The sequence below is a fragment of the Lissotriton vulgaris genome, chromosome 5 (assembly GCF_964263255.1).
Source record: "Lissotriton vulgaris chromosome 5, aLisVul1.2, whole genome shotgun sequence".
Classification (NCBI taxonomy): domain Eukaryota; kingdom Metazoa; phylum Chordata; class Amphibia; order Caudata; family Salamandridae; genus Lissotriton; species Lissotriton vulgaris.
Genome location: NC_141693.1, coordinates 347,161,785 through 347,450,142, shown reverse-complemented (window position 1 = coordinate 347,450,142; position 288,358 = coordinate 347,161,785). Strand labels below are relative to the sequence as shown.

The 288,358-nt window shown below is 45.5% G+C and overlaps 1 protein-coding gene across 1 annotated transcript; it reads right to left on the bottom strand.

Moving 5' to 3' along the window:
- Positions 1-113,304: 113,304 nt before the first annotated feature.
- On the bottom strand, positions 113,305-287,529 carry LDLRAD2 (low density lipoprotein receptor class A domain containing 2). The gene is made up of 5 exons (XM_086920065.1): positions 287,230-287,529; positions 158,489-158,995; positions 151,117-151,266; positions 141,718-141,870; positions 113,305-116,449 (listed from the first exon to the last, which is right to left on the bottom strand). The coding sequence occupies exons 1-5, from the start codon at positions 287,402-287,404 to the stop codon at positions 116,163-116,165; spliced, it is 1,272 nt and encodes a 423-aa protein (XP_086776191.1). The 5' UTR covers positions 287,405-287,529; the 3' UTR covers positions 113,305-116,162.
- Positions 287,530-288,358: the final 829 nt, after the last annotated feature.

Sequence of the window (288,358 nt, the reverse complement as noted above, 5' to 3'; positions counted from 1 at the left end):
CATAGTCCATGTGTCTAACCTCCTCTCCGGCCCTCAGCTGTGTATTTTGAACCTAGTTAGTGCGTGTGTGGTGAACCCCAATCCCCTTCCATCCTAATTGGGTACACACGGGTCCACAGTCCTGCACCTTCCCGTTGTGAATTGAAGTAGTGTACTTGCTCTTAAAAAGTGTGCTTTATTTGCACCAGGAGACGTGGTCAAGGCTATTGCGGACACAAAAACAGTTCCGCCCCCCCAACCCTTGGTACAGCGAATGGTCCTGCAGCTGCATTCTACCTGGCTACCCTTTTAAAGCACTGTTTAGAATACATGCCGGGTTGCAGCAAACAACGGTAAAGGGGACACAGTTGAGACCCCAGTGCACCATTAAGCGTGTAGGAAAATAAACCTTAAGTTCGTGTCTGTTGTGTTTCCATGTTACCCCTATTGTGGGTACTGACTGTTTGGTCAGCTCCAGGGCCGACCAAACAGTCAGTACCCACAACAGTGGGCAAGCCACTCCCCCCTGCCCTCGAGCAGGACCGCCCACCTGCCCGCCCCCATCCAAACACAGAGACACTTCTGCTTTCTCGCAGTGCGAGAAGGCAAAAACATAAATGGTAGTTTTTACCGTTTGTTTCTGCCTTCTCGCACCGCCACTGCTTATAGCCAACATTTCTCACTATACACATAAATTGACAAACATCCGTACTTCATGGACAAAATAAGCAACACAAGTCTCAACGTCCGTAGCACATAGTCACGCAGACGAACAAAAACAGTCTTACCTCACAGTATTACCTCAATATTTCAAAAATATAACTTCTGGAAAGAAAATCTAAATTATTTCTTCAAACAATAACTAATATTAATAGCTCCTATAATATGATTTATTAGTATATCAGATTTGTTTTAATGCAGTCCTATATAGAGCAAACTCACCCAAATGTATTGGAGCGATTTACATGAGCACCGGTTACATTAAACAAGGACACATTCATTTTTGGTAGACACAGGGAGATTAAGTGATTAGTCCAGAATCACAGGATGGTGAGCAGACGCCCAGACTCAAACCTGGTTTCTCAGTTCCAAAATAGGCAGCACTGGCTGTTATGCCACAACCTCTACCCTAATCTGAGGGAGAAGCCTGGAGAGTGGACGTTCAATGGCAAGAGTACCTTACAAATTATGTGAAGACCCACAAACTTGCAAGTTTTCAGGCATTTACAAAGGTACATTTAAACCTTGATTTATTCTTGTCGAGGGAAAAGTAAATTGTTTTTTTGAAGGATGCACTGTAGAAGGAATAATATGAAAATTTGTGAGGTGTAGGAGAATGGGATTGTCAATGGGGAAATCAGAATCCCCCTGAAAGAAAGAAAAAGTTGTGTCAACCCCTGTTAGGTAAGCATTAAAACAAAAGTGTAGCTGTGCCCCATGCACATTGACAAATGTGTATGTATTTCTGGAAAATTACTGTAGTCATAATTGGTGCTTTAAATGAGCTAGTACTTTCAGGGACCACATACCTGCACTTCCTTCATTTCCAAGTGAGAGTACCTGCTCTTCTCAGCAGCAAGAAGGTACTCTGGAATAGTAAATATCCAAACATTACCATTTCAGGCGTCCTACGGTCCCTGGGGTGCTCTTGGATGCTTTGTCAAATTACAAATTGTGTCATCTACCCTGAACTAAGTGAAACCTAAAGGAGCAGATGTATGTTTAGTAGATCACTATTTGTGTATTAAAAAGAAATAATGTTGTTGGTCAAAATTAATTTTTAAATAGTGCAAGATTTAATAGTAACATTGCTTTTAGGGAAAGTCTGGCAGGACTGTGAATTTATTCTTTGCTCTTGTGATGAAACTTTTGTTTGCAAGTCGTTTTTTAACTGTTTGAAGACTGATGTGGTTAGTTTTCATTTTCTTTTTCTACGTCAGACTGAAACTTACATTTTGCTATTTGCATTAGATCTCCGTGAAGTTGCACTTAGCAGGGCTCCTGTCATGAACAGTGCCGGGCAGTATATTGCGCCATTTTAAAACCTATTTATTTTCTATGCAAGACTAGTAAAGTTTCTCTTTCTAGTTGACGTAATGTGCTAAGAAATAGAGACACATTACGTATCCCTCGTGACTCAGGTCAGGTACCCCGGCAATCGAGGTTGTACGGCAGCAGGTCGTCATCTACAAATTAATTTGTAAACGAGCCCTGGCCTATGGCCAATCCACACCACAGTGGTTGCACTTTTCAAGGCACCTCAACCATTTAAGTGCAAGACAGTAGTGCATGTTACGAAAAAAATATTTAATAGTTACTAATTACTTACTGGCTTTTGTTTCTTTTAAATATAGGCCTTCTGCTGGGAGATACGCTGCTTGCTTTGTCGAATGTCTAAAGCTGCAGCTGCGCGGTATGCTGGGGTGAGCAAAAGGTCCGACTCGGGAGTAAACACAAGCACTTGATGATTTAACGCCAAGGAGGGACGACTGGGTATGGGGCCGGGCTAATAGGACCCGTACCCTCCAGATATGCCCCCGCCGCCCAACTACCCTAGACATGCAAGATCCCCACATTTGAAATCACCAGAGATTCGGGTGGGGTTAAAAAGGACATGTTTATTCACCACATTGTATAAACATGACAAGCAATAACATGCATATCTAAAATCACAAGTTATAACATAACTACATTTAAAAGCATATCAGCTCCATCACCTTCCCAACCCTAAGGGAGGAACACCATCTGGTTCGCATCTCGCAACTGGGTATCCTACGCCAAGTGCCGTGCACCTGCCCCTTAGAGAGGTGGGTCCCGCCCTTCTATCCTTGTCCGCCATTACCGGGGCCCACCTCTCGACCAACAGGCTGCCCCGGGTCGCCCGGGAGGCTCGAAATCTGTCGCCCTAGCCTCCCCAGCCGGTGGTCACTTCCTCCCAGTGGAGAGCTTGCCATATCCCCCCTCAGACCTGGCCTATGGAGCCCGGCAAGCGGGCTCCCATCCATCTTGTTTAGCCACCATTTACTGATCGCAGGTCTCTTCTCCGCCACAAGGGTGGCCAAGGCCCACAGGTCTGACACCCTCCCCACCTGCGTTCAGAATAAATGACCAAAGTTCTTGGATAAAAGTATCAGTTCCATAGTCCGACAAATGCACCCCATCCTGGTGGTACATTGCTTCTCCGGAAATCATCCGGTGCTGGAGGTAGCGCAAGCGGCCCTTCACTGAGCACAACCTTGCTAGTTCGCCGTTCAATCACCTCACCGAGACGTTCAAAGAGCTAGGACGCACTCCTGGGCACCATGCCCTGCGTGATATCATGCCAGACCAGACTATTTTTGTTGATGGTAACTCATGCCCCAGCCAGGCAAACTCTGCTAGTAGGGCTTCCTTGACAGCCAAGCGCCCCCTGTCGACCATGTCGTTGCCTCCCAAATGCAAAATAATCCAATCCGGCGAGTTGCGCTCTCGTGCCCTGAGCTCCTCGACGCTCCGCCTCAAGTGTCGGATCCGCATCCCTCCAACGCCATGCCATACGAATTCGGTCTCGCCCAATGCGGCTGGTTTCACCACCTCTCTTCGCTGCAAGCGCACTGCAGCGCGACGCACGAAAGAGTGCCCGAGTACCCATACCACGGAAGCGGGCATACTAATCAGAAAGGAGAGAGATGAAGCCGTTAGCCACTGCACACATATGTATTACAACAATTCAGGCCTTACATATCGTTTGTAGCAATCAGAGGTCCAGCCTCTAAAGTTGCGGCACCAATCCTTAAGGAATGAGAAGAATAGCCCGCTGCTTCCCAGCCCCACATTCCCCAGAGCCAACCCAAATACTGCCTTGAACTGGTATTGAGACAGGCAATCCCCGCTGCTGGGCGTCGAGCCAGGTACGCCTGCATACGGGATACGGGGCAGGCAGCTATCCCTGGGGCTGGCCGTAACTGGATGTTGACTCCCTTTCCTGTTTGGTCTGTCTTGGACCGTCTCAACCGCAATACCAGGCCCGCCGGGGTAATGGAGACATCCCTGAGCTGCAAGCCCCCCCCCCATGGTCAATTCTGGAAGCCCCAACAATCTCACCAAGGCGAAAGGCCAGGCAGAAGGCCGCCCCCAGCATGATCCCCTCAAATGGTGACTGGCAAACAACAGGCAGTACCCCCAAAATATCAATCAAGGTCGGGATGTCCAAAGGCCTACGACAGTCCCGCCGTGACCCGTCTAATCGGGCCCAACCTGCTAAGGCCTTCCTGATCAAGAATGAGGCCCCAGGGTCCCGCTCCCCCGCCAGTTTAGCAAAGAAGCCTATCGCAGCCAGGGAAGCCCTAGCATAGGACACTGTTTTGCCCTGATCCCTCAGAACCTGTAAAAAGGCGTACATCGTTTCAGTTGCGAAGACCCTCGCATCACCCAACTGTTCCACAAATGCTTTGTAAACATTAAATTGTGACTGATAGGCACGTTTGGTGCGATCACTCAGAGCGGCACCTACCAGCCCCGCTAAAGCGGGGCTCCAATTTTCCACAGTGACGTAGGGAACGTCGTCATGCGCTCTTCCGCCTGCGGGTGGAACCTCCGGAAGTCCTGCAACTTGGAACGAGACAAAGCGTCAGCAGCATGGTTATCAACACCAGGTATATGCACCGCCTTAAAAGTCAAATTCAATTTCAAGCATGCCAACACCAACAGCTTCAGCAACCTAAGCACATGCGGGCAAGTCGCCCCTTGTCAGTTAATAACCTGAACCACCGCCATGTTATCCGACCAAAAGGTCACTGCCCGGTCCCTGAAGCGATCTGCCCAGACCGTAACTGCCACCCACATTGGAAAAAGCTCTAGGAAAGCTAAATTCTTCGTCAATCCTGCTAAGTGCCACTCCGCTGGCCAGACCGCCCGCACCTGGAAGGTCCCAAGATCGCCCCAAATCCAACACTCCCGGCCGAGTCTGTGTATAGGCCTTGCTCAACACTGGACACCGGCGGCGCGGGCCACACTACCCGCCCGTTGAAATCTGTCAGGAAGTCTCGCCATACCTTGAGGTCATCCTTAACCCTAGCTGTTAATCGCACCCGATGATGCTTCTGGGTGAGACCCACCATCGCTCTGGCTATAGACCTCGAGAAAGGGCGTCCCATGGGAATGATGCGTAAAGCAAAATTTAGCTGACCCACAAGAACTTGTAACTGATGTAACGTCACCTTCGGACACGCCAAGGCTACCTCAATGGCTCGGGAAAAGGCTCTAACTTTATCAATCGGCAATCTACATTCCCCCGCTACCGTGTCAATTTCAATGCCCAGGAAGGACATGCACGTGTCTGGGCTGACCGTCTTGCTCGGTGCCAGCGGCACCCCATATTCCTTCAACATGGCCACCAGCTGACTCAGGGCCAAAGCGCAGGCATCTGAGGACGCGGAGCCCATCACCATGAAGTCGTCTAAGTAATGCACCACATCTGTACATCCTGACTTTTCCAAAAACACCCATTGCAGCATGGAGCTAAAGGTCTCAAAGTACTTGCAGGAAACTGCACAATCCATAGGCATACATTTGTCGTAATAAAATTGCTGTTGGACCTGAAAGCCTAGCAAATTGTAATCTTCGGGATGCACAGGCAACAAGCGGAATGCTGACTCAATATCTGTTTTCGCTAGCAACGCCCCCCGGCCTAGCTCCTTCACCTTCTGAACCGCGGCATCAAAGGACGAGTACGTCACTGAGCACACTGCCGGGTCGATGGCATCATTTACCGATGCACCCTTTGGTGTGGATAGATTGTGAATCATCCGGAATTGTCCCGGCTCCTTCTTGGGCACTACTCCGAGAGGAGAGCACACAAAGTTCACCCATGGAGGAGCCGGGAACGGGCCTGCTACTCGGCCTAAGGCCCGCTCTTTTTTCACCTTTGTGGCCACAACTGAGGGATGGGTCCTTGCTGAAACTTGGTTCCTACATTGACTAATAGGGGGAACATGAGACGCTGGGATACGAAATCCCCTGGAAAAACCCTCAAACAACATCCTAGCAGCTGCCAAAAAATCATCTTTTCAATATTCACTGGAGTAGGCAGTTTAGGCTTGGGGGGGCTTGATATCCTTAGGGGCTGTACCCCCCCGTTCTTTGGACTTCTTGTTGCACCTTGGTTCGGGATGGGACGGGTGACCGCAGTAGGCGCAGGCGTGTTTGAACTTGCACTGCCCGGGGGGCCATGTGCAACCTTTGCCATTGAATGCCCAACATGTGCCTTTCTTCTCGCCCGGCCTTCCCTGGGAAGTCCGAAAGGGCTGCCTCGCCGGGTGTTCCCTATTGCTTACGCTCTCTAACCAAGCATTGACCTCAACCTGGTCCCAACAAATGGAGGGGTTTTCCTCCTTCGCCCAGCGAAACTCCCTATCGTATGTCAGCCAGGCTGACCTCCCCGTGGGTGGCGTGAGCCTTTACAATCTTATTAGTAGAAAACACCAGCGGAATCGCCAACTCATTCCTCTTTTCCAACAACACTGAGACGTAGACGTGAAAGCCGAACAACCAATTGGTTATTGTCTCCTCTATCCTAGGTCTCCGCTCTCGGAAGGAGTGCTCTTTCCCATCCCTGTCTTTGTAATCCTCGTCTCGCCTCTTCGGCCTGATAAGGGAGAATACATCTACGTGGGCACCTTTCCAAATCTTCTCTCGCATTTCCATACTCACATGCGTAGCTAATATCCCTGACTGAGACAACACGTTCCCCTGACTAGTTCCCACCTCGCTGCTCCTCAGAGTAGCATCCCCAGACTTACCTCATGTAGATGGCCCCGCTATCGCTGTCGCGGGGGGCTGGGATCCAATCGCTACACTGGGCAACGCTTTGCGCGACTCGACTAAGAGCGCCAACTGCCTCAATATCCTGCAGCGCGCCCTGCTCTGTGGCCTGCGGGGGCACCCACGGTGCCACCGCCCCAGCGCTCACTCTCTCTAATACTTTCTCCGGGGCTGATAATTGGCCTACTGATGTGGAAACTGATACCAGCAAGCTATCCAACGGATCACCAGCGGCTGCCACTGCGGCCACCGGCTGCGGTAGGAGTGGGGCCGGAGGGAGCGTGACTAATGGTATCGCGCCTCCCGGGGCCAACGCCTTCAGCGCCTCCCTAATCTCAGACAAAACTGAACCCACTGGGTCTACTGGCATGGCCACATTCGGAATAGGATCAGAAGGGAAAACCCGCTCTGCATCTAACGGGGGTGTGGGGACGGGACCTACTGATCCCTCGTCCTGTTTCCCCCTGGCAGGGCTAGGCCTATTCTTCGCCCCTTTCCTTTTAGGCTGCGCCTTGGCCTTCTTCTTTACTGGTGGACAAGCGGCCTTCGGTGGCACCCCCCTGCGCGGCCGCTCCACTACCTCGGGCTGCTCCCCCCGGGAAGAATCGCTCTCGTCCCCGCTATCGGGAGCCTCCTTGCTCAACTTCTTTAGCAGCAATTTCATAATCTGCGCTAGTTCAGGTTCAGACTCCTTTCGCTTTTGACCTCCCTTTTTTGGCGCCATGCTAACTATATCGCGCTTCGCACTACCTTGCTATAGCACCTAACGCGCCCCGAGTTTCCTGTTCCTGCACCCCTAAGCACCGTTCACGCCGCCCGGCAGGAGCCCGCACCACGAGGATCCCCGCACACAGCCGTAAGCCCCATAAGGCAGCGACACTCCAATCCCTTCCCAGCACCCACCGTGACTCACGGCTGCCCACGAGGCCCCCCGAGGCACTCGACCCCTTACCTGGCTACATGAACGACGCTCGATCCTTCTGCTTCTAGTTTCGGGAAGCCGGCACGGATCACGAGAATGGCCAGGTGCCGGCGTGAGCAGTCAGGTATCCAGGAGTGATAGCGGGAACAGAGACCCCAGTCACAGGGAGTTGACCCTAAATAGGCCCAGAGTCTCCACCCCCTGACCCTCGGGTCACGCGATATCGCCGAAGCGGAAATGGGTCGGCCGGACGCCGATTGGGCCGTCCGCCCGACCTACCACCAGAGACCAGTGCGTGCGTCGTGATTCTCCGCGCTTGTCATAATTAATCATCTAGTAGGACTGCAGCAATTGATTGGTAGTTGCCGTAGCGCACTACTGCTACTATTTATTTTATTGCTGCATGTATTAAACTATTAGTTGTGTACGCTGAGCTGCTGCAGGGGTGTCCTGTCACATCACCAGCAGTTTCTGGCAGTCCAATTACAGGAGGAGACTGTTCTCTCGCATTACAAAGCATACGCCTTTATTGTGTGCACTGTACTCTGTAGACCCGGCCCTAAGAAATAAGTGCCGGTGCAAAGCCCCTGCACAATTTAAGCCCTGCTCTCGCCTGTGACTCAGGAATATCAGTTTGGGAGCCTACATTTAACAGCAGTTTATAATTCTTTATTAGAACATTGTAATGTTGACAGCGCCGTTGAAGACAAAAGAGAAGGACAGGCCTTTGAATTCTGGTAAAGGCCCACCACAGTAGACTTTTCAATTTCCTCATCTACAGCATCTGACACCTTTCTTCTCCACAATATGTGGATTGAACACTGGATAAGGTGTCCATTGCGAGGCAGTAACCTGAGCGCTGTTGGGCAGCGTAACTGCGCCGCCAGCAGATAACTTTTTAATCTCCTTGTTCTGTATTTGTTTTTGGTATTATTTGCATTGTACCTTGTTTTTAGTCGCCGCGCTGTGCCTGGCCCCTCACTCCCACACTAAAATCATCAAAAAAGCACCGCTACTTTGGCGGGCCCGGTTCCGGGGTGGTGGAGTCCATCTTGGGTAGGCTTTTGAAGCGCGACACCGCCATCTTGGTGCGGGTACTCTGGAGACTCATTCGCCGAGGTTTCGCCGGCCTATTTAAAGCTCCACCTATCTCAACGCGCAGCGGTGACGCGCAGGTGTGGCGCCTTCCCTGCGCCTGAGTCGCGCCAGAGTCCTGCCCGTCTGCGCTCGGAGGCGGCCGGGGCAGGACGGCTGGCAACACGTTCGATATCCGGGTTAGTTGCATATTGCTACTCATCATGATTACTTATTCTAGTATTGATTTGCATACTCTCCGTCCTCCGTGCGGTCTCTGCCATCATGTATTCCCAGGAGGCCGTGCATTGAGGAAAGGCTGTAGCAAATGTGGATGGCGTCTTCCTGATCGTAAATTCCTTACACAGATTAGTCCATCCGTCCACCACCAATGTCTGCTATTAAACACCAGATCCTTGCCCGGCCATGCACTAGATATTTGGAATTTGCTGCAGGACTCGCAAGTATCTTACCTATTCCTGACGGAGACTTGGCTGGCTGATTCTTCTGCCCCTGATTTGGCTAACGCCTTACTCCCCGCCTATAATATATTTAGAAAAGATAGGCCATCTGGAAGAGGTGGTGGTGTGGCGATCATAGTAAATAAGAACATACCATGCCGCACTTTCCCTGTCGATAACATACAGGGTAGTGAAGCCCTTGGCTTCACCCTCCAGCTCTCGCCTTCCCAGGCCTGTACAGGTATTCTTGTATATAGACCACCAGGGTCGGTGGGGCCCTTTTTAGAAGAACTGCAGGCAGCTCTATCGACTCCCTGCCTTAGATCTAATCACTGCCTTCTATTGGGTGACCTAAATATTCATATGGACAATAGTTTAGACCCGGACACTCAAAAACTTTTGGATATCACTTCCGTGCTCGGATTATCTCTGTATGTGATAGGACCCTCTCACAACAAAGGCCATACGCTGGACCAGATTTTTTCCAATCTTCCTATCTGTGTACGTTCTCCTCTGCCAGTGTTGTGGTCGGACCACTTTTTAATTTCTTTTTCTTTTCTCGTCACTGATTCAACGCGGACTAAACCTGCTGGGTCGGCGAAGCATGTCTCTAAATCTTTCCATCTTCTTACCAGAGATATGCTATCGAACGCCCTGACTAATTCTCCGTGTCCTATTTCTGACAACTTAGAGGAGAATATTGCCCTCTTCCATAAATGGCTCACAGACTGTTTGGAGAGCCTTGTCCCGGTTAAGAAACAAAATTCAGCCGAAAGAAGGACATCAGCCCCATGGTTTACCCCCCAGTTAAAAAAATCACGACAAGACCTCAAGAAAGCTGAAAGAGCATGGAGGCGAACTTATGATCATTCTGAGAGGCAGAATTTTAAGGCATTGACCCGAGCATACCATAAATCAATCTGGGAAGGAAAAAAATCTTATCTGGAACTTAGAATAAATGAGGCGGAGCATTGCGGGTAAAGAAATTTTTAGGGTGGTGAAAGACTTTACATCTCCATCTGCCTGTACCCCCATCCATGCCCATTCTGAATCCTGGCTGAGGGAATTGGCTGTTTATTTTGTAGATAAAATCACCACCATTCAAGACTCTCTCCTGTCCACTTTTCAGCAGCATACTGTGAGTTTGGGGTGCCCCCTACTAGACCATGGTCCTCTCTTGTGTGACTTCCCCCCACTTGATCGGGAGAGTTCACTAGACATCTTGGCAAATCTTAGATCTGGATCCCCACTTGACCCTTGTCCTGCCAAGTGTTTAGCAAATATGGCACCAGTTCTAAATGACCTGATTAATCCCATTTTGAATCTGTCGCTATCATCCGGGGTAGTTCCTCGGGCTTGGAAAAGCGCCATGATCCTGCCACTTCTGAAGAAACCAGCACTCGACCCTTTGGTACATGCCAACTATAGACCTATCTCCCTACTCCCTGCTCTGGCGAAAGTGACCGAGAGGTTTGTGCACAGGTCAATTTCTAATTTCATCGAGGAAAATGGCCTGTTGCACAGTACTCAATCGGGTTTCCGTGCTAATTTTAGCACGGAGACTGCCCTCCTTGAAGTCACGGACGCCATCAGGGAGGAGTTAGACGCGGGAAGAAAAGCTATGTTGGTAATGCTTGACCTGTCGGCGGCATTCGACACCGTTCCCCACACGCTTCTCCTTTCTAGACTCTGGGACTTTGGTCTGCGGGGAACGGTGTGGAGTTGGCTCAAATCCTTTCTAGCCGACCGCCGACAAACAATCTGGGCGCCTCCTTACTCCGCCGAGATGTCACCGCTAGAAGTGGGGGTTCCCCAAGGTTCCATCTTGAGCCCCCTCCTTTTCAACATCTTTATGGCTCCTCTGGCGGTGGTGGCGGAGTAATTCGGCGCTCTGATTGTTTCCTACGCCGATGACACCCAACTCCTGTTCGCGAGCGACAGGGGTGGGTTGTTTGATGGCGCCCAGGTTAGGGGCTGTCTGAGTGCGGTCTTTGAGTGGTTTGGATGTCATGGACTGAAGTGCAACTCCGACAAGTCGGAGTTGCTCTTCTTTGGCTGCACCTCCGAGCCAGACTGGAAACCCTGGTGGCCGCAGGACATGTCCCCTCCTGCCAGTGTGTCCTTGAAGGCCAAAAATCTGTGAGTCATTATCGACAGTGACCTATCTTTTGGACCACACATCTCTTGTCTAACCGGGAAATGCTTTGGCATCCTTCGGATGCTTCGTAAATTCCTTCCCCTAGTGTCCATCCAGCACAGGAAAATAATCGTCCAGGCGCTAGTGGGATCTAGGCTGGACTATGCAAATGTTTTATTTCTGGGACTTCCTAAATATCTGGTTAGACGCTTACAGATCGTCCAGAATTCAGCGGCCCGAGCCATTTTTGGTCTCCCAAGAAGGGCCGGAGCTGCTGATCTTCTTTCAACTCTACATTGGCTACCCATCGCCAAAAGGATCCTTTTTAAAACCTTGACCACGACCTTTAAGGCCTTACATGGCATAGGCCCTAAATACATTACAAAATGACTTTCTTGGTACCAGCCCTCTAGGTCCCTTAGATCTTCCTCCTTATCCAAAATGACCGTTCCTATCATCAAGCGCGCCAGAGCAGGAGGCCGGTCCTTTCGCTATTTAGCTCCCCGTGCCTGGAATGACCTCCCGATTTCCTTAAGACAGGCTTCCAGCCTTCTCTCCTTCCGAAAGGCCCTCAAAACATGGCTTTTCCCTTAACTGGCTTTTTCTGTTTTTATGTTCCCTTCAGTTATGTTGCTCCCTTTTGGTGGGTACCTTCGCTAAAGCGCTGGGATGCTCTGTGGACGTGGAGTGGCCGTGCGCTATAGAAGCACAAAATTAACATAACATAACAGTGTGAGACATAGAGGCTGCTGAAGAGTGAAAACAACTAGCTTCCCTCCTCCCGTGATTCCCAGTGTCACTGGAGCTGCAGAAGAACAGTGGATGTGGGGTATCTCCTCAGTCTCCCATGGCTCTACCAAACTAATAACAGTTTAACAGTACCAAAGGAAAAGCAGAGGCTGATTTTATCCTCCTTACACAGCTCCTGCTGTCCATATTTAACAGTTTCTGTCCTGGAACTTTGCACTGCAATAGTTGTTAAACATGCACAGCAGGAGTTCCCATTCCAAGCCATGGAGGATTTTAAATCCTTTGCATCTCTAGAGTGGCTTTTGTTATAATTAAAGCATTCTGATGGATACATCGTCCTGTGGATTCCTAACCTTATGAATTACCCCATGAGCAACATTCCACAGAAACTTTTCTCCATAGCTATTCCACATTGACATCACAGTGGAATGGCTCCAAAAGCGACTCCGCGTGACGTCATTGGGGCCATATCAAGACCTTGTCAGCGTGCTGTCAGTTCCTTTTTTCTCATGCCATAGACTGTAACATTTTATTTTCCAGGGCTCTCCATTTCTGAAGTTTCTTTGTTGCAGGTTCTTCCTGTAATTGCATCAGTGTCATGCCTACCCAGAAGAAGTCCGGTTTTAAGCTTTGCAGGGAATGTGGGGGGTCATATGTCTTATTACTGACCCCCATGAAGATTGTTTATGGTTCCTCTCGTTGGACCACATCGTCGACCGGTGTTCATGATGAACATGATGATGTCGTGGCATGAATCCAAAGGCCTTGAAAGAGAGAGAGGCCAAGATGTTCATGGCCAGGGCAAAAAATCAGATAAAGGGCCGAGAAGGTCGAGATCCAAGTCGCCAACTCTGCATACCTCGAAGTCTTCAAGGAAGCACAATAAGAATCTGCTCCCTGGATCCAGACGTCAGTCCTCGAAGGATGAAACACCAAAGTCTGTGTTTCCGGTACCTCGACGTCCCCGCAAGGATGAAGTCTCTCCTTCCCCTTTGCCTCAGGTAACTCTGGCACAGTCCCCGGCTCTGAGAGTCTCACCTGTGCCCAGAGAAGCAATTCTTTCGCCTCCGGCCACCCCACCCTTGTGTCTCCGGTGCCGCAACCGGAGCAAATCAGACTGCCTCCTCGAGTGGTCTCTAAAACAGCGGTACTGGATTCATTGCCATCCTTTCCGGCTCCAAGTACAGATCCTTCGCGTTTCTTGAATGCAGTGTTTCGCATGTTTGCCAGAGCGGCTAAACTGCTGGTGTTGAAAAAGGTACAGGCAGAAGACCTTTTCCGAAGTTGCCCGGCGTTAGCCGCCTCTATACCCACTCAGGTTTACCAAACAAAGAGGCTGGAGACTGGAAGGCAGGAAACAGAAGTTTTATTCCGACGGAGCAGAACACATCAAATCAGACAACAGGGTATCTTCTCGAGGTGCTCTAACCGCATCTTTGAGGCCTGGCCTCTTATACACAAGTTTATTGTTTTATTACGTTAAACACATCTCTGTCATTTACTTTGATGTAAGGAAAGACGTCCTCGGAATCCCCGCTTCAGGCCCGTTCCCACACACATTTACAGTTGAAGTCCCCACCCCGTCACAACAGGTGATGATTATCGCGCAGCTGGACATTCTGCCGATTCACGGAATGTGTGAGGTTGATCGGATCTCATGGGGTGGGGGCTTTGATCAACTCTTGGATCCTTTGATGAGGGAAACTTCCTACTGTACAGGAGAGGGGGGGTAATAACAGTTTCCGCAGGGCCAGGTGGCGGCCTGGGAACGAGGAAGACAAACGGGTACAGAGGAAAGGGGGTTTTATCAAAGGATCCGGGACCATGAAAGGAATGGTGGGAGGTGTCGCGCTGGGAACAGGATGAGGTTCCGAGGCAGAGCTGAGTGGAAGAGGGGTTTACGATCCAAGGCATGTGAGAGCGGGGGGGCTGTCAGCGTGCAGGGGGGATGCTTTGCGAGGTCAGGAGAGAGAGAGAGAGACGCGCTGGCTATCAACGATGGGCAGAGAGGCCATGGTACTCAAAATGGCTGCCGCTTACGCGTATGAATGGGCTCGAAAAGGGGGCAAGATGGCGCCGATAATGTTGATGCTGCGACCTAAGGTTTAACAGTCCTCCCTTTTCAACATATCTAGCCAGCTTGCCTATTCGATATCAATCTTCATTAGATCTCTGACCTCGGCATCATATAATGCTCCCATGCGTTCATTTCTAAAGTCCACAGTTTTAGGGCAAATACAATTTGTGCATAGTGAACACAGAGGTGGCAGACATTGAATTCCTAAGCATAGACCACATATCACAACTACAGGGATCAGGATAATGGTAAACAGTCTCCAGCCCCAGTTCTTAACAGTACTCCAGAACCAGCTACCAAGCGACCATTCTTCCTGTTCCAGGTGGACTTCTGAAGAGAGTCTGTGGAGATGTTCGATGGCCTTGTATACTGAGGGTGAATTGTCCGGTATGAATGTACAGCAGCTGGACCCAATAATGCGGCATGCTCCACCGCGGTCCGCAAGAACCACATCTAGGACAAGGCGGTTTTGAAGGGCCACCAAGCGGACCGCTTGAAGTTCGGCGGTGTTGTTAGCAAGGATACCAGATGTGATGTTCATTGTTGTCTCAACTGCCTGGGTCAGATGTCGGATGGCACGGCTGTTTGCCATCGGGTCCCAGAGTGGAACAAGTCCCTTCATGGCATCGAGGAACTGCGCTCCTGTTGAGTCGGCTTGTTCAATGTCCTTGGCTCGTTTTTGTCTATGATGATTCGCTGGAGCCACATAAGTCGGAGGAAGGATGAAGGAGATGAAACAAGTGCCCCCCCAGCCTTTGGGGAGCCAGGTGTACGCTTTTGTGCCGCAGACGAAATACATATTTGGGGACGACACAAAGGAAGGTGGATCAGTGGAGTCCAAAGTTCTGGTAAAAAGGCAAGCACTGCGGCCTACCAGCTGTGTCCCAAGCCCTTCTATGCACATGTGGCCTGTGACGTTGATGACTGACAGGGCCACAGTCAGAGTGGCAGCCGTTCGTTTCCGCAGGTAGGAGAAGGTGGGTCTGGTTGGATTGTTGAACACCTGCATTTCAATTCGTTCTTTAGCAGGGATGTCCATGTGGATTGAGTCGTTGGAGGTCTGCGGGCAGAAGTGGGTTTTTGTTTTGTTTCGCCAGACCTCGTGGAAGAAATGCGTTACAGTTTTGCTGGAGGTGGCATTGTCCTTATAGCTTTCTTGCAAGAGGATCAGCCAAGCAAGGCAAGAGCCGTGAACTGAGAAGGGTGAAGGGATGAATGGTATTGAATGTCCAGTGGCGTGGGGTAGCAACCCACAGATCCAACAGTTGGTGGCGTTGGTGGCAAGATTGTGCTGGTGCAGCAACTGTACAAAGGAGTTATTCCAAAATTCCTTTCGCCTCTCTCTGAGTTGAGGAGAGAGCGAAATCAGGTAATGTTCCTTCATGGTGGTAGGCTGAGCGGTGGTCAGGAATGTTTCGTGAGCAGGTGCATTTTCTTCCACAATCCAGAGCGTGGTCATGAGGAGAAAGCAGAAAAGGATCGTGATGAAAAGTGCAATTGTCTTTGAGCTGTGGAGCTTGTCTGCTCTCGGGTTTCTGTAGTGGGTATTTCCTGTTGCTTCCATCATCTTCTTATTTGGCGCTTCCATCATCTTCTTATTTGGCGCTTCCATCATCTTCAAGGTGCTCGGAAGCGGGCAGAACCACAGACTTCGTTTAGCGTCTCTCCTGGTGACCCTTGGTGGTGTGTAGGTCACCGTTCTGAGATTTAACTTAGTCCGTGGTCTGCTTAGCCGAAGCTCCCTCCTTTCGTCGCAGGAAATACCCTTCTCTGGATGGCACAGTAGGATCAGAGAATTTTGCAAGTTCAAGGGCTTCGGAATCAGGATAGCAGGCTAGTGACGGTCGGTCCTTGTTCAGGAGCTCTTCTTGGTTGTCGATGCTTTCTGTTGTGGTCAAGGTCGAGGAAACGGCACTGGCTGCGCGTGCAGCCAGTGCCGTTTCCCCTCCACACGAAGAGCCGTCCGGGTGGTGAGCAGCACTTGCCAGGGGCCCGTCCACCTGGGTTCCAGACTTTTCGTTCGCTGAAAATTTCGGATCAGCACGAAATCTCCAGGTTGGATGGCGTGACCCGGACCCCTGGAAGCATCGGGGATGGCCTGCTGCACCTGCTGATGAATGACAGACAGAGTTTCAGTCAATTTATACAGATAATAAGACATTAGGACGTCCGGGACGTCATGAATGGAAGTTGGTTTCGGTGCAGACCAGACACTCATGGGTCGACCAAAAACAACTTTGTAAGGTGTCAAGTGATGTTTGGCGGGGGTGGAACGCATCGATAGCAATGCCAGTGGGAGGGCGTCTGGCCATTTCAGACCCGTGGTAGCCACTATCTTGGCCAATTTGAGCTTTAGGGTGGCATTGTGTCGCTCAACGAGACCCGCAGACTGGGGGTAGAAAACTGCGTGGAACTTCTGCTTGATGCCCAGCCCCTTTATGATGAGCTGGATGACTTCGGCTATGAAGTGGGGGCCATTGTCGCTCCATAAAATTCGACAAAGGCCGTAGCGAGGGAAAAATTATTTTATTAGAACTTTTGCAGTGGCCATAGCAGTGATGTCACGGGTTGGGTATGCTTCCACCCACTTGCTAAATGCGCATACTACTACAAGTACATATTTCAGGCCTTGGCATCTGTCTAGCTGGATGTAGACCATCTGCAGGACTTCAAACGGGTGATTTGGGACCCCAAACCCTCCCCGGGGTACTACAGTTCCTTTCCCGGGGTTGTGTTGCAGGCATATCAAGCATTATTGGACCAGACGTTTGGCAGAGTCTGTGATTTTATCATTGTGCCAAACTCTGGAGACAAGTTCAATCATGGGGGCTGATCCTATGTGGGCAGGGGAGTGAGCCATAGTCAGTATGGGAATCAGGTACGAGTCAGGTAGCAACCATTTGTTTGTGTCTTTTGTCCGCCAGCAGCCTTCGTCATCTTTTAACCCCACCCGTGCCCATTCGGTCAATTCGTGTTGTGTGCTAGCCATTTGAATGTCTTTAATAGTGTCCCTAGCGTCAGTCCATTTTTCTGCCTGTGATCTAGTTACGTACATACGTGTTGTCGTCCTATTTTCAGCTGTTGTTCGAGCAGTGATGTCGGCTAGTGCATTTCCCTGTCCTATAATGTCCGTCACCTTCTTGTGTGCCTGGCACTTGATGACCGCAAGCCTCTTGGGGAGAAGGACAGCTTCGATCAATGCGGAGACTAGATCTCCATGCAAGATGGGGGTGCCGTGTGAGGTCAAGAATCCCCTTTCCCTCCAAAGGAGCCCAAAATGGTGAACCACCCCAAAGGCGTACTGGCTGTCAGTGTAAATGTTCGCTGTGGTTCCTGCTGCTAGAATGCAGGCTCGTGTCAGGGTAATCAGTTCCGCTGCCTGGGCAGATCGTTGCGTGATGCGGGCTGTCTCGACTACAGTTCGAGCCGTGGTGACTGCATAGGCAGCTGAAGTGGTGCCATCGGGGAGTTTGATGCAAGAACCGTCAACCCACAGCTCTCCGTCAGGGTCAGGAAAAGCCGTGTCTCTGAGGTCAACCCTACTTCTAGTCTGTTCGTCCGTAAGAGTCACACAGTCATGTACAGGGTGCACATTGGGATCGTTCTCTGGTAAGGGTAACAGAGTTGCTGGGTTCAGTGTGGTGCATCTTTTCAGGGTGATATGGGGTGCAAGCAAAGTCAATTCGTATCCAGTCAGTCGTGCACTCGTCAGGTGTTGCGTCTTGGTTTGGTTCAGGAGGGTGTCAACTGCATGGGGTACCAGTACCGTGAGGGGATTCGAGAGCACGATCCCCTCACTTTGTCGGATAGAGATTGCAGCAGCAGCTACAGCTCGAAGGCAGGCAGGCAGGGCTCTGGCTACAGGGTCAAGAGTGGCAGAGAAGTAAGCGCACGGTCGTTGCTTTGGGCCAATGGACTGGGTCAGGACAGATAAAGCGCACCGCTCCCTTTCGTGAGTGTAAAGGGAGAAGGGCTTTGTGTAATCGGGGGTACCTAGGACAGGGGCCGAACAAAGGGCATCTCGTAGTTCCGTGAAGGAGGTTTGGCATTCAAGGGTCCAAGGGAGTGGGAAGGGGACGTCTTTGGCTAGCAGAGAGAGCAGCGGTTTCACAATGAGGCTAAAGTTTGGTAACCACTGTCGGCAGAAGGAGGTGAGGCCTAGTAGGGAGCGAACCTGTTTCTGAGTCTTAGGGACAGGTGTTTCGAGAATGGTTTGGATCCGGTCGGGAGTGAGTTTCCTTCCGTCTTTGGACAAAAGGTGGCCTAAGTAAGTGACCTGGGGTTGGCAGAATTGCAACTTCTTCTTGGAGACCTTGTGGCCGTTTTCCGCAAGGAAGTGCAGGAGTTGAATGGTGGCTGTAACTGCTAATGGAGTGGTGTCGGCTGCCAAAAGGATGTCATCGACATATTGCACTAACACCACTCCATCGGGTAACTGGACTTGATCCAGTTGTCTCTTGAGGGCCTGGCTGTAGATGCTAGGGCTTTCTGTGTAGCCCTGGGGTGCTCGGCAGAACCTATATGAGCGGGCTTTTAGGGTGAAGCCGAAGAGATATCGGCTGTCTGGGTGGATGGGAATGGAAAAGAATGCGTTTTTGAGGTCAATGACAGTGAAGGTGGTGGCAGTAGAAGGAATCAAAGTCAGGATGGTGGTGATGTCTGAGACCACGGGGTACTGGGGTACCACCACTTTGTTGATCTCTCGAAGGTCAATGATAAAGCGGTATGCTTTCTCATCTCCCTCTCCCTGTTTCTTGATGATGGGCAAGATAGGGCTGTTGCAAACGTTGCTAACCACTTCCTCTACCACTCCTGCGTCTATCAGTGACTGAATAATCTTTACCAATGCCTTCTCGCCCTCGGGCGATATCCGATATTGTGGAAGTTTTGGGAGTGTCGCGTCTGGTCGGACAGTAATGTGCACTGGGTCAATCATCATGCGCCCTACGTCCGAATCCGTCTTGGCCTACAGATGCGGAGGCAGAGTGTCAAGCAGGGATGTGTCAGCGTCAGTGATGGAAAGCATGCGTCGGGGAGGGCACTGTCTAAGCAGGACGGGGTTGTCGTAAAGGAAAACTCGAACTCCGTATTGAGAACATCTAATTGTCGCTCGGAAGTGTTTCAATAAGTCAAGTCCCATAATGGCGTCAGGGCTATTGGAGGAAAGCAAAAACGTGGTGTCAGTGGTGTTGTTTTCTAAGTCGAAGAGGATCGGGACGGACAAAGGGTTAGTGGAGGGCGTTCCATCGAAACCTGTCGATGTTATGAGTGAGCCAGACAAGGGTGCCCTTGGAATCAGTCGTTTAGATAACGCACTACGTGTTGCGCCAGTGTCTAACAGAAATGGAGACTTTGTACCCAAGACCTTAGCAGTGACGTAAGGGCCTTGCTGGTCAACATAGAGCTCGAGTGGATCCCTCCCTTGCCCTTGGCAGTCCTATGCAAAGTCGTGGGCGTCATCATAGTCAGATTGTTGGCATTGGTTCTGTCTAGGTCGATCAAATGCATTTGGTCTGCCTGATCTGTCATTAGTCGTGTCATTTGAGGGCCCTCGCTGCTGTCCCTTATTTCTCGGTCCATTTGCTATGTCCTTGGGGTCTTTGTTTCTGATTATTTCCGAAAGGATCGGGCATTGGGATTTCCAATGGCCAGTTCCTTTACAGAAAGCGCACTGGTCCTCTCTAATGTCTGTACGTCCAATGTGGGGAGTCGAAGTACGGTCCTTGGGAGGTGTAGTCTTAGGGACGTTCTTCTGATAGTTTCCCCTGTATTGGTCACGTCCTATAGTCACCCCTTGCAGTTGTGCGATCATCACCCTTTCTTTCAAATCTTTCTTCTTTTTCTCTGTGGCTCTATCGATTTCATTTTTCTGATGTTCGTAATATTGGGCCATTTGGAGGATAGCCGTAGGTTTGGAGGCTGCCCAACTACTCTCGCTGGCCTGCAGTTTCCGGGATACCTCTGGTGACAAACCCTTAACATAATTCTGGACAAACAGATGGTGTCCAGTTGCAGTGGTCATGTCCTGGCCGCTGTAATCGGAGAACATTGTTTCAAACCGGGAGAAGTAGTCCGATACATCCTCCTGGGGTTTCTGGCGACAGGCTGTTACTATCGACCAGTCCACTTTCTTTTCTGGAATCAGGGTTTTTAATTTCTGTACGATTTTATCTGGGAGGTCTAAAATGGGTTTCAAAGGCTTTTGTCCAGGCTCTCGTTGTTTGTCAATGCCATCGAGTTGTGACCAGGTATGTCCAAACAGCTCAAGGTGGTCGACTTTCCGGATTTGCTTCCACACATCAGCTGGTAGACATAACCCGAAAAACAAGTCGATGTCAGCCAGGGTCATAATCGTTGAACCTAGGGCTGTAGCTAACTCAGTATAGAAGGCAGTGGGGTTTTTATATAGATCAGGCAGAGATTTCCGGAATGTCAGAATCTCTTGCCGGTCCCACGGCTGGTAGACCCAGTTGTACACTACCCTTCCTTTTGCATCTTTGTGGTTTGCATCATCGTTAGTCCCTTCACCTCGTGGAGGAACCCAGTAAGGGGCAGCTTCTCGTATCGGCATCATGGCGTCAGATTGCCCAGTTTGTGGTTCGGTCACTACGGATGTCGTGGTTTTAGTTTCCGATTCTTGTTCAGTGAGGTGGCGGAAAAAGTCAAACGTACGCATAGGAGGTCCGTCACATCACACTCGCCCTCATCCCCGATATCGACCTTCCGGTACAGAGTCGTTAGGCTCCCGGGACCTTTGTCTCGATATCGGTCCTCGTATGCGTTTAAGACATGGTAACACAGTCGAACGGTAAAATGTCGTCTGTGACTTCCTGTATACGAGTTAAACATATCTGTGATATACTCTTCATCTTCCTTTCTTTCTACCAGTGTCCTTGCTATCTTGTCAATCCCTGCTCGCTCATCTTTGCTTAATCTGTTTGTTCTTGCAGAACCGGCCCTTCGGGTCTCGGGGTCGCCTAACGTTGTTGTTTGTGTAGTATCTAATACAAGGAGTTCGGCCGGCACAGAGGCCATGGGGGCCGAAGCTGTGGCACTACTCTCGTTTGTACCTGGGGGTGGTGGGTGCTGTGCTAAGAGTTGGGAAGGGGCATATGGAGGGGGCATGTAGATGATCGGAGGACCTAACAGCAGATCATCGTTGGCTCGTTGTTTCGAGGGTAATTCAGGATAGAGCGTAGGGGGCGTTCTAACCGGACACTGGTTTGATGTTTCTATTTCTAGTTTCTGTTCGGCTTCCTCTCTTTCTTTTATCTCTTCTTCTAGTTTCTGGGCAGCTAGGTGGGCTGCTTTTCGCAGCTCTTTTCCCAACGTACTCTCAGTTTTCTTTTTACGTTGTTCAGTTTCTTTGCGCCACATGCCGAAACTATCAAGCATAGTGGGCGTTGTCTTGTTTTTACCAAGGGCTGTTTCTAGCGCGTTCATTTTATCGTCATCGAAGGATCCTATCAGTGGCCACTGACTTTCTCGATCCTTTTTCGTATATTTATGCCACAGCTTGCTATAGGCTATAGCGATTAATCCATGTTTCATGAACATGTCCTTATTAGGGGTGCCCTCCAGTGGAGCCGGATGGTTCATTTCTAATAAGCGGTCCGGGCTAAACAGGCTACCAATCAGTGGGGAGAAGACAGGCATGACGGATCACAATGGGGACAAAAGTCAGCACTACCTATCTTATCACTGCGTGCAAAGACTAGACAGAATATTTCTATTCTACGTTGTTTGCAGGCGGTGAATACCTCAAGAACCAATATCAAACAGTCAATGCTCGGTCAATCAAACGATCAGTGGGGAGAATAAATAGGCACGCAAAGGTCTGCGTTCCCTACTCTTTCACTACCTGCAAAGAGGGAACCTGTTCTTTCCTGTTTGTAGACAGAGAATCTCCAGAAAGCAATCCGCGAACAGTAGTTCGGGTTCAATCAATTAATCAGTGGGGGAGAAAGATAGGCACGACGGCTGCGTTACCTATCCTTCACTGTTTGCAAAGAGAGAGCCTGTTGTTTCTCCGTTTGCAGACAGCGAATCTCCAAATAAATCAATCAAAGAGTAATACTAGTATTTTCCAAACAATCAAACAATCATTTCGCAATTCGTCGTGTTTACACGACCTTACCCGGACCGCATGGACAGTTTCTTGTCTTCCGAATCCAGCGCCCGATCGTCCTCTATTCTTCGTATTCCTCGCGGCACTCCTGATGGTTCCCAGTCAGGACCGTAGATCACTCGAGAGAGGTCTGTTCGGAACCAGTGAAGTTCGGATGATCGGCTGTCAGACGAGGGTCTATCGGACAGGTGCACTCCCGATCGTTGCAGTTGTTCACTCTGTCGTCAGGACCTCTCCCACTGGATCCACTGGTCGCTGATGGGCCCCACGTTTGGGACGCCAATTGTTGAAAAAGGTACAGGCAGAAGACCTTTTCCGAAGTTGCCCGGCGTTAGCCGCCTCTATACCCACTCAGGTTTACCAAACAAAGAGGCAGGCGCTGGAGACTGGAAGGCAGGAAACAGAAGTTTTATTCCGACGGAGCAGAACACATCAAATCAGACAACAGGGTATCTTCTCGAGGTGCTCTAACCGCATCTCTGAGGCCTGGCCTCTTATACACAAGTTTATTGTTTTATTACGTTAAACACATCTCTGTCATTTACTTTGATGTAAGGAAAGACGTCCTCGGAATCCCCGCTTCAGGCCCGTTCCCACACACATTTACAGTTGAAGTCCCCACCCCGGTCACAACAGGTGATGATTATCGCGCAGCTGGACATTCCGCCGATTCACGGAATGTGTGAGGTTGATCGGATCTCATGGGGTGGGGGCTTTGATCAACTCTTGGATCCTTTAATGAGGGAAACTTCCTACTGTACAGGAGAGGGTGGGTAATAACAGTATCCGCAGGGCCAGGTGGCGGCCTGGGAACGAGGAAGACAAACGGGTACAGAGGAAAGGGGGTTTTATCAAAGGATCCGGGACCATTAAAGGAATGGTGGGACGTGTCGCGCTGGGAACAGGATGAGGTTCCGAGGCAGAGCTGAGTGGAAGAGGGGTTTACAATCCAAGGCATGTGAGAGCGGGGGGGCTGTCACCGTGCGGGGGGGGATGCTTTGCGAGGTCAGGAGAGAGAGAGAGAGAGACGCGCTGGCTATCAACGATGGGCAGAGAGGCCATGGTACTCAAAATGGCTGCCGCTTACGCGCATGAATGGGCTCGAAAAGGGGGCAAGATGGCGCCGATAATGTTGATGCTGCGACCTAAGGCTTAACACTGGTGCACCGGTTGGCCCCATGGAACCGCTTTCATACTCCCTTGGAGGTTTGCCACCTTACTTCACACAGGCACCTTTTATGCCTTTCATGCCAATGGCCCTGGGGAGTTGGCCTCTCCCGGCGCTGATGTTCTCGACTCAAGTGCAATCCCTGAAGGGAAGAGTGCTGTTGGATGGGTCTTCTCTGGTGCCATCTGGCTTGAATCCGGCGCCAACTCTGCTTCGTCCAGCACCTTTGTCTATTACTGTGGAGCCTCCATCAACTCCGGTTCCGAAGTCACCAGCACCATGTCTGGCGCAGCAGACACCCGTCCCTAGGATGAGAACCAGAAGGGAGGCACAGAGGCTGATGGAGGAGGAAGAATATCAGGAGCAGCAGGAAGAGGCTGAGGAGAGTGAGATTGTTGACCCTATGCAGGAAATTGTGGGACTGCAGGAGGCTAGTGGATTGGTCACGTCTTCTGAATGGGAACTCTCTTCACTGAAAGGGCTACCATTGCAGGAGGTTTCCTCTTACCACTCTATAATAAGGAAGGTAGCAGATCTACTGGATTTGCCGTTGCCTATTGCAGAGCTTAAATCTAATATTTTAGCAGAAGTGCTTCATTCTCCAGATTCAGAACCTCTGCTTTCCTTTACTGAGGCTTTGACTGAGCCCATTTTAGAGGTGTGGCAGAAGTCAATGACTGCCCTTGTAGTGTCCTGATCGGTTGCAAGGAGATATAAGGTGGCTCCTGAAGATACTGCTTTCTTTTCCACACATCCATCTCCTGAGAGCTTAGGCATCATGCTCTCCTAACAGTCTGCAGGGCCATCTACACCTGCAGAGAGGGTATTCAAGAGGATAGAGCAGTGCTCCCCCAAGCTTCCGGAGAAGGCTTAGGGCCATCTCGCGAAAGTTCTATGAGACACCCAAGCTGCGGCCCGTCACCTCATTCAGTCAGGACTTGAAACTGTGGACTCGCCAGAGTTATGGGTTCCTTGGTGGCTACCAGGAGGCATGCCTGGCTAAGGGGGTCTTGGTTTTCATCTGTTGTACAGGCCACCCTATTGGACTTGCCTTTTGATGGCTCTCTTCTTTTTGGTGCCTAAGCGGACAGCAGTAGCAGTTACAAACGCAGCAACAGGCGAACCCTATGTATAGGTCATTCAGAGTAAAGGTTAAAGGTTTTCTGTGAGGCACAGCGAGGCAGCAAGTCTCCTCCTCTCCAACTGGTACCACAGGGAAGCAGCTCTAGATCCTTCATACTAGAGCATGCTAGTCCCGTAGGAGGATGGGTGTCCCATTTTCTACGAAATTGAATGTTTGTTACTTCAGATCTCTGGGTTTTGGATCTCGTAGAAAATGGTTATGCCCTTCCCTTCCGGGAGTTCCCCCTCCTCTCTCCCCTCGCCAGGGTTTGTGCTCCAAGGACCACCTGTTGCTACTACAGGAGAAGATTCTATCTTTGCTGCAGAAAAGTGGGATATAGGTGGTTCTGGAGCTGGAACGGTGTCAGGGATGCCACTCCCAGTACTTCTGGATTCCCAAAGAGGAGGGTCGATTGAGGCCGATCCTATACCGGATGGTCTTGAATTTTTACCTCAAGCAGGAGCAATTCATGGTGTTGACCCTGGCTCAAGTACTTCTGGCATTGCAGCAATAAGACTCAATGGTATCAATTGATTTGAAGGATTCGTATTTTCACATACCCATCCTGAAGTCGCATCGGAAGTATCTCCATTTTACGGTGGGATCTCAACACTACCAGTTTGTGATCCTTCCGTTCGGTCATACATGCGCACCACAGGTCTTCACGAAGGTGATGGCAGTTGTAGCAGCACATCTCAGAAGATCAGAGATTCCTATTTTTCCCTATCTGGGTGACTGGCTGTTCAACGAAAAGTCGCCGGAGATGGTGCTACATGATTTGGAAGTAAAAACGCGTCTGTTGTTCAAATTTGTTTTTTTTAAAAACGTGTCCAAATCTCACCTGGTGCCCTATCCGCGCAATCTGTTCATAGGGGCAATACTGGACACTACTGTGAGTCATGCCTTCCTGCCTCTACAGAGAATTTAAGACATCCAGGATATGATTCCACTTTTTTAGGATGGTGCACCTGTTCCAGTCTTGAAAGTCTTGCTCCTGCTCGGTCTGTTTGCTTCCTGCATACTGTTGGTCAATCATGCATGCTGGCACATGAGGACCCTCCAGTGATGCCTCTGCAGACAGTGGTTTCAACACAGTGATCTCAAGGAGTTAGTCAATCCGCAGAGACACTGCAGTGGCGCTGTTATGGTGGAGTGTTGCAGACAACCTGTCTCAAGGGAAGAAGTTTCAACCTCCTCCGGTGGCCACAGTGATAACAGATGCTTCCACTCTAGGGTGGGGCTCTCATTTGGGGGATTTGGAGGTCAAAGGCCTTTGGTCTCCAAAGGAAAGATTATTTCACATCAATCTTCTAGAATTACGGGCGATGCATTTGGCTCTCAAGGCTTTCCTTCCCTTCGCAGTCAGTCGGTTCAGGTCCTGATTGACAACACTACCGCAATGTGGTACATCAAAAAACACGGAGGAGTAGGTTCGTATGGTCTCTGCAGAGAGGCTCAGCTGGTCTGGTCCTGGGCTCAGGACTATATGATTTGTGTGATTGCGATTCATCTGGCCGAAGTGCTGAATGTGTGTACGGATAGTCACAGTGGGCAATAATCGGCAATCACAAGTGGATTTTCCATCGAGAGGTGGTCCATCGCATTTTCAGGATATAGGGGTTTCCTCAGTTGAACCCATTTGCCACTGAGAACACGCACTGCCCGCCGTTTGGCAGTCTCCCCTATGCGGGGAGCGTCGGGGGACGCGTTTCAGTGAGATTGGGGCTCAGAGCTTCTTTAAGCATTTCCAATATACCCTTGATTCCTCAAGTTCTGAGGAAGATTCGCCAAGACCGGGCCTAAGCAAGTCCTATTTATCACCCCGGATTAGCCAAGAAGGGTGTGGTACACTGATCTGAACTCTTTCTCTCTCTCTCTCTCCCTGGGTTTGGTGGATGTTATTTTATCACCCAGGAGACACTCCATCAAATCTGTCTATTCTGATAGGTGGACCAAGTTTGTAAAGTGGTGAGGAGAGAGATCAGTTGATCCATTGTGTGCCATGTTTGTTATTCTGAGTTTCTCTCTTTCCCTGGCACAACAGGGTTGTGAGCAGCTAATGTTCAAGGCTACTTGTCTGCATTGTCAGCTTTTCTCTGTTTGCCAGACCAACCCTCTTTATTTAAATCTCCCGTAGTCATGAGATTTGTTAAGGGTCTCACCAACAGGTTTCCTCCCTCTCCCTTTACTGTGCCTCAGTGGGATTTGAATTTAGTTCTTACTTTTCTGATGGGGTCTCCCTTTGAACCGTTGCGTAGTTGTCCCCTGAGATTTTTAGCGTTTAAGACAATATTCCTGATTGCTGTCACTTCCACTTGGAGCGTTAGTGAGCTGCAGGCCTTCAGCTCCAAGCCCCTTTTTACCTCATTTCATGCGGATAAGATGGTTTCCTGCCTAAGGTGGTCACTCCCTTCCACCTGGGGCAATCTATCACTTCACCTACTTTCTATCCACTCCCGTCATCCTTCTAAAGAGGAGAGACTTCACTGCCTGGACCGCAACAGGGCGGCGAGCTTCTACCTAGACAGGACTAAAGACTTCAGGTTAGACGAACAACTCTTCTTTGAATATGTGAGCAAAATGAAGTCCAAGGCTGTCCACAAGAGAACGCTGTCCTGGTGGATCATGCTCTCCAAAACGATCTGCTACGCCTTTGCATTGAAGGAGCCTCCTGAAGGCATTCGAGCTCATTCCTCCAGAGCAAAGTCTTCTTCGGCTTTAGCTAGAGGTGTCCCTTGAAGACATCTGAAAGCCGGCATCTTGGGCCTCCTTCCACACTTTTTGAAAGCACTATTGCTTAGACTTAGAGGTGAGATGGGGCGGCCACTTTGCACGTTCTGTGCTGCAGGATGTTTTTGATATAAGACGGCAGGCACCCTCCACCAGGAGCGGGCCTGCTTTGGGATTCAATTCATAAGGTGAGGAATCCACAGGCATATGTATCCACCAGAAAAAGCATTACAAAAGGTAACTTGTTCTTCAGTCCTCATAGGGTCGAATATTGTAATAGCCTTCCCTTTAGCTTGAGCCTATAACATTGGAGCATGTCCTTAATTGCTGGTATTGCACACTAGGGTGGGGTACAAGGCTAAATTGAGTTCAAAACCAATTGGAGTTGAACGGTTCATACGAGGGAATGCCTTTCAACTCAATTTTCCTAGTCTAATTTAAGAGGCTCAGAATAGCTACATAGGGTAGAAGCCAAAGACCATACACAAGGATGTGGATTCTGGATGCACCTACTAGAATTATTGCAGAAATGTAAGTATTCACTGTCTTCCCACCTCCGCCTTGTAGATTTCTGATCACACTCTGCTAATTTGGTAATAAACATGCATGTTTTAAGTATGATGGGAAGTGGATCAGAATTATGTGGAAACTCAAACAAGGCCAGTCTTCTTTCTTTCATTATTTTAATGTATGTACCGTACTTCATTAAATTACAATACTCAGGTCACGAGAGACCCCGAAGATTTCAGTTTGCATCTTGGGAGGTGCCATTAGCGCCCCAAGTCACAAAACATTTGTACGTTTTGACCCATAGGTTCGTCTACATGCGAATTTGCTACTTTTGGAGTTTCCAAACATTGCCAGAAGTATGGCTGGAAGTCTGCTCTCAAGGGCTCCTATTTCTTCTGTACTAACTTCACGACAGCTGAGAAGCCTGTGAATGGAGCCCTATGCAAACTCAAATTTTTCCTTCTCTCTTTTTATTTAGCTCTTGTCATTACATTTTTCACTGTTGGGAAAGCCACTCCCTAATGCCTACCAAATATGGGTATAATTTGTTCCATTCCCACCCTAGAATGGGAGTTACTCCGGTTGTCTGCTGATGTAAATCTCCAACCATTTCCATGGTAGAGAGGGGTTGGATGATGATTTGAGACTACCCAGAAATGTACATATTTGTGAACGATCCCCGACTCTCCAGCCATGCACTGTAGTGTCCACTTAATCCCTCCTTCCCTCTGTTGTATAGTTCCCACTAATCGGTAGGACCTGCACGTTTGTTGGACAACAAACTGTGGGTGAGGTAACTAGACTGATTCCAGGCTCCTGCTGGATATGTTGGCCTAGACACCAGCTAGCTCACAGTGCCACCATAAGCCCCCTAACCTTACCAGGGAGCGAATAGTTTCTGGCAACTACGGAACATGACAACCCTAACCCCTCAAGGATCGTTTAAACAGATCAGGACCTTTCACTCTGTCACTTGTGCTCAGAGAAAGAAATATACAGAGAATACACAATGCAACGTTTTCAATATATTTATTAAGCCAACGTTGTTCTTGTATAGTATAAATATTCTGCGATAATTAGTAGACCGAAGCAGATGAAAGTGATTACAAGCACCGAAATCATAAATAGTAGATACAGTTCTTCCATGGTGCTAAAGCAGTATATGTATGCAGGCATATAAACAAGACCGTAATCTGGCATACTCCTACTATGCAAAACCCTACTATAAGTGTACCTAGAGTGTGTGTGTAGGTGTGAAGCCAAGAATCCCCCCCCCCAAGGGATGATTCAACCCCATTACCTGGCAGGAGCGAATGCAAGAGCCCGTCTTGGTCCTGAAATGGACACCCCCTCACCGAGATGTCAAACCGCTGCGTGGTGAAGTCTCGGCACGCAAAGACACTCGTTTCAGCTGAAGGGCCTCCTATAAAAGAAAGCAGCCTTGAGATGTGCGTATATATTAGTGATGTTATGGATAGGTAGATCGCTCTGTCACTCCGTGGATGAAGATAGAAACAACATTTTTACACACTACATAGAAGGGCCTTGTACATGATGTTTGAGGCATTGTTATAATGTTGTGCGAAGCTAGATGTGTAAACAGTAGTTTCAGAGAAGCTAATCCAACATTGTTGTGCACTCAAATATGTTCAAAAGTTCACTGTAGAAATGTTATTGTGAAAGCTAGGACAATGTAAGAATTGAGCAGCTTCACTACATGGGCCTAGCCCGGACACCTAATGCCCACTCCACGTACTAAGGGTCAATTATATAAAAGCTATCTAAAAGCCAACAGGCCATTATAAAATTGGACTGAAAAAGTCTAAAACCGCTTTTAAAATCTAAAAGCAAGCTTCCCTTTAAAATAGTCATAAAAAGCCTTAAAAGTCATTATAGTATTTGGAATCTCAAGCACTCAGAAAGCCATGGTGCCTAGAAAAATAAAGCAAAAGCTGCTGTGATTCAGTTTGTTTAAAAAATAGACCAAACGATTCCCGCCACACGGAAACGCCAATTGAAACAGACACGTTAGTGATAGATTTCTCACCTTAGAATATCCCCAGGTGTCAGACTGGATCCAGAAAGTTTTGCTAGCAGTACCCCTGCTCGTCAGTAGGTTGTGTCATGCGGCTCAGTCTTTCGCTGGCGTCGTATGTACTGAGATGACATCACGGAAACTACTTAGGCGCCACCCATGCACGCTAACGTCAGTGCTTTCTTTTTCCCCGCCAGTAAGCGCAGCTCCAGATTGAGCACGTACCTCAGTCATTTTTTTACTATCTTTTTGAGACCTTTTGTCTTATTTTGGTTTTCTCTGGTGCAGGTAGGGATGCCTGGTTTTAAGTCCTGCGGGGCCTGCCATCGCAATATGTTGGTAGCGGACCCTCACGACGTCTGTCTCTACTGCTTGGAGCATGCCCATGACTCCCAGTCCTGTCTGGACTGTGGGGCTATGACCCCGAAGTCCTTGAGAAAGCGGTGCCGGAAGTTGCTTGAAGTTCGGCACTCGTCCCCGTGCCGCTCGAGGTCCAGGCGTCATTTTCATGACCACTCATGGAGCTGTCATGACAGCACCTCTGGATCCAAGCCTTCATCCTCAGATTTGGGTAAGAGACAACACAAAAATAAATTGAAGAAGTGTGTTAAGGCAGGTAGGCCGCAGTACTCCCAGGCTCCCAAGTGTGGAGCCTGGGAGTACTGCGGCCTACCTGCCTTAACCCGATCCATCGGCTACTCCATCACAGCTGCAAGAATTCCTTGCTGTCATGGAAAGCCTGTTTAGGCCTCGGGTTCCCACTGGTGCGCCTTTGGGCCCTGCGGTCCCATTTCAGGATCCTGCAGGTCCGTCGTCGACTCTAGCGGATCCAGCCCCGGCGCCACCAGCGGCTCCAGCGCTGAGAGGTCTCTTGCTGCCCGCTCCGGCCTCTGCTCTGCCGGCGGCACTGCAGTAGATACTGCTGGTTCCACCTCTGCCCCGGTTCCCGGAGGGTTTTGTCCCCGCCTGGAATCAAAATTGGGACACAGTCCCGGCTCTGCCCGAGCCAGTGCCATTCCCAGCCCTGTTCCCGGCACTGTTTCTTCCCTCTTGCTTGTCAGTGCGATTCCGAGCAGGACTGGGTAGACTATTTGGAGGAGGACGCCGCCCTCGACTTCTCCTCTAATCCGGGGTTTGCCTCTCCCCCGCCCACCATGGAGGAAGGCACCAGGTATAGGGTGGTGCTCCGTCAGGCAGCAGATCTCCCCACGGTGACCCTTAAGACTAATCTCCTCACTGAGGTGCTCCAGTCGTCGTCCACCTCATCGGAGCCACTGCTGCCCTTTAACGATGCCCTCACTGAAGTCTTGTTGGGCACTTGGTCACAGCCATCCACACGGGGCTCCTGTAGATAAAAATGTTGCCAGGTGTCATCGCCCGGCGCCGGGTGACCCTGCTTTTCTGACTACTCATCCCACACCGGAAAGTTTAGTCATTCAAGCTTCGACATCTCAGAGTGTTGTTCCCATGGCTCCGCCAGATAAGGACTCTAAGAAGTTGGAACAGTTTGGTAAGCGGTTGTTCTCGTCTGCCAGCTTAGGGCTGCGGTCGGTGAACACCGCATGCCTTTTGAGCCGCTATTCCCATGCGGTGTGGGATACCGTTGCTGAGGTGTTGCCTCGGTGCCCGGAGGAGGTCCAGACTGTGCTGTCTCAGGCTGTGGCTGAGGGTATGGACGTGGCTAGGTACGCCATTCGTTCGCGCTTGGACACCGCAGGCTCCCTCGGTAGGGCAATCTCCACGACCATGGTGCTTCGTCGCCACGCCTGGTTGAGGTCCACTGGGTTCTCCCTGGATGTCCAGAGCTCGCTCATGGACATGCCTTTTGACTGCACTCGCCTGTTTGGTGATAAGGCCGACACTGCACTGGAGCGTTTTAAGTACTCTCGAGCTACAACCAAGTCCTTGGGCCTTTCCACCATGTGCCCGGCCACGTCTACATTTCATTCCTTTCGTAGCCAAGGCAAAGGGGCCCCTGGCCGTTCGTTCAGCCACAAGCCTGCGCAGAACCAAACTCAGCGCGTCCATGGGCGTGGGGGCCGTCAGGGTGGCTCCGGGGGCCGGCGTAAGGGTCAGTCCACCTCCACCTCCACCCCTGCGACGTCCACCTCGAAACCTTCCTAGTCTGAGCTTCAGGTCGCACACCACACCGGTGGGTGGCAGGATTTGACATCACCTTTCCCACTGGCATTCTGTCACTTCCCTCTCAGAAAATCCCCATCATCGGAACGATTCTGGATTCGACGCAGTTTCAGGTTTATCTCCCTGAGCAGCGAGTCCAGGATATTCAGGCTATGATTCCAATCTTTCAGCCTCAGTTTCAGTCAGGAGGACTGTTAGACTTGGCTGTCTCTAGTTGGCAGAGGTATACACTTCTGACAAATAGGGACTCACCTCCTCTAGTCAGGGCAAGGGGATCACACACTTAGATAACCCCTGCTCACCCCCTTGGTAGCTTGGCAAAGCAGACAGGCTTATCTCGGAGGCAGTGCGTTAAGCATTTATGACCACATACAGTAATAAAGTGAATACACTACAAATGGACACGACACAGTAGTATTATAAAAATAAGGATTTTTATATAAGGCTTAGCACAAGACCAAATAACGACAAAAATATACCACAATCTTAATAAATACTCTTGGAAGGAAAAAATAATAGTTCAAGTGTAGTTTCTTCTTAGCACAAAGTCTTTAGTATCAAAAGCAACTCTTCTTCTTTAAAACACAGTTCTTGGCAAAGATTTTCTTTAGCAAAGCTTGAGAGTACACACACAGTTCCTCTCTCCTGGTTCCTTGGAAAAAAATAAAGAAGCAACTGCAGGATTCCCCCCAGCAAACAGCACTCTGGCAGAAGGGGTAGGCAAGTCCTTGGATCAGCAGGCTTCTTGTCCTTGGTTCAGGTTTCCTTGTCAGAAGTGATCTAAATTCTTGGTTCAGGGGTCCTTCTCTTATACCCCTTTTTGGCTTTGATCCCTTTGTCCATGCAGGGGAATTTCCCCACATCCTGGGTCTGTTGTGGGTATAGCCAGGCAGAGGCACCTGGCCTATTCACTGAGCAGGGCTGGGTCCTCAGACGCCCAGCAGGAGGTGGAGCCAGCATTGTCACTGGCAGGAGCAGAGCTATCGGCCTCCTGGTAGGAGGTGGGGCCAGGATCGTCCATGGCAGGCACAGAGCCATCAGTCGCCTGGCAGGAGGTGGAGCCAGCATTGTATCAGGCAGGGCAGGCTATCAGGAACTACTCTCCCCCTACTCTCAATGCAAATATCCCACTCATCCCACACTGACTCACTCAGACCTCTGGAGCCACCCAGCTCCTGTCACACACACACACACACCAAACCAGCAGAAAACAGAAATAGTTAGACAAGAAAATAGACACTTTCTAAAAGTGCTATTTTCAAACCCAGAGTCCAAAAACCATCCACACAAACGGATGCGTTATTAAACCCCGAGTTCAGGGATACCAAACTCGACATTGCACCATGCTCCCCGAGCCAGCTAGGATTATAGCATTAATAATCCTGGCAGCCAATTCTAACTAATGGAGAGTGTTAGAAATGGGATCCCTGGCTGGCCAGGGCTTTCGCCAAAGTCAGTCAGAGACCACCACTCCTAAGTCAGGGCAAGGGAGTTACACGCCAAGATAACCCCTACTCGCCCTCTAGGTAACGTGGCGCGAGCAGCAAGGCTAAACTTGGAGGCGATATGAGTTAAGTATTTGCGCACGCACCCCAGCAACAACACCCAAGGCCCACCACAAAGGAAACTCCACACAAGGTTATATATAAAAATAGCCTTTGTATTTCACCAAACACATTAGATAAAACACACACTTTACAATGTGCCAGGGGCACGGGCAGAATTTACAGGGGATATTTACAAGACAGGGCCACCTGGACCACTGTCAGGAATCAGAAGTAACACTTTCAGAAATAGCATTTAGAATGTAAAATTACATTAGCACAAAAATAACATACAACCAGTCACTACTGGTACCAGGTGAGCACCACCTATGCAACCCTCACTATCTTAGGAGATTACACTAGGGAACCTGGGCTCTGCTAGCACCACCTGTACTAGCAAGAAGGAAACAACCACCTACATATCACACTACCTGTAGGGGTGTAAGAACATAACACATGATGCAATGCATAACATTCATTCAGAGGTGTAACAATAACAATTGCGCCAAACTCACGTAAGTCACCACCTGTGACTGTCCCTAGGCCCTCTGGCCTTGTTGGGGCTAGGACGCCCTGTGTCCCAAAGTCAGGGTCCTAAACGGAGCAGTTGCCCACAAAGTGCTGGGCAACTGGTTCAGGGAAAGTTAGGGCAACGTTGGAGCCTCTCTGGGCTCAAGAACCACCACTGTGGCACTGCGGAGCCTCTCTGGGCTCCTGGACAAGGAATGGTGCCCTGAGCCTCTCTCAGGCTCTTCACAAGAATGGGCAATGAGCCTCTCTGGGCTCACAACGCAAAAGGCTGGAGCCTCTCTAGGCTCCAAAACGAGGGAATGGCACCCTCAGAGCCTCTCTGGGCTCAAAGAACAAATAGCCCCCAGGAGCCTCTCTGGGCTCCTCAACAAGGAGGTGGGCGTCGGGGCCCCTCACGGGGGACCCTCGAACACGTGGGGGCGCTTCGGTGGAGTCCCCCCTCTGGGGACTCAGGACGACAAATGGCAGCAAGAGCCTCTCTGGCTCGGGTTGGAGTCCCCCTCTTGGGGAATCGAATTGCCAAGAAATGCCCCCTAAGAGCCTCTCTGGCTCTAAACACAAGGGCGCGAGGTCGCGCTGCTGAGGGGGCATGGGGGGGGCGGACACCGACAACGTGTCCCGGCGCCCCTCCCTTCGCTTCTGGCAACACTCACTGGCTCTGGCCTCCAGCGGAGGCGGGTCTCTCCCTCTGGTCCCGGGGCTCTCCTCTCCACTCGGGGAGCCTCGGGGATCCGGCCGGCAGCTTCTCTTCCCGGCTCGGCTACGGAGGCGGGACTTCCGGTCGGCCTCTCCTGGGCCGCGCTGGGATTAGCTGGCCGCCTCACCACTTCCGGGTCGCCGCGGGCAGCGCGGCGGCTCGCTTTTAGGCAGGCAGGCGGGCTCCCATATGATCCGAGGAGTGGGCTCCCTCGTGGATCAACAAAAACGGGCAAAACAACGCGGCAATGAGCGGGGTGGCACCCACGCCGCCAAATCGCCACACAAGGAAATCAGATGCCGGGTGGGCACCGGCTGTGCTCTCAAAGCGCTAGCAGCGCTAGAAACGAAGGACAGGCGCTCCCAAGCGCCTCCAGGACAAAATACAGCGCTCACAGCGCTAGGGGCAAAATCAAGCGCTTTCAAGCGCTAGGCAGGCGATTCCAGCGCTCCCCAGCGCTGAAGGGCAGAGAGCAGCGCTCTCAGGCTGCAGGCAAGGAGTCCTCAGTGCTCCCCAGCACTGGAGGACAGGACAAGGCTCCAGCAGGGGCTGGAGGCAGGCAGGGGGGGCAAGGCTGGGCCAGAGCCAGCACACTGGGTCTACAGGCAGAGAGACACCCCAAGTGGCGGTCCTCCTAGCCCCAGCAGCAGCAACCGCCCCCTCTGGCAGGATCCAAAAGCAGAACATTTTCTAAGGGGACACAGCCCCTTCTTTATACTGTAAAATCCTTTGTTTCAAGGTGCAGGGTGGGGGGAAAACCAGTTTCAGCTGGCTTTGGAGCACTCTTGATGGCCCAACCACCCATTTCTTTCACTGGGGAGGCTAGGGTCGTTAGACACACCACAGGGGGGCGGAGCCAGCATTGTGTGGGGAAAACCCAGCCCATCCAGGACACAGGTACACTCCTCCCACACATCACTCATGCTAATCTCCCACTCACCACCGGGCAAACCCATCTAGACTTCCCGGAGCCTGGCATGCCAGCCAGCTCCAGCCAATCACACTCCAGCACCCTCACAGCACATGCACACATATCTCAATGTCCAGAAGTAGCACTTCCCTTCTAGACACATACATGCCGCAGACACCATCTCGCAGCATTCACTCTCACGAGTTTACACATACTAAACTCGAGCCTGCACTCCCCACGCATCAGGAACTACCAGGGACACACACATTCCCCATGCATTCCTATGGGAGGGCAGGCCAGCCATACTACACGCACGCACTTTCACTCTGGAACTCAGGGGAAAGTGCGCAGAGACCCAAAAATCACTGACACAGGGTCACACATAAGGCAAAAAGTTCAAGGGTGAGCCAGCCCTGCGGGCCAAGTCCAACATAACCCCCTTCCAGCCAAAACGCAGGGGAGAACAATCACCACCGTGATGGACTTCCCTGCTTGGGGCGATAGAACACGGACGCAGGCCCGCCACTGCCGGGACACCCTCCTGTTCTATGCGACTGTGAACCCCTAGGGTTCCTTCTAAAGCTACTGTAAGGACCAGCTGGGCTACCCCACTGGTACTCCTCAGCTGTCCGCGGCCAGGACCAGGCCCTAGGCCACCCAGGTGCCACCGGTCCTTGCCAATTCGCAGAGCGGGGGGTAGTAACCCCTGGCACATAGTAGCCATTCTCCACTCTCCCTGTCTGCAATACAGGACTAGACTGCCACTGGTTCACCAGCCTTTGGTCTACAACCTCAGGCGGACCAGGAGTCTCAGGGAAGGCTCTCCTCCCCCTACCTCTTCTTCTAGAGTTCCTCCTCCTCCTGCGAGGGGTACCCTTACAACGCCACTCCAACCCAGGGTTTAACCCCTCAGGTTGCACCGGGGTCAGAGGTGGGCTCTCCCACCCTCTGCACCCCCTTCCAGAGGTCTGCCCTCTCCCAACTGGAGAAGTTCCTCTGGGAGAAGAACCGGTCAGGACACTAGTTACAGTCGTCCTACCCTTCAGGTCAGGCTGATCCTGAACCTGGCCTCCCAACCTCCGGTCTAAAACCTTTGGCGGAATAATTGCCTGGCACTCCAGGACTTCTGGGGACTCACACGCAATCCCCCTGAGGCTGACACATGACCCATGTGTCGTGTGACTGTCTGCCTGGCGCAGATCTCCCGCCTCCTGTCCACCTGACAGTGCGCAAAGATCCCCCAGCACAGAAGTGGCGCCACCCGGGTCCCCCCAAGAAGATCTAGCCCAACTGGCTAGTCCCTGGTCCACTGGTGCATCCACTGGGAAAGTCATCCCCCAATCACTCCTCACTTCGGACTTCTGTGCCCTCCCTCCTGGAGTAGCACTGCCGGACACTGAAACCCCTGGAGCTCTAGTTACAGACGCTCCAGGTTCCCTAGACACTAGGAGATCCTCCTCAAGTGTAGTAACAGGACAGCCTAGGTCCCTAACCTGGGGTTCCCTCAAGAAACCACCCAGGTTCTGAGATAGGGCTTCGGGCCTCTGGGGGCTCTCAGCCACCCACTGACTCCTGCTCCACTGAGCCAGGTAGTCAGCCCCTCCACCTCTCTCACTATACTGGGACCTAGCTGGGCTACACTGAGCCTCTTCCACCACGCTGGGCTGGAAGATACCTATACCACTACTGTTGGACTCACTCACTAGGGACTCTAAAGAACCTCTGGCCCTCTCCCAGCGGTCTGCTTCCTCTGCAAGATCGTATGGTTCAGACAATCCACACCCTATTAGGTGTTGGCGCAATCCTGGATAAACAACACTGAGCAACTGCTCTCTGAGAAACATATCAAACAATATGTCCCAATCATATTTCGTGGGCTCCCGTACCCAATCACACAGGGCTCCACAACAGTCATCCACAAAATCTTCCCAAGACTGATGAGACGGTTTCCTAAGGTTCCTAAACCTCAACCTATTCTCCTCCTCTGGGGAAACAGGAACCATATTCGGGGAACAGGGAGTGGGATTTCCTACACTGAAATCTATATAGCTGCCACCACTGGACTCAACCCTCCCCGGGGAATCCAAACAATCAACACTGCGCGCAGGGGATAGTCTACCCTCCAGAGCTACTTTGCCTCTGGTGGAGGCCCTCTCAGCCTCCTCCTGCGCTAAGACCCTCTCAGTCTCTAGCTGTTGCTTCTTAACCTCCAGCTGTTGCTTTCTAACGCCCAGCTGTGCCATAGCCTGGGCATGCTCTAACTTGAGCTTCTCTAAAGCCAGCTGGTGCTCCCTTTCTCTTCTCCTATCCTCCAACTCCTCTGGGGACAGGGAAAGGGATGAGGCGCTGCCTCCTACGCTGGACCCAGCAAGGGACTCCCTATCTATGGGGTCCTCACTATCTGCTGGCGTCCCCGTGCTATCATTTTCTTCCTCCTCCTCTGAATCTTCAGGGCTCCCCACAGACCCACCACCATCATGGCGTGAGACCCGGGCCCTTTCCTCACTGCGCTCAAGATCCCACTGACCCTTTTGCCATAGGATCAGGCTGCTCCTAAGTTCGGACTGAGTGTCTGACTCATCCACCCCTATGTCTCTCTCTTCACAGAACCTTACCAACTCTCCCATACTGTATCCAAACAGATCACAGAAATCAAAAGCAGGCTCCATTCTGGCGGACGTTCTAGTGAAAAGATTACACAGGGAACCTAGGGGTCAAAGCTTACACAGGAGTACACAATTCACAAAGGTTCAGCAAGCTCTCTCTCCCAGAGAACTCACACTCACTTGCCTAGTGCCACACACCATTCATTCACACACAACCCCCCCCTCGGACTGGTAAGGCAGTTTCTACCACCCCTGATTCCTCAACCTGACCACACGTGACACAGGTACCAAACTCTGGGCGCGGGGCAGGGGAACAAATGTACTGGACACAATTGCACAATGATACCTTCAGGAGAAGAAAATAATGTAACTTCGAAAACAATAATCCCCTAAAATGTGGTCATCTAAAATGCAGAGTTTTGTAGTGTGGCCAGTTGCCACTGTGGTACAACGCAAACACAAATTCTCATCCTCACCGCTTGCCGCCAATGTTAGAAATGGGATCCCTGGCTGGCCAGGGCTTTCGCCAAAGTCAGTCAGAGACCACCACTCCTAAGTCAGGGCAAGGGAGTTACACGCCAAGATAACCCCTACTCGCCCTCTAGGTAACGTGGCGCGAGCAGCAAGGCTAAACTTGGAGGCGATATGAGTTAAGTATTTGCGCACACACCCCAGCAACAACACCCAAGGCCCACCACAAAGGAAACTCCACACAAGGTTATATATAAAAATAGCCTTTGTATTACACCAAACATATTAGATAAAACACACACTTTACAATGTGCCAGGGGCACGGGCAGAATTTACAGGGGATATTTACAAGACAGGGCCACCTGGACCACTGTCAGGAATCAGAAGTAACCTTTCAGAAATAGCACTTAGAATGTAAAATTACATGAGCACAAAAATAACATACAACCAGTCACTACTGGTACCAGGTGAGCACCACCTATGCAACCCTCACTATCTTAGGAGATTACACTAGGGAACCTGGGCTCTGCTAGCACCACCTGTACTAGCAAGAAGGAAACAACCACCTACATATCACGCTACCTGTAGGGGTGTAAGAACATAACACATGATGCAATGCATAACATTCATTCAGAGGTGTAACAATAACAATTGCGCCAAACTCACGTAAGTCACCACCTGTGACTGTCCCTAGGCCCTCTGGCCTTGTTGGGGCTAGGACGCCCTGTGTCCCAAAGTCAGGGTCCTAAACGGAGCAGTTGCCCACAAAGTCTGGGCAACTGGTTCAGGGAAAGTTAGGGCAACGTTGGAGCCTCTCTGGGCTCAAGAACCACCATTGTGGCACTGCGGAGCCTCTCTGGGCTCCTGGACAAGGAATGGTGCCCTGAGCCCTTCTCAGGCTCTTCACAAGAATGGGCAATGAGGCTCTCTGGGCTCACAACGCAAAAGGCTGGAGCCTCTCTGGGCTCCAAAACGAGGGAATGGCACCCTCAGAGCCTCTCTGGGCTCAAAGAACAAATGGCCCCCAGGAGCCTCTCTGGGCTCCTCAACAAGGAGGTGGGCGTCAGGGCCCCTCACGGGGGACCCTCGAACACGTGGGGGCGCTTCGGTGCAGTCCCCCCTCTGGGGACTCAGGACGACAAATGGCAGCAAGAGCCTCTCTGGCTCGGGTTGGAGTCCCCCTCTTGGGGAATCGAATTGCCCAGAAATGCCCCCTCAGAGCCTCTCTGGCTCTAAACACAAGGGCGCGAGGTCGCGCTGCTGAGGGGGCAAGGGGGGGGGCGGACACCGACAACGTGTCCCGGCACCCCTCCCTTCGCTTCTGGCAACACTCACCGGCTCTGGCCTCCAGCGGAGGCGGGTCTCTCCCTCTGGTCCCGGGGCTCTCCTCTCCACTCGGGGAGCCTCGGGGATCCGGCCGGCAGCTTCTATCTTCCCGGCTCGGCTACGGAGGCGGGACTTCCGGTCGGCCTCTCCTGGGCCGCGCTGGGATTGGCTGGCCGCCTCACCACTTCCGGGTCACCGCGGGCAGCGCGGCGGCTCGCTTTTAGGCAGGCAGGCGGGCTCCCATGTGATCCGAGGAGTGGGCTCCCTCGTGGATCAACAAAAACGGGCAAAACAACGCGGCAATGAGCGGGGTGGCACCCGCGCCGCCAAATCGCCACACAAGGAAATCAGATGCCGGGTGGGCACCGGCTGTGCTCTCAAAGCGCTAGCAGCGCTAGAAACGAAGGACAGACGCTCCCAAGCGCCTCCAGGACAAAATACAGCGCTCACAGAGCTAGGGGCAAAATCAAGCGCTTTCAAGTGCTAGGCAGGCGATTCCAGCGCTCCCCAGCGCTGAAGGGCAGAGAGCAGCGCTCTCAGGCTGCAGGCAAGGAGTCCTCAGTGCTCCCCAGCACTGGAGGACAGGACAAGGCTCCAGCAGGGGCTGGAGGCAGGCAGGGGGGGCAAGGCTGGGCCAGAGCCAGCACACTGGGTCTCCAGGCAGGGAGACACCCCAAGTGGTGGTCCTCCTGGCCCCAGCAGCAGCAACAACCCCCTCTGGCAGGATCCAAAAGCAGAATATTTTCTAAGGGGACACAGCCCCTTCTTTATACTGTAAAATCCTTTGTTGCAGGGTGGGGGGAAAACCAGTTTCAGCTGGCTTTGGAGCACTCTTGATGGCCCAACCACCCATTTCTTTCACTGGGGAGGCTAGGGTCGTTAGACACACCACAGGGGGGCGGAGCCAGCATTGTGTGGGGAAAACCCAGCCCATCCAGGACACAGGTACACTCCTCCCACACATCACTCATGCTAATCTCCCACTCACCACCGGGCAAACCCATCTAGACTTCCTGGAGCCTGGCATGCCAGCCAGCTCCAGCCAATCACGCTCCAGCACCCTCACAGCACATGCACACATACCTCAATGTCCAGAAGTAGCACTTCCCTTCTAGACACATACATGCCGCAGACACCATCTCGCAGCATTCACTCTCACGAGTTTACACATACTAAACTCGAGCCTGCACTCCCCACGCATCAGGAACTACCAGAGACACACACATTCCCTATGCATTCCTATGGGAGGGCAGGCCAGCCATACTACACGCACGCACTTTCACTCTGGGACTCAGGGGAAAGTGCGCAGAGACCCAAAAATCACTGACACAGGGTCACACATAAGGCAAAAAGTTCAGGGGTGAGCCAGCCCTGCGGGCCAAGTCCAACAGAGAGCAGGTTACCTCGCAATAGTGAAAAACGAATATGGCTGTAATTCACTATTAGGACATGCCAACTTGGTCAGGCCTGTCCTACCTTATCCTTAAAATCCACCCTGCCCGTGGGCCTACCATAGGGGTGACTAACATGAAGTTAAGGGAAGGTTTAGGGACTGGCAAGTAGGTGTACTTGCGCAGTCAGCGTGACAGTACCAGACTGCACGTAGGTCTAGCAATGGCAGACCTTCAGACATACTTTTACTAGGCCGCTCTTGTGGGTGGCACAACATGTGCTGCAAGCCCACGAGCAGCATTTGTATTTACAAGCCCTGGCACTCTTGGTGCACTAGACTAGGGACTGACAGTAAACCAAATAAGCCAAACATGGAATTCAATCAATACAGCAATTTTACATAGGGAGCACTTGCACTGTGGCACTGATCAGCAGTGGCACAGTGCCCAAAGCGATATACCAGCAAAAACATCGTAAAGAGAGGAGGCAAACAGAAACAAAATGGAGGAGAGACTCAAGCCAATGATGTCAGGTCTAACACGTGTCCCCTCCAGCTGAAATGTGGGGAGAACTACCCTTGACCTAGGGAGTCCTCATCACTAAGGCGGAAAAATCTGGACAGACCATCAGCATTGGCGTGATCTGTACCAGGGCGGTGTTCCACCGTAAAGTCCATCCCCTGTAGGGAAATGGACCACCTCAACAGTTTTGGATTCTCACCCCTCATCTGCATCAACCATCTGAGGGGCCTGTGGTCTGTCTGAACCCGGAAGTGAGTCCCAAACAGGTAGGGTCTTAGCTTCTTCAGCGCCCAGACCACAGCAAATGCTTCTCGCTCTCCACCTCTTTTCCCTGGGAAGTAACCTCCGGCTGATAAAGGCTACCGGCAAGTCTCGGCCCTCTTCATTTACCTGAGCTAGAAGAGCCCCACGCCATGCTCTGAAGCGTCCGTCTGGACAACAAATTCTTTAGAAACGTCGGGAGCCTAGAGTATAGGTGCTGTGCACATTGCAGTTTTCAGGGTGTCAAAGGCCGTTTGACAGGCGTCAGTCCAGATCACATTTCGTGGCTGCTTCCTGGAAGTCAGCGAAGTCAAGGGGTGCACAATGTTACCATAATCCTTGACGAACCTCCTACAGTAACCCGTGAGACCTAAGAAGGCTCTCACCTGAGTTTGGGTTTTGGGCGGCGCCCAAGCCAGGATGGTATCAATCTTGGGTTGCAGGGGGGCCACCTTGCCGCTCCCTACTTGGTGCCCCAAGTACACCACAGAACCCTGCCCAATCTGGGACTTACTGGCTTTGATTGTGAGGCCTGCTCTGCGCAGGGCCAACAACACTTCCTGGAGGTGGCGCAAGTGTTCCTCCCAGCTGGCGCTGAACACTGCGATGTCGTCCAGGTAGGCGGCACTGAAATCCTCCAGTCCAGCCAAGACCTGGTTGACCAACCTCTGGAAGGTGGCAGGGGCATTCTTCATCCCAAAGGGCATCACCCGGAACTGGTAGAGCCCATCTGGTGTGGAGAATGCTGACCTCTCTTTTGCCCCATCAGTTAAGGCGATCTGTCAGTACCCAGACGTTAGATCAAACGTGCTAAGGTACCATGCAGCCCCCAACCGATCTATGAGCTCATCAACACTGAGGATGGGGTGCGCGTCAGTCTTGGTGACTGAATTGAGTCCTCGATAATCCACACAGAACCGCAGTTCTGGTGAAACACCAGGCGCTGCAGCCTTCGGGACCAAGACCACTGGGCTGGCCCAAGGACTGCTAGAGGACTCAACCACCCCTAAGGCAAACATTTTGGAGACCTCCTCCTTAATGTATGCTCTGACCTTGTCAGTCACCCTGTAAGCCTTGTGCTTGACAGGAGTGCTGTTCCCGGTGTCCACGTCATGGACACACCAGTGAGTGACACCGGGAATCAAGGAGAACAGATCAGGAAATTGCCCCAACAGGTGGCGACTATCTTGCTGCTGCTCAAGGGTCAGTGTGTCAGAGAGGACAACACCATCCACTGACCCATCTTGCTCTTTTGCATACAGGAGGTCAGGAAGAGGCTCACTCTCCTCCTCCATTCCAGCATCTGTAGGTAGGAGCATGCCCACTTCGGACCTTTCTAAGTGGGGCTTCAACCGGTTGACATGCAGGACCCTCAAGGGGTTCCTGGGAGATTTCAAGTCCACCAAGTAGGTGACATCACTCTTCTTCTCCACAACCTTAAATGGACCAGTCCACCTGTCCTTGAGCGCACAAGGTTCCACAGGGGACATGACCCAAACTTCTTGACCAGGCTGAAGTTCGACCAGAGTGGCATTCCGGTCGTACCACCGCTTCATCTCTTCTTGGCTGGCCTCCAGATTTGCCTGAGCAAGATCTCTGAAGCGCCGAGTCTGGTTCCTAAAGGCCAGCATGTAACTGTATACATCCTGGGGAGGTTTCCTGGGAGATTTCTCCCAGCCTTCTTTGACCAGACTCAAAGGTCCTCTTACCGGGTGACCATACAAAAGCTCAAAGGGGCTCAACCCTAGAGACTTCTGTGGCACCTCACAGTAAGCAAACAGCAGGCATGGCAAGAGGACGTCCCATTTACGCCTCATTGGTTCTTCAAGACCCATGATCATGCCTTTAAGGGTACGGTTGAATCTCTCAACCAACCCATTAACTTGAGGGTGGTAAGGAGTGGTGAACTTGTAGGTTACCCCACACTCCTTCCACAGAGACTTCATATAATTGTAAATGAAGTTGCTTCCCCGGTCTGACACCACCTCTCTGGGGAACCCCATGCGGGAGAAAACACCCATCAGTGCCCGTCCCACTACAGGGGCCGTCACTGTTCAGAGAGGGATGGCTTCCGGGTACCGTGTGGCATGCTCCACCAAGACCAGGATGAACCTGTTGCCCAGGGCTGTCTTGGAGTCCAGGGGCACAACAATGTCAATCCCCACCCGGTTAAAGGGGGTACTGACAACCGGAAAAGGTTGGAGTGGAGCCTTCTGCTTCCTTCCGCTTTTCCCGCTTGCCTGGCAAGTGTGACAGGTTTTACAATGGATGTCTACATCCCTTCTCATCTGAGACCAATAAAAATGGGTGACAAGCCTGTCATAGGTCTTGTCCTGCCCCAGATGTCCAGCTAACGGAACGTCATGAGCCAAACCCAGTAGGAAGGCTCTGAAGCGCTGGGGTACCACCAGCACACGGGCTGACCCAGGCTCAGCAGCCTTAGGCTCGCTATACAGGAGGTTGTTCTCCCAGTACACAAGATGTGACCCCGACTGATCACCTGAGGTTTGGACTGAGGCCTGCTGCCTCATACCCACAAGAGAAGGGCACACTTTCTGTTCTGCACAAAATTCTTCCCTGGAGGGACCACCATCCTGCTGCCAATGGGTCAGCTCGGGCAGGTCTCCCAGTTCAGCAACTTGTTCCCCTGTGGGCTCCAGGGCATCCCCCTCAGGGTCTACCTCCTCCTGGACCACGGGAACTAAGGGGGCCGGTTTCCTGTGCCTCCTGCCTCTTCTCTTCACAGCTGGGTCCTGGGCCATACTTTCAGGCTCCGGGACCCCATCAACACCCTTACTTGCTGTCATGGATCGAGTGGTTGCACACACCCACTCTGGCACACCCAACATTTTCAAATGTGTCTCCCTCTCCACCTTAGCCCAAGGGGAGTCTTCCAAATCATTGCCCAGGAGACAATCAACAAGCATGGCGGGCATCACAGCAACCTGAAGAGTACCTGAAACTCCCCCCCCATTCAAAGGAAACTTGAGCTACCTCACACTCTTTCTGGGAGTTGTCAGCAGCTATCACGGGGTAGAATGCGTGGGGAACCACCTGCTCTCTGGACACCAAGTGACACTTGACAGCTGTCACACTCACTCCGGTGTCTCTGAGAGCTTCCACTCTATGGCCATTAATGGTCACCCACTGCCTATATTTATTAATGTTACTAGGCAGAGGGGGTGGAGGGACCATTTTCATGTCTCCTAGCGAGACCAGGGACATTTCTGCGGGACCCCTCCCACCATGGTCAACCATCTCCTCCCCTCCCAGGGCTACACTCGCCAACTGACGGGCGGGTGCACGCGGTGGTGCACCAGAGTCCTTCATAGGACACTGGGGATCATAATAACGATGCCCCACCTGCTTACAAACATAGCAAGTCATTGGGCCCCTATGAACTGGTTTACCTGTCGGGCCCCTGACTTCTTCTCAGGGGGAGGCTGGGAACCCTTCCCTTGGTTCCCTTGGGGATTACTTTGGGGCCCTTTCTGGGACTCCTTCTGTTTACCCTTGTCCCCCCACTCTTCTGCTGGAGACCCTGCCCACCTTTGGCTGAGTCTCCCACTGGGCCCTTGTGGACCCTGGTACTGACCCAGCGGTCCGCCTCCTCAGCAAGTTTTCTAGGGTTAGATATCTTGCTATCAATAAGGTGCTGGCGCAGCTCTGGAAAACAGTTATTAGACAAATGCTCCCAAGCAAACAAATCATAAAGAGCTTCATAACTTTCCACTTTGCTGCCCTTTACCCAACCATCCATGGCTCTGCAAAAAAATTACATAGTCAACCCACGTCGTACCAGGCAACTTCTTACATTCTCTAAAAGCTTGTCTGTACTTTTCTGGGGTTAGGCCATACCTCAACATTAAAGCATCTTTCATATGAGCATAAGACATCCTATCCTCAACAGGCATGTCTAACAGGGTATTCCTTCCCTCATTCACAAAGCGACCCCACAACCCCGCTCCCCAATCCTTCTCAGGGACCCGGTGGGCCAACAATGCTAACTCATATGCTTTAAACCATTGACCAATATCTTCATTCTTATGATGATCTTTGATGACATCTTTGGGAAAATAAAACCTACTTTCTGCAGGCACAGATGGGATGCTGCCACCAGAGGGATTCAAGTCTAACTCTTTAGCTTTGAGCTCTAGCTCCCTCAACCTTGTATCACGCTCCAAAGCTAACTTTTCTCTTTCAAACTCCAACCTTTTGATCTCCAAATCAGCTTCTCTCCTACCTCTTGCATTTTCTAATTCCAACTGCCCATTTATCTTTAGTTTTGCCATTTCCATGTTGTATGCACGCTCCTTCTCCCTTTCTTCTCTTTCTTCAGGGGAAAGACCTTTAGAGGAAACACTGCTACCGGGAGAGGACACGGCTCCATTCACTGGCACCTCCTCAGCCCCTTCCACTGGCGGTACCACCACCGGATCAGTGGGATCTCTGGCCTCCAACCAGGCCTGCAATGCTTTCAGATAATCCCCTTTCCTGGAGATGCCTGGGGTAGGTACCTTCAACTGCTTGCAAAAATGTTTCAGCAGTCTTAACGAGTATCCGTTTATCTTCTCCCTATCAAATTCCTCCACAACAACAGGGGTAGTGCTTCCGGCATGACTCATGGTCAAAACTGGCAGTGTTCAAAAAATCAAGCTTCAGAAAAGCGGAGAACAAAAATAGAATCCTTCCAAATTAGATTGTGGCTGCGCTATGGTCTGCTTTCACTATGTAGCGCACACTAATCACTGCACATGGGTCATAAATGCAAAGTTCAAATCCTCACCGCTGACCCACCAATGTTAGACTTGGCTGTCTCTAGTTGGCAGAGGTATACACTTCTGACAAATAGGGACTCGCCTCCTCTAGTCAGGGCAAGGGGATCACACACTTAGATAACCCCTGCTCACCCCCTTGGTAGCTTGGCAAAGCAGACAGGCTTATCTCAGAGGCAGTGCGTTAAGCATTTATGACCACATACAGTAATAAAGTAAATACACTACAAATGGACACGACACAGTAGTATTATAAAAATAAGGATTTTTATATAAGGCTTAGCACAAGACCAAATAACGACAAAAATATACCACAATCTTAATAAATACTCTTTGAAGGAAAAAATAATAGTTCAAGTGTAGTTTCTTCTTAGCACAAAGTCTTTAGTATCAAAAGCAACTCTTCTTCTTTAAAACACAGTTCTTGGCAACAATGTAACCCACACGGGAGTCACACGACGTCGAGGCAAAGTTAATCCAAAGGGTTCGGCGTCGACCGCGAGGAGCGCTACGTCGAGCCCGGAGTCGCACAGACCCCCTCAACACAGTACCTTGGAAAAACGAAGCACACGATGATCAGCGGCGTCGAGATGTCCGGCGTTGCGTCTTCGGCGTCGATCCGGCCTCGGAGTCTGGGCGACCTGCAGCGGCGTCGACAGATGTCAGGCAGGAGCAGCGCTCACGAGGTGAAGTCGATGTCGATGTTGCAAGAGTGAGCAGCGCTCACGGCGTCGAGAGGGCACGAAGTCGATACGATCAGCAGCGGTGCAGACACGAGGTCACTTGGAGCTGGAGCCAAACTCACTACTCGCTGGCGTTGCTGCTGGCGTCGATCGGGCCCGGCGTCCGGCGTCGAGGAAGTGGGACACTGGAGCCGTTACTCATGATGTCGAGCTGGATTCGGCGACGTCCGTCGGCGTCGAGATTGCTGGTTTCTTTCAGAGGTGCTGGATTCTCAAGTTCCAGCCACAAGCACTTTTAGCAGATGAAGTCCTTTAGCCCTGTGACTTCAACAGGAGGCTGGCACTCTTCCAGCCCTTGGAGATTTTCTTTAGCAAAGCTTGAGAGTACACACACAGTTCCTCTCTCCTGGTTCCTTGGAAAAAAATAAAGAAGCACCTGCAGGATTCCCCCCAGAAAACAGCACTCTGGCAGAAGGGGTAGGCAAGTCCTTGGATCAGCAGGCTTCTTGTCCTTGGTTCAGGTTTCCTTGTCAGAAGTGATCTAAATTCTTGGTTCAGGGGTCCTTCTCTTATACCCCTTTTTGGCTTTGATCCCTTTGTCCATGCAGGGGAATTTCCCCACATCCTGGGTCTGTTGTGGGTGTAGCCAGGCAGAGGCACCTGGCCTATTCACTGAGCAGGGCAGGGTCCTCAGACGCCCAGCAGGAGGTGGAGCCAGCATTGTCACTGGCAGGAGCAGAGCTCTCGGCCTCCTGGTAGGAGGTGGGGCCAGGATCGTCCATGGCAGGCACAGAGCCATCAGTCGACTGGCAGGAGGTGGAGCCAGCATTGTATCAGGCAGGGCAGGCTATCAGGAACTACTCTCTGCCTACTCTCAATGCAAATGTCCCACTCATACCACACTGACTCACTCAGACCTCTGGAGCCACCCAGCTCCTGTCACACACACACCAAACCAGCAGAAACCAGAAATAGTTAGACCAGAAAATAGACACTTTCTAAAAGTGCTATTTTCAAACCCAGAGTCCAAAAACCATCCACACAAACGGATGCGTTATTAAACCCCGAGTTCGGGATACCAAACTCGACATTGCACCATGCTCCCCGAGCCAGCTAGGATTATAGCATTAATAATCCTGGCAGCCCATTCTAACTAATGGAGAGCAGGTTACCTCGCAATAGTGAAAAACGAATATGGCTGTAATTCACTATTAGGACATGCCAACTTGGTCAGGCCTGTCCTACCTTATCCTTACAATGCACCCTGCCCGTGGGCCTACCATAGGGGTGACTAACATGAAGTTAATGGAAGGTTTGGGGACTGGCAAGTAGGTGTACTTGCGCAGTCAGCGTGACAGTACCAGACTGCACGTAGGTCTAGCAATGGCAGACCTTCAGACATACTTTTACTAGGCCGCTCTTGTGGGTGGCACAACATGTGCTGCAAGCCCACGAGCAGCATTTGTATTTACAACCCTGGCACTCTTGGTGCACTAGACTAGGGACTGACAGTAAACCAAATAAGCCAAACATGGAATTCAATCAATACAGCAATTTTACATAGGGAGCACTTGCACTGTGGCACTGATCAGCAGTGGCACAGTGCCCAAAGCGATATACCAGCAAAAACCTCGTAAACAGAGGAGGCAAACAGAAAAAAAATGGAGGAGAGACTCAAGCCAATGATGTCAGGTCTAACAATGACCCTCCAGCTCCTGGGCCTGATGGCCTCCTGCATCCTGTTGGTACAACATGCCAGATGGCATATGCGGCCTCTGCAGTGGGACCTCAAGTTCCAGTGGACACAGCATCAGGGCAACCTTTCCGATCACGTCCAGATCTTGGAGGGCATTGCATGACACTTGCAGTGGTGGCTCACGAATCGCGATTGGGTCAATGGTAGATCCCTCTCCCTTCCCCAACCGGAGTGGTGACTGATGCGTTCCTCCTGGGATGGGGAGGACACTTGGGAGAGGCGGAGATCAGAGGCCTCTGGTCTCCATCTCAACCTTTTGGAGCTTCGGGCGATCCGACTTGCACTGAAAGCATTCCTTTCTTCTGTCCAGGGAAGCGTAGTGCAGGTGTTCACGGACAACACCACCGCCATGTGGTTCTGCAACAAACAGGGGGGGTGGGGTTGTGGACCCTATGTCAGGAGGCTCTGCGCCTTTGGACATGGCTGGAACATCAAGGCATTACCTTGTTGGTTCGACACCTGGCAGGTTCTCTGAACAGCAAGGTGGATGAATTCAGCCGCCGGTGCATGATGGATCATGAATTCGTACGTGGCGCAAGGTCTCTTTCTGCAGTGGGGAGAGCCTTGGTTAGGTCTATTCGCCACCGAAGAAACGCATAATCTCATCAGTTTTGCGCGTTGGAATTTCCAAGGCGGCACTCGCTCTGCGAAGCTTTTCGCTGCGAGTGGAGTTGTGGTCTGTTGTACGCCTTCCCCCCTATACCACTTCTGCCCAGAGTGCTGAAGGAGATTCAGTGCGACCGGGCCCAAGTCGTTCTTGTGGGTCTGGTTTGGGCACGAAGATACTGGTATCCCGAGCTACTCAGCATGGCGATCAATCCCCCGATACAACTGCCTCTTCGGGAGGATCATCTGTAGCAGCAGCAGGGGACGGTCCTCCACCCGAACCTGCCCAGCCTCCACCTCCATGCATGGAGATTGAGCGGCGACAGTTGACTGCTTTCGATCTTCCTCCCGAAGTCTGTGATGTCATTCGGGCAGCCAGGCGTCCCTCCACAAAAACAGTATATGCCTGCCGGTGGAACAAGTTTGTGGCATGGTGCACAGCGAAGGCTGTGGATCCCCTTTCTCCTCTTTCAGAGGTTCTTTTGTTCCTTCTTTCTTTGGCCCAGCAGGGCTCTGCTCTGGGCACTATCAAAGGTTATCTTTCGTCTGTTTCTGCCTTTCTATGGCTTCCTGATCAGCCTTCTCTTTTTAAGTCCCCGGTTGTTAAGTTTCCTCAAAGGCAATACACACAGGTTTCCTACCGTCCCTTTCGTAATGCCTCAGTGGGACTTAAACCTTGTCTTGACGTTTCTGTTGTGTGCTCCCTTCGAGTCCCTTCATAACTGTCCCTTGCGTCTTCTCACCTAAAGACTGCTTTCCTGGTTGCTATCACCTCTGCCAGAAGAGTGAGTGAGCTCCAGGTTCTTTCTTCCAAACCTCCTTTCCTGTTTGTGCATCCCGACAAGGTGGTTCTGAGGACCCGTCCTTCTTTCTTGCCAAAGGTTTTCACGCCCTTCTACATCGGGCAGACCATCACTTTGCCAACTTTCTTTCCACCTCCGCCTCCTTCCAAAGAGGAGTAGAGGCTCCACCGTCTGGACTCAAAACGTGCCCTCTCCTTCTACCTGAGCCGCACACAACAGTTCCGGGTGGATGACCAGGTCTTTGTTGGCTACGTGGGTGCCAAAAAATGTCGGACCTTGCACAAACGGACCATCTCTCGGTGGGTCGTTCTCTGCATCAAGGCCTGTTACTTGTTGGCTAAGAAAGAGCCTCCTGTGGGGTTGCGTGCCCATTCCACCAGGGCAACGGCAGCCACTACCGCCTTGGGACACGGGGTTCCCTTGCAGGACATTTGTCAGGCAGCTACCTGGGCCTCGCTGCACATGTTTACCAAGCTTACTGCCTTGACAGTCAAGTCTGGAGAGACTGCTTCTTTGGCCATTCTGTTCTCCGTGACTTTCTGGTGTAATCTTATTTGCAGGCCCACCACCGAGGTTGGTTTTGCTTGGGTATCTATTCTAAGGTAAGAAATCTATCACTAACCTGTGACTTTCAGATGCACAAATTACTACTTGTGTAATGATATATCTGTAAGAGACATTAGTTAGTGATAGATTCCTTATCGCCCCACACATCCTCCCTGTTCTGCGAACTGATTACTAGGGTTAAGGACATCCCTTTCAGGGCCCTAGTTTCATGGCACCAGTAGTCGGTTTCTTGCATGGCTCTGCATTGCTGGCATGGAAAGTCGTGCACAGAACTGACGTCAGCCCGCATGGGTGGCACCTAAGTAGTCTCTGTGATGTCATCTTGGTGCATACGACGCCAGGGACGGACGTGGAGCTGCACGACACCACCTACTGACGCGCAGGGGTATGGCTAGCAAAACTTGCCGGATCCAGTCTGACTCCTGGGCATATTCTAAGGTAAGGAATCTATCACTAACTAATATCTCTTACAGATATTTTGTTACACAAGTAATAACTTGTGCTTTCTGAGTAGTAGATGCAACATTGCTGTAGCCCAAAACCGCAGACAGTTGTCCTAGAGGTTCACCTCGAAGCATGTTTATGAAGCAAAGGTGATTCCATCTGGTTCCCACAATAGCCGCTGAGGGTGGGAATGCATTCTGTCTGTTTCACTAGGATCCAAAGCATCCCAGGGTGGCTCGAAGAATGCATTCATCAGCAACGGAATACGCTGGGGACAACAATTCATCTGGGCCTTTAAAGGGTCCATCGGTACATCAATGACCAGTGATGCAACCAATTGTGGTACTAAGCATAAATCCAATACGCATTTGCGGCTGCAAAGCAGGCAGTTGAATACACGTTGTACACAGTGAAGTCCAACAGGCCTGACTGAAAAGAACCAGTGCTCATTTAGTTCTCAAAGCTGAGGTGTGCCAAAGCAGTGTACCATGCATTCACGGCACCGCAGCACAAGCAGTGCTATCACAATTCCTGGTTGAACTGGGATGTCCATTGCGGAGCAGAAAAATTAAAGTCAGAATTCCCATCACAAGAAGCAGGACAAGCGGAAGCCCTTCAAAAAACGCTTCTCAATACAGAGTGTATAAAAGATGGTATAGTTCCAAAAATCGTCTGAAAGCTGATAACTAGACCAGAGCCAACACATTTACAAAAAAAGTGCACTATTCCCTTTGTATCAGACATATTAAAGATATGGTCAACCAGCTTCCCAAAATGCAACAGGAAGTTAGTGTGGAGTAGTGTCTGCATCTCAGATGAGGACCCGACCTTGCAACCTGGAGATCGAACTTCTCTCTGGCCAAACGTAAGGCTGCATCCTTTTAAAAAAGCATGGCTTTCAGTTTGCTCAGAGAATCAAAGCGTATGTTGGAAACCTTTATTATTATTATTATATGAAATTTGTAATGCGCTCAGCTTACCCGGGGGCATCCCGGCGCAACAGACCAAAGAAGGAGGAACTCGATAACTCACTACTGTGGAAACAAGTAGGTTTTAAGAAGTTTCCTAAATATTAGGATCTTGTGCTCTGAGCGAATCTTAAGGGGCAGAGAGTTCCACAGAGATGCCACCTGAACCGAGAAGCGCCTGCCCCCCGTCCGAGCTCTCCTGACTCTCGCAGATTGCAAAAGATGTTGCTGGTCTGAGCGCAAAAGGCGTGGAGGTTTATAGGGACGGGCCATATTAACAAGGATGGGGGGGCCTTTGCCATGTAAAATTTTATGGGCCGTACACAACGCCTTAAATTTCACCCGCTCCTTAACGGGGAGCCAGTGAAGTGCTTTTAGGGCCGGGGCAGCGGACTGCCTTCTAGGGATCTCCATCAAGACTCTGGCAGCTGCATTTTGCACCTGTTGGAGGGTTTTAAAGGTAGCTTCAGGGGCACCAAGAAACAGGGCATTACCAAAGTCAAGCCTAGAAAGGATTAAACCCCGCATCAAAAGCTTCTTAGCTGGATCCGGAAGCAGTGGGAGTACCTTTCGGGCTGATTTCAGTAGACCGAAGCAAACCCCCGCGGTCTTTCTGGCGTGGGTCCTGAAGGATAGATCTTCCTCCAGCCATACTCCCAAGGACTTGATCTCCTTCTTGGGAGATGGAGGGTCGCCAAGAGACCGGGGCCAGCAGCTGGCAATGATGGAGGGACTGGAGTTGCCCAAGAGCATCAACTCAGTTTTTCCTCCATTAAGCTTAAGAGCCGAGTTGGACATCCACTGGTAGACATTAGCCAGGCAGTCATGCAACAAGTTGGGTTGTTCCGCCAGCTGAGTGAGGCCCACCACCAGCTGAGTGTCATCAGCATAGCTGATGATCTTCAACCCCGAAGGGGCTACCACTCTTTCAAGTGGAGTCATATATGCATTGAACAAAGTAGGGCTCAACGATGAGCCCTGAGGGACTCCACATTGAAGAGGGAATAGGGAAGACTGCTCTGCCCCTTCCCAGACTTGGTAGAAACGGTTGGAGAGAAAGGATCCCAACCATTTCAGAGCCGTCCCTGAGACACCTACCTCTGACAGGCGTTGGAGGAGCACCTGATGACTCACGGTGTCAAAGGCAGCACTCAAGTCCAGGAGGATCACTGCCACCGATCCTCCGGTGTCAAGAGTGCTCCTTGCTTCCTCCACTACCGCCAGCAGGGCCGTGTCCGTTCCTTGGCCGGGACGGAAACCAGTCTGGGAGTCTCCCAACAGGTGGTTGGACTCAAGATAGTAAGAGAGCTGACGGTTAACCAGCTTCTCGGCGATTTTAGAAAACCCCGGCAGAAGCGAGATAGGCCTGAAGTTGGTCAGATTGGCGGGATCCAAGCCTGGTTTTTTCAGTAAGGCTTTTACTACAGCCCCTTTCCATCTCTGAGGGACTATGCCACGAGAGAGAGAGAGGTTGATAAGGTCAGTGAGCGGAGCTGACAGAGTATTAGCCACAAGTTTAAGATGTTTCATAGGCACTGGATCACTCGGAGATCCACTCTTCATCTCCACCAAGACCTTTGTAACCTCCTCCTCCGAGAAGGGGCCAAAAGAGACAAGTTCGGTCGGGCAGCTTATTGGACCAGTAGCCGGCTCAGAGATGTGAGGCATAGCGGGCAGAGAGGATAGGATTGTATCTATTTTAGAATGGAAGAAACTAGCCAGTTCTTCACATTTGTCTTTAGGATTAACGTGTACGACTGGGGGGACCGGGGCTTTCAAGAGTTCTTTAAAAATTTTAAACGATTCTCTTGGAGAGTTACTTGCCCTCTCAATCTTATCACTAAAGAAAATCTTTTTGACATCCTTCAATGCACTTTTGTATTTTCTCATCTCTCTTTTATAATTAGCCCGGCTTTCTTCCGTCTGCTCTCTCCTCCAGGCACGTTCAAGCCTTTTGCAAGAAGTTCTGCAACTCCTAAGTTCCGGAGAATACCAGGGGGCAGAAGCAATTCTTCTCTCCCTGATAAGCCTCCTTTTTTTAGGAATCAGTAGATCAAGGGAGTTAGTAAGCCAATTAGCCAGGTGTTGATCAGCAATATTGGGGTCATCTACAGGGTCAGGACGAGTTATCTCTAGCTCTTTAACCCAACTGTCAACCGGCAGCTTCGACCAGAGTCGTTCCACAGTGTATTGTCTAGGCACGGGATCTCCCCGGTTCTTCAACAACCAGCTGAAAGGAATAAGATGGTGATCCGTCCAGGGAAGGGCCAGCATCTGGAGGGCTTGCAGGTTTGCAGTATTAGCAAAAACAGCGTCAAGCTGATGACCTCTGTTATGAGTGGCTCCCAAATGAGCGAGGTGAAGATCGAGAGCATCAAATGAGCTCAATAAATCTCTTGCCACCACGTCATTGGGGTCATCAAAGTGAAGATTAAAATCCCCAAGAAGTACAAAGTTGCATGAGGCAGCGGCTAATGGAATAATGGCCTCAATAATAGAGTCCACAAAATTCCCCAGCGCAGCAGGAGGGCGATACAAAAGGAGGCCGGAGATGGAAGCGGAAGAAGAAATGCCAAGGGAGAAATGACAGCCTTCAGTGTTGGTAATACCGCAGTCCGCAGCTTTGCACACGAAAGTATCTCTATACATGATGGCCACTCCACCCCCTCTCCCATCCGGCCTATCAAGATGGAAAATGAGGTAGCCCGGTGGGAGAGCATTGACAATATCGGGACCTGAACACGCGGTCAACCACGTTTCCGTCAGGAATAACACATCCAGACAGTGGTCCAAAAGGAGGGAGTGTATTTCTATCGCGTGACAAGGCAGTGATCTGCAATTAAGCAGAGCCATAGTGAGTGAGTTTAAAGCCACACAGTTATTAGACACAGGACACCCAATACAGTGTTTAAAGGCAGTACCCTCAACCCAATTGTAATGGCAACTAGGCAGTTTAGTCGCGCGAAGCGAGAGCAGAGAGTCTCGTGAATACCTGAGGGGGGGGGCCCAGATGTCTAGATGGGATGAGCAGAGTGGTATGCCCTGAGCCCGTCTGGGCCCGGACGGGCACAGACGGGCTTGACTCTGGCGAAACTCCGGCGGTATTCCGGCATCCCCGCTGCGCGTCTCCGCTGCGCGTGGGCATGGCAGCTTTTAAGCCCTAGTCGCCTCCTAGAGAGAGGACTAGCGCGTGCACCCTCTTCCCCTTCCCCAACCAAAGATGTCCGCCAACAACCAGCAAACAAAGGCGAGGGACCGGCAAAAAGCGGTGATTACACCGATTACAGTGCTCGTAAGAGGATGCAAATACAATGGGGCATGTGCCAGGAGAATTTACAACAGGGTCAACAATTTTATTTAAAAGTTCAAAAAATTACGAAAACGAGTGATTTTAAAAGCTCAGAGAGCAGCTAACAAGTCAGCATGGAGCAAGGAGTGAAAGCGCTGTATGTAGTGCGCTGGTGGTCAAGACGATCTGCCTAATTTGTCTGCTTTTAAGCCCTAGTCGCCTCCTAGAGAGAGGACTAGCGCGTGCACCCTCTTCCCCTTCCCCAACCAAAGATGTCCGCCAACAACCAGCAAACAAAGGCGAGGGACCGGCAAAAAGCGGTGATTACACCGATTACAGTGCTCGTAAGAGGATGCAAATACAATGGGGCATGTGCCAGGAGAATTTACAACAGGGTCAACAATTTTATTTAAAAGTTCAAAAAATTACGAAAACGAGTGATTTTAAAAGCTCAGAGAGCAGCTAACAAGTCAGCATGGAGCAAGGAGTGAAAGCGCTGTATGTAGTGCGCTGGTGGTCAAGACGATCTGCCTAATTTGTCTGCTTTTAAGCCCTAGTCGCCTCCTAGAGAGAGGACTAGCGCGTGCACCCTCTTCCCCTTCCCCAACCAAAGATGTCCGCCAACAACCAGCAAACAAAGGCGAGGGACCGGCAAAAAGCGGTGATTACACCGATTACAGTGCTCGTAAGAGGATGCAAATACAATGGGGCATGTGCCAGGAGAATTTACAACAGGGTCAACAATTTTATTTAAAAGTTCAAAAAATTACGAAAACGAGTGATTTTAAAAGCTCAGAGAGCAGCTAACAAGTCAGCATGGAGCAAGGAGTGAAAGCGCTGTATGTAGTGCGCTGGTGGTCAAAACATTGCTTCCCTACCTGAGCAGGTGGAAACAGTACTTATGTGCAATAAGTGATTATGGAATTAACCGTCACCAGTTAAGCAAAGCCTGGTTACATTCCACAGCAGCCTTGATCATTCAGCATCAAATAGCTCCCATTTGAGGGCAGCTTGAAGACCGGATGAATCATGGCAGCCGGGGAACCCTTTAGATAACAACACAAGTTCTCAACTGTAACATTGCATGCTCCATGAAGAGAGATGTCTTTACAAACTAAGGACCTACTCATCCTCCCAGTCTGAAACACTAAGGAAAACTTCTGTATCCCCATTCCTGCATCTAAACCTTAATGGTAATTCCTAGTACTCATGCACATAGTTTTCTCCTAGCGCTTCGTATCTGCCTAGCTATTGGTATTGGAGACCACATTGGAATTGGAAAGTTATAATGGGCAGGGTGATGTGACTATGGATTATCCAGTCTGTGGATGGTGTCTCAGCCACGGTAAAAGGTACTTGGTCTAATTTTTCAATGTGCAACATGGTATATTTCTCTTCGTGCCATTACTATCTGCTTTTTTGTTAGATCATACACAGAAAACAGACTTGTACTATTGATGTAACGCCATGGCACGTGGCCATAATGTAATGGACCATAGTTGTGACTGTCCATGCTGTAAAATAGACTTGTCTTACTGTATTATGTCAATTGCAGAAGACACTATGTTGCCCAATGAATACATTCTGGTTGATAATGTGGTCATACTGTTGTCAATCACAGCCAAAACCATTTCTAAATTAACCCTGTTGATCTTGTACAAACTCTCAGCAGCTTCCTCTTGAGAAATTTTCCACAGCTCATTGTATATTCTGTACAAGAAGTGCTTTTGATGTGGGTTCCGAGGACCTAATAAAAAATCCATGAAATCTCTATCATTGTTCTTGTTTTCAGTCTGTTTTCAACAGATTGTTTTACAGAAATACTAAAGTGCTTACGATGTCGCCACCAAAGAAAATTGGCTTTAACCCCTTCTATGCTGATGACGGCCCCCATCCGTCATGCACTTCGGTGGGCGTGTGCTGATGACGGCTGGGGGCCGTCATGAACCTGCCCACTTATTAAAAGCGCCGCACAGGCGCAGAATCGCGACCGCGCCCAAGGGGTTAAACGCTGTTGCACTTCCAGAGGACAGATGGCAATTTCAGACACCCACAAGGTCTGCTTGTTGTGCTTGGGGATCAAAGCATGACTCGACTCAAGGTTGTTCCCTAATTTGACCTTATGCACTCCTCAAGGCCATTGGAGTGGAAGGCAACGTTTTTTTATGTCCCATAAAGTGAGTCTCGCATTCTGGTGGTCAAGATAGAGTTCTCCTTGAAGTCCTGTGCTGTAATCTTCCAAAGAGAAGGAGAGGAACACTGTTCTAAGTTGAGAAATGGTTCATCTCGCCGCACACCTCCTTTGGAGCCATCATCACTATGCCGAAGGAGCCTCTTCAATGCTGCTGTGTCCAGTGCCTGCCATTAGTCCCATCTTTGTTCTTGCCACCTCTTCCATATGTGACACTGGTGCCATAATACTCAGAATTCCTGGCACCGGGAGCTAATCGAGCTCAGTTCCTCAGTGCCATGATGGCGCTCTTCAGGTGGGCTGTGGTCCCCTCTGGTGTGCCTTCATGCCCCACATGGGTCCACTAGCACTCCATGAGTCCACTTTCTGTGCCATTCAATCCAAGTGTTCCCTCTCAAGGAATATTTCTGATGCAGACTAGATTTACCTCGGCTCTAGAACCTTCACTAGTGACACTTCCGGTGCCAATGCATGCCACAGTATTGTATATGACATCACAGACTGTCTCCTATTACTCCTCAAGAACACCCTAGGACCAGGCCTGTCCTCCACAAGACCAGACGAGAGCCTCAGAGATTGACAGAGGAAGCAACACACAAACCGCTTTCACAGTCTGAACTAGTGCCACACCAACGCTGCTGCCATGCTATGAAGGAACTCTTCAGGTCTAACTCTGACAATCTACAGATATCAGACCCAGTCATAAATGATGAAGATAAGAGGAGTGAGGTGGCAAATTTGCAGCCAACCCATCCTCCCTCTCCTTCACTCCCTGCAAGCCTCTAAAGCAAATATCCAGTATGTAGTCTTGCAACCAGCTTCGGTGGCATTGAAATCTTAATTACCCATTGGAGATGCCCTGCTTAAGCCCATCAAGGCAGTGGGGAGAAGTCTACCGCTGCCCAGTCATCAATTGGCTTATTGTCAGGAGGAACAGACTTGCCCGTGGGGTACCCGCCTTCCCCTCAATCCATCTCTCCCCATAGTCTGGAGGTGCATGCACTGTCCTGCACAAAGCAGAACTTAGGTGTTTCAGACAGCCCCTCCATATAGGAAGTCTAAAGTTGGAGGCAGTCTTGTAAGTCCTTTCAGCTTGGCCCTTTGGCCCATGAACGCAGCTTTTTCTCCTGTACACTCACGCTTTGTGGAAGATGGCCCCGATTTCTGCTTAAAACCTTTTAGAATTTAATTTTTTGCTACTCCAAAGTGTCTGTGAGTACGCCGACATTTTTCTTTTCCACACACCTTAGTGAGTGTGTAGGTATAACACTGGGTTTTTCAAGTGGCAGCGTCCACCTTTCGCCACTCACTTTTCACCGTTCTGGTCCTGAAAAAAGCCCTATTAATTACACAGAGGGGGCTGAAACATGTAGACCGCCACACATAAGTCAACTCATAGGAAAATTACTCCTTAAGTAGTTGCACCACACATATTGTATAAGATACCCTGGGTCGCCAACATTAAAAAACGAAGGCAAGGATTCCCAGAGGTATTTTTAACTTTATTATATTCACATCACATCACATTGTTGCACCCACACCTACTCCGCTGTAATGAGACGTCGTAGCGCAACCAGGTGGCACTCGGCCGCCTGGTTGGGACCTCGATGATGAAGCATGACACCAACCAGGTTGGTGTGTGAGGGGTCTTTTAATAGCACCTAGTGGGTCCTAATTCAGGCCACAAAAACAGTGACTAAAATAATTACACACACATAGTGGGCCAGTCCACATTGTTTAAACATATTACGCACCTGGGGAACAGGACGTGCCCCTCATACCCTTGCTCTCTCATTGATTCTTCAAACATAATTGTTCGACATCTCCCACAAAGCGTTGCAGACTTTGTCAAAGTAGTGAGGGATGCCCAAGATGCCTCCTGTCCGATCAGGGCTCACCTGGACAAACTGGATTCTGTGGTGAAGGCCATGAGGTCCTCCGCAGTCCTGAGGAGACATGCTTGGCTCATACCTACTGGAATCTCTGGGGATGCACAGGCAAGTCACAAGGATATGCGATTAGATAGGGCTTGCTTATTTTGGGGCAAGTCTGACTGTTTTGGAGAGGTACCACACTTCCTTGGTCTCTAGTTTCTATCTTGGAACTAGAGGGAGTATGTTACATCCTGCTTTCATTTCTTCTTTGTCCTTCCTTAGTGTTTCTCATTTCTATCTCTGCATGTCTCTATGATGTCATCTGTGTTCTAATTGTATTTGCTTGAAAGCTGGAACAGTTACATCTGGAGGCTGAGCTGAAGTCCATCTGCTCCTGGTGGGGTCTTTTCTATCATTATACAATCTTATTCTATTTATCTACCTGACCTGATTTTATCCTACAATAAACCTAAATTTACATATACTGGATTTATGGACATCAATTTATTACAATTTTGGCGACGAGGTAAAGAACCTGTGCGTGGAAAACGACTGATTTAATGGAGATCTGCAACTAAGGAACTTAAAGAATAAGGAACTAAGGACTTTTTGAACTACTGCAACTGAAGAATTTTTCAAGCCAAGAGGAGGAAAAGGTATTTTATGAGAGCACCCTGATTAACCCCACCAGTGTCCTGTGTGATCTGGACAGCCTGTTTCCCTAGGGTGTTATAATTTTTGCTGCATGATTTGGCTTAAATCTGAAGGAATTACAACTGCATGATTTGAAGAAAACTTTTAAGATTTAAACTGATTTGGACTGAATTGTCAAGAACTTTTAAAAGGAAAGATGTGTGCCATGTTTGGGAGAGACACGCCTTTGCCATCTGCTGTGGTGAAAGGAGGTGCAACATTCATTTGTATTAGACGTTTAAAGAAGTTGAACAGCGTGAGAATGGACATAAAGTTTTGCTTTGGGCTCTCCAAGATAAATGCTGGATTTTATGTGCGGAGCACAGAGTGCGGTGTCTGCTGTACTTTCGACGCTGGCATCTGTGAGCAGAGCACTGTGTGCGGTGTCTGCTGTGGCTTCGACAAAGGATGTTCAAATGTTTCAAACCCGTGTATTGTTTTAAGGCCCAGTGTTGATTTTTGCTCATTTCCTGCTGTTCAATTCTTTTGGCGATCTTTAAATAATAATGACAACGACTTACGGGAGCAATGGCTCGAGCGCTCGCAACGATTTCTGAGCGTGGTCATCACCTTGACAACGCTGTGCTTTCCGTCTTCTCTCCGTCCATGGCAGCAGCTGATGTCATCAACGTTGCGTGCGCAGCACGGCGTACGCAACACAACGTATGACGTCATTGGCGGCCATATTTGTTGCACATCGCGTCGTGAAGCATCAACGCGTTTAATAATATCCTGACAGCAACTTGAATTTAAATACGTATTTGAAGGAAAAGGTACTGTTTTTGTACATTGTGAAGAGAGAACTGCACATTTAAAAAGTAGATTTTGTAAGAAGATATGGCACAACGATCTGTGTAAACATTATTCTGGAACATTTATTTTGGAACACTAAGGATCGTTTCTCACCATTTTGGGAGTTTGGTTCATTGTTTCGACGTCTGCAATTCTTTTACAAGATATTACTTCGCTGATGTACACAGCTGATGTACATTTTTCAAGTGTTGTAGTTTGCAGAAAGACATCGCTGCGTCTGCATCTGACTACTTTTCTCATGTTTCAGAGGGAGGTGTTTTATATATGTATTTTTGGGGAGGACTGCGCATCATTTTATTGCCATGCATTGCTTCTCATATGATTTGCTTGCATGTGTGTACTTTGCATGTATGTACTTTGCATGTGTGTACTTTGTATGTGTGTTCTGGAACTGATAGAACACACATGTTCCATGATGGTTGAGGTGTTTAGTTATACTACAGTGAGATAGTATCGTTTTAATTTTGCAAGGTGTTTAGTTATACTACAGTCAGGTAGTATCGTCCTTAATGTGAGAGCCATGTTTATGCTCAACTTATGTTGAGGTGCTCTGTAATTTCTATTCAGATTTCTGGTGTGTTAGTTATTCGATGGAGTGAGCCATTTTTTATGCTCAACGTTGTTTGAGGTGCTCAAGTGTTTTATTTAAATCCGTTGTGGATTGCATGTTTGACATGTGCATGGATGTGTACATGTGTATTTTTGAAAGGGGACACATTTTGTGCTCATTTATTGAGGTGCTCCATTTTTCATTGTATTTTTATGTGTTTACGGCTTGCATTTTAGGATGAGCCATGTTCATGAGATTGCATAATTTTGAAGAGTTCTCGTTTTTTTGCCATTTTTCATTGTATTTTTATGTGTTTACGGCTTGCATCTTAGGATGAGCCATGTTCATGAGATTGCATAATTTTGAAGAGTTCTCGTTTTTTTGCTGAACCACAATGTGCTCTAACTTTGTTAGAGGTGTTCAGGTATTCGGAATTTGTGAGAGTGAAAGTTGCTATATACTGGGATGTGTACCGCTTTAGCGCTCTATTATATTGGAGGAGTTTCATTTATTTTCAATGTGAAGAGCCGCAGGTTGCTCAGTTGTAGAATGGCAAGTGTTTGCTATCTTTAATGTTTAAAGAGCCGCTGGTTGCTCTTTTGTAGAATTTCTTGTGTTCGCTATCTTTTATCTAGTTATTGAACCACTTTTAAGTGCTCTAAGTTTAGAGGTGTTCATATTGTTGTGTGTTTTAAGAGCTGTGTTTTTGCTCTGTGATATGGATTCTGTACCATGAGGGTTACAGTATTTTCTATTGTACTTTCGCTTTTTGTTGTTCTATCTCTTTCTTTTACTTTACCATAATTCTTCCTGTGTATATGCTATATGTTCTATTATCAATGTTTTATTCTCTTCTGTTTTCTTATCTTATTTTATTTTGTCAAGGGGGGAGATGTGTTACATCCTGCTTTCATTTCTTCTTTGTCCTTCCTTAGTGTTTCTCATTTCTATCTCTGCATGTCTCTATGATGTCATCTGTGTTCTAATTGTATTTGCTTGAAAGCTGGAACAGTTACATCTGGAGGCTGAGCTGAAGTCCATCTGCTCCTGGTGGGGTCTTTTCTATCATTATACAATCTTATTCTATTTATCTACCTGACCTGATTTTATCCTACAATAAACCTAAATTGTTACATATACTGGATTTATGGACATCAATTTATTACAGAGTATTGGAAATTTAGGGGCTTTTCAAAGGGCTTCCCAGACTTTCCTGCCAGACCAGTCAACTCCTGCACCTAAGCAAAAGCAATTGAAAGTGTCAAGAAGCTCAGCAGCCACCCTCCTCATCCTTCCCTGCATTGCCTGGAAAGCTGCTTTAGCTTCCCCTTAAAGCCGCATATGCTGCAAGTTTGGGGACAGGTATTTTACTTTCTTCAGGCCTGCAAAACCATCATTTCATAACAGTGGGTCTTACAAATCATAGAAAGTGGGTATGCCCTACACTTCCTAAAGGATTCACCCCATATTCCTTCTTCTCTGTCAGAGGATCACCTGTAGATCCTTCTGCGGAGAGTGGCTGCAAAATTAGCATTGAAGTTGGTCCCAGAGCAGGGAATTGGGCTATGGTGCTCTTGGTACTTCCTGGAGTCTAAGAAGAGTGGATGTATTCAACTAGAGATCAGAGTAATATGGTCTCCTTAAGAGAAGGTAATTCACATTAACCTTCTCAAACTAAAGGCAATCTGCCTATCCCTGAAGGCATTCCACCCATCCCTTCAGGTCAGTCTTTCCAGATATTGACAGACAATGTTTCTGTGTAGTGGGTAGGAAGCTGGCCCTGTATATACTTTACCAAAGTGAGGTATAGTGTGCACAGTCCAGTGAAACCCCAAAGGTAGGCAGAGGTAAAGTTAGATAGCACCACTCTCTATTTTTAGGTTTCGCCTATTATCATTCGCTTGCGAATGTAATAGGCGAGAATTCAAGGGCTCGATCGACTCGTCAAACCACTGCGGTTTTTCCACAGTGCATGTGAGTCACGTGACCACAAAAGCGGGTCACGTGACCACACAAGCACGCGCATCTCCCTAATCCCCCTGCCACACTTCTCCTCCCCTCGCTCGCATTGTCGTCCCCCCACCAGGCTCTCCCGCCCCCATCCGGCTTCCCTCCGTGCACATAAAACATCTGCTGTGCCTTTAGTCACACCGAAGTCCGCCTGCCACACTTCTCCCCTCGCTCGCATTCCCGCCCCCCCACCAGGCTCTCCCGCCCCCATCCGGCTTCCCTCCGCGCTAAGGACACCTTCGGTATGCATGCCACTACGGACAGCACCCATTGTCATGGAGTTTAATCCATCCTTTATCTTTTTATTCAATGGTCTTTTCTCTATAGGTTTTGTTTTCCTCAGTCTTTTCCCTTGTTTCACTCCTCCCAGCCTCCTCGTCTGCTCCTCTCAGGAAATTGAATCCTTCTTTCTTTTTTCCGTCACAATTTCTACTAACTTCTTAACAGAAACTCTAACCTCCTTCTGAATTAATTCTTAATATAATTGTCCCTCATCCTGCCTTATAACACTGACATCTGAAGCTATTCCGTCCTACAAAATTATCCTTTCCTTAATAATTTTAACCTCTCTTGAATAAACCAACCTCTTCCTAGGTCGTTCCCCATACAGCTGATGACCGTTGCTAACCAACAGAATAAGCCGCAAATCATGCTAGCATATAGTGCATACACTTCCTTCATAATCAGCCGAAAAAACAAATATGGCTGCCAAATCACGCAATATTTGCATGCCTTAACGCACGCTGTTACGTCATCAGCTTATTCCAGAGCATGCGCTCAGCAATAGAAAGCAGCAGTAAGGATGTGTCCACATGCTGCCGTACATACAATCAGTCATTGGCGCATGGTGCACCAATGCCATCAAATGTTTCCCTTCTTTAATTACAATGACCAAACTGCCTCGATCACCCTTCCTACTGCTGGCGCACGGTCATGCTCCTAAGGCGGGGACACGTTTACAGAAAGCCTCTAAATCTCCTCAAGCACACCTCACATCCTCATGGTGTGGGCAGAATCTATCAGCAGGATCGCAAGCGCATTCAAACGCCCATTTGAATGCGCAAATCTGATTAAGCCAGTTTAAACAATTGTTTTAACATAGTCTTCAATACAAATGTTTTTACCAATACTGAATAGTTACCGATATGAAAAATAAAAGCCTTACTGAGTCTGTTTCATCCCTAGTTCACCAACAACCAAATGTAACCATACTAAAGCTTAAGTATAATATTCATACTAACACCACTCAGACTACTTCTAAAAATCTGAAGTGGTCTAATTTATATTTAGACACACTCATACTTTAGCCAAAATAGCAAGACAGTAACAAAGGTACTTATCTGAACAGGAGCAGCTCACTCGCATTCCCGCCCCCCCACCCGGCTCTCCCGCCCCCTTCCGGCTTCCCTCCGCGCACATAAAACATCTGCTGTGCCTTTAGTCACACCGAAGTCCGCCTGCCACACTTCTCCCCTCGCTCGCATTCCCGCCCCCCCCCCCCCCACCAGGCTCTCCCGCCCCCATCCGGCTTCCCTCCGCGCACATAAAACATCTGCTGTGCCTTTAGTCACACCTGTCACGCTTTCTTCTAACTAATTACAGGTTTGCAAAATATTTGATATCACCATCGCTGACACGATTAACAGAAAACATTCCTGTGAGACCTAGTTCTGTAATAAAAAAGTCAGCAATTATTCCACTGGATGTCACCGCCCCACATCCTGCTCCGATGTACTCTAGGGGGTGATGTCACGCACACTTTATTATAATTATAATGCTCACGTTTCAGCCCTAGACACAGCTGTCTGATATACGGCGTGACGTCACTGCAGAACAACTAGCTTCCATTGCACAGGATGCACCGAACCCTGCACCCCCTCCCCCTTGTATACCGTGCAGAGGGTATCGGTGATTACCAGCGCCCCAAACTGAAACTCAGCAACCCATGCACCCAGACCCTCTCTTCTACAAGGCACTCACATCTTCAGCGGGAGGCAGTGGAAGGACAATTCATTCATCTTGACCAGCAAGGTGGCCTTAGCCTGACTTGGCAAGGCCTGTTAAGATGGAAACGTCCTGTTCAGATAGTGTTCCATCGTGTTTGTTTCAGTTTCACTGTTTTGTGCATACCTTGTTTTCCAAAAAAACACATGGGGTCTGGTTTCGAGGCAGGCTCCATTATTTTGCCAACATTCATGCTTCTCTGTCATGTGCTGGTTCTCTGTTTGATCAGAGCCTCTGACAGGAATACAGTACAAAGTGTATGCCAAAATATGTCTTCTACGACCGACCACAAAAAGGAGTTGTGCGAAGTTGGAGCTATTGTTTTTGTAAATGACATTTTATATTTATATATCGTTATTGGCATTGTCAATAACAATATATAAATATAAAATGTCATTTACAAAACCAATAGCTCCAACTTTCCAAATGCGAAACCTATTGGCAACGCCAGTGCTTGTTGGTAGTGTGGTTGATCAGTAAGGCAGTATCAGATGAGTTTTAAGCATTTGTTGTACACACTCAGTCAGTAAATGAATTCACACACTGAAAAACTGAACTTCAGAACTTCAGACCAATTGTTTTTGTCTAAAAATATTCTTTTTGTTATTTAATTTTTTAGAACCAAGCACGCCTGGCACAGGTAAGTGATAAGTACTTTGCAGTAAAGATATAGTTGTAATGCAGTTTGGATTTGTAATAATGTATGCACTTTGTTTTGACTTACAGTATGGTTTCAGAGAAATGCAATACTTTGCAAATACAGTACATAGACGTTAATGGGCGTTTCAATAAAATTACAGCTAAGTTACTTTTGAGATTACTTTTCTTACTCAAAGTAGTATACCTGGATACTACTCTGGGACATTTCCTGTAAACAGGTAAGTAAAATTGTTTCTTTAGGTTTTCAAACTCCACACTTAGAAACTTTTCACAGAAAAACAGTCAATGTTTTCCTATGGAGGAAATAGTGTTATCAGTTCTGAGGTAAGTATTTTGTAGTGGGAGTTGAGGTTCTAGGGGTAGACTCAGTGGTCCCCCTAGGGTCAAGGATGCACTCTTGTTACACCCTGGGCAGCACTAGGGTGACCGGGTTCACAATGCTGAGGCCCAATGTTATCCAATGGGGGCTAGGGCCCTCCGGTTGGTGGCTGCTGACTATCAGGCCGCTTGGTTGTGGGAGCAAAGCTCCTATGGGGAAACAAAGTAGCAGCAAAGGTACACCCTCAACGGCACTAGGGCGGCCGGGTGCAGGGTGCTGTTTCGAGGTCGGGCGCCCTGTTGTTTTCAATGTGAAAACTCAGTTTTTGCAAAGGCACTCTAGGTTTGGGGACGAAGGTCTTCTGGGTGTGACCACCACTTTGATAGGTAAGTTGGTAGGTTAGGGGTCAGTTAGGCACCGTCGTTTGGGCACCCAAGGCCATGGAGCATCAGGTGCAGGGGTGCCTTTTGGGGGTCGGATCTTCTTGCCAGCTCCTGGTTGTGGTTGGGGAGAACTTCTGGATTTAGGCTGCAGGTGTCGGCTGGAGGCTTGAGGCAGGTCAGGGGTCGCCGGATCTCGGGTCAGGATCACCGGGGTGACCTCCTGGTGTTTGCCCACTCTATCTCAGGCTGTGGACGGCAGGTGCAGAGTGGTGCAGATTCGCTGTTTCCGGCCGGGGCCAGAGGTTGCAGATGAACAAATCCGGTGTTCAAGGGAGACAAAGTCTTTGTGGTTGAAGGCAGGCAGGTCCTCTGGGGTTTTCAAGGTTGCTGGCTGCAGGACAGAATGGGATTTCGCAGGAGCAGGTTCAAGGTGGAGACAGGCTGGTAGGGCTGGGGCTAAGTCAGTGGGCGTCTTACTCTTGTTAGCTGCTGCACGGCTTTTCGGTCCTTCTTCTACATCTTGTAGTTTCTTCTTGTCTGAGGAAGCAAGGTTCAGGGGTGCCCCTAAATACTAGATTATGGGGTGTTACAGGTAGGTAAAAGGCAGGGACCAATGGGTCCCTTCCCTGGGGGGTTGCACCCCCTATTATGCCACCCTCCAGTGGGAGGGTTGGCTGAGTCCCCCATCTTCAAGATGGCGGGGAATGAGAGTTGTAGAAAAAAGGAGGGAGAAACACTATCATTATGAATAGGGATGGGGTAAGACAACAGTCAAAGATAAAGGAACCCTATTCAGTTTATATACATGTTTGGATCAGGGGCTACATGCACCACTTTGAATTATATATACAATTATATGATACACAATGCTGAAAAGTCAGCAGCACTTTTAAAAACCCAAAGCGAGATAAATAAACACAGCATCAGAATTTATTCAATATACTACAATAATCTCATCGATTAAAAACTTCATGTTTAAAATACAATATCCAATGATATACATCACAAGAAAATTAAAAATCGACGCAGCGTTTCGGTGAGATTTTATTCTTTCACTTTTTTCAGGACAGTTTTCTAAAGTAGGAGGTTTCTAGGAGTCTATTTCACTAGAAACTGGAGGAGAAAAGGATCTTTCACTGAGATACAGGATGAGATACAGGTTTAAAATAGTCCTTCCATAGTATTAGGAATAGTGCTATCCCCTTATTAAAAAATCATTTGTGGTGGATAATGTTCATTGGTGCCACCGATATAAAATCACTCCGGTTCAAAATAAAACCAGATCAAATCTCTCGTCCGTTGCTGCCTTTGGTCCCAGGTTTGGAAGAACCGGGCATGGAACTGTTCATAACGCCTGCCTCGGTGAAGTCTGCTCCATCCAGGCTTCAGAAGAAGTACAGGCCACCAGATTCGGATCCTGCAGTCCTGAGAACGGATCCTACCCCTGATTTGGTCATTGTGGTAGCGGCCAAGAAGCAACATTCTACGGCCCCGTTATTCACTGTCCCTCTGGACAAGGAGAGCCGCAAGATGGATTCGGTGGGAAGCAAGGTCTGCAGTACAGCAGCCACTTCCATGAAAGCAGCAAGTTCAACTGCGCTTCTGGGCGATATGACCGTTCGTTATGGGAGTCTCTTCAGCAGTCCATTGAACTTCTCCCAAGGGACAGACGAGAAGATTTCCAAGAGATCTTATATGAAGGCATGATGGTTTCCAATCAAATCATCAGTGCGGCTGCAGAACAAGGTGTTTGTCTACCCGTACCTGGACAACTGGTTGATCAAAGCCTCCACCTTCCAGGAAAGCGCAATTGCATTTCAACAGGACAGCTGTTCTGTTGAACCAACTGGGTCTGCACATCAACATGTCCAAGTCTGTCCCGACTCCTGTTCAGTGTCTGCAGTAATTGGGAGCTTCCATCGATTCTCTCAGAGCAAGCGTGTGTCCTTCAGAGGAGCGACGCTTATCGATCTTTCAGAAGGCTCAGACTCTCATGTCCGTTCCATCAGCGACAGTGAGGATGGTGTCTTCTCTCCTGGGGTCGATGGCTTCTTGCATCTTCCTCACACCTCATGCACGCCTCCACATGAGACCGCTGCAGGAATGTCTGGAGGATCAATGGGACCAGAAATGAGGGAGTTGGGAGGACAGGATCCAACTGTCTCAACACGCTGAGCAGTCCCTGAAGTGGTGGTATTCAGCAGAGAATCACCTCAAGGGAGTTCCATTCCGCAAGGACATTCCCATACAGACCATTGTGACGGATGCTTCTCTCCAGGGCTGTGGAGCGCATTCAGACCGTCTAAGGAACATGATCCCAGGCAGAATCCACGTATCACATCAATTTTCTGGAACTCAGAGCTGTTCATTTGGCACTGAAAGCCTTTCATCTGTCTTTCCGGACCAGCTCCCTGTTAGTACAGATGAACAACACGACAACGATGTATTACCTCAACAAGCAGGGGGGCTCGAGATCACGCACACTGTCTCAGGAAGCGCAAGCGATAGGGCACTGGCTGCTAGCCAGGGGACTGACAATAATGACTACCCATCTACCAGGTATGCAGAATGCTCCGGCAGACACACTAAACAGGCTCATTTAGGAAAGCCAGTGTTAGAAGACATCTTCGCAAGATGGGGCACTCCAGACATAGATCTGTTCACCACAGCCAACAACAGCAAATGCCAAGACTTCGCCTCCAGGTTTTACCAACCGGGGACTCTGGGGAATGCACTGTGGATCAGCTGGTCGAACAGCTTTCTGTACGCTTTTCCACCCAATCCCCTGATTCCAGGAGTACTGATCAAGCTGTCCCAATCCAATGCCCGGATGATCCTCATTGCTCCGGAGTGGCCTCGGCAGTGGTGGTTCACCGACCTGCTACACCGGTCTCTCCAGCCCCATCTGCGGCTTCCATGTCGGCCGGACCTTCTCACGAAGTTCGGGGGCAGATGGTGCACCCCAACCTCTCATCATTGAGTTTCGCAGCATGGCTCCATTGATAGTGCAGTATGGACAGAGGCTAAGAGACCATTCACCAAGGCCTCCTTTACCTACAAGTGGAAGAGGTTCTGCATTTGGTGCACATCCAAGAATGCTGACATTACCTCCTGCAAGGAAGATGTCATCCTTCCATACCTACTGCATTTAGCTAAATCTGGCCTTAATTTCCATTCTATTAAGGTTCACCTCGCAGCATTAACTGCGTATAGGAAATGCCCTTCACAAACATCCTTTTTCCAAATACCTGTAATTAAAGATTGTTTGGAGGGTTTGAAGAAGGTATTTCCCCCGTTGGGCGTAGTTCACCTTCGTGGAAGCTGAATGTGGTGATGTCAAGGTTGATGAAGGAGCCTTTTGAGCCTATTCATAAGGCTTCTTTACAGCATCTGTCCGGGAAGGCGGCCTTCCTTGTGGCTATAACATTGGCTCGCAGGGTGAGTGAGATTCAGGCTCTGTGTTGTCACCAAGGTTGTAAGGTTGTCATGAGGAAGTTTCTTCCTAAAGTGATAACGGATTTCCATGTCAACCAGACGATCACTTTAACTACATTTTTTCAACATCCTTCCTCTCCGAGGGAGAGGTCCCTTCTTTCGCTTGATGTGAGACAGGTGTTGAAATTCTCCTTAGATGAGATCAAAGACATACGTAGGTCAGATCAGTTGTTTGTTAATTACGGTCCAATCAGGACTGGTCTTGCCACCTCCAAACAGTCCATATCTAGGTGGATTGTGTCCTGTATACAACTATGTTACCAGAAGGCTAACAAGTCTCTAGGGGGTAAGTCTAAGGCTCATTCAACTAGGGGCAAAGCGGCTACAGCGGCTTTGCTACGTAACATTCTCATTGCAGACATCTGTAGGGAGGCTACGTGGAAATCTGTCCACACCTTTGCTAAATATTACTGCCTGGATTCTGATGCCAGGACAGATGCGCAAGTTGGGCAGGTTTCGCTGAGGAATTTATTTGCTCAGTAAGGAATTTTCTTCTAGGTTTCTTCCACCGCTGGGTTTGGTTGTTAGGGATGGGCTTGCCTTTCTATTCACAGATTATGACTATACACAGAGATCCCCTACTACAGAAGGAGTAGTTTCTTACCTGTAACTCCAGTTCTGTAGTAGGGGTATCGCTGCTATCGTCATAAGCAACCCGCCCTCCTCCCCGGTGGATGAAACGATAATATCCTGAATGCTACAGGCCTGGCTTTATACACCTTCAAAAAGAACTGAAAGTAACCAGCCTTTGGCTGTGCATCATAGGATACCGAGGGTCTCTGGAGGGTTCCTTAAAGGCACCGTATCTTTTTTCCAGACACATAGCAGCCTATGGGGCTTGTCTGTCAAACCCTTCCTCTATCATGACAAAGGATTTTTGTGAAGGGGAGTTTCTCTATGTGTGAAACTCTGTAAAATGTGTAGCTTTTATATATTATTTGGCTATCCGTTTGCACTTCAGGATGAAGTGCTGGCCAATGTAGCCTTGTTAATGTCAGGCTGCATTATTTGTCTTTCATTTTCTCTTAAGTGTCTATGCAGGACTGCAGAAGAAGACAATTTAAGAGACTATTTTGATTGCTCCGGGGTCCCCGCACATGGGCGGGATTATTCACAGATTATGACTATCACAGAGATACCCCTACTACAGAACTGGAGTTACAGGTAAGAAACTACCCCTTCCATTTACCAGGGGCTGACCTGTGGCCAGAGATGCCAATTGGGTTTAGGCTTCAATGCAGTTTTAGGGAATGAACATTGGCCCTGGATACCTGATTAGCAGGAGCTCGAGGCACACTCAGTCAAAGCACATCAGCAATTCAGCATAAAGTGGGGCAACCATGCAGAAAGAGGGCACCTTCTCACATAGTGTCCTCCAGTATCACTTACGGAGAACCTTGAGGGACACATTCCGGTTGAAGTGGAGTTTTACACTGCTTTAACCATTTCTTCCTATACCCTTAATTCGTCAGATTCTGTGGAATGCTTACCAGTGCTGGGCCCAATCCATTTGCATTGCCCCCAACTGGCATAGAGCGGTGTGGTGGGCAGATATTCTGAGATACCCCTTGTGCCCTTCACTTTGTCTATCTCTCAGGCTGGACCTCCTTTTCCAGTGTTGGGGAAAGATACTGCATTTTAATCTCTGGAGCTCCATCTTCATGCTTGGAAATTGAGCGAGGGTACTTGAGCTCTGTGAGAAAGTGCCATCTATCTTGCATGGTATGCCCCCACTTTTTGATGAATTCCTGATGTGCTTAGACTGAGTGTGCCCTGGGCTCCTGCCAATCAGGTGCCCAGGGCCTGTGTTCCTTCCCTAAAACTGTATTGAAGCTAAAACCCAATTGGCATCTCTGGTCACATGCCAGCCCCTAGTAAATGGTACACTAGGTACCCAGGGCATTGTGACCAGAGAAGACCCCTAAGGGCTGCAACACTTATTGTGCCACCCTTAGGGGCCCTGCGCCCTGACACCCACACACTGCCTTTGCAGACTGAGTATCCTGGTGCAGAACTAAACAAAAAGTCGACATGGCACACACCCCTGTGTGCCATGCCCACAAACCCACTGCCCTGGCATACATCGTTCACCCCTCTAGCTGGGTGCCCTATGCCAGTGGTGTGGGCACAGGTGCATGAGCCCTGTGCCCCTACAGTACCCAGGGCCATTCCTGGGCACAGTAAGTGCAATGATACCATTAAGAGTATATGGTGCTGGGAGGTTGTCATTACGAACTCCACAGCACCATAATGGCTACACTAAGACTGACAAGTTTGATATCAAACTTCTCAGCACATTAAACCCACACTGATGCCAGTGTGGGATTTAATGTAAAGTGCTCTACGGAGGGAATCTTAGAGATGCCCCCTGAAACCTAATCTATAAGCCACGTCTTGTCTGAGAGGCTGCCTAGGCTGCCACCCAGCAGACATGTTGCTGGACCCCTAGGTGGAGAGCCCCCCGCTCTCCTGGACCTGCAACAATGCACATCCTGGGTGAGGTGCTAGGTCCCCTCCCCCAGGATGGGCAGGGGGAAACTTCAAAGGCATGCTGCCTTTGTGAGCTTCTCTAGACCACTTGCTGTACTCAGCAACTGCCCCCACCAGTTCTGACCCCCACTCTGGCGGTAAGACTGGCGGGAAACCCTACGTGAGGAAAGGGGGTGTGCCAGCCTGTGCCAACTCCACCCCTCAGGTGGGAGAGGCGAGGTGAAGCACAACCCCGGACCCCAGCCACCTTGAGGATGGGGAACCCTGCCCAATCACAGCTAGGCTCCTGCCCCCTCCCACAGGAGAGGCGCAGGATAGGGGGTGTACTCACCCCAGGACAGGGACACATTGGTCCCTGCCTTCACCCTACCTGTAACGCCCCTAAATTTAGTATTTAGGGGCACCCTGAACCTTCCTTCCTCAGATCCTGATTTCAAAACAGGACCAAGAAGAAGAAGAAGAAGAAGTAGACCTGCCGCGCAGCTGCTAACAAGAGGACGACACCAACTGACTTGGCCCCAGCCCTACAGGCCTGTTGATCCTTGAACCGGCTCCTGCTAAATCCCAGCGTCTCCTGCGGACAGCAACCTCGAGAAACCCGGAGGACCTGCCTGCCTTGACCCTCTTGTAGACTGGGACTCCCATGAGCAGTGGCTCTGCTTAAACCACAATAACCCTGGTGCCAGCCATGAACCGCAAATCCAGCCGACTCTGCACCCGCCAAACCCAGCCTGTGCCTGAGTGGACAAAGACCCTCAGGACGTCCCCCTGGCAATTCTGACCTCGAATCCTCTGCCCTTGGACCCTCCTCGATGACCCAGACGACACCTGTAGCCTCAGAACCAGGGACCCCTCCAACCGTGACCAGCAGAGGGTAAGATTTCCCGACACCAAAAGACACCCCTGCACCCGGCCCCTTGTGCCCAACTCCGGGGTGCCTACCTAGCCTCCAATATCCCAACTTACCCCTCGAAGTGTTGGTCGCTCCAGAAGATCCTCCATCCCCGAGCCTGCAGCCTTTGTCCACTTTCCAAGATCTCCATTGAATAACATTGGGCGGCCGATTGCTCAAAACCACCCTGCACTCAGCCGCCCGAGTGCCCCTGGCAGCACAACCTTTGTCCTAACCTACTTCCCCATTTGCCCTGAGCAAGTGACCAGGAGCCCAGCTCCCACATTGACTTGAAGTGTCGCATTTTAAGAACTGAACAGAACTAAGCTAAAACTACCATTTTAAGTACAGTATTGTGGATTTTTGTCGTTTGTAGTATTTTGATAAGTCTATATAAAGAATACTTATTTTTTATATAAAACCTGTGTGGTGTCCATCTGTAGTGTTGTCACTTGATTACTGTATGTGTTCACAAATGCTTTACAAAGTGCCTCTGAGATAAGCCTGTCTGCTCGTGCCAAGCTACCAAGGAGGTGAGCAGGGGTTATTTTAGGAGTGTAGCCCCTTATCCTGACTAGAGGCAAGGGTCCCTATTTGTCACAAGTACCTACCTGTACCAACTAGAGACCCCCAAATCTAACATTGGTGGTCAGGGGATTCTGGACTTGCATTTGTGACTCATGTACAGTGATTGGTGAACGCTACTAGTGCGTGCAGACCAAAACACGACCACATACTTCTTGGTAGATTTCTTTGTGGTATTTTCTTTTTTTGAGAGATGCCAAATTCAACTACCACGGAGAAAGCAGTATCCATAGCATCGGTTGATCTTGAATGGGAAGAGGAGAGACTAGAATGCTACTCTGTTAACCAGCTCAAGCACTTCTGCAGGACGTTCATAGTTTCTGTGGCCGGTATCTCCAGAAAGGAGGATTTCCAAAAGGCTGACAGGAAAGAAAACAGGATACATGAATTGGAGCTGGACAAGCTCAAATTAAGTGGGCAGGTAGAATTGGAGTTGGAAGTTGGCCCTAGAGGAAAAGAAAATGCAGTTTGAGCATGAGTTAAGAATGAGGGAGCTTGATTTGGAGCTCGAGAGGATTGAGGCCATGAGTGTCTAAGCCCAGCATCAAGAAATTTGGGTAGCTCAGGAAGTGGGCTTTGCTCAGTTGGAGGGGGAGTCCAGCTCAGATAGTGGCAGCAAAATTGAATTTTCTAGTGCTGAGGGAGTAGTACACACACCTAGAGATTTGACGCCTGACTTGAAGGAATGGGTAACATAGACCATGAGGTTCAAGGACATGAGGTAGCTCCAGGGGTGTGCAGTGTCCCTGATGATAATGGGGAAACTGGTGCAGGGGTTCATGGTCCTAGTGGTGAGAGGGACACTCTACTAACTTTAGATGAGAGGTGCAGGATGAGCGGTTCCCCCATGGTTGAAGTCTTGGTATGGGAGTGTGAAGACTGCCCAGAAGAGTGTAGGTTGAATGACAGACAGTCAGATACTGTCTTGCCCATCTCATGAGAGTGGTGTGGAGTATGTGTGCAAGGCACTGGATGGTGAGGTAAAGGATAGTTTGGTTAACCCTTGTAGGGGCCTGTGTGTTCCAATTGTGGGAGAGCATTTTGTAAGTCCTTGTTTTCCAGAGCTTCGCCGACACCTGTTGGAGAGTAAGTTCTCTGACCCCAGGGAAATCACATTGGAGGCAGACCTTTTGGTGGATTCCAGAGGGTCTGGAGAGGCATTGGGGAATGACCTTGTGGGGAGTGACTCGGGTATCTTTCAACCCAGAGTGGTGGAAGTGGTGCAGAGTAGCCCAGCTAGGTCCAGTTGTGGTGGGAGGTGTGTAGGGGCTCATGTCCTAGCTCAGTGGAGAAGGAGTGAGTGTGGGGCTGCGTGTCCCCAGGTGCCCGAAACCCAGTTTCAGAGCCTGGATGGCTCTAAGGGAATACCAGGTGGGGAGCCTAGGCTGTCCTGATAGGCCGCCTGTTGGGGGGCATCCCCTAGTGGCTGGGGAACTGGGAGTGTCTGTAAGCAGACCTCCATCCATTCTGGTGTTTGGCAGTGCTGCTCCTAAGTGGAGGGTACAGAAGTCCAGACCGAGGGGTGAGGGGGGGAAGAGTTCCCAGTAGAAGAACCAGTGGGTTAGGGGCCAGCCAGAAGGACTGCGTCACCAGTGAAAGACCATGGTGACACCACTTCTGTCCTGGGGGATCTTCACGCACTGTCAGATGGACAGGGGTCGGGAGATCTGCACCAGGCAGACTATCACACAACACATGAGTTTTGTGTTACCCTCAAGGGGGCATGCGTGCTCCCAAGGAAAGGAAGTCCTGGTGCGCCGGGCAAGTGTTCAACCACCGTGGTTGGTCCCTGGCTTGGGAATCCAGGTTCAGGTGTGGTCGGACCTGGAGGAAGGGGCAACTGTAATCAGTGTCCTGACCGATGTAGCTTCTAGGGGTACCACTCCATTTGGGAGGGTGCAATACTCTGCAAGGGGGTGCAGAGGGAGGGAGTCCTCGCCTCTGACCCCGGTTCAACCCGAGGGTTTAGACATAGGTTGGTGGGCTAGGTTCAGGGTGTCCCCCCTGACCTGGAAGCCCAGTTGCAGGATGGAACCCCTGAATTGGTGGGCGAATTGTGCAGGATACCTTCTATAAGCACCCTGACAATTCTGGAAGGGGTACCGCTCCAGGTGGGAGGGTACAGAGCCCTAAGGAGGAGAACAGGGTTTGGGAGAGCCCACCCCTGTCTCTTGTCCAGCCGCCGGGTACATGCAAGGGGCTGGTGGGTCAGTGTCAGGATGTCATTCCTGACCTGACAGGAGGGAGAGTGGACAAAGGGTGCCAAGCACCTGGGTCTACTGCCCCCCACTTTCTGACGTCACAGAGATTTGAGAGTCCTGTGAGGCATAAGGCCTGGGTCTCATCACTGACTACTGTCTGGGTCTACTGTGGCTTGCTGTCTGTCTATTGGGACACACCTGTGAGCAAGCTAAGGTTAGGTGCTGCACAGATGATGTCCACAGGTGAGGAGAAGGGTTCTCCATGGATTAGCTTGGTGGGTCCTGAGAGTATGGACAGAGAGATTCCAATAGGTTCAGATTGGCGTAGAACAGGAGTATGCCCCTGCAGTTGCGGGCCAGGTCCAGATTCTATCGCGCAAAACAGGGAAGCCCATCAAGGTAGTGATTGGTTTACCCTGCATTTTAGCTGGCAAAGGAGTTGTGTTGGACTTGGCCCTTTTTGCAGGGTCATCCCTGAACTTTTTGCCTTCCTCCTAATTTTTTTCTGACCTGTTGTTGGCTGTTTTATGACTCTGGGCACTTACCCACTGTTGTTCAGTGCTAAAGTGCATATGCTCTCCCTATTATAAATTGATGTATGGATTAGTGACTCCATGATAGGCTGGTTTGGTTTACTTGTCAGGCCCTAGTACAGTGCACTGAGTGTGCCCAGGGCTTGTAAATCTAATATGCTGCTGGTGGGCTTGCAGCTCTGGTTGTGCCACCCACATAAGCAGCCTTGTAAAGTGTGTCTCAGGTCTGCCATTGCAGAGCCTGGGTGAAGTCTGGTACTGCCATGCTGACTGGGCAAGTGCACCCACTTGCCAGTCCCTAAACCTTCCCTTTTCTTCATATCTGACACCCCTATGGTGGGCCCAAGGGCAGGGTGCATTGTAAGTATAATATGGGACAAGCCCTGATGTGTGTGGCATGTCCTAATAGTGAATTACAGCCATTTTCGTGTTTCACTATTGCAAGGCAACCTATTCCCCATAGGCCAGAATGGGCATTTTGATTATTACATCTTATAATCTTAACTGACTCCGGGAACTAGGTGGAAATCCGAGTTTAGTATTCCTGAACTCAGAATGATAAAATACATCTTTTAGTGAAGTTGGTTTTAACATTCTGTGTTTTAAAATACCACTTTTAGAAATTAGGTATTTTCTTGTCTAACTATCCAAGCCTGCCTCTGCTTGGTTGTGTATTTCTAGTCTGGAGTTTGAGTGACAGGGGCTGGGGCTGGGGGATTCCAGGAGACAGGGTGAGTCAGCCCAGTGCTGAATAGAGAGATCTGCATCTAGATGGGTGGGAGGAGTTGCACCTGGGACCTGAATAGGGTTGTGCCTTCCCTCCACAATGCTGGCTCCACCTCCTGTGGTGCCTCTGATGTCTCTGCCCTGCACTGTGAAAGGAAAGAAGGAGTCATGTAAACAGAGTGCTCCAGGACTGAACAGAACTGGTTTGGACTAGATCAGAGAAACTATGTATAAAAGATCGGGCTAAGACCCCAGAGAATTAGATCACTTTTGGACTACAAGAAGAAACCTTTGCTGAGGAGAGGAACCTAAAGAAACTAAGGAGAGACTATCCCTAAGCTGAAGAGCTGCTTGGGGGATTGGCTTGCAGTGGTTGCCTGACTGCCAAAGAGAGAAGAAAGAACTTTGTGTACTTTATTTTCAACGTGTGAATGATCTCCAAGGGCTTGGAACAGAGCTTGCCTCCTGCTGAAGTCTCAGGGACAACAGACGTCAACCCCCAGCTCCCCAGAGTTCTTTGGAAGTCCCTGCTGCTGTTTTGGGCCTTCTGAGGGACTGCGTGTTGCAAGGAGCTGGAAGCGTGACTCAAGAGGAAAAAGCGTGTCGCAGCCGCTGCCATTGCATCTCTGAACAAGGGTGTCGCCGCTGTAGCTGATGCATTGCACCGCATCGAGAGAAGCGTCTCACACCGAAGAAGAAGCGTGTCGCCGTCGCAGCCACTGCCGTTGCATTTCTGAACAAGGATGTCGCCGCTGTAGCATTGCACCGCATCGAGAGAAGCATCTGGCACCGAAGAAGAAGCGTGTCTCCGTCGCATTTCTGAACAAGGATGTCACCGCTGTCGCTGATGCATTGCACCGCATCAAGAAAAGCGCCTTGCATCCACGGAGAAGCGCCGTCTGTGCCGCTGTCTTCGCATCTCTGAACAAGGGTGTCGCCGCTGCAGTTGCCACATCGAGCGGAAGCGTCTCGCATCGAGGGAGAAGAGTGTCGCCGTCAAAGCTGCCGTCGTCGCATCTCTGAACAAGGGTGTCGCCGCTGCAGCTGACGCATTGAGCCGAGACTCCTTGCAACATTGGAGAAGCGTGCCGCATCTGGAAAATCTTCACGTCTTTATTTCTTTGCACCGGAACTTTGCCGCATTTCCATCGCTGCAACACTTTTGTTGTGGAAGCGTCACGCATCGCAAGGTACATTGACTTAAAGTGTCACATTTTAAGAACTGAACAGAACTAAGATGAAACTACCATTTTAAGTACAGTATTGTGGATTTTTGTCGTTTGTGGTCTTTTGATGAGTCTATATAAAGAATACTTATTTTTGATATAAAACCTGTGTGGTGTCCATCTTTAGTGTTGTCACTTGATTACTGTATGTGTTCACAAATGCTTTGCAAACTGCCTCTGAGATAAGCCTGTCTGCTCGTGCCAAGCTACCATGGGGGTGAGCAGGGGTTATTTTAGGAGTGTAGCCCCTTAACCTGACTAGAGGCAAGGGTCCCTATTTGTCACAAGTACCTACCTGTGCCAACTACTAGAGAGCCCCAAATCTAACACTTCCATAGGATACATTGCCTGCTTTTTGCTGAAAAAGTTTCTAAATGTCGATTTTTGAAACGTACAAATATTCTTTCAAAATCGTGCCAACGATAAAAACGTAATTACTTGCCTGTTTTAGATAGATGTCCCAGTGCTGAACCTAGGAGCCCAGCACTGGATTACAAAAGTAACGCAAACATACTTTACCTGCAAATTGAAATTCCTTCCGTAGGATAACATTGGTAATTTCACCTGAAAAAGTTTCTAAGTGTCAACTTTTAAAATACCATCATATTCCTTAAAAATCACTACTGTAACCAAAACGCTTTTACTTAACAATTTACAGCTCATGTCCCGGGACTTAATTTAGGAGCTAGTCCTGTGGTTAGAAAAGTAATCTACAAAATAACTAGCTGCATTTAACTAAAAATTCCCATTTAGCTCAATGTTGCATTGTGTTTGAAATTGTTGCCCTTTGCAACAAACTGTAACTATTGTATTCAAAGAGTCTATTGCCTATTTGAAAAGTATTTAACTAAAGTAATCCACTCTGAGAAAATATAGTTTGATACCTTGTTGGTTCTAAAATAAAACAACTATATCTTTTGATACAAAATAATTGGCCTAGAGTTCAGTTCTTGAGTGTGTGAGACCATTTGCTGACAACAAATGCTTTACACTGTCCTCTGATACTGCGTTACTGCTCGAACAAGCTACCACTTTAGAGAGTAAGGTTATATCTAACTTTAGCCTCTGCCAAATCTCTGGGGACTGTGGTCTCTGTATACACTGTAACTTACTTTGGTACAGTATATACAGAGTCACTTTCTTACAAGCTCCTTCAAGCTGCTACTGTAGGTGGTCGATGTTATACTGTCAGCTTGCCTCTACTCCACAAAATCAGTCTGCCCAGGAAGGTGGAACAGATTTGTGGCATGGTGTATTGATCAGGGTGTGGACCACTTGAAAACTCGCTAGTTAAGTCCTTTAGTTTACCCTATCTCTGGCTTAGCAGGGTTGTGTATTGGACATTGGCACTGTTAAGAAGTACATTTCTTGTAAACAATGGGATTCTATCAATGTGAGAGGTGACTAATTATATATGATTTTGTATATTTCTCTAAACTCGTGAATACACTGCAATGTGAAAATTAGGCCTCTCTGCGGGTGGCAGAATGAGGGCACTATTGTCAAAAATATAAGTGCTCCCGCGTCACTCGTAGGTCGAAGCACGCCCCGCCCCGTAGAGGGACGGGAAGACCCCAATGATGGGAGAATGACACTATGGGATTCATAGTGTGTGAGGGGTATTCTAAAAACACACAGTGCCCTCATTCTGCCACCCGCAGAGAGGCCTAATTTTCACATTGCAGTGTATTCACGAGTTTAGAGAAATATACAAAATCATATAAAATTAGTCACCACTCACATTGATAGAATCCCATTGTTTACAAGTCTAGCTCAGGAGGGTGATTCTATCATCTCCTCTACACTTCCCCAATTGATTTTTTAAGAAGTAAATTTCATCAGCATTTATCTGTCTTCCAGATCAACCATCCTTATTCAGATCCCCGCTCGTGATTAGGTTCTTGAAGGGACATGTTTCCACCTATGCCTGTTGTGATGCCCAGTGGGATTTGAACCTTGTTTTGATGGGAGCTACATTTGAACTTCTCCATAATTACCAGTTGCTTTTTCTCACTTTCAGAAATGAATGTTTTTATTGTGCCCATTACTTTGGCGAGGCGTGTCAGCTAGTTGAAGATGTTGTGTCTGCCCGCCCACCTTTTACATACTTCTACCAGAGGTGCTTGTCCTGATGACTAAATGGCTTCCCTTCCTACGGTGGTGACCCCCTTCCATCTGAGCAATCCATCACCCTTTCTATGTCTTACTACCCCCAATCCCACAAAGGAGGAGAGACTATAGCAACTGGACTCCTGGAGGGTGGTCAGTTGATCACAGGAAGGAGATCAGGTCTGATCACCTTTTTGTGGGGTACGTAGGCAACAAAGGACAAAAGGTGATGCTGCAGAGGACCTTGTTGCGCTGGATTATCTCATACATAAGTGTGTTACTCCCTTGCCAAAAAGGACCCCCTGGGAGAATTTGTGCTCATTCCACCAGAGCCATTTTTTTTTACCTCTACACTTGACAGAAGTGTCAATGTGGCTGAGGTTTGCCGCGCAACGATATGGGCATATCTCCAAACATTTGCTAAGGGTCATTGCTTGTGCTCAGAAGTAATGAGTAATGGTCCTTTTGCACACTTTGTTCTCCAGGATTTCCTTGTCTGAACATAGTTTCAGACCAGCACCTGGAAGTGAGGGGTACTCTTTTGGAATCTATTCACCATTGAGGACTGGAGGCAGAAGTATCCATCAGAAGCAAAAGTTATTTACCTTAAGTATTGATCTTTCTCAAGGATACTAGACCTGCAGATTGCTCAGTGATCCCACCTGCCTTCGTGTTCTGAAGGAAGGCCATAGGCCATGTTCTAGAAAGTTTTCAATTTAGTTGTTGCACTGCCACAATTAATATGGTGTTCCCTCAGCTCTGCCTTGAACAGACAAAGAACTGATATTATTGTGCCATATGGTGGGCGCTATATAGCTTTGTAGATGTCACTCCTGTGCTGAGATTGTACGAGGACTCCCTACAGGCGTGGGAGAGTGTGGGAAAGGTCAGATCACATCTGGTGCCTGGGAATATTCAACAGCTGAGTAATACGTGGGTAGGTAGATTACCGGAAAGATAGTTCCCAAAGGTAAGTGACTATTATAACGCACCGTCATAATCTTCAAATAGTTCTGCCAATATATATTCTCAAATAAATAGAATTTTTGCACTTTTAACATAAGTGCTATTGATTTTTGTACTTTTATACTTTTTTTTACTAGTCTATTGATGGTGTTACATTTTAGTTAGTAAAACAAAAACTCCATCGTAGAAGAAACCAAATGTCCGCATAGTACATTGTGAAACATTCACTCGAGTATTTCAGGCACTCCGTCTGATCCTTTAAATGAACACTTCATAATGCATGGCTGCTGTCTAAGTAACAGGCGTTACTATTACTATTGTTAATGGTACTGAATTTACCAATCTTGGACGACAGAAAGCAGAGTTGGTTGTGCTGGGAATCTACTTCAGGACAATGAGATCTGAGCTCCAAGCATTTAACCTACTTCTTTGTCTTCCCAGAATACATGCCAACTTCCTACACCGAATTGGAGCCTGGGCGAGTTTAATAGACCACTGCTTTAAATATTAATATGGTGTGGATGTCCATATCTTCTGGCTGTGACAAAACAGGAAATTCTTGGCATGCTTGGGCCATGGTAAATGGTTTTGTACGCTATCAGCGCCATCTTTAATGCTGTCTTCATAATCCGTATTGTCAAAAAGCGAAATCGGATCATGAATAAGTTCCTGCTCTCCTCTCACATGCAGCACTGCAACTTTTCTGCTATGATGCAAAATCCAAGTCTGGCCTCCCACCACCTGGGGTGGGGGGCCGTGGGTGGGGGAGGGGGCAGACTTGGATTATCACAAGCACAGGGCCAGTGTTTTGCAACTCTATAGCACCTCTAGTTTATATTAGGGGGGTGTGAAATTTTGGGGAAATTAAGCAATTTTATGCATAATTACATGAAATGCAAAACTGGCCATCTCTTAGCGTGAAATGCATCCCTGCCCCCGCACAAGGTTCATGGGCGCATTTTGTGATTTTGAAAATCGCTTTAAAAAGCACAAATACTGCAAACAGGAGACGCTGGTGCAGAATTAAAGCTGTTTGGCAACTGACCTGAGCTGGTTGAATATGAAGCTCATCACTCTTTCTAGGAGGCAACTTTAGTTTCCAAAGTGATATTTAGGTTCTGAAGGGTAGATGTGAAACATGAGCAGATATACAGCTAGCTAGTTTCCCAGCTCCAGGTGACCTAGATTAGGAACTTTCCATGCTTATATTGGCCTTGCTAAAGGATACTTCTACCTGCAGATTCCTCGCATTTTTAATAGACTCCTTAACTTTTGAATATGCTAAGCTTCTGATTCACCTTTTGAATATTCCCCAGGTGCCAGACCGGAAGGAGGTGCTGTGCCGCTCTGTAAATAACGTGTAGGGCCTATATAGGTGCCACTCTTGTGCATGGATGTCAGCTCCTTTCTTTCCTTGCCCCCAGACGTGGATCCAGAGCGCCCTCTTCCCTCAAAGACACTTTTGACTACGATTTTTTAACATATTTCTCATTGTTAAAGGGATGTCGCCCCTAAAAAAACAAGTTTTCAATCCTGTAGGGACTGTTGCAAACAGATGTCTGTGATGGATGTCTAGGGTTGAGCCACAACCCCAAGGCCTTTGGAGACTGTGTCGATGAACACTAAGGCCATTAGGAAACGCGAGGCAACATTTTATGTCACCTAGCTCAAGATGACGCAGCGTCTGGACCACTCCAAGTCCTGCTACATGTCCAAGGCTCTATCCCTTACCCGCTTGTAGAGCCACTCTAGAGGCCACCCTTTGTTGTGCCCCAGAACTTCAGGTAAATGCACAAATAACAGTTGATGGACAGAATGCAGAACAATGTCATACATTCACCCCAGTACAGGGCACAGGGTCAAGGCTGATTTGCATATGGCCATGTCTGAACTGGGGTGGTGTGGAGTGCAAAAAAAAAACCGATGGATTTAGGCCCAGATCTCTGTACTGGGGTGAATGTATGACATTGTTCTGCATTCTGTCCATCAACTGTTGTTTTTGCATTTGTCACCCCGAGTGGGATGGGTATGCTCAGACGTGAGTCCCATGCTCTCCACACCACTGGAGTCAAGCTATCCTGGCTGAAGATGGCTGACGGCCAGAAACCGGTCCTAGGATGCTTGATTCCGGTCCAGGAAAGGCATGGCTTGGCAGTTTGGGCTGGACTGTTCCCATGAGGCACAGGGTCAAGGCTGGACTGTTACCATGAGGCACAGGGTCAAGGCTGATTTGCATATGGCCATGTGTGACCTGGGGTGGTGTGGAGTGCAAAAAAACATGGATTTAGGCCCAGATCTCTGTACTGGGGTGAATGTTTGACATTGTTCTGCATTCTGTCCATCACCTGTTGTTTTTCCAGAACTTCAGGTAAGCACAAGAAATATAAGAAGTGGAAGTGAGTTTCGCTTCTTCTCGCCATTCCCACTCCCTTAACGAAGCACGTATGCGGTGCCATCGGTCTTGTGCCCGGTGGCAAAGTCAGCCAACTTCGGAGCCCTTTCCGCAGCTGGTTCTGACACAACCTGATTTTCTGTGGCCTTCAGCCACGCCACGGCACATCAAAGAGTTCTGCACGGCTATGCTCTTGCTCTTTGGATCTCTGCTGAGTCCCTATGGTGGGCCTTCGGAGCCCCACCGAGCTGAGGCCTCCTCTCCTGGATTACCACCAGCTGGTTAGTCCTTTGCACCAGTAGGACCCTCCGAGCCACTTCTGCCCTAGTCTTCTGTAACAACGCCACCGGCACCCACCATCACACCATGCCCAGGTACACTGACGCCCACTTCTGCACGCAAATTCGATGGCTCCCGTTGTACTTTCCGACACCAATATGATGCAGGTCCGACTTCGAGTAACGTCTCAACTAAATCCGATCGAGATGTCGGTGTTGTCTTTACCCCAAATCTGACAACGTTCTCTACACTTCCTTTTTAGAATGGATTCAGACAATGATGGTGAACACGGTGATAAGTTCAATCAGTCCTCTATGGATGTTAATTGTTATGAGGACTTGCAAGACTCTAGTGGGCTGGATACCTCCCCTGAAACGGCTGTTTTCTTTTAGGACCAGCCCTGGAAGAATCTGCCACCTAAACTATGGTTTTGCATTGGGCGTCAGAAGTGCTTGACCTCCACCTCTCCACCATGGAGGTGAAAACAAATGGAGTGACTGAAGCCTTACAGCCTGGCCAGACTGCTTCTGATCCTCTACACCCATTCAAAGAGGCCTTTACAGATACTGTCCTAGGGGTTTGGGCTAAGCCTTTTACCGGTCCTTCAGTGAACAGTCAGATTCTTAGGCACCACTGCCCTGCGACCCAGCCTTTTTGTCCCAGGACCCTTCTCCGAAGAGTCTGGTGGTGCATGCTTCCACTAACCGGACAAACCAGTACAATTTTCTCAATCACTCCCCCGATAGGGAATCTGAAAGAGTGGGGATGTTTTGGAAGAAGTTGTTCTCCTCAGCCAGCTTGGCCTCCGATCAGTTAATGCCTCCTGTCTGCTAGGCCGCTTCACCGATGCCCTTTGAAAATCAATGGCACCATCCCTCCCCGATGTTCCAAAAGGCCTTCAACCTGCCTCGAACGGGCAATTTGGGATGGTTGTGACGTGGTAAAGTTCACGATTTAGGTGGAACATAGGCACTAGTATCGCCATTCACTGACATGTGTGGCTTCGATCCACTGGGTTCCCAGGCGGCGTCCAGTTCTTGCTCATTGACATGCCATTTGATGGCACTCGCTTGTTTGGGGTAAGGCTGGCTTTGCAGTTGAGCACATCAAGGAGGATTAGGGCTACTGTTTGCTCACCCTGCCTGTGTACCTAGCCCATGAGCAAGAGCAATTCCACCGGTCCTTTTGTGGCTTTGGTAAGGGTATCCTGCCCTAGCTGGGAACCAAGCAATTTTGTGACGGAGGCTGTCGTACCCAATGCCCTTGCAGCTAAGTTCAGCAAGTCGCGTAGTCTACCAGCCCCTTAGATGCCCCACCTGCTGAACCTCTTTCGTGTACACTCGCAGAATAACAGCCACCCGGGGAAGGCAGAATCCACCTTTTCTATTCGGTATGGCATGTGAACAGATCAGACAGGTGGCTCCTTCAAATCATCCGCAAGGATTTTGCCTTGCCCTTTCAGTCATCCCCACTGCACATTCCACCGTCTATTGAGCGACTGACGGAGGACCATCTCTCCATTTTGTTGCAGAAAGTGCTAGTCCTTTTGGCTAAAGGGGCCATATCAATCAATCAATCAATCAATTAGGGGTTTATAAAGACATAGAGAGTGGGCAAGTGCCACAAGTAGGACGTAGTTGCTATTCCCACTAAATTCTGGTGCCCAAGTAGTATGGAGGCCTTCGACACATTTTGGCTCTGCACCTTCTCAATAGCTTCCTCCAAAAGGAGAAATTCAGTATGCACACTCTGTTCCAGTGCCTGTCTGCCCTTGACCCTGGAGACTGGATGGTGGCACTGGACCTGCACTCCAACTATTTACATATTTCCATCCTGCCAGCCCCTCGGCACTACCTGCGGTTCATGGTTGAAGAGAAGCTCTCCTTTCGACTCACCAGCACCCCTTGGGTGTTCATGAAATTGATGGTGGTGGGAGCATACCTTTGGTGACAGTCTTCCCCTACCTTGATGACTGGCTCACCCCAGCAAGTCGTCAACAACCTCCAGACTATGGCGAACCTCCGGTCATGTTTGGGATTCATTATAAACGTGCTGAAGTCACACCTCACTCCTCAGGTGCTTCACTTCATCGGAGCCATTCTGGACACAGTTCGGTTTTGTGCCTTTCCCCCAGGAAAGAGTCCAGGACCTTCAGGCTATGGTACCAATCGTTCTGCCTCGGTCCTGGATTTCAGTGAGCTCGACTTTGAGGTTACTGGAACTGATGGCCTCCTTTATCCTGTTGTGCCTGCCCACCAGGTGGCATATGTGTGAGCTGAAGTTCCAATAGGCTCAGTAGCTACTGCACTGCAATTGGGTAAGTGACCGATCCCTCTCCCTTCCCCCTACCTAGATCTGATAGTGGGGAGTGATGCATCACTTCTAGGTTGGGACTGTCATCTGGGACCTGTGGAGCTCAGAGGCCTCTGGTCACCAGCATAGTTCCAGCTCCACGTCAACCTTCTGGAGCTGAGGGCAATCCACTTGGCATTAAAAGCCTTCCTCACATCTATCAAGGAGAGACTGGTTCAGGTATTCACGGACAACAGCACTGCAACATACAGGGTGGAGTGGGATTATGGGCCCTGTGCCAGGAGGCTTGGCGCCTCTGGAATGGCTGGATTGCCCTGGAATCTTTCTGCTGGTGAACCACCTGGCAGGATTAGTGCCAGGGCGGGTTAGTTTAGCCGTTGGTGCCTAACGAATTACAGATGGCAGCCACATCTGGTGGTGGCTCAAGGTCTCTTTCGAGAATGTGGAAAATCTTAGTTCGATCTATTGACCACCACCAAAAAAGGCACAGTTTCAGCAGTTCCTGTGCATTGGAGTTTCCAAGGTGTCGCTCGCTTGGAGAAGCTTTTCACCTCCCATGGATCTTGGGACTATTGAATGCCTTTCTGCTGAGACCACTCCTGCCCAGAGTGCTCAAGCAGAACATGACTGACTGACCCAAAGTCATCCTAGTGCTCCGGACTGGTCATGGAGAGTATAGTATCCAGAACTCCTGGGTTGAGCATCTGTTCTCCGATCAGGCTGCCTCTCCTGGAGGATCTGCTATTGCAAAAGAACGGTCTGGTACTCCATACTAGCCTTCGCACCCTCCACCTTCCTACATGGATATTGAATGGGGACAGCTGAACCCCTTCGACCTTCCTCCAGAGGTGGCTGATGTCATCTTGGTAGCCAGGGGTCCCTAGACGAAAACTGTGTACTCCTATCATTGGGCTAAGTTTGCGGTTTGGTTTGGACTCGCCAGATTGACCCCCTATAGGCCAAACTGTCCTATGTCTTATTATTTTTGTGTCTCGCATGGCAAGGGCTTGCTTTGGGGATAGTTAAAGATTATCTGCCCACCCTCTTGGCCTTCTTACGGTTGCCCGCTCAGCCTTCTTTATTTTATTTAGTTAGCTCATCTGCAATACGTTTTTTGTAAGGGCTGCAAAATGTTTTTCCCTTCTCCTTTTGTGATGCCCCAGTGGGTTGCCCCAAGGGCTCCTCACCATCAAAACTGTGTGATTACCTTGGTTTAGCATGTAAGCCTCAGGCTCTCTGTGTTCATCCACCTTACACTACCTTCTTCCCTGACAAGTTGGTTCTGTGTACCAAGGCATCCTTTCTCCCAAAAGCTGTGATACCATTCCACGTCGGCCAAGACATCACCCTGCTGGTGTTCGGTGCTCCACATCACCCCTCTGAGGAGGAGAGGTTCCAGCCCTTGGACCCCAGGAGGGCGTTCAGCTTCTACATTGATTGTACCAAGGATCACCAAGTGGCGATCATCTTTTTGTGGAGTTCGCTGGAATGTGAAAAGGCAAGGCACTGCAGAAGCTGGCATCTTATGCTGGATCATGCTCTGCATTAAGATCTGCTACACACTGGCGAAGAAGCAGCCCCTGGATGGCCTGCATGCTCATTCCTCCAGGGCCAAAGCTGCCACCACTCTGTTAGCTCACAGAGTCTCTGTCCGAGACATATGCCAGGCAGATATGTAGGCATCCCTCAAGATGTTCCTGAAGCACTATTGTATTGATAGTCAAGTCTGCCAAGAAGTGCACTTTGACCGGTCAGTCCAGCAGGGCTTCCTGGTTTGAGTTCATCCACAGTCCTCCTCCACTTTGGTACTGATCAGGTATCTATTCAAAAGAAGAGGATCCTGCATCTAGAAGTGGGAGTGGTGCCTTTATAAGCCTCGCATGTCGCAAGGCTCCATCCTCTGACACGCACAGGTATTCTGGAAAAGTTTCCATAATACCAGCCTGGTACCTAGGGAATATTCAAAAGCTGAAAAATCTGTGGCTCGATAGTCTCTACCAGAAAGAATGTAAGTAACTTGTTGATGAGTCTGGATCCGTAAACTTTTCGATGGGCTTTCAATGCCGGTAGGGAGCGCTGCCTCCACAAGCGGCACTGCTTGATGTCACTAGAGCCAAAGTGCCCTCATCAGCGTGATGACGTCAGTTCCCTTTTTTCTACACCATTGGCATGACCTGGATCTTTAGCTCTAATCAGGAGAAAGTATTTGCAGATTTCTTTATAATTTATTCCCTTCAGGTGCAGTTTCTATCAAAATGTCGGTGCACAAACAGTCAAGATTCAAATCGTGTAGAGACTGCGATGGTAAGATGTCCATCACTGATCCTCACACCATTAGACCATGATGCCTGGGATCCGACCAGAATGTTAATGGTTGTGTCTCTTGTCAGAAGACTAATCTCAAAGGCGCTCAAGAAGCGTGAAGCCAAAATGTTTGCAAGTTCATGCACAAGGTGAGCAGCGTGGTCAAAAGAAATCTCAACCAAGAACCAAGTCTCCTTCGCCTCGCTCTTTAAAGTCTTCAAAAAGAAAGCACAAGAAGAAGAGGAGACCAATTCATCTCTGGCCTCCATCAATGGTGGTGAATCCAGCAGACCTGGTGTCAGCCGCTCCACCAGACCCGGTGCTGGCTCCAGAAAATGTTCCAACTGTAGTGCCAGCTCGAACCCCCAATTTGGACATCTGTGCCCAGATTTTCCTGCATCTGGGATGGACCCTGTCCTGTTTCTAAAAGCAATGTTCAGTCTTTCTAACAGAGTTATGGTCCCTTCTAGTGTGCCTATTGGTCCTATGGGACAGGTGGCCTACTCTTAAGGTGGATTTTCAGCACTCTATCAACAGGTGGCTTATACACCATTCATGCCTTTGCCTCAAGTATCTTGGAAACCTATAGTTCTGACACCAGTGGCGCCGACGCAGAATTCTACTCCTCCTTGTTGTATAGTCTGGTATCGTTGAATACCAATAGATCACTGGTGCCGCATCAAATGCCATTGGTGCCACAACCCATACTGCAGGTACCCCAGCCGACACTGCCATCCCTACAGTCGATCATGCCGGAGTCAATACTCCTTCCTTCTACAGATCGGTATTCAATGCTAGAACATCATGCCACCAGGGAAGCCCAAAGACAAGTTAAAGAAGAAAGATACTTCTTTGGGGAAGATGACCAAAATGATGACACTCCTTATGATGATACAACCGAACTGGTCCTCATTTACCCAGACTTTGAAGTAATAAAGACTGCTAGTGGTCTAGACATTTCCCAGGAATGACAATTACTTTCCCCAACAGAATTCCCTCCACCTGAAGTAACTTCTTACTATACGGTGGTAAGAAAGCTGCAGAGATGTTGGATCTACAGAGACCAAGTTTATTATTTTGGCTGATATAAGCTTGTTTTTGTGACGACACTTCCAGCACCTGAAAGTTTAGTGATGCAGGCGTCTCGTTCCTCCAAAATAACTCCTGGCTCATTTCCATCTACACAATATGACGGGTAGTCCAAGAAAATGAAATAATATACTAAAAAGATATTTTCCTCAGGAATTATGGCATTCAGGTTTATCAATTAAAGCTGTCTGATGGGCTGTTATGTGCATATCTTGCTGGACCCTGCCTAGGCAGTCATTCCCAACATATCTACTGACCTTTAAGACCACTTTAAGGAGCTGATGGTGAGGGTCAGGCAGCTGCAAAACAAGTAATTCAACCAGGACTGGACACTGGAGACTTATTAGCCATGGCTATGGGGACTTCACTCTCTCTCAGAAGACATTCCTTGCTGAGAAGGTCTTGATTTTCAAAGAATGTAGAAACAATGTTAATGAACTTCCCATTCAATTTGTCCTAGTTTTTCCATGTTAAGGCATATTCAGCTCTGAAACGATTTAAAGAAAGTTTGGCAACTGCAAGAACTTTTGGCCTACATACTCTAACTAGGATTACTGCCAGTTCAAAAAGTTTTCTGGCTTCTGTGGAGGACTCTCTTTTTGAGGGCACAAAAAATACTCAGCAGCAGCAACAGCAGCAGGTGAACCCTCTCTCACAGAGGCCTTAGAAAAGCAAGACATTGTAGTTTACCCATTCCCCCACCTCTTCTTCTCCAGCCACAACGGGGAACCAGTCATAGTTCCAACTTGTTGGTTCGCAAACTACCTCATCCACAAATGTGGAGAAAAAACACTCCACCAATTGTGGAAAGTTGGTATGCCCTTCCCCTTTAACAGTCTTTAAGCTCCGTCCGCCCAAATCCTTTCCTCTACCACAAAACCAGAGCAGTGGAGTTGGTTCCAGAGCAAGAGCAGGATCTAGGGTGTTTCTCTCATTATTTCTTGATTTCCAAAAAGAACAGTGGACTCCGTACAATTCTAAACCTCAGGGTGTTGAACTGGTTCCTCAAAAAGGAAAAGTTCAAGATGTTGTCCCTTGCTCAGGTTCTACTTGTGCTGCAAGCAGAAGAGTGTATGGTGTCTGTTGACTTACATGTTGTCTATTTTCACATTCTGATCCTGAAGTCACACAAGAAGTATATAGGGTTCTCAGTTGAATTTGAGCACTACCAGTTTGCTGTCTTTCTGTTCAGCCTCACTTCTGCCCCTTGAGTCTTCACGAAGGTGATAACAGTGGTTGCAGCCCATCTCAGAAGGTCAGGAATTTCAGTATTTCCGTACCTGAGCAACTGACTCCAAAGCCAGTTCTCCAAAGATGGTGTCTAACCACTTGTAAGTGGCAATTCACTTTTTGTTTTGCATGGGATTCTCTATCAATTCTCACCTAGTGCCATCTAAGCTCATCCTGGTTATAGGGGCAGTACTGGACACAACATCAAATTGAGCCTTGCCTCCTTCTCAGAGGGTTTAAAACATTCAGTCTAGGATTCCGAATATTCAAAATGAAGCAAGCATTCCAGTCCTAGTGGTCTCAGTCTGTTAGCCTCCTACATTTTGTTAGTCACCCATGCATGCTGGCATATGAGGTCACTCCACTGATGCCTCCACAAGTGGTGGCTCTAACACAACAGAGATCTACAGGACTGTGTAAAAATCTCCTGGGACACTGCAGCGATCTGCAAAGGTGGAGTGTCAACAACAACTTATCTTAAAGTGAGCTGTTTCACCCTCTACCTCCAGTGCAACAGTAATATCAGACACTTCTAATCCAGGGTGGACTGTTCATCAGGAGAAATAGGAGATCAGAGACCTCTGGTCACAAGAAGAAGAGATTATGTACATCAGTCTGTTGGATTTGCAGGCGATATGACTGACTCTCCAGGCCTTGCTCCCTTCCCTTTGCAGTCCAGATCTTGACAGACAACACAACCACAATGTGATACATCAGCAAGCAAGAGGCAGTAGGGTTGTGTCCTCTCTGCAGAGAATCTCTGCATCTCTGGTCCTCCTAGGCTCAGGATCATCTGATTGTGTGGTAGCTGTTCACCTGGATGGAGTACTCAACATACGAGTGGACAGTCTCGGTCTGTGCCATCTTGCTGACCACAAGTGCCCACTTCACCTGCAGGTATCCCAGGACATATTCCAGATGCAGGGGACTTCTCAAGTATATCTGTTTGCCACTTTCGAATGCTCGCTGTCTGAAATTCTGTGTCCTCCATCATCCGATGCAGGGAGCATTGGGGACGTGTTTTGCCTAAGAGGAACTTTCCACTTCATTATGCATTTCCTCCCATACCCTTAATTCCTCTTGACTTGAGGAGGTTCACCTTGACCTGATTCAATTAATCTTAATAGCCTGGAATGGCTACATAGAGTGTGGTATGCAGACCTCATTCACCTCTCACTGTGCCTTCTGCTCTGTTTCCCTCACAGGGTAAATCTCCCCAGCAGTCACAGGGGTGGGTTCTAAACCCCAACCTCCAGAGCCTCCAACAACATGCCTGGAGATTGTGTGGGACAACAATAGTGACTTTTCTTTACCTCCTGAAGTGGTAGGCTTCATTTTATGTGCAAGAAAACACCCTACCAAAATGGTTTACTTTGGCACATGGGCCTGGTTTTTTAAATGGTGTTCAGGTCAATCAATAGACCTTCTTCAGGCTCATCTGTCTGGGATTCTCCATTTTGCTCTCTCACTACCCCAGCAGGTGTGTTCAGTTGCTACCGCTAAAGGTTATATGTCAGCCTTAGTGTCTTTTTATAACTTCCTGATCAACCAGCACTTTTTAAATATCCATTGAGCTAAGAATCCTGAAGGGGTTTACAAACCAGTACCCCCCTACTCTCTTCATTATGCCACATGAGATCTCAACTTGTTTCTTACCTATCTGTGTTTCCAGTCTGACCCTTTACATAGTTGTCTTTTACAATTGTTAACATTCAAAATTATCTTCTTAATCACTATCACGCCTTTCAGCCTACATTGGTTACTCACTTCCTGTTGGACTTGACCCTTTTTGCAGGGTCATCCCAGAACTTTTTGCCTTTCTCCTTTTTTCTGACTTGTTGTTGGTGTTTTTTTTACTCTGGGTACTTTATCACTGCTGATCAGTGCTAAAGTGCATGTGCTCTCTCTTGTAAACTTGGTAAGATTGGTCTACACCTGTTTGGCATATTTAATTTAGCTGTGAGTCCCTTGTACAGTGATATCCCATGTACTCAGGGGCTGTAAATTAAATTCTACTGGTGGACTCGCAGCACTGTTTGCGCCACCCAACGAAGTAGCCTTTCAAACCGCTCTCAGACTTCTGCCACTGCAGGGCCTGCGCGCACGGTTTACTGGCACTGTGACGTGGTAGATAAAGTGGTTGCCATGTCTGCAACTCCCTTATCTGAAAGAAACACGTTAGTGATAGTTTCTTTACCTTAGAATAGATTCCTTACCTTAGGTTACCCCCAGGAGTCAGGCTGGATCCAGAAAGTTTTCGTCAGCAGTACCACTGCGCATCCGTAGGTGTCGTCATGCGGCTTGCATGCGTCGTTGGCTTTGTAGTAGCGAGATGAAGTCGCTGGAGCTACTTAGACGCACCCATGCGCGCTGACGTCAGTTCTGTACACGACTTTCCATGCCAGGAACGCAGAGCCATGCAAGATACTGACCATTGGTGCATTGAAACTAGGGCCCTGAATGGGATGACCTAATCCCTAGAAATCAGTTCGCAGCAATACCGGTGGCGGGTCTGCGAACCAAGATCACACCAGAAAGTCACAGAGAACAGAACGGTCAAAGAAGCGGACTTTCCTGACTTGACTGTCAAGGCAATAATGCTTAGTAAAAGTGTGCAGCGAGACCCATGTGGCTGCCTGACAGATGTCCTGCAGAGGGACACCACCTGTCAATGCAGTAGTAGCTGCTGTCGCCCTGCTAGAATGGGAGCGCAACCCCACCAGAGGTTCCTTTTTAGCAAGAGAATAACAGGCTTTTATACACAAGACGACCCAGAGAGAGATAGTCCTCTTGTGTACAGCTCGGCCTTTCTTGGCGCCTACGCAGCCTACGCAGCCAACAAAGAGCTGGTCAGACGGTGGAGCCTCTCTTTCGGAAGGGTGCGGAGGCGGAAAGAAAGTGGGCAAGGTGATACTTTGCTCGATGTAGAAGGCAGTTACAACCTTTGGCAAGAAGGAAGGACAAGTACAAAGCACAACCTTGTCCGGATGAACCAACAGAAAAGGAGGCTTACAGGAAAGAGCCTGGAGCTCACTCGAGCGCCTAGCGGATGTAATGGCAACCAGGAAAGCAGTCTTTAAATTCAATAAATGAAGAGGACAGTTGTAAAGTGGCTCAAAGGAGAGCACATCAAAATAAAGTCCAACTGCGGCATTACAAACGGAATAGGAGGGAAAATGTGTGAAATGCCTTTGAGAAATCTACTTACAACAGGGGACTTGAAAAGAAAAGGCTGATCAGGGAGCCTGAGAAAGGCTGAAATTGCAGAAAAGAAGCCCTTAATAGTGCCCAGAGCAGAGCCCTGCTGGGACAGAGAAAGGAAGAACAAAAGGACTTCTGAAAGAGGGGCAGAAAGGGGATCCACAGCCTTTGCTGTGCAAATTTGTTCCACCTGCAGGCGTATACCGATTGAGTGTAGGGACACCTGGCTGACAGAATGATATCACAGATTTCAGGAGGCAAGTCAAATGAAATCAACTGTCGACGCTCAATCTCCACGCATGTAGGTGGAGGCTGGACAGGTTTGGGTGGAGGGCCATCCCCTGCTACTGCAACAGAAGATCCTGCCGAAGAGGCACTCTGACCGGGGAATCCATGCTCATACTGAATAGCTAGGCATACCAAACTCTTCGAATGACTTGGGCCTGGTCGCGCCTGATCTTCTTCAGCACTATGAGTAAAAGTGGTATAAGCGGAAAAGCGTACAGAAGACCGCAGCTCCACTCGTGACGAAAAGCGTCGCCGAGTGAGTGCCGCTTTGGAAATCCCAACGTGCAGAAGAGATGACATTGCGCGTTCTCTTCCGTTGCGAATAGATCTAACCAAGACTCTCCCCCCTGTTGGAAGAGGCCTTGCGCCACCTCCGAGTGAAGACACCATTTGTGATCCATCATGCGCCTGCGGCTGAGTTTGTCCGCCCTGGCGTTCAAAGAACCTGCCAAGTGTTAAACCGTCAAGGAAATGCCTTGACGTTCCAGCCATGTCCAGAGACGCAGAGCCTCCTGACATAGGGTCCACAGCCCCACCCTTCCCTGCCTGTTGCAATACCACATGGCGGTGGTGTTGTCTGTGAACACCTGTACTACTCTCCCCCTGAAAGAGGGAAGGAATGCCTTCAGTGCAAGTAGGATCGTCCAGAGCTCCAGAAGATTGATATGGAGCCTGGACTCCACCGGAGACCAGAGGCCCCTGATCTCCTCCTCTCCCATATGGCCACCCAATCCCAGGAGGGACGCATCTATCACCACTGTGTGCTCTGGTTGAGGAATGGAGAGGGATCTGCCACTGACCCAATGTTGGTCCGCGAGCCACCACTACAACTGCTGTGCTGTGCCATTCGAGATCTGGACATGCTCGGACAGGTCCCCTTGATGCTGCGCCCACTGGAACTTCAGGTCGCACTGCAGAGCATGCATATGCCATCTGGCATGACTGGTCAGCAGGATGCAAGAGGCCATGAGGCCCAGCAGCCTCAAGGTCATCCTGACCGAAACCCAGGACAAGGGCCGAAAGATTGGAATCCTAGCCCGAATGTCCCGGACTCGCTGCTCAGGAAGATACACCCAAAACTGCGCCGTGTCCAGAACCGCTCCGATAAAGATAAGTTTATGAAAGGAAATCAGGTGCAACTTCGGCACGTTGATGGAAAACCCCAGCAAATGCAGGAGGTCAGCCGTAGTCTGGAGGTGGGAGACAACTGACTGGGGCGAGCCTGCCATCAACAGCCAGACGTCGAGATAGGGGAAGACTGAAACCCCTGATCTGCGCAAATAAGCTGCGACCACCGCCATCACTTTTGTGAACACCCAAGGGGTGCTGGTAAGGCCAAAAGGGAGCACGGTGAACTGAAGGTGCTCGTGGCCTACCATGAACCACAGGTAATGCCGGGGATATGAAAATAAGCGTCCTCCAAGTTCAACGGTACCATACAGTCTTGCGAGTCTAGGGCAGACAAGACCTGAGCAAGTTTGAGCATCTTGAACTTCTCCTTCCGGAGGAAGCGATTGACGTTCCGAAGGTCTAAGATAGGACGCAGGCCCTTGTCCTTCTTTGGAACCAGGAAGTAGTGGGAGTAACAAACACGGCCTAATTCTGGCGTCTGAACGCGCTCGATGGCCCCCTTGGCCAAGAGGTCTGCAACTTCCTACTGGAGCAGTGCCAAGTGATCCCCCGATGGTGGTACCGAGGTGGCATGGCTGCAGGGGTAGTCTTGAAGGGGAGGGAGTAGCCCCTTCGGACTATCTGTAACACCCACCTGTCCGAAGTGATGGTGTGCCTGTGGGGAGGAGATGGCGAATCCTGCCACCCACTGGTGTTTGGTGGGCATGAAACACTGGACTAGGAAGATTTGGAGGCTGTGGTGGCAGGGTAGGTGGTGGACTAACGCACCCGCTGGCCCCGTGACCCACCTCTGCAGGTTTCACGTCCGCGGAGCGACTGAGACTGTTGCTGTGCAGGCCTGTGGCTCTGAAACAAATGTGTTTGGGTGCCCCTTCCTTGGCCATGAAAGGAGCAAAAAGCAGAAGTGGAAGGAGTGCGCGGGTCGAAAGGCCTAAGGACTTGGCCGTAGCCCATGAGTCCTTAAAACGCTACAAGGCACAATCTGCCTTGTCACCAAAAAGGCGAGTGCCATCAAAGGGCATGTCCATCAGTGTGTTCTGGACATCCCCCGAAAAGCCAGGAGTGGCGGAGTAGCGACACTGTCGTGGAAATCGCCCTGCCCAGCGAGTCGGCTGTGTCAAGGCCACAACTAATTTGTTAAATTAGCTGCATTTCTCCCCTATGCAATAGCTTGGGAGAGCACCACCGAGCCTCCTCCGGACACTGAGGCAGCACCTGCGTAACCGTGTCCCACACAGAATGGGAATAACGGCCCAAGAGGCATGCAGTGTTTACAGACCGAAGCCCTGAACTGGCTGAAGTTAACATTTTTTTCCCAAACTGTTCCAGTTTCTTGGATTTCCTGTATGGAGGTGCAGAAGTGAATGTGCTTGGGAACGCAGAGGCTTGGACAACCAGGCTCTCATGGGTAGGGTGTTGGGAGAGGAAAATGGGGTCGCCCGGGGCCGGGCGATGGCGTCAGGCCAAATTCTTATCCACAGGAGCCCCTGTGTTGGGCCTGGACCTGGTGCCCAAAAGAATGTCCAAAAGTGCATCATTAAAGGGCAGCAGCAGCTCCGTAGAAGAAGACACTGGCCGGAGCACTTCTGTCATGAAGTTAGTCCTAACGGCCACTGTAGGGAGCTCAAGGTGTAGAGCGTCGGCTGCTCTACGCAACACCACAGAATATGTACCACCTTCCTCCATAGCCATGGTAGAAGGAGACCGTGTGCCAGGTTCTGGAGTAAAATCCAAGTCACCTGCATCCTCCAAATCCTCTTCACAGTCTGGGTGTAACTCGCACTGGGCTGCGAGAGGGTCCTTTTTGGTGAAAGCAGATTTATTATTACTATTTTAGAAATGCCGCTTTTAGAAGTGCAACCAAAGGGCATTATGGACGGAGTGTTGAATATTGTAAGCACTCACCCCCAGTCAACTGATCTGGGTTTAATCCATCATCATTCTTTAGCTCACTCCGCCACCCCAGTTCAGACATGGCCATATGCAAATCAGTCTGACCCTGCTCCTCATGGGAACAGTCCATCCCGAACTTCCAAGCCATTTCTTCCCAGGACCGGAAACAAGCAGTCTAGAGCTGGAAAGCTCAAAAGCTCAAAAGCAATGTTCCTCTGCGCCGGTAGGTGGCGCAGTGTAACTCTGAGTGAGCACTGTTCAGCTCTAGTAATGATGAACGAGCTGCATATAAACGCCCCCATAAGCGTTGACGTCAATCCATTTTTTTCCACATTTTCAGATACATATCCCAAGCTCCACTCTTTCTTTCTTCACTCATTTGAAGAGCTTTTCCTCCAAATTTTCCAGTGTGCAAGGGACATGTCATCCCTTAAAATGGCAGAGTTTAAACGGTGTAGGGACTGTAGCAAATAGATGTCTGTGACAGAGGCCATCCAAGAGTGCAAGGGGCAGCTCTCCATGGTGAAGCACTGGAAGACTTCATGCCAGTACCACTCCAGTACTAAGTCAGAAGTAAAGGCCCTGTTGAGTCCATTGGTGATGACACAGCAAGCTGAGGCCTTTCGTGGGGCCATGCTTTGCATCTTTAACACTTCCCCGGGGCCATCTAGTATGCCCTTGAGCTCCAAGCATCCACAGGGACTGCCAATACAGGTATTGCTGGTGGGTTTGTCCTTGCTTCCCTCTGGGCCCAATGCTTCAGGTTCTGTACTGACATCTGGACCTGTGCTGAAATTCATGCCAGACTCTTGAGTGTCAATGCCTATACTGATGCTTCCAGTGCCAAATGAGGAACAGTAACCCTAATACAAGTCAGTGGCATCTCGTGCAAGGCCACGTTCAGATCTTTGTGCTGCGGACTATACTCAATCCATCTGTTTCTCACACGATTTCACTAGCATGCAGCCATGCACAGACATTACGCTGACTCTTTGGTTCAGACTCTGACCGTAGCCAGCCATATGAAGATGACAATTGGGGGGATGGGGAAGAATTTGCCTCATCCTGTGATGACACCTGCTAAATGGATCAACAATATGACAGTGGGCTGGACATCTCACCCGATACTTGGACTGGCTCTACCTGCGCCCCCATGGCCAGCAACAGAAGATTGCACTTCTTTCAATACTATCATCAGGAGGACTGATGAGGCCCATGACCTCCACTTCCCCACTGTGGAGGTAAAGACAAATGGGATAACGGAGGTCCAGCATCCTGGCCAGACACGGACTGAACCTCGTTTGCCCTTCAAAAAACCCAGACACTGTTAGGCACTTAGGCTGTCATGTTTTGGTTCCGCAGTCAACTGACAAGTAACCCCAGGCTGGTAACTCTGTTCCGCCAACGGAGTTTGCAGATTTTTGTCTACTCCGCGCTCCATTCCAAACGCGGAGATTAGGCAAAAACTCCCCTCTGTGGCGGGCGGTGTCAACTAGTCTCTCTGAAGGCAGTGACCCGATTAGGGTCACCCGGGTCACTCACGACCACCTCTCTGCCTTCCCAATAAATGAAGAGTCAAGAAGACAGTAGGGAATACAAACCAAGCAAATTTATTAGAAGTGCGCTGCAGCGGAGTCCGGTCTGACCCCCGTTATAGGATAGCTGCCGAGGGACTAACCCCTGTCTACACAGTAACACAAAATATACATTTCCAACACCTCTAAAGTCTCGCCCACAATCGAATTTTCCAGCTCAGCCCATGTGGAACCCATGGTGAACAAAGAAAGCAAACAAGGATGAGCCATGGCACAGGGCTGGGTACATTCTATCTCGACCCCAAGGCCATTCGTCCGGTGCCTACCATTCAAAGATGTAGGAACAAGTCTATCTAACAGCAAAGGTATACAACAAAGGACAGTACATTCATTAGTGCAACAAAGCTACAACCTTGAGAAGTACAAGCTGGAGGCACAGGGCAGCTTTTCTGCTGAGGCGAGCATTATGAGATAAAAGCTTGATCTTGGTTACAGAACAAGATGGCGCTAATAAAGATGGCACCATGAATGCTAACTTAACACGGAATAGAGTTTGAGCATGGTAAAGGGAGCATGTTGATTCTGTACATTATGTAAATAACATTTCAAATCTAACACCTCCACCCTCCCAAATTAATATTTTTTTTTAAATGAAGGCACTTACCTGCGTGGCTGCCTCCTCCTCTGCCTGGCCGATCGCCTTCCTGCTCCTCGCTGAACTTCTCCTACGCAAAAACACTATGTTATGCATCTTGAGTGTTCGCATTTGGGAGGGATGAGAAAGCGTAGCGTATTTCCACTGAGTTTTTTTTCAAACTCGGTGGAAATACGCGTAGAGGCACTACGCCTGCTACGCCCAGGTTTACTGACAAGTAGCCTGCTGCCATAGACATGCTCCAGGAGACCTGGACTTTTTAACTTTGCATCCAACCCTTGATAATATGGTTGGACAGGTGGCTACCAGTACGGTGAAACCAAACACTTTCTTACCCACTCCCCTTGACAGGGAGCTAAAACAGGTGGATACATTTGGCAAGCCTATGTTCTCTTCAGTCACCTTTGTCTTCGGGTCAGTTAATGTAGTCTGTCTGCTTGGTCGCTACACAAACACACTATAGGACATGGTGGATGAGATCTTGCCTGAAGACTGACATGCTTCCTTAGCCCAAACAGTTTATGATGGGTGGGATATGGCATAATTTGTCAACTGCTCAACTCTAGGCAGCACAGATTGTCCGGGTAGGGTAAAGAGAAAGAGATTGGTGCTTTGACCCCACATATTCATGAGGTCACTGGCTTCTCTGGGGGATGCACGGGAACCCTTTTGAACATGCCTTTTGACGGCTCCTGCCTGTTTGGTAAAAAGGCAAATTTGCCCCTAGAGAGAGGAGCACTCTAGTCAGGGCTGTCCTGGAACGAATGCTGTGTTCGATATGCAGATCTGTCGACTCTGGTCTCCCGTCCTGCAGAGAGGGATTGCCAATTCCACTTCAGGCAGATTCTCTGGTCCAGCTATCCAGGTATGGGTGCTCAGGGTAACCTAAGAGATCAAGCAGAGGTTACACCCACTATGGGTAGTAATAAGTAGAAATATATAGACATTTGACTGCTATAGTTGGACTGTTTATTCTTTTCACCATGTTCATTGTGCTGTTAAATTGCATTGTTTTATCTGCCTAATAATCGCAGCTCAAGATTACGATTGTTTCAATAAATATATTGAATAATTTATTTGTACCCCTCTTGTGTTTACCATGGGCATGCATGCGTAAACAACGAATGGGGTAAGATCTGTTTCCACGATTCGTTTGGGGATCAGAGTGTCATGATTGACGTTGACAAAATCACCTGCCACTCCAGGAAGGTTAGGAGTTTGAGTGAGGCACTCTGAGCAAGCTAGAAATTGGCTGAGAGTCTCTGATAGTATAGAAGGACTCAGTCCCTGCTTTCTGAAGGTCGGCGTTCTAATATGCTGTCCTACCTTTTCTAGTGGGAACCATATAACAGTCACCTCTATGTGTGGTGTGCATCTCAAGCTTCATCAAATCCATGAGTAAGTGCACCATCTCAGACTCACTGTTTGCATCTGGATTTTCACTGTATTGTGTGCACTGTCCGATCCCTTCTTTCCTCTGGTCATTTTCTCTTTGTGCGTGAGCTATGGTGGGGATCACTAGCATGCAGCTTCTGCACTATCCTAACGGGACAGGAAGAAGAGGACACCACAAGCTTTAGACGCCTCCAGAACTCTCCTTTATCCATCTTCTGAAACAAAACGTCTAGAAGTAGAACCGTCAAGGCTTTCCCCCTCCCCACCGTCGCCGCAGGATACCATACTTCTTTCTTTTCTTTTAGGTATATAATTAACCATTTTTAAACAGGAGGTTTTGCAGCACCAGAATAAAGGAGAAACAGCCAGCAAGACCTCGCCAGGTTTTACTATTTTGTTTGTTTGGTTGTCTTGGGGTCTCTGTATGTATACATGTCTTTACAGTAATGTCTAGATTTACTCACTGTTTTTCACCACTATTCTCATTTGTGCACTTTTACGTGTTTGTGTTCCCTTTTCTATCTTCACATAGAGAGAGTGACCAATGATGAGAAGTGGTATACCGGGAATTGCTAAACCGGCAACCCCCTCGGGTGTTACAACCGTGAGGCACTCTCTCTACTCTCTACACTTTTCTGTTTACAGTAAGTGTTGGCCTGTGTTTGTACATTGTTTTGACTTGATGTTTATTAATTTAGACATCCTGACCTGAGGAATAGTGTTATTATACACACCCAGGGTATAGAAACAGATAGTGAGATCGTTTACCCCTTATATTGGTCTAGGAGTTGGATGTTTTGTTGGATGAGGTAGGGCTACATTTTGATTAGTAGTGACTCAGCTGCACCAGCTTTGCTATTATTTCAGCACCCAATGTGCTTGTTCTCTTGACAAGTCTTGGATCAAATGAGAGTCCATCCTACACCTCTACCATCTTGGGTCATCTCCAGAACAGAGTTTATGGTACTAGCATTGAATTAAGGTATATAAATTAGCAGTATTGTAAAAACAGATTGTCCGTGGTATTATCTTTGAATCAATGCATATAAAATGAGCAGGGGACATGAGAACAGATTTCATATGGTATTAGGGAGCATTCCTGGGCATGTTTTGTGTAGCACCATCTGGAATTGGGAGCCTAGTCTTGCATAGGCCCCATACATCAGGGTCTAAGTTAGCAGAATATCAACGTTGTTGCATAGAAAGAATGTCACGGTGAATAGGTTTCGTTTCATATTATCACATTATTGAGAAGAATGAGAATTAAGTAGTCGAATATAGATCCTATTAAATGTACAAAATGTGCAGAGGTAGTATCACTTCTGGTACATGCTCCACAGATTCAATGAAAACAGTTTGACATAATAGCACATATAGAGATAAAGTTAATTGAAATCACACCACGAGCAATTTCATTTTTGTTCTTTGCTAATACAAATATAGAAAATACACATTCATTCTAAATAGTGATACAATGAGATAGTTGTAAAAAAAAAAATATTGTGAATCATTGCAAAAATGTTGTCTTAAATTGGTTATACAATATACAAAAATACACATTTAGCCTTAAAATTGATAAATTGAGACAGTTATCAAAATAAGTTATGATCCATATATATATATATTCCAGTATGGTCAGTTATAAAGTCATACAGAAAATACAGGTCCTTCTTAAACTAGGGACACAACGAGATAGCTACAAAGAAATACAACTTTTAGTGGGTTTTTTTAGAATACATTTCACATTATTGCTATTGGACATAATATCCAGCAGAAACATACAAGGCTATTTTAATAGCTTTATTTTAGAAATAAAATGAAATAGTTACATATTCGATTCACCCATAGAATATTTTTGTTGAAGTGTACGTTCATGATAAACACAGAGACAAGTCTCAAGAATAATACTTTTTTATACAGTGAGGAAAGTAAAATGATCATCGGAGCCAATCTATTGAAAAACAAAGTACACTACTAAACACACAACCAGAGCGATCTCTTGAATGACTTTCATTTGGTGGGAGCACTCAGTAGTGGGTGGTTCATGAGGGCTGTCGGAGATAACTCTTGTTTAGGCACAATTGCCTTTTTTAAGGTTGACTCTTTTTCTTTGTTGTAGGAAACCAGTCTGAAAAGTGCGGATCCAGATGTAGATAGAGAATAGTGCTTTTACAGCAGTAAGACTAACAAGAATGGCCATCTCCAAGTCGACGTAGGATATCAGTCTTCCTAGCAGTCTAACGATAGACGACATACGCATTGTATATTGTCAACTGCATCAGGTGGACAGCCAGAGTTTGTATCATGTGTGAGTCCTAATAGCCATATCGTATGTATGAAGGAGCTGCTCGGTTTTGTTGACTCCACTCATGCACTTATTAATATCAACTACATATTTGGGCTTGTGCACTTCTATCAACTGCCTCAAACCGTTGATAGAGCGCAAAATGCTCTGGCGTGGTAGGGGTGCATCATATTCAGGCGTAGTCCGCATCCGCACATAATCTTTTATCATGTTAACATTTGTGCCATTAGGATATGTACTGTAATAACGTATAAAGCGAAGTGATAGAGATATTTCTGAATAATGTGGAGAATCTGAATTTCCATTACGTATGATTACACTAAAATCTTCACGGGAAGAATGCTGCGGGTGAATAATTAACATTATGATTTGTATGCTTATGTAATGCATTGATTTAAACGTGCTCAGTAACAATAATCATGTATACGTGTGTTTATGAATTTACGTACTGGTTCTTATGTTGGCCAAATTCTGTAGGCCTATTGTGTATTTCTCCCTGTCGCTCTGTAGCTGGGTTTGCTATTAGAATTCATGTGTATGCAGAACTTGCTCTTTCTCACGTTTGTGTTGCAGGTGGAGAAATGCATCTTTCTTAGTTAGAATAATGTCTTTGTTGTAGGAGTTAGGTTTAGGGAGGAGAAGATGCATTGAATGGCAATTCTGATGATGTGGGATGATGTTCTTTCTCACCGTAGAGAGCCTGGAAATCAAGGTCATCGAGCCAAGGCTGGGATCATCGCTGCTGCATGGAAAGTTACCTACGAGGAGGTGTCGTGCATGGATGGGGTGATGTCGCACTGCCCTCTGGGAATTTGCATTCGATTCATGTATTGGGGTGAGGGACAGAGTCCAGGGACTTCTGCCTTGACTTGAGAGGAGAGAGCATCTTAGAAAGAGCTCTGTAGCTTTATGCTACCTGAACCATTCAATGTGAATGGTTTTCTTAAGAGGCCTTCACTAGCTAACACCTTTTCAGAACTTGCCTTGGGAAGTGCTAAGTAGGGATGTCACATTAGTGATAGTGTAGGTATAGACTAATTATCTTTACCTATGAACCTCCAATGAGGGGGACTCTGGATGTCAAGGGATAATCTTTAGCATCCTGATTCTCAAAGTAGTTATTTTGTGCCTGCTACACCATCTTAACTTTACCCGTAGATTTGGCTTTCTATTATTTCCGATGTATTTTTACACCCTCATTTTGAGGTGTTTGTATGTCTAGCTGTTTTTGACTTTATTATAAACTAACTACACTAATTTGGCAGTCTGTGATTCTTCAGAGTCATGGGCCATTGAAATCTTTAAAGTGTAATTGGCTAACTATAATTTTCTCCCCTCCACACTTGCAAGCAGACAAAAAGAACCATTGGCCAGGGGTTCCAGAGTAAGTCTAGAACGTAGAACACGGCTCCTTCAGTTGGTAGCACAGGGTGGTTGTCTCTTGAAGTGAGGGGAGAATCTAGAAAACTCTAGAAAATATTTAGATCCATGGAGCCCCAAAAATAGATCGAGAATGAAGAACAGCGGATTTTGGTGGAGACCGACTGAGATTGACGGTGTGGTGAGAACAGAGGTGAACGGAGGAGTGAGTATCAATAGGGATGCATAGTGTGACAGATTGTGGTGATGATTTGATTGTGTGATGTCATGCAGAGTTGGGATGAGAGTGAGTCAATATGGTTTTGAGCCGGACGCACTTGGCCCAAGAGTTTTGTTTTGTTTTGGTTATTGAGCTCTAGAGTAGCCTAAAATCCTGGGATATATTTGTGGTGTAGAAAACACTGGTTTGTTGTAATTGTCTGACCATTGGTTTGTTGGTAAGTTGTGAAGCGCTATTGACAACCCACCTGAGACAGGGAGCTTTACATGAGTGGATTTGTTAGAATCACGTGGAAAGTCTCAGGCACAGGGGTGGACTAAATCAATTGGATTGGGCAGCGCAGGTCAAGGGTCACAGTTGTAAATGTTCTTGAGTGATTGGATTCTATTGATCTTTTCGAAAGGCAGACAATTACTTGTTTTGCTGATTGCGAGAGTAAAAATGTGTAGACAGATTGCGAAAGGGGGTGAACCGCTGCGAGGAGGAAAGGATGACGTCAGGGTGTGCTGCGCTGCGATAGGTCAGTTGGTGTAACACCGTGCTGGGATTGGTTGGTGATCTTCGGGAAAGATGAAGTGAGAAATCTTATCAGCCTAAGAAAATTGTCCTAATCATGAGATGTGTTAAAGTATTACGTTATCAGTATAGGGGAGATAGGGGAGTAGTGATTCGAGTGGGTGAGGAAGCATTGCCTGAAGATACCACAGCACATTACATGGCCACGAATGTAGGTCTCCACACTATAGTTCGGATTCAAAATTAGCATAAGATTACTGAAAAAGAGGGAGATTTGGCTTTTCCACAATATGCTTCATTTTGATAAGAGGTATTTGATCAGTTGAGGGGAGTGATGTCTACGTTACGTCCTCCACCTAGACCAACACAGTTCGAGGCATGAGATGCTTGGATGCGAGTAGCTCAAGCAAAGAACAGGGAAAATTGTCAGGGAGGGATGAGGAAGGCAATGAAAGCATATCAAGATGCACAATGGGACCCACAGTCGAAGAGATGGAAAGTAGACCCCATTGAGGGAGAGAAGTTGTACCTGCTATTAGTAAAGGAGGGGGCCGCTCGAAACAGGAATGGAGAGGGAGATGATGGGGGCGACACCGATGAAAGTTTTTGGGCAAGTTGCTAGCATAGCGTCCTCCACCAGACATCCCACACTCAGAAAAGAGAAGGCAAGAATTGGTGAATGTAGCAAGTATGAAAAGAATGGCAACACCACGCGCAGGTCCCAGTGCAGGAGTGGTGTGGAAGATTTCCACAGGAGCAGAAGGGACAGGGATACCAACATTTGGAGGTGCAGCGCCGAGTGGCATCAACGCTGCTATAAGATTACCGGAAGCCCCTATTGTACCGGTCACCATTGGACCTGTAGTTTCTGTGTATGATCCGAGTCGAGGAGAGAAACGTTAGTCAACAGCAGCCAGGATTGGGAGAAATGATCAACACAGGAAAAAATGTGACAGTGAATGGAAATGGTCCATTTTGTATGCCCATAGAAGCTAGTACCCCATTGCCAGCTACTGCAGACTCTTCAAGGGTGTGTGTTGGGTCTAGTACAATATGATCAATGTCTTTGACGAATTTGGATGTTGGAAGCTCCAATCAGAGGACCCTTGGGGAGGATATCAGAGGTAGGAACAGATGAGGAAGCCTCTGGAGATCATCACATTTTACAGACTACAGCATCGGAAAACAGACGAAGAAAGCAGAGTGGGGAAGGACAGAGTAGTGTGTCAAGTCAGGAAACGACTAAAGCTACAGTGAGGGCAAAATTGTTCCACGTAGTGAGGTTGAAAGCAGAGGTGGATGAGATAATCAGTGGAAGCTTGTCTTTAGAAAGAATAGAACTTTATGAACAGGATGAATTATTGTTTGTAGCAAAGGATGTGACTAGTAAAACAAGGCGAGCACATAAGAAACTGACAGAATTGGCTCAAAAGTATTATGTAGATTTGTCTGAGACAAAAATGCTACAGGGAAACCATAGGTTGACTTATACCGATCAGTAACTAGAAGAGAAAAGAGCCATAGGATTGAAAACACATATTCGAGAGTTGCTCATAGGGATTCGTGCATGGAGCATGCTCCATGAATGGGAGGAAAGGTGGTCAAAGAAGAAGAATGTTAGGAGGGTGGTATGAGATACACCTCCACCAGGAGGAGGTATACCAAGAGTTGAAGTTTACCCATTGCGAGAGGTACCAAGCAGAGGGCATGTGCCTTGGAGCAGGGGTGATTTGGCAGCATTCACAAATGACTTTCCACGGCTGAAGAAGAAAATTGCTGAATGGTATAAGCAAGTTGGTTGCTTTGTGAAGATTTCAAATGTTGTGGATTTATTTGAATATGTTGTTCGACATTGTGGTTCCTATTGACTTGTGCTTCACTTGTAAAATCGCTATTGATTAGCCTTCTACTGAACCTGATAGAGATCCTATAACTCATGGTCCTTCACCTTTGGTCAGGAAAAAGTTCAAACAGGTAATTACATGGTCACAGTCTAAGATTGCCCCCCAAGATATTGATCAGGTTAAGATAGACCGAACTACCCAAGAGCCTAGGGAATCAGTATATGCTTATTATGAGAGGGTGTTGCAAGTCTTTAAGCATTACAGTCGGTTGGATACTTTGGACCCGAAAGATGTGGGGCAGTTTGTATCCATGTTTGTGCTGGGTTTGAACCCAGAGGTTAGCGTCATGATCCAGCAACATCTAATCTGCTGGCAAAACAAGTCAGTGGACAAGGTCCAACGGTATGCCAGATACTGTAGCGATGAGGTGGATTCGAAGCACAGGAAAATAAAGGACAACCTAATGTTGGTCCAGATGAGGAATGCGAACAGAGTGGAACAGGTGCAGACAAATGGAGGAACTTTAGGTCGGAATCAGGGGATTAATCCAGGAGACTGCACAGAACAATACAGGACAGGGGAAAGGAACAGATTCCAAGTCAGGGCTAGACATCAGTACGTTAAAAAGAACCAAAGCCTGTTATTATTGTCACAAAGTAGGGCATTAAAGCTTGAGTGTACGGCAAATCCGGCAAATCTGTTTCAGGATGAAGAAGGTGTACAGATGGGAGATGTTATCAATATGGTAACGAGACCTAGATCTGTAAATGGGAAGGGGGGGTCCGAATCAGCTAGTGCAGGTACCCCAACCTCAGAGGATTTCTGTGGGTAAACGAGCGTATCACCAAATGCCCTTCATGGAGATTCTGGACGGATTCGATCCGGACCCGTTGCAATGACGGTGCCTGATGGGGGAGGAAGACTGTACCCTAGCAGCAGTCTAAGAGGTAGACCAGCATGGACCAAATGTGGAGTCAGATGTAGACGGTTATCCCATTACATTCTTGATTGATACTGGTGCAACCCATTCCACTGTGAGATCTGCAGTAGTCCCAAACCTACCCCTCTTAGGAATAGCGATCCAAGTTGTAGGAGTTGCCAAGAGGAGAATGACAAACCCATTGACAGATGAGATACCTGTGAGAATAGGAACATTTCAGGATCAACACCAGTTTGTGTGGTGCGATTCGAGTCCGGTCTGTTTGTTGGTAAGTAATCTCTTGCGTAAGTTGAAAAAAGTGTTCTAATCATGAATTGGAGTGAGCATATGTATGTCCCTCCCATCTGAGAATTTCACAGCTAGCAGTTTGTAGCAACATATTGCACTGCTCTGACCTTTTTAGGGATTCTTACAGTCTTTTTTGGGAATCCTTTGTGGTGACTTAGAATTGTACCACGAGCCACAGTGGCAGTTTAATGCAGCTTGTTTAGATATTGTCCACATAAAGGTTATAACCTTTATTAAATTGTGAGTAAACAAGAACCCATACAATTGTTTCACTAATTTCCAATGTGCAAGGCCAACCTGCAAGATTTACACTGGAGTCCTTTCCAGTATGCACTCTCAGGCTGTATGCATAAGCAATGGAGCCCACGCACAACATGCTTGGTACTACAACCACCACTCTGACTTGGTATATACTGCCTGAACAGCAGCCACCTTTTGTAGAGGATCAAATACTTATTGACCGCTATTATGTACCCTGGAGAATAAGGTTCCACAAAGTACCAAATTGTGAAAAACATTTAATCCCATGGCAGTGCTATCATTTTAATGTCGCATACACTGCTAAATATTGCCACCAGTTTAAAATCAGTTTAGGCAATATTCCTGTGAACAGTTTAATGCCCCACATTTTTTTAACTCCCCAGTTAAAGTGGAAGTCCACAGGTGTGTCCTAGAATGAGGCAGCAGAGTGTCTGTTTGTTTCCCCTGGAAACTGTTTGGAATCCAAATTCATTTGGTGGACAATTTACTCAAGGAAAAGTTATCAACAAAAAGATGGAAGTAGTTAATGGAAAACAGATTTGCAACTCCAATGAATAGGGGCATTTGTGGCTGAAATATACTTGGGGGCTGCCAAGTGAGCACTCTTCCTGAGCTCCGCCCAGCACCTGCCTACACTCTGGATTGGCTACACTGCTGCTGTCTCTCAGCTGCAGAGATTGTACTTGCGAACTACCGTGCCGTGCTGGAAGGCCATGTTCTTCAGAACCATTGGAAGAGGGGTAGAACTCCACCGACTGAAAAATCACTTCCATATTCCGATCCATGAGCCCGTCCCTTTGATGCAGTCTCATTATCAGAACCCACGTCAGAGCTCTCCTCAGTTATTTGAATCAAGACCTAGGCAGAAGTCATCCACATAGAAGCTATTTCTGCTTCCTATTGAAAAACATTTTTATCGAACTACTATGTTAAAATGCGTGTGTGTGATAGGATAAGGAAGGAGAAAGCAATGCAATGCTAAGAGCGTTGTACCAAAGTAATAGAGACAACCAAAAAATTGATTCATTAAGTAAATGAAACGTCTTCGCTATTGAGCAGAGGAACTGCACCAATATTTAGCACCCAAAGGAACTTACAAGAGGAAATAAGGTAAATAATACTTCAAATTTCAACACCCATATTAAGACAAGCTAAAATACAATTACAATAACTATATTCCATTTTCCCTTCCATGGGAAGGTCGGTAAAAGGAGCCAGTGCCCCAGCAAATGCTGAAAAATAATTATGCTGTACTGTGTCAGTGACACCAGCTCTAGGGATCCACCACCCAAAAGTAATCTTCCTGGTGCCCAATGATCGGTCTCTGCTTGGGCATCGTGATGTGGCAGAAATCCCTGAGCAAGAACCTGTCCTAGAGGTGCCCTGTTGGAAGAGGGTGACTCTCCCCTTTCCATTGGGGTCCCTCATGTGGGTTTATGTGCTTTGTGGTAAAGAGCCCCAAGCTCCAACATGCTTAAAGAGGAAACATAGGAAAGCCAGTTTGTCGTGTTGGTTGCCAGCCTTTTGCTTTGTCATGCTTGCTTTGCTTTGTATGTTGTTTGAAAAACTTGGTCTCAAAAAGCACATATTGTCAAAGTAGTTCCTGGTACTTAAGGGTACTACTTGGTGTAAGAATGTGCTCAATATGAAAAGACAGAATGGCGCCATTCACAGTGAAGTTAACCAATGGCTGAAGTGGGCTGACCCCTTGACCTGTGCTGTACGTTGTAGTGGGTGGAAGAAAAATGTTAATGACAAAACACGCCAATGAATGTAAACGGTTTGCTGAAAGCCCCCTGTAAGTAAGTGTATTATACCTGTAATTTGAGTGAGATCAGGAACTCTTGGCTAAAGACAGACCTAAAAATGGCTGCTACCATTTTCTCTCCAATGGGAGGGTGGAGTGGTTAGGTGATGCTAGACATAGGGAGCCCGATCATCCACCACCCAAGGGAAGGGAAAATTCTGATAGCAAATTATGCCTTGTAGGGTGAGCCTCCCAAAAAACCCTGGTGCCTAGTAGGGCTAGCTCAGGAATATTAGCCTAGCTGCACCAGAATCCTAGTTAGAGGGGCACCATTTGAAATGGAAGCCACTCCCCATCCAATGGGGCTACTGTTAATTACATTTTCATCTAGGGGTGGCACAAAATCAACCAGAGCAAGAAGGGAAAAAAATAAAATGTCAGCCACCATTTTACCTTTTTTGGAGGGCCAATTGAGGCCCAATCGGCCCCACCAGGGAAGGGAAAATAATGTTAATTGCTTATGCACCACCCGGGTGGTGTCGCCCTCCCCGTCAAAACAGATCCCTTGGTGTCAAGTGGGCATTCTTGCTTGAAGATTGTAGAGCAGAAAGCCATTTGAGAAAGGCACAGCTGGAAAGGGCAGACTCTAACCGTTCCATGCAGCAGCATCTCTTCCATATTTGTAGGTGCCCATGTAGTGAGAAGAAATCCCACTAAACATGAGCCACACCACTCAATTGCTCCAGTTGGCCCTGTCATTTGGTGGGTAAATGATGAGTGGAGCTACTACCACAATGCGTAGATGTATTTAGATTGAAAAGTTTTCTCCACAAGTGTCTTACTTGCTCAAACAGCAATTTCATCCATCCTTTATTTTGGCTTCTTGCACGAAATCTTGCTAAGATAAGATAAACATATTTCTAGGCATCTTATATATTTTGAAATCAGAGCAAAGTTAGATATTTTGGAGATTTCCCTCTTGTAGCAAGTTAAAGATTGGAAATGAGGTCAGCAAAGCGATCCAAATGTAACAGACTTCCTCCATGCGGTTGACAATATCATGAACTGAAAAAGATGTGCCTTTGGCTCCTTACCACTAGCATCTCTCCATTAAAATCCACATTCTATGTCATTAAACATTACACACCCATAAAATCTAGTTTAAGGGAAACAATCACACTCCTGGAACTGTTTGCTTTTCAAAGAGTTGCTTTATTTCTTAAATAAATGTGTTGTTCACCAGTTGGTCTATTGTGATTAAATATTTTCTTCACGACAATGGACAACATCCATTTTAGACAGTATACAATACTACAGACCAAATTGCTGGCATTTAAAAAGATGCAAATGTTTTTTAGAAAGACATGATGACTGCTCGGACACAAAGAACCTGATGGTAAACATCAATACATTGGCAGTGAATAGTAAACCATTTTTGATTGATGCATAGAAAAATTAAATGAAAGGTTGGTTTAAATTTCCTGATTTGCATAGCAACAACTATATGACCAAAGTTATTTTCTACGTTTTCTACATAATAAGTACATTCATTCATCATATTGTGACACGTGCTTTTTTACTTCATTACTTTAGGCGACAATTCGCCTGACGAAGGGCTCAAGTTAGCCCGAAATGCATTGGGACTGCTAATTTGTTTCATTAAAGTTTTCTCGCTGTCAAGACTTGGAAAGAAACAAACCTTATCATTTACGAACAGCCATTTATGACTATTTAATAAATGTACCTTTGAGAACTGATCAATGGTTTTTATTTTTGATTAAAATTGGAACATTCCAATTATTCTACAACAATAGCAAATTTTAAATATCATCCTGCCAAAGTATTGTATCCAGAATATCAACCAAAATAATTTCATGAAGATGAGTACAAAGATGAGTATCGATTTACTATAATACAATAAATAAATCTATACCTTCCCATGCACGGTTACCTTTAAGATATTGAAGCAATCACTAATAGAAACATGATTTTACGGCAGGACAATATTTTGTCACTTGATAATATAAAATGCATGCACTTTGGAGAGCACCTAGTAGTACATGGCTTATTAAAAGTTCATGTCAATATATTGAGGTTGCAGTTTAACCCATTGTTTATGGATCGGATGAGCATAAAATGTTTATTGGGACAATAATAAAGGTAGAAGTAGCATACAATACTCACTTTAACACTCAAAGTTCTGCACTAACCTATGTACATTCCTCAGTTGACTGATCAAAGTCCGAAAAATAAACGGCAGAAAATATATTATTAAAAACCCTGGATAATCCGTTGCTGAAACTTAGCGATCAATGTTATCTTGACTGTGATATGATCTATCTCTGGGGCTTTAACTAGTCAGTTGTGTCAAACCACAGTATTCAAATTTTTTAGAAGCAGGGTCCTTAAAGATTTGAATTGTGATTAAATAGAAAACCTTTTTTTCAGATGGGTTAAGTATTACAACCTGACTGGTACATTCTTCAATTCAGAAGAAAGCAGGCCTCTCCACAAGATTCATGCCTTTCCACCCGCTGCCCCTTATCACCTCTGGGATTAGAGAAGATTAAATTCTCTGGAAAAATTGATAAACATGGACAGAAAGTGATTAATTGTTTCTTTCTTTCTAGTATGTATGGTTGCAGCCAAAAATGAATATGTATACGTATATGTACTGGCATAGAAAGGACAGAAGGTTCTGTATTTTAACTCAACATAGAGACTAAGAAGCAAATAACAAGACAGATGGTTCTATATATGGTCAATTTGTGGAAACTGAGGTCAAAAAGTGATCATTTTAATCTTTTCATTTCAGTTGGATCCGAATGATATGGAATAGGACTTTTAGATCTTTTACACCCCAGTCTATTGAAATTATGGTTTCACCTTTTCAGCTCAAAGATGCCTTTCTGGTAATGATGTTGAGATACACATGTTGCTTTGATACAGATTGGTGCAATCTATCTCTGGCAAGTTTTCTTTTTTTCTATCCTTGACCCGAGGATAATTTGAAAACATGCCACACCTAGGACATTTTCAAAGTTCTCAAGTAATTTGCCTATAAAAGTAAAATAAAATGCCAGCGTTTAGTATTATTATGTTTTACCGTGTGCTACTTGCTTATCAGCAGGTGTAAAAATCCAGCCAATGTCAGTGAAACTGTGGCATGTCAAAAAATAAATATTGGTGTGTGTACCGGGAGGGGATTGTCCTGAGTGTGAGGTATTGATGGTGGTCTTTCTCTTGTTATGATTCTGGGTTCTTTTTACTTCCATTGTCTTGAATCACAATTCCTAGTTAAGCGCTCATCAGTGGAAGTCGTCATCATCGGTTCAATATATTGTTTTTTACTTCAAGCTGAGCCACACAGTGTGATGTGCTGAGCCACATAGGAGCTTCTGAGTGACATTGGGCATGTACATGTAAATGTGTGCCAAAGTTGGCCTCGGGTAGATCTCATGGACATTAAATGTGCTCCATTGAGGCTTGTCTTATCCTCTATGAAGCACTTCGACAAGCAGTTTTCTTATGACTTCCTACTGTTGTGGACTTCTGATTTCTTTACGATTGAAGACCATGTACTAGATGTGAACTGGTCATTCATAACTTGTCCTTCAATAGCAGTGAATCCCAGACCAAGGTCCTCATCCGCAGCCGTTCTTCAGGGTCTGAGATATCAGTTCAATAACTTCTGTCATACATCATTACGTAGCAAGTTAACAAGATTCACATAATGTTTGTTTCATTTTGAGCAATTTGAACAATATTACCCATTAATGGATGATTATTTTATAGGAATAGCTGCAAAGACTCAAATAATAGTTTTGGACCACCATGTCCACCAAAACCTATAGCGATCAAAAGAAGATGTAGTATCAGGCACCTTTCAAGGGTCAAATATAGACATGTTTTTGGCTGCGGCTGGCAGGCAGAGCAGCAGTCACAATACCAGGGTTTAAGGCGGTTGTGGAAGGATTGGTTGGCATTATGCTGCTGGGTGGCATCAGAGATGGAAGATTCAATTCTTCTTCCTCCTCCCCTCAATATGTTTAGGAGGGTGATCTTATTTCTGAGTGTGGCGAAGTTGATGTCGCTGGAACGCTGGCTGTGTCCTGTGGGGTCACTTTTCCGGGCCGACTCTTGTCTTTCCATCCACAGCTGCGGGTGCAGAGGTGGCAAGAGGCACAGAAGGAGTTGCAACAGGGGATGGCGCGGCAAGCACTGACTCTCCAGATGAACCACCCTGGCGACCAGCAGCACCAAAATAGTAGGGCCATACTCACGATCAAGCCCAGGATAATGTACAAAGCCAAGAGGGATGTGTAGGTTGTCTTATCTGTGAGGACAAGAGAAAGGGGGAACAATGAATTAGAGAGTGAAAGAGCCCCCACCACCTTGAGAAAAAGTAATATGTCTCCCATCAATCTGAACCTTTGTTTCAGTAAATGCATTATATATTAAGAGAGCACAAGCTTTCAAAGCACATATAATGTTTCTGGCTTCCAGGTTCTGCACAGAGTTAAAAAGAAGCTTTGTGAACCAACAAATATATAACAACCACACTTGTGAATTAAAATCACTGTATTTAGCAGAAAGACAACCTAGAAGAGGCGGGAATTAAATAGACATTGCAATATGTTTAGGAGAAGAAGTAATAAGGATGTGGATATGGTAAAGCTAGTGCACCTTAGACATTTAGGTAGAATGGATTCAATTAGCGCATGTAATTGGGATATTGATCTGGGAGAAGCGTAGCGGATGATGACGTCTGTATCTAGGATGGAAAGAGGTGAGGCTGAGACTTCGGACGAAATGAAAAATAGCTACGTGATGGTATAGATATTCAAGGAGAGACAGAGGACGGTGATAGGATGAAGGTATGTGCCTTTGATGGAGCAAGGTGGCAAACACAACATTTTGTGTACCCCTCATGAAGTCAATGTCCCATAACAATAATGTTTACTAATTGCATGTTTTGTGAAAATAATCAACCATAGAGTAAGATGCACACGTTATTGCATTATTATTTTTTATTATTATACACGGGGAATACTAATACTGCTTATATGTCGCAATAATACTAGCTAATATGTAATGTTATTGTGTTGTATACTAATGTGCCGCTTAAATTTAGATAAAATGCTATTTAAATGTGCTTTTGTACACGTTTTGTGAAAGGAGAGGGTCGATTATGTATGTATAAAACGCATTTGTGTGGCTTAAATTGCTAGGTAACGAATAATGGAAAGAATTAGCATGGTGGGAGGTAAACAGAATGGGTTTCAATGTAATCACTAACATGAATTTGTTTCTATAATAGTTCCAAAATGTGGCCTGTGAGGCCTAGTGAGAAAATGGCCGCTCTGAGCTACTGCGAGTGGGTATTGGTCTGCGCAGGCGCGTCAAAGATTTCTGCCAGCGCAATTGAGCTGACTGTGCTTGAGGGAGAGTTCAAGGCTACCTCACCCGGAACCTAGGATGGGTGCCAAGCATGAATGATCAGATGCCCAAACCATGGGAAAGAGGGGCAATGTTGCTAAAGTGTGATGCGCCTAGACCACGGACTGTCTAAACAAAAGACTTTTATATTTTAGCTGAATCATGTGAATAACAAATGCTGTAATGGTGAGGAAGTGCGCATCTACCCCGAATTTGTCCAATCAGAACACAAGATGGTGAAGTTAGTTACTTTTTTAGATAGCTTAAGGGCCATATGTATCAAGGCTAAATGGGCAAACCCATTTGCGCTAAATGGTATGTATGAAACATTTTTGGTGCAAAATAAGGAATCGCTAAATTTGCCATTCCTTATTTTGCGATTGCATTTAAGGAATTCCAAATTTTGCGATTCCTTAAATGCAATGTATCAAGGAAAAAAACATTCCAAAATGCCATTAAGGAATCGCAAATTACCACCAACTTCTAGTTGGTGGTAAGTTGCGAACTCTTTTAAAAAAGCATTTTTAAAAAAATCAAAAGGTGCCATGTGACTCTCATACATGCCCTTAGGGCATGTATGTGCGCCATATGTGCACACATGTCATTTTCAGGGGTGCAGCAGGGTGTTCTTGAGACACCCCTGCACCCTTGAAAATATTCACAATTTGCGATTAGCAAATTGCGATTCGCAATATCCCCTTCATTTCTATGGGCCTCCTGGCCCATAGAAATGAATGGGAAATTATTCCTTAATTGCGATTAGCAATTTGCTAATCGCAATTATGGAATTTTAAGGAATCGCTAAAAAGAAGCGATTTTCTACATACATACCATTTTGCGATTTCTAAATAGTGATTCCTTAAAAACCGCTATTTAGGAATCGCAAAACGGAATGTTGATACATATGGCCCTTAGTGTATGAAAACCCCTGATTTTGGGTAGAAGGGGTCGCTTTTTCCATTTCCATCGGAGATGCTGCCCGTTTGTTGACCGATTCCTGGATGTAAGAACTCTTATGTTTTTTCCTATTTGTTTGTTTTGCAGGATTCAAAGTATAAGATGAGGGTGTTAGTTAGGGATGCTAGGGAAGAATGAATTTGGAACTATCTGTTCTTTGCTAAACTTTAACTGAATTCTAAAATAAAGCGATTTTCCTGAGCTGTAAATAAAATGATCATTTTGAAATAAAGTAATTCTTGCTAAATAAAGATTTTGACTAATTGGTGGCCTTTCCCACTATAAAGAACCATCCTTCTGTACCTTGCCCTTGTGATGGGGTTACAAAACAGAGTACTGCCCATTTTTTACTTATTTGTGATCTTTATTTGCATTTACGTGTCGTTCTATAATAGTTCCAAAATGTGGCCTGTGAGGCCTAGTGAGAAAATGGCCGCTCTGAGCTACTGCGAGTGGGTATTGGTCTGCGCAGGCGCGTCAAAGATTTCTGCCAGCGCAATTGAGCTGACTGTGCTTGAGGGAGAGTTCAAGGCTACCTCACCCGGAACCTAGGATGGGTGCCAAGCATGAATGATCAGATGCCCAAACCATGGGAAAGAGGGGCAATGTTGCTAAAGTGTGATGCGCCTACACCACGGACTGTCTAAACAAAAGACTTTTATATTTTAGCTGAATCATGTGAATAACAAATGCTGTAATGGTGAGGAAGTGCGCATCTACCCCGAATTTGTCCAATCAGAACACAAGATGGTGAAGTTAGTTACTTTTTTAGATAGCTTAAGGGCCATATGTATCAAGGCTAAATGGGCAAACGCCGTAATTCGCAGAATTCCGGCGTTTGCGAACCCATTTGCGCTAAATGGTATGTATGAAACATTTTTGGTGCAAAATAAGGAATCGCTAAATTTGCCATTCCTTATTTTGCGATTGCATTTAAGCAATTCCAAATTTTGCGATTCCTTAAATGCAATGTATCAAGGAAAAAAACATTCCAAAATGCCATTAAGGAATCGCAAATTACCACCAACTTCTAGTTGGTGGTAAGTTGCGAACTCTTTTAAAAAAGCATTTTTAAAAAAATCAAAAGGTGCCATGTGACTCTCATACATGCCCTTAGGGCATGTATGTGCGCCATATGTGCACACATGTCATTTTCAGGGGTGCAGCAGGGTGTTCGTGAGACACCCCTGCACCCTTGAAAATATTCACAATTTGCGATTAGCAAATTGCGATTCGCAATATCCCCTTCATTTCTATGGGCCTCCTGGCCCATAGAAATGAATGGGAAATTATTCCTTAATTGCGATTAGCAATTTGCTAATCGCAATTATGGAATTTTAAGGAATCGCTAAAAAGAAGCGATTTTCTACATACATACCATTTTGCGATTTCTAAATAGTGATTCCTTAAAAATCGCTATTTAGGAATCGCAAAACGGAATGTTGATACATATGGCCCTTAGTGTATGAAAACCCCTGATTTTGGCTAGAAGGGGTCGCTTTTTCCATTTCCATCGGAGATGCTGCCCGTTTGTTGACCGATTCCTGGATGTAAGAACTCTTATGTTTTTTCCTATTTGTTTGTTTTGCAGGATTCAAAGTATAAGATGAGGGTGTTAGTTAGGGATGCTAGGGAAGAATGAATTTGGAACTATCTGTTCTTTGCTAAACTTTAACTGAATTCTAAAATAAAGCGATTTTCCTGAGCTGTAAATAAAATGATCATTTTGAAATAAAGTAATTCTTGCTAAATAAAGATTTTGACTAATTGGTGGCCTTTCCCACTATAAAGAACCATCCTTCTGTACCTTGCCCTTGTGATGGGGTTACAAAACAGAGTACTGCCCATTTTTTACTTATTTGTGATCTTTATTTGCATTTACGTGTCGTTTATTTGAAACCTTTATTTAGAAAAAGGGCAGTAACAACGGTAAAATCAGCAATGAAGTTGCTCTTTTCCCTAGCGGATTCTGAAATTTGTTTCTTTACGGCAACTTACATACTGAAGTCAATATATGCTAGGAAAAGCATGTTTTTATAACTGAACCTGTGTCAGCTCTCTGTTTTAATTCGTTTTTAGTTAGCACTGTGTGGAGTTTATGTATGTATATTGGTAATTTTGTTCTGTGCTTTTATGATTGTTTTTAAAATAATCGAATAAAGCTTTGAAACTTGAACTTGACTAATGCATAAATGTCAGACATAATAAAGTGTTGCTTTTAATAAAATTGGGAAATGGAATCTTAAAAGCTGGTCTTGTGATTTTCCTACGCCTAATTTTCTTTCTAGCAGATCCATTGCCATTATGGTGGTGTGTCTGAATAAATTAATGTTACAATGAAACCATGGTAAATGTTTAAATATTACAGGTATAAATAATAAATAGATTGAATAGGTTTAGACGCTCCACCAAATGTTACAGCATTTCTCCATTGCGATTCACCAGAAGCCTTGAAGCCAAGTGTAAGTGAACAGGGTAAATGCGCCGTGTTATGGGCCCCACTGGTGCATGTTTAGAGTGTTTAAAGGTTTCAGGGAAATGGTGAGTGATGATTAGAAATAATTTCTGGAGTCGCGCTGTAGCAGTTATATCTTGGTAGCAGAGTAGTGGTTGCTAAGGAAATTAGCTAGGGTTATGTATAAAGTGCTATATACAATTTGATGTACAGAATTATGAACTAACATCTGTTGAGTTTGTATTACGTTATATGTAGTTTTGAAAAGGCTTCCAAGTGTTGGGTAAAGCCAGTGCCTCTGTCTGCAGACGGAGGAAGTGTGGCAAGGTAAATTTGCACAGTGAATTAGTCTGTTTCAAAGAAGTAGTATTGTCATATACTGCGGTGGTATCGTCGTATATCACTGTTTAGGGATCTTAGGTGTGAAAGGATAAATGTATGGTGAGGACAGTCTATGAAATTTCAGCCTTCAAGCGTAGGGATCATTTAGTGCATCCTGATTAAAACTTACTGCTGGGAAAGTAATAGGTCTTAACCCGAGCTTAATTGAAGGGTAAAAGGAGCGGCGTCTCTTTTTGCTAATAATAGAGGAATTCTACGGTGGGTTAGTGGACGTGCTGCCTACTAGTAAAACAGAGTTCATGTATATGTGAATAGGGTTTTCTGTATGAACGTGTGTAAATGTAATTGCAATACGCGTTCAAGCGAAACTTTGGGATTGTCTCTAAGGAGGTGAAAAAGATCTCTGTATGTGCTTTCCTAGAGAAGCGAGTTCATTATTGCCTGATAGAAGGGTAAAGCCAGTAGTGTTGCTTTATCGGCGAGTCTAAAAAATTCTGAGGAGATAAGCGTCGTCCACTCCGGTTACAGAATACTTGTGTGATTGAAAATTCTATCACTTTATTAGCGAAACAGATTAGTGGAATTGTTTTGTGTAAGTTACTAACTGATTTTGTAAAATGTCTTGTAAATACGGCTTTCTGAAAAAACCCTGTAAAGGAGGGGTCAGTCGGCGCTGCCGGAGCGCTGGTGACGTCAAAAGTGTTGCGCTGGGATTGGTGCGCATGACCAAGACAGAGTAGGAGCTGATTGGTTCATCAGAAAGCAGCAGAAGCTATTGGTTAAGCACTATAGTGACGCATCGTGTTCTTACTGGGGCACTAATGCGAATCGCGCTGTGATAGGTTGGTGTTACGGAATCAGCAACAGAATAGTACGCAATCTTTTGAGAGAAGGGAAAGTTTACCGAAAATGTCATATTATTATGACGATGACATGAAAAAACCATCATGGTTTAAAAGTCTGAAAAACTTATTTGTAAAAGACTAGGAGGTAGTTACAAGAGAGGGAAAAATACTTCCTTCACCGAAAACACCTGATTCTTACATGTTGTCGAAATATGGATATCATACGTGTGTTTGGTTGGATAAATGGATAAAGTATACCAAGGATGATGGTGTGTTAGCCTTTCCAGAAGGAGGATAGTTTGATGTGGCAATTCTGAGGAATTTGAGAGACAAAATGATGAAACTTGAACCGAGACCTAGACCAACTCAGTTTGAAGCATTGGTTGAGTGGGTAGATGAGATGCATGAAATGGAAAGCGAAAGATTGAGCAGGCATCTTAGACCAAGAGGTAGAGGTAGAGATTTCTGGAGAGAGACCCATGAGATTAGGATGCGAAGATGGAGAGACAGTAACATGTGCAATGGCATGTATCCGGTCAGATTAGTGGAAGACTATGAGGGACAAAAAAGTGTAGAGAAGAAGAGGAATATTGACTTAGGGAATCAAGGCTATGGTGACAGTGAATCATAGGATGCTGTGTTAGAGGAAATATTAAATAGAAGACCGCCACCATATCAACCGAGTTCTTTACTGACTTCTCCGAATGCCCCAATGATAGTAGAAAGAGTTAATGAAACATCAGAATAGCCATCAAATTTTAGAGATTTTCCTGAAAGAGTAGAAACGAGATACGTCCAGAGTACACCAATAGGGGAAGCTAGAATTACAGGTACCCCTGTGCGAAGTAATGATTTACACAGGATTGTTCTAAGCCCAGAAAGGCAAAACAATGAGCAGCCAAGTATGTCTGAATATGAACGATCTGCACATAAATTGGTACAGAACCTAACTAGAAATATGGAAGCTGTGACTGTCCCAGTAACTATAGGACCTGTGATACCAGTATTTGATGATCAGAAAATAAGAGAACCAAGACTAACAATTCCATTACAACAAAGCCTGCAGAGAGCAAGAGAAAGTACTTATCCAGATTTATCAGAAATAAGGCAGAATACAAGTGTAAATCCACCAAAATTAACTTTTAATAAAAATTTGACATGCGCATTTCCGACAGGAGCAGAATCTGACTCTGCAACTCCAGAGAGAAGTACAGACAAAATAGATTTAACACAAACGCCTAGAGATCCAAAAGACAGAGAATTGAGTGAATGGATTAAAATGCTAAAATTAAAAGAGCAGGAATCAAAAGTGCTGGATGTGGCCAAATTAAAAGTAGATTTGGAGGAATTGATAATTGGAACGATTGGGACAGATAGATTAAAAAATTACCAGGATGATGAGCTCGTGTTTCTATGTAAAAGTATAACATGGAGAGCTAAGACAATGTATGATCAGTTGGAAGAAGTGGCAAGTGAATATGGAATAGAGTTTACAAAAGTAAAATCATTGCAGAAAACTTATAGAGTAGATTTGTAGAAAGAGACATTGAGAACATGAATACCGCTGGAAGATTAATTCGGATAAAAGATTTAATTGTGCTTTTGCGAAAATGGGGTGATGTAGGTAAATGGCGAGTCAAGTGGGCAAAGAAGAAAGAGGAGAATAGTGATAAATCAACATTAGCTTTTCCAGTTAGAGAGAAAGAAAAAGTGGTAACAGAATTCCCTATTAGAGAAGTTCCTGGAGGAGGATATGTACATGTTCCTTGGAGAAGACAAGATACATTGTCATTTACAAATGATTTCCTTAGATTAAGAGAAAAACCAGTAGAATGGTACCGACAAGTTGAGAGATTTGTAAAGGTGTCAAAGGTATTGTGGATTGATTTAGAAGGATTATTTCACATAGTGGTGCCAGCAGATTTGTGGACAGAATGTAAAATATCTGTGGATTGGCCAAGAGAGGAGTATCCTAGAGATGAGAAAACAGGAGCTCCATCACCGGATGTGATGAGAAAGTATGAACAAGTGATAGTGTGGTTGAAAAACAAAATACCTCCAAAAGAGACTGACTGGGTAAAGATAGATAGGACTACCCAGGAGCCAAAAGAAACTGTGCATTCTTTTTATGAAAGATTGTTGTTAGTTTTCAAACAGTATAGTGGTTATGAGGAATTAAGTGAGAAAGACATGAGCCAATTTGTGTATAGATTTATATATGGATTGAGACCAGAAATTTCAGATATGATTAGACATAGCATGATGGATTGGCAATCGAGTTCAGTAGATAAGGTGTTGAGACAAGCAAAACACTGTAGTGAAGAGATTGATGCAAAACAAAAGAAATTATAAGAGAAAGCCATGTGGGCACAAGTGAAAGTAGCAGAACAACAAGTGGCACAAATGGAGGGCAAGAATGTAGGGGATAAAAGTGGGTTTAAAGGCAAACCTAAATTGGTAGGGAACATTGATGAAATGGAAAAGAAAATGCCATGTTTTAATTGCGGCAAGTTAGGGCATTGGAAACGAGAGTGTAAATGTCCGCCTAGAGTTAATGGGGAACATACATCATTAAATCCATAGGTGCAGTTTAAGGTAAATCAGCAGCAGTCACAGCAACAGCAGATAGCAAATCAGCAAAGTCAGGTGCCACAACCGCCACTACCAAATAGTTGAAATCAGTAGAAATAGAGTGCAGAGACAGGATTCAGCGGAGGTGAGCAGGTAAAAAGACTGCAAAGAGTTAATGCGTGCCCGCAATATTGGTTGCAAGAAGAGAATGGCAGTGAGCCGGATGAAGGTTTCTGACGGTGCCTGAGGGAGGAAGAAGAGTGTATGCTTGGAGCCACTCTTGAGGTAGATCAGTCAGGTCCATTTGTGAGCGGAAAGGTGAATGATGTGGAAATAACTTTCCTAGTGGACACTGGTGCTACCCGTTCTACTGTTAGATCAGTGGAAATTCAAAATCTTCCTCTCAGGTGAAACAATCCAGGTTATAGGTATAGCCAACAGACAAATAAATACTCCCTTGACAAAACCATTTGAAATAGAGATTGGGACATACAAAGATATGCATCGGTTTGTGGTGTGCGACAGTAGTCCTGTTAATTTGCTAGGAAGAGATATATTGTGTAAGATGAACTGCGCCATATACTGTTCACCAGATGGCATAGAATTGCAGACTCCAGATGAAGATAGCTTGTATAAATTGACCATGCTCATGATTGAGGCAGAACAGGATAAATTGTTTCCTGTGTTTGATAAAGAGAACATTTCTATTGAACTAAAAGAGGCAGTAAAAGAAAGTGTGTGGGATTTCAATGGAAAGGATATAGGTTTAATGAAAGGGGTTGATCCTGTGAAAGTGACCATAAAAGAAGGTGCTAGCTACCCGAATATACCGCAATACAAAATGACTGCGGAAGTGATTGAAAGAATTACTCCAGTAATTGACACAATGATTGAGCAGGGAATTTTAAGAGAAATTGAGAGCAGTCCATGTAATTCACCGATTATGGGACTGAAAAAGCCAAACGGAACATTTAGAATTGTGCAGGATTAGAGAAAAATTAATAAGAGTGTTGTTCCATGTTATCCGATTGTTCCGAATCCAGCAGTGATTTTGTACCAGATTCCTCATGATGCAGAATGGTACACAGTGATTGATTTGTGAAATGCGTTCTTTACTGTTCCATTGCATCCAGAAAGTCAGCCAATTTTTGTGTTTCGATTCCAAAATCGTATCCTAGCATGCTGTAGAATTCCACAAGGGTACACCAAAAGTCCATCAATTTTTAATCAGCTGTACAATATTTAGGTCACAAGAGTGCTAAGGGAATCAGACAAGTTACCATTGAAAGAATTAAAATGATACAAGGAATGCAACCACCAAAAACTCAAAGACAGGTGAGAATGTTCCTGGGAATGGTAGATTATTGTAGACAATGGATAAGTGGATTTTCATTAATTGCAAAACCATTGCAGAGACTGACAAGAGCAGATATCAGAGAGCCAATTGTTTTGACCAAAACAGAGATGGAAGCATTTGAACAACTAAAAAATAAACTGTGTGAAGCACCAGCATTGGGAATGCCTGATTATGAAAAAGAGTTTGAACTGTACTGCAGTGAGCGAGAAGGATGTGCTTTGTCAGTATTAATTCAAAGACATTGAAGAATGAGAAAACCAATTGCGTATTTCTCAGCTGTTTTGAACCCTGTTGAAAAGGCTTTGCCAGGATGTCTGAAAGCAGTAGCAGCAACAAGTGTAAGTCTGGAACAAAATGAAGGAATTGTGATGGGATTTCCTGTGAGGGTGTATGTACCTCATTCAGTGGAGATACTCCTCACAAGAGCAAAAACACAATACATGACTAACAGCAGATTGACCCATTATGAGAAAGTAATTTTAGGAGCCGAAAATGTGACAATTGCAAGATGTGTGAATGTCAACCCATCTACATTGTTGCCTGGAACCGTTGAAGCAGAAGTGAAAGGTGAGCTTGATCACAAGTGTTTGGATGTTTTGGAATACTGTACCAAACCTCGCCCAGATATTAAAGATGAGCCCTTGATTGAATCAGATTTTGTAATGTTTGTGGGGGATCATGTTTGAGAACAGAGAGTGGTGTTCTAAGTGCTGCATATGCTGTTTGCACAGTAGCAGAAGTGTTGGAAGCATCTTGTCTGAAAGGAATTCATTCTGCTTAGATAGCAGAGTTGATTGCTTTGATACGAGCATGTGAGCTGGCAAAAGAGGTGAAAGTAACCATAGTGACAGATAGTCAATATGGTTATGGAGTCGTTCATGATTATGGACAGCTCTGGTCCCAAAGAGGTTATTTGACCTCTGCAGGAACACCTATTCGGAATGCAGAATTCATGAGGACATTGATAGATGTGATACAATTACCTGAGAAACTGGCTGTGGTAAAATGTTCTGCTCATAAAAAAGATGATGAATATATTACCCGAGGTAATAATTATGCAGATGAAATTGCCAAGCACTGTGATAAAAACCAAATTTCAATAAATCGGGGAAAAACTGAAGAACATGTTCCAAGTCCTTTGATGCTAACCACTGTAGTTGAGACATGGCAGGAAGTGAAACAGATGCAGGAAGAGGCAGGAACAGAGGAAAAAGATGTCTGGATAAAATCAGGATGTAGGCAGAGGGAAGAGGATGAAATTTGGGTTTACAAAGATGAAAGACCAGTAATGCCCGATAGTATGATTTCAGATATGGCCCGAATGTACCATGGTCAGGCCCATATTGCAAGAGATGCCATGATGCGCTTTTTAGACAGACTTGGTATAATCCCAAATTTAGAATGATTGCTGAAAGCTTGTGCCAGAGGTGTTTAGTATGCCAACAATTTAACCCAAACAGGAAAACTGTTGTAAGTCTGGGAACCATAGGATGGGAGGGTGGCCCTTTCACAAGAGCTCAGATGGATTTTATTGAGCTACCTCCATGTAACAGACTCAGATATGTTCTTGTGATAATCTGCCTGTTTTCATGATGGGTTGAAGCTTTTCCAACACAGAGAACTGATGGAATAACTGTTGAAAAACTGTTCTTACGTGAGATAATACCAAGCTTCGGGTTTCCGGTCACGATTGAATCAGATAGAGGCCCGCATTTCCAGAATGAACTTCTGCAGATGGTCTGCGAAGCTCTGGATATTCGCCAGAAGCTGCACTGTGCATGTAGACCTGAAGCTTCAGGGGTAGTTGAGCAAGTGAATTGAACAATTAAAAATAGAATTGCAAAAATGTGTTTGGCAACAGGAATGAAATGGCCTGACGTTTTGCCGCTTGTCTTGATGACATTGAGGAGCATACCTGACAGAAAAACTGGATTAAGCCCCCATGAGATTTTGATGGGGAGGTTGATGAGACATGCTTATGTACCAGTTAATAAGCTATTAACCATTAATGATGACATCATACTGGATTACTGCAAGAATCTGTCTGATGTGGTAACTTCTGTGCTCCACCAGGTGGGAACTGAACCAAATTCCAAAGAGAAAAATCCAGCTCATGACTTAGTTCCAGGGGACTGGGTAGGAGTGAAAGTTCATCGTAGGAGGAATTGTTTGGTACCAAGGTGGCAAAGACCACGTCAAGGTATCTTGGTCAGTACTACTGCAGTCAAGTGTGCCGGACTGAAAAGGTGGGTTCATGCGAGTCACACAATCCGAGTGCCAGAACCTGAATACCCATACGACGGTGAAAGTATAACTGACTCTGATTCTGGAGGTGAACCAGAGAAGGATCCAGATACTGAAGATCGACAAGAACGTCGACATCTGGAAGTATCAGAAGCCAGTTCTGCGTCTGAAGGTGAAGGTGACAGGGAGATTGTTGAAATACCAGATTCAGAAGATCAACTAGAAGATCGAGAATCGGTAGAAACAAGCACCAGTAAAGACGCAAAAGAAAGTGAAAAGAAAGTTGCTGAAAAAAAGAAAACTGAACCGCAAACTGAAGACCTTGAAAGCAGGAACGGAAATCCTGAAACAGGGGAAGAGGAAGTAACTCATGATAAAAATGAGATTCCAAGTACCAGTTATGAAGGTGTTCCTAACAGAGTAACAGTAGAGAAAACTAAATCTAAAGAAGACCAAGACATTGTGAAAATCATAATTAATGATACAGTAGAAGATACTGAAAGCGAAACTGATGACAGTGCAGACGAGACTCCATTAAGAAAAAGCACAAGAAAAAGAGCTTGGAGAGTGGAGCATAATACAATAGAGCCAAAGACTATGAAAGTCTGAAAAGGAGACAACTGGCCTAAAGGAGCTGGAGGATTGAAATTCAAAATAGTGAATACAGCAAAAGAGCAAGAAGATCAAGTGAACGATATTACCAGTCAAAAAGAAACACTGGGAAAGAAAATAGAGACTATTCACAGGCCAAAGAGAGTGAGACATCCAAATCAGAAGTACAAATCACCTGAATGGACATATATTGTCCTGCCACCAATTGTTGAAGTAAATAGTAGTCAAGAAAATCTGTACAACCCAAAGTCAATTGGGAAAAGTGAGTAAGGAAGTCAATTAAGAAATAAAAAAAATAGGTGCTCAAAGTATATGATATTAAAGCAAAAAGCCTGAAGTCCTGTGAGATGGTTTCTGTAAATATAGAAGAGGTCACAATTGACACAAGGTCGAAGAAAACTTGTTAGAAAACCAAACTTAGCATGATCTAGAATAGAAACTGACACAAGGTCGAAGAAAATTTTGTTAGAGTACTGAGAAGTGTGAAACCTATAGGTGACATAAGGTCAAAGAAACGTTGTTAGGGAAAAAATGACAATGAACAATCATCGAACAAGGGGGCATATTACCAACAACTAGCGATAATTTTTGTCTCTAACTTGTTTAGAGACAAAAATTATCGCCGCACATCGGCGATTTTTATCGCAGATAAACCTTGCTATTAGCAAGGTTTATCGCAAATGCGATAAAAAACGGCCGCAATGCATGAATATCGCTGAAAAGTCAGCGATATTCATGCATTATCGAGCAAATGCTCTTAGCCATGTTATCCACCTCCCATTGGATAACATGGCTAAGAACTGCTCAGGGCAGGTGTTAGCTTTTGGAGATATTCGCGCTTAGCGCGAATATCTCCAAAAGTTGGTAATAGGAGATAGCGATGTTAGCGACTGTTTCCAGTCGCTAACATCTTGGCACGCCCACTTTGCATGTCATTAGTGATAAATATCACTGACATGCAAAGCGGGGCCCAAGTTGGTCGCTATCTCCTATTAGCTGTCACTAACTGGTGTTAGCGACAGCTTGGTAATAGGGAGATCATTTTATCTCCGCTTTCTTGGCTTTTAAAGCCAAAAAAGCGGAGATAAACCCCCTTGATAATATGCCCCTAAATGCTCTATTTTTAGAAAATGGTGTAGATGCTCTACCATTTGTATGAGTTTGTTAGTAGTATTATGGGTAATATTAGCTATTGTGATTCCTTTTTAAACTAATTTAACAAAATTAAAAACGAATGTAAGCTCAACTAGCAAGTTGAGAAAGGAAAAGTACCTGAGACTCATGTAAATAACCCAGAATTGCATCAAGATAAGTCTATTAGTGATTATAGTAAAAATAGTTTTTCAAAATTACTGCTTGAATATATTTAAACTATGAATGTAGATGACTGCTATGTGTGTGTAAAATTACCAGCATCAGTGTCAGAAGGGGTGACCTATCACCATCTTCCTCTTACATATGGAGTAACTTGTAGTGTAATTGCAAGCTTGTTTTATAAAACTGGAAAGCTGGAATATCAACATTCCAATGTGGAAGAAATATTTGCAAAATTAAAGATTGACAATGCATTGAATAAGGGAAAGCATGCAGAGGTAATGGGAGAATATTTCATAGAAGTAGATGAATTAACACATGAATATGCTTTTACTCATAATTTGACATGTAAAATGAGAGTTGAGGAGAAAACCTTTTTAGGCATGGTCGAGGAAAGAAGAATTGGTATATAAACGTAAAGAGAAGATGGACCATGAAAAGTCAAAATATTATATGTTTGATGATGAGAATATTGAGGATAAAAATGTGAATGTAGCAATAAATATAGATGCACCAATGATGGGAAAATGTTGTATTAGAATAGACGAAAAAACATGTAGGGGTGTAGCACACCTGGATTTTTGAGCAAGTTCAGGACAGGTAAGCCCTAAAAATAAAAGTTCAAACGTTTTTGGGCACCTCAGGATGTTGTCCCTTCTGGCCGCAGGAGCACCACAGGATTCTGTGTAGGAATCCCCTACACTCCCCTGATATTAGTATTAGAATAGACAACACAATGTATGACAATTATTTTGTGGGTGCAAGTCAACGTGAAGATACCTATAGAATTTTAGGGGGGTGGGGATTTAAAGGAGGAAATTATCCTGTTTTTCCTGGAATTTATTTTATTTGTGGGAACAGAGCTTATTATAGACTACCTAACCACTGGTATGGGGCATGTTATGTGGGTTTGGTCTTTGCTAAATTTTTTCATCTAGATAGAGGTACTAATGGAAAACATGAGATAGGTAAAGTTCTAAGTAGAAAAAGAAGAGAAACTGTGTTAGAAATAATAGGTGATGTGTTTGGAGCACTGATACCAGCAGTGGAATTTCGTTCAATGCAAATAGAATTAGAAAATTGTCCACAATAGTTGATCGATTATCAACAGACACTGCGGGAGGATTCCTGATGGTGAATACTGAAATGATTGCTATGAGGACTATGGTTTTGCAAAATAGACTTGCCCTTGATATAATTTTAGCAATAGAGGGAGGAGTCCGTGGGATCCTAAAGGTGCAACATTGTTGTACTTATATCCCAGATAAAAGTCAGAATATTGAAAAGTATATTATAAACATTACAGATTTGCATGGAAAAATTGAACCACTGGAGGTTGAGGGTGTCCTTGAAAAGCTGGGTAAAAGTTTATCAGCAATTAAGCATTGGTTTCAAGAAATAGGTTGTTTAATCATAGGTAAAATACTGATCCCAATAACAGTCTTAGTAATAGTGATTTTCATGATAAGATTATGTTGTATATATAAAGGTAGACAAGATTTTAGAAGGTCAATAAAGAAAAGAAATGAAGCACAGCAGGCAAAAATGAGAGAAAAGAACGAAATTGAAATGGAAGAAATAAAAGAAAAGTTTTTCAAATTTTGGGAGATATTTGGTGATAAAATCACCAGATGAGGGAATTGATGGAGCGAGGTGGCAAACACAAAATTTTGTGTACCCCTCATGAAGTCAATGCCCCATAACAATAATGTTTACTAATTGCATGTTTTGTGAAAATAATCAACCATAGAGTAAGATGCACACGTTATTGCATTATTACTTTTTATTCTTATACACGGGGAATACTAATACTGCTTATATGTCGCAATAATACTAGCTAATATGTAATGTTATTGTGTTGTATACTAATGGGATGCTAGGGAAAAATGAATTTGGAACTATATGTTCTTTGCTAAACTTTAACTGAATTCTAAAATAATGCGATTTTCCTGAGTTCTAAATAAAATGATCATTTTGAAATAAAGTTAATCTTGCTAAATAAAGATTTTGACTAATGCATAAATGTCAGACATAATAAAGTTTTGCTTTTAATAAAATTGGGAAATGGAATCTTAAAAGCTGGTCTTGTTATTTTCCTACGAATAATTTTCTTTCTAGCAGATCCATTGCCATTATTGGATTGGATTGGATTGGATGTGCATTTGTAGAGCGCGAATTGCTGCCCAGAGGCGTCCAAGTGCTGGGAATACCATGAATCCGCACAGTGGCTCAGGAGGGGAGAGAATGGGGGTTAATTAGACTGGATGAAATAAAAAGGTTTTCAGCTGTTTGCGGAAGGCCGTGAGGTTGGGGTTGGCTCTGAGATGCAACGGAAGGGCGTTCCAGGCCTTGGCAGCATTATAAGAAAATGTCTTACCGCAGGATCTGGATCTTTTAATTCTGGGAGCCATTGCAAGGAAAGTCTGACTAGAGCGTAGGCTTCTGTTGGGCGTGTAGTGGGTAATTAGGTCCCGCGTAATCCTGGGGCCAGTGTTCCAGAAGGCCTGGTGTGCTATGCACATAGCTTTAAACATAACTCTCTGGCGCACCGGTAGCCAGTGAAGGGATACCAGTCCGGCCCTCACTGACTGTCTGCGGGGGAGGTCGAGTAAAATGCGTGCTACGCAGTTCTGGACTGTCTGAAGCCTTCTCAGAGTGGATTCAGGAGCACCAAGATAGAGTGCATTATTAAAATCAAGGCGTGACTGAATTAGACCTTGTACGGCTGCTTGTTTGGCTTCCAGGGGGAGGAGAGGGAGAATTTTCTTTAGCATCCTCATGATGCCAAAGCATGTGGCTGAGAGTTTTGTGGCTTGTACATTAAAGGACAGAGATCTGTCCAGCCAGACTCCGAGACTCTTGATACTATTTTTGGGAGTTGGGGGGGAACCCAAACTGGGCGGCCACATGGAAGCGGGGAGGCTGAGATCCGAGGGGCCTAGGAGCATAAGCTCAGTTTTGTCCCCATTCAATTTTAAGGACGATAGGGACATCCAGGTATTCACTTCCTCCAGGCACTCTCTAAGCCCGCCCCGAGCAGGTGGTTTGGCTTCCTGGTCCGCATAGGAGATGATCTTAATCCCAAATGGGTGGATGACATCAGCCAGTGGCCTCATGTACAGGTTAAAAAGTGCAGGGCTTAGAGAAGAGCCCTGGGGGACTCCGCAATTCAAAGGTCTGCTGGTGGACACAGACTCGCCTTCGAACACACCGAAGGATCTGTCCTCTAAGAAGGACTGGAACCAAGACCAGGCTTTATCCTTAATCCCGGCCTGGGACATGCGGTACAGCAGAGTGTCATGGCTGACCGTGTCGAAGGCCGCGCTGAGATCAAGGAGGATCACTGCCACTGATCCTCCTTGATCCAGGATTTTTCTGGCTTCCTCTGTAACCATGAGGAGGGCGGTCTCGGTCCCATGTTTTGGTCTAAAGCCCGTCTGGGTGGGGTCCAGTAGGTGGTGATCTTCCAGGAAGTTTATTAGTTGTTGATTTATATATTTCTCCAGGATCTTGCTTGCCCATGGGAGCAGGGATATGGCGAGGTAGTTGCTCAGGTTGGTAGAGTCCAAATTAGGCTTTTTCAATAAGGCTCTGACCATAGCCTGCTTCCATACGGTCGGAACCGTCCCAGAAGAGATGGAGGCATTTAAAACCTCCCTAATAATAGGCAGGGTGGTCTGCGAGGCTGCCATTATTATGTCTGGTGGGGCAGGGTCATCAGGGGATCTGGATTTTACTTTCCGTGCTAAGGGTTCAAGAGTAGCGAGATCCAAAGGGAGTAAGTAAGTCAGCGTGGGTAGATGTTGACTGGAGGGGGGGCCGCGGGGTGGAGAGGAGGGGCTGAGGGAGTAGCGTTTTTTGGGGAAAGGCAGAGTAGATAGAGCTTATTTTCTGATGAATAAATTCGGCGACATTATTGCAGTGGGTGGTGGACTTGTCCGCCTGCAGGCTAGGGGGCTGTTTAGTTAGTTTTTTAATAATTTGGAAAATTTCCTTGGGTTTGGATTTAGCAAGCAAAATTTTCTCAGAGAAGTATGAGGCCTGAGCCGCTTTTATCAGCGTTTTATATTCACTGATGGCTTCTCGATAAAGGGTTTTATTGTCTGTAGAGTAATCAGATCGCCAACGTCTTTCCGATTGCCTGCAGAGTCGTTTCTTGTCTCTAAATACCACGGGGCAGTTTTGTGGGAGCGTTTGAGCGTGATTTTCTTTTTGGGAAGAACAACGTCAAGAGATTGAGTGATCCAGTTGACATATGCCTGGTTAGCTAGGCCAGGATTGTCATTAATCATGGGTGGATTCTCAGCAAGTTTGCTAGTCCAATTATCAACTGCTAGGTGGGACCAGGCTCTCGTGAGTCTCGTGGTAGGTGTTGGTTCAGGGGTTTTAAACGCTGTCCAGTTGATGGGGATCAAGAAATGATCCGTCCAGGGCAGGGGAATAGGTGGACTGGTTAGAAGACCAGGGCAGTTGCTGAAAACCGGGTCCAGCAAATGGCCCTTCACGTGGGTGGGGGAAGTAACCCGTTGGGAAAGTTGCAGAGCTGCTAGATCATCTGCAAAGGTCACGGCTATGTGATCTGAAGATGACTCGAAATTAAAATTAAAGTCACCTAGCAGGATGAAGTTGGATGTGGTATTGAGACGTTTAGCCACGCTTGAAGGTAGACTGACATGGAACTGCTTCGGGGGTCCGGGGGGGGGGACGATAGATAAGAGTGCCACAAAGGCATCTGTTAGGTGAGAATTCAATGTTGAAAGTAAGGCTTTCACAGTCCGTGATGGTTTCGGAAACCACTCGGCAGTGAAGTTGTTCTTTATGAATTATCGCCAAGCCTCCTCATCTCCCTTTAGGCCGGTCTTGGCAGGAGATTTGGAAACCTGGTGGGAGGGCTTCTATGACCGCTGGATCGGCGTCAGGGGATAACCAGGTTTCTGTTAGGAACTGTATGTCTGGTGTGTGTTCCTCTATTAAAAGCGCAATTTCAACCGTATGTTTGGGGAGAGAGCGGCAGTTCAGTAAGAACATGCGGAAGTTGTGTAGCGGTTCAATAATTATTTTGGGTTTGAGGGAGCTATGGCATTTGGGACAGGTAGGCGGCAGAGTGTCAGCTTGATAGCTGTGTCGACTACACTTGCTGGTGGGTGCCCTGAGACTATGGAGGGTTTCAGCACTGTAGTGTATAGGGTCTGAGGACTGGGATGCAGGGGGATTGGCCCTAGGCCCTGACTCGGCGCGGACGAGCGCAGACGAGCTTGCCTTATATGCGCCTTCGGCGCGCATTCATCGCGCCCGCTGCGCTTCCGGTGCATGCACATTATTATAGGGCAGGGAGGGGGTGTGGCCTCGAGGGGGGCGTGTCCCTCGCTTCATCGTGGCCGATGGCGCCTGCCAAGACTCCCGCAAGCTCTCCCTGTCAGCGCTAGATCCGCTGCTGGGGATGCTTTTAGGCAAGAGAAGCAGGAAAAGCAGATACTGGTCAAGTTTTAAAAGCAAACAGTTACAGGTATTTTAAAAATGAAATGTGCAAATACGCAAAGCTATCTCCCGGCTGTGCCTCAGGAGGGGTGAAGGTATTCTAGCGCGCTCGTAAGTCAGCGCTCTATTTATACACGTACAAGGGGGCGTGGCCTCGAGGGGGGCGTGTCCCTCGCTTCAGCGTGGCCGATGGCGCCTGCCAAGACTCCCGCGAGCTCTCCCTGTCAGCGCTAGATCCGCTGCTGGGGATGCTTTTAGGCAGGAGAAGCAGGTGGTGGGGTGGTGTGTCTGAATAAATTAATGTTACAATGAAACCATGGTAAATGTTTAAGTAGTACAGGTATAAATAATAAATAGACTGAATAGGTTTAGACGCTCCACCAAATGTTACAGCATTTCTCCATTGCGATTCACCAGAAGCCTTGAAGCCAAGTGTAAGTGAACAGGGTAAATGCGCAGTGTTATGGGCCCCACTGGTGCATGTTTAGAGTGTTTAAAGGTTTCAGGGAAATGGTGAGTGATGATTAGAAATCATTTCTGGAGTCACGCTGTAGCACCTTAGTAGCATATTGTGAATGCATGAATATGTAAGTATTGAATGGGTATGTAGTAAAATCACTGGTTTGGGATGGATGTCATGCATGTCTAAAATGACTGCCGTGAGCAATGGTAGAGTAAATCCAAAGGGCCTGGAGGCATAAGATGATGGAACAGATCTGTGGTGACAGAGGTCATTGAATAGAGGTATGGTTCTTAGAGGAATGAAATGAGTGGTAGAGGATGAGAGCATGAGTTAAAGGTTTTACGCGGTTAAGATAAAAGGACAAAAAAGATTAAAAGACTAAGGAGATAATTATTAGTCTGACATGGTTGGCCATGGACAGACCAGAATTGAGGATGGACACACCATATGACTGGTCCTATGGAACAAGCAGATAGAATAGTGTAGAGGCCTGGGTCTGAGAAGGGGTAAAGAGGATGTAGCTGCACGCCTTAGAATTTTAGATGTACGGAAACAAAGGGTGTAAAAGCGGTACTGGTCTAGCAGTGGCACCTTGGACTGGATGGAATAGGTGTATGTTCTAGTAGGGAAACCAAGAGCATGTGGCATAAAGTATGATAATTTGGAACTAAGCTAAACTCTTGTAGAGTCGAGCAAGATGAAACTGATATATTTAGAAGAGTCTGAGCAAGACAAAGGGAGTAGAAGAAAAATGATAATATAATATTCTGATTTGTATAGCACAGCTAATCACCCATGAGGGTCTCTAGGCGCTGTTCCTACTAGGCACGGGGAGATTTAGTGATTTGCCAGAATCACAAAATGTTGAGCCGATGCTGAGCCTGGGTCTCCTGCTCCAAGGTCGGCAGCTCTTACCGTTCCGCCACACCCTTTCCCCAAATTGGAAGTCGTGTTTATTGAAGTGATGAGCAGAGGTGGCAGGGAAGCATGAGTTTTGAAGTAGGTGAAAAAGTTAAAATTGTGATGAAAAGATGGATTCGTAGCTGAGCTGTTTCTAGGAATTTACTGAAAGAACTCGACAGGAGGAGAGTTTCATACAAGGAGGTGCAGTCTAGGAACTGGCGTCTATGTTCTTTGGTGACAAGTAGTGCTGCCCTATTAGTATATCTATTGCTACGAAGATACCTTTAGTAGTGATTCTAAAATATGAATATCTTTCCATATACTCCTTTGGTACACCTAAATACTTCCGGAAATCTAAAAAGGATACATTTTCAACACCCTTTGTGAATAAAGATTAAAACACGTGACACTGTTGTATATCCCTACTGAATAAGCAATGTACAGTACGGGGCAGATTTACAAGCCCCTTGCGCCCCTTTTACACCGCTGTTGCGTCACTTTTGTGACGCATCGGCAGTGCAAAAGATGCGCCATGGTGCGGGGTACTTACAAGGTGACGCATCTGGGAGAGGCGTCACGTTGTAAAGCCCTGTGCCAGAAGGAGGCGTTCCTGCGCAGGGGGAGCATTCCGGCGCAAGAAAGCCTCCTAAAAAGTGGCTGAGTGAAATCTACAAGATTTCACTGAGTCACTTTTGGGCCCATGCTGCGTCAAAATCCTGCGCCTGCTTGAAGCAGGCGTAAGGATTGACACAGCATTGTAAGAATAGGGCCCCCCACAGCATTGCTGGAGCTGCGTCGTGCTTGCGAAGCAACTCCAGCAATGCACCGCTTTTACGGCACAGATGCGTGACACATCTGTGCCGTTTTTGCCCCATGGTGCGCCGCATTGTAAATGGTACAAAAGGGGGTGGTGATGTACGGAGCATCTGAACCAATTAAACACTCACACCCAGTCAACAGATCTGGGTTTAATCCATCACCGTTCTTTAGCCCACTCTGCCACCCCCATTCAGACATGGCCATATGCAAATCAGTCTGACCCTGTGCCTCATGAGAACAGTCCAGCCCCCATCCATGGTGGTGGAGGCATGGCGCACAATAACTGCTGCATCCCTGCTGATATGCAGGGATGCACCAGTTATTGTAAATCTGCCCCTACATCTTTTGGCCGATCTACAACAGTGTCAAAGTTTAAATATTGAACTGCACTTGTACAGACTTCTCAATACCGACAACTAAAGTATCATCATGGAAGGTAGAGGTAAAAATAACAATTCCATGCTCCCCTGTGTAGACCATTGATGCTCCCCTGTGTAGAGCATCAATGCTCCCCTGTGTAGACCACTGATGCCCCCCAGTGTAGACCATCGGAACTCCCCTGTGTGGACCATCGAAATTCCCCTGTGTAGAGCATCGATGCTCCCCTGTGTAGGCCATCGATGCTCCCCTGTGTAGGCCATCGATGATCCCCTGTGTAGACCATGGATGCTCCCCTGGGTAGACCATCAGTGCTTCCCTGTGTAAGACCATCTATGCTCCCCTGTGTAGAGCATAAATGCTCCTGTGTGTTGACCATCGATGCTCCCCTGGGTAGACTTTCGATGCTCAACTGTGTAAGACCATCAATGCTCTCCTGTGTAGACCATCGATGCTCCCCTGTGTAGACCATTGATGCTCCGCTGTGTAGACCTTCAATGCTCACCTGTGTAGACCTTCGATGCTCCCCTGTGTAGCCCTTCAATGCTCCCCTGTGTAAGATCATCGATGCTCCCCTGTGTAGGACATCAATGCTTTATTGTGTAGACCATTAATGCTCCCCTATGTAGACCATGGATGCTCCCCTGTGTAGACCATCGATGCTCCCTTGTGTAGACCTTCGAGGCTCCCCTGTGTAGACCATCGATGCTCCCCTGTGTAGACCATCGATGCTCCCCTGTGTGTACAGTCGATGCTCCCCTGTGTGTACTGTCAATGCTCCCCTGTGTGTACTGTCGATGCTCCCCTGTGTAGATCATTGACGCTCCCCTGTGTGTACCATTGATGCTCCCCTGTGTAGACCATCAATGCTTCATTGTGTAGATCATCAGTGCTTCCCTGTCTAGACCATCGATGCTCCCCTGTGTAGAGCATCGATGCTCCCTTGTGTAGACCTACGATGCTCCCCTGTGTAGAGCATCAATGCTCCCCTGTCTAGACCATTGATGCTCCCCTGTCTAGACCATCGATGCTCCCCTGTGTAGACCATCGATGCTCCCTTGTGTAGACCTTCGATGCTCCCCTGTGTAGACCATCAATGCTCCCCTGTGTAGACCATCGATGCTCCCCTGTGTAGACCATCGATGCTCCCTTGTGTAGACCTTCGATGCTCCGCTGTGTAGACCATCGATGCTCTCCTTTGTATACCGTTGATGCTCCCCTGTGTAGACCGTCGATGCTCCCCTGTGTAGCCCGTCGATGCTCCCCTGTGTAGACCGTCGATGCTCCCCAGTGTAGACCATCGATGCCCCCCTGTGTAAACCACTGATGCCCCCCTGTGTAGACCACTGATGCTCCCCTGTGTAGACCATTCATCCTCCTCTGTGTATAGTGTTGATGCTCCCCTGTGTATACCATCTATGCTCCCCTGTGTATACCGTTGATGCTCCCCTGTGTATACCATTGATGCTCCCCTGTGTAGACCATCAATGCCCCCTGTGTAGACCATCGATGCCCCTCTGCGTAGGCCACTGATGCCCCCCTGTGTAGACCATCAATGCCCCCCTGTGTACACCATCACTGCTCCCCTGTGTAGACCGTCGATGCTCCCCTGTGTAGAGCATCAACGCTCCCCTGTGTAGAGCATCAACGCTCCCCTGTGTAGTGCATCGACGCTCCCCTGTGTAGCCCATCAATGCTCCCCTGTGTAGACCATCAATACTCCCCTGTGTAGCTCATCGATGCTCCCCTGTGTAGACCATCGATGCTCCCCTGTGTAGACCATCGATGCTCCCCTGTGTATAACATTGATGCTCTCCAGTGTATACCATTGATGCTCCCCTGTGTAGCTCTTCGATGCTCCCCTGTGTAGCTCATCGATGCTCCCCTGTGTAGATCATTGATGCTCTCCAGTGTATACCATTGATGCTCCCCTGTATAGATCATCAATGCTCCCATGAGTAGACCATTGATGCTCCCCAGTGAAACCATCGATGCTCCCCTGTTTATACCATTGATGCTCCCCTGTGTAGGCCATTGATACTTCCCTGTGTATACCATCGATGCTCCCCTGTGTAGGGCACTGATGCTCCCCTGTGTAGGCCATTGATTCTCCCCTGTGTTGGCCATCGATGCTCCCCAGTGTATAACATCGATGCTCCCCAGTGTATAACATCGATGCTCGCCTGTGTAGGCCATCGATGCTCCCCTGTGTGAACCAACGATGCTCTCCTGTGTGGACCATCGATGCTCCCTTGTGTGGACCATCGATGCTCCCCTGTGTGGACCATCGATGCTCCTCTGTGTAGGCCATCAATGCTCCCCAAAGTATACCATCGATGCTCCCCTGTGTAGGCCATCGATGCTCCCCTGTGTAGACCATCGATGCTCCCCAGTGTATACCATCGATGCTCCCCTGTGTAGACCATTGATGCTCCCCTGTGTATACCATTGATGCTCCCCAGTGTATACCATCGATGCTCCCCTGTGTAGACCGTCAATGCTCCCCTGTGTAGACCATCCATGCTCCCCTGTGTAGACCATAGATGCTCCCCTGTGTAGACCCTTGATTATCCCCTGCGTAGACCATTGATGCTCCCCAGTGTATACCATTGATGCTACCCAGTATAGACCATCGTTGCGCCCCTGTGTAGACCATCAGTGCTCCCCTGTGTAGACCATCGATGCTCCCATGTGTATACTATTGATGCTCCCCTGTGTAGTCCATCGATGCTCCCCTGTATACAGAATCAATGCTCCCCTGTGTAGACCATCGATGCTCCTCTGTGTAGACCATTGATGCTCCCCTGTGTAGACCATCGATGCTCCCCTGTATACAGAATCAACGCTCCCCTGTGTAGACCATCGATGCTCCCCAATGTATACCATCGATGCTCCCCTGTGTAGACCGTCGATGCTCCCCTGTGTAGACCATCCATGCTCCCCTGTGTAGACCATAGATGCTCCCCTGCGTAGACCATTGATGCTCCCCAGTGTATACCATTGATGCTACCCAGTATAGACCATCGATGCGCCCCTGTGTAGACCATCAATGCTCCCCTGTGTAGACCCTCGATCCCTCCCCTGTGTAGACCATCGATGCTCCCCAGTGTAGACCACCATCGATGCTCCCCAGTGTAGACTATCGATGCTCGCCTGTGAAGACCATCTTTGAAAATATGTAGATTGTCGATATTGTGGAACTGATAGGTGTGCAGTTTTGTATTCTTGATCTCAGTAATGATGTTAAACCCCTCTCGCATTACTCTCTTTTTGAAGGTACAGGGGCTTGGATACCCAGCTGTGGGTGTGCGTTTAGTGTGATAATACAATATGCAGGGTCATACATAAAAGGCATATATTAAATAAGAATATGTGCCACATGGTCTCTGGGGTCCCCCGAAAAAAATGGAGGAGATAGTTAACATACCAGCCCCTGATCCTTGCTGGATGATGTTGTCTGGTGAAAAAGGCTGTAGATTTCCAGTTGTTTCCAGATGCAGGCTGCTGGAAGTCACCACTCGAGCAACAGTATGTGTAGTTGTACTAGAAGGGTGCCCAGGAGGTGATTGTGAAGACAGACCTGGAAGCAGGAAGTGGAGAAAATTTCACATTTTAAGCTCATTTCACTAGAAACGCCCATCTCATCCTATTTTTCCACAACCTTTTCATGATTCTCTCTTCCATTCATACATTGTTTTCTAAAGAAGATATCTGCACTCTGATCACGTGTATGGCTGATGCTCCATTTGTTTTATTGACATTTGCAACCCATTTTCAGCCATATTGTTATACAGGAGTCAATCATTGTATTTTGAATGACGATTTCCATGTATTAAGTAATACAAGAAATGGGCTTTCACAAAAGTTATCATGAGACAAGATTATTGTAAAGACCACTGATCATGGTCATTTTTGTTTGCTAACTGCATTTTGGACCCTTCTTTCACATTATTTATTTACATACATTTGTATAGAAAAAGTATTCACCCGTTGGTCTTTCAGATTTACTCTGTTGTGTTTTTTTGCAATTGATTTTAATAATTCATATATTTGAGGCCACTGATTTGGGCCTTTATAATTTGTTTGTTAAAAATCAAGCTGGATTGTATTTAAAAGAAATCCCTTGTAGGCACTGTTACCTTATACCAAGTTCTTACCGAAGCCTCAAAGGGTATATTGGGTTGCCCAATTTCTTGAGTACCATGTATTTTAATTGCACCATACGTATGTGTGCAATGTAAACTCTTCCTTATCACCTTTGCGCTTGGTCACAAGCTTCTCTGCAAGGCTTATCAGAAGGCCTGTTCAACATGTGCTTTTGTTGGGAATCTATGGGGCCAATTTATCCGCTTCCGTGCTCATGACAACTCCACGCCATCATGAGACCCAGGCGGCGTGTGCTTATGATGGCATGGAGCCGTCATCCAACTGCTGCTCTGCCCATGTGGCACTAACACAGCTCCGACTCTAAACACCTGAAGTGCATCCTGCTGAACACCCGCTCGATCCACAGACACGCCACTGAACTCTGGGACTTACTCGACACTTCATCACTGGACGTCGCCTTCCTTACAGAAACCTGGATGAACGCCTCATCAGCACCCGACATCGCCATAGCCATCCCGGACACCTACAAGATCATCCAAAAAGACTGCATCAACCAAACAGGAGGAGGCATTGCCATCGTCCATAAGAACACCATCCGAATCACCACCAGCTCTGACGATAATCTCGCGACCGCCGAACACCTTCACTTCCAGATCCACACCGACCCCAGGACCACACTTAGAGGCACCCTCATCTACAGACCACCAGGAACCCGCACACAATTCAACGAAGACATCACTGACTTCATTAGCCCACATGCCCTCACCTCCGAAAACTACATTCTACTGGGAGACCTCAACTTCCACCTGGAAAAAAAAACCGACTACAACACCACCACCCTTCTGGACAACCTGGCCAACCTCGGACTCAAACAACTTGTTGACACCCCCACAACCCCTAGCCGGACACATGCTCGACCCTATCTTCACCTCCAGCAAACACATCTCCTTCAACCACACCACAGCTCTACATTGGACGGACCACAGCTGCGTTCACTTCAGCTACAAAAAGACCACGACCCTCAACCCCCCACAACCTATTCCTCGATCAACTCTTCACATCGCTTAACCAAAACCCTCCTGCCATATTATCGGACCCAAACCAAGCTGCCACCAAACTCACGCAATGGATCACTCACAGCGCTGACGAATTAGCACCCCTGAAAAACCACCAGATCCAACAAGGTAACAAAAAGGCCCCCTGGTTCAACGAGGACCTCAAGAAATCCAAGAAGTTATGTCGTACTCTCGAGAAAACCTGGAGAAAAAACCCAACCACTGACAACCTGACCACCCTCAAGGGCGCCACCCGCAAACACCACCAATTGATCCGATCCACCAAGAAATCAGCATTCAAGGATCGTCTCGACAACAATGCCCACAACAGCAAGGAACTATTCAACATCGTCAAAGAATTTACCAACCCCACCGCCGGCACCAACGACATCACCCCTTCTCAAGACCTCTGCGACTCTTTATCCTCTTTCTTCCACAACAAAATTGCTGACATACATAACAGCTTTGAAATACAATCCGAAGAACAGTCCACTCCACCCACCTCCGAACCAAAACAACACTCTCACAACCTTTGCGCCTGGAACCCCATCACCACTGAAGATACCATCCGCCTGATGAACTCCATCCACTCTGGTTCACCAACTGACCCATGCCCCCAACACATTTTCAACAAAGCAGACTCCATCATCGCACCCCATCTCTGCGATGTCATCAACTGTTCCTTCAACTCTGCTACCTTCCCGGAAAGTTGGAAACATGCCGAACTCAGCGCCCTTCTGAAGAAACCCACAGCAGACCCCTCTGAACTTAAGAACTACCGCCCCATCTCACTCCTCCCATTCCCTGCCAAAGTCATTGAGAAACCCGTCAATAGTCAGCTCGCCGCCTTCCTTGAATCCAACAATTCCCTCGACCCCTCACAGTCCGGCTTCCGAGCCAAACACAGCACCGAAACCGTCCTCATCGCAGCTACAGACGACATCCGAACACTATTAGACAACGGAGAAACAGCCGCCCTCATCCTACTCGACCTCTCCGCCGCCTTCGACACAGTCTGTCATAGCACCCTCATACAACGCCTCAGCAACGTCGGGATACAAGGAAAAGGTTTGGACTGGATCATCTCGTTCCTCGCCGGAAGAACCCAGAGAGTCCGCCTCCCCCTATTCAAATCAGAAGCCACCGAAGTCATCTGCGGCGTTCCACAAGGATCTGCACTCAGTCCCACCCTCTTCAACGTTTACATGTCCCCTCGCATCCATCGCGGGTCAACACAACCTCAACATCATCTCCTACGCAGACGACACCAGTTGATCCTCTCCCTCACCAAAGACCCAAACACCGCCAAAACCAACTTACACGAAGGAATGAAAGAAGTAGCCGAATGGATGAAGAACAGCCGTTTAAAACTTGACTCGGACAAAACGGAAGTCCTCATCCTAGGATCATCCCCCTCATCCTGGGACGACTCATGGTGGCCACCGGCACTGGGTACAGCACCCATACCTACAAATCACGCACGTAACCTGGGCTTCATCCTGGACTCCTCCCTCTCGATGGCCAGACAAGTCAACGCCGTCTCATCTTCATGCTTCAACATCCTACGCATGCTCAAAAAAATCTTCTGTTGGATCCCCGCCGAAACAAGAAAGACAGTCACCCATGCACTGGTCACTAGCCGACTGTATTATGGAAATACCCTTTACGCCGGAACCACAGCCAAACTACAGAAAAAACTCCAACGCATCCAAAACGCTTCAGCCAGACTCATACTGGACATCACCCGTGAAGCTCACATTTCCGGTCACCTGAAAGAACTCCACTGGCTTCCCGTCAACAAGAGGATAACGTTCCGTCTCCTCACCCACGCACACAAGGCCCTCTATGACCTAGGACCCGAATGCCTCAACGCAAGACTGTCCTTCTACACACCCACCCGCCTACTACGATCATCCAATCAAGCCCTCGCCTCAATTCCACGCATCCACAGATCCACCATGGGAGGAAGATCCTTCTCCTACTTAGCGGCCAAATCCTGGAACTCTCTCTCCACTCACCTCCGCCTCACACAGGACCACCTCTCCTTCAGAAAACAGCTAAAAACTTGGCTCTTCGATAAGTAATGCACCCACCCTCCCTGAAGCGCCTTGAGACCCTCTGGGTGAGTAGTGCGCTATACAAATTATCGAACTTGAACTTGAACTAATTCCCTGCCAGTGCGGGCAAATTAGTGAGTAGGTGGGGTCATGACAGCTCCAGGCCGTCATGAGCACACGCCGCCTGTGACTCATGACGGCATGAAGCCGTTATAAGTACGGGAGCACCCAGGGCCGGGCTGAGAATTAAAACCGGCCCTGGCAAAGTGCTCGGCCGGCCCCCTGGGGGTGCGACCAAGCTCTTTAGTGGGGCCGGTTTTCGGCCGAGTTTGTTACAGGGCCGCTTTTGCAGCTATGCAGCAAAAACGGCCCTGTAACTAAAACGTCCCCAATGGCCCAAAACCGTCCCCCACCCTTGCGGCGCACCGGGGGATTGCCCGGTGCCTGCAATGGCCAGTCCGGGCCTGGGAGCACCACGCCCACCCCCTAGCCCGGCCCACGGCAGTAATTCACACTGCAGTGAAAGGGCCATATGTTGGCGGCGCGTTTACTCTGTTGCAACAGAGTATGCATACCGCCAACATAATGGTCCGCCTGCCCGTCTGATTAATTGGGGGCGGACTATAGGTTTGGCTACTGCGTTGACTCTTCTATCGCCGCCATATCCAAACCTCTCTGACAGCTAGACAGAGTAAAGGCAATTCGAGTAATGGCTTATATGGTGCAGGGAAGCATTATTTTTTTTTTATTTTAGAAAATAAATTCCCGTTATAGGATTTTCTTTGTCAAAATAAAAAAATACAACTGTTCGGTGCAAGGTTGCGTCATGCTGATGCAACTCTGCACCAAACAGCAATATGCATTGACAGGAACAGCTGTGACGAAACACACCTGTAGTCTGTGCTTTAAGTGGGATGAGAAAGGTAGGGTGGCCTAAGAGGTTTATTTATGAAACCTCTAAAGGGTTGTGGCTTATGTAAGTGATGACTAGTCCTAATACAGGTGAAGTAGAATGCTTCGCTTGACACATTCATAAATAATGTTTAGTAGCCGAAGAATAACCAAACCTCTCCGGCAATGAGGTATTTATTTAACAGTTTATAGCACCATGATATTGGACCATGATCAATGAAACTTCAAAAGGTAAATGTTAAAGTAGACCGAGCTCTGACTGCTTGCTATCAAGTGAACAACGGTTATTGAATAAAAAGTATATTTGGCCTTGGGACACCAATGGTGAAATATGGTATCCGCCATGGCAATGTGTCCGTGTGTCACAACGGGGACTTCTGATGACACTGCGGTACAGCTCTGGTGTGTGAGTGGTGGGCAGTTACAGTTCATTTTCCATTCAAGTGGTGAAAGGCAGAATAGAGATGCCTGGTTCAATGTGTGTTTTGGGTCTTACCTACCAGACATCACAGGCCTCCAGGGTGCAAAAAACCTGTTGTGGGCTTACCAAGAACTTCAAGTTTCTTATAGGCCACCCATTGCTTACCATTGGTTGGCTTTATTTTCATTCTGTTTGTCCCTGATTTTTCATCTTATGTTTACCCCTCCACTGGACCATGGCCTCTTTTCTATCATTTGATTGTCAGACTTGCATCATTCCCCTGCTCACTTTTAGGAAACTTGTTTCCTTTTAGGTTAAGCACTCCACAAGAATGCTTTTTTCTTCCAGCTCTATCCCTTGTGTGCTGCACCCAATACACCTGCCCGGGCTCTGTGTTTATTTCACATTGAGCTTCTCTCTCCCTTGTTCTTCCACTCTTGCCCTCTGCACTCCCTGTTTCTCTCTCCTTCCTGTCCTTCTTCACCTGTCTTCCAATACTCTCATTCTTTTCTCCTCCAATCCCCGTTCGCTCTCACTCGCATGTGCTTCTACCCTACCCATGCGCTCTTCTCTTCATCATGTACTTCTCCGCTTGCCCAGGTGTGGCTGCTTTTGCCCTCCTTCGCCAAAGACTCCTCCCACCTGACCCTTCATTGTCCCCCCACCCCTCAGTTATTTTATTTACTTTGTGCTTGCTCACCAAAAATTCTTAATGTTTTATTTACTGATCCAAGTGGTATCAGCCATCTTTCATAGGTCAGCAAAAAAGTCTAAGCCAATGTGCTCATGTCATTCCATTGCTGCACATGCCTGCATACGTGACTACCAGCAGTGATCGCGGTATTGCATCTATTTTCTTTTGCCATTGCTTCACAGCACTTGGAAAAAGCAATTTTCTTTATTTGCAGCTCCGTACAGCATTGCAAACAGGCATTGGTAAAGCCAGTGGGCACCAAAGGTAAGACCCAGTGGCTTTGCCATTGCTTGTTTTGCTTTCCTTGGGCTCAGTCCTTGCAAGTCCTGACCTGCTTGGAGCACTGCCACTTAATTTTCTTTTATATCTGTGAGGTTAACCCTCTCTTTCCAGCCCTGTGGCTTGGAAAAAGTATGGGTAACTGGATATTCTCCAAGGAACGCTCAAAAGGCTAATCACCCCTCTTCAGCTCTCTAGTTTCTTCTGTGCTGTTGACTAGCTGGCCCAGGCCCAAGCAATAAACTCACAAAAGGTGATTCGAGGAATGCTTGCAAATAGTCGAAATCGCTGCCAATTGCTATGGGTAGCATTGCAACCCATCGCTTCCACCCGCTGGCTTGGATATTGCCTTCTAAGATGGACTTGGCCCTCTGAGGTGGGTCCTAGAGCTATCTGGTGTTGGTATCCTCATTTCCTGAGGCTTCATCCCACGATCCTAGAAGAGACGGACTGTGAGGGAGCTGGTCTCCCCATTACCTACGAATAGGGATGGGGATCCCCTTGTGATGGCCCTTGATAAAGCCAGGCTTCCTGGTCAGCGTCATCCTCAGAGGGTCTTTTAGAGGACACGACCTGGTTATGCACGCCAGATAGAAGGGGTGCATGGCTTAAGTAGATCTTCATGTTCCCTCCCAAGGTGGTCTTGTTAATGTTACTCTTTCTCCTTCCTCTGACCTCTTGCATCATTCCCTCTCCATGGAATCCTGCGCTCCGTCTAGGTATTATGCACAACACCCATTCTTTCTGTGATTAACTCATTTTCTGGCTGCATTTTTTTTATTTTAGAAGTTTTCTATAGCGCTGACCAGACCCGAGGATATCAAAGCGCTTTGCAACAGGAGGGGAAGAAAACATAAGCATATACAGTTTGGGAGTAGGATAAATGAGTTCATAAGTGTTCACGAAGGTGCCCCATAGAGGTGGAGAGGTCTAGTGGTCCAGGGTGTGCCGTTGAGGTATAGAGGGATTGAGGTAGTCTCGATACAAAGAAAACTTTTTTCTTGGAGGATAAGCGTAATCATGAGTGTACGGAAGAACCCAATAGTGACGAGCATCTGGGGAGTGTGCCGTTGGGGTGGAGATGGCAGTCGAGGGCCCGCTCCTTGCATTCAAGCGATTAACAATCTTGAACATTGTTTGAGAAAGCTACATTATATAGCAAAATCCTGCTTTGATCTTTTCAGAAATCCGCTCCTCTTGGGACTTGTGGGAGCTATATTGTGACATTTTAGTTCTGGTCCTTAACTTTCCCTTAATCGTTTTTTCTACATTTATCGATAGGCGCCCTGTCCACATCCCCAGCCCCTTCGAAACGGGAGGTGAAACACTGGGATCATATTTACTAACATGTAGGGTAACAAGCAAAGCTGCTGCACTGCATTGCATGAAACAGTGAGCAAAAAACGAGCCAGATATACTAAGATATGGTGCACTTCTGCTCCCTCCTTACTCTGATACACTTGAGGTTGCCTGGCGCCAATGCAGGCACCACTGCATCTTGCTGCATGGGTCCCTGCGTTACAAGCAGGATTGTTTCTGAGCAGGAAGGGGTACCTTCCTGCACAAAATAATCCATGACGGTATTTTCCTTTTTCTATGTTTGATTCGGGATACATCAAACAGAAACACCCAGTATCTAGGTGAAATAAAGATATTTCCCCTTGTTACGCACGCGTCTGTGAAGTGCACCATTTTGGTGTAAAATCATCAAAATCCATGGGTGGATGCATGGGAATGCGCATGCTCCACCCATGGAACACCTCCCTGACGCAAAGCAATGCAAGGCCTTGCGTTACTTTGTATGTACTAAATCATGCAAAGCCAAGCAAACTGGCATTGCATTGCTTAGTAAATCTAGATAAGGACTTGCGTTGTCTTGCCACGATTTGTGTCATGCAATGACAATACAAGTCCTTAGTAAATCTCGGTCTGGGTCTTTAAAGCCTGTGCAGGTTCCTGACAGTAAAGGAATAATATTCTTCAGAGGCTATAGTTTAGGAAAAGTACACCTTTTTGGGTTCAAGGTGCTCTGATAGTATTTGCTACTGTGAAAGTCAACACATCATTTTCTGGGCTTTTCCAGGATCACTCCTCTAACACTCTACTGAGAAAGTCTAGAAGCAACATTATGTGTTCAAAAAGCAGATTTGTTGTGCACTATGCACACTTCAACAACATCTCCATGTACGCAAAGTACCTTTGTGTATCTTAAGTACCGCATGCATGCACATCTTCGATTCTTTTTCGGCATACCTCACACTTAGGGTTGGATACGGCTTTGTGATCCAATCCCTACATGATTTTTTCACGTCTCGCCCCACTCTATCTCTTATTGTTATGTACATGTCATGCCACACTTTGTCATTGTTGCCATTTGTTGTTGCAGCCTCTTATGTTGTTACGCAGGTTTCCCCCCATATGCCTTTAGATTATTTTCCTACAAGTGAAGTCGGCCCTCACCGCCTTCTAGGGTTCCTTCACAATCTTCTTGGGTTATCACTCAGTTCACTTCCTGTACTCCATGTTATAGCACTACTCTTTCTCCATATTGAACACTTTTATTTCCAAGTTTCTTTGGACATTTTCTCGTTTTATCACATCAATGCATTACCGTTCTCTACTCTCATTCCTTTTTGTTTTATATGTCTCTGAAAACAATCCTTCCGGTCATACCATAGGGTTTCCACACTTCTTACTATTATTGCGTAGGCATGTTCCCACATTTCACATACGACTTCTCATACTTCTAAATATTATCACGTTGGTCTCTCCCCACACACAGTCCTGTTATCACATGTCTCATATTGCAGTCCATTATGGAACCCCAAAGGTCTATTCCAGCACTTCTTAATGATAGTTCATTGGTGTCTTGCCACACTTGCTAGTGTTATCACATAAGTCTCCCCCATGCTTATTCATGGTATTACTGCACAGGTTTCTTCCTACATGAGCTCATGTTATAATTTACGTCCCTTACGTTATCAAAGAGGTCTTTACCTACACTCCTTCATAATGCTATACTGGAGGTCTCTTTCCTGATACGCACTCTTGTTGTTGCTGTGGCCACTTCCCATACGTCAATGCATTACCAATATATCACATTCATCTCATCTCACACTCCATCAAGGTAGGAGGAGATATATTCTCTTACTCTGGCATGCTGATGCACAGGGCTTTGCATACACTCCTTCATACCATCACAGAAGATCATTTACAAGACTCCATCTTGTTACTGTGGCTCGTCATATGGATTGATCCAAAGGTCCGCTTCCCATAAACTGCACCTCAAACTTGATCTCACCTGGACACTTTGCTGGCGGCCTCGGGGACTGGTCGGATCCATCGCCGCAGTTGTCAACATTTCTTTTATCACACACCAGGCTTGTGGGGATGCATTTACCATTCCAGCAATGGAAATATGGCTCGTCGTTGCATGCTGAGGAGTTGAAACCTAGAACCAAGAGCAAAGACGAGACGTAAATTCTAGTAAATACATATGCTTTCTCCCCACACTTTCTCCCCTAATGAATCATGTTCCATAGTTTGCTTCTTGCATCACATCCTCTTAGTTTGCATTTGCTTTATACTGCACCAAAGTATAGTGAATGCAAAGAGTGAATTGATATTGATGTCAACCGCTGTGGCCCAATGCCATCTTCTGTCCTCTTAAGTCTACAAAAGGAGCAGTATGTGGCAGAAATATATATTTTGGTCTAGAAGTCAACAATCACAAAGCACTGGTTTAGGAAACCGATTGCAAGAGAAACATGTAACTGCTTATTTTGTATATTTTATCAAACATGTATGGATGTGTTATCACAGCTCTAGAATGATCATCTGCTCACACTGTGGAGCTACTTATCCTTCAGAAAAGTCCTCTAAATAGTTCTGTTTCTAGCTTGTCTTGTAACAGATGTCTTGTTCCCCTGCCTTCTTAGGTTGGTTTAGGTCTTTTCTATTAGTAGATGTTTTCCAGGGCCAAGATGCTTCTAAGAGTTAGCGTGTTTTATAATAAATCAAAATAGTCGATCAAGGCTGAGCACTAGGAGCCTTTCTATTCAGTGCTGTTAACACAGAGGGTGGGCTAGAAGGTATTACACCTCTTCGTCGGTAATGTTAAGAAATGAAACAAGGCTGACACTTCATACTGGGGTGACCACCTCATTCAGGGTCTTTATTGGTACTTTCTTTAGCCCTGAACCTTTCATCTACAAATCATGGATTTCAGGTGAGTTAATTTAATTAGTTCAATGGAAGCAAAACAACACCACAGCATACAAATTGCATTGGGTTATCGCACAACAATCCAGGACTGCATCAGTATTCGTAATGACCTGGAGGGTGATGGTCAACCTACGTCATTCGGAGAGATTATGAAAACAGTGGATGGTTTAAGTAGCTTTCAAAATTCAAAGCAACCAACTGCATATGCATGATTTTAAAAAGTGAGGTATCATTGTGAGCAGGGCTGGGGAGGGGGAAATAACTAAAGGTAGATGAACAGGAGAGGGATCTCAGAATTATCCCATCCAATGAATGTGGATTTTCCTAATACAGTGACAATGAATCATGGGAACCAGGGGATTCATTGTCTACACAGAGAGAAGTGGAACCTGCAGATCAAAAACTGAATACATTTATTTGCTCAAAACGTTTTGGGGGTGCTCCTGGAATTCAGTATGGGCTTCTGCTGCTCATGTCTCCAGCCGGATGAAGACAATTTAGAGGCAGTCTAGAGGAAAGCTACAAAGTGTCTTCACTACGACTCTTAAGTAAGCATGGGCGGAAAATCCGTTTCGCTCGCGGATTTTGCGGATTTTCGGGAAATTCGCAATCCGCGAGATTCGCGAATCTCCCGCAAAATCCGCAAATCCGCGAGCAGCGGATTTTGCTCGCACTGCTCGCACTGTTCGCGTGAGTTCGCGTGAGTTCGCGCCCCGCGAATAAGTGCAAAATTGCAGAAATACGATTTTAGCAAACTGAAAGTAACTACTTACCAGGTTCAAAAGTTCAGGCTCATCATTAGTAGCCATTTCCTGTAGTGCTTGCTGAGGGGCCCCTCCAGAGTTCAGTTGCCAGTTGCAACTATTATGTGACCCTGCTCTGAACCTCAGAATAGTTACACATATGCCACAAAGGTCCTGAATTACAGCTAAGGGAGACAAGCAGGAGCCAGGCTGGCAGTTCAAATCCATTAATCAGCCCCTAATTCATTATTGTCAGTTGGGGCAGGGCAGGTGTTGTAACTAATTTTGCAACAATGAAAGCACTTAGCAAGTGCAAAAGTTCACTAATCAGGAAGCACTAAGGAAGCAGGTGCCAGCTAAAAAAATATTCTGTGACACATTAATCAGCCCCAAATTAATTCAGGTCACTTGAGGCAGGGAAGGTGTGCTTGCGTTGCCACAATAATGTACACTGACTGGACAACCAGAGGGTGCTGTGATGAAACAGAGGGTGGCATGGGTGGGCCAGAGGGTGGCATGAGTAGTCAGAGAGTGGCAGTGGTGACAGAGAGTGGCAGTGATGAAGAAGAGTGTCCCAAACAGGCTGGACACGTAGAAACAACAAGTTCGCGAAACTTGCGACCCGACAGGTAAGTTCGCAATTTGCGACATTGTACAAAACCCTCGCGAACTGGCAGAAACCCGCGCAAACACACAAAAAAAATCCGCAAATTCGCGAGAATTCGCGGATTTTGCGGATTGCGAGTTCGCAAATCCGCAAAATTCGCGAACGCGAGATTCGCAAAATTCGCCCATGCTTACTCTTAAGAAGAGAGATGCACGAATGCAATACGCATAGTGTAGACAAGGTGGAAATGTGTAGATATGACTGGGACACTGAGATGCCACAGGGGAGTCACTACAACAGCAGCAGATCTATATAGAGTCTAGACCACGGAGTCATGAGGTACCTAGCACGGGGCGCTGCTTCTATTGGTGCAGCAGGTTTAGTGGCACCGGTGACTATAGGTAGGCCTGAGGGACTCACAGAACTTTGATTATTGGCAGAGGTCCCATTTCCTTCTTCGCACTAGGGCCCATGAACCAGTGGCTACACTATGGGTATTAGTAATGAGTATGGACTGAAGAAAAGCAGTAGGGAGGTAAGAATAATAGACTTTATGCTAATGGTAAGGGAGAAAATGAATAAAAAAAGGTAAAAGATACACAGGAATGAGGTAGTGAAATGAAAGCAGTTAATGTTGTAAATTAAATTAGGTGAATATATCAGTGAAATTGCTCATCAGTCAAAAGGACTCCGGTGCATTCAACAAGACATGAGCTCCATGCTAAAACTAAATTACTTTGTTGAAAAAGAATGAGACATCTTAATTGCTAATTCATTTGTACAAGTGACCTGATATTTAGGTATAAAGGAAGAAGGACTATTGCAATATATTTGGGCAAGCGGTACAGCATTGCCTCCAAAGGTCAGTCTGAATGGGACTCCACAAAAACCATGGCTGGTTTGTTAGACATTCAGAGCTGATATGACAGAGTTTCACCGATTCTGTGTCTACGGGGAAATGCGCTGATACTTGAGGGCCCTCATCTCACTGAAACAAAGAACAATTACCTAAATGTTACCTTACACCCCCCTCAAATACAGAAATGCTGGATATCATAGCAGATGTGCTCTGCATGCATGGTTTGTCTACCATCAAGCTTAATGGTATGTACTGTTCATTTTTTGCTTCTGGCAGTTTTTTTCTTTCAGGTCTACTGCCACTGTTGTAATGTAGAATTCCAGGTATAGATGGAGGCAATGCTGGGAAAGGAGAGAGGAATAAGACACGTAAGAAGGAAACGTGATAGAAAAGAGAAAACAATGGAAAGAAAAAAGGAACAGAGGTAGGAGAGTGATGAAACTCATACAATGGAGAATGAGAAGAGCAGCAGAAACAGTAGTTCTGGGGATTGTAGTAGGGACGAGGTAAGCATGTAACATAACATGTGTATTCGTAAGGCGCATATTCACCCAGAAGGATATCTTGGGGATGAATAAGAGATGTTTATAGTTACCCAACTCAATGGCATTTATTTTATCAACCTCAGAAGGATAAAAGGTGGAGTGGCCCTACTGGGATTGGAACCTGTAAGCATGAGGTCAAACACAGACCCCTACAGTGTATGCATTAGTCCCCTAAACCACCAGACCCGGCAGGAGAGGTAGAGTTTGAGGTGAGATAGTAGCTGGGAACTATAATGTTTAGGGTGGCCCTGTCATAAGGTGGAGCTTGCTGGCATTCTGGTGGCATCCTAAGCATCATGATGGCTTCCCCCGATGCAGAGGCCTAGCATTTTCAAAGCGGATACACACTATATTAGAACATCACTGTTTTTGGCGCTGCCTCCCGCCATTAAGGGCTACACAGTCTAGGCCACCTCTCTTGGTTGAATCTATGAAAGTTCATGATGAGGTAATGCACCAAACCAACAGGAAATCCCTCATATGCATTGAGCTGGACCCCATAGAAATAAGTAAATGCCCAGCTGGCACCGGTGCCTGCTGGACTCCTGCATATTCTATACTAAGTTTAATAGAACTCACTAGATGTTTGTGCCACATATGTTGCTATTGTTCTGAACTAAAACCGGAGCCCAAAATGGATTTATTTTCACCCTCAAACAATTAAACTCCTTTTCAAGAACTCTGTTGTGGATTAAATCCCACTGGACCCACCAAGACCTAATCAGGTGACCTATAGTTTGCACAAATAACATGATTCATAACATGTATTCTGCAATATAGCCAGCTGCCGAGGTCTATATCGGTTGTTAAAGGCCCTGAACCCGAGTTATAGTTAGGTAAATGTCCAGCTCTTCAGCGAGAAACTGTATGTAAAGAGCCCAGGTTGTGTGACACTCAGTTGGGGCTTTGTGAGTCGGCAGGACTGTAAATTGGTAAAATTCATGGAATTGCATCACTTTTGAAGAGAAACATTCCTAGCATGATTGTCATAACACCAAAATGCTGAAGGTAATGATTTGTCCAAGGGTGTTTGACATAACTTTTATCACCAGGGTTGTCAAACATTCTTGTCCATTGATGCCATCGCAAAGTCAATCCTTTGCACTTCATGGGCAGTCTATCGCCTGTTTGGTGTTAGTGAAAAGGAGGAATTGAAGCTACAGAAAGTAAAAAAAAGGGCCCACAGAATTTCAATGATTACATGTCAGACCCTGCGGACCAGCTGCAGACCATTGTTGTCCTAGTTTAAGACAATTCCTTATAACACTTGTATCTATCGGCTACTCTCTTCAACTATTCCTTTATTCTGCAACATGAAGCATTCCTGCTTGGTACAATGGAGAATAAATTCCTAGGCAACCTAATTATACCAATGTGATATATATATATATATAATATATATATATATATATATATATATATATATATTTATATATATATATATATCTCATTAGAACTACAGAGGGCGGAGCGGGTATGCGTTTGTAAGACACAAAGAGGAGGGACTTACTAGCAGCGTGTGTCAATACCGAATTGGGTGCTGAGGAAGGCAGAAGTGCTGCCGAAATGCATTCGCTTGTTCAAAATTAAAAAGGCTTCCAAACGGTTCCTCCAGGGTCTCTGCCTCGTTTTCTTCGGAAGAAGTGGATTGTGTATATATATATATATATATATATATATATATATATATATATATGATTGACATTAATAAAATCACAATTATAAACCAAAAGGTGGCAGAATTTTACATCTAAAATTCTGCCACCATTTGATTTTTAATTGTGACATTTGTGTTTTTTTTTAAACAAGAACTGTTCCCATGCCAATAGGGAATCGACAATTGACATTAAAAATGTGTATTTTGGTCTTTACACTGAGTTTATTATATATATATATATATATATATATATATATATATATATACAATATATCATATTGGTATAATTAACTTGCCTAGGAATGTATTCTCCATTGTATATTACCCTGTCCCAGGAATTGTATTATCAATTTGTCAGGGGATCCTTGTTACTCACATGGGACATTCCTGCTTGGTACACACACTACTGCAAGTCCATTTCATTGCTTGCCATTATTTCAACTCCATTCCAACGGGAAAACAACTACTATGAGGGCTACTATTTCACTGACCGTTATATGCCAAAGATCAGTCACATAATTACCATATGGATACAGGTCAATCAAAAATAAAGTTAAATGTCAGGAAAAGTAATAGATTTGTAAGGTGGTGTCCCCACAACACGGGTTATAAATTTAAAATATTAAGTTAGGTTATTACACTTAAATAATTTGGAATTTAATGCATATATTAAGAAGGTTAGGATGGTGTATCCATTATACACGAATTGAATATATTTAAATGTTTGGATAAGTTTTGTAATCAAATAAAAATAATTTAAGTTAACATATTTAAAGGTTAAGGTTAGATTATAGATACATGTATATATGTATTTAATTAAGCACGCAGAAAAAGAAAAGGATTAACATACGGAAATCTAAGAAGACATGTATTTTTAAAACATCAATGTGGATGTAGAGCATGGCTATGGTCAATCCAGAGTGGGTGAGACAGTGGTAAGGTAAATGAAAAATGTATCTTGATGGCGTAGTGTTAGATACAGTGGCGATGTCAATGCAGTGATGGCTAATATAGTAACATATTACCTCCAATTCACAAGTCATTGATTGATGCTAATTTAACCACTGTGCTTAGAAACACACAAATCCTTGTGTTGGCAATGGAGGCTACAAGTGGTAGTGAGACAGATGGTTCCTTCGCCTGCGTGGTCCTCTCCCAGTTCAGATACGGACCATTCTTGCTCATGCAAATTCAGGCTATGCAGAGAAACATCAGAACAATCACCGTTTGACAACGAGCTGACGCAGGAGGCTCTCTAGTCATATTGCTCTCTGATACTGTCAAACTAGTCTAGATCCAGCAGCAAGAAATTCTATACTGTACACATAAGACCTTAGATCACCAATAAATGCAAATATCTCACCAAGTATGCCTGCATAGCATTGAACCAATGCAGTGCTGAGGTATATGGGTACAGTTGCATAGAAGAACAGTAAAGTTCTCTAATGAATACAAGGGTACTGGGAGGCACCTCAGTCTTCATACTAAATGTGGGCCATTAGTGTCAAAGGCCTATATAGTGCTACACAAAATTCAGTGTCACTTTTAAGCACCTCCAAGCAGACAAAGAGTACATTCTTCAAAAGGCCAGACCTCCTTTTTAAAAGTTTACACCAATAACACGGGTGTTTTAGAATAAAAACCATCATGTGGAGCCTCCTGCAGGCTTGTACAACAAACATCCGCATTGCAATATTATGTGCGCAATGGCATTTTGAGCATGATGGGTTCCCTTCCCCTCATATCCCAGTGTATATATGAAATATCCTTTAGCCTGATTTCTGTACATAAGCATGTCCACATGAAAAAGTAATTTGTAAATCATCCTTTTGATTTCAATGCCCTTTCCCCCTCTTTAACATCCCTAGACAACCCTAGGAACACGTGGCTCTGAAGTAGCCAATACAAATGAAGGTTACAAGTGGCAGTATGGCTGCTAGAAGATAATGTAAGTACAACTTCTCACTGTACCTCATAAGCAAAGGACAATGACATGCTACTCGTTGGTAACCAAAATGTATAAAAATAGAATTTTTACCTAATCGAAAAGAAGTAAAATCCCCTACAAAATCCACTCTTGGCTGCTGTCCTCTGGTCACCAATCGCAGTGTCAGGTAATTGCCCGTGGACAAGACTGGCCGCGGGATGCTTTTCCCACAGAGCGGTGGTCCCAGTGGTGGTGCGGTCCTGTCACTGCCATCATAAAACTGCACATAGGAGCCCGCATTACAGGGATCTGGAGCCTCCAATCCCTCTGCACCTTTCATCCCAGGTCTCGTGCTGTCTGAGAGGGCTGATGTCCTGGTGTCATTGAGTGGGGGAAGCACAGCAGGGGTGGGCTGCAGGCCGGCTGACATGCGCAGTAGGCTGTACACCAGGAAGAAGCGGAACTGGAATTGGACGTTGTCCTTGGGGGATGAGGCCTGCATTGTCAGCCGGCAGTCTGTTCCTATGGCCACAAAGTAGTATTTCCGGGATTCCGCGTGGGAGTTGACAATCATCCCGTCGTCCTTGATGACTTGTCCGCAAAAGTCCACCATGTGAACTGCAGAGAGACAAAGAGGGAAAAAGGCATTAGTTGACATGGTAACCCAGAGGGTTCATGCATTGACATATCTCTCAGCCACCGCATGGCGTCACTCTGTCTGGGCTCTTCTAAGCTGCTACTTCTAGGATGTGAAGTCACCTCTTTAACCACAATAGAAAACTGTGCAGTCCTTACTAATGATTGGCATGAAGGGTGGAAAAGCGAAATATCCCCATTACAACAGCTTTGTCCCATTTTGTCACCATTCCAGAATGCCCACTCGTTCTCCTCAGCACTGCCTGTGCTATTGTAGCTCTCCCTATCCATTGCTGTTAACTCTTAGCAGCCTATCTTTGTAACCTGTGGCTCCATGCAGCATTTTCACTGTCTAGTGCTTCACGATGAGCTGATCCCCCTCTTCTCTCTCTTCGTCCACCAGCCAACTCTTGGGCTTCACTATACTCTGTATCATAATTGAGAATATAAATCATTTAGTCCAATGCTCCTTTTCACCATTCTTCCCAAACCCACACCACCTACTGCCGCCTTACATTAGCAGGAGCAATCACGATTGAAATGTTGTGGGGGACAGATACAGGGCCATCTACGTAAAGTATTAAGCAAGACAAAATAAAATGCCATGTCACTTTTAAAATATAATTTATGATGCACAAGTGCATCTTCCTACATGTTCACTCATGCCTGGTTCTAACACTGTTTTAGACCCCTTGGATTTGAGTTAGCTCTTCTAGGAATGTGAGGTTGTCTGTTATGGACAAGGGCAACCCAGTAACCTTTTGAGAGCTTGGGTAAATATAAACTAAATAGCAAAAGGCTGATAAAGGGATCATTCAAACCCTAACTCATGAACTATAAATAGATTTGATCAACATTGTATACATAGAGATATCTCTTAGTACTGAGCATCACAGTGATAAAGAAAATAACTCAACACTCTGGCGCATTCAAGAAAATAAAAACTATTTGTTTGAAAAGTCAGACAAAGAAAATAAAACAGGAATGAGGGCTTACACATATCCCAGCATCCAACAGGTTAATGACCCCAGAATTGTCCCATTAAATCTATAGAAAGTGGGTCATTAGTCTGTTGAATGCTGGAATTTGGTAGCCCTCATTTGTGTCTTTTCACTGACCCATTAGGTAAAAAACGTTTGTTTTCATGAATGCCCCTAAGTGTTGAAATATTTTCTTTATCACTTTGATGCTGAGTACTAAGAGATATCTTTATCGATATTTTGTTGATCACATCTATTTATATTTCATGAGTTAGGGTTTGAATGATCCCCTTGTCAGCCTTTGGTTATTTGTTCTGAACATGTAGCAATCCTGGTTTTTTGTGGCATTTGATTCTGTGGATATTCCTACAGTATTTGACTACTTCCAAATACTAGGATATCAAACCTGCAGTGGTGTAGGAGTTTCCTGTTCAATTGCTGACATCAAGTGAATTTAGTTAACTTTCTGTCCCAACTGATGGACAAAGCAAATGCTGTCCTTCGGGGATTCCATGGTGCTTGTCTGTTCCTAAATGTGTGGTACACCTCCCTAAACTAGGATTGAAAAATATTGCAGGATCCTTTTTAATCAGTAAAAAAAAAAAAATCCAGAGCCAAGAACTACATATCCTTTGAGAATGTCTTGATTCCTTTCTTGATTAGGTAACCATTTACCGCAGCTTCACACGTTAAAAGCTAGATGGTCCCTATGTACTCAGGTTTGTCATTGACATTCTCGGTATCCTTTGTAGTTAAAGCAGTTTGCTTTAATTACAACAAACTTGTCTAAAGTCTCCAAGTGCTGTCCCAAACGAATTAGGATGATGTGAATGTGGCACTGGTACATCTCTGCCTCAACTAATGTGATAGCTGTCCATCTGGGAGGAACTCCCATCGAAGCTTCTAACACACCTTTAAATTGCCAAAAATCACATGGAAAGAAAGTTTTGTGGTTCTCATAAAGGGATTCACATTTCTTCAGTGTGATCATCACTTGGGTCGGGTACCGGGTAGAATTAAAATATTTTCGAAATGTCCTGCTGGTATACAAATATCTCCCAGGCAATACCCCTATACTTGAGAGCAGAAAGAATTCCTTACTCTCCACCAAGAATATTATATCCAATGAGAGAATGTTCATGTTATACTAGATGTAATCTTGCACTGAAAGGAATTAGGCATTTTCATATAGGGTCTCCTTTTGTATTTGTTCCTTAAGAACTTTAAACACTCTTCCTCTTTGACCAGCTTTAGAAAATAGGGTGCATCCTGGTTATTAAATTAATTCTACATAATTATTTTAAGGGTCCCCAGAGAAAGCAGAAAGGCGAAAGGAGTGTCTCTTATTGTATCTGTAATGACTGCTAAAGCTCATACAAAGTCCTTGGGGCCTTAGCTGCTCAGTGAACAAGTGTCCCAGAATTAAGACATTTGAAGAGCACTCACAACACACGTTCTCATCCCCTGAGATTCTTGCACGCTGCTTATATCTTAGGGCCCGATTTAGAATTTGGCAGTCGAGTTAGTTTGTCACAAACATGACAGATATCCTGTCCACCTTGTCACAAGTGCATTATATCCTAAGGTACTTTTAATGAGAGGGATATGATATCCTTCATGTTTATAAGGGAGTAAACCATCCATTGATCACTAAATCACGCCCTTTGTCTTTCTGAAGCCAGAAAAAAAGCAGCACTTCATCCAAAACAAGATCACCAATTTTACTGTTAGCCACCAAAGCCAAAAGGTCTACCTGCCTATTTGCCACCTACCTATCTCCCTACATTACTAAGCTAGTGGCACCTTAGCAGGAAGGCTTCATAGCTCAGAATGGCACAACAGCACATATCAAATTTGCTTTGTCTATTATCGAACTGAGCTGACTCATGAAGTTACAGGGTTAATCGTCTTAGACGGATAGAAATAATGTGATCAGTTGCGTTGCCGTGTCTCTGGATAGTTATGAGTGTTTTTGTTATTCTGGTTCTTTATGTAGGATGAATCAAGGCATTTTGTCATTCACTGCGTTATTGGGTGCATAACCTCTTGGTTTCTGATACAGAGTGTTACACGGCAGAGCTGCTTTCTATACCCTGTATATGTTACAATTTATTGCTGATCTTTTATAGGCAACAACCATTACCCCATCCCACGATAAGATAATGCTTGATGACTAACTATCTCACCCAAAGTCGATGATATTTTTATATATACTTAATCCTCAGGAACTCTGCTTATAGCTTTTGAGAAGTCCGATCAGGAATTCAGTCAAAAATCCAGATACAAGGTATAAACTTAACTAAAGTTCAATTTGTTAGTACCCCAAACAAGTCTTTTTATCTCTGCCTGTATGATAAATCCCAAGATTTACAGAGTTGTGATGCTTAGTCCCAATTCTACATACCTCTATGAGGCAGGCTGTACTACAATTGTGTGAGAATTTGATCACACTGTAATACATGGACAAAGTTACCTCTTATGGTGTCTGATGCATAAACCTTAGCAAAATAGTCTTAAATGGTGCTGGGAATATACAGAGTTTCTGCTGGGGGAGTCTCCTCTGGCTATACCGTCAGAAAGCCTTGAACTAGCAAAAGATTTCCTGGTCTGCTGGGTCATGTGATGCATGGTAGATCTGTGGCAGGGAAACAAACAATGGCCCTGACATACAGGAAGAAAACCCTCTCAAGACCATGGCTTTTTGTCTGAAACAATCTCTCATTTTAGGAAAATAAATAACTTCCAAGTGGGCCTAATCATTCCTATGTACCTGCAGTACATATACCTCAGTGACAGATGCACTGAAGCCACATAGGTTTCTACAACTGGAGGGAAGTCATTTGAAAAGTAAGTGGAGGCCCGGGCCTCTACTGAACTGGAAGAGTCTAAACGACCCTTTTAACCTATTTTGATGATCAGAAAGTCATTCAGGAAAACATCATGTTCTTATCATGGCCTGCGGTAGAGTGAAAGGTAGAGTTTAGAAGTCTAACTCATAACATATTTTGAGCACCCCAGTTTCACTTGGATACATTTAAAGTGTCATCTGCAGGTGAAAGTGGCAATACTAAGTCACATAAGGTCGAACGTCTAACAATTACGTCTGTAGACGTAAAGTCATAAGTGGAAAAAAAAAAAAAAATTGTGGATTTTCTGCAGTACCAAATATGAGGTTAACAAAGGAATGGTGGGCATTGTCACAGGAGGGATTGTGGGCTGCCCAGTGGAAAGGTTGCAAACACCTATAAAGTCTTAGTTTTGTGGATATTCACAAACCATACCAATGGCTTTTCACTCTCCATTTTCTCACCTATAGTTGGTGACAAAAAGGATGAGAGCAAGAGTTCATATTGGTTGTAAAGAAAAAAGCACAAACACTCTACATTTTCTCATTGTCTAGGGGGATGACTGTTTTCACCTATACCACATTTACTCCTGCAGATTGTCTGCCAGCTGACACAACTCAGGAGCACCAGCAGGGCAGGAGTCAGAATGCATGGAAATCTGACTTGCATAGAATTCTATCCATAAACTTTGAGTTTTGTTGAATACCCCCTAAAGGCTATAAATCAATGCATAATTTAGGAAGAAATATGTTATGTGAAGATTTGAGTTTTGTACCTTTTTTTAAAATTGATCTCTTAAAGTTTTAGAGAGGCAGCCACTTGCTTTATTCTTTGTTGTTGTCATTGATAGTTTAATATCAGTGAGATAAAAATAATAAATATTGTTTTTCGGTACTGATTTTGCACCATCATTTTTAGATACTGAATTTTTACCATTGATTTTCTATACTGAATTTGTACCTGAGTCTTTCAGTACTGAATTTGTATCACCGGTTTTTTTGGTATTAAATTTCTCCCATAATTTTTCTGTACTGAATTTGTCCCATTGATTTTTGCTATTGAATTTGTACCATCGTTATATGGTACTGAATTTGTACCATCGTTTTATGGTACTGAATTTGTAACATCGTTTTTGGCATTGAATTTTTACTATTGTTTTTGGTATTGAATTTAAGAATCAGAAATAACTAAACTAAAAGCCCGGACATGTTTAATGTTTTTGGCCGAATAAACCAAGAATTGCTGGACCTAACCCTAATGAAGTGGAACCATTTCTATTGCATAGTTGTTTTTATTTTCTTGTTTTATTTCAGTTTATGAGTGTATTAACATATTGAATGGAAATATTAGGAGCTAAACCCCAAACTGCAACTAATTTCCTGCACATAGCGAATTATTTTCATTTGTGATGCGCTAGATCAGGGGTCTCCAAACCAGTCCTGGAGGGCCGGATCCATGCCAGGAAGTAAAAGCTGCTCAAGCGGCATACTTTTCTGACAAGATCCTAGCTGCAAAATCTAAACCCAGGGAAATTTTTCAAACTCTGCAAAAACTTACAAAACCACCCCCCCCTAGTGTATATGAGGAAAAATCTGTTTCCCAATGCAATGACCTGGCGGAATTTTTCTCAGCCAAAGTAAATAAAATATACACCTCCTTCCCCTGCACCACTACTCCTCTGATAGTTCAGGATAAAACCAGGAGGACAGACCCCGTTCTGACCTCTTCACCCACGCTTGACCACTTTCCCTGCATGGATCTCGAAGTGGTAGAGTCCATGGCTCGGAAAGTAAAATCCGGATCTCCAACTGACCCGGCACCTCCAGAAGCCATGTTGCTAGCATCTCAGGCCGTCCTACCTATCATCAAGAACCTCCTGAACGCTTCCATCGCTTCTGGCATCGTCCCTCCTGCCTGGAAACAGGCGATGGTCCGAGCACTGATAAAGAAGCCAAACCTGGACCCATTGGACTTTGCCAACTATCGTCCTATTTCCCTGCTACCCTGGGTGAGTAAAATCGTGGAGAAGTATGTCAATCTCCAGCTGGTTAGCTTTCTTGAAGATAACCAGCTGTTAGATACCACCCAGACAGGGTTCAGACCTAAGCACGGAACAGAGTCCGCCCTCCTAATGGTCATCGAGGAGTCCAGGAAAATTCTTGATCAGGGAGGATCAGTGGCAGTGATCCTCCTTGATCTCAGCGCGGCGTTCGACACGGTCAGTCATAACACTCTACTGAACCGTCTTTCGAATGTCGGCATTGTGGACAAGGCCTGGCTCTGGTTAAAATCTTTTCTAAGCAACAGGTCGTTCCAAGTGTTTGACGGACAGACAGTGTCTTCCAGCATGCCCTTGAAGTGTGGAGTCCCCCAGGGCTCCTCTTTAAGCCCCGCGCTTTTTAATATCTACATGAGGCCACTGGCTGAGGTAGTTCGTTCGTATGGAGTTAAGATCATTTCCTATGCGGACGACACCCAGTTGGTGGTCTCATTAGCGCAGGAGGCTCAACAGCCACTTTCAGGTGGACTAACAAAATGCTTGGAGGAGGTGAAGGCCTGGATGACTCTGTCATCGTTAAAGCTCAATGGTGACAAAACGGAGCTTATGCTCCTGGGCCCTACTGATCCCACCTTCTTCAACTCATTATGGCCCACCTGTCTAGGCCCCCCCGGCTCCGAAGGAAAACATCAAAAGCCTAGGGGTATGGCTGGACAGGAGTCTTTCACTTAACACCCAGGTCACAAAGCTCTCAGCCACCTGCTTTGGATTGCTCAGGACACTGAAGAAAGTTCTTCCTTTGCTCCCAATGGAGGCAAAGCAGATAGCCATACAGGGCCTGATACAGTCACGATTGGACTCCAACAACGCCCTCTATCTGGGTGCTACAAAGTACACACTAAAGAGACTACAACTAGTACAAAACTGCGCTGCCCGCACTCTACTGCAGATCCCATGCAGAATGCCAGTCAGAGCGGCATTGACCAGCCTTCACTGGCTCCCAGTGCGTAAGAGAGTCACTTTTAAGGCAATGTGTATTGCTCACCAGGTCTTCTGGGACTCGCGACCTCAAATTACTCGTAGCCTAGTAAATCAGTATCGTCCAGGCAGAGGCCTGCGCTCTAGCCAGGCTTTTATGGCAACAGTCCCTAGAATCAAAAGGACAAGATCGGGTGGCAGGATGTTTGCCTTCAATGCCGCCAAGATCTGGAACTGCCTCCCTTCTCATTTGAGATCCAACCCTGACCTCGCCTCTTTCCGCAAACAACTAAAAACACACCTGTTCAATTCTCCTCAATAAAACTCAGCTCACTTCCCTCTTCTCCTGATCTGCAACCTCACTCACCCTACCAACAGGTTCCGCTAGCGCTTGGACGCCTCAGGGCAGCAATTCGCGCTCTAAAAATTCACTTTCATTTATTCATTCATTATCTGGGTCCAATGATGCTGACTGTGCCTACTGATATTTATTACTGTCTCAGCCCATTGATACTTATTATCTGGGTTCAATGATGCTGACTGTGCCTACTGATATTTATTAATGTCTCAGCCCATTGATACTTATTGTCTGGGCCCATTGATGCTGACTGTGCCTACTGATATTTATTACTGTCTCAGCCCAGTGATACTTATTATCTGGGTCCAATGATGCTGACTGTGCCTACTGATATTTATTACTGTCTCAACCAATTGATACTTATTATCTGGGTCCAATGATGCTGACTGTGCCTACTGATATTTATTATTCTCTCAGCCCATTGATACTTATTGTCTGGGCCCAATGATGCCGGCTGTGCCTACTGATATTTATTGCTGTCTCAGCCATTGATACTTATTGGTTGAGCCCAATGATGCCGGCTGTGCCTACTGATATTTATTGCTGTCTCAGCCATTGATACTTATTGGTTGAGCCCAATGATGCCGGCTGTGCCTACTGATATTTATTGCTGTCTCAGCCATTGATACTTATTGGTTGAGCCCAATGATGCCGGCTGTGCCTACTGATATTTATTGCTGTCTCAGCCATTGATACTTATTGGTTGAGCCCAATGATGCTGACTCTGCCTACTGAGATTTATTACTGTCTCGGCCAATTGATACTTATTAATGTCTGGGCCCATTGATGCAGTCTGTGCCTACTGACATTTATTATTGTCTCAGACTATTGATACTTATTGTCTGGGCCCATTGAGTCTGACTGCGCCTACTGATATTTATTACCGTCTCAGCCCACTGTTTATTATTACTGCCTGGGCCCATTGATGCTTACTACACTCTGGGTCCATTGATGCTTCTGTTCCATGCGTTCACTCAGGTTGTGCCGGAGTCATGTTATAGGCTGTCCTCCACCATTATGACTACCACTAGTGCGCTGATTCATCCATCCAGGATGAATTATACAAATGAGCAGCCATTTAGTCTCCCATAGACATCTCATATGGTTTTAAGGGTGAGACTGAGACTGCCAGGCCCTGTAGGCACGAAGACGAAGGAACTCATTGACATGGTGGAACATCATATAAATGACACCCTTTCTGGGCAGAAAAGACAAAAATTGAGCTCATTTTTCAGTACTGGCATATCTTTGAAACAGTTATCGGCCTGTTTGGGTGCGCGTGCAGACAGGACAGGTTTGTCTTTACAAACCTCTATCTAGCTTGTTACTTCTTGTTTTTATTATGGAAGCTTCCAAACTGGTCATGAGCTGTTGGAAAAATGATCACAAACTCTTCTCACATACTAGGGAGACTCAGGTAAAGCTATTAGGAGATAGGTAATATTAGTATTAAAAAGCAAAATGGTTAAACCAGCCGGTGTGTCCACATTCTAGGACAATAATCTCATCTGAAACTGAGGGCACTACACTATGAATGGCATAGGCCAGGACAGCAAAAACCGACAGTACCGCCTATCCTATGGTGACTGAAACAGACAGGGCCTAAGCCTATTATAGAGGATCATCCTTTATATACTTTATTTATTGGTAATGCTTTTATAGCACTATTTCACAGAGGGTGTCAGAACAGTTTACAAAGAACAACAACAAAAATAGCTGCATCTCAAAGGTTACATTGAACAGTTTAAAAGAAACAAAACAACACATTGGAAAGGGAGGGGGACCTCAAAACTGGATGGAGAAGAGGCGTGGGTGACTGGGAGACGAGAGTGAAAGTTCAGGACAATGGTAAATAGAGGGAGGAAGTACTGTATAAAAAATGATGATTCTCCAAATGTTATGCATAGAGTACACGGAAATGTCAGTGCAGAGCTGCGCGAAATTTGTAAGTGCTGAGCTCCGACATTTCCAAAATGCAGGGATGTGCTGTATTTACAACAATATGGTGCAACCTTGTGTTCTCCATAGCTCTGGCGCTAAAATTAGCCTTCCTGCACATAAACAAACATTCATGGTGTTTTGCTCTTTCTATGTGTGCCGCAGAATACAGCACACACAGAAAATGAGGAGAAATAAAAGTATTTCTCCTTGTTTCTCCAGTCTAACACTTGCTTTTGCAAGCTCTTTTGGTGCTGCCTCAGATTTACACATTCTTGTAAATCTGGGGCAGCATCAAAAAGCAAAGGGTGCTGCAGTGGAACGCCCACAGCAACACCCATTGCAACCCTTTTCGCACAGATACCTGTGTGAAAGGGTACCATATTTACAAAGCGGCGTTAAGCCACAAAAAGTGGCTTAACAGCACTTTGTAAATATGGAGCAGGGCATTGCCTCACAGAAACGTTGTTACAAGTGACGTTCCTGTGGTGCACTGCCCTTGTAAATATGCCCCAGAGTATCTGACAGTTGGCGCTGCGGTCTTCTAGAGACCGCGGCTGAGGTGTTCGGGTGATCGAACCTCCAAACTCATCATAAGGCCCTAAGTGAACAAGATCACCACCAACTCTTAAGGATAAACACTTTACTTCATTGAATGGCAATCACCGACGTGGTGGTCTGTTGTCCCGAGCAAGATACCATCCCTGTGATGGCCTCCAATCGAAGTGAGTCACTATTTCTGACCTACCTCCTTAATATTCATGAGGTAGGTCAATTTACAACCCACTGCACTTTGGATTTTTTAGTATCTTAAAACTTGTCCCTGGGACAAAGTCGTATTGCATTTTGTACTGCAATGGCTTTAAGCATAGGACTAGTACAGTGCCATCCATGCAGAGCTGTAAAATGACAAAAGCCTTTTACCACTTGAGGCACTGTATTACAGCTTTGGATCGGTATAATACTATCTTGTTATGGGCTCTTCAGCTAGATATTAGGGTGAAACCTGTCCTGGTTTGCTTGTGCCCCATTTCAGAGAGGACCTGGCTTGGCAGTTTGAGCTAGACGTTTCCTATTGAAGCAGGATCAAGACTGATTTGCATATAGCTGGGAACAAATTAAGGTAGCAGCGTGTGCAAAATAATGATCGACTCGGATGCTGCTCCGAGTAATTACTAGTGGCTGAGATTAATTTCATCATTCCATCCATCTCTTGTCTTTCTTTTAGTATGTCAGCCTAAGTGGGATGGGGATGCCCAGATGTGGGTCCAGTGCACACTGTGTCACTGGAACCAAACTATATCCAAATGATGAGCCCATTACAAGAGTGAAACTGGTCCTGCATTGCTTGTGCTTTGGTTCAGGGAGGACCTGGGTTGGCAGTTCCGGCTGGACTGTATGTATTGGAGCAGGATCAAGACTGATGTGCATATTACGCTGGGTCCGATCTGAGGTGGCGTGGTGTGCAAACTAATGATAGATGGGATGTGGCCCTAGTAATTACAAGTGTCTGAGATGAATTCAAGAATTCCATCCACACTTTTGTATACTTTAGTATGACTTTACACACATGACTTGGTCTTGCCCTGGGATCCTGTCATTCTGGCAGAGGGTGATGACCAATTTAGAGCACACATTAAACTGTACAGAGCTTCTGTGACTGGAGATATGCCTTCTCTGGCTGTCTACCTCCATGAGGGCAAGGATGGCTGAGGCTAGATTCCTGAGCCTGAAGCTGGTTCTTGCCCAACAGGCCCTTGCAATGCTTTGTATGTCACCTGCCCCCCCTCGATTGTAGGGGAAAGTAGGAGGTCGAACCTGAGCACTAGTGGAGGAAACTGCACTGAGAAACAAAGAGAGAAGGGAGTCTGATTGATTGGCTTATTGAGGAGGATTGGGCATCTGTCATGGCACCCTTTGTGACGGCGGTGAACCCAGAGACTACTTGGCCAATGATAAGACTGGGCTCGCTGTTGTCTGCACCCCCCCCCCCCCAGAAAGATGATTGACACACATGACTAGAGACTGAATAGAAGATGCCATTGAATATAAGCACAATGTTACCTTTTCGTTACATGTTGATTGTTGACACATTGATGTTGGAATGTCTGATACTCACTGACTAGGTGCTACTTGAATACCCCCAGTTATGCTGTCCTAGTTTGTAGGAATTCTGATCCTTTGCATTTGATATATTAATCGCATGAGCAACCATGGAAAATAGAAAGCTGTTCTCATTCTGTTGCAATTGATAATTGCTATGCATATGACTCAGCTTGTCACCTGCGAAGTTCATAGGTATTAGAGTGCTTTACATGATCACCAGTTGCGATACAGATGGACACATTTATTATTATTTTTTTGTCAGGTAGGTGGAGATTAAGGAACTTATTATGATGTCGGGCAGAAACGGGATTGACCGACCTCCGGTTGGCTGTCCCGACTGCCTAATTACAATGCTGTCGCAACAACTCACTTTTCCCTATGGGAGCATGTGCTACGGCCATAAACCAGCTGTAGCACAAGCTCCCACAGGGAAATGGGAGGTTGTGTTCATCCCTGCACCGCGTGGTAGACACCTCCGGGTGCCTGCCACACGGTGCAGTGATAAGCCCACTTGGCCCCCAAACGGAGGCCACAAACAGAAAGGGGCCCTTCTAGGAACCCCCAAACTCGCTTTCTGACAGGCGTACCATGCTGGAAAGCCCGGCATGAAAAGCCTGCTAGAAACGGAGCATCGTAATCTGGATGGCGTAAAAAACACCATCCATATGGATTACAAGCCAGTCTCCGACTGGCCGACAGGCTCCTTGAGCCTGTCGGAATCCAGCTGGAATGACTGGCCAGTTTCACTAAATTGTAATTTGGCGGTCGGAAGTGAAACCGACTATCTTGGTTTGAAAGCCTCCGACCTAAGGTCTAAGGAGGCTTTCCGCCCGAGATAGTAATGGGCCCTTATGTGTTTTGCCCAGAATTGCAGGATGTTGAGCGTCCATGCTGAGGCTCAAATCCGGCTCTCCAGCTTCGAGGTTGACCGCTTAATATAAAAAAATATTTTTTTCTTAGCAACCTAATCCTCTAAATAAATACCAAACCATTAAAATACATGTTTAATAAACATATGAAAAGTAAAATATATATTAAACAAATAAAACATTACAACAATTACACAATAATTCATACATTTAGTAATATACATAACGAATATTCACATAAAAAATAATTTTACAAAAATGTCATTACATTAAAATACATTTAATTTATTTCAACTTTCTACTCTATTCCTTTACAAACTTAGAAACCCACAACTAAAATATAACTTAAATAAATCAGTATTAAACTATTTATATAATTAACAATCAATTAAATAATGAGCAGTCATAAACTAATTAACAATAATGTATAGATTCTGAAAACCTAATGAACTTCCCTCCCTATACTGCTATGAATACAATAGCCCACTACTAATGTATAACCTAAATCTGTAACAAACTATTTACATAAATAACAATCAATTAAATAATTAACAATTAAAAACGTATTAACAATAATATTTATTTATTAATCACCCTAGATGCCCAACAACATCCTACTAAAATACAACTTGCTATTACTAATGACAAATAAAATATAAATTTTAAATTCAAAATATAACACTTAAAAATTTACATAATTAATAATCAATAAAAAGAAATTCACAATAAAAAACAAATTACCAATCAATTAAACATATTTCAAATTTAAATACCTTCCCACCCTTCCCCCTACAAACCCAACAACCCGCTACAACACTGTGAATCACTAATTATATGCAAAAAACGAAATTGCTTAAAGTTACATGCTACATTTTGTAAAATTAATAACAATTATACCAACCGTACTAATTAAAAAACAATCTTTTTTTAAATGATATTACTGAAAAAAATACTAAAGACAACATTATTGTTAAAAATGATATTACTTGCCAAAACAACCCCTGATAGTTTTGACAATGATATTATATACCACACTATTTTTGTGCTTGGATATTTTTAACTCAATGTTTTGTCCAAACACAGGGTGAGTAAGTGCTATCAAGAACTGTTCAATAAATAAACAAACCCTGGCCTTGCTTCAGGGAATATTTCAGACCTTTCCTATGACCCTAGCCAAATTTATAAACACTGGCAAAACAATTAGGCCTGGGTGTAATGTGTTAACATTAAAAACAGAGTAGAAAAGCATAATGTATTCAAGCACAAGTAGTTGTGAAATATTCCATCATGCAGTTCAACACAATCAATCACTGTAGTGCATGTTGAAGGGTGCACCAAACAGCTAATGCTTTTGGCGGGAGATGAATTCTCCAGTGGGCTGAGCCAAGAAATAATTGGCAAAGTCTCAAGCACATGGTTGGAATAGGCTGGTCAATAAAGCCAATAGCTGCAATGAGTGGTACTAAAGTCCACTCTATGTATATTGTAAGAAATATGCCTGCTAGACAGCTGAGCTGTCAAAACCCAGACCTAAATTGAAAAGGTTTTAACTCCCTATCCAAATTTGGAGTAGCACATACCTTCTCATAAATCACTGGCATCATTAAACCTGGGAGCTCCTTGTCTGTAGCATCCAAATCCATCCCTTAGTACACACCAAATGTGATCCATAGGTCATAACACAGCACTACAGGATTTCAAAGCCGCTTGGCCTAATCACCTTAATTATTTAATTGATTATGAATTGTCAATTGTGCAGTAATCCTATATTTTAGTTATATTTTAGGTGCAGGCTGCTGATTTTGTTCGGGTATTGGGTGGGAAGTTAATTAACTAATGAATTAATTAACAATTAACTATAAATGTATTATTAATTATTGAATTGAATACTAATTATGTACATTATGTAATACTGGTTTATTTTAGTTATATTTTAGTTGTGGGATTGCTAGGTTAGTAGTGGTGTAGGGTGGGAAGTTAAATAATAATTACATTATAATAATTATTGTGTAATTAAATATTTAATTGATGGTGTAAATTGTGTAATAATTATGTATCTTAGTTATATTTTAGGTGTAGGACTTCTGGGTTTGTAGAGTTATAGGGTGGGAAGGTAACTAAGTAATAACTAATTTCCAAATAATTCATTGTTAATTATGTAATCGATTATTAATTTTATAGATTCTGTCCTACTTATTTATTTTAGTTATATTTTAGATGTGGGTTGCTAGGTTTGTAGGGGTATGGGGTGGCAAATGAAGTAATAATTTAAATGCAATCATTTTCTAATTAAAAATTAATTTTCACATTGTGAAGTTTGTAAACTGTTTACTTGTATATATATATATATATATATATTACCTACTGGCGGTCGCCAGTAGGTATATATAGTTAGGATTTTTTCTCTATGGGACTTTTGAAAATTCTATGTCTAATAACTTTGGCATTTGTGGACGGAATTGGCTGAAATTTTCAGGAAAATGGCACATTTTGTTTCTGAGCAGCCCCTGAAAATTTGGGGGGGTTTCGTCGAGGGGGGGCCGAGAAAAAAGGGGGGTCCCAAAACGCGTTTTTAACATTGAGTTTTCCATAGGGCGGTTGGCCCCACTTTTAGCTCGAACGGCTGAATGGATTTGCACGAAACTTAGCAAAATTGTAGGGACTGTTAGCCCGATGTGCCTTTGCTAGGTCTCAATATATGTGCTCCAGTGGATTTTGAGAAATTAACGTTTTAAAAAACAGATATATCTGTGACAGCGCTCCGGTTCGCGTACTTGACGCGTAACGGAACTTCGCAAAGCGAAGCTGATTGGCTCTCCGGTGTCTGTCAACATTCTAAACAGTCCGGAGCGGCCGCCATCTTGTCTCTCGGTAGGATCGAGAGACAAGAGGAGGAGAAAAACGAAGGGGGAATTTAATGAAAGGGGGCAAGGTAGACCCCTCTTGACCACCTAGGAATGATGTTGGGGTTATTAAAGGGTCCTGTGGGGCAAATAAAAAAAATGTGATTTTTCGCGGTAGAAGCGCTTCCCGGTTCGCGAACCGGTAGCGAAACGGGAATTCGCCATTTTGTGTTTCGTTTTAATTAAATTACAAGATGGAGGAAAAACAATGTGGGAAATGGGTATAAGGGGGTACGGGAGACGTATCCTGCCCCCTATGTTTTCTGAGGGTGGCTGAGGATGCTCATATATGTTGATACATGTCTTCCAGCGGCTGCGCGTGAGCGGAATTTTTTTTTGCTGCGTGACGTCTGTTAACGTTCAATTCGAAGGAAATCAGGAAGTGTTGACCGCCATTTTGTCACTGCGAGTAAATATATTGTTCGTTTCAAAGCGTTGGAACATGGAAAAGGGAGAAGGTAGAGATTGTCTTGCTGCGCAGTTTTTCTCAGGGTGTGCAGTAAGGCTGTAGTAAATGAATCCACACTGGAACATGTATAGTAGTAGATATGCATATACAACAAAGGCCCCGGTTGTGCTTATACTCACGGTGGGGTCTTTGAACACTTTAGCAAATGATGATCCAAGCTGAGGCAAAGGAGGGTGTCAGTCGGAGGGGGGGAGCAATGGTGCAGTTTTAACTTTCATGTCTAAGTGTTAAAATTTGGTTTGCGATGTCAACATAAACGGCGCCACGTTGTCCCCACTCAGGCACGTACGCTCTAGCAAGCGGCAGCCATTTAGAAAGCGCTATGGCCCCTCTGCCCCTCGCCGGTCCCCAGTGCGTCTCCCTGGCACTACGAACACCCCCCCTCTCTGACCTCCCCCGTTCTCTCTGTGGAAAATTAATCCGTATTGATAAACATTGTCTGCACCATCTTGCCTTTTTTCCAATGCCACACTTTTGTCGTGCACGGCAGCCATTTTAGATGCCTTGACCAGACCCACTCTCTGCACGCCGCGGATCCTCAGCACGGCTCTCCACCCTCGCAAGCATCTCCCCCATGCACTGGTCACCCCCGCTCTCTCTCTCATGCATGGGCCATAAACCTCCCCACATCTGCGCTGCTCTTCCCTGAGAATCACACCCCGTGCCCGCCCGACACCTCCCTTTCACCCTATTCACTACCGCACCCTCTGACAATCCTCTTCCTCTGTGTCCGATTGTCCAGGCCGGTCCCAGGCTATCACCTAGCCCTGCGGATGTAGTTTATGGCCCCAACTGTAAAGAATCACCCCTCTTCAAAGGAGTTACAGTAGATCAAGGCCCCCACCCAATGAGATCCGTCACACCACCCGCGTTCCTACTATCTGATAACGATCCTGTATTGTGATTGGGGAGGGGATTCTAACTGTAAGGGTGTGTGGGACCGAGCCTGAAGCGGAAGATTCCAGGGATGCCTTTTTGTACATCAAAGTCTTCACAATAATGTGTCACATTAAAAATATATAGCACTCCAACAAACTAGTAGGATTATAACACTTTAATAACTTAGAAATATATAAAACGCTCCAACAAAGTAAACACGTTAAAAAAACATTTTAAACAACTATTTACATGGCAGCCTGCTGCAACATCCATCTCAAAGCATTCACCGTCCGCTTGACACTGTCCTTGGCCCTCCTTCCTCGGAGTAGCAACAATGGGCTGCTTTGGCCTGTCTTTTAGTCGGCTTTGGGTTATAAAAAGCCTACAAAATCCGTCTGCCTGTGAGGTGGCGTCAGTAGCGGACCGTTGTGCGAATAGGCCGAAAGCAGCACAACGCGCCGAGATCCGGACGGCACCCAGGTGGTGTCCAGCAAGTTGCCGCACTGGTCTGGCCATCCTACAATGCTGCGCCGAAAAACAGCGTGGGGCACCCCAGGGGGGGGAGGTGGCGCGAACAGGCCTCCCCCGCCTCCCCAGGTGGAGGCTCCTCAGCTGCAGTGGGGCGGTTCTTGGCGTTTCAGTCGCCATCCAGCTGAATTGCACCCGCTCTTGCGGCACAGTGCCTCATCCGCCATTCAGCTGAGTTGCGCCCGCTCTTGCGGCTACGGCGTCTCACCCACCATCCAGTTGAATTGCGCCCACTCTTGCGGTGCAGCGATAGGCGGCTGCCACAGGACTCTCAAAATGGCGGCCGGCTCTTCGGATTTGGGCCTGGTCCACTAAAATGGCCCTGGGACACATTTGAACTCGGACGTTTGCCTGCTAGGGCATGGGCCCCATTCCCGAAAGCGTCCCCTCAGCCTTGAAGATTCTACAAAAGTCACTGGGGCCCCCGACTCCCGCAGGCTTCCGGTGGGGAGCGGCTGCCATGATTGCTTGCGGAATGGCCACGACGGAGCCACGAGATGGTGGTGTTCTCATGCTGACGCCAGCTTCAGTCTGAAACATCCAGAAACACTGTAGACTACCAATTCGATGACTTCCGGTGGAGCCCCAACGTGACCCAGTAGGGAAGAACTTGCCCTCCCCTCTTTTGACTGATGGTTCTTGTTGCCTGTCCCCTCTGTTGTCATCTAACGGAACCTTTTTGGACTGCCGAGTGAGAAAAAAAAATGTGGGGCTTTCATCATTTGGGGAAAAAAAATGTTCTAAACCAATGAAAAGTGTTATTTTTAGGTCATATGACCAAGCCTTCCATCATTAGGAAACCAAAAGTAAAATGAACCAATGAAAAGTTTTAAAAACAAGTCACATGACCTGTTATGCGGCTTTGGGCTATAAAAAAGCCTACAAAATCCGTTGGCCTGTGAGGCGGCGTCAGTAGCGAACCGATGTGCGAATAGGCCGAAGGCAGCACAACACGCCGAGATCCGGATGGCACCAAGGTGGTGTCCAGCAAGTTGCCGCACTGGTGTGGCCATCCTACAATGCTGCGCCGAAAGACGGCGTGGGGTGCCCGGGGGGGGGGGGAGGCGGCGCAAACGGGCCTCTCCCGCCTCCCCAGGTGGAGGCTCCTCAGCTGCAGTGGGGCGCCCCTTGGCGTTTCACTCGCGATCCAGCTGAGTTGCGCCCGCACTTGCGGCTACAGTGCCTCACCCGCCATCCAGCTGAGTTCCGCCCGCTCTTGCGGCACAGTGCCTCACCCTCCATCCAGCTGAGTTCCGCCCGCTCTTGCGGCACAGTGCCTCACCCGCCATCCAGCTGAGTTCCGCCCGCTCTTGCGGCACAGTGCCTCACCCGCCATCCAGCTGAGTTTCGCCCGCTCTTGCGGCACAGTGCCTCACCCTCCATCCAGCTGAGTTCCGCCCGCTCTTGCAGCACAGTGCCTCACCCGCCATCCAGCTGAGTTGCGCCCGCTCTTGCGGCTACAGCGTCTCGCCCACCATCCAGCTGAATTGCGCCCACTCTTGCGGTGCAGCAATAGGCGGCTGCAACAGGACTCTCAAAATGGCGGCCGGCTCTTTGGATTTGGGCCTGGTTCACTAAAATGGCCCTGGGACACCTTGGAACTCGGACGCTTGCCTGCTAGGGCATGGGCCCCATTCCCGAAAGCGTCCCCTCTTTTGACTGATGGTTCTTGTTGCCTATCTCTTCTTTTGTCATTTAACGGAACCTTTTTTGACTGCCGAAAGGGGTTCTGGTCCGACCGCTGGTTGGTGGAGACATTTTGACTATATCCTGGACCTGCCCGGCCTCGCCCAAAATGGCGCCGGTATAAATGGGACTCGTAACTCCTTGTTGTGTACTGGTTGCCCAGCCTTGATATCACGAGATACGTATGCAGTTTTGACGCACATGGCGGGCGGGGACGAGTACTGATTGAACATTTGGACATCCCTATTGATATTAAGTTCTGATGTGTTATTGATTACTGTACTATTGAAAGTTCGAATTAACGTCACCCATGGTACTTGCCGGCAAATGTATATCTAGATAATTTTATTGTAACTGGCCCTGTCGTACTTTAATTATAAAATGTACGTCCACCGATTCCGCAACTGTTAGACACCTTAGTTCTTGCAACCTAATGGCCCGCCCGTTACGTTCTTCTACAGTGTAAATGTCCCCTCATCATATACGATTACAGTTTGCTCCGTGGCCTGCCCACGTGGTTATAGGCCGGTATTTGTATACTGACATTTTTACAATAAAGGTTTTTAAAACAAAACATGGTAGTAGTACCTAGATTGGTAAAGTTTTGAATAATAGCCACTGTTTTCGAATCAGTAAAAGGCAAGTGAAATAAAACAGCCCGATTACATGACGGTTAAAAGGTATAATACGCAGGAAAGCAGTCAAGATAAATGGTCAAGGGCTGTTGTGTTTTCCACTCCTGCAACATAAAGTGATCGATAAGAATCCGATATTCATGCCTATCAGCGACTAAGACAGCAGGTCGAGCCTCTTTTGTTCAACGGCTCCCTCATGGGACGAAGAAACACCCTTTTTCTCGAAATAGGAATATTTTACTTGCAGGACAGTTGTAAATTTCCCGGGAAAATACATTAGCCTGGAACATTGTTAGTGATAAACTGTAAATGCATCTGGGTCCTTTGCTTTACAAGTCAGAGTGAGAAAAAAAAAGGTGGGGCTTTCATCATTTGGGAAAAAAAAATGTTCTAAACCAATGAAAAGTGTTATTTTTAGGTCATATGACCAAGCCTTCCATCATTAGAAAAACAAAAGTAAAATGAACTAATGAAAAGTTTTATTAACAAGTCACATGACCTGTTATGCTTACGCTACGCGCTGCGCGCCGCGCCCCGGATCGCTTCCGGGAAGCTGCGCCTCGCGCACCGGAGCACTTCCGGGTGCGCTAACGCGGCGCGTCATATGACGCATTACGCGACAACGCAGGTCCAGAATATAGTCAAAATGTCTCCACCAACCAGCGGTCGGAACAGAACCCCTTTCAGCAGTCCAAAAAGTTCTGTTAAATGACAACAGAAGGGACAGGCAACAAGAACCTTCAGTAAAAGAGGGGAGGGCAAGTTCTTCTCTACCGGGTCACGTTGGGGCTCCCCCGGAACTGATAGAATTGGTAGTCTACAGTGTTTCTGGATGTTTCAGATTGAAGCTGGCGTCAGCATGAGAGCACCCCGTGGCTACGTCGTGGCCATTCCGCGAGCAATCATGGCAGTCGCTCCCCACCGGAAGTCTGCGGGAGTCGGGGGTCCCGGTGACTGTTGTAGAATCTTCAAGGCTGAGGGGACGCTTTTGGGAATGGGGCCTATGCCCTAGCAGTCAAGCGTCCGAGTTCCACGGTTGCCCAGAGCCATCCTTGCAGGCCAGGCCCAAGTCTGTGGAGCCGACCCCCATTTCGTGAGCTCCGTGGCAGCCGCCTGTCGCTGTACCGCAAGATTGGGTGCAATCCCGTTGGATGGCGGGTGAGACGTTGTAATAGCAAGAGCAGGCGCAATTCAGCTTGACGAGCGAGGCACTGTGTCGCAAGAGCGGGCGCAAGTCAGCTGGTCGAGTGAAGCGCTGGGGTGTAGCTGAGAAACCTCCACCTGGGGAGGTGAGGGAGGCTCGTTCGCGCCGCCTCTCCCTTCTAGTGCACCCCACGCCGTCTCCTGGCGCAGGAATATGTGATGGTCGGACTAGGGCACCGCAGGACGTGTCTTCAGGTCAAACGGATTGTGGGACAAGGTCCAGAATGGAAGAGTCACTAAAAGGCAAAAAGTTCCGCCTGACCCCGGGAGCCGGCCGCCTATGTCGGGGGCGATCTTAGGCCACATCAGGGCAACAAGACTTGAGGAGGGGGCAGGAGAAATCCCGGGAATGGCGGCATGCATTTGGATCGATGTTGCAGCAGGCTGCCATGTAAATAGTTATTTAATAAAACGTTTTACCCTGTTACTTTGCTGGTGTGTTGTATATATTTATAATATTTGCATAGGGTTTGTCGTTATTTTGGGCGGGGTGGGCGGCGGAGCCGAGCTGTCTTGCAGCCATTATGGTGTCGAGCTCAGTTCCTCTCACTAGTTTCGTATTTCTTATGAGGGGTTGTTCCTAATGTTTCTATTTTAGCGAGGTCAAAAAGAGATCCCATTAGTGGCCTACTGATTTTGCTTGGTTCCTTTTGTTTTTTTTAACGATTTTTCACTATCTGCAAAGACTAAACAGAGTATTGTGACTCTGTGCTTGTTTGTAAATAGAGAATGAACCAAAGAGAACCAATTCCAAAACAATAAATGCTAGGATAACAATCAATCAAATGGAGAGGGAAGCAGGCACGACGGATTACAACGGGGTCAAAGGCCTGCGTTACCTACCCTTCACTATCTGCAAAGAGAGAATACTCCTAAAAGAAAAGAGGGGGGGGCAGCGTTCAAAGCACATCAGCGTGCATAAACACGGAAATGTTTTTACCTACCACGTACTTTACATTTTAAAGCTTTTGATATTTGCTATTAAAAAACCATTGAAATTCACTGAAAAAACCATAGGTTATAGACCATATATAGTTAGGAATTAGCATTTACAAAACCTTGAAAATTCACTGAAAAAACCATGGGTTATAGACCATATATAGTTAGGAATTAGCATTTACAAAACCTTATTTTACTCACACAAAACCATTGAAATTTCATATATAGTTAGTTGCACTAACTATATATCGCGCACCCGCAATCCACTGCTGATCATGTCACATATTACATCATTCATGACATGGTCAGTGACATCACTGATGACATCTCAAATGACATCACTGATGACATCACTGATGATATCTCAAATGACATCACTGATGACATCACTGATGACATCTCATTTGACATTACTGATCACATCACTGATGATGTCATTCATGTGATAATACGATGAACCTCTTCAGACTCTAATATAACCTTAGAGACACTCAGTGTAAACAGACACTCACAGACTGTCACTCATCCATGGAGTTACTCACACACCTAGTCAGTCATGCAAAGAATCAATCACACCTCCATTTCCTCAACTATACAGTTATACACACCTTACTTATTCAAACATATACTAACACATATTTACTCTCTTATACAATCCCTGATACAGGTTCACAATGATCCATACAGCCACTCACACATTCACTGGCTCTTATGCACAGTTATTTGTATATGTCAACTCTCACATGTGCTGTGTTTTACATATGTACTTACTTTGACATGGTAGCACTGATATATCCATACACTCACCAATACACTCATGCACACAGTCAACCGCCCATACAGCTGTTTCCACATGCACTTTTGAACCCATACATCTAGTGAATCAACTGCTCACACATCTATGCACAGAGTCATACACCTCCCAGCCACCCACACACACACTCAGTCTCCCATACAAATACTTGGGCAACCAATCAATAACCCATATAGTTACTCATATAGCTACTGATCAACACATGCAGCAGTTTACAGAACAACAGACATAATGATGCACAAATTAAGACAGTTTAGTTACTAACCCATGCACTCAGTGAGACACATTTAATCACTCACTCATACAGTCATTCATGCACCTACTAAATCCTTCATCCAGACACTTATACATCCACTCATTCTTCAATATGTAAGACATATTTTAACTTTACAGAAACATACAGTCACTGGATGTTGTCATCAGTGATGTCATCAGTGATGTCATTTGAAATGTCATCAGTGATGTCATCAGTGATGTCACTGACCATGTCATGAATGATGTAATATGTGACATGATCAGCAGTGGATTGCGGGTGCGCGATATATAGTTAGTGCAACTAACTATATATGAAATTTCAATGATTTTGTGTGAGTAAAATAAGGTTTTGTAAATGCTAATTCCTAACTATATATGGTCTATAACCCATGGTTTTTTCAGTGAATATACATATATATATGTTAAGTAATAATGATTATATTAAGATTTTTATATTTTTCTAAATTAATAGTTATTCACATATGTAATGTGTTTGAAGTGAAGTAGTTTGCCTACTCTTGCTTAGACTGTTACACAAACTGGAGTGGGAATAGTAAATCGTACCCCTCTGAAGTCCAAAACTTTTTCTACTGTTGCACAGACAGGACTGAGAACAGTAAGGGCTCCATTATGATGTCGGGCGGATCGCCACCACCATGGTGGCGGTGGCGATCCACCCGACAGATATGCCCGCCCGCCACCCTTTTCCCCCCCGCCACATTACAATGGCGTGGGGGACCGAAGCGGAGACAAACACCGCCCGCCACTTTTCCGCCCCGGTCGCCTTGCGGCCGGGGCGGAAAAGTGTTCATATGGTGGCGGTGTCTATCAGACACCGCCAGCCATATTTGCATGCGTGTGTATAGGTGCCTTTCCGCGGCGGCGATCCCGCCACGGAAAGGCAGGCGGTCGTTGCTATTGGGGGCTCCTGCGGGCCCCCATGGTGAAGGCCGAGGTGGGGGTGCACGGGGGGTACCTTCATTTGCATATACAAAGCGGCAGGCACCGCGCGGTGCCTGCCGCTTTGTATATGCAAATGCTAAAATGCATTTTTAGCATTGTGGCGGGCGGTGCAGAGTGCACCGACCGCCACAATGCTAAAAATCATAGACCACCAACAGGGCCTGGAAGCATGCAAGTATTATTCAGATGCACGTCCCCTTCATTTCAAAGAGCACAGCAAAATGCTTCTTGAAATGGTAGAATTTTGCCTCTTGTAATGTTTGTTACTGCATTAGGCATGATACATCATAACATAATTTGTTAGAGCATTTATCTGACAAGCATGAAATGTGATTCTAGGCTGAAATTTTCAACATTAGGTTTCATTTGTACATTTATGTTTTACCGTTCCAAGATGTCTGCCATTGAGATATTGAGACAACAGTCCATCATTTGTGTCCATGTATTGTAACTTTATTTAACACTTTTGCACACATCAACACTTACGTGAGCAAGGCTTGTGTCAAGCCGAAACATGTTGTAGGTGTGAATAAACACCCTTGGACTTGGAATTCTGGCGTGGCGTGTTGGTTTCTGGGAGCGCAGCTATTTGGAACTTTGTTGGAATTGAATTACGGCGTGCTCGGTAGGAGTGCGCACCACCTCCCATGGGGCCATCTGCAGTCAGACGGAGCAACTTTGGAAAGGAATATATATATATATATATATGTAGTGAGCAAGGCGGACTCGTCCGTTGAAACGCGTCTGGTTGTATCGTATAGAATAAATACTTTCTTTGATCCACATCCCACGGAGTTGTGCCTGTTTAATAAATATGAAACCAGGATTGGCGAGATATATATATATATATATTTCACTAAAAAAAACATAGGTTTCAAGGACTTTATAGTTAGTTGAACATTTGACTCATATAAAACCAGAGAAATTCGACTGGTATAGTTAGTTGAGCTAACTATAACTCCAGCGCTGTTTAAATATTTTTCATATATATCTATGCCAAGGTGTATTCAAGAATGAGTGGATTTACAAGTGCGTGAATGGATTATTTAGTAGGTGCGTGACTGACTGTATAAGTGAGTGCTTGAACATGTCTTACTGAATGCATGGGTTAGTGACTAAACTATGTGAAAGTCTGTATTAGTCTCTCAGTTGGTGTGTAAGCGGCTGCATGGGTTGGTGAGTAGCTATATGAGTTTCTATATGGTTATTGATTTGTTGTCTGAGTATGGGTGCCTGAGTGTCTGTGTGGGTGGGTGGGAGGGCGTGTGACTCTGTGCATAGATGTCTGTGTGTGATTCACTGGTTGTATGGATTCAAAATGTGCATCTAGGAAGGGCTGTATGGGTGAGTTAGTGTGTATATGGGTGTGTTGGTGAGCGAATGAATGTCTCAGTGATATATGTGTAATTACATATGTTTGAAGGCAGTATATGTGAGTGTTGGAATATATAAATAACTATACGTGAGAGTAAGTTATTTGAAGAGTGTGTGTATAAATGAGTGTCTGCTTGTATCAGTGATTGTATAAGACAGTAAGTATGTGTTAGTATCTGCATAAATAAGAGATGTGGTGTATATAAAAAACGGAGTTGGTGTGTATAACTGTATACATGAGTAAATTGGTATGTGATTGATTCTTTGCATGACTGACTAGGTGTGTGAGTAACTCTATGAATGAGTAGCAGAGTGTTACTGTATGTATAGGTGTGTGAATGCATATTATAGTACCGTATTAATGAGTAACTGCATGTATAAGTGACTGGATGTGGGACAGACCTAGGAAATAGTGGGTGGTATTTAGTATCTGGCATTGTTGTGTGTATGGTTTCAAAAATAGTAGTCTGTATTTTAGAGTGTGTGTATCAAACTTTTTATTGAAGCATCAGTATATGCATCAGATTTTCACATGGATGATGTCATCAGTAAAGTCATTTGAGAGGTCATCAGTGATGTCACTGACCATGTCATGAGTGATGTAATATGTGACGTCATCACCAGTGCATTGCGGGCGCGCAAGTTACAGTTAGCTAACTAACTATACTAATTCGAATTTCTCTGGTTTTATATGAGTCAAATACTCAACTAATTATAACGTCCCTGAAACGTTTATTTTTATTGGTGAATTTCTAAGGTTATTTAAATGCTAATTCCTAACTATAACGTCTGTAAAACCTATGCTTTTTTTTGTGAATTTGAAAGGTTTTTTAAATGTTAATTTCATATTTTAAGGTTTATAAAACCTATATTTTTTTCTATGATATTTTTAAATATTTTGGAACTCTATTATACTTTTTTTTTTACTTTAAAAATAATGTAATGTTTTATATCTTCCCCCAAAAAATTGAGAAAACTGCACTCCCATAGCGGTAGCGTACCAAGCTCCATCACCGCTTGAATCCGATCCACTATATTGCTAAACTCGTAAATGATGCGCGTTTTGTATCCAACGGGTATGTGACAACGTGCCCCGTGGAACATCATATACGCATGAAGTCGCCCCAGCTGCTACTTTGGCATTCGACGGGTACGCAGTACCAAGCCACGCATTATGTCATCTACGCGCCCGCTGTGCATGCCGCCAGGTCCTGTGTTACGTCACAGACATATGGTGTCGCACCGGGTATGCCATTCCATTTTTTTTTTGTCTCAAAAGTATATCTAAATAACTTTACACAGTATATGACAGCAAGCGATAATCTAAAATATTTTAAACATTTATATATTTCTAACTGTAATAAACTTATATTATGACTAGCAGCCCATCCCGACATTGTCCGGGTATGAATTGCTGCCGGCCAGTAGTTTACTGTTTTGTAGGATTGCGTTTTGATACCATTTCTTATCTGTCAAAGGCCTGTGAAACGCTCCGATTCACAGTGCACTGCTGATGCACTTACGAGTGCGCGTTCAGTAGTGTGTGAACTCGAGTTTCCCTACTTTATTTTTCCTTGCAATATTATATAGTGTGAACTCGACAACATGGCATGAGCACAATTTACATTACAGAAGAACACATTCATTTGTGGTAGGCACGGGGAGACAAAGCGATTTGCCTGGAATCACAGGATGTTGAGCTGATGCCGAGATTTGAACGTAGCTCCCCAGCTCTAAAGTTCGTTATTCTAGAATTTGTGGTGGGAGGAGTGTCTAAAAGTGTATGTTGGTGCTGGCCATCAATGAGAGAGACCTGTGCATTTTTCAAATGGGTGGTTAAAAAATATGAGTATGTTGCTGGAGATGTGGGCCGCCGTGCCACCAATGTACTTACCGGGGGAGGGTAAACACCCAGTATTCCGCAACTTTCTTTCCGCATACCATCACTCCGCATACTTTCATTACAAAAGTACCATGACTCCGCAATGCCATTATAGCGCATGGCATCACATTACATTTTATTTGCTTTTACTGCGCATACATTTACAACGAAATTTGTTGTAAATGCATGAATGGTAAAAGCATGTTTTTTTTAATGTTTGGATAAGGTAAGTATGGGTATAGGGGTATAAGATTTGGGGTGTTTCGATACTTTAAGGGTTCAGATATAGTTTTGGGTTATGGGCTACAGGGGTAGTTTCAGGGTTTAGGGATAGGTATGGGTTTTGGGGTACAGGGGTATTTTTAGGGTTCATGGCTAGGTTTGGGTTTTGGGGTATAGGGGTATTTTTAGGGTTAAGCGGTAGCTTTGGGTTTTGGGGTACCAGGATATTTTAAGGGTTCAGGGCTATGTTAGGGTTTTGGGGTACAGGGGTATTTTTAGGGTTCAGGGTTAGGTTTGGGTTTTGGGGTACAGGGGTATTTTAGGGTTCAGGGGTAGGTTTGGGTTTTGGGGTACAGTGGTATTTTTAGGGTTCAGGGCTAGGTTTGGGTTTTGGGGTACAGGGGTATTTTTAGGGTTCAGGGGTAGGTTTGGGTTTGAGGTACAGGTGTATTTATAGGGTTCAGGGCTAGGTTTGGGTTTTAGGGTACAGGGGTATTTTTAGGGTTTAGGAATAGGTTTGGGTTTTGGGGTACAGGGTATATTTATAGGGTTAAGATGGGTTAGTGTTTAAGGGTGTTGGGGTATTTTAAGGAGTAAGGGTGGGTTATGATTATGGGGTGCAGGGGTATTTAAAGGGAGCAGGGTGGGATTAGCACACAATATGAGACATGGCATGAAGGGCGGAACGTACCACACGCCCCCAGTGTTTGTCACGCCCCCAGCACACGCCCACAGCACAACGCAGACACGCCCACAAGGGACTACTTTGCTGGCACGGTTCTTTTACCTCTTAAATGAATATGGTGGGCGTCTGCATAGCCTATGTCCTTCTGCTGCAACTGCCCTTTCAAACGCTGTATTGGGTGTTGTGATTGGTGCTGGGGTTCCTGAGATTACCCGCCGCAAAGGTTTGGGCTTTCTCTTTATTATATTAGTATGGATAAATATATTTTCTTAAAATCGCATTGGGTGCGGCCTCCTTGCACACTCAGTGCGGGATTGCCATGTGACCTCATAAAAAAGCATTTGATTGCTTCATAACATTTCCCATTGTAACAGTTGGATGACCTCACCCATTTTAGTCATTCTCTCTATAGCTTTTGATGAGAGACACCTCTTCACCTTAAACAACTTTTTTTTAAAGTTTTTTTTCTGTGTACACATATCTTATACTGCACACAAATATGCAACGATCATCTTGATCAATATTCATGGTCTCTACTTAAGCCTTCCACGTGTGATGTCCATGCATCTGAAATGTTACATCAAAAAACAAATGTGTGTTACACGATTCCCCTGGTGTGTGCGTGTGCACATTATTGTGCTGCCTTTCGGCCTGGCTACTGGTGGCTCTAAGGAGTATTATCAGCCACGGGCAGAGTGAACATCCTAGATCACATGTGACAAACAGTAAACAGTAATGTGTAGATTTGTATTGCTGTACGCTCTGTTGTCAGGCTTTACCAATATAGTAGTGTGTTATATGTGAGACTTTCAGAATCACGTTTGACATACATTGCTTGACTGTAATGTGCATTATCACTGTGTATGACGTAGCCTCACTGCTGGTTTTCCCTCCATCCGAGCACATTCACATGTGTACACTTTGCGATAGCAACACTTTCAATAATACCGCACACCATTGACATGCATGTCTGCGCATATCCACATCCTTGACAACGACATGGGATGTTCTCCATTCAATCTTTTCAAACAGAGTCTCATTAGCAATAGTTGCGGTCCTCCCGATAGATGCTACATTAATGTAAATTGCGCATTCTGCAACGTCAAAACTGCAAAAGAAACACACATAAGTAAACTTCCTAGCCAGGCAGGAACTGAAGAACGCCCAGATCCCCGGAAAAATTATTCACCCCCCTACGCTGGCCTGGCGTACGCAAGCCCAGCCCACTTTGCGTACATATAAATAGGATAACGACAACGTCACATGGCTCAGTTCTTCCACACTGCCTCAGGTGATATGGCCGCATCCACCTCGCATATCACAATGCGCAATCAAAAAAAGGGATCCTTGAGGTGTACACCATTCTGGCAATCAACACTGGTTCTAAATTGTGAACCCTACTGCCCGTCGTTTTTCCAAAGGGAATCATGAGGTGTACACCATCCTGCAATCAACACTACAACTGAATTGTGAACACTGCTGCCCGTAGTGTTTGCACACACAACAATGACAGCAGGTAAGCAGTGGGGCCTGGGTGCACAGCAGCTCCAATTGAGCGCGGTGCTGTGGGAGGAGTGGGCTGCATCAGCCTGAGTGTGCAGTTGCGAACAAGCGAAGTTGCCCTGCATAATGATGTGATCTCTGACCTCATTCAGTCACATCTCTGTCTCATTTTAACGACCTGCTGGACCGCACTGTAGGCCTGAACCAGCAGGCAGCGCTACTCTATAGACATGTGTTGAGCACAGTACTGCCGGAGGGGTGGGCTGCATAAGCCTGGGTGCGCAGGTGCGAAAAAGCGGTGTTGCTGTGCGTAATGATGTGATCTCTGACCTGATTCAGTCTTGTCTCTGTCTCATTTTAAGGAGTTGCTGGACCATACTGTAGGCCTGAGCCAGCGGGCAGCGCTGCCCTACAGACATGTGGCGTAGGCTTTTAGGACACTGTAGTGAGCTCTTTACTAAGCGTACATGCACACAGGCTTCCGCCACTGCATTACACGCGCACATTATGCTTCTAGCATGCGCTCTGTTCCTTTGTATGTGAACCTTGGTATAACATATTATTATTTAATCTTGTGTATTGTCGTGCACTCCAACTCCTCTTTGAACCACGATTACCACTAACAGTTGGTAGATCGTACTTCAAAAACGAAGGATGCACTCAACTGGTGTTTTCTATTAAGCTTGAAATAAACCTTCATGTACCTCCAGGCGTTTCCATCATCAAATTATTTCTCCCTTTTCAGACACTGAATTGATTGAGCCAAAATGGGCGGAGCGGGTGCTCACCCCGTGATGAGGACCTCTGCATTCTGACGCCTTCCATCGTGTTATCAAGACACTGTCCCCAAACAGAGACCTGCTCTCCCACCCTACAAAGGTACCCCGGAGTCAGAGCTTGCACTTGCACGTCGTTGGAAACACCAGTGGTGTCAGGTGAGTAGTAAAGCCTCGGTACGCAGGACCTACAATTGAGCACATTGCGGGGGAAGGTGCTGGGGTGCAGCACCCTGGGTGCACAGGTGCAGACAAGCGATGTTCCCGTAGCTAATAATGTAATCTCTAGCCTCATTCATATGTTTCATTTTAAGGATTTGCTCGTTCACACTCTTTCTCGCGGACCCCAGCGTCCTAGACAAACGGGTGACAGGACGTAAACACTGAGGGCTGGGTGCAGTAGGCCGACGCTCTGTCTTCTCTGTAATTTTGACTCTGCCTCCCCTTCTCCCTTCCACCCACTCTCTCTCCCTCCCATTCTCACTATCTTCCTTTCATTCGGACTACCTTTCTTTTCCTCTTCCACCTGGCACAGATAATTATGTTTCATTTTTGTCTTTCAGGTTTTATACGCTGCTTCTGGAGGAGTCCCACCCACGTATTTCATGTTATACTGTTGTTTGTTCTAATAAACTTGCGTTTATATTTATTTGTGTTGTTTTAATAAAGATTTGTTTTCTCCAATAAATAAGTGTGTGTAGGTCTTCTTTTTCTGACAACACTTGTCTGTAGTTTATTGTCAAAATCGTCTGTTCATTGGAGGTTTTGAGGGAAAACATTTGTAATTTTGCAGTGCACCTACCAAATATAAACCTACAGACTATTACATAAAAGAAGCCTGTGTAAATCTACAACTGCAAGGGTTATATGCGTGTATCACTTTATAACACCATGAGTACTGCCAGTGTGATTGCAGAACCAATAAGGCACTCCCTAGGACCACCGCGGTTTCAGGGACTCCAAAGGCCCACCCTGCATATTTAAGAAAAGCCCCGGAGGGTGGCGATCCCCGGACTTCAGTTGGCCTTGAAGCCCCACGAACAATTAGTAAACAATACGCGGGAAGGTGGCGATCCCCTAGGCTACCAAATGTATCTGTGCCCATCCGCACCTAATTTACATGTGACATTAAGATCCCCAGTCCTACAGAGACCCCACAATATAATAATAGGATTACCCAGGGAACATTACCCACCAGGAGTGTCATTTAAATCAACGAGTGAGACCCCGCTTTTTTTTTCTCCATTTTTACCATCCTTATCCGCTCTATTAAAGCGATACGAGGTTTTCCTCCTCTCGCTTCAACTAGTCAAACAAGGATTTGCTATCACAGGGTGGAAGCCATGCTTCCACCCTCTAATAGCAAACATAAATGTCCCGTGAAAGGATGCCCCATGTGAAAGGATGCATTGCTGGAGTTGCATCACTTTTGTGACACACTCCAGCAATGCATCACTACGTCTAAGCACTTTAAATTATTATTTTACTGTTTCACTGGGTTTTTAACAAGGTACGCTCCCCGGTCCGCTCCCCGGTGCGCGTACCGGGCACTCCCCCCGCGCAAATCGTAAAATTTTATTTTTTTATTTTTTCTATCGCGGGGCCCTTTTATAGCCCCCACATCAAACCTAGGGGGTCAGGGGGGTCTACTCTGCCCCCTTATGGTCAATTCTCCCTTTGTTTTTGCCACCTCTTGTGTCTCAATCCTACTGAGACACAAGATGGTAGCCGCTTCGGACTGTTTGGAATGTTTACAGACACCCGAGAGCCAATCAGCTTTCCGCGCGCAAGTCGCGTAGCGCGTCCGGAGCGCTCCCCGGTGCGCGTACCGGGGCGCGGCCATAGATATATATATTTTTTTTAACCTAAATCACTCAAAATGCACTGGACCACATATCTCGAGACATAGAAAAGGCACATAGGGCTACCAGTCCCTACAATTTTGCCAAGTTTGGTGGAAATCCATTCAGCCGTTCGGGCTAAAAGTGAGGTCGACCGCCCTATGGAAATTAACATGGGGAAAACATGTTTTGGGACCCCCCTTTTTTCTCGGCCCCCGCTTGACAAATCCCCCCCAAACTTTCAGGGAAGGACCGGGGCGCCGCAAGGCAAATTTCAGGAAATTTTCAGGCAGATTCCTCAACCGGCGCCAAAGTTATTCACAATAGAATGTTGAGATTTTGTATTGAAAATAATCCTAACTATAACTATCTACTGGCGACCGCCAGTAGGTAATATATGTATGTGTGTTTATATAACTATATATTTATATATAGTATTAAATGTTAGAGTTATTTAATTAACATCATATTAATAGTATATATTTAAATATTTATTATTTACTACTTAAGATATATTAAAACAATATTGGTGTACCTTTTTCAACAATATTAGTGTGAAATTATTTTTTAAAATATTTTTGTACTTACCATTATAAGGAAAGGGCCCCAATATTTTTGTAAACAATATTTTTGGCGCAATATTTGTGTTGGACAATATTGCTGATTTTGATATTGTGTCGGTGATCCCTGTGAGAAGCGTTTAATTCAATTGATATATGAGACTCAGAGTGGGTCCCTTTGGTCTGGAGGATTGCACCATGTTTTTAATCATAGTTGCAGAGCAGGTCTTTTTACCTATTGTATGCACTGGGTAAGTGGCCTGCTGACCTCGGTCCTTTCACAAACTCCCTAAGTCTTACATAGCTGGGGCCCTTGCTACATCCTGTGCACATGGATAATACACGCATGTGGTATAGGTAGATGGTAGTATGAACTAATGGAGTTTGTGGATTTTATGACTGTTAGTGGAATCCATCTTGGACTGCCAGTGCAAGCATACTGTACAAGATGATGGTTGGAGGTATCTTGTCAGACTAGCGTTGTGTATCGCTAGCACCCCTGAGGCTTTTGTATTACAACAGATTCAGAGGTGTGGGGGAATGGAGACAGTGCTCCCTTTAGATGTGAAGAAGTGACCTTCTGCAGTATCCCGTCTTTTGTTACTTCCTAGTTATGCTCTATACCATTTGGAGGGTGTTGGGAGTTTGACACACTGGTCTTCTCTGAAGTGCAGGGTTAACCGTTGTCGGGACCTGCTATTTTTTGTTCCCCCAGAAGTGCTGTTCTGAAAACACAGATTGTCTCAGGAGTGAAGACTTCTTCCCTCTTTTTTTGCAGTTTTACATAGAGAAAACTCGGCTTGGAGGCAGTGTTTACTTTGAGCCAGTTTTTTTAGGACAAGGGGAACCCAACGGATAGCTAAGAGCCATGGGTATAACTTTGTTATAGAGAGACAATGGAACTTAGCTTATTCAACATATACACAATATATAGTATAGGAACTCAATGGAAGCTATACAATTCAGGTTGTCCTGGCCCAGCCGGGGCATGAGTTTATTACCAACAAACAATGTCAGATATACAATACAATTTTTCAAGACACAAGCCTGTGCCGTACTGACAAGAAAGGAGGAAATAGATATAGGGTGAAGAAGAGGGTGATTTTCAGGCAAGGAAAGAGAGCAAAGACAGGGCACTGCAAAAAATGCAAAGATTGCTGGCAGTGTCGCCTGGAGTGGAATGTACACAAAATTTTTTTAGAATATTTCAAGTGTCAACCCACTCTTGGGTGTCGACGTTTCGATCCCTAAAAGCTCTAATAGATGCACGGGATCATCATCAGGACTTATTTAAGTAGCAAAACATGCCTGAATGAGCAAAGCCTGTTTAGAGAAAAAGAACAAAAAAGAAGAAACAAAGTTTTTTACAGATACTTAGCCATCAAAGAATTCATAGAGAACTAACTGCCCATATTGTAATTACATTCGAAATCGCGGTGCGTGACCCAGTGCATGGTGTTTTGTGTTGAGTAAAAAGATTAAAACCTACAAAGCTAAACAATGCATATTGTCATAACTTCCGGAATCGCAGTGGCATGCGTGAGGTTCATTCAACTCTGGGGCTCCGTGGTGATTGTGAGCCTAGTCTAAGTCTGTTTGGCAATGCCAAGTGCCCTTGTCTATAGTTTAGCAGATCCGTGAAGGGGATAAGGTCAGACGGGTGGTGAGTCTAAGCAGGTCTTACAATTCAAAGTCTATTGAAAATTACCATCTCAACAAAACAATGGGACAAAAACAGTTTTTAACGTACCATATGGTTGAGCTTACACATAAGATTCAATGGAGTTCAATGGTTGTCTCAATATGATCGTGTTAAAACTTCAACAACAGTCTGAGGGTGGCTGCACTATAATCAAGGAATCAGATAGGGATTTAGAGCCGGGAAGTTTCAAAAGCCAGTGAGCATATCCCATGTGGGGAAGAGGTGGTTACCTTATAAGTCACGTGCTAGCGTCGGATTCAAAAGTATAGAAACATCAATGGTACCATACTTTGTGTCAGTGTTTCCGACTCCTTTCTGGGGAATAAAGAGGAGACTCGGCTTACTTAAAAATTGCATAGTGGTGGCCAAACCGTGATTTAATCTAGGACATATGCAGGTTACTTACAAATTTACAGTTTCCAGGCTTGCTTCGCCCTGGGCTTCAGCAATGTGGATATCGGGCGCTGAAACAAGGATTATAGAATCAGCATGCGCGGAATAAATGCTGCGCCCGGTTCGGTAATGGGAGACAGAGCTTGCCGCTGGGCACGAGCGTTCCACTTACTTGGTCATAATATGCCAGCCGCCTCTCCCAGGGGTGCTCGGACGATGCCGGTTACAGAGTGGAGGCATGTCCGCGGGAGTGGTTTGTAAGACAGGCTCCGATCACGTGATGTGAGCGGAAGGCGTCATTTTTAGCCGGCAACTACGCTAAGGTGTCGGCCATCTTTGAATGGAGGATGAATAAAGGGCTATGGATAGACAGTATAGGGTGTTCAGGAGCACTACTGCTAAGATGAGGGCGTTTGTGGATTTTATGACTGTTAGTGGAATCCATCTTGGACTGCCAGTGCAAGCATACTGTACAAGATGATGGTTGGAGGTATCTTGTCAGACTAGCGTTGTGTATCGCTAGCACTCCTGAGGCTTTTGTATTACAACAGATTCAGAGGTGTGGGGGAATGGAGACAGTGCTCCCTTTAGATGTGAAGAAGTGACCTTCTGCAGTATCCCGTCTTTTGTTACTTCCTAGTTATGCTCTATACCATTTGGAGGGTGTTGGGAGTTTGACACACTGGTCTTCTCTGAAGTGCAGGGTTAACCGTTGTCGGGACCTGCTATTTTTTGTTCCCCCAGAAGTGCTGTTCTGAAAACACAGATTGTCTCAGGAGTGAAGACTTCTTCCCTCTTTTTTTGCAGTTTTACATAGAGAAAACTCGGCTTGGAGGCAGTGTTTACTTTGAGCCAGTGGCTTCCGGTGCTAGGCACCGGCAATTAATTGTTAAATCCAACACTTATGACAGCTGCCACATGGTGGCGCTTTCAGTCTAATATAGAAATAAGCAGAACAATAGTTTATTATTGATAAAAAAAACTTTAGTTGTCATTGGCAGCGCTGGCAGGGGCAATGGAGGGTGCAAACTGCAGTGGCCTCCTCACGAGGGCCCTGGCACTTCTTTTTTTTCCACATTAAGCACTGATTGGAGTGCCTTACCTGAGTACTAGTTGCATTAACCCAAGGTAAGATTACTGTTTTTAGGTACGGTGAGATTAAGGGCCAGATGTAGGTCGCCAACCGACCGGTAAATGGATTTTGAGATGTAGGGCCCTTCATTTTACAGATTCGGTAAATTTACCAATTCTGTAAAATACCGAATCGGTAATTTGACCGATTTGGTAAATTCCAGATGTAGGTAGTACTGTTTACAGTGCTACAGGCCTTCAGAATTCGGTATTTTACCACCCAATCCAATTGGGTGGTAAAATACCGAATTCAGGTGTACATGCACATCTGTGCATGTAGACCTGTGCCATGTGACACATAGACATGCCCCTAGGGCATGTATGTGTGCCACATGTCACACAAGCCTGTACTTGGGGTGCTAGAGGGTGTCAAAGTGACACCCCCTGCACCCTTGCAGGATTCGGTATTTACCGATTCGATAAATACCGAATCGGTATTGCCCATTGATTCCTATGGGCTTCAAGGCCCATAGGAATCAATGGGCAATACCGATTCGGTATTTACCAAATCGGTAAATACCGAATCATACAGATTCGGTAATTCTGAAATAAGAATTACCTACATCTGCCCCCTTCCGATTTACCGACTCTTAAATACCGAATCGGTATGAATCGGTATTTAAGTGTCGGTAAATCGGAATTACCTACATCTGGCCCTTAGTGATTTGCCCAGAATCACAAGCTGTTAAGCAGATGCAGAGACTGGGACCAGATTCCCCAGTTCCAAGGTCGGCCAGGTAACGCCACATCCCAGTGGCGAATCTAAGCATCACTTCCTGGTCGGAAATAAGGGCTCCGGATCAGATTCGGCAAGCCCGAAACCGATTTGGAGCCCTTCCGAAAGACATCGGAATCAACCCCTTGGTCTTCAGAATCCAACCTGCATTTATACCACCTGATCTAACTGTAATGCTCCCATTCTAAAATAACCTACTTTTTTAAACATGATCATTTATACAGCCTTCAAATATGCATTTTCTTCTATGTCTTACACGGTAAAGAAATTTTGACATGTAGGTGTTTCCTTTTTACGGACACACTTCTACCCCAGAGCATGAAAATAAATATACACTCTCAAAAATTGGAAGTGTGTGCTTAACTTTACACATTCAAGATTAATACACTTCAAATGTTGCTCTTCGTAATCCACATTTCTATTCAAATTCAGAGGCATAAACCACATACCAACTCACAATAAGAAGTTAATGGACAATTATTTCACTGGGCAACCATTTGCAATGCAATATGTGTCGTATTTATGGGAGTTTGAGCTATTGGCATTGTAATGACAATAGCTTAAATTCTCGCAAATGCGAGACCTATTGCATTGCAAATATTGATTGTTGTTTACAACCGCCCCATGCTGCACTTTAACGTTAATAGAGGCCGCGTCCCCTTCTTCATACGAGCCGTGTGTAACGGCAGGGGCGCGGCCGTCATTAAAGTGAAAGCGCGGTACAGGGTGCTTTTACAAAAAAAAGCATATGTTTGTCAACTTGACAAACAAATGCTTTAACCTCATAGATGCGGCGCAAATATCCCTCCCCAGTGCTGCGCTGTCCATTGGAACTAGTGCTGAATGGACGTCCAATGGTCGTGCGCAGCACTGGGGAGGTAGTGCTGCCGTCGGCCAACGCCCCGACGCAGCAGTTAAGGGGTTATTTTGTAAAAACACTCCATGCCTCAGTTTCACTTTATTAGTGTCTGCGGACCATTCTTTGGACGCAGCTAGTCTAAATAAAGGGGAGCAGCCTCTATTAAGGTGAAAGTGCAGCATGGAGCGCTTGTAAACAAGAATGAAACAAGTGAATAAATAGTAAAAACAACAACATGCGGCTGCGTTCGGTGCTGCAAATAAACCAAAAATGCCAATACTGATGATCATTGAAATGACTTTGCAAGGCACGAAAGCTACTAGTCAAAATGTGCTAACATCGCCCCGTGTTCGCACGATACCTTGTTTCAACCGGTAAGACCTTTTTTTCCCTCTTGCTGAAGCAGTGCAAGTTTTAACAATTATGACAGCGGGTTTCATTTATATGTTTTGTGTTGGTTTCTTTGATTTTTTTCAGACCTCATTGAAACTTTATTGATCACTTTTGGATCTACAAAATAGGTAAGGTTTTAATCAGTCTGTCGCTTGGAGGTGTAATGCTTATTAGTATGGAAGCTAGAAGATGTAAATACAGTTCTGTTTTTCTTTTCTAGTTTTTGGTGGTCCTAAGGAGAACCCCATGATTGAAGGGGTTCGAAACGCGTCGACATCTTTTTTCTCTTTATTGTTATCAAACAAATGCATTATTAAGACAATCAGGGCTGGTTATACAGTATTGAATAAGTGGTTTAGTATGTCATTATTGTTTATCATTGAGTTGTATATAACCAAGCCTGTTTAGATTTTACTGCATTGTTTTTGATGTTAGGTCCCTTGTTCCGTTCTATTCAAGGAAAAATTGTTATTTAGGACTTTTAGGGATTTCTTGAGTATGAGTTTGATTGTGTAGTGTGAGTGAAGAATTGTGGTTTGAATGTGAAAAGGTGTTTGAATGGATGTGTCAGTTTGTGTGATTTAGGTGTATATAGATTACATTTTTGATTGGTGTTCTTCTTTGATTCTTCTTATTAACTGTGGCTGTGTTTTTCTTTAGAAAAATTGTGTATGAAGGAAAAAGAATGAAATTTTGAAAGAAATAAAGTTTATTGATTAAACATGGCACATTTTGACTAGTAGCTTTTGTGCCTTGCAAAGTCATTTCAATGATCATCAGTATTGGCATTTTTGGTTGTTTCGGTTGTTCATGGGCTCAGCCTTACTGATTAGAGCCACACCCATTGTAGTTCTATTGCAAATAAACCAAAGGCACGGCCGCCACTGTGGCGTGCCGTGCTACAAAAAATAAAATAAAGGTTAGGCGAGAGCGTGTCTTGCTGCAACAGCAGGCAGACGAAAACAATTGAACAAATAGCACTCTGATACTATAATTAAAGCCTACCGAGTACTAACACAAGTAAGAGGGCTGGTCCTTATAGGAGGTTACAAGATGAGACAAGGCGGTACCAAGGATGAACTACTAAACCTATTGACCAATGAAAAGCTACAGTTTGCAAAGGACAATGACCAAAGCCAATGGAAAATAGGGGCAGGGAGTGGGCGGAGCTTCAAATCCATACCTGAATACAGCATGCCTGTACTGTTCTAAGTCTTCCTCGGTAGGGCCACAAGCAGTCTCAGCGCAGAGATACCCCTTTTGGGGTGATTTAGGCACTATACAAGTCGCATAAATAAATAAAATAAATAAATAAAAGGCCTCACAGAGCAGTGCATGCGCTGCCCAGGCTTGACCTAAAAAGGGGTGGCATTAATGTTAAATGTTCCTAAGAGGACATTCTGAGAGTATTTTTACCATGGTATGGATGTAAAGCTATTTCCAAGTTGCTGCAGGAGGACATTAACACCTTGGCTGCTAGGTGTTTTCCCCTCCTATGCTGAGATTTCATTATTGCTTTAAAGGAGTTACTGCATAATGATATGTTTTCATCACATGACAATTGCTCAAGGCTGTATGTGTCAGGCTACCCAGCTGATATCTGCCAGCCTTTCCCGCCACCATCACCTTACTCCCAGCATTCATGTCCAAGTCTGTGTGCAGCAATCTTTGACCTTTGTGAGTGTATACCCTTAGGTCACAGATTGAAGACTTATCGGCTCGATGTATATGTTGGCAGTATGTATACTCTGTCGCAACAGCAATAAAATAAATATACTGCCAACATAAAGGTCTGCCTGCCTGATTTAAATGCCGGCAGACCTTTGGTTGGACCATTTCGGTATCTACTCCGTCACTGCCGTAGGCCATAGGCTGCCGTAGGCCATGGGCTGCCATAGGCCAACCTCCACAACAGAGTAAGGGCCGTCAGAGAAATGGATGCATGTCCACACCTGCAATCAGGGTGGGCAGACATGTAGCTACTTTTTTTACTGTCCATCACCACCAGGAGGGATAGTTAAGACCAACTATAATGCTCCTCTCGCCCTGGGAGATGATTTCTATGGCGAGGGGAGCATTACTGTTTTAAGAAAATCCAGTTTGGGGATTTTCATTTTGAAAGAAAGAATATTGTTTGGTGCAGGGTTGCGTCATACTGATGCACCCCTGCACAAAACATCAAGATGCATTGATGGCGGCTCCTGGCAATGCATTATAAATGATCACCTGGTTGGCGGTGATTTATAAATTTGGCGAACGGTCGCTCAGTCATGGTTACCAAGTAATTTTCTCTGACCCCATGGCAGAACGACGAGCTGACAAAATATACATGAGGCCCTGAGCTAGATAACTCAGCGAGGTAATATGCCTGCAGGTGTTGTGTAAAAATGGAGGTCACATACATTGATCACCAGTAGTAGCAAAGCATCCTTCTAAGGACAACATAAGATTTACTTTTAAATTCATTAATAGTTACAGATGGTACTACACGACTTGGTTGTGCTAGTGTTTTTTTTCAATGGGATAAAGAGAAAAGCTTGCTTCTATCAATGAAACCACTGCCTTTCAGGAAGGACTATCGATCGTTTCCTCTGACCAGACAGAAGTGTCTGGTCCTGGTCCTCACCCGACCCCTACACCCCTGCCCCATAAATAGAGGAAGGTGACACAAAGGACCGTTAGTGTTCTCACTAATCCCCTATCGGCCATCCCAACAAAGGCCCAGATTACACTTCCCATTCAAACAGTGCCACCCGACCGCCACCATCCATTAGCGCTCATAAAATAAACAAAAACATCTCCTCCTCTCAGGGTCCAAGACACAATGGAAGACAGGCTGCTGCCCTGCTAGGGACAGAGGTCAAAGTGTCGACTGGACACAAAGGGGACATTTTCAAACCTGAAGGGGAGACTCGTGTTCCTCTTTACCCACTCCCTCCTGACACTGGATGTGGCAGGTTTCCCAAGACCATTCTCTCCTTTTTCCATCTTCCCCATATATATGGATGCTTCCATTTCATCCTTCAAGAGGTATAATTTACCATGATTATTCATTTGGGAGTTTTATATAGCGTTAAGTGTTACTTGCGTGCTATTTCCCAGTTGTGATGGGCAATACCTCATCTTCATCGCCGAGTCTCTTTTGTCATGTTATTGGCGTTTGTGCATTTTGTCCAGCACATTTCCACTGATTCTACAGCCTCTTGTTACTGTGGCTGTAGGGGCACTGTGTTGCCCCCTTGCTCTGGATTGTTTTTGTCAAAGTTTGCTGCACACAGACTTGGACATACATGTTGGGAGTAAGGCGATGGTGACGGGAAAGGTTGGCATTTATATTTTAACAACAATGGTCCCATGCATAGATAAGTACAGGAGAAATAAATATAGACACAATGGAGCTATATTGAGTAGCGTGATTTGTCCAGCCGGACAGGGATCACAGATTTTTACTATAGAATAAATTAAACAAGGAAAATACCTTACATTCACAAAGAGTGAGACACAAGCCTGTGCCCTCACGCTTACAAATTGGCAAAGTAAGAAGACAGAAAAGGCAGAAGAGAGATGTTTAGGCAGAAAGTGAGCGATTTCTGAGAAATGAAAAGTAACAGAAATTCAATTACACCATTATATGCATATCAGATTCGGTATACATTCACATATATGGTGTTACAACAAGTCGACGGCGTTTCGATCCCTTAACCATAATACATGGGATCATCATCAGGACAAAAGTATTATGCCTAAGGAGTAAATTACACAATAGCCTAAAGAAAGGAAGGAAAAATTGGAATCTATCAGCGAGAGAATATCACAGCAAAGAGTATTCGGTGACATCAAGTGAATAAGGTGAGTGAGAATTCCTTAAGGGAACAATTAATCTAAGCATGCGTAATCTTGTCAGTGAAGGTCATATGGAAGTACGGCGAGTGTCTAAGAGAGTGGTCAACCGCTGGCGTGTATAAATCACAACAAGGATGCGTAAAAGATTACAGTTTCAATAACAGTGGCCCTATACGGTTGTCATCGCAAGTGCAGATGCTCAAAAGAACATATTAAGAACCATATTCAAAAACATCACATGCAACACTGTTTTATACAAGGATTATCCAGTTTTGGTGACAGTCAGCATAAGGGTGGTCATTGTGAGTGCAGAAGATTGGGGGATTGCTTAGGGTCTGTGCATGACTAACCCGTGAATAAATGAAAGTGTGGGACGGGATGGCTACCTGTTTTGAGCGGCTAAGCGAATTAACTGAGGAATGTGGCTTGCTTAGCGAGGCCGGCGGCTGGAAAGGGTTCAATGCCAAGTTTGTCGCACTGCTGAAGGAAGGAGGAGCCATTCAATAATGTCCAACCAAGAATATAATTAAAATAGGGTCTATGGCGTTTGACTTACCCGGTTAATGCCTGAATTGGGCACTGAGTAAGTTACGGACTAATATCCCGGCAGTTCGGCAGCTCCAGGGCAGGGCTGTCAGCCGGGCGTTTGGACTCCTGCGTTGGGGAACTTCCGATGGCCGAGTGGGGCGTATGGATACAAGAGCCTAGAGGGAGGAATGGTGAGGGACGGGAGATTAGGATGTGCAGTGAGGAAGGGAGTGGCGGGACACGGGGACAGCACAATGGGCTAAACTTACTGAGAGAAGGTTCGAGTGTGAACCTTAGTTTACCAGGCTGGGTGTCGCGTAATTAGATGCCCGCAATGGGGAGAATTGATATCAGGTGCCAGGAATGAGGCGCGGGAGCATGAGCCTGCAAGTAGGAGAGAGACAATAGCCGGCTGGTCAGGGCGGATACTTCGGGATAGGAGTGTCACCGACGTACCATAGCGACTGCAGGACTTACCCAGATAGAGGGCTTCGTGTATGAATCCGGCTGTGTCCCGGGTTGGAGGGGAATCAGGAAGTTAAGCTAGGAGGTGAAAGCTGATAGGCGAATGGAAACAGCCACAGTGGTCATAAAAATAAAAGAGGGACTAGCGGCGGCCATCTAAGGTGAGTGAGTTAAGGCAGGGAACCAGGAAGTGAGAGATTAGAGCCTAATGGTCATAGAAATAAAAGAGGGAGATGCGGCGGCCATCTTACGTGAGTGAGTGAAGGCATGCATAGAGACTGCATTAGCATGCAAAGAGACTGCATTAGCGCAGAGTGATTAAAAACAAAATATAGACACAGATACAAGTACTGCAGGATTTCGAGTAACAGTTGACCCAATAACAGTAGGCTGGTCCATTCCTCCTGTAATTGGGTCATGACCTTTGTGTGTGTATACCCTTAGGTCACAGATTGAAGACTTATCGGCTCGATGTATATGTTGGCAGTATGTATACTCTGTCGCAACAGCAATAAAATAAATATACTGCCAACATAAAGGTCTGCCTGCCTGATTTAAATGCCGGCACCTTTGGTTTGACCATTTTGGTATCTACTCTGTCACTGCCGTAGGCCATAGGCTGCCATAGGCCATGGGCTGCCATAGGCCAACCTCCACACAGAGTAAGGGCCGTCAGAGAAATGGATGCATGTCCACACCTGCAATCAGGGTGGGCAGACATGTAGCTACTTTTTTTACTGTCCATCACCACCAGGAGGGATAGTTAAAACCAACTATAACGCTCCTCTCGCCCTGGGAGATGATTTCTATGGCGAGGGGAGCATTACTGTTTTAAGAAAATCCAGTTTGGGGATTTTCATTTTGAAAGAAAGAATATTGTTTGGTGCAGGGTTGCGTCATACTGATGCAGCCCTGCATCAAACATCAAGATGCATTGATGGCGGCTCCTGGCAATGCATTATAAATGATCACCTGCTTGGCAGTGATTTATAAATTTGGCGAACGGTCCCTCAGTCATGGTGACCAAGTAATTTTCTCTGACCGCATGGCAGAACGACGAGCTGACAAAATATACATGAGGCCCTGAGCTAGATAACTCAGCGAGGTAATATGCCTGCAGGTGTTGTGTAAAAATGGAGGTCACATACATTGATCACCAATATTAGCAAAGCATCCTTCTAAGGACAACAAAAGATGTACTTTTAAATGTATTAATAGTTATAGATGGTACTACACGACTTGGTTGTGCTAGTGTTTTTTTTCAATGGGATAAAGAGAAAAGCTTGCTTCTGTCAATGAAACCACTACCTTGCAGGAAGGACTATCGATCGTTTCCTCTGACCAGACAGAAGTGTCTGGTCTTCACCCGCCCCCTACACCCCTGCCCCATAAATAGAGGAAGGTGACACAAAGGACCGTTTGTGTTCCCACTAATCCCCTATCGGCCATCCCAACAAAGGCCCAGATTACCCTTCCCATTCAAACAGTGCCACCCGACCGCCACCATCCATTAACGGCTCATAAAATAAACAAAAAATCTCCTCCTCCCAGGGTCCAAGACACAATGTAAGACAGGCTGCTGCCCTGCTAGGGACAGAGGTCAACGCGTCGACTGGACCCAAAGGGGACATTTTCAAAGCTGAAGGGGAGACTCGTGTTCCTCTTTACCCACTCCCTCCTGACACTGGATGTGGCAGGTTTCCCAAGACCATTCTCTCCTTTTTCCATCTTCCCCATATATATGGATGCTTCCATTTCATCTTTCAAGAGGTATAATTTACCATGATTATTCATTTGGGAGTTTTATATAGCGCTAAGTGTTACTTGCGTGCTATTTCCCAGTTGTGATGGGCAGTACCTCATCTTCATCGCCGAGCCTCTTTTGTCATGTTATTGGCGTTTGTGCATTTTGTCCAGCACATTTCCACTGATTCTACAGCCTCTTGTTCCTATGGCTGTGGGGGCACTGTGTTGCCCCCTTGCTCTGGATTGTTTATGTCAAAGTTTGCTGCACACAGACTTGGACATACATGTTGGGAGTAAGGCGATGGTGACGGGAAAGGTTGGCAGGCACGGAGGTGATTTTGAGAGTGGCATGATACCAGCTGGGTACCCTTTTGACTAGTGCTTATATTATGAAAAAAACATAAGTGCCTGGACTCTCGTCAGGAGGCCACTGCAGATTGCACCACCCATTGCCCCTGCCAGCACCGCCAACGACAGAACCAACACAACTACTAACCATCCCAGTATGCAAGTGTAACAATTCAGACTATATCAGGCTATAAGAATGGCATGGGTGGTATGTATTAGTTATTTTAATGTATATTGAATTAAAAAAAAACAATTGTTGTCTCCATCTCTACTTTAGACAAACAGTACCACCATGAGGCAGATTATCATAAGTACTGGTGTTGACAATTAAGTGCTGATGCAGAGCGCCAAAAAGCATCAGCTCAAATTAAGCAATGCTTTTGACAATGTGATGGTTGTATACATGAACTCCTGGCAGGGGTCAAGCAGATAGTGCATGCAGTGCTATCAACAAGAACAGTCAGTGTACTAAGAACCACATGTTGCTGTGGTTGGTTAGAGTTTGGTGCTATAGTGGATGCAGAGTAAACAAGTATTGGCAAAGCCCCAGGGTCTCCCCTTTTTGACCTATTGGTTTTGCCAATAATTTTTTTTACCATGCTGCACAGCATTGCTTAATACTGTGTAGCATGGCTAAAGTTAGAAAAAAAGCCTTTCATGTAGCTGCTTGCATCATTTGTAGGAGTGCACACCACACATGTGTGCACTTACAAAATGACACAAGCGTTTTTTCTTTTTAGTTACCAATCCAAGTTGCAACATGCCAATTTTTTATTTTTTAAAGTGAGCGGCGGGAAGAATGAAAGCAACTGGGTTGGAAGAAACACCTGAGAGTGTGAGGAAACGTAGAACCAGCACAGAAGAGGATGGTGGGGGACACCAAAAATCAAAATACCACACAACACAAAAGCAAGACCTGTGTTGGGTATAATGTATGCAGGGTGGGTGTTCCCACATGGTAAAGCCTCATAGAAGTGATGCACTGCGCCGCTTTTAGACCGCCACTGCGTAAAAACCCTACGCCTGCTTGCAGCAGATGTAAGGAGTGACGCAGTGTATTAGGATACAGCCTCCCCATGCATTGCTGGAGTTGTGTCGTGCTTTCAACACAACTCCAGCAATGCGTGACTTTTGCGCAGACAGATGCTTCAAAATTTCTGAGGCATCTCTCAATCCTTGCGCCATGGTTTACAGTATTGTAAACACGGCGCATCCATGGTGGCACAAGGGTTTCGCACGCAGGTGCAGGGAAACTGATGCATCTACACAGATGTAAATAAGCCCCACAGATTCAACAATCCTTATTCAAATTGTTATCGCAATGAAACTACTCACTTTCATATAAGCACAGGAGTGCCATGTTCTTAACATTGTCTTTTCTACCTATGTAAAATAGATTGTCAACATTGCCCTCAACAAAATACACGTCTAATATAACACATTTTTTGCGATACAAGATGTACCTCATTTAGTAGCCACTTCCCAATAAAGCTTGCTTTTGTTTCAGGTTTAGCCTTGTGTGCACAGGCCTCTGGAATTGCATGATGCATTTAACAGCTCTACAGAACATTACAGTACATTTCATACTTCTTATACACGAGTCTCTAGGAGGTACTTTAGAATTCAGATCATTAGACTTTAAAAACCGGATGCCATGTGCTTGCCATCCTCTGCAGTCTGATGGCCCTCTCGAAATAGCTCCTACTTTGGGGACCGTGTCTGATTTAACAGTGGTTTCCTGTGAACAGTGAAACATAATATTTTCAGGACAAAGACAACATTGCTCTTTCCTCCCTGTTTAAATTACATTTAGGATTTTATTTGTCTCTCTGTACATCAGCCACTGTTTCCCAACCACCCACTCCATCAACTGAGAGTTCCACTCTATCTGAGCAATTGTTGTCACGTCTTTTAATGCCAGGTCAAAGCAAATATGCAGCTGAAAAGTGATCAACTATATTGCACAAAGTACCTAGAATAACATTTCACTACATGTGCAGCATCTGAATAATTATTGATCTGTTTTCGCTAGAATAAAAAAAAGTCGGCAGATTATGCATAAACTATTGAATTCTGTGGCACATGTCGCATTTTCATATTGATGTACAAAGTGCAGTGGCCATATAATTGCTTTTTCCAGTGGTCCTGATTATAGATTATCTTCAGTGCCTATTATACTATAAGAAACAAGTTTCCGTGCTTCACCAAGCATCCCCTAAAAGCTCTAGCACAATAAAACCAACTCTTTGGTGGCAATTATGAGCATTTAATGGTGCTGCGTGCAAAGTACAAATATGTACAACGGGCAGGACTTAATTTGAGCTGGTGGTTTCCTACGCTCAGCACTGGCACCGAATTGTCATCAATGGTACTTCAGATAGTCTGCCACATGGTGGTGCTGTTTGTCTAATTTAGAGATGAGCACAACAGTTGTTAATAAATTCAATATACATTAAAAATGGCTTATAAACTACCAAGCCATTCTTAAAGCTTTAAGGGCCAGGAATAGTCTGAATTGTCACACGTGTGTAGGTGTGTGATGGTTAGTAGTTGTGTTGGTACTGTCACTGTAAGCTGCAGTGATCCCCTGGCGAGGGCCCTGGCACTTATTTATTTACAAATTAAGCACTGCACATGTTCACCCTGGGGCTTCTAGGTGCTGAATAAGAGGTGTTTTTTTCTTACCCAACTCAATGCTACTCCTTTTATCGACCTCAGAAGAATGAGAAGCTGAGTAGACCCGGCTGCGACAATGAGGGCATACTAGGAGCATAGCTTTCATTGGTGCAGGAGGTGAAGTGGCACCTGGGACAGAGGATTGAGAGGGATCACTGAACACTGATTATTGCTTTATTTCACATTTCAAACAGCAGTCAGTGGTCCTTTTTCCTCCTTTGTACCAGGGCCTGTGACAAAATGCCTACTCCATTGGGACAAACACAAATTCTGGAGGGAATGAATCAGTCCGCTCAGCCATCAAACATCGCATTCAGGCGTGGCTTGAGAGTCCCCCATGAAACAGCTGCACACATTGGTCAGTGCATACACCTTGTGTTTGTCCGGCTGCCTTACATGCTTCAGAGGTGATGGATGCTATGACCCTTTAGCGGGCAGGATCATGTATTAGGAAGGACTTCTATATCCTGCCACACTACTCATTTATTTTGCAGTCTTTATAAAGTACGATCCAACTCACTTAGAGGGATGACAGAGAGCTTTACATGAAAGAAATTGTAATAACAACATAACATAGAGATGTGTCAAAGTGAATAGTACAATGGGCAGTGGCGGATCTTCTGCAATGGCGGAGGAGCATCACCTCACTGGTTTAGAACCAGCAGCTGAAAAGTAAAATGATATTTGAGTTTGAGTTCAAAATTATTTATAAAGCGCACGTACACCTGGCGGCTTCATGGCGCTATAAGGTGCTGAGCCAAAGAGGGCAGAAAGCAAAGGAGAGTGGGGAGAAGCGGTTTATGAGGAAAAAGCTTGAGAAAAGAGAAAAGTTTTTAAGGCCTTACAGAAGAGTTGTTATTGAGGGCAAGATCTGAGGTGGGCCGGGAGAGAGTTCCAAAAAGCGGGGGCGAGTGTGGAAAATTTTGTGCCACCCCACTTTTTGCGTTTAAAGCGAGGAACTGTGAGCAGTTGTTGGGCAGATGAGCGGAGCTCCCTGACAGGGACGTAGGGTTTAATTTCAGAAGAGATAAAAGCAGGGGCTACACCGGCCCGGGCCTGAAAGGTGATGCAGCCCAGCTTATACTGGGCTCGTTCGCGGATAGGGAGCCAGTGAAGGGACTTGAGAGGGGGAGTGACGTGATGGGATTTGGCCAAGTTGAAGACCAGGCGAGCCGCCTGGTTTTGGACCAGCTGGAGTCGTCGCATGCTGTAGGCGGGCATGCCACAGTAAAGGGCATTGCCATAGTCCAGGCGAGAGGTTACCATTGCCAGGACTATGAGCTTGAGGGCAGAGAAAGAAAAAATGCGGGAAACTTTGCGAATGGTGCGAAGTGAAAGAAAAGAAGAGGACACCACAGAACTAACTTGGGAGTGAAGAGTGAGTTGATCATTTAGTTTGAAACCGAGAGTTTTAACAGATGAAGAGGGGGGGAGGAGGACCCAGGGAGGGGGGCCAGAAGAGAGAGGTCCAGGGACTGGAGCAACCACCTGTCAGAACCAGCTCCGTTTTGTGGAGGTTTAGCTTCAGGTGGTTGTAGTTCATCCAGTCCTGGATAAAAGCATCACCGATTGGAAGTTAGACATGGACTCGGGGGATGTGGATAAAGAGAAAATGAGCTGGAGGTCATCCGCATAGTTGTAGACGGAGACCTCCATCTGTTGAAGGGCAAAAATGAGGGGGGCAATGTACAAATTAAATAACAGCGGGGAGAGGGAGGAGCCCTGGGGGACTCCGCAATGAACGGCACGGAAGTCTGCCGAATAGTCACCCAGGAGTACCGCCTGGGTGCGGTCCCTTAGGAAGGAGGACAGCCAGACCAAGGACGAACCTCCAATCCCCGCCGCCCTGACACGGGACAGTAAGATGGAATGGTCAACCGTGTCAAAGGCGGCGGAGAGATCGAGGAGGACCAGTGCCTGGGGGTGGTTGGTGTCCATGCCCTCTCTGAGATTGTCAAGGACCGATAACACTACAAACTCCGTGGAGTGTGTGGGGCGGAAGCCAGCCTGGCGGGGGGCTAATACCCTGTTCTCCTCCGCAAAGGTGGCAAGCGCTCTGGTCAAATGGCGCTCTAGTACCTTCCCCAGAAAGGGCAGCAAAGAGATGGGGCGATAGTTTTCAAGAGCGGAAGGGTCGGCGCCGGGTTTTTTTAGAATGGGAAGGATGATGGCCGATTTGAGAGATGGAATGACAATGCCCTGTGATAATGAACTATTAAGGAAATTAAGAGGAGGCAAGACACAGGCAGAGAAGATCTGTTTCAGGATGTGAGCAGGGCAGGGATCCAGAGGGGAGCCTAATTTGACCAAGGGCAGGAGGGAAAGGAAGGATTCTTTTGTAAGGAGGGGCAGGGAATCAAGGCAAGCCAAGACTGGGGGACACTGGGGATCGACAAAGGAGGAGGGGGGAGGGATTTTTTCTTTTATATTGGAGATTTTATCTAGGAAGAAGACGTTGAGGGAATCACATAAGGGCTGGGAAGGAGCTGGTTTAAGGGTAGCACGGTCAGAATAGGCAAGATCGTGCACAATAGAAAAGATTTCTCTGGACTGATTTTCGGCAGTTAGGATTTTAGAGGAAAAATGAGCAGTCTTGGTCGCCAAGATTGATTTTTTTATACAAGGCCAGAAGGGTGATATATTGATTTTTAAGGTTCGGGCAGTAATCCCGCCTCCAAACCCTGAGCTTTAGGGCCTTGAGTTCCTCGTTAAACCAACGGACTGCGTCGTTGGTGCGTCTGGATGACACCCGCCTTAGGGGGGCGACAGAGTCGCAGCCTGATCGAAGCCATAGGTTGAGGGAGTTGGCTTGCGCGGATGACGACAGACCGTAAAGGTCCGGGCTGGACGCAGAGAGTATGGCGGATGGAGAGGCCACATCTACAAGCTTCCAGGAGCGCGCCCAGATGTTTTTGGGAAGAGAGGGCTTGGGGGCTGGACTAAGAAGTAGGGAAAAATAGATTAAGAAATGGTCGGACCAAGTGCAGGGGGAAATAGATAGAGGGGTTACTGGGCAGTTCAGGGACCAGATCTGGTCAAGGATGTGTCCCTGGATATGGGTAGGGGAGTGAACGTGAGGGGCAAAGTTAAGGGAGCAAAGAGTTTCTGAAAATTCTTTTGATGTGGAGCATTCGGCCGGGTCTGAAGGCCAAAAGTTAAAGTCTCCTAACACCAGGATTGAAGAGTTATTGACTGCTAGAGTAGCCACCAGGTCTTGGAAACTAGGGAGGAGGAGCTGGGAAGGTGGGGGAGGATGGTACATAAGAAAGCAGGTCAGCGGGGTAGAAAAAGAAAGTGAGCGAGCAACTAAGAAGTCAGATGAGGCAATGGGGGGGAAGACTAGAGTTTGAAAGGAAATTTCTTTGCGAGCAATGAGAGCGACACCGCCGCCCAGTTTGCCAGAGGGTCGGTCGGCTCGTAGAGCATAGTATGAGGCTGGGAGCGCGGCTAGTAGGCAAGGAAGGGAGTTGTCGCAGAACCAGGTCTCTGTGAGAAATAAGAGATCGGGTTTATACAGATCCAGTAAAGTAAAAAGTTTGTGGCAGTGCTTGACTGCTGACCTGGTGTTAAGGTAATAAACAGATAAGGTGGTGGGGGCGGAGGGAACCGGTGGGTCAGGACAGGGACCAACAGTAAGGGGAAAGGGTGAGGGGGGGGGGGGGGGAAAGGAGCGCGGGGCTGCCATGCCCAGGCTGTTGATTCGTGCTGTCCCGGTGTCGTCCAGAAGCCACGGGCCTTGGAGGTTCAACAACTGCTCGAATGATTATTAAATAAACTGGGCATAGTGAGGGGCCCCTAGCCCCGGCCGGACGCGGACGGGTGCAGACGGGCTTACCCTTGGCGCGCCTTCGGCGCACAAACGGCGTGCCCGCTGCGCTCGTCCGCTGCGCGTCCGGAAGAAGCACATTATTTATGGATAGATGTGACGGCGGCCGGGGGCGTGGCCTCGGGGAAAAGGGGGCATGGCCTACGGGCTCGCCGGGATGACGGCGAGAAACTTTTACTTGGGGGGCCGGAGCAGCGCTAGATCCACTGTGTGACCGGAGTTGGGTAGAGGCCAAATAGGTAGGTGTTAAGCAGCAGTAATTAGTGACTGTCAGAGCAAATAGTTTAAAAACAGACAAACAATCAGGTTAAAATGAGACACGATCCCGGCTTCCGCCTCAGGAGCTCAGAGCTTACAGGTCTGGCGCTTGCAATCAGCGACTCTAAGTAGGGCGGCGGCGGGGGGGCGGGCGTGGCCTCGAAAAAAAGGGCGTGGCCTCCGGGCTCGCCGGGATGATGGCGAGAAACTTTTACTTGGGGGACCGGAGCAGCGCTAGATTCGCTGTGTGACCGGAGTTGGGTAGTTGGGTAGTCGGATTTGATTATCATTTTATTTTGCAGCTGCTGGCCGATCCAGCATGTGTAGGGCCAGGACCAATGGTTGGTGCTCTTCTAAGTGCGCATGTCTGTTTGGCCATCTGTCTAAGGCTGGCCAAACAGACAGGCGCAGTTCGGTTTCTCTAAACCAGCTGTATTCTACAGCTGGGCGGAGAAATGGTACAAACAGGGAGCCTGCCTGAGCGGAGTGCCAAACCAGCCCGCCCAGGCCAATCCCAGAGCTGCTCTCAAAATATCGATTGGTTGGGGAGTTTGTCCCAGGGACTGTCGAGGGCAGCAAGAGAACTGAGAAGCACGAAGCACGAGGAGGCTGCAGGATCAGTTAAGTTTGTTTTTTAATAATTATTTTAATTCAACCCTCCCTCCCTCCCTCCCACTCCCCCCTGCCCGCCACCGCTGCTTCCTTGCCACTCACACAGCATATTGGCAGCAGCCTGACTGACCATGGGAGGGGAAGACATAACAGAGTGAGGGAAATCAATCAACAGAGAGATAGAGGTGGTTAAAATACTGACGGATATAATAATAGATCACTGTGGGTAATACAATGTGTAGTATGAAATTCACAGCAAAGTTTGAGATACGCGGATGTGTCGGCATGTTTGGGATTGCAGGTTCACGTCAGTCACAATATTGGCCCAGAGCTGCCAGGAGAAGGGGGTATAAACATAGTCATAGGAATTATATGCATTTTGCAGCTGGACCATATTTCAACTAATTACTGATTTACAGATCTTGTCAAATATTCCACTGTCTGGGGCATATTTTGCAGATTTAAATAACAAGTGTTTCTAGTGACTGTGTAATCTAGATAAGAATAATAAAAATGTTAAGCATAGTGAGGGTCATCATTTCTACAGAGGTGGGACTCAGTTTGTGGATTATCAGTACTTGCAGTCAACTAGAAGAGAGTACGACTGCGATGACAGAGTAAGGAGGGGAGTGTAAGGAAGATGCAAGTAGCCAAAGGGATATGTGGGAGAACTGGGGGTGGGGAGAGGTCAGGTAGAGGTGAAAAGGATGAATGAAGACTGTATAGTGGCGAACACTTCAGCTCTCCCTTAACTGGTACCTATTGTTGTATGTTTTGCTTGTGATCAATACATAAAAATAAATAATTTAAAAAAAGATATTGGTCCCTCAATCAGGAGCAAACCTAGACAATTGGTTAGCGTCAGAGCCTCCACTGATAGCAATGGAGGCCCCATAATGTTCTTTAACAATATTAATAATTTGGTCAAAATCTCAGTTCTGTCCCGGAAAGTAAGAACTCAGATCCCAGTAGGACCTGAAATGATGCGTGTGGAAGGCAGAGGTTCAGAAGATATTGCATTCGAACCAAAGGCAAAAAAGTTAATGTCCCGTCAAATCCTTTCTGCCCATTCCGCAAAACTATCTTTCATAGGCAGGCGATCTCTATTGACCCAAGCTACTTTCTGAGTTTCCTTGGATCACAGATACCTTCGCAGTGTTTCTGAGTGTCGAGGATGAAAGATACTTCCCGAGTATTTTTTGATCTGCAATATTTTTTGAGTGTTCTTGCGCCAGTCGTGCAGTCTGAGTAATCTTAGATTTCTTGGATGAGCAGTGCTTTCCAGATGTTCTTAAATTAAGGATGCATTCTGAGTGTTCTTGGTTCAGCGATGCATTCTGAGCGCTCCAGAGCATTCTTGAGTCAGAGATGCTTTCTGAGGGCTCTTCCATTAGCTGCCCTTCTCTCATTTCTACATTACGCTTGACTTGCTTTGCTATTTGGTGTTGGAGGTCAGCTGACCCGAGTGGTCTTGGATCACTGGTACTCCATGAGTGTTCTTGGGTGTTCTTTGATCATATGATCTTAGTGTTCTTGAGCATTACGGAATCAGTGATATGTTCTCCGTGCTCTTGGTTGTTCTTGGATCTGCCATCCTTTCTGAGTGTTTTTAGTTCTTCTTGGACCAGATTTTTACAGGGGCGGTGCTCTCAGAGCAGCAAAGTATCAAAATAAAATGATAATACCTTCATTATTATCTTTTTTATTTTTCTTCGCTAGGGAGCTGGGTTAGGGTGAGGCGGTGCTGGTGTTGGAGCCTGGGTGGAGCGGACAAACAGTCATGCGCACTTTGCATGGACCCCACCAGGCTGTAGTGCACAGCCTGGTGTGGAACATGCACTGGCTCCCTATCCCCATCTGAGCACCTAACCATACTGCTCAGACCAATCACAACGCAGGGTTGTGATTGCCTTAAGGGACGCGTCATCAATGACAAAGGAGAAACGGAGGCGGCCGCGAGGAGGTAAGTGCTTTTTTTAAACGTTTTGTTTTCCCCCCCTCCCATGTCTCACCACCCACGTTCCCTGCCAGCCGCCACTGCAGATATACTTCCAGGGTGTTCTTGTATTAGTATCAGTGATACTTCATTTAATCTTGACTGTTCTTCTATCAGTGATACTTTTTGTGTGTTCCTGGGTCTGTGATACTCTCCGAGTGTTCTTGGATTGCGATATGTTGTGACTGTTCTTCAATCATAGACTCATTCTTTTATTGGCTTTCCCTTCCTTCTATGTGTGATGCCCTCCACTTGTTTTGGTATTTTGTGTTGAAGGGCAGCTGTTTAGTTGGACGGATGGTAGTAGCATGCACGCCTAACCCTCTTTCCCTCTTCTACCTCTATTTCCATTCAAAGGCCAAAACAAACACGTTTTCCACTATTTAAAAACCACAACTATAGGCTTTGTCAGGGCTGGCTTTCTTTATTTATCGGCCATGTGACACACATACATGCCCTTAGGGCATGTCTGTGTGCCACATGGCACATGTGTACATGCACAGATGTGCATGTACACTGGAATTCGTTATTTACCATGTAATAGTATTACATGGTAAATAACGAATCGGTAATGGCCTGTGGCACTGTTTCCAGTGCCACCTACATCTGTATTTACCGATTCAGTAAATTTACTGATTCGGTATTTTACAGATTCGGTAAATTTACCGAATCGGTAAATATACCGATTCTGCCCTGCATGTCAATTCCCAAATACCAGTCGGTAACGACCGGTAATTGGCGACCTACATCGGGCCCGTACAACTTTACACCCTCTTTCCCACAGGCTCGATGTTTCTGGAGCTTACCAGCTGTCAGGTGCTCGCACGTCTGTGAAAACTTTATTACATTGAATTTCCCACTGTCCCAAAACAATTCTCCACCAACCCCCTTGCAGTCGCCCCAGCCCTCCCACCATTGGAATCAAATGCCATCCAATATGGGGATTTATGTCCCAGGCCTTTATGGGCCGGATCTCTAGGGGTTGGGAATGCTGGAATCCCCTTCCCTGTGTGAGAATCCAGGGCTGTGAATGGCAGGCACACCCCCAGACCTTTATTTCTATAGCTGGCGACAAAAGCAATTAGTTAAAATGTAACTTGCTCAGTTTGAGATAAGGGTGATTGGCGTGTCTGGCTAATTAAGACCATGTAGACCCCCACCGCCCGCGGGCAGCATGGATGGAGCATACACGCATCAAGTAAAGCCAGCGGATTTAGGGAGAGCAGGGGCAGCCTTCAAGCTCCAACATCACATAGTTGTTGTCTGTGTTCACACCCTTGTCCAGTTCGCTTTTCTCGACCTATTCATCAAATCTTTATTTGAGAATGATATTCATAATATTTATCATTTATTGCAAAAAAAGTGATAATATTACATATGAACAACACTGCATACCCTACTTCTGCCATTTGGAAGCTTGATTTGCCCTGCTTGGATACTGAATCATTACCCACAAATGATGGAAGATGTCAGGAACAGACAATTAATCACTGAGCTGTTTTGTCTTAAAATACTTGCCCCATCCTTTACTAAAGTTGTGCTTGGGTGCTTGTGGAATGCGAAGGATTGCTTCAATTTACTTGTCATTGTAAAGGCCCAAGATCTTGAGCAATGCCAAACTTCGGTGGAGCGTGCAAAGAGGACACATGGTGTAGAAGGCCATGCTGGACATTCAAAAATGTGTCATGCAAGCCACATACAGATTTCTGCAGCAGCTGGAAACCCTCAGAGCTGCCAAGCCAGTGAAATAGATGAGTATCTCTTTTAGGTAGGCATGCCCAGTGAGTATAAGTCTCTACCTGTGGGAAATTATATGTGTAAGTATGAGATATTCATATAGTGAGAACCTAGGCCAAAGGCAGCAGAGTGCTGTGCAGGGTCAAAGGCAAAAACAAAGGCAACATTTTATTGGATGAGTTACAGTGGCGGTTCCTCCATTAGGGAGGAGAAGCTTTGCCCCCCCCACCCTACCAGTGCAGCAAACATGAAAAATAAAATGGTAATAAAGAGTTTATGTTACCAATTTATTTTTCAGTGCAGCGAACCGAGTGAGGGCTGAGGGGGGCCATTGCTGCTGATTGGCAGCAGGGAGTAGTGGTGATTGCTGCTCCAGTTTAAACTGCATGTCTCTTTGGTCTGCATCTTGCAACGGCCAGCCTGAAATGCGCATTTTATCCTCCTCCCACCTGAGCTGTTTTAGGCAGCTGGGTGGAGAGCAAGAACAGGCCCCAGTGCTCGAGGGAGCAGCAAGGCAGTCCTCTCTAATTAATCCTGGTGCTTCTCTCATGCTGGGTAATATTATCAGCAGCATGAGAGCAGCGTCCGGATTGAGTAGGAGAGTGGTTATGAGACTCCTCACTGCCTTGGAGCCTCAGACTGCAGGACCAAAGAGAAACACGAGGCAGTGGGTAAATAAGCTGTTTTATTTTTGAATGAAGACTGCGTTTATACCCAATAGCAGGCAGCGTGAAAAACTCGCACTGCCTTGGCTCCCGGCTGCGCCTCCTCCGCTAAGGCAGAGGAGCGTCGCCCCACTGCTCTATGAGCAGTGTAAAGGAAAAATAAAATTATAATAACTGAATGTTATTATTATCATTTTATTTTTACTGTAATAGACAAGAGCCAGGTTAGGCAGGCGGGGCTGGGCTCGTTTCAGAGGGAGGAGTGGATAGTGCGCCTAAGTGTGCATGGCAGTTTGACTGGCCGTCGTGGGCCGGCAAAACTGTCATGCGCACTTAGCCTATTGTCCACAGGGCTCTAATGCACTGCATAGCCTGGGTGGAGAACATAACCAGGCTTCCACTTTCTTTCTGAGCGCCGAACTACGGCGCTCAGACCAATCACGACATTTCTGTTATAGTGATTGTGATTGGTATGGGGAGTCTGGAAGCCTGGGTACTGCCAGGATGGCGGAAGAGCAGAGGATAGAGGAGAGGCAGTGGCTGGCGACCGGCGACGAGCAGGTAAGTCTTCTTTTGGTTTTTTTCTAGTCCCCTACCCACCGTTCTCTGCCAGCCGCCACTATTGGCTCCAAAACTGTCAATCGTGGCCCATTATAAACATTGTTTATAACGTACCACGATGGAGAACTTTGTTGGTTTCTCAAAGTGCCACTACTGGGCAAGTAGCTGGTTTCTAATAGCGATAGTGGACTCTTATTGTACCATGATGTAGATTCCTTTAAAGAGGTGCATCTTCAGCTCTTTCCAAAACTGAAAATGGATTGGGCGGTCCTGATGGACATAGGATGTCACACTAGACCCTAAGAGCTTAGATGGAGAAGGCCTGTTGCCTTGATTTCTTTTCTTTTTTTGTAATTCTTTGTTTCTTGCCCGATGGTGTCCTGGCTTTAGGTGAGCCACCAGAGATGACGAGCTTGCCAGCTGGATAGTCCAGGTGTGATGGCTTTATAGATGATGGGGATGATTTTGAAGATGTCACTGGTTGGCAAGGGCAGCCAGATGAATTCCATCAGTGTGGGGGTGATGAGGTCGGATTTCTGCAGACGATTATTCCTGCTGCATGTAGGCTACTCTTTAAGAGGCGGGAGGGGCAGTGTTGAGTCTGAGAGACAATAGAGCAAGACATTGCTTCCATTCAGATGTGAGAGTAGACAGGCTTGAATGGAAGTTCAGAAGTTGTTTCTGAGAGGAATGGTTTTACTTTTTTTAAATGGCGAGAGCTGGTTCAAGGCCATCTTAGTTTTCTTGGTGATGTATTCCTTCAGAGTGAAATTGATGTCCAGGTTCAATCTGAGACACTTGGCACTGTGTGAAAGTTGGTCTTCAAATCCTCCCTGGTTCACGTTGCAAAGCCAGATGGACCACTGTTTCTTGTTGTTTTAGGTAAACATCAGGAATGCAGTTTTGGTTAGATTACGCGACAGGGAGATGCTGGACATGGACATCCAGGTCTGGATGAGGTACGCAGAGGAGATTGTCAAATATATATATGTGTGTCATCATAGTATTGGCAGCTTTTCATGTTATTATCTGTAAATAGAGTCCCATGTGGATCCATGTAGATGTTGAAGATGAGAGGGGACAAGCCTAGTTGGTAGTGGTGTAACAATACTTGAGGGGGGTCTGCTGCAAAGTACATGGAGGGCCCCCCTCTGGATTTACTTAGGAGCTTTCAGGCCAGGGTACTGTGCTGAGGGGCCTCCCTGGAGCTCAGGGCACCCGCACTGCAGGGGCGTCAGGGGCCTTTGTTACTCCACTGCCAATTGGATGGGTAGGATCAGCACCAGTGAAGTGCATTTCCCATGAATCTGATTCGAGATTTCAGGATGTGTAGTGTTTGAGACACCTGAGAGGTCCAATAAAATCAGGAGACAGAAGTTACGTGTATCTGCGGTCAGGAAGGCATTGTATATGATTTGTAAAGTAGCGGTCTCCTTCTGCAGTGTGATCTTAGATGAAGAATGTGGGTAAGGCATCATTTTTGTAGGTAGTGGAATTGAGGGAGTAGAGGAGAGTAGTAAGGTCTTTGGGAGACAACACTATTAAGGATGGTCACTGTGGGATGCAGCGGGAAGGAATGGATGTCAGAGGTGAAGCAGATTTGGCTTTGCTAATGTGATTTCAGATCTTCTGTATCTTTTCATTGAAGAAGTGGTTGATCGATTTAGCATGGCAAGGAGTGTGGAATAGGAAGGTCGGCAGGAGTTGACTATTTTGAAGAGTGTCCCACCTCTGTTGGCAGCTTCTTTGATACTGTTGGCATAGTGCATGCTTTTGACTAATGTGATGAGCAGTTTGTGTATGACACGGAGGGACTTATATTGCATGACGTCATTGGGAATTCTATTTTTCTTCCATTTAATTTCCTGTTGGTGGAAGACCCTCCACAACATCGGACCACAATACCTCAACAACTGTCTTGCCTTCCACGCCCCCAATAGAACCCTCAGTTCAGCCAACCTCTCACTGGCCACCATCTAACGCTTCTACAGGAACAACGCAGGTGGAAAGTCCGTCTTCTACTTTACAGCCAAGATCTGGAACAATCTCCCCCTCCAGCAAAGCCCTACACCGCTCCATTTCAGGAAAGACCTCAAGACCTCGCTCTTCAGATGACCCCCAACAGATCTGCACCCCCAACACCTTGAGACGCTAACAGGTGGGTAGTGTGCTTTACAAAGCCCTGATTGATTGAGTGTTTATTGTTAGCAAGATCTTTGGGATGCCATGGAGTTGAAGGTTCCGCTTTTACATGTGTGATTTAGTTGGAGTGTAGGTGGCCACATGACTTTTTAGAAATGTGTTGAAATAATTTAAGAAGTGTGTTGGCATCAGAAGGACAGATGACATGGCGAGTGATGTGTTTGAGTTTTAGGGTTTTTATGAAGTCTGGTAGTATTCTCTTTTGGGTTGACCTAGATGTGTTGGTTGGATGCTAAGCAGGGTGATGGGGATAGTGGGGTGGTTTGTCCAGTCTAGAGATACAGGAGGCTCGCAATTGATGGTTGGTGATGTCAAGAAGCTGAGCTCCAAGATGTGGCCTTTGGAGTATACTGGACGGGTGACAATCCATATCTTGTAGAACATGTCAATGAGCTTGGTCAGAGTGTTCCTGTTTGTTTTAATGCTTGCATTGTCTGGATACTATACGCGTAGCTATGGTGCTCTCTATAGTAGGAAACGCTGCTGATACTGGACCATAAACATCTACCTCACGCAAGGACTCAGCACATTGTTATCTGAATGTGTCAGTGTTTTATATGAAACCTTTGATGTAAAGTGCTTCATATGAGTTATCAGTTATCAAGGCAGTAGGAAAAACATCTTGTAGGTAGTTATTTGGTGGCTGGTCATTGGATAAGGGTCTGATGACATAAAATGACATGACTTAATGTTAGGCTCTTAATACCAGTGTGAGGGCTGGAATTAACAATTCACTATAAGGCATCCAAGCTTTTACACTAGTTGCGAAAAAAAGCTATGTTCATTTATCAATTGTTGCTAAAAGCAACAGCCCCACTTGTTAAACCCTAGTTTCTAATGAACTCAGTTAATTTATATTTAATATATATGTAGTTTTTGTAATCTAAAGTAGTTCAAATTCATTCAAAATTAGCTCTATTCGGTGTTTGACAAAAAACCATAAAAGCATACAGAATACAAAAGTAAAAACATTAGCAGACTGAATAACTTTCCTCGTTAAAAAACTTCTTTCAAGATACATGTCATGCATACTAAACAAGTGAGAGTCATTAAAAATACATACAAAATTCTAAAATTCATTAAGGGCTCATGGAGTTCATACAGTGTCATGTATTGCGTATTATTTGATGTAATAAAGAACAAAGTAATACAATACAATATTATTATTATTATTTTTTTTTTGTTTTATCCATACAGTCCTAGTCATTACCCATGGTCCCTCTGCACTTTACAATGAAGGTCAAGAATTTTATTGCTGTCACTATGGTGATTTCATCTTGCATCATGTACAATCTGACCAGTGCGGGTTTACAGGTTCTCAATCCCCATGTTTTTAACAGTGGTAACAGGTATCTTTTTCTCCCCCATTGATAAAATTTGCAGAAGAAAATGCAGTGTATGTTTGACTGCTTAGACTGGTCGTCACATGGACATTTTGCCAAGTTAGCAGACCAATCGTTCGGGGCAGGAAATGATATTAACCTATAGAATGACTCCGTCCTCATTCGAGTCAGGAGCATTCTAAAGTAGTTAAGATAGGATAGCTATATTTTTACCAATAGTAATGAGAACTTTTTCTCACAAATTTGGTGTCAAGTGTAGGTTTGACTTAGCAACTTGGGTAGGACACATTACTCATGTGTTAGTGCATTCCTGGAGCACCTTGGAAGTACTTGCATTTCGAACACTTCAGTATGATGCACTACCAAGATAACAATTTGCAAATTCTTAATAACTAATTCAAAATTGCACCAATAAAAATAAACAATAAATAATAATACATCACATATAGACTAGAGACTATTACTGGAGAAAAACACTTGTTCAGGTTGCCTACAACTATACTTTGGTGATGCTCACAAGTTTTTGATACTGCTCTAAGACGGAGACAAATGAAAAGCATATTCCTGAATTTGGGAGCTCAGGAATCTTGATCCGGTTAACTCATCAGAAAATCTCATGTTCTAATATTAAATAATTGTTCGTCAATTTTTGTATTATTATTTGATATTGGTTCAATGTGCAAGAATGAATATTAATAATGGGGGGTATACTTAAATTAAGATTCAAGACCTTGTATAATGGATGGTATATGCACAGAAAGGCAGAGGGTTAGTCTTTGAGGTGCGGTGCAATCCATTTTCAATGCAAATGTAAATCGCGGGTAACTTGCATAGTTGTTGTAGGAAAGTGCCCTTTTTCACATGGTCACTCCCCACTTTTTCCCTGGTATTTGGTGTGAGTTCAAATGGAAGTACACTGTGCTCCTGCTAACCAGTTTCCCAGTGCCAGATCTCTTTCCCAAAACTGTGCAATTGTTTCCCCCAATTGGCAATACCTTTAGTACCCACTAAGACAAAGGGGTCCCCCAAAGGCGAATAATAGACAGGTCGGACGGGGGAGCAAGAACCAATAACAATCAAAAGAAAACAACCTGTCTGAAGGTAATACGCGAAGTGCTAATTAAGTCACTATAAATTTAGAACACGTTTTCTACTATGAATTGCTCTTGAGTGGTTAGAGTGCATGAGTATGAGTATGTGTGCATCTGTGGATGTGAGTTTGTTCTGAGTGTACGAGTGTGGAACTTTATTTATATGCACTAATGAAATCATGTTACATGTTATTGGTTGCAAACCCTGATAAAATATTATAAATATCAAGAATAATAAAAAAAATACATATATTTTCTTCTAAAAAAAATCTTCTCTACTCCTTTGGGGGAATCTGTTTTTTTGTTAGCCTAGCGATGTTCTAACTTTGTAGTGACTTTATGAGCATTTCGCATATTACCTGTTGACAGGTTGATTTCTTTTGATTGTTATTAATACCTTTAGTACCCTCTGTACATCCCTAGTAAATTGTACTCCTGCTTCCTAGGGCCTGAAGCACTAAAAAGGGTCCTCAAGGGCTGCAGCACTCATTGTGCCACCCTAATGATCCCCCCACCAAGCTCATGCAAACTGCCTCTGCAGTCGGCATGTCTTGGTGCAGACAAAAGGGAAAACATGACATGGCACACATCCCTATATGCCATGTCCCCTAACACTGCATGTAACATTTGTAAGTTACCCCTACAGCAGGCATTAAAGCCCTAAGGCAGGGTCCCTTATATTAATTGTGATGGCAGAGCTGCATGAGCAGATATGCCCCAGTGCTGGTCAGTTCCATTACTGCCAGTACCAGTGAACAGGGTAGCCATTTTAAGACACGTGCTGGACAATGGTGAAAATAAGCTCCCAAGCTACATGATGGCTTCACTGAAAAGAGTGATGTTTGGTATCAAACATCTTGTATTAATGAACCCACACCAATGCCAGTGTTGGGTTTAGTTATAAATGCATCTCGTGGGCATCTTAGAGGGTCCCCCTGAAAACCTACCAGCACCTGGTGCTGACTGACTGGCTTTCATCAGCTGGCCACCAGAGACGAGTGTCTGAACACCCATGGGGGAGGGCCTTTGCTCTCGGTAGGCCAGAAACCAAGTCTGCTTGGGAAGGGGGTATTTTCACCTCCTCCCACAGGATGGCCTGCAGATTAACATTCCAAAGCAGGGGAGCTTCAAAGCGCCTACTGCCTTTGGTATGTGAATCTGGTTTCTCTTACAGGAGAAGAAGCCGACCTCCTTTGTCTAGAGCCATTTGGCACCTGAACAAGCAAGATAATTATCTAGTCAGATAGGTATGTCCACCCTCAGGCTGGTACTACCCTTAAGGTGGGTTATCTGAAGTGGAGGGGACTTTTCAAAGTTAGCCATATTGGTGATGGCAAAATCAGGAATTTTGGGACTGGGTTATGACTCCCCCAGGAAGTGCTCATAAAGGCGGCACAGAGACCCCAGGGTAGTTAGCTACTACACTACACTCCTCTAACGCTCCTAAAGTCAGTAGTTGGTGGGAACCTTGGTACCAGGAAATCTGATCCTGGTGACCGAAAGAAGAAGGACCCAAGAGCCATTAAAAGCAAGAACTGTGGAAGAAGCAACTGACTTGGCGTCTGCAGTTCTCGATGATTGTGTCAAAGTAAACTCATCCTGCAAGCTGCTGTGCCTCCTAAAGCCTGGGAGGACTGCCAGCACACCTGCCAAGCCTCAGGAACTCCCGTAGAGTAGCACACCCGTGGAGCAGCAGAGCTGCTTCCCTGCATCCTGCAGGCACCCATGGAGACCTGAGAGGACTCTGGACCGCCAAAACAAAACATCAGGAAAGCACCATTGCACCTATGCCGCCTAGCCTGAGCTGAAGTGGGCCAGTGGCACCAGCATGGTCCCCCGGCCTTCCAGGGACAAAGCCCCCCCTGGACTTGTCCACTGTGTACTTCTCACATCCTGCAGCCTGTGTTTGCAGGCCCCCTCTACTGCGAGTGCTCCTTGCAATGAAAATCCAATGCCGGAAGACACCATTGCACCGTTGCCCCTGGCCCGTGGTGAAGAGGACCACAGGTGTCCCACACCCCCAAGAATCATGAACCGCAGCCCCCCATGTGGTTCAGACCAAGGTGACCTGCGGGTGCTGCCATGGACCTTGCCACATACTCACCACAAGTCCAGGAGAGTGGTCTCGTAAGTCGCTCTACTGTACCTGAATGCCATACTTTTTTTTCCTCGAATAGAATAATATGGCAGCTTCTGAAAAATGCAGTGTCGACTTTTTAAATGCAAAAGTATTCCTTTTGATATTTCTTTTGAAAAACATACTTGCCTGATCATATTTATTCTGGTGCCTAAACATATATAAAGGAGGAACAATACCAGGAGTAAGGCCCATTAACCCAGGTGAGACCAGGCGTAGTATGCAACAAACAACAATGTCTCAACTGGAAATTATTAAAACAGGAGACTAAAAAAAGTTATATAAATCCCGATAGGGATGGGGAACAAAGGAATGGTAAGGTGAAGGAATTACATTTTTATTATTGTAAGCAGTTAAGCAGCACTATAGTACAAGTCAATATACAGTGACCATAACACACAATGTGAGCACTGGGCGTGCTAGGGAAAGTGGACGGCGCAGTGACACAGGAGTGAAGAGAACAGCGTGAACAGCGATAATGGATAAGATTAAAGTGGTCAAAATTACAAAATATATACAGTGTTGATATACAGGATTCCAGATAAATAAATTGATCACAACAGCGCCCAAGTTCTAGGCTGGGTAGACAACGGCGTTTCAACCTGAATGATTGCAAGTCATCATCAGGACAATGGACATTAGTTTGAGAGTAGTGCTAAATGGGACAGGGAACATTCAACCGTCCAGGTCAGAACAATCAGGGAGTAGTGAAGACAACGAGGTGTCAGGGATCTGTGTCCGTGCCAAAAGAATTCAGTATTATGACGTAATTAATTGTACAGGTATCCGTGTGTAGATCCAGAGGCAACCCGTGTGGTTGGCGGTGGTGACGAATTTGAAAGGACTGTCAGGATCGAAGCCAGGGACGATGTTGCACAAAGCAAATTCAGAGGCTGTAGCGGAGGAGCGAAACCTCGAGGTGCAGCCGGGTCCTCGACAGTGATTTATATCACTGTATTTACTGCCCTGTTTTAATAATTTCCAGATGAAACATATATAAAGATTTGTGTTATTTTTATAAATGGGGTGTATCTCCTTATTGAGTCGTGTCCATCAATTATTGACTATTTTGTCTATTTGCGGATTTCTAACACTCCTCTCTGATAAGCTAAAGGCTGCTTGACCACACTGCCCCCTAAAAGAGCACCAAAGGATTGCTAGAGCATACCCCTGTCCACTGGTAAGGGAATACCTGGACTCTTTGAACAATATACCTCATTTCAGTATACCATATAAGGAACCAGCGTTCCACAGTTGTGAATGTGGTTATATCTTAAAAGTGCACAATATAATGCTAGAGAGAAAAAATAATGCAATCCCTTTAAGCAGCCAGATCCACAGGTCACAAGGAAAGGCTTCCTGGTTACTACCTCCTTCACTGGATAAGGGCCAAACAAAGCCAAGCTCATAGACCGGTCCACTTGCTGCTACATGTTCTCCGAATTCCAAGAAAAAGTTCCCTGCTTGCCATTCAGTGCCTCGATGAATGCAACATTTCAGCCCAAAGGGAAGGTGCCCATTTCCGGCTGATATGGATGGTGGAAAAGAGGATGGGACAGTCTGAAGATGTGCAACTCATAGAAATTAGCCAGAGATGAAGACAAATCCTTTGTAGTACAGAGTTCAAAACTATAGAACACTCTTCTGGCGGATATGAAGGCAAAACTGAACTACATCATTTTTCGGAAAATCCTGAAAACTGAAATGTTCAGGCAACCAAAACGTTTACGGGGTTGACTTGAGCCCTAATGTTGTGGATAAAGCAGAATAATTTGTATCAATTAGAAGGATCATTATCCATTGGGGAAGGATGATTGATTTTGTAATAAGTTATACAAGAGCTTCAAGCTTGAGTTATATCCACGGTAAAAAAAAAGTATTAGTTGACTATTGCTGGAATGGAGGTTGTCTGTCTAGAATTGTTGAATTATTCATCCAATAGAATTTACCATTTTCTTAAAAACAAGGAAGAATAACAGGCAGTGTGGCGCAGACAGATCAGCCTGTCAAAGTACTTGGTGCTAATTACAAAAGGTTTAAGAAGATTCTTGGTTTCCGAAGGTCAAGTTTAAATGGTAGACTAGTACATTCCGATCTGCCTAGATTTTTATCTGGGATGGATCTATCCTCAAATTTGCATTATTTAAGAAAACAGTTTGAATATGCCGACACAGAATACATATCTCCCATAAGAGTACTTTCAAATTCAGAGGAAAGCTTTTGACCTGGTAAACTGAGAGCATCTGCAGTAATTTTAGAACAAATGAATTTATCTCCCCAGTTCAACAGGTCGATCCATGCTTTGCTTTCAAACTCTGATAAAAATGATTATGAAATAGAAAGGTTGCCCCAGGATAAAACTTGAATAGGATTCCTCCTGTGTCCCATCCTTTTTTCATTTTTCATCATGACACTGATATTTCAAATCAGCATGGGTGAAGAGATGGCCAGCCTGAGAAAGTAGTTAAGATTTGCCTATATGTTGTGCTTAATTTCAGCAGGTGATTCCTGGTGCTCGGCACCAGCACTAAATTGTCAACACTGATACGTATGACAGATGCGTCATAGAGATAAGCAGAACAACATTTATTTTATTCATTCAATATACATATAAAACAACAAATGCCTGCCTCCCAAACCATTCTTATAGCTTTGGGGGCCTCGAACAGTTTGAATTGTCACAGGGTAGGTATGGTAACTCAAAGCTATTAGGAAAGTTAGGAACTTGGAAGTTATTTTGGAATTTGAACCTTCATTCATTTTACAGGTCAATGTCATGGTCAGCAGCATTAATCTGCAGATCTCTCTCCTCTGGTGAATCTTCCTCCCACTCCTGCAAATAACTGCATAGAGGTAACCATGGCATTTGTGGTGGCTGGCCTAGACTACAATAACATGGCTTGGATTGACCTTTCAAGGAAAGAGGCTTCAATGACACAAGCATGCTGAATATTCCTGAACCTATGCTAGTGTGACCGCATTAAGCAAGACATGAAAGCTCTCCACTGACTCCCAGGAGATGTAAGAATATGTTTTAAAGTTCTTTGCACCACACACAAGGTCTACTAAGCAGACACCCAGGATTCCTGCAAGAACTAGCAACTGATTACTTCTCTAGCACAAACCTGGGATCAGCAATGGTAACCTTTACCTCTCAGTGTGCCACCAGATGTCAAAACCCGAGTGGAGTTCCCTGGGAGACCAGAGACCTAGACTGTGAACCTTGCGGAACCCAAACTTCCTGGAAGGACCTATTTACATCCTCCTCAGGAAAGACTTGGAAATGAACTGTGGTACCTTGCATTTAATGTTAAACCCCACACATCTTTGAAGTGAAAGAAGGATATTGGACAGAGACCCTCCCCTCACAGATTGAGTTTTACCTCCCATATTCTGCAGCTCATCTAGTGCTCTGAAGTAAATTAAAGAAGACATATACCACTCGACAAAATATTCTTATAAATAAATAAATATGTGACACTACAAGCATACGTTCATCTCGGCATGGGCCAGCAGTCTGTGATGTTAGGGAGGCAACCAGATATACACCCTGAGGGAGATTTACTAAACATTGACGCAACTCAGCGCAGCAAGAAAAGTTAATGTGCAGCTTTGCATAAAAGGGAGAGAGCAGAAATGCACCATATCAGCAAATATAGGGCGCTGTTCTGCTCTCTCGTAGTGTCAACACAGGGACTCTTGTGTCATCATCATCATCATTTTATTGTGTCATGCAATAAGGGTACCTGTGTAATAGTCAGAATTGTTTTTATGCAAAACGGGATGGGTACCTTCCTGCACAAATACTATTTTAGAGGCTTATTCCTCTTTGTATGTGTGCTACAAAATACAGCACACATGCAGAGGAAGTAATAATGATAAATATAAATATTTCTCCTTGTTTCGCCTGTCTTAGGTAGGCGCACCATTCTGGTAGGTATGGGATAGCATCAGAATACATGGGTGGAAGCATGGGAAGGCCTATTCTTAACCTACTTAACCACATGCGCGCTAGCGCAATTTTGCTCCTACGCTGAGATTTTCAAAACCGTGTGTTACGTGACGAGCTGGGCTCGTCATCAGCGTGCGAGCGGGCTACACCATGACGAGCCCAGCTCGTCATCAGCGTCGAAGGGGTTAATGTGTCCCTGATACAAGGGGGCATATTTCAAAGAAGTGATGCATCGATGCACCTGCTACAAATGCCCTAACAATGCTATGAATGCGCTGTATTTACAATACAGTGCTCCATGGTGCAACAATGTATGATGCATCAGAAATTCTCCCGCAAATGTTGGCGCTAAAGTGATGCATTGCTGGAGTCAGTCGTAAGACTAATGCAACTCCAGAAAGTGCGTCAGAACACAGAGGCGAGTGCCATGTTAAAAGCCCTACTTCAATCCCTATGCCTGGTTTGAGAAGGCAAAGAGATTTTGACTCAGTCAAGTTGTAGAGTGACGCAATTAAAAGGTGTAAATATTACAGCATCAGTTCTACGTGGCTTTTGATGTGGGAATGCAAACCCTGCATACATTATACCTGGCGCAGGTATAATGTGACGCAGGTACAACGCATCCGTTTGTAAATTTGGAGCAGTGTGGAGCACAGATTGCGCACCACTGCGTAAAAAAAAAGTGGCGGTGCTCGCTCCTTGTAAAAAGGCCCCATATTTTGAGTTGTTGCTGCGTCAAATAAGTGATGCAACCCAACACAAAATATTAGTAAACCTTGGCCTGAGTACATGGATGTCCACACGTGGAAGAGTGAAATGTGTTGACACCTTCTGGGGTCGAGTGGTATCTTCACATTCCAGGATTCTACCACCATTCACTGAACTCGATTCTGAAATGGAATCTCGGCCTCTCCCTGGCAACGGCAACTCGAAATGTAATCAGAGCGAGGCAAGCGCAACAAAGTGGGAGAACCAGATGAAGTGAGTGGCGTATAGTCGTGAGAGTAGAAAGCCATAAAGGAAGACAGCATATATGCAGGAGCTAGAGAGACCAACCGAGTGATGCAACAAGTGGGAGAGCAAGAAGAGATAGCTCAAGGGAAAGAGTGATTGCGAGGGGCAACAAGAGAGAATTTAGATAAAAGGAAGAGGCAGACAAAGGGAGGGGCAAAAAAGACTGAGGAAATGTAAGGAATGATGCAGATAGAAGAGTAAACAAGCATTTGCAATGCAATGGTCTCGGCATCATTAAAGGTAGAGCAATTGGCATTGCTCATGACATTTCTTTTTTTTTCTTTAAATCATAAATAAATGGCATTGTCATTTACATTGCCAATACACACCACTCTGCACCTGCACTCACTGCTCTGCACACTCACTACTCTGCACTCACTACTCTGCACTCACTACTCTGCACTCACTACTCTGCACTCACTACTCTGCACTCTGCACTCACTACTCTGCACTCTGCACTCACTACTCTGCACTCACTACTCTGCACTCTGCACTCACTACTCTGCACTCTGCACTCACTACTCTGCACTCTGCACTCACTACTCTGCACTCTGCACTCACTACTCTGCACTCTGCACTCACTACTCTGCACGCACTACTCTGCACTCTGCACGCACTACTCTGCACTCTGCACTCACTACTCTGCACTCACTACTCTGCACTCACTACTCTGCACTCACTACTCTGCACTCACTACTCTGCACTCACTACTCTGCACTCACTACTCTGCACTCACTACTCTGCACTCACTACTCTGCACTCTGCACTCACTACTCTGCACTCTGCACTCACTACTCTGCACTCTGCACTCACTACTCTGCACTCTGCACTCACTACTCTGCACTCTGCACTCACTACTCTGCACTCTGCACTCACTACTCTGCACTCACTACTCTGCACTCACTACTCTGCACTCACTACTCTGCACTCACTACTCTGCACTCACTACTCTGCACTCTGCACTCACTACTCTGCACTCACTACTCTGCTCTCACTACTCTGCACTCACTACTCTGCACTCACTACTCTGCACTCACTACTCTGCACTCTGCACTCACTACTCTGCACTCTGCACTCACTACTCTGCACTCTGCACTCACTACTCTGCACTCACTACTCTGCACTCACTACTCTGCACTCACTACTCTGCACTCACTACTCTGCACTCACTACTCACTACTCACTACTCACTACTCACTACTCACTACTCACTACTCTGCACTCACTACTCTGCACTCACTACTCTTCACTCACTACTCTGCACTCTGCACTCACTACTCTGCACTCTGCACTCACTACTCTGCACTCTGCACTCACTACTCTGCACTCACTACTCTGCACTCACTACTCTGCACTCTGCACTCACTACTCTGCACTCACTACTCTGCACTCACTACTCTGCACTCTGCACTCACTACTCTGCACTCTGCACTCACTACTCTGCACTCACTATGCACTCACTACTCTGCACTCACTACTCTGCACTCACTACTCTGCACTCACTACTCACTACTCTGCACTCACTACTCACTACTCTGCACTCACTACTCACTACTCTGCACTCACTACTCACTACTCTGCACTCACTACTCTGCACTCACTACTCTGCACTCACTACTCTGCACTCACTACTCTGCACTCACTACTCTGCACTCACTACTCTACACTCACTACTCTACACTCACTACTCTACACTCACTACTCACACTCACTACTCACACTCACTACTCTGCACTCACTACAGCTTCCTTCCACAGCTAGAACTAGTGCATAATGTCAAAACAGAGAAAACAAGGAAACACACTGAAGCTTTCTGTACCACGCCAAGTTCACATTTCGAGCAGCATGTGTTAAATCACGCTTTAGACTACTTCTCTACTCAAAAGTAGTACATTTCCTTCAAAAAGATAAAAATATGACATGCAAACAGTAATGCCGAAACAAACTGTTCAGCATGGGTTTTGATTTACATGAAAACATTAATTTCACTTAAAATAATAATAGTTTTTAGCTAAATTAAATTTACATTTGGATTTAGGGCATATTCACATATTTTTAGTAAATTTAAATGTCAGTGGCAGATGGACACGCTTTCATTTAGCAGCCAAATATACAATAACTTACTGCCCCCGGAATTCCGCCGAGGCCGCACCGGAAGTCAGGCAAGGTCGCCTGTGACGGGGGCGGAGCCGCGTCCGGACCGGAAGAGGAGGCAGGCGGAGGAAATGCGTGGAGCGGCCCGGGGCTCCTGCGAGCGTGGAGAGCCCCCGGGGCCGACAACAGGACGTTGCACGCGTGTTGCGGGGCTCCCTTGACCAAGAGGGAGTCCCGGGATAGGAGCCGCAGCGTCAACTCTCCCTGCCGGTGCGGAGCAGTAAGTTAAAGGGGAGAGGGGGGGCCGGTGCGCGCGCGCGTGTGTGTGTGTGTGTGTGTGTGTGTGTGTGTGTGTGTGTGTGTGTGTGTGTGTGCGCGTGTGTGTGTGTGTGTGTGTGTGTATGAGTGGGGGAGTTCTGTATGTATGTGCGTGCGTGAGCGCTTCTGTTTCTATGTATGCGTGTGTTGTGTGGGAGCCTCGCGCAGCGCTCGTGCTAATGCGCGTGCCAGTTTAGAATCGCCTGCGCGCGGCCAGGAGTGTCTCCTGGGACTGCTACTCGCTGACATAAGATCTCGGCGGAGACGCGCTTACGCGCTTCTTTTAGCCGACCTAAAAAGGGAAGAATCGGCATTCTGAAGAGGTAAAGACACTCTGAATAAGGAGAGACACCGTGGAAAAGAAGTAGCCTACCATAAGGAGAAGTGAGATCCTAAAGGGGAAATTCATCCCATACAGGGACAGACAGACCTAAGACAAAATTACACTGTACTAATAATAAACAAATTTAATAATAAAAAACAAATTTACAAAGCACATGGTTACACTGGACTAGTGTGTCCAGCGCTGCGGTACAGAGAGGCACATATTTCGGACAGGGCAGAGAGAGCAGAGACCAGTCAGACAGGCAGGCTACCAGGGGGAAAAAGCCAAATTTTCAACTCCTTTCGGAAAGTAGTCTCTGAAACCTCCAAGCGGAGCCCCAGGGGGAGTTTATTCCAATGGGGTGCTGCCAGAAAACGAAATGAGCGACCACCCATCCTTGCTCTCCTAATGGATGGAATGCTAACCTGCCCCGTACCGCCAGATCTTAGTTGAAGGGTCGGGGAATAAGGAGTTAGTAGATCATGCAGGTAGGTGGGCCCCCTTCTTTGTAGGATACGATGGCTAATACGAAAAACCTTAAACAGAATTCGCTCCCTCACCAGAAGCCAGTGAAGGGAAACTAAGGCCCTGTTAGAAGGGGCTCTCTTGGGTAACATCAGAACGAGACACGCTGCTGCATTCTGGATGCGTTGGAGTTTTTGTATACATTTAGTGTTAGCTCCCAGATAAAGTGCATTTTCGTAATCCAGACATGATGTCACCAAAGTGTGAACCAGTGGTTTTCCTAGCTGTAATTGGCAGCACATCTAAAGTCTTCCGGAGTCCACGCAGAACTCCCAAACATGTTCCTGCCACTTGCCTAGCGTGGTTCTCAAAAGAGAGCTTAGTGTCCAGCCACATCCCTAGGTTCCTAACCTAGGGATATTGGTCCCAGTGTCTGAGGCCACCAAGCCGACGACCAAACCGATGGCGCTTTGCCTATCACCAGCACTTCAGTTTTGTTACCATTCAATTTAAGGCAGTTGTTAGCCATCCAGGACGCCGGTTCTTGTAGACACGTCACAATATTTATGGCTGCGTTCTCATGTGCTTGTGTTAGGGACACCACCAATTGAGTGTCATCAGCATAGGACACGACACGGACCCCAGATTTTTTAGTAATCTCTGCCAAAGGGGTGACATAGAGATTAAACAGGGTAGGGCTGAGAATGGAGCCTTGTGGGACTCCCTGTTTCAGCTTAATACGTTTAGAGTGGTCAAGTCCCTGCAACACCTGAAAACTACATTTATGCAGAAAAGACTCCATCCATTTTAAAGCACTGCCAGCCACACTTCTCTTCCTGAGACGCTTAAGTAGGGTATGATGGGCCACAGTGTCGAATGCGGCACTTACATCTAAAAGAATTAAGGCCGCCGTCTGTCCATCATCTGCATATTTCCGGATGGTCTCTGACAGACACTTTATGATTGTGAGAGTTAAAAGAGACAGCCTTTAGGTGGAGAAAGCCTGAAGGGATTAGGAAAGTGATATGAAAAAGGAGAGACACGCCACAGAGGAAAGCACAGAATAACATAACATAAAGGAAAAAAAGAAAAAGAAAAAACTTTTACAGCTCTACAGCAGACAAATATTTAGTCCAAGACATGTCAATAAATGCCTTGACTCTAGCCTAGAGACATGAATGATCTACTTTAATGACATCACTGCTGAGCAAGAGGTGCAATTATTGCCAAGGACCTCAAGTTTTTTTTTTAGTCTTTTGTTTTTTTTAGCTATTACCCCCCGAGATCCGTCATTCTGCAATGCCATGTATATAGAAAGGACCAGAAATAAATACATGAAAAAAATGCACATCAGAAAATCGGTAGTGAAACAAGCAGCCAGAAACCTACAGCTTAATGTATTTTTCCCTCCTATCAAGCATACCGTTCCCGTATCTCTGACAAGGTGAGCATCCTTTGCCATGTGGCGACCCAGATAAATTAAATGGCGGAAAGAAATAAACAATTAAACACGTTTAAAAATCTCCTATCCGAGAACTGATTGCACATATGACGTGTGTGTGTGTGGGGCACTCTCCCTGTCTTATCTCACGCCCTCCCTCTCTTCAGCTATCTCTGTGGTCCAGGCAGCTGTATCCATGGCAACGGTAACAGGAATGAACCTGTTGAAGGCACATCTTTGAATGGGCTCTTGTGAGCTGCACCTAAACAAGGGCTCCGTCGTCTCACTCGAGAGATAGCTTCTGCTTTTGTCTGCCCTTGCACCCAGTCAGCCTCCACACTCAGATTTCCCCAGACCCTTTTAGAAGGGCAATTGTCCCTTAATACCCACCCCACAACCAGATAAACACTGAAAGGATAACAAGATGATTTTTTTTCCTGAACCTGGTGGTTCCCCCTGTGCTGATTAAACGTGTTGCACCACTGCTGAGAAGTGCAGGTGCTCAGAAACACCTGGCAGTTGCTGCGCCCTGAAAACACTGTCTGCACTAAAATATACATTCAATAGAGGTGTAAAAAGAGAGCAGGAGACTGAGTAGAACACAGCACTCCTGCCCATTAGGCTTTTGCACAACCTTCTGTTATTTCTGAGAGGAAAGCTGGCAGGATGGTTCAGTGTGACCAGGGGCGTTCTGCGGGTGGGTGTTTGGGGTGTCACCCACCACCCAATAAACTGATTATCCAGTTGCTAGTTGAGTCCAGGGTCTCTAAGTTGGGTTTAGCAGTCTTAAAGTGTTAAAGTTAGGTTTCCCCAAACCATAAACATAAAAACTCATAGCACAAGCAAATTTATATCTTAATCCGTGAAGAACTTGTTTAGACCTTTTTATAAACGTTGTGAAAACATTTTTGCTGCAATGGGAAATTGGCACAGCAGGCTAAACATCAGTGGTCCTCTGTTCAGCAGTTCTTCTGATTTTATGGAAGTAGCCTTTTTATTTTGGGTTAAAAATACTACAACAGTGCACATCATATATAGTCACTTTTATCCCTTGCGCAATTTCGCACTCTTTATCCATCAATGTTCTTTATCGGAATCGACTTTATCATTTTCAGTAGCCATATGATGTTGATAGTTCAAATTTTATTTCTTAAAAGACAATAATCCACAGCCGACGCGCGGTTCGCCCCATTCAAATCCACCCTCTCTTGTATTTTGTATTTTTTATTTTGGGTTAGTTGCCTTTAATAAAATGAATTTGTGTTTAATTGTGGCACATGACACTTGTACAGTGAGGAATGTTCAGTTCCAGAATCCTGGTACAGATGAGTTTATGCTGCTCTACTGTGCCTTCTACAATAAACTTCCTACTTTTTCTGAATTCCGCACTATTTCACTGCATTGCAAGTGTTCACCATCTTGCATTGGCCTATGGTTGCTAAAACGCCAATGAGCACGGCTATTAAGGATAATTAAAATTACTGATGCGCATGGCTGTGCATCTGCAAAGTATATACAACAACGCAGATACACACAACTGTGCACCTTTGAACTTTATTCTTTACATGCCGATGTGCTCGGTTGAGCATTGGGGAATTTTAACCATGCGCACGGCAAAGCATTCAAAGACCACATGTGAAATCACTCTTACTATTTGACCTAGAAATACATTTGAAATAGAGTCACATTGTTTTTAATCCATAATACTTTGATTTCTGGCATATTCTTTGTACATTTTGAAGCAAGGGTTTGCTTTTATAGTGGATTATATTTGTGATGTGCGGCTGACATATATTTGCTTAATAGTCAATAAGCAGTTTGAACCCCCTATGAAAAAGGTGAGCCTCCTATTAAATGGGCCAGATAGAAGGAGGAATTTCTAACACATATGGAAGCTATTGAAGGAGGTAGAATGGGAGCTGGAAGGAAAAAAAGCATATTACCCCATTGTTTAGGGCCTGAGGGACAAGTAATATTCAGAACTTCACCCCAAATCCAGGATGCTGACTAATTTTGAGGAAGCTTTGTTACTCATGGAGCGCAGATTTAAACCTACCACTTGTGTAGTATTGAATACGTTTCCATTTTATACTAAGGCACAACGTGATGCAGAATCGTTTAAGGATTTTCTAACCATGTAATTTTGGGGCCACGTGGGATGAAATGATCAGAGATCAAATTACTGGGAATGTGAGAAGTAAAAAAATACAGAAGCAGTTATGGGTGATGAGAGATCCTAACGTGCAAGATGCTATCACTACGGCTAAGTCCATGGAGCAATCTGAAATATGAATGAAGTCAATAAAAGACACTAATACTAAGAATGAGAATACTGTGGATGACGTATGTGTAGGTAATAATTCTTCCCGCAGACATGTACATATAGGAAGGAGGAGTGACAAGACTGTGACTCGTTACAGGTGCTGGAATTTAATCATGTGGCTTCATTTTCACAGTGTCCTGCCACTGGGAGGGAGTGCAGCAAATGTGGCAGGATGGGACATTTCACCCGTGTTTGTAAGGATGATAGGAAGAAAGGTTCTTATGTAACAAAAGGGTAATCTGCTCGAGTGGGAGAAGTGTCTTGTGTAAAATCAATCAGGGGGATTATAAGCTCACTACTCGCCCGTGAGGTTCTGAAGGTGCTGGGGGGGAGCGGGGGCAGCAGGTCCATTTCAGTCGAAGAGCCAGGTCTTAAGAACCTTCCTGAATGTGTTCAGAGAAGGGGCACTTCTGATGTGGGTGGGGAGCTTGTTTCAGGTGTTGGCCGCGATTTAGGAGAAGGATCTTCACCCTCCTCTGGCTCTGCAGATGCACTGGGTTTTGGCCAGGAGGAGGTTGGTGGAGCGGAGGTTTTGTTTGGGTGCGTGGAGGGTGATTCTGTCATTGGGGTTTTGGTTAGCGGTATTGTCTAGGCATTTGTAGGCATGGGTGAGTATCTTGAAGGTGACTCTTTTCTAGGCGGGGAACCAGTGGAGATTGCGTAGGTGTTGGCTGATGTGTTTGTGTCAAGGGATCCCGAGGACGAGTCTGGAGGCGGTGTTCTGAATGGTCTGGAGCTTGCGTAGTAGAGACTTTTTGATGCCGGGGTAAAGGACGTTTCCGTAGACAGTGTGGGGAAGATAGTATTGAGAAGGAAAAATGAATTGTACTTTCTGCTAACACCTCTGAAATCGAGAGTGAAGGCGCGAGGAAATCTCTCAAATGCAAGGTCCAGGTTCTTGACAGGTAATTATAACTGACGGATCTCCATGGACCATAATTACTGAGGACTATTTCTTGGAGAAACTTGAATAAGTGTTGCTAAAGTGGACTTAAAAGAATCTGCAATGTTGTGGCTAAAGTTTTGACGATTCTGTAATAGTTCGGATGGGGTACGCCTGTGTGGATATATTGTTTAAAGGAAGGGATGCACCTACTAAATGTCATGTGGCTAAGAAGTGTGTCAATGTACTGGGGTGGAGAAATCAGTGGAAACTGGATATCATACTCAATCCCTATTGCAAGGAACTTGTGTTGGTGGTTGGTGAAAGGAATGAGGCTGTATGGGTTGTATCTCAGTTCCCAGATGTTCTCACTTAGAAATTAGGCAAACATAACAGTTATACTCACCGGATGAAGCTCAAGCAAGGGGCACAACCAGCGAAGCACAGATTGAGGAATGTGCCTATCAATGGGAGGGATGGGTTTAAGAGTATTTTGGATGAAATGTTGACCGGAGAGATCATTGAAGAAATCGAATCTTCAGAATGGGTGTCTCCCATTATTTTGGCATGTAAGGCGCATAAATCATTGAGGTTGTGCATTGATTGTAGAGCACTCAATATCAATATCATTGTTGACTGTCACCCGCTACCTAACATTAAAGATGTTGTAAGCATGTTGTGGGGTGCCAATGTATTTTCCACAATTGAACTTAGGTCGGCATACCACCAAATTTAACTGACTGAGGATTATATGAGTTTAACTGTGTTTATCACCCCACAGGGTTTGCTTCAGTTCAAATAGATGCTGTTTGGCCTTGCATTAGCGGCATCCATATTTCAAAGGGCAATGTTCCACATTTTTAGTGGTATGGAATCGTTTGTTAAATGTTTCCAGGACGACATCCTCCTTTTCTCCAGGAATGTGTGTGAACATTTGGAGCACTCAAGGAAAGTGCGTGGGGGTATTGAAGGAACATGATCTGATCGTCACAGGAAACAACTGTAAACTTTACCAAGAAACAGTGGAGTATTTGGGGAATAGATTGTTAAAAGGAGTAATACCTAAAACGTCTTTATATTGATGTCATTATGAAAGCACCAGTCCCTGACAGTATGGAGAAGTTGCTGTCATTTTCAGGGCTGTGAAAATACTACAGTAAATTCATCAAACACGTTGCCCCCAAGATCGAGCCATTAAGAGAACTAGCTAGGAAGAACACAGAATTAGTATGGATGGAGAGACAACAGCAGCCATTTGATCAGGTTAAAGGAGAGATGATGGGAGCACCTACGTTAAAACCTTTCCATGTAATCAAAAACGGTGTTATTACGGTGGATGTAAGCCTTTATGGAGTGGGAAGTGTTTTGTCACAGCATAATCGAAAGGAGTGAAATCTAGCATTTGCTTATCACACTCTCAGCAATACTGAGAGACACTACGCTGTGATAGGGAAGGAATTGCTGGTGTGTGTGTGGGCAGTGGAACACTTCCGTAATCATTTGTGGGGATCTCAGTTCGCATTGAAGACAGCCTACAAGCCTTTAGTGGGGATCTTGTCTCCAGGAGGGAGGTATAATGTTACAGCCCTCATTGCATGTTTGATGTCCAGGTTACAGGAGAACAATTTTAATGTGGAGCATGTACCTGGGGAGAAAAATGTGAGCTGTTTGTCCAGGCTGCCTTGTACCGTGAATGAAGATGATAGTGAAATGGATGAGACTGAAGTGATAGCAAGTATAGCGGATGTGATGTCTGGAAAATTTGGTAGCATCACTGAAGAATTGTGGAAGGATGCCATGAAGTGTAATCTGTTGTTGGGAAAGGTTGTGGATCATTTTAGAGAAGGATGGCCTGTGATCTCAGCTGAATTGTTCCCATATTGGAAGGTTTTGGAAAATTTGGAGGTTGAGGGAGGCATGTTATTTAAAGAAGGTAAGTGTATACTTCCTGTCTGTTTGAGAGATCACATAATTTCGGTGGCACAAGAGGAGCATCTGGGTATGTCATCCATGAAGAGATTGGGGTGGACTGTTTTCTGGTGGCCTGGCCTTTATAGGTTGGCAGACAGAGTAGTCAGACAGTGTGATACATGTGCCAGCAGCGAGAAAATGTTGTAGGAGGCCACTGCAACTTTAGTTCCTGTTGAGTGGTCAGTATTTCTGTGGCAGAAGGTTGGATTTGACATCTCTGGTCCTTTCCATTTCTTACCTCAGGATTGTAAATTTGCCATGGTTATTGGTTTACTACTTCGAAATGGGCTGAGGTGAACTTTTATACTACTGCCAGCGTGATTGAGTTTTTAAAAATAACTTTTTGCTAGAGAAGGGTGTCCAGAAGTCCTTGTCACGGATAATAGAGTGTAGGTGAAGTCTGTAGAGATGGAAAGTTTCCTCAAGTACTCTAATATTCGCCATGTCATCACTGCTTTATACGAGCCTCAAGGTAATGTTCAGGTAGAGAGTTTCAATTGTGTGTTGAAAGAGGATATATTGTGGGCATGTGGTTTTGGGGCAGGATGGAAGGACAAACTTAGGGGAAATTTGTGGTTGTATCATATTACTCCACCACACATCATCACTGAGGTTAGTCCCTTTAAGTTACTTAAAGGGAGGGAGCCTTTTTCCAAGTTGAGTCCATGGGTGGTTTAGAAGGAGGAAAGATAGAAGGGGTGGTGGGAAAGGTAGGAAAGAGGTGGCAGTAAGAGTGAAGGGAAAAGAGGACAAGTTTAAACATGGCTATGATGCTAAATGGAAGGTCAGGAAACCCAATTTTGTGGTGGGTGATTGAGTCAGGACCTGAAGTATTAGCCAAAGGGGTCTCCAAGTTTGGTAGGCATGTATGTGTGGTTAAAATTGATCATAACAGTGTAGTCACACAGGATGGGAAGGTTTGTAATGTCAGGAGAGTGGCCAAGAGTGAGGGTGGTCCTAGAGCACAGTCACATGTATTTAATGACAAGGATGTTCAAGATGCGTCTGTAGCATTACGGGGCCACTGAGTTGAGGATCTTGGTCGCACCTGCACTGACAGTGATTGGCACTGTTCTGACGTATCCCTCTATAGTATCCCAAAATGCCTGTTTTAAATTAATCCAATTTTAGATTCTACAAAGGGCATACTTAAACCCCCAGCAATATAAACCACTACTTTCACCGCACCAACACTGCCTGTCCTCTCTGCTTGACTTCAGATGTTAGGATGGTGCACATGCTCTGGTCTTGTCCTGCGCTGGCTATATACTGAAGCGATGTCTCAACTCATTTAACACACTGTATGGGAACTGTCCTCCTTTACACTTGGGAAGTATGCCTTCTTGGATTCTTCAATCCCACAAAAAAATACAAAGATACAATGAAATTCGCTGAACTGGCCTTTCTCTTGGCAAAACGGCTCATCACTCGTAAATGGAAGCAACGAATCGCCAGTGGCCTCTGCGTGGGCGCTCTCCATGCTGGAGTAGGCTCAGGCTGACAGCATGTTGCTGCTCAGGGAAAAAATATAAAGTCTCTGTAAATATCCAATATCAGAGCTCTGGGACACCCTTTTAGGAACGTTCCGGGAATGGGCACCAGCCACTCAGGCCACTCCTTGACCAACTACACCACAAATATATAACACACACACAACCACAACCACACATACAACCACACACACAACGGCACACACAACCACACACACACACAACCACACACACAACCACACACACAACCACACACACAACCACACATACATACATACAACAACACCAGCACCCACAACCGCACCCACACACAACCACAACCGCACACACAACCACGACCACACACACAACCACGATCACACACACAACCACGACCACACACACAACCACGACCACACACACAACCACACACACACAACAGCATACACAACACCACACACACACACACACACAACTAACACACAACACACACACCCAACCACACACATACAAGCACCCAAAAGCACACACACAACCACACACACAACCACACATACAACCACACACACGCAACCATACACACAACCACACACACAAAACCATCAGACACACACCACACACACAACCACACACATACACAACCACACAGACACACAACCACTCAACCATAAACACACACAACCACACACACAACCACACACATATAACCACACAACCACAACCACACACACACAACCACCACACACACACAACCACACAACCACACACACAACCAAACATACACACACAACCACACCAGCACCCACAACTGCACCCACACACAACCACAACCACACACACAACCACAACCACACACACAACCACAACCACACACACAACCACACACGCAACCACACACACAACTACGCACACACACACACAAGCACACACAAGCACACACAAGCACACACAACCACACACACACAACCACACTCACAACCACACATACAACCGCACACACACAACCACACACACAACCACACACACGCCACACACACAACCACACATACACACACACAACCATACCAGCACCCACAACCGCACCCACACACAACCACACACACAACCACCCACACAACCACACACACAGAACCACAACAACACACACAACCACACACACATAAACACACACAACCACAAGCACACACACAACCACACACACAACCACACACACAAACAACCACACACAACCACACACACAACCAGACACACAACCACACATACACACAAACCACATACACAACCACACACACACACAACCACACACACACACACACAACCATACACAACCACACATACAACCACACCCACACAACCATCGACACAACCACACACAATACCACACAACCACACACAACCACACACACACAACCACACACACACAACTACACACAACCACACATAACCACACACACAATCACACACACAGAACCACACACACAACCACAAGCACACAACCACAAGCACACACACAACCACACACACACACAACCACACACACAACCACACACTCAAACAACCACACACACAACCACACACACACAACCACACACGCACAACCACACACAACCATACACACACGCACACACAACCACACACACACAACCACACACACAACCACACATACAACCACACACACAACCACCCACACAACCACACACACAACCACACACAATACCACACAACCACACACACACCCACACACACACACACACACAACCACACACACACACACAACCACAACCACACACACAACCACACATACACCCACACACACAACCACCCACACACAGAACCGCACACACACAACCACACACACACAACCACAACTACACACACAACCACACACCCAACCACACCTAACCACACACACCCGCACCCACAACTGCACCCACACACAACCCCAAACAAAACCACACACACAACCACACACACACAACCACAACTACACACACAACCACACACACACAACCACACACACAACCACCCACAGCCACACACACAACCACACACAACTACAAACACAACCACACACACAACCACACACACAACCACACACACAACCACACACACAACCACCCACACAACCACACAAACAACTACAACCACACACACATCCACACCCACAACCACACCCGCACCCACACCTGCACCCACACACAACCACACACACAACCACACACACACAACCACACACACACACAGAACCACACCCACACACACAAACAAAACAAACACACACACACACACAAAAACACACACAACCAGACACACAACCACACCAAGCATTGGCATAGCCAATAGGTCTCGCCTTTGGGGCCTTATAAGTGTTTAGCCACGCAACAGTTGAGGTGGTTGCACCAAGGATATTGTGCTGCATAACTAAATACTTAGAAGATCCCAAAAGCGAGATCTATTGGCTATGCCAATGCTTGTTATATACAGGTATCAGTTGCTTTAATTACTGCTAATATAATTATATTTTCTTCTTGTTGCTTACACATGGCTGACCTACCTGTGCTGTTTTCTCAGTTTTTACACTGCCATATTATCCTCATCTCCCAGTTTTCAAAATGTTCCTATATGTGAAAAGGACATTATACTATACTAATTGCAAAATGTTAGTTATGTACTTATAACAAAATTTCAATAAAAGATAAACTTCATGAAAAAGATGCATCTGTTGCATCTAGGGTGAAAAATTAAACTCGTGCTAGACGGGTTCCCCTAAACGATGTTGCATATGTATTACAGTTTCGTTGAAAATGTGTTGAATATTTAAAATGCTTCCCTTATATTGTATATAGTTTTTTTGTTTTATTGTTTAATTCTTTCATTTCTGGTATGTTTATTAAGAAGGGAGATGTGTTATATCTTGAGTTATTTCCATTTCATAAAATGTATTTGTGTTTAATTGTGGCATGTGCCACGTGGACAGTGAGGAATGTTCTGTTCCAGAATTCTGGGACAGAGGAGTTTATGCTGTTCAGGTTTGAGGCAGTTACTGTGCTGTCTACATTAATCTTCGTAGTTTTTCCTAATTTGGACACATTTTCTTTGGATATTACACCTCTCCTTAGACTTTTGGCTTTACAGAGGAAAGTTGTGGATGTACTAAGAATGAGACCCCTTTTATTCAACCCTACAAATTTCACTTGACACACCATCTGTTGGACCTGGCCTCGTGGTGTGGCCCCAGTCCTCCCGCATGGCGGGTCCCGGACTACCTCGACCCCTGTTCCCCGGCCCAGAGCAGCACCATCCACCCTCCACGAGTGCCGCCCCTCCGGGCAGCCCCCAGCTCTTCCCCGGTGGAACTCAACCTCCTCTCCTCAACCCCCTTGGCTGGCCCGGACCCCTTTCCCGGACCACCGTCTCCGGCCCAGCTGCCATCTTGGACCCTCCACGACCAGGCCTCGTGGCCTCGGCCCGACCCCAGCCACAGACCCAGCAAAGCCCGACATCGAGGCACCACGATCCAACCAGGGGGTAAAGAGACCACTTGACGAATCAATGGGGGAAGGAGTTTTGATGGCCCCCCATCCGCCTGGTTTCGATCGCCCCCAGCCTCCCTGGGCGCTGGCTCCACCCCCCTGCTGGGTGTCTGGACTCGCACATCCCGGACCCTCCGACCTCCAAGTGCGAGGATCCGGACATCAAAGGGCCCCAGACCTATAACTGGGGCAGCTCCAGAGCAGGCCGGCAGTTGTATCCTGGAGTCGAGAGACACCGAGACGAACTCATCTTCGTGAAACCACCCTTGGGGTCCTGCTGGCGCTGCCGCGGCCCATCTTCGTGAAACCATCCTTGGAGTCCTGCTGGCGCTGCCGCGGCCCATCTTCGTGAAACCATCCTTGGAGTCCTGCTGGCGCTGCCGCGGCCCATCTTCGTGAAACCATCCTTGGAGTCCTGCTGGTGCTGCCGCGGCCCACCTTCGTGAAACCATCCTTGGAGTCCTGCTGGCGCTGCCGCGGCCCATACCGAAGAACCCCCCAGCTCGAGGATTGAGCGCTGTGCGCAAGATATCCCTGTACCAGACCGGTACCAAGACTGTCCCGCTACCCCCTTCCCACCAGAGACTAAGTCTAAGAGGATCCCTGAATCCTGCTCCTTCTGTATCGTTACGATAACCTGCCTAAGAAAATACCGATAAAAGTGTTAAGAATCTATCCTTGTGTGGCGTCCTTCTGTAGGGGGGTGGTTGCTCGGTTGTACGATCTTAGGAGAGGGCCCTCGCCTAGAGGCCTCTCCCCCCTGCTCGGTCGACCCTCAGATTTCCCTTCTAACACCATCTAACTTAGTTGGGCACCTGCGGAGATGGAAGGCAATTCTCAAACTCACACCCCTTAGATCTCACTGACTAAGGTACAACCCCCCCCCCCCCCAGTGTGACGCACTGTTGTGCAAAGTGTTAAAACATTGGGGCCAAAGTTTTTCAGCTTATTACTTATGAATGTGCATGTCTACACTAGTCAATGTTTTTGAATACCTGCTTTATTGGAAAGTACCCACAAGCAAAGGTGCTTGTTTATGCAATATGCAAGTGCCACTGCTAATCTCCACTAAGTAAATCGCATCCAATGAGGCAATACATGTGTGGTAGAAACATGACATCCCTTTCACCTCATTGTTATTTCTTCCCTATGCATACCCATATTATTGCAATTTTCTCTAGGTCTGGGTGAAATTAACATAACTTCCTTTGCAAAAATTATGTGAAATGTCCCCAAAATTCTGCAAAAGTACACATTATTACACAGAATTCTGGTTCGGCATTTTGTGCTTTTTAGTGCGAGATGCATGCTGGTGTCCAAAGTGGATACAAGCATGCATTTTGAGCCAAAGAAATTAAATGTGAAACAAACAACAGCCGCTCGCGTTTTGTTTCTACACATTGTTCCCATGCCCTTGCAATCGGATTTTTACCAAAATGTAATAAATTCAGCAACATGGCATAATCTCAGACAGTTTCCATGACAGGCATAATGTGAAATGCCTGAAACTATGCGAGATCACTCCGGTGTAAATGAAATTCCAACCAGGCCAAGTTTTTCCCACAGCCTTATTATGTGATGTTTGGACAATATATTGAGTTCAAAATATTGTGTCAGGATTATTGAGGGCAAGAAAATCATGATGGTAAGTTTTTTTTAAATTCAAATAGTTTTTATTGAAAAAGAGGGAAAAGAAGACAATACAGTAAGGTTCATACACAAAGATGGGATCAAGATAGCTGATCTGCAACAATACAAAACTAGAAACAAATATGAAAATACATAATAATAATGCTTGATATCAGGACTACATATGCAGAAATAAATAAATAACCAATCAAATAAAATAAAAGAAGTAACTTATAATTGTGCAGTTACATGCAAATCCAAACTGTATGTAGGTAAGTCAAGTTCATGAGGTCGCAAAAACACAATAGTGCCCCAAAGGTATACATCAGTGCCTTGAGGATATGCATCAGTTACCTTGAGGATATGCATCAGTAGGAGCTACATCACGGTGGATCAGATTGAAATGAAGACCTATCGAGTAATTTTCAGAGATTCTTGTTAGAGGTTCGCCAGGTGGAGGAGTGCAGTGCCGGGTTATCCGCTCCTCTCAAAAAGGAAAGCCAGTCCTGCCAAATCTTAAAATTAACCTCTGTGGTATTTTTCCATTTACATAAAACCACCTTACACGCTAGAGTGAGCATCAAGTCTAAGAGCTGGCTATCCTGCGCATTGTGTAATTTTGGCTCAAGAGCCCCCAGTATGACATATATGAATTCCCTCACCGGTTGTAGTTTGAAAACATGTTGAATGCAGTCAAAGATTTTCCCCCAATAGGTTTGTAGGGTGGGGCAGTGAAAGAGCATATGGGCTGGATCACCAGTCCCAGACAGGCAGTTCCAGCACAAGGGGGTGTCTCTCAGTTGGCACTTAAAGAGTCTATCCGGGGTCCAGAATGTTCTATTCAGTAACATGTATTTTGTCTGGGCAAGGATAGGCGATATTTTGTTGGAGAAAGCAGTTCTGTGAATTGTATCCCAGTCAATCGAAATACCCGTAGAGTTGGGTTCTGACTCCCATTTGAGTTCTACCTGCCTGTGTATTTTCCTGGGCATAGGAAGGAGTAATTTGTACACATTTGTACATGAAGGTAAGTTTGGGAAAGCTAAGTTTTACTATACTTAACTCTGCATATACATACCTTGCCGATATATATATATCATCAAGGTACGTAGATGTGAAGTTAAGAATAGTAAATCTGTATTTGCTTATTTGCACTTAGCTTCTCGATATTTTCATCCTCGCTATTTTTTACACAATATTCTGTCTGCACAACAGGTTTGTTCTAAATATTCTCTCAGTGATCCTATTAATTTTTAGTCACACAGTGGTCATATGCTGATCATAGCTTAACTCTCCTACTTGTGACTTTTAAGATACTGAATTCCATCCTCCTCTTTTATTCAAGATTTTCATTCCCTTTGCAACCAAGCGTGGTTCTATAGGGGCAGGATATCCTGCACCCCTGTATGTTTTTGTGATTGTTTTTGCAGACAGGGGACTGAGTCCCAGAGTCTTAAAATGGCTGCCCCACATATTTGTTGATGTGGTGGCAGCCAATCAGATCTTATCTTTAGATCTGTAGGCTCCACGGAGGATCCACGTCCCTATATACACATACATCAGAACCTTAACTTTTCAAATATTACTGAATGGATTTACACCAAATCACAAAAAGCACGCTTTGTGGACCAAGACCTAGTCTTCTGCCAAATTTGGTGTAATACCGTTCAACCGTTTTTGCGGTATCACTGTCCAATTTTCCTATGTATAACTGCAAGGAGATACACATTTTGGGACCACTAATTTCTCTTGGACCCTACTTGAGGGATCACCCAGAAACTGTCCAGTAAGACCCTGAGGTGAATGACTTTTTTTTCCTAAAGTTTCTTGAAAATTTGTCAAACTGCACCAAACCAAAAATCTATTTCTTATGGAAACATGATTGTAACTATAACCCAGAGACTGTCCAGGAAGACGCTGATGTGAATGACATTTTTTTTTCTACAGTTTCTTCAAGATTCGTCAAACTGCACCAAAGTTATAAGCAAACCAACAATCAATTTTCTATGGAAACATGATGGTAACTATAACCATGCAGTGGTGACCACCACTGGGTAATATATATATATGTGTGTGTGTGTGTACATACACACACACACAGAGGTGTGTGTGCGTATTACACAGTAGAAGCGGTCACTATGAGGTTATTGTTAGATCACAGTTTCCTTAGGAGGAGCATTTTTGTTTCAATAATAACTTTGGCGCCATTTAACAAATTTTTATGAAACATTCTGAAATAAAAAAGTTCAGCTACATTGGCTCCTTCAACATTGCAATGCGTCAAGCGGAGGCACGAAGAAGTGAGGGAGGGTCTCAAAATGTTGATTTACAATGTTAATTCCCATAGGAAATTTTGCTCTCCAATAACGAAAAAACAGCTGAGCGAAATTACACCAAATGAGGAAAAAAAATATACCTTTATCCAGAATGCACACTTTTTGCGTTTTGGTGTGAATCCCTTGAGCTGTTTTCAACATATTCACTTTTCAAAAGGAGCTTGGATGGGCAGGAAGGTGGTAAAAAGTTAGGTATATCTGAAGGGTTTGTCCTGTGGGAATTCCACAGTACTGACCTTTTTAAATAATAGGGCCTTCTGTTTGGTTGAGGGAGCATTTTCTCCTGTCAGCCATTGCAGTATGGTGGGCCAGTCCCAGTCCTGCATTAGCAAGCTTTCTGATTGACTGGCCACAGCTCAAAGGTAAATGTCCAAAGTGCTGTGGCGGGGTTGGATGACCCGGCCAAGCCCAAAGGCCAACTCCACCACTGCGAACTGCCAAAAGCAGTGTGCAGCAGGGATTGCCCCCTGTGGCAGGGTTGGGTGAAGAACCTGACCGGAGACCAGGTCCTGCAACCAATCTCCCATTGTGCATTGCCAAAGGCTCTGGGCAGAGGGGGAATTGGCTGAATTGGATCCAAAATCTCAAAATAATCCCTGAAGAAAACGAAGGTTAAAATGACGTTATAGTTAGGTATGGTAATAAGATCTTACATTTACAGAATAAAGCAAAGTTTAAAGTGACATTATAGTTTGTTGTTGAAATGAGATGAAAACTAATGTTTAAAAACCAAACAGTTCCTGAGCTAACTATAACTATAACTTACTTATGACATCACATAATATATGACTCAATATTTTAAGAGACATAATTGATTAAACCTTTGACAACATCAACCGTTCATTTTGAAAGCATCATATAGTGTTTGTAGACTTGTGGTAACTCTAAAAGCTACACCTGTGGCCAACTTTCTATTGCCTCAATGGGGTTATCCTTTTAAAGAGTTCATATGACTCCCAATTTTAAGTAAAGAGGTTGGCAGATTATGCATTTGCCACTAAACAACACCTTCTGTCGGGCCCTAAGGACAACTCTCTGTAGTTTGGTTAAATACACTATAAACATTACAGAGATGGGCACAGTGGCATACTTTCTTAGAGCCATGCTTACAACACCAGTGTGAGATAAACCACCTCTAAGTAGGACACACCTACATTCTCCATTATTCAGAGCCTCAACATCTTCAGTGAAGTTCTGGAAACAAACATCCACATCTTATAAAGATCCTTGCTACAGAGAATCTTAACATGACTAGAACTATTTAACATGGACATGTATCCAGATATCCACTGGTGGGTAGTTTATTGTCAACAAAAGCTTTGGTCTTCCTCACAGATTTGTTGCAACAGCCTTTGGATTTAAGCCACATCCAACTTCGCAACATACCTCTGTAACCCAAATCAAGGACACTCAGCCTTTACCTTGTTTCACATAAACTACTGCTTTCACTCAAATCTTTAGTGATTTGTAAATGGTGCACCATGTTACTTTCACCATGTGGAACAGCACTTGCCTACAGGACTTATAAACATGACTGAACCAACAAAGACTATAAAGCCTTTGGTCAGCGAGAAATCTGAAAACCTAGGGTAAAGGATGCCATGACTAACAAAGCACCACAGGGCAGTTCAAACTGCAGTCGTGAACTGGTAACAATGCATATGCACATCATAGGAAAATAGAGGAAACCGAGGATCAGCATGTGATATATTGGTTTCTGTATCTTTGGCTAACAAAATGTAATGTACTTAGAATTGTAAACGTATTTTAAAAGACCTGTGCATTCACATCCTTCCTCCATTTAAAAAAAATCTAATTCTAGTATTAGGTTTGGCAATAGCTTCTTCAACCCCTTCCATGCTCATGGCGAGCTCAGCTCGTCATTCAGTACACTGCTCGTGTGCTCCTGACGAGCTGAGCTCGTCATGAACAAGGGAATTCTAGGGAGTTCAGCACCCAGGGAGAATTGCTGTAGCATTGAAGGTTAATATATTTCCTCTGTCACTACCTCTTGGAAGAGGCTACATTGTACATTCTCCTCTTCCATTTAATATTGTCCTGGTGTATTCTGCAAGCGAGAAGAGGGCTTTGGGAGGGGCGGCCGACCGGAGGGAGGCCTGTTCCTCTCGGGGGTTTTGGGACCCAGAGGGGGGGCCCGGGGGGGGGGGGGTAGTAGCCAGCACCGTAAGAGGTGTGGACCATTCATCTCTAGTCTTTCTAGTCAATCATATGAGGTGGTGGACTGCTAACTATATCGGTCTGGATTTACTAACTGTAGATGCAGCAGCTCTTGTGAACATTATTGGGCACATATATTGGGAATCTATATGGCATGTCTAATGATTACAAACTGTAGTGAAGAAGTGTTTACTCTAGATCTAGGTGGGTAGGTTCCATGCCACTTTTTCAGGCTATCCAATTAGGATTTATTTGCATACAATACATTTAAATGGTTGTCACTTATTTTGTCAGTGGTATCCTGGCATAAATGTCATGGATCTGGCCCTCTTGGACCAATGATAGACACCTCTTGTGTAGTGTGTTGCAAGCTGTCACTATTAAACATCCTGACAGAGCACATTACAAGGAAACTTTGAAACAATAAAAGGTGATGTGAAGAGTACCATGTCACTGTATGATGAGCAACAGTGTCTTGAATTTAAGGGAAAGGCTGATGTCTCAGAACAAACCTAAAAGACAAGGAGGCATATTTACAATAAAGTGCTGGAGCGCTGTGTTACTCCAAAATCAGTAACACCGCACTCCGACATTTTTTAAACGAGGGATGTATTGTATTTACAATAATATGACGCACTGCTGCATTTCCCCTAGCGCTGGCACTAAAAGAGCTGCCTAGTGCCGGGCGCAGGCACCCTTGCACCATGTTGCAAGGGTGCCTGCGTTGCAGGGGGGATTGTTTATGTGCAGGAAGGGACACATTCCTGCACATGAACAATCTTTAAAGGTGATTTGCTGTTTTTATGTGTGCTGCAGAATGAATGCACACATAGAAAGAGGAAAATACACGGAGAAGGTAATCATTTATCCTCGTATTGCCAGTCTAAGACCAGGTTTTTCCTGGTCTTAGTTTTTGGCGCTGCCCCATTGTTGTAAATATGAGGCAGTGTCAAAAAGCAATGGGTGTTGCGGTGGTAGGCACACTGCAACACTCACTGCATGGCCATTTTATGCTAAGTGAAGCACGAAAAGGGACCTTATTTAGAACGCAGCGTTAAGCCGCGTTAAGTCGCTTACCGCCACTATGTAAATAAGGAGAAGGGGACATTGCCACCAGGGCGTCACTAAAACTGACATTTTCATGGCGATATCTCCTTGTAAATATGCCCCAAGCTGTTAATATAATCAATCCAAGCGAGCAGTGGTTAGGGTAGGACAAGAGGCCAATCCTGTGATGTCGTCACTGACTTGGGGAGCTTGATCTAACTATCAGCACTACTTGATTTTTTGCAAATCAACAACTACTTGGGTGATAGAGAGGGTGTTCTTTGTTAAACACCCAAAAAATGCTAACAGACAGCGGGTAGCTGACTTCTTTGGCAATGCATTTGTCTTGGGATCTGACACTTTTTATTGGTCAACAAATTGACCGATAGGGTTTTACAATTGAGGCATTTGGGCCCACAACGGTCCGTTATTCAGACCCCTTGCGGACAATGAGCCATAAAATATTTATAAGCCCCATGTTAGTCCAGTAAAATGTTTCGCAGCCTACACCACAATGAACCCTTTCTTGAACAGTTTGGCAATCAAGTCCTGCTTCACAATTATTTATGAGACGCCCTGTAGCTGAACTAAGGCCGGCCGGAAATACTACTAAAATCTCTTGAGAGGGAGGTTTTGGATGCTCCAGGATTGTTTGGTCCTGCTCCGGAGTCTCCTGCAAAGCAGAAAAAACTGTTTGAGCACCGGGTCATCTATGTTAAAGTGCTTCACCCATTACCTCATTAAATTCAAGGACATTCTGGCCTATATTTACTAAGCTTTTGCGTTGTCCTTGCATCACACAAGGTGATGCAAGGACAACACAAAAGTTTCACTAAGATTTACAGTCATCCATGGGGCAATTGGCGCCGCCTTGCGTGGCTATGTAAAGAAATGTAATGCAACACAGCGGTTTGCGCTATGTTACGTTACATTTCAAGTTGGTAGGCATTCCATAGGTGGAGCATGGGCAGTCCTGTGCATCCACCCATGGATTTGATGGAATTCCAAATTTGCAAAGGTGTGTAAACCTGGGATTGCACTAAATCAGTACGCCCCCCAAAAGGATGTCGCAACAAAGAGAAAAATATTTTTTTCTCCTTTTTTAGGTTGTGCCTGGGCAGCACATGCGCTGCTCTGCGAGGCATGCTATATTGAGGTAGGGTCTTGAAGCTCCGTCCACTCTCAACCCACATTTTTCATTGGCTTGTGTCATTGCCCACAGTAAACAGTGGCTGTTCATTGGTCAAAAGGCTTAGTAGTCCCTCCTTAGTACCGTCTTGTCTCATTTTGTAACCTCCCATGGCAACACCCCCTTTTGCATGTGTTGTTGCTCTTTGGGCTTTAATTAGAGCCTCTGAGCACTATTTTACCAATCGCTTTGTCCTGCCTGCTGTTGAAGGCAGGACACACTTTCTAACGCTTTTAAAAACATTTATAGCACTCATTTGCAATGCATTAAGTCTTGCATTTGCGAGAGTTTAAGCTATTGGCATTGTAAATGACTATGCCTTTTATTTTCTGTTTTAAAAACAACACAAAAGTAAACGACATTGTCATTTACAACGCCATTAGGTCAAACTCTCATAAATGCGAGACCTATTGCATTGCAAATGCTTTTTTTTCCTTCTTTCTATACATTGTATTGTATTGTATTTTAATTGCATTTGTATAGCGCTTACTACCCCTGACGAGGCGTCGAAGCGCTTTTTCGGCGAGTAGCACGCTACTTCGGGACCCATAGAGGATTAGTGTTGAATTAGTATAGTGAAACATGCAAGTCAGTTATAAGTGGTTAATATGTTAGTCAGTTATTGCTTCTTTCCGGTCCAGGGACGACATGGCTTGGCAGTTCGGGCTGGACTGTTCCCATGAGGCACAGAGTCAGACTGATTTGCAATGGCCATGTCTGAACTGGGGTGGCGGAGTGAGCTAAAGAATGATGATGGATTAAACCCAGATCAGTTGACTGGGGGTGTGTGATTGCAATGTTTAACACTCCGTCCATCATCCCCTTTGGTTTTGCTTTGCATTCCTATAGCGCCTGTTACCCCTGATGGGGTGTTGAAGCGCTTTTCTGGCGAGTAGCAGTCTACTCCGGAACCCATAAAGGATTAGTGTTGAAAATTAGTATAGGGAAATATGGAGTAATTTGAGTGGTGTATATGTTAGTCAGAAATTTGGATTGAGATGGGTTGGGGAGGGGTAAAAACGGAAAAAAGGTTTGCATTTATATAGCACTTGTAACCCTGATGAGGTGTTGAAATGCTTTGTTGGCGAGTAGCACGCTACTCTGGAACCCATTAAGGATTAGTGGTGAATTAGTATAGTGGAATATGGAATTAGAGAAGTGAACAGTCTGTTATTTTGATTGAAAAGGATAGTGGAGGGATAGAAGAGTGACACATTTCTTTTTTTAGGTCCTAGCAGTAGGAGGAGGTTTTGGATGAGCAAAAGGGGTTTTTGGAGGAGAAGAGTCAGACGGAAGAGTTTAGAAAGGTTTCTTTTGGGGGATCGGTATAGTAAAAGAGGTGTCAGATGATGCAAGGAGGGGTAGAGTAGTAGAGAGTCAAGAAAGGGTTATTTTGGGGAACATGGTAGTGGTATGGGGTTTGGGATAAATGAGAGAGTGGGTGTAGAGGATATAATGATAGATGTATAGGGTGAGAGATAGGGTAGTGCATTGGAAAGAGTAGTAGAAAGAAGTTTGAGATGAGTTAGAAAGTTGGGCTAGAAAATATATTGAGAGAAGTATAGGCTGAGAAATAGGGTAGCGCATTGGAAATGCTAAATTAGAAGAAAGTGATAAATATATAGATCCATAAGTACATTGAAAGTATATAGATGCATAAAGGAGGTAAGTATATGCAAGGAAAGAATTGAAATGCTCCATATTTTTTTTAATTGAACTATTTCTGCTCTCTCCCTTTCACACAAGGCACCACAGCGCAGAAAGTTCCCTTACTGAGCTGCATTGGGTGAAAGAATAGCAAATATGCCCCTGTGTGCTGTCTGTCGTAATAACAATATTGAAGAGTGGATTTACAGGGACTTCTTGAAAAAGGTTTTTTTGCAATGACCTACGCCTGCCCATATGAGTGCATTATACCTATTTATGGCCTTTTCATTATACCCTAGTCTATAGATGAAACACACACTGCGTCTTGATTCACAAAACTTTCTGCACATATGCCCAAAAAGCAGAATCTTTTTTTAAATCCGTTTTCACACAGTGAGGATCTGTAGAAAAATTCTTGAGGTGACTGCACTTATGACTCTACAACCTGACCATAGGGGGAAATGATTTTTACAAAGGGAGTTGTCAGAGAAATTGAATGGGGTGAATACCCACACAGGTATAACTTTCGGATATTCACAGATTTGCTCTGACCTTCCCACACTTTCTAAATGCACAGGCCCAGGTTTGCAAATAACTTGTCTTGGATTGTAACCAAAAGTAATGCAAAGCTGAGCAATGCACTGCTTTGTGTTACTATCCGTCAAGGGAACTTTCCATGGGTGGAAAGGGTTTTGCTTCAAAATCCTGCCCTCCCGGAGGCAGGTATAAGGAGGAAAAAAAATGAATTCTCCTAGTTTTTTCCTTTTTGCCTGTGTGCTGTATTCTACAGCACACATGCAAAGAGAGAAATGCTTTCTAGCATTTTTTTTGTACAGGAAGGGACTCCTTACACAAAACCTATGCTTCCCACAATGCAGACATGCCTGCACTATGCCGCAAGGGTGTCTGCGTTGGCACATGGCATCTTAAAGTGTGCCAGCACAGCAAGAGAGCAGAACTCCTCTACATTTCAGTAGATATGGATCTGTTCTGCTTTCTTCAGTTCACGCAAAGCAGCGCAGAAACTTTACTTGATGTGCTGCATTGGCCATCTGGGTCATTGTGTGGTGAATTGACCTCATCTCTTCTACTACTATGCATGGAAATGTATAGCAGTTATGGTTTGGATCTTGTATGCCTGGAAATGTGTTTATTTCTTGCACCGCTAGCTGACTTATACCTTTTTTCTTTAACCCTACTCATCTGTTCAAAACAAATCAAATCAAATCGAGCTTTATTCGGTTGTAGAGAAAAACATCCATAAAAGCACAGTATATTTACAAATAGATAAAAGGAATTACAATTAAAAAAGATGTAACAAAAGTCATAAAATATCATAATAATGGCAGAATATAATTAGCAGCATTGAGTTTTCTCAATATTCCGTTCCTCCAATAAAAAAGCAGTTTTAACTCCTAACATGAAAGCTATGACAAATGGAGTAAACAATGCGGTATACCTACACAGATAATCAATACAATAAACTTAAACTACAGACGAATTAAAACAGAGAATATAAGAATTCAATCAACAAACATTTGTGTAATAACGCAGTGAATTAGGAGCATTAAAACAGCATTTTTAGTCAGGAGAGGTGAGATCCAATTTTACTCCAAGTTCTGCCTGTGCTTAATCGCCAGTTTCAAAAAATTTGCTATGGATTTATCAAAAGGTTCAGTATCTAGAAATTGAAGGGCGAGAAATGCTGGGCGACACCTACGTAGGCCCATGACTTTTAAAATGGGAATAAGCCACTGCTTCCTCGGATCCTGATAGAATTTACAAAACATTATTGTATGGATCGTTGTTTGGGGAGAAATGTCATCGCAAGGGCAAGGTTGAGGAGATTTTTCCCAGGTGTTCGTTTTGGGAAAAGTGGCCAGATGGTGGAAAATGTTTAGTCTGAGCCTATTTAACAATAATCTTTCGTAACCCGAAAGATGAAAAGTTAAATAGGGCTGGACCATCATTGATGTTTGAATTTCTAGTGAGTGTTGCACAGTGACTTTAGAGACCTCACTAGACAGTCGTAGTGATTCTAGGTGAGCCAAGCAAGCCTTTTTAAATTGCTTCCTTGGGATTGCAGCAATTAAAATAGGGGAAGAGTAATACTGAAGCATTCCCAGGTCGGTAAGGAATTTCCTGATATAGGCAATACAGGGGATCTTATGTGCCTTATCGAGAGAGATACAGTCTTCTATGAATCCCTGGCAGAGAGTGGTTTCACTAGACGACCATATGCGATGCCACAAAAGTAGGGGTTCAATCCTTATCAGGTCTGTAATGTAGGACAAACCCAATTCCAAGTGACATGCATAGGTCGACGTACCCTGCGGGAGAGCCAGAAGAAATCTTAGGAAACCGTTCTCTACCGTTTGCACCTCCTCGACCTTGGCGAATCCCCACACACCCGCCCCGTATATTGCACTTGAAATGCATTTTGCCCTATAGATTTCGAGAAGTTCAAGCGTTGGTCGCCTGCCTAATTTATTTGCGAAATTAACCAGGGCAGCTGTTGTCCTCTTAAAAGTGAGTTTCTTGGACTCAATGGCAAACTTCCAGGAGCATTTATGGTCGAATATGATGCCCAAGTAAGGATACGTGATAGTGCTCTCTAATTTTTGATTATCAATGTACATGGACCTAGTATTCTTAATCCTCGGCCCTGCAGACATGACAAACGTCTTTTTAATATTAACATGAAGGTCAAGGTTAGCCATGAAAGTGTGGTATTTTGCGAGGGCACGCTGTAACTCCATGGGGGTGCGGGCTAGGATTACAGCGTCGTCCGCGTAGAGCAGGATCAGTATTGGGCACTTGTTTATAGTGGGATGGTCCTGGCTCCCCGTGACCATAGCTTTTTCCAGGCCGTTGGTATAGAGATTAAGTAAAAATGGGGCCAGGACGCAGCCCTGCCTTACCCCGCGCTCTACTATGAACGGCATTGTTAGCTCGCCCCCCATGCCGTATATAACTCTTGCTGTGGCGCCTGAGTATAATTGGAGCAGAAATATTAAGAGGGGCGTCTCTATTCCCAAATCAGCTAAGATGGTCCACAGCTTGTTATGGTTGACGCAGTCAAATGCTGCTGACAGGTCACTGTATGCCATATAGAGGGCCCCCCTTTCGCGTTTACATATTTACCAATTAGCAGCGATAAATTGAGGGCTTGCTCTGTTGTTCCCAGGCCCTCTCGAAACCCTAATTGCAGGTCAGACAGAACTTTATTGTCTGTGGCCCACTGCTGGAGACGCTCTAGAATAAGATGGCCAGCCACTTTCCCCAAGGAATCCAGCAGGGAAATAGGGTGGTAGCAGGATGGTGATACTCATCAGTTATTTCTCCAGTGTGTAACAATGTATTAGCAGCACTACAAATTTAAACATGCTGTTTTTTTCGTTTGCGATATACTCTTCAATAAAAATAATTCCTCAATTAACAGCAACCCTTCGTACACACCTCTTTTGAATTTCACAATACCTATGGGCATATGTAAAAGGGGACTTTCTTCTACGAAATGTCACTTATTTCTACGTTCTGGTGGCGTAATGCAATGCCCCATAGTGACAAAGCGGCATTAAGCCTCTTTGCATGGCTTACCTCCCCTTTGGAAATATGGTACACTTTCACAAAGGTATCTGCGTGAAAGGGGCGTACAATGGGTGTTGCTTTGGGTGTTCCATTGCGCAACACCCATTGCTTTTTACGCTGCCCCAGATTTACAAGGATCTGTAAATCTGGAGCAGCGCCAAAAACTAACGCCATGAAAAAGCAGGTGTTAGATTGGTGCAACAAGGAGAAATACTATTATTTCTCCTAATTTTTGCCTGTTCGATGTGTGCTGCATTTTGCAGCTCACATTGTAAGGAAAACGCCATTAATGATTGTTTTTGTGCAGGATGGTGTCCCTTCATCTACAACAAGCATTTGCAATACAATAGGTCTCACATTAGGAAAGTTTGAGCTATTGGTATTTTAAATGACACATTTTTTATTTATATTTTGTTTTTGAAAATAGCGAAATTAATAGCTTTGTCATTTACAATGCCAATAGGTATAACTTTCGCAAATGTGACACCTATAGCATTTGTAATGCAATCCAGATCTTGCATAGCTACAAACCTGCTGCAAGTACATTTCAAAACTGTAGTGAAACTTCTCATTGCCCAGGCAGACAGACTAATAGAGCTGTAGTCGCAAGTACTGTTATTAATCCAGGTCAACTGTATTCAGTTTATCGATGTCAGGAGATTGAAATATTAAATGGACCCAACGTAATCGGAATCATTACCCCATAGGAGGCATACAGATACGCCAGCAGTCACCCCCTCTAAACGTCCTTGTTATGTTTTATGTTGTGTTGTGTTGATTTCTGTAGCACACTAATCACCCAAGAGGATATCCAGGCGCTTGGGCAGGTGTAGATGTGCTTGTGTGGAGTCAGGTCTTTCGCTTCTTGCAAAACTCAAGAAGTGAGGAGGAGGCTCTCATGTGTTGAAGGGGGTCATTCCATGTCTTGGGTGTGATGTAGGAGAATGAGCGACCTCTAGTTTTCAATTTGCAGATGCAGGAAGGGTTTGTGAGTGAGAGTGAGGCAGAACATATGTGTCTGGTGGGTTGGTGAAGTCTATGTGGCTGTTCAAGTATTCTGGTCCAGTGATGTGTAGGACTTTGTATGTGTGCATGAGAAGTTTGAATTGGCTGCACTTGTGAATGGGGAGCCAGTGAAACTTCCTGAGGTACGGTGTGGTGTGAGTGAGGTAGGGGAGGTTGAGTATGAATCTTGCAGCTGCATTCTGGATAGTCTGGAGTATGTGTAGGAGTTGTTTGGAGATTCAGGCATAGAGACTGGTGCCATAGTCCAGCCTGCTGGTGATGAGTGCTTGTGTGACAGTCTGTCTGGTGTTCTGCAGCAACATTTGAAGATCTTTTGCAGTGTGCATAGGATGTGGAAGCAGGAGGTGCACACTGCGTTGACTTGACTGTCATGTTGAGGTTTTCATCTAAGATGATCCCTACATTTTTTGAATGGTCTGTGGGTGTGGGTGTTGGTCCTCACTCCGAAGGTCACCAAATGGAGTCCCATGAGGAAGTCTTGTTGCAGGAGACCAGTACTTTGGTCTTGTCGGAGTTGAGCTTCAGACAGTTGGTTCCCATCCAGTCTGCTACTATGGTTATGCTGTTGGTGAAGTTAGTTGTGGTGGTGTTTGTCTTGTCAGCCAGAGAGAGGATGAGTTCATTGGCATAGGAGATGATGGTGATGAATTGTGATTGGAGGATGTTGGTGAGCTGTGTCATGTATATGTTGAAAAGGGTGGGACTGATGGATGATCCCTGTGGGCAGGGGTGGCTCCTCCATGTGGGCGGTGGAGCGTCGCACCACTGCTTTCTCGCAGTGCGAGAAGCAGAAACATAAATTGGTATCAAATACCATTTTATGTTTCTGCTTATCGCACTGCGAGAAATGAGAAGGGTCTGGTTGGGGGTGGGTGGTCCTGCTTGAGGGCAGGGGAGGAATGGCTTGCCCACTCTGAGGGCGCTAACTGTTTGGTCTGCCTTTGGTCTGCCCCAGGGCCGACCAAACCAGTCATATGCACTCTGCATTTTCTCCATGTAGGCTGCATGAAACCTACATGGAGAAAATGGGCTCCCCTAGACACCTGTGTGGTCGGCATCCTGGTCAGATTGGCGGAGGGGAGGGAGGCTGCCTGGGCTGCTTCCTGTGATAAGAGACGACGTGAGACTGGAGCGGGCAAGGTAAGTTTACTTTTTTTTTTTCATTTAAAAAAAACCCGGTAAAAAGCAATTTCCGATGCATCAACCCAAAATGCATTCGCAAAATAGGTAATCACAAGTTTTGCGATTACCTTTTTTGTGACTGCATTTAGAGAATCGCAATTTGCGATTCCCGAAATGCAATGCTGTCGTGTTTATATGTAGGACCCTAATTCGATATTCCCGATTTATGCCCTTGTGAGGTTATAATCAATAATATCCTGATAAAGGCATAAGAATCAGATCCATATTCAGTAATAGCCCATGCAGTCCAAAGCACAGCACGGCTACTCCCATCGACTCCTAGAAAGCACAACGCGTTCTTTAAACAAACCAAGCCTCCAGCAGCCCGGAAAAATCCCCCCAGCTTTTGTTTTGATTTGAACAAGAACTCCTGAAGTCCAGAAAGAACTGTTAGTTCTTAGTGACGTCTTATGTCAAACTTACGTCAAACCCGGCACCTTCCAGGTATAAAATACCAACAGTTGCCTTAAGCAAACACACAGTGGTTTGGAGCAGAGCGGCCATCTACTTGCCCGAGAGCCCAGCTGATGCGAGAGCCCACGGAAGCCGCCCCTCCTGTTTGACGCAGTGAGAGAGACGCTGTCTTTTTCTCCAGCCGAGAAAATCCAGCTCCGGTGTTTCCAGCCTACCCTTGCGGGTTGCTGGTAGATCGAGTCCTGAAGAAAGAGATACCAGACCTCACACATTCTATTACAAAGGTACGGAGCTGACTAAACCCTTAAGAGAATTCTTGATGCAGATTCTTGGCAAAACTATCTTAACCAACTTAACTTAAACTACTCCTTCCCACGTATTAGGCTTAGGTCAGGTACACCGGGGTAGGCTTAGTTAGAAGCACCAGTTGAGTACATTAGTCAATGTATTTGTGTATGTATCTATTTTATCCATTTTAAAGTATCATATGGCTAAGAAACCATATCAATGCTTTTACAGTATTATTTCATAATACTACTTTTACTGTACGCACTTTACTTTACTTTAAGTATTGCAATTGTGGCAATTAATTTCTCTTGCATGAGGAAGAAGACTGCTCAATAAATAACACCTTTTGTTGAAAACGCCCGTCTCTCTATTTCTCTGCACTCTGGTGAAACTAAGTATGCACTGCTGACTGAGTGAAATAGCTGCCTATTGTTTTCACACGACTCTAGAGATAAACTCTTATTCTGAGGGAGTAAAGTTGTCATGTTTATGCGGTTGTCGGAAACTGAATCCCTTTTTCGTCTGAGCCAGGGAAGTGTATCCCTCCCTATTCATTCAAGAAAGTTTCCAGTGACCTATGAGCTAGCTGGTGCAAACCTAAATTAAGTTTAACATAGTCAGTAGAGACCTAGATGACCTCAGTCCTACGTCTACACTGCTGTTTGTTATTCCAATGCGCAGAGCCTATTGGGAAAATAGGAACTACACTACATGGCGCCCAACGTTTGGTACGGTTGATAATCTAACGCAAGACACTAGAGTAACTCAGTCGTGCTTTTTCACACAGAACCCCTTTTTCCCGTAAAAACTCCAAAAGACGTCTGGAGTGGGTGAAAGGTTAATATCCGCCAGAACTTAGTAGGATGAGAATCCTATGTATTAGTTTTTGGTTTGATCAACGTTGAAGGATACAGTGTTCCAAAATATTGTGCACCTAATCTTTGCTTCCTTGAAACTCGATGTGCAACAGAAAACTTTCAGTCAGTAAAATGTCAGAAAGTGACGAAGAGAGAGAAAGAGAAGCCTTAGCAGCTCGACTCTTAGAGGAAGACACAACCCTCCAAGAAAATGACCCGAGTGTTATAATCATTCCGGTCAATATACGAAGAACTATAACTCTTAAACTTATAGAAAATGGACCGACACCACAAGGTGGTACAGTCATATTCGTGGTAGAGGCACATGAATATCGGCAGACAGAGGTATTCTATTCATGGATACATTTTCCAGCAGCACACGCTGTGACAAAAGACTTCCACTATTACAAAATAGAGGAACCTCCGGATGAATACACTCCTTTCGAGGACGTTGAAATCCCACTAAATTACCAAGAGCACCTGCTCTGATTTAATGGCGCCCTAAAACATAATAATCACATCACCAGTCTCGGTCCACTAGGTAGACCAGGAGCAACGTGGCCGGTTCTAGCCAGCTACACACCACATCCAGACATTGATAAAATGTCAGTTCCTGAACTTTTAGCTCAGCTAAAACTCTTAATTAAAATACATAGACATTTGGTCCAATATGTCATGTGGACTTCAATAGTCCAACCGACAATTAATATTCCACAGCAGACCCCTCACCAGGGGAACACAAACAAAATCACGCCACAGAACATACAATCATGTCTTGGTAAAGTACCCATAAAACAGGAACAAATTCCATTCTGGTTAGCACAAAAAATTACCCAAATAGAGGCAGTATTTCCAGATACTACTCCTACTGAGAAACACAGAATTCTGACTATCTGCCTCCCAATGGGGATCGAACCACATGTGGAGGACTGTGACACTTGGGGCACAGTCTTTGCTTCCATCTACACAAAAACACATAGTGTTCCGTCTATGGCGGTCATACCAGATGTACTAAGACAGATTCAAAATGAATACGGTCCAGAACCTGCTTTAACTCTGGGTATGAAATTACTGAAAGACTTCAAGCAGGTCTCGGCTATATTATTAGCCAACATAAAAGGTGAAGCAGCATCTGTGGCGATCTGCCAGAAATTGAAGGAAACAGATATAGCAGAACAACCATTTGAACTTGCCAGAATCATAGAAAAATCCTATGAAGAGCTAGGAAGAGATAGTTTGGGTGGGAAACCGGTAAAACCCCAACTGACTGAAAATCCTGAAAAAATATTTATTAAAAATAATTTAAGAACTCCAAAAAAGAGCTGGGATGGTAATAAACAATCCACTCCCAGGGAAAAACATTTCCAGTCCAGAGGAAGGTCTACTCAGCGGAGAGAGAGATCTCCAGGCCGAGAAGACAAGTCTCCCCAAAGGGAGCCCTCTGAAAAAAGATATAATCTTAGAGATAGGGATAAAATAAGAAAACCTGACAGATATCAAGATGTTGATACACGTCCCTCTCGATCCTTCTCACTCAATCTTTCTCGCTCTTCCTTACAGAAATCGGAAAGAAGAGGAGGGTCAGAACACAGAGAAGAGCACGTCAAGTCCAAAGACAAGGTCCCTGCTCATCAAAGTAAAAAATTACAATTTCCCAGAAAGAAGGTAGCAAGTATTAAAATTAAACATGCCGAGAATTCTGAGGACACAACTGAAAAACTGAGAGTGGGCATAGACAATGCTAGACAGCGCAGCAGAAGTGACCATAGCTCGCAAGATCCTGATGAATCTTCTGGAGACAGTGGACACGAATGAATACATTCAGGTGGAAACTGCAGACACACGAGTTAGTGTGCCCCATAAACTATACGAAATAACATTACGTATAGAGGGAGATAAAACTAGGAAAATAAAAGGTCTCTTTTGGGAAAAACTTTCAAAAGGCTATGACATTCTGTTAGCTGAGAAAGACTGGCCACCAGAGTTTGTCAGGGAGTGCCCTCATGGCGAAGAAATGATTATGCCTGCCTTCTCAAATCATATCCCGATTCATAAAAAATACACATTGGCAAGAAAATGGGCAGTGGCCCAAGCTTCTGCCTTATATAAAAATCATGCAGGATGGGATGAGGATTCACCTCACCACAAAATCCAGTTAAAAAATCAGCCCACTGCACAAAGGTAGTACCCAGTTAAACAAGAAGCTAAAAAGCAAGTCAGGGAGATCTTAGATCAACTTGAATATCAAGGGGTGATCGAAACATGCACCTCTCAAATGAACAATCCATATTTTCCTGTCTCCAAGCCAGACGATTCATATCGTCTAGTTTTGGACTACAGACACCTTAACTCCTGTAGTAAAACATTTGCAGTACAAAACTCACATAGTGCAGCACTAATGAATAACATTGTGCGCAAAAAATATAAAACGACATTAGATATCTCTAGTGGATTCTTCTGTCAGAACATTGCACCTGAAAGCAGGAATTTGACCGCTTTCTCAATAATGGGATCGCAACAATTTTGCTGACTCCCACAGGGATTTAGGAATAGCCCAGGATTATTCTCAGCAAGGGTCACAGATTTACTGCAAATATATGATGATGAGGCATTATCCTATGTCGATGACATCTATCTCATAGATGATGACCTGGAGACTCACTTAAAAAGGGTGAACACCATAATACTTGGGTTTGCGTCAGAGGGTTACAAATCCAACTTCAAAAAGTCACGAATTGCCCATCTAACTGTCCCATTTTTAGGATATGAATTATCAAGTGAAGGCAAAAGCCTGGCAGACAATTGGTTAGAGAAATGTGCTGTACTCCAAGCACCAAAAACGCTGAAGAATTTTCAATCAATACTAGGTTTTCTGAATTTCGGAAGAACATACATTCTAAATTATGCGGAAAGGGTTAAACCTCTCTATGAATTAATAAGACCAGATTTCAAACAAATCAATTGGACTCAGAAACACACAGAGATTTTGAGATCATTGCAATTAGACATGTTAACTAAAACAAAATTACAAACTCGCGAAAACATACGCAATCTTGTAATCCGAGTCATCCCAGGAAGATACGGATTCACATACCTGACCTCTAATGAGGGAGAAACGGTACCTATAGCTTACAAATCACATTTGTACACTCAAGCTGAAATGAAATTCAGCTCTACAGAAAGAATTCTGACTGCGATTCAAACTGCTGTAGCCAAAGAAAGAGCCCTAGCCCAAGGCAGAAGAATAGCTGTTTTCTCATCAGAACCAGCCCTTGAGGCGTTAGCAAGTCCACGTAATCTGATTAAAATGGTCTTAGACCCAAAATGGATAGAATGGGAAAATTCCTTTGCTACGGAAGACGTGAAATACTATTTTGACCCAAAACTGAAAAAACTAGATCTAATATATGAACGAGAATATCCTCTGCCAGCTGAAATTCTGCCTGTAGAACAATATACCTGCGTAATCTATATGGACAGATTCGCACAACACTATGATGTAGAAAAGAAATCCTATGATGCAGCGTGCGCAATTGTTAAAGGTCGCTGGCGCTCTGGTACATTCAAACCAATGTTTACAAAAAATGAATCACTCAGGAAATGTTCAGCTCAGCGAGCTGAAATAAGAACTTTAAAGATGGTGCTTGAAAATGCTGATCGCGAATTCCCCACACTAATAGTGTGCAATTCGTATTTCTGCGTCAAGTCATACAACAGTGACATGCAGACATGGATCAAAAACGGTTACAAAGATGACACAGTTGCCACAATAAAGCATAAAACACTTTGGGAACAAGTAGTTCTTGTAAAGAAAGAACTACGAAAGACTCACATGATACACGCACTGAGTCATCGACGTGATGGCGTTCACGTTGCAGGGAATTCATTGGCTATCACAGCCACAGTGGAAGCGGTTCAACCGGCTTCCGTAGCCACTGAAAAGCGTTCAGAAAAATACATAAATGGGGAAACCATGCTGGCGGTAAAAGCCTAATCAAAAGGCGATTATGCAGCATTACCTCTCAACTATCCACTCAGTAATACATACATAATTGATGCAAACTCCGTTCCGTTTGCTCGAATCCCTGGAGTGTGGGATAGAGTAATTCCAAACACGAACCGGAGAGTTTTCTTGATTGAAGACGCACACATGGGTTGGGTCTGAGGTACCAAGAGATCCTGAAATCTCTGATGGAACTACAATCAGAGTACTGGTGGCCGGAAATGAGCGTAGATATCTACAAATTTGCAAAAAATTGTGAAAACTGCAACAGAGATCGCAGTTGTGAACCGGACCAGCCTGTAGCCCAGATACCACTATTAGATAGCATCAGGCTGTCTATAGCGCAGAAATTCAGTCGGAGAAATGCGTCCCATAATTAATAAAGACTTAATTCACTTAAAAATGTGGCCCCAGCACTCGGCTGACGCCAGAACTGTTATAAAAGATTTGCGAGTCTTTATCGGCACATACACAATTGGCATGCTACATTCTGATCAGGGTCCTGCGTTTAGCTCTCGAGCTTACAAAGAGGCCATGAACAGCATGGGCATCGCATTGCGGTACTCTTCTCCCTTCCATCCTGAGGGAAATGCGGTTGTGGAAAGAAAAAACCGGGACATAAAGCAATCTATAACGGCGAGGGTATTAGGTTCGGGTGATGGGTGGGTCAAACATTTAACAAGTGTCCAACGTAGTCTTAATAATCTGCCAAGAAATTCTCTAAAAGGTCTCACTCCATACAAACTATTGTTCGGAACTAGAATGCTTATTCAGGATCTTAATAGTCACACTTCAGTAGTAGAAGAAAAATCCTTTGATATCAAAGATCGTTTGGCTGTTTTACAGGATTTAAATGAAACAAGAAAAAACTTGAGTAACATAAAGTTGAAACAACTGCCGACAGCCACTGAAGAATAACCACCTGTCCCAGCAAGACCTGTCTGGATTCCAAAGGTTGGGGATCTGGTCAGGGAAAAGATCGGGGTAAAGAAGGAATTTGGGCCTTCTTACAGAAAAGCAGTACCTGTCTTAGCTATCAGCGGAACAAGATCAGTTGTACTACCGCCCCTTGCTGGTAAAAGGGAGAACAGAGTTGTATCCATCGACCTGGTAAAACCACAATCATGTGGCCAATAATAAGTAGTAGGCCAAGTGGACTCCCAAGAAATAGCAGAATACCGAAATTTGCTACAATCCAAGAGGCTCATACTGAGAGACTAATCACATTTGATAAACTTGCAGTGAATAAAAAAGGATTATGCAATAATGCCATGGAACTAGTGCCTCTTGAAACCCAAATTACAACAGTTCGTCAAGAAACACCAGTCTACAATGATGTAGCCTCTGACTATGCTAATGAAGGAATGAAAAATGCAAAAGCAAACGAAAATCCGGAAAAAATTCCAACAATTGACAGAACTGCATCTGGCTACTTCATCAATTTCGACGACTTCTCTGAAGATCCAAGCGAGCATGAAGAAACGCCTTTAACAAAAACTTTCAAAGACAAAGTAATTGCACTTTTTCACCAACTAAAAGAAACATATCTGATTTCACCTTGGATTGAATTGTGGATTGTGTTAGGTGTACTTACTCTCCTGCTTTGGCTCATCATGGTTCTCTGTTTGGGAAAATTCATTGATGGAAAATATAGTACAATGGACACAGCAAGTCAGAACATCAACTTGGTCCTCAAGCCTCACACATCCTCCCACGTCGAGAAAAGAGAACTGTCATCTGTGAACATCTCAGCCAATTCAATACCCGGTGGGGTAGCATGGGACAGAACTGATTATGACATATTTGGCCCAGTTGAGCTCTTGAAATATCCACATCAGTTGAAGGTTTCATTAAGTGACTTTGTGATACCAAGTACATTCTCAGATGATTGGGACTTTGAAAACATTAATAATACGATGTCAGATTTAGTAATGTCAGCAAAATTTACAGAACATGATTACTTACAGGGTTCATCGAATTATGAAGAGTTATACTGTTATAACCATTATGGTGATCACTATTTGCATAAAACTGCTCAGCCTAGAAATGTTTTATCTTATAACCAGTGGGAACACTGTCCAACTCCACCAAAAGGCAGTTCGAAAACATTGTATGAGAAATTCCAGTACTTCTCAGGGTTTAATAACAGTGATCCAGAAACGTTTTATTTCAAAATGTTAAGTAGGACAGGAATGAAAACAATGTTGACAAATACTAAACTGATTTATTCTGAAAAATGTTATGACAAAATGTCTACATTTGGTTTCGAATTTTGGAAAAATACCATTGAAACAAAAACGATCTGGGGTTCCAAAGATTGGCAAGTACAAGGCATAGAAGCATTATTTAAGGCCTGCATTATCCCAGAACAAATGATATTCTTGAATGACACAATTCAACAAACTACTTGTCTTGGCCTAGCTAAGATAAAAGATTTAAATACACCGTCTATTCCGAAACCCATAACTGATAGTGACAGCACTACAGATGTGGAGATAGACGTATCCCATATTTTACACCAAAACAGAACACATCCTGATTGGAAGAAGTGGTTGATCTGGCCAACAGACACGAATAACTGTCAAGATAGATTCCTGAACAAAACACAGGGGTTCAAAATGACCAGACCAGACCCTAGATACTCCCAGAGACAACATCCAGGGATAGTTACAACATACAGTGTAGGGAAACTATGCCTTGAGTGGCTAGAGAAATCCACACTGGCTGAAATTAAGCAACACTTGACTTTACTTAAAGACAGTGCTGACTTGCGTGATTTCATATTGGGACCACGCAAAGAGCGTCAAAAACGTTTCATAGCGGCCAGTATATACGCTGCGTATAACGAAGCTTGGAAAGTAATGCAAATTGAGACAGCAGAAAAAATACGAGAAATTGATCGTATAAATTTGGAAAAATCACTTTCTGTTGTGGACAATGGGTTAACGACTAAGTCCTTTTTGTAATGTATCAAGGGCCCCCTGGTGAGGATAAAGATCCTGGGTCAGGGAAAAGGTACAATGTGAAGATATCATCCCAGTCTATCTTAAAAAGAGACCACAGTAGCTATGTCCTAAAACAGTTTTTAGGTAGGTCCTGAAATAGCAGTCTTTGAGAAAGCAGTGTTATATAAACTAGACCAGACTTTAAGATTTGTTCCCAAACCCAAATACAACATCACAAAAGAAGAACACGAATCAATAAATAAGTTTAAAAATGACAAAACAATCACTGTTAAGAGCAGTGACAAAGGAGGAGGGATAGTCTTGATAGACACTGCTATGTATGAAACCAAAATGTTAGAGATGCTAAATAATCAGACTTTTTATAAAAAAATCAAGTTAAACCCCACTGAGAGGATAGTGAAAACCATTAATAGAATAACAACTAGGGCATTAGATGTAGGAACCATAAATAATGAAGAATTTGAATTCTTAAATAAATCTGAAAGAAAGGTATCATGTATATATGGGTTACCTAAAATCCATAAAAACCAAGAAGATCCCCCCTATCGTCCAATTGTATCGACGATAGGAACCCCTCTGGAAGCTATCTCTAAATATTTGGACAATATACTTCGTCCATATATTTCACTTTCACCATCCTACATTAAGGATACTGGTGATGTTATAAAGAAAATTGAAAATTTGCAATTCAATCAACAAAGAGACATTTTAGTGACTCTTGATATTGAGTCGCTATACAGTAACATTCCACAAGCAGGAGCCATAGAAACAACAATGTGGTTTATTGATAAACATCAGATTCCATGCTCTAGCAACTTTATAAAAGAATGCCTAACCTTGGTACTGAAAGAGAATTTTTTTGAATTTGGGGAGTATCTATTCCTACAAACAAAGGGAGTCAGTATGGGAGCCTCTATGGCTCCCTCAATAGCAAATATATACATGACTGCTTTTGAAGCCAAACATATTTTTAATGAGATGGCCCCGTTCTTTGAGTCTGTTTCCCATTGGTATCGATACATAGATTACATCTTTTTTGTATGGACCAATGGGGAACAGACTCTAGAGGAATTCCTTCTTTGGCTTAATGAAGCAGACGAAAACCTTAGGTTCACTGCCCATACCAACAGAAAAGAAGTAGGGTTTCTCGATATTTACATTAGGAACAATTAAGGAACCCTAGGGGTGGACTTATACACTAAACCCACTGCTAGGAACACTCTCCTACATTTTAACAGTTACCACCCCAAATGTCAGAAAGACAGCATCGCCTTCTCCCAATTCCTAAGGGTTAGGCGCAATTGCACCAACCTGAAAGATTTTGACACCCAATCAGAAACTATGAAGAAGAAATTTCTTCAAAGAGGGTACCCGCGTCGCCTGGTTAGAGAGGCTTATAAGAGAGCCAGGTTTTACGACAGAGATGCCCTTCTAAATTCGGAAAAACTTAAAACAGACCCAAAGTTAGTCTGTATAACTAAGCATTTAACCTTAGATGCAACAGTGAGGCAAATAATTAATTCAAATTGGCATTTGCTGAATTTAAACAACACCCAAAAAATAGCAAAACCAATGTATGCACATAGGCGAAATAAAAATTTGAAGGATCAAATTGTCCGCTCTCGATTCTCCAAAAAAACAGAAAATCCGCCTTTTGTGCAGAGATCATTTAATACCACTAATGCAATAAAAGGCACTTCTCGATGTGGCTCATGTAAGGCATGCAATAGTATTCTGACTGGAGAAACAATGACCTTCAATAATGTCAACATACAAGCGAAGGAATTGTGGACATGCAACACGCAAAATATCATTTATCTGATTACATGTCCTTGTAAATTAGGATATGTAGGGGAGACAGCAAGATCTGTGAAAACCCGTATGACTGAACACAGATCAGCGATAAAAACAAAAAAACTTACAGCGCCATTGGTTAACCACTTTGTAGATTTCAGACATTCTCCTGATGAAATAAAATGGCGAATCCTAGAGAAGATTCACACACCTAACAACATGGGAGGTGACAAAATAAGAAAAAAACGGGAAATATACTGGATATTCACTCTTGATACATTCGAACATGGCCTGAACCAGGAATGTCCCTGGGAGAATGCCATAATATAAAAAAGTTGATCTATAAATACAAGGAATCTTTACCTATAACAACAACAGGGTTCTCTTTGAGAACTCCTTTGTACAAAAGGTGATTGCGTTCCTGTCCTGAATAGAACATGAGAATGTTTATAACCAGAGTATAGCCCATGCAACTGAATTAGACACCAAAGATGTTTTCAAGAAAATAGTTCTTTAATGCAGACAGAAACAATAAGTACCTTTGTGTTTGTTGTTGATTATAAAAAGAAATAAGACTCTGAATAATTAGAGTAGTATTGGATTGTAATATAAGTAGCTTTCTGAAAACAATCAGCGAATGTAGTAGTATACCTTTAAATAGGGGCGGTGCTCAAGATAATTGTCATCAGAAACCCAGAGTATATATACCAATAGGAAGGCGGTTGACAAATCCCTTCCTTGAAACGAATGACCGGTATCTGGTGGAAATACGAGAACAGAGAATACTTTGCAGGTAAGCGTCTCTCTACCCCTGGCCCCCGCTGTTCAAGTAATTGCTTTCCAATATAGTGGGACAATATAAAATTAACTTTTTGCCGTTATAACTCTCATAGATCCCCTTAAGAAGAATACCACATCTGTTTGGGACGCCAATGCAACGTTACGCTATCGTTACAACACTCGATCAGACGGGTTTGTTTAACATCGCGAGAGGTCCTTTGAATAGACGAAACATTGGATTAATCTCCCGCGAAAAAAGAATTTGAAAAGGTAGGAAGACGCGTCGCCACACAATGAAAATAGCGTTGAAAATATTCCTCCGAACAGACAAGAATAATCATTAGAGTTTTCATCTCTAAAGGGATACAATAGGAATATCCACTCGATCTGCAACGCTCTGAGCGCTCCCTTCAACATCAATACCCACCCCTTACCGGCGTCACACGTTGTTCCGCTTCACATTGAGAGCAAACCACGTAGCGGTAAGAAACCCAGCAGCTATCTAGATTGATAAATCCTTTTGAAATTCTACTTTAAAGTGTTACATTAGTCCGTAAACCAAAATGTGACAATATTTTTCAACAGAGAGCGCTGGTTTTTTAAAAAAAGAAATAGACGTTCCATATTTTAACCACGAAGAGTGAGATGGGAGCAGTGAAATCTTGATAAAAAGGTAACGCGATATTATGCAAATAAGAGATCGCAATTATACAAATTAAGAGCTCAGGTTTAATAAACTTAAAACTGAAGTATAAGAAAGACCTAGATACGCTTTTTTGTGTATTTCAGATTTCACAAACCGCGACACAAGTATTTAAAGGTGCCTCACTCTTCGCTGCAATTATACGAAGAACTGAAGTTTTTTTAAATAAATAGTCATACAAGGTAAAAAAAAGGGAACATTACAGATAAAAACTAAAAACCTGTAAGCTTGTTATACGATGAGTGAAAATGAGTGAGAATGGAATGTCAGGGAATATCAAAATATAAATAAATAAATAGTTCAACGATTAAAAGAAAAATTTAGTTAGCTTTACTTTACGATATATACCGGCCATGAAAAAAGTATGAAAATATTCTCTTGTATCTTTTGAACTCTTTTTCTATCTTCCTTACCTTTTTATCTCGAACTTGTTTTTTTAAATAAACTGAAAAAGGAAAACCCTACGGTTTAGATTAGAGGGTTCTGAAGAGGTTTTAAGGCATTTATGCAACTTATTATGAGTTATTGACCAAAATGTGATCAACATGTTATCATCTAAAGGTCCACTAAGAGTGTACATTGTATCAAGTATAAGAAAATAACCGTATACAAGAAAGATATCCTTCTATCTATGTCACTTGTTAAGCAAGATGATTATGTACTTAAAGTCTATTAGGACCTGCCTCCCTTACCCCTTTCCTTATGTACCTCCAATGGAATATTCTTTGTATAAATCCAACAATATGCTATGTATAAAGAGATGGGTATTGCTTGTAAGGAAATGAACAGAAATCAGAAATCAAATAGAAAGTTCCCCTTGATGTTATAGGTAAACAAAATATGAACATGCACTATAACACTTCTTATTATTTTTCATATAAACAAGAACTAAAAATGTCCTGTTCTTTTTATAGTATTGGGCTGCAAAATAATTTGTCCTGAGGAAGACACCACATCGTGTCGAAACGCGTTGACAGACTACAGCCGCAGCATTAATACACAAGACAACAACATTGTCTATTGAATGTTTTTTAATCAAATATGTTTTATGCTTAAAAATATATGTTTTACTATATCAACTTATTATGTATATAAGACACAAATGTGAAATCACTTTCTCTTTTTAAATTAAAAAATCTTTTTGATATCAATTTTTATTGTTGTGTTATAGTTTATGCTTATCATTTTTCGAGAAGAAAAAACTGTTTTAGGACATAGCTAGTGTGGTCTCTTTTTAAGATAGCCTGGGATGATATCTTCACATTTTAACGACTATGTCCTCCAGAATATATTCACTGGACAGCATTGTATCATCTGCTTTTGATATAATAGAGCAGGACTTACTAATGTTACAACATGGTCAGTCTCAATTACGTTCTATTGTACAGCTTGGTTGGACGTTGCAAAATCTGCGTTCAGGCTACGTACCGTGGCGTTTAATCAACACAACGTCATTATTCGGTATCTTTAACCTTACTGATAAACAAATCAGTTTGGCACAAAAAGGAGCAGACTATACGATTCTGAGCATTGAAAAACTCGAGAGATTACCATTGACAATGTCAGAAATACCTGTCATTGAATAGATAATACACGGAACGATTACAATTCCGATAACAACTTTCCAGTTTAAATACTGTCAAGAGTATATACCTGCAGGCCAGTATGAAAGGTTGGGTAAAGAATACATCAAATAAACCTGGGATTTACCTTATGCACACAGATGTTACAGTGAAGGGAACAAGGAGGTATTTCTTAGTGGTAAAAATTGTAAAAAATCCCTAAGTGGTACACTTCTGTGTCAAAGTATTAATTTGCATGGAGCCTGCGAAGGGTCTTCAAATAACCTTTCATGTCACCTGCATGGCACGCCTGCAAAACGGATAGAGCCATTTTTTAGACCACTTTCTAACGGCAGTACGTTTTAATAAGTGACCACAGCTGTTGTGGCATGCTGCCAGGAAAAGCCTATCTGACAACTGTAACTTCCAGGGCCGTTTGCTGTATGCAAGTATTGTATCCACACAGCAATCCGGATATGGGGGCTGCGTTATGGCCTCAGTTGAATATCTCTTCTATTCGAATTGATACTTTAAGCAGAATGAAGTCTATTCTTTTACAGACAACTGTGCCTTTAACGTCATCAAAAGAAATGTATGATCTGCAAGTGGCAAGGACATCAGCAGAGATACATTCCCTTTTATCGACACATTGCCCCGTGCATTTCGTAGAAATATTAAGCCAAATCTTAAACATGTCTGATACCAGTGGCATCGCACATGTATTTAAGACAATTTTTTCGGGACTGTTAGCACCTTTTGAAACAGTTCTGGGCATCTTCCAGAATTTTGTCCATTCTGTCTTTGGCGGCCTACCCTTAATCTTTGGACTCGTGGCAGGAATTTTATTTTTGCTCCTTCTGCACCGATATGGCAAGCCAATCTACAGACAAGACTCTAGCAACGATGGAAGAAACGATCCTAGCAATACGATACCGAGACCGTATCACTAAGGTCCTCGGATTGGCCCGGCTAAGAGATCTGAGTACAACCTGGTTTCTTTCATTCAGACCGATCTGGCAAGATTGCATCATACCTGTGCTTCGATGTCTGCTATGCGGAGAAGAATGCGTGTTGGACATCTGTCTTACACTACAATCAGCAGTACCAATGGATATCGATACTTTGCTAGGTCCTGTAACGACTCATGCATCGTGTTGTCCCCAGCGGCTACCGATTCTGATGATGGCATTCGTTGAGACTTCACCACTACGAATAGGTGGTGGTGAGGTACGAGAGGAAAGCAGCACCAAACAGGTATAGCCTTCTGTGAGCATTGCTGATCCAAACATCGATGATAGCAATCACGCAGAGAACTGCACAGTTGCAGTATTTTCGGAACTTGGTCGAACTTTCACCTGACGTTGTAGACCAATTTTTTGCAGGTCTGTCTGAAATAATGTTCTCTCCAGTCAACGAGAATAACTCTTAATAAAATCAATGAGCACACAGCGTTCCCTGAACTCTGAATTCGGCCTTCAGTTTTGAAAAAGAAAACTACAGAAAATATTTAGAACTATATTTTCCCATGAAAGCGAAATTATTTTTGTTCATTCTCCAAAATATTTACTTTTTTTTGGCACATGACACTCTGCTTAAAGTAGAACTATTCTTAGAGAACAGAGCTTCTATTTCAGGATACTAGAGACAATATTTTACCTCAGCCTCTAGCACATATACAGCAATTTGTATAAATATGTGATGAAATGGTCTAGACCTTCTTTTCTGTATTTAGAGCCATTTTCATGTGTAATTTTCGCAATTCATTCAGCTGATATATATATATGCATTTATCTGAATGATGACACTGCTTGAAAAGCGTACAGTACCAACACTAATTTTCGTGTATTTTCCTTATACCATTTCAAATGCGAAATATGTATTTTGGGGTGGGTCAGAAAACACACATGCATCGTTGAATGTTTACTATTGCTTAATTTTTTAGTACTGATGGACATCAATCCGTGGAGTGGGGGTTGTGTTTATATCTAGGACCCTAATTCGATATTCCAGATTTATGCCCATGTGAGGTTATAATCAATAATATCCTGATAAAGGCATAAGAATCAGATCCATATTCAGTAATAGCCCATGCAGTCCAAAGCATAGCACGGCTACTCCCATCGACTCCTAGAAAGCACAACGCGTTCTTTAAACAAACCAAGGCTCCAGCAGCCCGGGAAAATCCCCCCTGCTTTTGTTTTGATTTGAACAAGAACTCCTGAAGTCCAGAAAGAACTGTTAGTTCTTAGTGACGTCTTATGTCCAACCTTACGTCAAACCCGGCACCTTCCAGGTATAAAATACCAACAGTTGCCTTAAGCAAACACACAGTGTTTTGGAGCAGAGCGGCCATCTACTTGCCCGAGAGCCCAGCTGATGCGAGAGCCCACTGAAGCCGCCCCTCCTGTTTGACGCACTGAGAGAGACGCTGTCTTTTTCTCCAGCCGAGAAAATCCAGCTCCGGTGTTTCCAGCCTACCCTTGCGGGTTGCTGGGAGATTGAGTCCTGAAGAAAGAGATACCAGACCTCCCACATTCTATTACCAAGGTACGGAGCTGACTAAACCCTTAAGAGAATTCTTGATGCAGATTCTTGGCAAAACTATCTTAACCAACTTAACTTAAACTGCTACTTACTTACTCCTTCCCACGTATTAGGCTTAGGACAGGTACAAGCACCAGTTGAGTACGTTAGTCAATGAATTTGTGTATGTATATATTTTATCCATTTTAAAGTATCATATGGCTAAGAAACCATATCAATGCTTTTACAGTATTATTTCATAATACTACTTTTACCGTACACACTTTACTTTACTTTAAGTATTGCAATTGTGGCAATTCATTTCTCTTGCATGAGGAAGAAGACTGCTCAATAAATAACACCTTTTATTGAAAACGCCTGTCTCTCTATTTCCCTGCACTCTGGTGAAACTAAGTATGCACTGTTGACTGAGTGAAATAGCTGCCTATTGTTTTCACACGACTCTAGAGATACACTCTTATTCTGAGGGAGCAAAGTTGTCATGTTTATGCGGTTGTCGGAAACTGAATCCCTTCTTGTCTGAGCCAGGGCAGTTTATCCCTCCCTATTCATTCAAGAAAGTTTCCAGTGACCTCTGAGCTAGCTGGCGCAAACCTAAATTAAGTTTAACATAGTCAGTAGAGACCTAGATGACCTCAGTCCTACGTCTACACTGCTGTTTATGTGATTCCAATGCGCAGAGCATATTGGGAAAATAGGAACTACACTACAATGCAAGAACATTTTCAAAATGCGACTTTGCATTAAGGATTCGCAAATTAACATCAACTTCAAGTTGATGTTAATTTGCAAATCCTTAGAAAAATGCACAAATTTGCATTTTTCTAAGTGCCGTGTGGCACATACACATGCCCTTAAGGCATGTGTGTGCACCACATGTGCACATTTACCTTTTTGGGGGGTCTATCAGGGGAGGCTTAGGCCCCCTAGCACCCTTGCCATTGCATGCACATTTTGCGATTACCTATTTGGTAATAGCAAATTGCAAATGACTTCCAATTCATTTGTATGGCACTCTAGGCCCCTAGGAATGAATGGGAATGCATTCCCTAATAGCGAATCGCAATTTGCGATTTGCTATCAGGGAATGTGTAGGAATCGCTATTGTTTTTGCGAAACCTACTTGCATAAGGAATTGCGACTCCTAAATAGCGATTCCTTAAAAATCGCTATTAAGGAATCACACTTCCTTATCCTGATGCATGTGCCCATATATGTTGTAAATAACCAACAGTTTTTAAAAACGTGTGTGTATGTTTTTGTCTTGTGTGTGCATGTAAAAATCCTAGGTGAAATCCGACAGCCACCTCACCATACTCATCTGAAGCCACCTGTAACCAACTATTTACTAAAGAATACATTTATTAAGGGAGTGTAACTCCCCAAACACCCCCTAAAGCCACCCCCCTGGTAACATAAAAAATGTAAAGTGAAATATGCGTAATATTGCCCTTTCTTGCCATCTTGGGTTGTGGTAACGAATACAAAAGCTCTCAACATCCAGCCTTGTGGGTTACTTTGTCAGCCAGCAGAAATCCTCTACAGAAATATTGAACGATACTACATGGTGTATGCAAGGACAGGAGGATGTGAATTAGAGATATAGATGATGATTGCTAGATCTATGAATGAATGAAAGGATGGATAGTTTAATGGACTCGTTAATGAACGGACAGATAGAAGAAGTAGTGGCTAGCTGGACGGATGGAAAGGTGGGTGGGTGGATAGAAGGTTACACAGGCAGGTGAATAGCTAAATTATTGTTGTGTGGAAGTCAGAAATGCATGTTCTGTCCTGTGTTGGTTCATAACTGAAAAGTTAGTTTATGAAGCAAACAGTAAATGCTATCTATGGTTCGATGCTGATAAAAGACATGGAAAGTATAGAAAAAAAAACATGTAAACAGGTCACGTGGTCGCCACTTCCTAGAGAAAGGCTTTCCCGAGAGCCACTTGCCAGCAATGCTTGTTTGTCCCTCGAGGACACCGACATTGCCAAAAGCCTGCCTGTTGAACAAGGCCAGAGCTTGATTTCCACGAACAGGAGGCTGCACGCATTCCGCACGGAAATGTACCAACGAGGCATAACTTGGCACACTGCTTGGTTACCATCTCACCCACCAGCCTCTCTGGAAAGCAAGTCCCAGGAAAGAGCCACAGAGACCAGCCTAAAGACAAACGTGAATAAAACGTAGGACCTAGTTTGGCGGAAGGCTATTACGCAACACACGTGACGCAGATGACTCTATCCGCCTCGTTACAATTGTATTCAAACGCACTTGTAATAAGGCAGATGGGATGTACGTCACATTTGTCACAGAGTAATCCTCTGCCACATTCTAAATCAGGCCCATAGCCTGAATCGCGCGCACACACCCCGAATTCACAGTTGCAGAAGAGGTAGTCGCCCATTCTTTTACATAGCACCCAGAGCATGGAACGACCTCCCACAATGCATCAGGGCCTCCTCCACACTACTTGAGTTTTGCAAGAAGGGGAAGACCTGGCTCTTTGAATAACTCTGGAGGGCACTATACGCCTGCACATCTGCTCAAGCGCCTGGATAACCTCATGGGTGATTAGAGAGCTCTGCAAATAGACATAAGATAACAAGGTGGGCCGGCATGTACAGATATTTGGGCTGCAGCATCTGAAAATCAAATACAGCTGTGACATAGTTAGTCACGGGACAATCAGTCAGATATGACCTGCGCAACAAGAAACGTATTAAAACTGGTGTGTAAAAATTACAATAACAATTCACCAGACGTGGCTGGCACAGGTAGGTAAGAGAGGTGGGGCAGGGTGGGAAGATGGGAGAAGTCGACAGACGGCCGTATAGGTAAAATTAAATAAAATAAAAAAATAAAACCACTTACCATGCGCTTGCCGCATCACAGAGTCGACAATGAAGAGAGCGCAAGGTAAGTGGTTTTATTTATTTTTATATTTAATTTTACCTATCCCATCGTCTTTCAACTTATACCCCGCCCCATTCCTGCCGCTCTTACCTGTGCCAGCTGTGCCTGCAATTTACTTTTTAAGGATCATATTAATATTATAATGAGCCTACAAGTAAGCCTAGCAATGATATACTAAAACGCATAAAAACACACGAACACCTAAAGGACCACATTTCATTTCTTTATCACTCTCTAGTGACATCACAGCCCATCTGCAATTAGAAAATTATGCTTCTAATTTACTGTTATATTCTATTACATTTCAGTTATTATGTCAGAGTAGCATATCTGAGTCAGCCACGGTGTGATTGGAAGGTCCCTGAGCAAAATCACAGCTTTTGCCTAAACAATTAAGGGGTTATCTGCCTTTTTATGCCTCTTTTGTCTGAACAATTTACCTCTGAAAATTCACCATAATGGGGTGGTAAAGATATTATGGGACAACGTTTATTAGTTGCAAGGCAAGAGGACTCAACAAGTAAGCAACAATCTGTTTGCCACCACACATTCTAACCACATCTGGCTCATATTCTTGCAACAAATTACAGAGTGCGTAATGGCTTTTTAATTGTTTAATATATATTTCATATTCATTCTACTTTTGAGAAGAAGAATCAAAGAAAACAAAGATTCACAAAAAGAGCTTGTTGTGGAAATAAATGATCTACCAATGTTTTTATGAGGAATAAAATACCTCTGCTGTGTATTAAAAGGACATTGCAAAGGAGCTTGGCCACCTGCCTTCTACCTCTATATGATTATGAACTTCTCAGTGACTTGCAATATCCTTATTACAACAAAAAAATGCAGTGTAGCTAACTTGCTCTAACCTTCATAATTTTTATAGAAGGAATAATAATGGATGAGATAAAGTACCCCCTATGCATACTATAAGGATATTGCATGTTTCGTCCATCATCTTTTCGTGTTGCTATAGTTGCCCTAAGTTTGAAGGGGGGCCCAGACATGAGTTCTGTGCTCACGATCCATTGGATTCAAGCTCACCTGGCTAATTAGGGGTGATATCCCGAAACCAGTCCCAGGATGCTTGTTTCCAGTCCAGCAAGGACCCTGCCTGGCAGTTTGGGCTGGACAGTTCCCATGGGGGGCAGGGTCAAAACTGTTTTGCATATGGCTGGGTCCAAACTGGAATGGCATGGTGGGTAAAAAATGATGGATTTGGCCCAGATTTCTGTAGTGGGGTGAATGTTTGACAATGTTCAGCATTACATCTATTGTCTTTTGTGTTGCTATAAAGATGTGGAGAAGTGTGGCTCAATGGTTAGAGCGGCAGACCCTGATGCAGAAGTATAGCCCGGGACCAGAGTTCAATTCCCAGCCTCGGCGGGTCTTGTGCTCAAGATTCCACGGATCTGATCATTCTCGCCTTGTGTCTATTCCAATCGTGGAGTCCCACTCTGCAACTCTGGGCAATAGCTTGCTTAATCTCCACAACGGCCCCCACAACGCTAAGGATGCCTGGCCTCCACCTTGGGGGTGCCCAGGAGTGGACGCCTCACAGGGAAAGCCAGGATGGGTTCCACAGCGGTATTCGTACAAGCACCTTGAGACCCTTGCAGGTGAGTAGTGCGCTATACAAGTATCAATTTTATAAAGATATTGAAAGTCAAAGAGGAGCTCTGTAATCATAGAGGACGAGACCTCATATTTTTATGTTATTGTATTCATTCTAATAGATGGTCACACCATACCCCTCCTCCTTTACTCCTCCCCCCCTATTAAATTATTGGTTCTTGCTCCTTCCACACAAATAAAATATCGGGTTGCAGGTAATGCATCATGAATGTGAAATTTTATCTGTGAAAATAAATACATTAAGCAGTTTATAATTTCTGTCAAACACTTAACCATACACAGTTTCACATGAGTCAGTGTCAAGGTTACATTTGTGCTTTAGATTATGTTGGGGTAAAAATTCAGATATAGTCCTGTTCCCATGCACTTAACTGCCATGATGTCACAACTCAACTGTAATCATTTATCATAGTTGAGCAACTACAGTATGTTTTATTTCAGGTGATTTGTTATGTAAGATCTATCCTGTAATAAGAAAATAAAAGACATTTTGTATTCAGGGATGACAGACTCCCACATATTATACATAAGATAAAGTTCCCTTGGCAGTATATTATGAAGACATTACTAGTCTCTGAGAAGCTCCAGGATGTGTTTGCAAATTTATTTTGGTTTTAAAGGCACCTGCTGGCCTTCCTTGCCTCCATCAATTTCCTGGCAACAATAAAAATGTCAAGATGACTCAGGTGATTAATGTTCTTCCTGAAAAGAGATTGGAATTTTGTCTAGTTTAAGTTTTGACTGCTCATAAAATTGCAAAGAGGATTAATATGCCTGCTGCACAGAACGGCTACCATGCAGATCACAAAGTGCATATGTCAATAGGTCAGTGGGTTACTGCTTTTCTAAGATACATCTTTTTGTTACTTGGAGTTTAAAAGTCAAAATCTTAATATAGAACAGAGAATTATTAACTTTCAGCAAAGAACTGCATGCACACTGCACACAGTATAGATTAGAGTATAGATTAATGTTTCAAAAAGGGTTAATTTGGGTAGAAATCGACTCTTATAATTGAAGAGAACCCCCACCTATGGTGTTCCGTTTTCAATTCTGAGTGTGTACTTCTCCAGACCAAGCACACTTAAACTATACTGCCTACCAATGTGGATGGGATGCCACTACTACAGCTTGCAGTCCTCTGGCTTATGTAACATTTCCTATATGCTGATTTACACATGTATGATTGTCTCTGTGTAATGTGTGTGTAATGCAAAGTGGACTGACACCCTACACTGGTCACTGGTATGAGTGGCAGTATATAACTCATTAAATGCATCTGAAAGAGAGTGGTTATGGAGACTTGAGGGGCACTGTAAAAAGGTGGTGGTGAGGGAATCCGTGGTGGAAGTTGTATTTATTAAACTCTGTGATCACACCATTACCCATCCAAAAGCTTAAATTCTAGATCTCTTGCTCCTTCATATGAAAGAGTATGGTGGAAGTTATGTAGAATAAGTGTGGAATCTATACTGTGAAACTAAAGACAGCAGCATACAGCTGTTTGTTTCTTGCAAAGCAATTTTATAAGCATATCTGTAAGTTAAAAATGTTTGGCAACATGCATGGGAGTCCTACCTGTGTTTAATGAATTATCCCGCTTGTAGTAAAAAACACATACTGCCATTTGAGAATTTTGTGGAAGTTTAAAAGAACAGCCTGAAAAGCTTGTTTTATTTTTAGCTGTATACACGTCATTACGCGTTTTACTGAAAAAAATGCCTTTCACACTTTCTTTTGGCTCTGGCAGAGGAATTGTGGCATCACAACTTAACTGTATTAGGTTGTTACAGTGAGGTAGCTGCATCATTTTTTAATAATAAGTTAGAGAACATTAGCCTCATAAGCTTCTTATTACAGGAGAATAGCAATGACGTAACTAGACTGCAATAAGAAAATTAGAGGCAGATATTTGTATATGGAATACTGGCTTCAGAGGGGCAGATTTACAAGAAAGTGACGCTTCCGTAAATATGTGTCACTTTCCCTGCGCCACCATGCAAAGCCCTTGCGTCACCATGGATGCGCCGTATTTACCATACAAAAGGGGGTGGTGATGGACGGAGCATCTGAATCAATCAAACACTCACACCCAGTCAATAGATCTGGGTTTAATCCATCACCGTTCTTTAGCCCACTCTGCCACCCCAGTTCAGACATGGCTATATGCAAATCAGTCTGACCCTGTGCCTCATGGGAACAGTCCAGCCCGAACTGCCAAGCCATGTCTTTTCCCTGGACCGGAAACAAGCTTCCAAGGACCGGTTTCTGGCATTCCAGCCATCTTCATCCCGGCTTGCTTGAATCCAGTGGCAAAGTGAGCAAGGGACTCACGTCTGAGCATACCCTGCCACACTTATGGCGGCCAAAAGCGGTACAAAAGGGGGTGGTGATGGTCCAAATGGTGACTAGTTATGTCAGATCTATCCTGTAATAAGAAAATTAAAGACATTTTGGGCCTTATTTATGAGACGTGTTGCATTGCTGTGAGAAAGGAGCAATGCAACACTTCTCAGTGTGCCCTACTTGTGACACTATTGATGTGCCATATTTAAAGTACAGTGCATTATGTCGCAAGGAGGTACAGATATGTCAGTATTACTGACATATCTGTATGAGCAAAAGTGGCGCATTGCTGGGGTGTGTCTGAAAACAGACGCAACTCGAGCAATGTGTTCTTTCACATGGGGCAAGCCCCATGTGAAGGGACCTGCATCACCCTTATGCCTGTCATGAAGCAGCTGTAAGGTTTTGACGCAATAGCGTCCTTGAAGTGGCGCACTGAAATCTTATAGATTTCAATACGATTCTACAAGGCTTTGATGTGGGGTAACACCCACCCTGCATACATTTTACCTGATGCAGATATAATGTTGCTCAGGGGTTCACGAAGTGTGTCTAGTAAATAGCAGTGCATCCCTCATCCCACCAGCCCACTACCAGCAGAAAGCTTTGGCAGTGATACAGCCCCGCAGCCACTGGTCCTACTTTCTTCATGAAGAATGAGGCGCACTCACTCAGCTTGGGCAGTGAGGCAGCACCTTAAGCCCCCGGCAGTGCTACCACCCTGAGGTATAAAGCATGCCACCTCAGACAACAGATACCACCCTGAGGTATAAAGCATTCCTCCTCTGAACACTGATATCACCGAGGCATGAAGCACGCCACCATCAGGCCATGGATACCACTGAGGCATGAAGTACACCACTCCAGACCACGGATACCACTGAGGCATGAAGCACGCCACCTCAGATCACGGATAACACCGTGGCATGAAGCACACCACATCAGACCACGGATACCACACTGAGGCAAGAAGCACACCACCTCAGACCACAGATACCACTGAGGCATGAAGCACACTACCTTAGACCACAGATACCACTGAGGCATGAAGCACACCACCTCAGACCACAGATACCACTGAGGCATGAAGCACACCACCTCAGACCACAGACAAGACCGAGGCATAAAGCACAGTACCTGAGACCACGAATACCTCCGAGGCATGAAGCACACTGGCTCCGACAAAGGATACCACTTTGAGGCATGAAGAACCCCACCTCAAACCAAGGATACCACTCTGAGGCATGAAGAACACCACCTCAGACAAAGGATACCACCGAGGCAAGAAGTACACCAGCTGCGACAACGATTGTAGGCGAAAAGCATGTTTATACAATTGAGTCATTAAATATTTGTCGTTTTGACTACTGCAGGGCACAGGTGAGAGGTATGATTACACACTAAACAGAGATAAGTCTCATATGCCTGTTGAAGGACGGCTGCAGGGTGTAGTGTGTAGGGTGAGGACGATAAACATCTGGGAAACTCCCTGTCCGACTGGTTGAGCATGGGCTGGTCAGTTTGGGGCAGGCGAAAGCATGAACAGAGTGTCCGTGCAGGAATGTAACAGGTCAAATGTGGAGCTCCTGAGTGTTCGTGAGACAGAGAGAAAGTCAGTCATGAAGGTTAAAGCACAACATGGTAGATTGAATCACAAAATGGTGGAGTGAATGGCAAGATAGCAGACCCACTTTTCCACAACCACCTCAGACCACGGCTGCCAATGAGGCAAGAAGCACACCACCTCACACCATAGACACTACAGCTGAGACAACAGATACCACTCTGAGGCATAATACACACCACCTCAGACCACGGATACCACTGAGGCATAAAGCACACCACCTCAGACAACGGATACCACCCTGAGGAATGAAGCACGACACCTCAGACCATGGATACCACTGAGACATGAAGCACACCACCTCAGACCACAGCAACTACTGAGGAATGAAGCACACCACCTCAGACAATGGATACCACCGAGGCATGAAGCACACCCCCTTAGACCATGGATACCACCGAGGCATGAAGCACACCACCTTACACCATAGACACCACTGATGCATAAAGCACACCACCTCAGACCAGGGCTACCAATGAAGGAAGAAGCACACCACCTTACACCACAGACACCACTGATGCATGGAGCACACCACCTCAGACCACAGACACCACTGAGGCATGAAGCACACCACCTCAGACCATGGATACCACCGAGACATGAAGCACACCACCTCAGACCATGGATACCACTGAGGCATGAAGCACACCACCACAGACCACAGATATCACTGAGGCATGAAGCACACCACCTCAGACCACAGTCACCACTGAGGCATGAAGCACACCACCTCAGATCACTGATATCACGGAGGCATGAAGCACGTCACCTCGGACCACAGTCACCACTGAGGCATGAAGCACACCACCACAGACCACAGATATCACGGAGGCATGAAGCACGTCACCTCGGACCACAGTCACCACTGAGGTATGAAGCACACCACCTCAGATCACGGATACCACTGAGGCATGAAGCACACCACCACAGAATACGGATACCACCGAGGCATAAAGCACACCACCACAGACCACATATACCACCCTGAGGCATAAAGCACACCACTTCAGACCACAGATACCACTGAGACATAAAGCACACCACCTGAGAACACGAAAACCACTGATGAAAGAAGCAAACCACCTCAGACCATGGATACCACCGAGGCATGAAGCACACCCCCTTAGACCACGGATACCACTGAGGCATGAAGCACAGCACCTCAGACCATGGATACCACTGAGGCATGAAAAAAACCAGCTCAGACCATGGATACCACCGAGGCATGAAGCACACCTCCTCAGATCTTGGATACCACCCTGAGGCATGAATGGCACCACCTCAGACCATGGATTCCACCGAGGCATGAAGCCCAGCACCTCAGACCATGGATACTACCGAGGCATGAAGCACATCACCTCACATCATGGATACTACCCTGAGGCATGAAGCACACCACCTCAGACCAAGGATATCACGCTGAGGCATGAAGCACATCACCTCAGCCCCACAGATACCAATGAAGCATAAAGAACACCACCTCAGAAAATGGATACCACTGAGACATGAAGCACACTCTCTTAGCTGGTACTGTGAAGAAGCACCTCAGCAAACGGCAGTGCTACCATCCTGAGACATGAAGCACTCACTGAGAATTGGAGGCGATGCAGCACCTCGGCTAATACCTCTGCTACCCCTGAGGCACACCCTCAAGGCAAGGAAAGTGAAATAGCAGTACTACCAACCTGAGACATTAGGTACACTCAACTTATGCAGTGGCGAGACACCTATGTTCATGAAGAAAGAAGCACGCTCACTGAGCTTGAACAGTGACACAGAAACTCAGATCTCTGCAGTGCTACCACCCTGCGGCATGAGACGCACTTTGTTTCTACAGTGACACAGCACCTTAGTCCACTGCCTGCTACCTTCTTGAAGAACAAGGCATGCTCTCCTAGCATGGGCACGAGGCAACTCATCGTCGCAGTAACGCAGTATCTCAGTGCACTGCCTGCTTGAAGAAGGAGGCACTCACACTTAGGGGCATTTTCATCTATTTATTCATAAAGGCTTGGAGTCGCCCTTGAACCACGCAAGGCAACGCAAAACCTAGTTGAGATTTACCAAGGCATGGAAGATCCACCTTTCGTGGCCGTGCGGTGCTTGGTGAATCTGGAGCAATGTAAGGCAGCGCCAGTCGCTGCCCTGCATTACTCTGCCCAAGGGAGGCATTCCATGGGTTAAGCGTGGGTGTTCCATGCATCTACCCATAGATTTTGGTGCATTCGTAGATATACGAGTGGTAGACCTGGGAATGCGCCAAAATGCTACACCTTCTCAGGGGAGGCATAACGAGGAGAAATATCTTAATTTCTCCTTGTTTTCCATCTATCTACATGTGCTGTTTTCTGCAGCAAATGTACAAAGAGCTAAAAGCCTCAAAGGATAGTTTTTGTGCAAAAAGATGTTCCCTCCTGCACAAAATCAAAAAAAATACAGCCTGCAACGCAGGCACCCTTGCACCATGGTGCAGGAGTGCCTACATTGGCGCTAGGCAGCCATAAGTGTGCAGCGCAAGTAGAGAGCAGGAATGTGTCATATCTTGATAGATATGGTGCATTCCTGACCGCTCCCTTTCACGCAGTGCAGCAAGGTGTCTTGATGTGTTGCGTTGCATGAAAAAATGATAAATATGGCCCTTAGCTTTGGCAGTGATGCAGACACTCAGGCCATGACAGTACTACCACTCTGACACACGAGACACTCAGTCATATTTTGGCTCGGATGCAGCAGCTAGCTCAGAGCCCTGCTGGGTTCTTGGGATGCAAGGTGCACACTCTTAGCTTAGAGTATGTGAATTCCTCTATTGCTTTGTGCAACCCATACAAGCCAACATTTGGGAACAGATAAGAGGAAGACTTGATATAAAATCATAAGAAAGAATTTCCCATTTAACTTGCGTTGTAGAGGATGCATTTTCAGGTGAGGGAAAGTGAAAGTAAAGCCATTTTTGCTTTAAAATTCGAGGGTCTCCCTCATAAATCGAGAGCCTTGGCATTTATTGTATTCCTTGGAATTTACGGAATAACAATGAGTGCTGAAAGACAACAAGGTGGTGCTACACAAAGTACACAAATATATTAAAAATACATGTAAATAATTCATGAATAAATACATATAGGTCTTCCTTAGACTGATGGGGAAGCGGGATGCCCAGGGAAAGATGTTTGTTACTCCCCGTTCATGCGAAACCAACAGTGAAAATTTCAAAAAGGGAATTGATCATTCTTTTCTTGCAAGCTCCCAGGATGAGTATGGCAAGAAAGTGATCCTGTAAGGTCACATCTGGAAATAAATTGTACTGGTAGAATTAAACCTTGGAAAAAGTTGTAAAAAAGTTGTATTTAGAAAGTTGCCGTTCCTGCAGATTTGAGTCCAGGGACAAATTGTTGAGGCTGAATATGTGAACATGTTCTTGTGAAAGGTTTGAGTCTGAAGAAATGCTGTTTCTGTCATTTCGCGTTTTGGAATAATTCGTTAAGAATCAATTTGTGAACATGTTGCTCTTATAGAGTTGGATGTCTGAACAACCTGTTCTTGTAAGGTTATGTCTGTGATCAAGTTTATTCTGTTGGGTTACATTTAAAAACATGTTTCTCCAGTAACTACAAGTTTGGGAGCACATTTTTCCTGAAAAGTTTAATCTGCGAACAAATTTATCCTTCAGGGTCATGTCCGGAAACAAGTTGTCCCTGTAGTTTTTAGCTCTCTGAACACATTCTTCCTATAAGGTTATGTCTCGAAACATGTTTTTCATATAAGCCTAAGTATGGGACCAAATTTTTATAACTGTATTTTTGAATATGTTCCTATAGATTTGAATCTGGGAGCAGCCATTTTTTGTAACGTTATGTATGGGATCATGTTTACTCTGTTAGGTTACATTTAGAAACAAGTTTCTAAAGTAAATACAACCTTGGCAACAAGTTTCTCTTGCAAAATGTAATCCTCAAACACATTGTTCCATCAAGGACATGCCAGGAAACAAGCTGGCCCTATAGTTTTGAGTCTGTGGCATGTTACAGTTGAATCCATGAACATGTTATTCCAACATCGCTGTGTCTGGGAACAACCTGCCCATATAAAGTTAAATCTGAAATCAAATGTATCCTGCCAGGATACTTCTAGAAATAAGTTTCTTCTATGAGTAAAAGTCTGGCAAGAAGTCCTTTAAATTTCAATGCTCAAACAAATTCGGTCATCAAAGTCATGTCTGCAAGTAAGTTGTTCCTGCAAGTTTTAACCTGCTAACAAGTGGATCCTGTAAGAATGAATCTGGTAAAATGTTCTCCTATAGTAATGAGTCTGTAAAGAAGTTGTTCCTGTAAGGTTCATTCTGGGAAGGAGTAGATGTAAGATTGTGATAGGGACACGCTGCTTTTGTAAGTAGGAGGAATAAGGGAACATTAATGCAGGTTTCAATCTGGGAACAAGGTTTTCGTGTAGGGTTGAGTCTGCGAGCATGTTGTTCTTGTAAACTTCGTTTGTGAACACTTTGTTCTGGACGGTCAGTCAGAGAAGAATACGTTAATCCTTTCACTTCGAGTCTGGGAACAAGTTGCTGCTCTAAGCCTAAAGTCGAGAGATTGGTGTGAATTCCTCGTTAACGGCAGAGCGCCAACACTCGCATCTTTCGGTGCACTCCAATTAATTACAGTTACAGTTTTAAAAGGGGGAAGGGGCAGGGCATATACATTTCTAAGCAGCCCTGGGGCCGGCACGTACCTGTTTCTATGGCGTGCAGCCCTCTGGTCGCAAAGTGGAGCAGAGCAAACAGTTGTGACAGGCGCTGTAAAGTAGCCCCCTTGCCCGTGGCCATCTTCGCATTCCTCTCTGGGCGCGCTGCTGCCTCGTTTCCCGAGCGCTGCGAGCTGGTGGGGGCCGGGAGGATGCTGAGCATGCAACAGCTGTGCCGCTGGGACCACACGGTGACACCCCTGCCTCCGTCAGCCAGCCCCCCTGAATCCTCCCCCTCGGGGGCAGGGGCATGCCCGGAGGGGGCGAGTCACCCAGCCCATCCCCAGAGTCACCTCTCCTGCCGCCACAATGGTCTTTCGTGCCCTCTGTCGGGGGTTCACCACCTCCGCCCCTCCTCTCCGGTCGAGGTTTGTGTCCTGGGGTAGTCATGGCGACTATGGCTGTTTAATAGAGCCACGGAAGACCCCGTGTAGGGGATAACGGGCAGGAGGAGAGCGCCTCTCTTTACAAACGGCCATTAGGCAAATTCTTCGATAACGCCGGGGGCTTGACCCCTGCTGACGTCGCCCGCTCTGTGCCCTCTGTACAATAGGCTTTTAACGACGTGCGCATCTATTTTAGGCTCCCACATTATCGCAGACAATGCCTGGGACCATAAAACCACACATCTGCCCTTTTTGGGATGCTGGACTGTGGAACAGCCACGCACTTCTTCTGTGTGGGTGAGAAAATCCCTGAACCTACAGACTGTGACGTAGCAGAAGTGCCACGGGGGCTCTTGCAGGCTGGAATAATGGACCCCACGCACAGTTTGGCAGTGACAGACCCCCATACCGGACACTTGACCCTTCACATCCCGAACCGCGGTACCACTGCGCCTGTATGCACTGCCCAGAGCCACTTCCTTGTCTGCAATACCTTTGGTCCAGTGAGCAGATGCAGCATTCAAACGCAAGGGGCTCAAAGGCAGGGAGATTGCATGTTTATTCCATGTGACTTTCAAGAGGTTCTGCATTCCTGGGGCAATGAGATTGTTAGCCTGGGCAACCGACTCCAAAGCTGCCTCAAAACACGCACACAAGAAGTCTTTTCAGGGGCAGAAAAACGCCACATACTTGTTTCTGAGTTTATTTGAGTTGTTATGGTATTATTTACA

Excerpts from the sequence above, each read along its gene's own strand:
- LDLRAD2 (XM_086920065.1), bottom strand. The coding sequence starts at position 287,404 with ATGCTCAGCATCCTCCCGGCCCCCACCAGCTCGCAGCGCTCGGGAAAC. Across the intron at positions 158,996-287,229 it reads GCTGCACGCCATAGAAACAG|TTCACATGGTGGACTTTTGC; the intron begins GTACGTGCCGGC and ends GTCTCTCTGCAG. Across the intron at positions 151,267-158,488 it reads TTTTACTTCTTTTCGATTAG|GTTTCAACTCCTCAGCATGC; the intron begins GTAAAAATTCTA and ends TCTTGGTTCTAG.